Source organism: Cimex lectularius, unplaced genomic scaffold, assembly GCF_000648675.2.
Source record: "Cimex lectularius strain Harlan isolate CLEC.00 unplaced genomic scaffold, Clec_2.1 scaffold228, whole genome shotgun sequence".
In the NCBI taxonomy this organism is placed as follows: Eukaryota; Metazoa; Arthropoda; class Insecta; order Hemiptera; family Cimicidae; genus Cimex; species Cimex lectularius.
In genome coordinates, this window is record NW_019392949.1 from 470289 (window position 1) to 741759 (window position 271471).

Consider the following 271471-nt stretch of genomic DNA (forward strand, 5'->3'; position numbering starts at 1 on the left):
TTTCTCCATGATTTTACTTAAAATGATTTTTCCGACGTTTGAGGACTGCTTATTTCAGTAATGTTCTTCCATATATATTTTTTTAGGGTCAGTCCTCATTACCCATAACCCTAGTATTTATTGGTGGAATGGTGATACCACCAGCGTAAAACCGGAGGACGAGCGCACCACCCCGGGACCACGAACGGCCGCGGCGGGAGGGGAGAGTTTTTTTTTGTTTCCTCACTGGAGGGCGTGGATAAAAACATGTACCTAATATGGAAAAGTCCACGTCCTCGAGTTTCAGGGGCTAACGCGCCCTGCATCCCTCCCGTCCGTCACGCCGGCCGCCGCCAAGACTTTCCCTCAAACCGATCTTAAGTTTATGTGCGCCCCACAATCCATGGTTAATCCGGATACGTACGATTGCCGAGAAGAAATGTCGAGAAGCCCGATACCCCTGAAACCAGGGTACCTTGGGCACCACGGGAACCTACACTTATACTAGTGTCCCGCCGGAGACTCATTATATAAATCCTGCCAGTCGCTAAGCCATTCCCTATTTAGTGGTCTTTTGCTATCCGACGCTGTCATTTTGTATTTGCAGAACACCCGCATACTGTAGCCTCCTTAGCATAAGTGTCTACTATTTCATTGACTCTTAAACCGGAATGCCCTTTAATCCAGCAAATTTTCACCGATTTTCCACTATCAACCAAAGCGTTGTATTTCAATAATATTTCAAAAGTGATGTGGTAGTATTTCGTGTAAACGTTTACGCCTTCTAACCGGGACACTGTACTTCTGCAATCAGTCAGGATTGCAACTTTCGATATATTGTGAAGCTGGCACTGTATATACTCCAAGATCTTAAGTATGGCCATGGCCTCCGCAGAGTATATTGAGGAAAAATTCAGGAGAGAATATCTTTCCTTCACTTTACGCGTCGGGTCATATAGGGCGAAACCAACTTTTCCATCCATTACTGATCCGTCCGTAAATAGGAGATGATGATCAGGCAACATACACCTGAGATCGTTGCGATACATTGCGTCAGCTATCCAGTTAGTGAATCCCGAGTAGTCCTGCAAATATTTACACTGTGGGGTGATGAGTGCTGACGGATGCACCAGGCTATATATCGGATCTATTTTGCTTTTATATACGGAATATACATTTGGAACGGCTGACAAAAGGGTCGTCACAATGGGCGGAGCTTTCTTGCGGAGCCAGTAGTTGCTAGTTTGATCCAACTGTGCCAGGAAGGCAATTTTGGGCATATTTATACTATCTGTCTGTTGTAACTTAATTATCATGTTCGTGGCCAACTTCTTAATTCTAACCTTTATTGGGGGCTTTATTGCAGCTTCGGCGTGTATAGCAATTGTAGGAGAGCTTTGCAGGCAACCCAATATTCTTCTTAGGCATTTATTTGTGAATATTTGTTGAAAAAAAAAAAAAAAAAAAAACAGCCCCGAATTCCTAAACCGACCTGATGGTGAAGCTGTAGAATGTTCCATCTTAGGAGTTTAAAAATTTAGTACTGCTAAGTAGTTTTACTTATCATTTATTTTTTATATAATATATTTTTTATAAAGGTTTTTATATAAAACTTGATTTATGTAAAATATGTAGATATATAATTACATGAGGTTACTGATTATTTTAAACTTGGTTCGCTTTTAATGACGTTTTCTTGCTTAAAAATGTAAACTTCAATATTGTAAACATATTTTTAACCAGAAATAATTGTTATTTATTGTTATTGTTAATATGTAATTACTCATTAAATAATTTAATTATAAGCAATTTTTCCGAAATGAAATGAATTAATCTTTTTATGTAAGGATTTTGGTTGAAATAAAAGAGTTAGTGTCAAGAGCGGGATTCGAACCCACGACTTTCGGCTAAATACGCCGCTGCTCGACCACTTGTGCTACCGTGACTTCGGTCGCCCATGGCACAAACTTCTCATTTCGACTGGCCCGTTTATTCCAATTGTACACAAATCGCGGTTTTATATAGAAACACTTTTATCAACGATCGATCCCACAAAATTTTCATTTCGAAAAAATTGTATATAATTAATTGAATAATTAAATAATTAAGAATAAGCTGATTAAAATAATTAAAATGAGAATCACACACAGTCGTGTGAATAGTACACAGTCCGCCAATGTAGTACAGTCGTTTGCAAACTTTGCCAATCTATTCTCCATTCAAAACGGAACCAAAAAGTCCTAATTAACTATGTCCGAATCTCAGTAATTTCGGAGTTATTCCACGTTTTCTGATTTTTAAGATTTTTTTTACGATGGTGATTCTAAACTACTAATTCCAAACCTAGAGACCAGCAAATTTCATCAAACGTACTTTTTAATTACTTTTTTCAAAGATGAAGAAATTGGATTGGGAAATGAAAAACTGTGGCGACGGATTTCGAAGGTGAAAATTTAAAAAAAGTACTTAAGGAAATTTTGAATGAATTTATTAAACTTTTTTTAATTTGGGATCGAAACCAAAATTGTGCAAGTGTTTATTTATTTACCAACATGACTGCAACTTTGATTAAAAGATTATTGTATTAGTATTCTAGGGAATAAAAAAGTTTTAACATTCAAAACGTTTTTGGTTATCTACATGATATCTTCTTACCACCATGGCTATTTTTTCCAAAGAAAAATACGCTGATATACATGTTATGTAAGGGTTTTGCGGGTTTAATGCGACGACAGCACGTCGAAAATACATTGCGGATGGTGTATAGCATTTCGAATCAAAATTTAAAAAAGTGGAATAAATTCGTTCAAATTTTACTTAAGTTTTGTTATTATTATTAATCTTTCCACCTTACCAATTCTTAAACCACGGTTTTTTCTTTTTCTTCATCTTTCATAAAAGTAATTAAAAAAGCAATTGCAACATTAAAAAGGATATTAAAAGGAGCACATTTTCTGAAATTTGCTGGTCTCTAGGTTTGGAAATAATAGTTTAGAATCAATATAGTAAGTTTTCAACTTTAAAAAAAATTCTTCGAAGTTCTCTCTACTTTCTTTCTCTTTCTTTTTTTTACTAGGGTTCGCAACAGCAGAGGTCATATAAACCCTCAGGGTACCTGTGTTTTTGAAAAAAAAATTCCATCTGTAAGTATGTCGGGTTCGAATGCAGGGCCGCTGGATTCGAACCCAGGACCTTTACCTTACAGTGATGAGGGTCGTGTCAACGCCTTTACCGTTGCGGCCACCGACTCCCCTTCTACCTACGCTTATTTCACGAACGTTTACAAGTTTAGTACAATTTTTATTGATAATTTAACGTAGTTGTCAATGGTCTCAACGGATTTGTCCAAAACCTTAAAATTTTGGAGATATTGTTTATTTGAAGTAAGATCGTGAAATGTTAAAAAAATCAGAAAAAGGGGAAAATTCCGAAACTGTTAAGATTCGGACCATAGTTAATTAGAACGTTTTGGTTCCATTTCGAATGTAGAATCTACTGGCAATGTTTATAACACGAAGAGCAGAACACCATATGTAATTGCAATAGTGCAATAATTTTCAATCCAAATTTCTCAATATAACAGTGGTAGGTTAATTATCGACAACAATTTAATATAAGTGGAAACATGAGGCCGTGGAACAATGTTCTCGCAGTGTGGGAGCGTCTGTACGCCAGGATTGTTCTACAAATTCATGCGGTACAAATGCTAAGCAATTCATGCGGTTCAAGCAGGTACCGCATCGTAGTCGTACGGACAGGAGTTGCAACGGTTATTAGCAATTAATTTTCCCGTCACAAAGGCTTCGTTGCGGCCGCCTCGTTAGGAATGCACAAGCCCGCACCGCGATTCACCCGATCCTGCACCCTGCGCATTCCGACCACTTTCGAGGAATTTCATGTATAATTATTATTTTGGTATCCATTCACATATATAAAACAAAAATACAATATTTACAAAAATGTATTGATATTAAAATTATTATCATAATTTTGAACTACATCCACACTTTGCTCGGACGGTATGCTCTCTCTGGTTTATGTTTCACTCAAACTGAGTATGGAGCTGGAACCAAAATCAGAACAAACTTTATGGACTTCAACAACAAAATAGGAAATTTTTTCACGAAAAAAGATATACAGTCAAAAACTGAATAATCGTATTTTGTTGTTTATTTTAAAATATATCTACTTTTTACCGTCATGTTAATCACATCATATTTTATTGCAAATCAAATTAAATGAAATCGGAAATTCATGAGTTTTAATTTAAAAAAATGTAATTATGATGGTTTGAAGCTAATTCATCAAAACACTCGAAAATCATTTAATGTTAGATTAAAATTCAACTAACAATTTGCTGTTTTTGCTGTTAGTAATGTGTATTACCTCTTTTGGCCTTGCAGAGGGCCTTAGGTCTCCTAGACATAGAATGAATAAATAAACGACCGGATTTCGCCTTGCAAAACAGAATCCTATTCTTCAACAAAGCGGTTTGAAGCTGTTCATCGCTTGCAGGTGGCGGCGACCCCCGTCTCTTTATCATGTCCCATAAGAGTATGAGTTTCATGTGAGGAGGACGTGCTGACCAATTCATAGTGATAATCCCTATATTCTCTAAGTTGTGAATTTCAACTCTACATATGTTGAACATAACCATGCATTAACAGGAAGTTGTCGCCAATAAATAGAGCGGAGGTAACGCAGCTTCAAGAAGAATGTCCTAAATATAAATAAGTACACTCACCATACCATACCTGATTGTAGTTGAAAGAGTTTCCCACTCGGGTCGCAACTTCTTTTAACATTGAAGTTCTTTAGTGAGGGCACCAGGTTCATAGGTCTTATCACACGTTTAAATTAGATCGCTCCACTCTCGCGAGGTCGGGAGGTTACAAGGAGGTCATACGCAAGGGCCTTGGTACACGGCCACGGACCCGCTAGGGGTCTCACCAATAAGCAACTGCGAGGGGCTTGAAGTTGGAACGAAACTTCGTTGCCCCGCAGTTCAGACCCCCGTCCGGATATATAAATATATATATAGACACGATCTGCTACCCTAACCCGCGTGTGCCTCTGATGCAGCACCCGCCGACCGAGGTCAGCTCTCAAGCCAACAACTCCCTTAACGCATCTCGAGGGACTAGGTAAGCGTAGGTCTTGACATCCTCGGTGCTGTAGGCTTCCTTGGTCCTATCGTCTAAATGTATGCAGAGGATGCTTAAGGCGATCATGCGCGCCAAGAAACTCGTGCAACTTATGCTTTAGAGAGTTTGTCACGTTATCAAGGCTACTCCATTATTTGTGCCTGGAAACCCGCTTTGCAACCAAGGGAAGGGAAGAGTATGCTGGAGTTTCCTATATGCACCCGCTGCACACTCCCGGAAATTGGATTGAGAAAAAAACGGAATTTTTTGAGATGCACTTGCCCTAACCTGCTCGTTCAATGTTACATTTCCCCGCATTGTAACTCAGCAAGACTGATCAACCTCTCTTCTGCGGTATCTCTTCATCGAGATCCTCCAAGAGGCAACCTCATCGCCAAGCTCCGGGTACGGCGGTCCACAAGCCTGAGAGACCAAGAGACCAACCACCCTTTCTCGTTCTGCCCACCCCCTAGACCTCTTGCCGTTTCTTTCTACAAGATTCCTATTAGGGGCACTTCGTAGTTGCTGAGAACGACACTATACATACCCTCTTCTGCGGCCTGCTGCAATAACCTTGTCCTCCATGGAGCACTCACATTGTGCCGTTTGCTGGATCGGTTGTTCCCAGGTCTTCGAAAGCTCACCTTTTCATATTACACCCGCTCAACCTCGGAAGCAAACCGCCCCTATCGCGCTTTCCGAGTTAACTCCGAGAGAGTGATCTACCCCTATTCTGCGGCATATCAACGAGGAGATCCTCCAAGAGGATCCTCACCTTTTCAGGATTCACCCGATCCACCCAGAAACAACCGCCTCAAGTTACATTTCTTCTAGATAATAGTTAGGGATAGAAAGAGTCACAACTCGTAACGTATCGAACATGAAACTAAGCGCCCTCCAAGTCTTCTTTACTCACGGTTAAATCACAAGTGTGAAGAGAACAGCTCGCCATTGGTGAAGAGTGTCCAAACGAATAGTTACCTTTCTATTCGAAGACGATTCCAGGTGTAGGTAACCAGATGCCGGATATCTAGAGGCTTTTCTCGCCCTTACCATTAAGAAGAAAGAAGAAGAAGAATTGACTAAATCAACGAAGCCGTTATTGACGGTTCCGTAGTGCGATAAAACCGTTTCTAGCCATACATTGGGTCTACCATGACTATCTGTTCTCTACGATCGAGACTTCTGGTGGCCCTAAGCTCCTGTAAACCATAGGGCATGGTAGCGCGGCTTAGCCAAAATTCGAGCTTTGTAACGGACAATACGTCTGTCGTTAGCCAAAGCAACAGCCGAGCAAGGTCTTGACTTAATATCTTGGTTTGAAGAAAACAAAAATAATATTTTACTAACATTTATTGTTTCATCAAACAAAACAATTATAAAACATTGCTGTAGTCAAAAAATCTCTGGGAAGAATGAAATTGATTTTGATATTTTTAACTTGAAGAGTGTAAAATAATTAATAACGTAACACCTAACGTAAAACAATGCTAATGTTCTGTTTATCTTTTATGTCGACTTTATCTTTATATGACAATTAATTAAGGTTTTTAGTTGAGATGAAAAAAAGTTAATGGCACGAGCGGGATTCGAACCCACGATCTTCGGCTAGATACGCCGTTGTTCTACCACCTGAGCTATCGTGACCTCGATCCACTCGGACATGAACTTCCTATCTCAACCCACCTTACGAGTTTTCCCTCCTTTTGCCATTTTTCATTTATTTTTATCTTTATACCTAGTTTAGAATAAATAAATACAAGAATCCGGTTTTTGTCTCTGATTGTATTTGATTTAATGTTGTAGTAACGATGTCTTTATTTCCGTTATGGGTCGGCAAGATCCACCCCAAGGCAACATTTTCCACAAATCGGCAATTTCAGTTAGCGGAACCCCTTTCGTCAAATTATGACATCCGTCTCTTTCTCTTTCTGTCTGCAGTGAGCGAAGGATCGATGGGAATGATTGCCCCAACTGCAGTACATATGGTGAAGTAGGTCAATGTGACTGATAGACATTCTCTACATGTGACATTTTTTATCTAATTGGTTTAAGTGAAGCAAGTCGATTATTATGTCTCTTAAAACTTAATTGTTTGGAGCTTTCCTGATCAACAATGACTATCCGTTGAAGGTATTATTTCAGTCATATTTATTCAAAGTTATGAAGCGTAAAAATTACAAAGGTCACAAGAAAGAAACAGTTAAATTTGAAATAGTTTTTTAGGTGTTTATAATTTTGTTAAAACTGCCTAATGGGTCAATCGCAAACATTAAATTTTTGGTTAAAAATGTAATTTTTGAAATTATTTTGAGATAATCACGTGCGCTCTTGGATCATAAGGAAAAACTGAAAAACAAAAACACCCCCTGGAAGTTTCGTATGAGGGTTCGTACGATCGTATTTTATCAAGTGGCTTGATCTGAGATAATAAGTAGCATATATATGCGTCTGCAAGAAACAACCGTGCCTCTTGTCACACGCAGAACTTCTGATCCTACTTTATTATAATTTCTTTCTTTTTTTGTTTTTTGTTAAGTCGTTTGCCAAAACCATCAAATCTAATGCATCATCGAAGTGCGTTGTTTATGTATGGATGATAACCCCAGCGATGAGAAAAAAATCGTGATATTTACTTTCAGATTAAATAACAGCTATTGAAACAATTTCAAACACACTGGATTTTTAGCGATTATATTAAAACAGATTCAGTATATTATTACTAAAATGTGTTTTCACTTGTACACCGTGAACTTGCAAAAACGAACAAAATATTTTGTTAGCTGTAACTAATAAGGCAGAAGTAGATGAAAAAGCGATCCTTAAGAAAAGCACGTCGTGTAATTGCCGAGTTTCATGAAAATAAACTGGTCAAAACTAAATAGGGATAGCAACGGTTTAGGCGTTGACACGTCGCTTATCACTGTAAGGTAAAGGCCCCGGGTTCGAATCCAGCGACCCTGCATTCGAACCCGGCATAAAATGGACGTTTTTTCAAAAACACCGTCACCCCGAGGGTCGATATAACCTCTGCTATTGCGAACACTCGTAAAAAAAAAAAAAAAAAAAAAAAAAAAAAAAAAAAAAAAAAAAAAAAAAAAGTATATTTGTAATTAATTCTTATTCTATTAATGTTAATTAAATTAAGGGATATATTCTTGCTAATTGGTTAAAACAAAATAGAAAATACAAACCAAAAACGAGAAATTGTTGTTTAGAAAATGAGTAATTATGTTTACTATTCTAAGTAAATATTTTATTAAAAATAAGGATTAGGTTTGATTTTGGTTTCTATTTTCTATTTCGTTTTATCCAGCTGACAAGATTATACCGGTTAATTTAATTAAAATTAATAGTACAAGAATAATTTACAAATGTTCCTATTCTTTTTTTGTGTAGTTTATAACAACTAATTTAGATGTTCAATGCAGGAAATCAATTATTTTCAAATTGAATTATAGGGTGGGTAAAAATGTGTTGTTTTTTCTCTTAATTGTAGAAAATTTTCAAAAACACATTTTGAGAAACTTCAAGAACATTTTTAAATGTTGTGTTTTATTACCTAAATAATAAAATAACTGCTCGAAGTGTCAACATTACTTTTATAGAATTTTTTACAAAANAAAAAAAATAAAAAAAAAATAAAAAATAAAAATAAAAAAAAAAAACTATCACAACACTATAAACAATTTAATTTCATTTAATCTTCATTTGGGTCCAGGGCATTATTGTTCATTTTTCACGTTGTCAATATTAAATACAAGGAGCATTTTATTTTCAAATGTATATTAAACATGAAATAATTTAGCTAAAAAATATTTAGGCATTACATTAAACAATAAAGGTATTAAACACATTAGATACAGGTACATGAGTTCAATAAATAAATAAGACAAGTTTAATACAACAAATACAATTTTATAGAATTTTATATGGCAAAAAAACAACAACAAAAACTATCACAACACTGTAAACAATTTAATTCCATTTAATATTCATTGGGTCCAGGGCATTATTGTTCATTTTTCACCTTGTCAATACTAAATACAAGAAACATTTTATCTTCAAATTTATATTAAACATGAAATAATTTAGCTAAAAAAATATTTAGGCATTACATAAAACAATAAAGGTATTAAACACAACATTAGATACAGGTACATGAGGGCAATAAATAAATAAGACAAGTGTAATATCTATTTACAAATTATATAGCACAGAAATTGGTTAGCATTTTAATGATGTATTTATGACACGCAGTAGTTTAAAAGGATTCCCACTTTAACACAAATAATGTATTATGTTATGCATATTACTATGTTGTTAGTTGAATAAATATGGAATTCTTATCAACTACTTTTTAAACATAATAAAAAAAAAGTATCATCAAAACAGTTTTATTTTTATCACTTAAGCTAAAGGTGGAAACTTCAAAAACTGTAGCAGAATGTACAGTAATATAAAGTAAATAAATTTGACAAAGAATATGGTAAAAAGAGGAAAAAGAAGGACAAAGTTTTCTCGTTTGAAAAGTGGCTGTTATTATTCTTTATTTTTCTTATTATACTTTATGAATTTTATATGACTATTTTTATCAACATAATTGGAATCAATATTTAAATCTTTTAAAAAGTAAACTATACTTACGAACTGTACTGACATTTTATATACACTTTCATTTATAAACCGAGAATGAATATGTATATCGCATAATCAAAAATTCGGTGGAGTTTATATTCGATATTATTTATGTTTAATAAAACTTGTTTTGCGTGCAGTATGATTATATTTCCCGTTGAAAGTTTTGTTTACTGCACTAAAGCTATTCATTTTATAAGAATATTATTTGTAAAGTATTATTATAAAATCTTAAGAAATTAGATGTTAAAGAAAATTACTTTTCTTTGGTCACGTAACTGGAGATACACTGTCCCACGGACACCCATTTATTTATAAATATAAATGGACTCTTCACACGCCACCTTCCGATTCTGTACAATAAGAAAACAGCTGGTGCTTAGGTGCAACTTATACTGAAACATGACAAAAAATAGCAAATAAGTAAAAACAGTTCCTCACTGAAGATTGCGCTTTTCCGAAACGCGTTTGAGTAATTCAACAAACCCGCAAGTGAAGAAGGGCCCAATAAGTGATTCTAAGCTGGTTCAGCTTCAATAAGTGAAATGGGTAAAAAATTGTAAGGATGGTAAATATAAGACGTTCAAGAAATACAAAATATTTATAAAAAATATTTATATTTGATGGGATGTCGATGGACCTCAGCTTTAATACTCTATTTGGGTGGTTGATGATATCAGGCCACAATAAATGCTTTGTGGTATGCTATCATCAACGTCCTAAACAAAGAATTTACATTTGATAAACTAGGTTTTTGGTTATTTTTTGGAACTATAACATCAATTATTTTTTATGTCGTATATTTCATTATATATGGATTTTCCCGCCCCTGGTACCTTTTCAAAGCTACAAATGTTTTGTTAATATCTATAAATACTTATTTTTATGAAAACAGTTAGAAATCTTTATGTATGTAGATAACTGTTATTTTGGATAAAGAAAACTCAACGATTGAATGGTTACATAAAAAGTGGTCTCTGTTACTTATCGTTTGATATCAACATGACGTGAATTACACGAATGTTTGGTGAATTTAAATTTTATCTTATTAAATAGTTACAATCAACAATAAATATTACATTAGATAGGTAAACTAAAAACAGTAAATATATGTATAAAAATAATTTCATGAATGAACAATGAGGCGTCTCGTACATTTTTTTTCATCTGAGTTCTCTACCTTCCCATCATCCAGCTCTCCTGCGTGAGGGCGCATTAAAAATAGTCCTGATGTTTTCATTCTCAATCAGAAACTGGCCAAGGGTTAACCAATAAAATAAAAGAAAAGCGTTGCTCAAAAAGGTAGGAGAGATGTGAGTTTGACCACAATAAATATCCCTACTTTTGTAGGATGACTTTTCGAAGAGGGTTTCTGGAACTTTTATATTTTCTTTTGAGTTCTTTCAGGTTATAAACTAAAAAAGGACTTTTCCACGGTGCAGATATCATTTCACGGATAGACCAATTTTTGGTTGGGGGTTTGCAACATGGTCCCTGATAAAAGAACTTTGCCACATTGCAGATATCATTACATCGATAAGCAAATTTTTTGTTAGGGCTTTGCAACATGGCTCCTAAAAAAATGACTTTGCCACAGTGAAGACATCATTACATAGATAGGAAAAATTTTTAGTTGAGAGTTTGCAAATGACCCCTAAAAATGACTTGGCCACAGTGCAGATATCATTACATCGAAAGGCAAATTTTTTGTTGGGAGTTTGCAACATAACCCCTAAAAAATGACTTTGCCACAGTGCAGATATCATTACATCGATAGGCAAATTTTTTGTTGGGGGTTTGCAACATGGCCGCTAAAAAATGACTTTGCCCCCAGTGCAGACATCATTACATCGTTAGACAAATTTTTTGTTGGGAGTTTGCAACGTGGCCCCTAAAAAAATGACTTTGCCCCAGTGCAGACATCATTACATCGATAGGCAAATTTTTTGTTGGGAGTTTGCAACGTGGCCCCTAAAAAAATGACTTTGCCCCAGTGCAGACATCATTACATCGATAGACAAATTTTTTGTTGGGAGTTTGCAACGTGGCCCCTAAAAAAATGACTTTGTCCCAGTGCAGACATCATTACATCGATAGGCAAATTTTTTGTAAGGGATTTGCAACATGGCCCTTTTTTCACGGTACGTGTTTGTTGTGATTTGTTATACATAGTGAGGAAACCACAACCAAATTTAATAGCCAATATGGAATACATGTTTAAATTTTGCCTAAGTGTTGACTATACAAAATAAATTGTATGCTAAATTATTTCTTCAGCTTTATCCATTACTCTATCATCTATCCCATCTTTTTATAACTATAAATCTTCTTATACCACTGGATAGGAGGAGTATAACAACGATATTCTTAATATGAGCGACAAAACTATGTACCCGACTACACTTCATAGTGAAAATCTAATGCATTTTGGGTGAGCGTCTTTCACGCTACTTACGCTATGAAACCAAATTCATCACAATTATATGTTACATGCATTGTCCAGAGACGACACAAATGTCAATTTTCGAGCCGATGGATCCCCAAGGAAGGGAATTTTGCCTTAGAAGGACGTGACAATAGCAAAAAAAGAAGGGCAGTGTTAATCTGGAAATTTAACTAATAGTCCTTAAAGGAAGTCAAATTCAAAACCACTTCGGTGAAATTCGTATTGCAAGGAAAAGCTTTTACCGAGGGGAGGACGGATGTAAAAGGGCCCCGGATAAAATCCCTCCTGTTCAAAAGGCCTATTGCGAATTGAAGCGCCACGCAATTTTTGGGCTTCCGAGTATTTTTTAAAAATCGGGTATGTAAACTACCCCGGTCTATATAGCGAAGGGAACAAATATATTCGGGCCGTGGGATGGACGGAGAAATCGAATGAGAAGAAATACATATATTTCTGTAAAAATCCCATAAATAAACATGGGACCCGAATCGGCGGGTCATCTAAATTCCTGTGGGAAGTGAAACAAACAACTTTTACCAGGCGTGTTTTACTAAGCGATCGTAACAACTTTTGTTTTCCACACCTTTCGGAATCGGTTTTGACGAATCGGAACGTAGCAATGGTCAAATTTGAAACACACGTGGATTACACATTTACAACGGCTTTTACATATTTAAGAATTCGGTTGTGGCCAGCCGTCTGGCCAAGCAGAGCTTATTATAAACACTACTAAACCATAAAAAGCTCGAACAAGAGATTGTATTTGCACACGACGTGATTTTTTAAAATTAGTCCCTTGCATTAACAGCGAGAAATAGCTCACTCTAAATATTGTCGACGTAAAACGGTCAAAGGTCAACGCTCTAGAATTGTATTTCTAGTGCAGTGGAACAATAAAAATTGTAAAATTGCATTGTTATGAATAAAAAAGGTTTTAATTTGATTACAAAACCGAGAGAATTTCAATGTCTATTAAATTCGTTTCCAAAAACAATTCAAACGGTTCTCTTCTTTTTTCTTATAGGAGCCAATGAGGATTTTTTAACCATTAAGGCGTAACATTTCCGTAGTTTATAGGCAATCGTAAAAAAAACGATTGAAGTGTTTAAAACATGTACATATACACTATTTTTTTTAAATTGTACGGGTTAAAAATGTATATTATTATAACAATTTTAATATATTATCTGAAAATCGTGATCGTAGGTTTAATAAATACATTTTCTTTATCGTGCCAACGTTTCGATCTTTATTGAGATCATCTTCAGGGCTCAAAGTGTTTATTTTCTGTGTAAATGTGCATTCTTGTTTGCCGTGTTGAGAGTGCCCAGGCACGACACACAAGAATGACACATTAACGCAGAAAACAAACACTTTAAGCGCTGAAGATGATCTCAATAAAGATCGAAACGTTGGCACGATAAAGAAAATGTTTTTCTAAAACATACATGACATCAGATCGGATCTCACGATTTTCAAATAGTGATTAATTAACTATCACTAAACATCACACTTTTTTAATATATTTAGTTTCCTTTTAATATATTTATTTTTGATGGAAATGATTCACAACAGCAGCGGTCATATGAACTCTTAGGGGTCGAGATGTTTTAAAAAAAACGCTATTTGTGAAAAGGATGTCACGTTAGAATGTTGAATGAATGAATGAAGAAGAAAAAATTATTTAAGAAAATCAAATACAACATAACAACAAATAAAAAATTCTTAATGTAGCATTGATACCACTCGGTCACCAACTTTCCATCTCAACCCCACCTTTTGAGTTTTCCCTCCTTTTTTCTATTTTTCAAATGTTGTTGATTATTCTCTTGATTATGTGTTTATGGTAGTGATTGTTATGGAGGATATGTTTGTATATCTTTCAGTTCTTGTGGTGAAATGATTCATGGCTAAGGTAATAATTCTGTGAAGTAGCCCTTTGACCATGTTTATTATTGTATGAAGAGGTTGGTGTGATGTAAAGTTGAGGTAGCAATCTGTGTTTATTGGTTTTTGATACCAATCTGTGATTAATGTGCCATCTCGTTGTTTCATTCCGAGTGTTAGTTAGTTAATATTATATTTCACTTTTGTTGCATTAAAATCAGTTATGGTTATAAGGCTTGGTGAATTCTTTATTTAAAAAAATAAAACTGCATGTAAACAAGGAACTCTTTAACTAATTTGCAATTGTAATTCCATGCTAAAAACTCCCACCTTCAAATGGGAAAATAGGAGAGTGGTTAAAGTGGTGTTTCCAAAAAAAACCTGTAAAACAAACATTAGTTTGGGGGTCGGTCGGAGAAAAAATCCTCCCAAAGCCCAATCCTACAATCTTGTGAGAACTTGTCTAGATCCCGAAAGTAAAGAGGGCTACTTTCTCTGAAATCTTGATAAGGGAAAAGAAATACGGCTGAAAGATAATGACTGTTTATTAATCCCAGTTTTACACGGGATATCCACTGTATAAATATTTTTCCATTACGGGAGTCGAGTGCACCATCGGATTAACAGCAGTGAGAGGGGGGGGACAATAATTTTCAGATTTACACTGGCGCGTCCGAAAAGGTGTGCGATTTCCCATCGCGGCCCACGGATTACCTGGGGGAAAATTAAAACCGCACTTTTTAATGCCGGTCGTTATTCGGCAGGCTAACCGCCGGCCCGTATTGAATTTCCATGGGACGTGGAGGCGGCTGTTTTATGACCGCCGCCCAGTCCCCGCGCCCGCCGGCGACTAATGAACGCCCCTTCCCACAAATTCATCCGTGGAGTCTTTTTTTGAGAAACGGCCAGGCTTAACGGACATTCCATTTAATTACCGCGACACCACGTTCGTGAAATAAATACGCATCGGTCATTCGAGAGTGACCGGTCTGCACAAAATGCACCTTTATATAATAAGAACTAGGAAAACTCAACTATGTATCACTGTGCAATAATGTAGATTGTAAATTACTGCATCACACTTATTATTTTAATATTTGTTATGTAAGATGGTGATAGTGATGGTGATGAGGTTAGTAGGAAGAGGGGTTTGTGTACCCCAGGCACTGCAACCTGACTTATTGTACTTTCCTAGATCCTAGTTCAGTGCAATCGATTCAATCCTTCTTCTCAAAAATATTAGGTCAATGGCTGTTACTGCTACAATTTCATTCCCTAGGTTTTTTTCTGTAGGCTAGGTTAAGTCTCTATTGAGCCGTGCTTAGCATTCGAATATGATATGAGTGTCTGTTTCTGCCTCCTCATCATGCAGATGTTATCATCGGTTGTGTAGATGTTTTCTCAGATGCGAGTGGCCGGTTAATAGTTCTATCTTCTGAGTCTGACTCTCTCCCCAATTATAGTAGCGAGTTTGCCATTGCTGTAGTACTGTGACTAGAGCCGCAGAGTTTATCCACTTCTAATTTTGTTTTATTTGGATCCATTCTGCGATGAAGGATTCCGTATTTATTTTTATTATCTCAAGTATAGGTAGCCTACGTATGTTCTTGCAGGTCCTCCTTTAGGTGTCCTGGGACCCAAGATATCACCAGGTTGTTGTGTTTCCCCAGGTTTTTGAGATTTCGGATTAATTCACTGACTAGTTTTTATGTGAATTTGTTACACTATAAAGCTTTGTGCTGCTTGGCGATCCTATGAGAATCAGTGTAACCTCTTTTAAGATTAATTAATCTTTTTATGTAAGGTTTTGGCTGAAATGAAAAAATCAGGGTCACGAGCGGGATTCGAACCGTCGACCTTCGGCTAAATACGCCGCTGCTCAACCACATGAGCTTCGTGCCTTCGATCCATCGAACACCAACTCCCCATGTCAACCTAAAAACTTTGAACAAGTTAAAAGTTTCCCTCCTTTTAAGATTTTCTAGGGAACAAGCATTGATGGCATGTATTCTGCTTGATGGACGTAAGTGTACTTCGGTAATGAGTTTTATTTCTAATACCTTGCTCTTGTACGTGATTTGTTTTGTATTGTAATGTATATTTATTTTGTACCATTGCATGGTACACTTTTACTTTCCCTCTGCAAATTGTGAAAGAAACAAAGAAATGAAACTTACGGAAATTGTGGCTTGATAACATTTTGGTAGTGAAATATATTTTATAACCTTTTTTTCAATATTTTTTTAAACCTGCAATTTTTGGTCACAATATGTAATGCAAGTATGGAGATGATTATTTAAATATAATATTCATATTTTAATACATTCACTGTTGATCTTTTTTAGCAGTAAGTATTCTGGCCAATGTAGACCTAAGGAGACCGAAGAGCTCACCAAACGCTAGTGCTTAATGTGAGGGATAAGAATGGAATTCATCGAATTACATGACAGCAGATGATGGCTTAGTTTAGATATGCCTTGCACAATAGGGTTAGAACAGATTGAAAGGATATAGTGGTGAACCTCAGTGATATAGTAAGGATCTTCGACAATGCGTCTGAGAACTTTCGATTAGACATCGGATGCGCTTAATATTGAATTACTTAGCAAAACCGGACAGTTCTGCTTCTTACGTTCAACGTAGTGGCAATAGCACATTTTTGGGCATATAAGTCTTCGTATTTGTATAGAATTCCTGTTGACATATTGTCTCTTTAGTTTCGTACGAAAATTCTTTATGGACCGAATTTGTGTGTGGATGCCATTTATATCCAATGTTACACTGGATGGCATAATATATTGGTCGCGAAGGTCGTAAAAAGCTTAACTTCTTTTATTTTTATTTATTTTTGTGTTTTTATCTTGTGTGGGATAAGTCTGTGTTTACAAAGAAAATGTTGGTTTCATCTCAGATAGGCATTTATGTACCGTTTAGATGTTTTTGATAACTTTTGTTTTCGTATTCTCACTGTTTTGATTTATCATATGCTTTTCGATATGTAGCCACATTTGGTTTGACAGACCAAAAGCAACGAGTTAAGAGAGATCCGAATTATCGAAAACGACCACAATGCTGACTCTCCTGCCGGCATCAAGAAGAAATTTACCAATTTCATTTGTATGGAGATAAAAACGGTGAGAAGCCCAAACGCTACGGAGAGATCAAACCACATAATAAAAACAACTGGCGTCGATGAGTATGTCTATTCACTTTTTGTAAACGGTTCTACTCGCAAATTGTACAGAATCATCATTTACAAAAAGTGACCAAACTACATGTTTATCATCCTGCCGATCTCAGGAAGTTGTTCTAAAATTTAAACTATTTACTATTATTACTTAGTTAACTTTAATATTTATATGATAGGATCAATATTTAACTTTCACACTCAAAATTAATCAGTTCTGATATTAGATTTAACTCAATTAACTAAGTTTTTAGTTGAGATAAAAAAGTCAGTGTCACGAGCGGGATTCGAACCCACGATCTTCGGCTTTGTACTCCGCTACTTACCACTTGAGCTATCGTGGCTTCGATCCACTCCGGCACAAACTTCCCATCTCAACCCAACCTTTTGTATTTTCCCTCCTTTTTGCCCTTTTTCAAATGTCTTAATCTATTTGATTCTCGGCGACAAATGAAATGGCCACGGAGAGAGTGAAATATACTTAATTTTAATTCATTAAATTCACTATTTTTCGTGGTCCGCTTGACCAATTAATATCATTCAATTAACTAAGGTTTTTAGTTGAGATAAAAAGTCACGGTAGCTCAAAGTGGTAGAGTAGCGGCGTATCAAGACGAAGGTCGTGGGTTCAAATCCCGCTCGTGACACTGACTTTTTTATCTCAACTAAAAACCTTAATTAATTCAATGATATTAATCAAACGGACCACGAAAAATAGTGAATTAGATTTAACTGTAAAACTGGTTTATTTTTATTAAACCACAGAACTAATGGAAATGGGAAAAAACAGTTGATAATTTATATCAAGTAACGGAAAGATTTTTTTGGTATTTATATAAACAAAAAAACTCATAATAACCACAAAACATGTTTTTGTAACAGTAAAGTTGACTTAAAAAAAATCGTAAGTTCAAATTTTTCAAAACTGTTAAAAATTTATGAAAAGGTTTTTAATTTTTTTGGCTGTTACCGATTCTTATATGTATCGAAACTAATACAACATTGACAAAACCAACCCAACTGACGAAAATGGCATATGTGTCATTCGGAGACAAATATTTCAGACAGGTTGGAAATTAATATACAGATCCAAAAAACATGTAAAATAATTTTGGAACAATGACAGAAAATTAAACTACGCAACTCACCTTACAGAAAACCATCAAGACCCTTCCCTCAATATAGACAGAAACGAAACTACTGTACAAACGTCGGAATATGAACAAACTTATAAATACACATACATAAAACATTTTACACCAAACAACACCCATAAGTGTCATTTACGGCAATCATTATTTCAATTAAAAATTAAAAGGACCGACGAACACTAAGTCCGGAACAATAAAAACCCCATACTTAATCCTCTAAATTCACTGGTAAACTGAAATATACCAACTCACGGAGTCTACCACTCACGTTCTTATAAAATAGACCTGTTTTCACAGTTCCTGTTTTACCAATTTATATTTTAAAAATTAATAAAGTAATATAAAACTGATTTCTCAAAAAAGCAAATTAATCTAATAAATTCTTCATAATAAATTAGCCTATCTAAGAATCTGTAATGTTTAGGGCAAGTTAATAATAAGGAGCTGGAGAATTCCAAAGCTCTCAAGTTATAAAAAGCCAGCTTGGAACGGAGTCGACGGTTCTTAATCCCGTTCTCCTCCTTTAGATTAAATTGAATAAAAAGCCATTGAACTTTCTATTTACTAATGAAATATTTCAAGTAGGAAAATTTATTTTCAAAAATCCTAGTGCCATCTCGATCTAGATAGTACAAAATATATATAGGGTTTCCTCCAAGTTGAATTTCTCTTGAACCAATGAGACTTTAAAAAAAAGTGTTTAATATTTTTTGGTAGTTTTTAGTAGAGTTTAGTATTTTTTAGTCAAGTTTAAAATGTTTACCTTTTTAAGGAGAAAAATTATTCGCGGTACCTCAGGCCCAGTTCAACTTCAAAATTTCAAATACGACCCTATTCATCCTCAAAATATTAAAAAAAATGGACCAGCTCAAACACAGCGTAAAAAGTCCTTTAAAATGGGGTGTTTGAGCTGGTCCATTTTTTTAAATATTTAAAATGTACTAAATTTTTAAGAACAAATGGTATCTTTATATGTACCCCTTGATGACCGAAATAACCGCTTTCGAACAACAATTACATATCGCTCGGCCGTAAGATCATTTTGCTCTCAGGCTTTGACCATTCGACTCCATTTTTTTTTTCCACCCTTTTTCATTATTTTCTTTTGTTCGTTCGTCTTCGAAAAATGGGGAGAACTTTATCGATACTCGTGGAAATCATCGTCCCGAGTAATTTGTATCGCCTGTCTTCGAATCAGCCACTTCAGTGAGAATCACCGGCAGAAAATCTCGCTACTCGACCAACAACAAGTACTTCGTTCGATCTTCGCTTAAATGACGTCTGGAATTTCACAGCAGGGTCTTCGAATCTCATTCGACCATTGATCTATCATCGTGAACCAATTATTCATCGACATCGTACTTCAAGATCTGAAATCTGCAACACTGAAAAGTTTTATTTAAAACTCATCTCTCCTTGATTGTCTCTTATATTTTTAAATTCCTTTTATGGGTTTTCTATTCGCATGTTCTATTTTCAATTATATTCATGTTCGTTTTCTATTCCTTTCGCACGAAAGGAAAGTTTTGTCTAAAGCTGAATAGTTTTAGCATAAAATTTAAAAACAAAATGAAATGTGTGGTGTCTAGTGACAGTTAGTTACTGTTTATTTGGAGATCGTGAGATGCAGTCCGGTGTGAAGTAGGTTTTAGAAAAACATTTTCTTTATCGTGCCAACGTTTCGATGTTTATTGAGATCATCTTCAAGGCTCAAAGTGTTTGTTTTCTGTGTAGATGTGTCATTATTGGGCGTCGTGTTGAGAGTGCCAGTGAGATATAGAATATAAACACCCATTCATTAATTAATGAATATAAAACTAGTTATAAAGATAATGGTGTCCGAGTGGATCGAAGTCAAGATAGCTCAAGTGGTAGAGCGGGGCGTATTTTGCCGAAGCTCGTCGGTTCGAATCCCGCTCGTGACACTTCCTTTCAACTAAAAACCTTACATTAAAATATTAATTAATTGAAAGAAGTAATTTGTTCGATAGACACTAAATATAATAGAGGTAAACAAATTGTTCGCTTATACTTTTATGTATTGAATCTTTACTACAGTTTAGTCGGTAAGCATACATACTCCTACATACATGCTCCTTATACTTAGCCGGAAATGGCAATTTGGACCGAAATAACTAAGATCGATGTTTTATTTAATTGAAAAGGTTTTATATTAAAAAAAGAAACAAGTGTTCATATAATAAATAGTGACTTTTAATATTTGATCTTTGCACTTTATTGTATATAAACGTTGCCTCTCAACGAATGTGTTTTTAAGGCCTAATTTTCCAGTAAATGTTTCTGGGAAGGAATGGTATAAAACGATTCCCCTTTAAAGCGGCGGATTCGGTGACCATTAGGGACTTAACCGTCCTGCCACACCCCCCAATATCCACGTCCCGTCCCCATGCCACCCCCGACCGTCCACCTCACCCTTTGCCCCAATTACATCTAATTCACTTTTAACTCAAGTTGGCGGGAATTAAATGTCAATCCCAATTCGCCCTCTCGCTCCGGCGACCTTTAGTTACAACACCCGCTAGCTCATCAAATTTAAATTTGATTTAAAAACTCTTTTGGGCCTGGTCCACCATTTTATGACCCTTTGGGACGGAACGCTTTAAGTCTTTTGGAATAAATTGGGTCTGATCCTTGAAATTCATAAAATCGAGTGCAACTAAAGCGAAAAACACATTAATTAACAATTAAGAAAGTGAGTGCCATTTTTTAAAAGAATTGACATATCAGTGGATTCTGAAAGTCCTACCTCCGGAAAGGTGAGTTCAAAAACTGTTTCGTTTAGTTCGTCATCGAGTGCCAAAAATTGTTCGTTTTAGAATTTCTTCAAATTTCTTTGATTTCCCATTCCTTCGGTGAGAGAAAGGGTCTAGGAAACTGTTTGTACAAGCTAACGTTTGTAGGCTCCCATTATACCTAGGAAAATAGAAAAAGGGTAATCTTCTAAGCCAGATACAGTGCAAAACTGTGCTTCTAACTCGACGTTAACGGAGTAAACAAGCGATTGGTGTCCACTCATTGACGATTCACTTAGGGAAAGATAGATCTTTCGCAAAAATAAGAAAGGAATCAAAAAGTTGAATGTAATTAATGTTTTTAAACGTACTAATGAATAGATTTAATCATTAAATTTGGCACTATGACACTCACTGGTCAATCCCACCATGTCACTAGATACGTAGATTACACGTTGATTTATTTAAATATTTTTCACATAGTCTAATTTCCCAACAATTTAGCTTTCCTTTTCTTATTTATCCCTTTATATGTAAACCTGAAAGGATAATCTGGCCGAAACATTTTTTTCCCTTCGTCGGCTCTTTTCACCTCAAAGAAGCCGACGCTTTACACAAAAATGTCTTTTCTATACCGACATCCTTCCCCACCCCTTCAAAATCCAACGTATATAAACACAAAATAGCAAAATCTCACTGGCACTCTCAACACGACACGCAAGAATGGCACATTTACACAGAAGACAAACACTTTGAGTGAATAAAAATACATTGATTGAATGTATATATAGAAAAATATATATATTTTGCATTGTATAAATTCACTTTTCCACATCCAAAATGTAATTGTTATATGTAAACATTGTTTGTAAATCCCAGGCCCTGAAGATGATCTCAATAAAGATCGAAACGTTGGCACGATAAAGAAAATGTTTTTCTGAAACCTACATCACACCAGACCGCATCTCACGATTTCTAAATAAACGTAGATTTATTATTAAAAAAATAATGCTACTTCAATTGCCAATTTTTTGTTATATAGTGTTCATTAGATCCTAAACAGTTACGAACGTACAATTTCAAATTAATCACATTTTTCCTTTGAACTCCTTGTAATAGGTCGTATAATTACGCGATGTAGTACTGATTAATCTCAGCAGTCCTTAATCACGTGATTGGAATAACATATATACTAATAATACAGTTAAATAATAACGTTTTTAATATATGGCTTCAGATGTCTATAAAAATAGGTATTCCTTGTCAATGTTTGGACTGAATATATTTTCAACGAAATTGGAAATGTCAATTTGTACACATCTTTAAATATTTTGCCCTATTGATGACCTTAAAATAGGTCGATTATACGTGAGTAAAAAAAAAGTGATCGATACCTCTAACACAGTAAAACCAAAACACTGATAAATATTAAAAATAATTAAGGTTTTTAGTTGAGATAAAAAATTCGGCACCAGCGGGATTCGAACCCACGATCTTTGGCTAGATACGCGGCTGCTCTACCACTTGAGCTATCGTGACTTCGATCCACTAAGACGCCAACTTCCCATCTCAACCCCACCTTTTTGAATTTACCTTCCTTGATTGAATTGAGATGGGAAGTTGGTGCCCGAGTGGATCGAGGTCACGATAGCTCAAGTGGTAGAGCAGCGGCGTGTCTAGCCGAAGATCGTGGGTTCGAATCCCGCTCATGCTATTGACTTTTTTATTTCAACTAAAAACCTTAATTAATTGTAATATATTAATTCGTCAAGCGGACCATGAAATTAGTGAATTTACTGATAATTATTTTCACCTCGGGGCAAATCTAGATAAGTCAAAAACAATACTTTTCAGGCTTGTGATTTTAAAATTTACACTTTTGGAACAAATTCAATTTTTCAATTTTTTTCATCATATTTTTTACATCCAATTTAGTCGTCCTAGTAAATAGGTTTATTACTTTGCTTTACTTATATTACTTATTACTTATGTATTCGAGTTTGCAAATAAACAGAATTATCGAAATGTCGACATGAAATGATGTGTTTAAAAGGAAATGAATTCCTTCTCAACTTTATCAATTATACAGTCTGTCAGACCTAAAGACATACTGGAATATGCAGTTATTTCAATTTCCCCAAAATTTTCCCCAATGGTGCTGTTGTAAAGGCAGAAGTTTCTTCAGGTCAAGGGAGTACTTATTTTAGCTACTTATACTAATACAGAACGCTCCAAAAACCTGATATTGTGGAATTAACTGAATCTTCGGTACAGTTACTCGATATCAACCGTCAAAACTGTAGGAACACTAAAAATTTGGTTCACAAAAATATATATTTTCATTAGTTCCTATAAAATCCTCCACTAATTTTGTTGTTTTTTGAAAAATACTTGCTGGCTAATTGCCATTTGATGCTGTATTTATGGTAGCTGGGTTAGCTACCCTCTTTCGTTTTTGTTGGAGTTACCAGCAATCCAAAAAAAGATTCTTTTTTCTTAACAACTATGCTAAAATACGGGCTAAATGTTTAAATGTACTCTACCCGAATTTGCTTTTGTACGCCTTAAACATCCTATTTCAAAGAATTCAATAGTTGAAGCCAAATTATTTATAATCATTCAATTAATTAAGGTTTTAAGTTGAGATAAAAAAGTCAGTGACACGAGCGGGATTCGAACCTACGACCTTCGGCTTGACCCGCCGCTGCTCTACCACTTGAGCTCGTGTCACGAGAGCTCAAGTGGTAGAGTAGCGGCGTATCAAGCCGAAGGTCATGGGTTAGAATCCCGCTCGCGTCACTGACTTTTTTATCTCAACTTAAAACCTTAATTAACTGAATGATATTAATTGGTCGAGCGGACCACGAAAAATAGTGAATTATTTATAATAATTCACCTACTACAGCTAAAAAAAAAGAATAGCTTTTGTTTGGAATCCTGATCACTCCAACAAAAAGGAAAATTGTTAGCTAACCCACAGACAGTATTAAATTGGCAATTAATCAGCAAGACGTATACAAAACACCAAAATGTGGCAACAAAATGGATAAAGCGATAGTTTAATTAATGTTAGTTTAACGTAACAACAAGTTACTTGAGAAAGTGGAATGTCCGTGTTTGGTCTTCATCGTATAAGAAAAACAGAAGAGAGTGGGTAACCACAGATCCAACAAGGGTCACTTGCGGACATGTAAACCCCACACAATACGTAGTGGTCAGGGTGTCATCAGTATACATTTGTTACTGCAATTCTACAAATATGTTCAATGTTTTACAAGGATGTTCCTAACACTTTCGAGACGTTTACCAAATTGTTTGAATTATTAAGGTCAACTGACAGAATAAACCAATGTTAAAAATATCGTAAGAGTACAGGGTGCTTTGTTGAGCTGGTTGTGCTTTCGATTGTTCTGGGATATGAAGCGGGTGCCAAAGGGTTTAAAGTGTATGACATGAGGTAGACCCCAGGCGTCAATAATGTGGGTTGCCGCACACACATGTACATCCTATTGAAAAGTGCTGTGCGAAATGCGAAAAGCCTGTGAAAAAGCGGCCAACAACTGTCGCCTCCCATCTGTTGTCCACACTCGTAAAACAATAATGAAAAAATGGAAAAGAAGTCGATAAGCTCTAAAAAAGGGAAATCATGTTGGTGTTGGATAGAAGGATATTATTTCCATATAGTTTTGTATTGACGTATAAACTTGCATTGAACATAGTTGATGAAACTTTCGAAGAAAAATTCTAAAAAAAAGTAGAATAATATAGGTATAGAGGAAATGATAAAGTCAGGATAAAATAATTTATGCAAACGTAATAAAATTTACAATTAGTACAAATGCTAATCATAGATTATAAGATTTTTTAATATTCAATTTTATTGGCTTAATTGTATTCTTTCAATATTTTATGATTATCATTAGTTTGTGTTAACATTCGCACTTCCGAAATAAAATGAATTTTTCCCTCTATCATACAAATCCTATCCCCTAGAAAATAAGCATCACTGCTTAGCAATTTTTCTAAATGTACGGCATCACGCTCGCCTTTTTCAATTAAAAAGTATTCTTCCCCAGACATACTATCTCAACCTCAAGTCCTTCGTATCGAATCGCTGGTTTAACGTAAGAATTTGCTCTCAAATGTCAGTCATCAAGAGCTTAATCGCATCAAGGCCGGGGTTCCCCAAGGGAGTATCAATGGACCACTGCTCTTCACAGTCTGCACTACTGTATATAAATATTCACCCAAACACCCATGTCACGACCTTCGCGGAAAAAACCCCTACCTCTCCTCACATCCTGACTTTATCATTGCAGTAAAAGTAACTCATGACAATTTAGTACCTCATTACCGATTGCTACCCTCTTTGACGCATCAAGCTAAATTGAACAAAAAAGCTGACACGTGACGTTCACACTTAGAAGAGGGATGTGCCCACCAGTGTACATAGAGAGTAGAGTAATCCCCTTTCGAACCAAATCCTTTATCTTGCGATCTGCATGGACAGCAAACTTACATGGAATAAGCACATAGACAAAAAAATAAGATAGGACCGAACGTACGAATAACTCAAACACCTACTCGGAGCCTCAATGAATACACACAACAAACTAACAATATACTAGACACTAATTAGGCCGATTTGGTTTCCTAGGAGGATTCGAGACATCGTATTGAAGTAAAAATGCCTTACATGGTTGGTTGCTGGATGGTTGCTATTGTTTATGTGTATATAATAAGGGTATTGACGATCTTTGTGTTAATCGTCTTAACCCTGTTAGGTCCTATTAGATCAAGAAAAATGATGACGTAGTCTTGTAAGAATCGGTTAGTTAACATTGCTCGATCTAACAGGCTAAGGCCAATGTTAGATGTTAGGTCGAAAATGTAGTCACTTTGCTATCCGTTAGGGCGTAGGTAACCAACATGGCAGCCATGAATTTAACAGCTGTTTTTTGTTTGCACGTATTTTTATTGTTAAATACGCATTAATTAAATCAGACCAATACATTCCTTTTGTTAATTTCTGATCTGTCGTTATACTCTTATTCATAATAGATATCCTGTCCCTATCCTTTCAAGTTGTAGGCTGTTAGTGTTGGGATACAAGTTGGGTATGTCGGCACGAATTGAAGAGTGTCATTTGTTACTGTCATGCACTTTTCGATTGCATAGATAGCATTTTGAATAAAAAAAGTTTCTGTTTTCATTAACTTCTGGCATCTTACAATTTAACACAAAAGAAAACCAGAACAAACAAGCCTGCAAGGACAGGTATAGCTTTTTTTGGTTCTACCAATCGCCACGCGCAGAATTTCCGAAAAATAAACGTCTAACATGCTAAGAAAAAAAGGGTGCGTTCACTATCTTACTGGACATGTCTCTATTCAAATTATCATCTTACAAACATCGTCAATACCCGTAATATCTGTTTTACTTGTTGCGCAGAAGAATGCAGTTGAAGAAAAAAAGAAGAATTTAAAAACATATATTTTATTATCCGGTGCGGCCAAGCTTTACTTTTTATTTTGTTTCTTCCAGTTTTATTACCCGTACCTCATTTTTACTTCAGGATCCACGGGTAAGAAAAGGACGAGAATTCACTAGCCATCACGTCCGAACAGGTTGGACACGAGGAAGAAATACAAGGAAAAACGCCCTGTTTTCTAATCCTCTTCATCCTCTTAGCACAAAGACCCTACGATTTTCCATCAGAATCATTTTAATTTCATTTATATTCATTCATCCTCATCACGTTTTACTCTCCTTTTTTATATTTTGCTTTCCAATCTCGAAGAAGGTACTGGCAAATGGTGAGCATCGCTTATATTTTTTTTTTCTTATAATTTTTAGTTTCTTTCTCGCAGAGAAAATATTCCTCCGATATAATATTTAAGATTTAACAATTATGGCTCCTGCCTGGCGTTCTACTGACACGATTTTCGGCTCTTTAGGCTAATTCTAGAGAAATCTCATTAATTTCGTTCAATTAATTAATCTATATGTAAGGCATTGGTTTAAATGAAAAAGCTAGTGTCAAGAGGGGGATTCGAACCCACGACCTTCGGCTAAATACGCCGCTACTCTACCACTTGAACCATCGTGACTTCGATCCACTCGGACACCAACTCCCCAACTCAACCTCACCTTTCGAATTTTCCCTCTTTTTTGCCATTTTTCAAATCTCGTGTAATCATGATTCGATTCTCGGCGACAAATGAAATGGCCACGGAGAGCTATTAGTGAAGATATACTTCGTTTGACATATTAAATCCATTATATTTCGTGGTCCGATTGACCAAATAACTTCTTTCAATTAATTAATCTTTATGTATATAACATAAAATGGTTAGAGAAGCGGCGTATTTAGCCGAAGGTCGTGGGTTCGAATCCCGCTCGTAACACGAGCTTTTTCATTTCAACCAATACCTTACATAAACATTAATTAACTGAAAGAAGTTATTTGGACCATCGGACCACGAAATACATTGGATTCTCATTAATTATTAATCAGGTGCGGTAACCGCCGAATTAAACATAATATTTTTAAATCACTCTAGAAAGCCTAATTGCTTTGCTTTTTACTATAAATAAAATAAGACTCATAAACAAACTTTTTTCTTTGTTGAGACCCGAGAAACGTGAATGTGCATTCTCAAAAGTTTGTTAGTTGAACTTGTAGTGGCATTGTTGTTCTATTGTTATTGTGTTTTTTTATTAATGTTATTTTTTTCCGTAGTAAATCATGCTAGTAGAGTTGGGGTGGGTTTCAACTTTACCCCATGCTGATATGAGTCGATAAAAAGAGGATCTTTCCGTTGCTCGGAAACCAAAAAGAAACAAAATAAGCACAACCAAAAGTACAACATAGATAAAAAATGGCAATTAACGAGAAAAAGTATTAATCCTTCTGGCGTAAACAAGTACAATGATGGCTTTTGTAAGTATATTTTAGACATTTCAAGACAAGTGGAAGTTGGAATTTATTACTATTTTCAGGATTGTCGGTTTTTCACTTCATACAACGTGCTGAGAGGAGTGAAATGAAATGATCAGGATGTTCCTCATGTGGGTTTGGTCTTCTTTTGGTGAATTGTTCGAGGAAGCTTGCAATAAATTTTCTATACACGCTAACGTCATCTATCTGGTAAATATTATCGGAGGATTTCTGTCTTATAAGGGATATAAATCATAAACACAAATGCAGTAGGACACCTCAATATTGCTTCTTTAAAAATAAAAAAATGTATTTCCTTAAAAAATAAAGATACCTTATATAAAAAACAATAAAACAAATAAAGCATGAACTTTTGCTTACAAGCAAGCAATATAAGAATAATTAGATATAAGTATTAATAATATGGGCCTGAAGGGCAAAGGTAAAACAATCAATTTTATAATAAAAGAAAAAAATACCAAAAAATAAAACCATAAATGAAAATGGACCACACAACAGAAATGATTTATATGAATAAAAATTAAAATGGATACAAATCTGATTTGGCTGGTTTTCAGCTGGATTTTTTTTCATTTAGTTTTACTTCCAGTGCCTAGGCTAGACTGAACTATCCGTTCTCACTTTCCTGCCTCTACAATGGAGGGAAAAGCCTGGACATAGCTTGTTGTTATAATTTAAAGAATATACCAAAATTTGTTCATTATGTATCGTCAAGTTTTGTTGGATAAACATTTAAATGAGATTTTTTGCATATTTAATTGTAAATTTACTATATAATTTTTTCAGTGTTAATAGCACGTAGATTGTTACAGTCGGCGGTAATAACTACAACTCGACTTACAAAAGGACGATGTGAGCTAGGTTTGATAAAAATAAACTGCCCTGTTCGGCAACTGAGTTATGGTAAAGTTGTTAGGAGTTCTTTATTGGTAGTTGCCGGGCAACATCTGCCACAAATCAAGGAGCAGATAACTCGCGTAAATCATAGATCACGCGACCATAACCGAAGAAGTTCACGGCGTGCGGCCCCGGTGGAACGGCTTTAACGGATCGTGCATCATTTAAACCGAGATTCCGATGGATTTGTGAGGGTTGAAGGTATAAAAACGAACCATCCTATTTAAAACTACGAAACTTTAGATTCTAAGAGAGAATTGAATGAAGGATCATAGTTGAAATATTTAGCCACATTTGACATAAAAAAGCTTGAACAATTGAAATATAGTAGACTATTGCTTCGAAACAAATTGTTAGAAATAATTAATTGTTTTAAATATTAAACAATCCCGGACAAAATTCATCTACTGTACCAGGAGTTAAAATTAGATTTACCTTATATTTCCAAAGAAATACATATTTTCAGTAATGAAAATGGAATCATATTCCAAAGAATTTCCATGCAAATACCACGAAATTTCACTGTTTTCCGCGATTTTTCTTTTTTCGCCTCATTAATATGTGTATATTTGTTTGTCTCAACTTATAATAAAAAAAAGGAACGAGTTTACGTATTACTATATTTTTAAAGTCACGACTAAATGGTAAAACGATATATATNAGAGAGAGAGAGAAACAGCAACTCACAGACAAACAACTATATGCACCATTAAACACACAGATTTTATATATATATATATATATATATATATATCAGTTCTTTCAGATGGCACAAACCAGATTTTTCTACAGAAAGTCTTTCCTAAGTTTATTAGCAATTTAGTGGGCCTAAGTCGAAAAAATTAAAAACCGCCCAAAACCTGAAATTACTACTTTACAGTTGAGATTTGGACAGGGGTTTATAGGATGTTTTTTGTTGCATATGTGAGTAGAAACATTTCGACAATTATCGCCAGTCACACTTCTATACATACACTGTACTCTTTTTCTTAAAAATCGGAATAGGGACGAAACAATCCGATGTCGTGACTAAGGACTAGCTTTATGCTGGGTGATATGCCTACTGGTTGTTCTCTGTAAGGAACCAAGGCGCGGCACTGTTCGACCAAATGTAACATTGAGCAAACTTTCTCTACAAGCGGCATTTTTGCGCGGGGTTTGCCCTAAAAGCAGGTGTCCGTGCGTATACCGCCTTAGTAAGCTTTATTTACCGAAGGCAGCGTTACTCTAGGGGGTGGAATTCCACTATGACCAAACCCGAGTAGATACGGTAGTTTCGACGGTGGTGGGGCCCCTACACTTAGGGAAATAATTGTCTTCTCTATCTACATAGTATAGCACGGTTAATCATCTGATGCATTTCAGCACGAAGTGAAAGTTTTTTCCAATACGTATGCGGCACTAGGTCGGGTGTATAGATGTTGACCCACTCCTTCGCGCGGGAGAAGAGACTAAGTCTGTCTGATGCAGAGGCTTCTACACCAAACTTCAAATGATTAACACAGATCACATGTGAGCGGAGGTATGTCGCTCCTATGTTTATAATCTAAACGGGTCATGGAGCCATGTGCTAGATGCGCACGTTACAGAACCTCATTGTCTGTGTGATGCGAGCCCCAATGGGAATCGTATGAACGTGTGTCAATCGTGTATGGCCTATTCTCAAACTGATGATCACGATCCCTTCCTTGTGTTCCAGATCTTCGGGGGGCCAACTCCCAGTCGTCCTCTTCAGATCGACGGTGCCAACGTTTTTTAATGTCCGGATCAAACGTCTTATTCAACATTAGTATCAAAAGTTCTTATTCAGAATTTAGAATATTTTTTGAAAATTCTAAAAAATATTCTGACAAAATAAGAAATAAAAAATAAGTAATAATAAATAAAATGCAACTAATTTTGTCAGACTTTAATATTTTATGGAGGTTTTCCAGCAAAAGAAAGACTCCATAAAATAATGACATTTAAGTTAATTAAAATTACAACATTAGCAATAAAAAACAGCATAGCAACTATTAAAATCCCATTAATAATTTTTCGCTAAATATTTTTTTTCTTTTTTTACGAGGGTTCGCAACAGCAGAGGTCATATAAACCCTCAGGGTGGCGGTGTTTTTAAAAAAAAAGCCCATTTGTAAGTATGTCGGGTTCGAATGCACGGCCGCTGGATTCGAACCCAGGACCTTTACCTTACAGTGATGAGGGCCGTGTCAACGCCTATACCGTTGCGGCCACCGACGCCCATTCAATAGATATTATTTATGAAATAATGAATATGTTTCGCAAATATCACTACATTTACCGATCAAACACACATCTATTTTATATACCTGTAATTTTTTTTAGTCACATGACATGTGTGAACAGGATCGAAAGGAATGGAGAAAACTGCTGCAAGGCCTACAAGATTTGTAGGTTTAGTATATACACCGACGCCGGTTAACGAATCTTGTATTCTGTAATTTATTTATTATTTATTTTTCCATGTCCTCTTCTTCATTGCCACATTCTCACTTCTGTGCAGAGATATTAATACGTATTATAACTGCGTCCACTGTATTTTTTTCATCCCATCTTATCCACACCATAAGAAAATAATAAGATGATAATAATGATAATGGTGATCATATAAGAAAGATACTACAACGACTACTAGGTCATGAACATTGTGATTTTTTTTAATGTTGGCATAAGTGATTGGACAATAATTGGAGTTTAATCGTTTTTAAATTGTATATGTATTTAAGTTTAAGCCTTCAGAAATAATTATTATTAGGACTTCATGAATGAACAAACAAAAAAGTAAAAAAGAGAGAGAGTGAGTATTTGGGGGAGGGTGAAAGAAAGAGAGAGAGAGTGAGAAAGATAAGGAGCGTAAAGAGAAAGTAAGAGCAAAGAAATGTTATCTTGTCAGCACACACTCTCCTATTGTTATTAACATCTTAGTATTGCAAATGTAAATATTCGATTTTACATAACATTATTGGACATAAAAGTCTTTAGAACCGTGCGTTAAGGCAGTGAATTTGAAGAGGAAGGTATTCCAAATGAGCGAACTGTGAGGAGGTTTAACAAAATTGAACGTGGGTCTACGTGCCCGGAAAGGGAAGAGGGTTCAACAAGGTTCTGGTCCTGCCGAAGGATCCCAGAAAGGCACTCATTCTCCATCAAGCGAAGTCGATCCATCCGTTGAAATCATGTGTGGATCCTTTCATAGACAATCTATTCCTAGCTTACGAAAACGATTTGTAACGCACGAACAAACGCTTCATCTAATAATAACGTACTGGAATCAAACTATATATCTAATTTTCAACAAAGTGGAACGCTTTTGATCTTTTTTCTTTACTATTCGTTTTATAGTAATAACATTAGTTTATTGTTGCATGGTTTAAGCATAATAGACCGTTAAAATAGTTATTTTACAGTCCTAGGCTCATTTAATATTCAGGTATAATTGAATATATATAACCCAATGACTACTGATTGCCGGTTTGTTCATTACAAAAGAAAATAATTTGCTATTTGTCCTTTTCGTTAGGTTTAGTAATTATGTATTATTTTGGCTTGAGCCTAATTGCTCCAATGTGCTAAAATGAAAACTTTATATTTATCAGCATGAAATAAAAATAACAAAGTTTATTGGTGAAACTGAGTTTATTCTCTACCCCAATTCAATTATAAACAAAAATTGTAAATAATAAAATAAAAAGTGACCCTTTTTCTCCGTGTCTTCTTTAAATTTGAAATCAAACGTACAAAGCATTATAAACTAATGAATAATTTTCGGGAATAAGCTGAAAGCCACCGAATATTTTTTTTTATTGCTTCGCTCTTAGCCAAAGTTTTTTTGATACTGAAATTCATTCGTATTTTTTGAAAGCATTTTCGTCCACCATTGAATTTTAAATGTCAGTAATTTTTGGCCACTTGTCAATTTTTCATAGAAAGAAGTATGTTGGGTAGTTGGGAGCATTCTAGAATAACAGGCTACTGCTATTTAAATTAGTAATATGTTGATTTTATTTTGTGATAATCATATTTTTTCTGGAATTTTTAGAATGGAATAATCGTTGAAAATGTTTTATGATAATCGATAAACTTCGTCAAATCTGGACTTTTTCTGAGCGGGTAATTAATTCCAGTTACTTGAGCAAAAATAGATTCATGCTTTCCAATAAACCTTGCCTGTTTCATAATTTATCCGAAATCAGAGGCGTCTGAGCAGCGTAATTGCGCACTTGAAATAGAAATAGGCAAATATAAAATTTTGATTTATAAACGATATATACATAATATTATTTATAGAATATATTGTTTATATTATTTATAGAATAGATATATTGTTTGATATAAAAACGGTAGAATGGAAAAGGTAAAATAAGGATGGGAGAACAAATTAAAAAAAGGAATGAAATTTTTTAAATGTAAGAATGTGATCCGGCCAATTTGGTGTACACTGGCAGGACTATGTTTTTTTCTTTCAATAATAATTTATCATTAGTGTACAGAAGGAGCCAACTTAATTTATATTTTTTCATAAGGATGGAACAGACGCTTCACTTTCAACCTGTTCACCAAGTAACATGATTCAAAAACCACGGCCAATATATTCAAAAGTGGATGAACTTTAGCAATTTTTTTTCTTGTTTGCCTGTGAACTTGTTTTGGATTTGTAAACTCAATCAGGAAATTCTAAGATAGAACAGAACCAACCCCCTTGCAAGATAGCAAATACGCTGTAACATATGAATGTGGAGACACTCACCTGACAGAAAGCGATGATACAGCATGAAACGTCTGCAGGACAATAAAAAAAAAAGTATTTTCATTCTAACCCTAAAAATCCCATAAACACACACAATAACAGTTCAGATTACCAATTAAAACCAAAAAGACAGACAATCACAAAGACTGAACGAAAAAAAAACAGAATTAATGCACCAAAAATCAAATTAACACCGACACAACAAAACACACATTCAATATCAAAATGTTGAAATAAGGCAGACGGACTTAGCCCAGGTTCATCACCGCGTAGGTACGGATGAAACTCACAATATAATTTTATTTTTTGTTAGTTTCATGATTATGGAATTAAGAAATCTCCTTTACATTCAACAGTTTTAATAAATTAATTTTTTTATGTAAGGTTTTTGGTTAAAATGAAAAAGTTAGTGCCACGAGCGGGATTCGAACGTTTGGTTTCATTTCAACTAAAAACCTTACATAGCGAAAGGTCGTGGGTTCGAATCCCGCTCTTTGCATTAACTTTTTCATTTCAACCAAAAACCTTAAATAAAAAGATTAATTAATCGAAAGAAGTAATTTGGTCAATAGACCACTAAATATAATAGTTTTAATAAAGATAAATAAAAATATTTACATAGATTTATACAGGGTGACTTGCTACTCGTGCTACAAACTTCACCAGTAGATTCTTGACCCTAAAATGAACAAAAAAGTTCATATTGACCATGGTCCGATTCTCAACCATTTCAGAGTAATTTCGCTTTTTATCGATTTTGAAAGATATCACGTCCTGGCGTCGGAAAATCGTGATATCTTTTAATCTAAACATTTCTCTTAAAATCTATAAGCACCGTTGAAATCCCCGTTAATTTTTCAATAAGAAGATGAAGGTGGCAAAACGTTTGGGTCTTTCTTCCTTGACCTTCTAGCTGTTTGTAAACTTCTTAAGCATTACATACTAAATGGGCATTAAATTAAATTAAAAAATTTCAATGGAATTATGATTTTGATTCTCTCTAAAAATTAACGGGGATTTCAACGGTGCTTATAGATTTTAAGAGAAATGTTTAGATTAAAAGATATCACGATTTTCCGACGCCAGGACGTGATATCTTTCAAAATCGATAAAAAGCGAAATTACTCTGAAATGGTTGAGAATCGGACCATGGACAATATGAACTTTTTTGTTCATTTTAGGGTGAAGAATCTACTGGAGAAGTTTGTAGCACGAGTAGCAATTCACCCTGTATAGATCAGCTATAATTTCATAGTAGTTGAAATATGGTTTTATGATGTCAAATATGATATAGATTATACAATGAAAAATATTTTTTGTATAATAAATAAGAAATGAGAATGATTATGGGAAAATTGCCGAAACGTAGTCCTCTTGAATATTATGAAAACTGTCTAATTGTATTTGCGTTCCAGCAGCTTGTTCTAGCGTTTACCAAGAAACACAAGGAAAGTTTTAAGCATTTTTATATTTTTTCATGTTTAAGAAGTAAAAGTAGCAAGAAGAAAATTACCCTCTTCTGCTACGCTATCCTCTTGAGCATTTTATCTCTAGATTAATTACACAGGTTGAGTAATACAATATCGTTATTATGTATATTTTTTATTTATAATATTTTATGATTATGTATATTATAAAGTATTATTTATGCTGTAGAAAGTCGGTAATTTCTTATTAAAGGTGACTTTTGACATGAACTTTGGTTACAAACAGAAATGTTACTTTTCTTTTTGAAACCTTTTTGAATATGCACAGTTCAGTGTAATTTGCCGTGAAAAGCTCCTTTAATAACTTGAATAAAATAGGAAATAGTGTTGAAACTTGGTTTTAATCTTCCAGTCTACTTGAAACTAGTTTCTAGGTCGCGGCCGTCTACCGTGCATTAATTACATTCAGAACAATTATCCAAGAACAGAAATAATTTCTTCGTTTGAGACCTGAATTATTAACTCCCGAGGGATCTTTTGTTTTTCGGATATGTTTTTCAACAATATGTTTCATTTTCCCTTTATTTTCAATTACAATCTTTAAACAGTGCGTAGAATGTATAATAAACTGATTACCGATTTTCTTCTTTTCAAGAGTCCCAGTAAACTCTATAATAATTTTTACAAGTCTATGATCTTGAAAAAAGGTTAAGCAAAAGTTAAATGAGAAGTCTTTAATACATATATAAAAATTTTCCAACAACAACGAACAAAGTAAGCACTGGATCAAAATAAGCAATATACTGAACAAGATTTTGAAGGAAACGACCTTAGTTTGAACAGTTTGATCCTATTCTCTACTTTTCTTTAGACCGACGGCAGGTCTATGGCTAGACGTTGCTGGTACTCTACTCCTTTGAAGGTAATATAAGCAGCGAATAACTAATAATACTGCCAATTTCTTACTAAATGTTTAACGTAAAATTCCGAGAACATCAGTATGAATTTTATTCGCTCTACTTGATTATTAAAATTTTACTGTCTTGATTATTAATATTTTTGTACAGTACAGAAATAAAAATATTATCTGTTTGATCAAAGATCAGGGAAGTTTTTTTACACTCTGTACTCTTTTACTAATCAGTCTTTCTGCAAACTACTGAAATAATTAAATTTTTAATAATTTAAGAATATAAAGGTTATCAGTGAGGGTTGTCGGTGGCCGCAACGGTTAAAGCGGGCAACACACCCGATGCTACACGATGCAAATCCAAATTCCAATTTTCCATAAGGTTGTATTACCCCCGTGCACATCTGCCCTACTCTACGTTCTGCGACCCCCACTGTGCAGATTTTCGTCGGGTCGCATCGAGTACAGTCGAAAACAAAAGAACCGAACACTCATATTTTTATTTCAAACTATAAGCATTATTGTCGTTATATTTATTACAAGATACCGATTTTATTATAAACCAAATTAAGCAAGATCAAAAATTCATTAGTATTTATTTAAAAAATTCATTTTTATGGTATGGTAGAAAATTGATCAAAATACCGGAATACCATTTTTTGGTATAATGAATTTAACTAACAATTTATTACACGGTTTTGCTCGTAGAATTTAACTAACAATTTATTTCATGGTTTTGCTCATAAAATTTCACCATTTTGGTCGAGTAGCGTCAGAACAGGACACTCATGTATTGTGTAGCTTATTTTGACGTTATATTAATTACAACATTCTTATTTTAATATAAACCAAATTAAACGAGATCAAAAATTCATGAATTTTTATAAAAATATTTAATTATGATGGTTAGGAAAAAAATTGATCAAAACACCGGAATAACTTCAAAACAATTAAATTTAACAAACAGTTTATTACATGGTTGTGCTCATAAAATTTAACTAACAATTTATTTGATGGTTTTGCTCATAAAATGTCACCATTTTTATCGAATAGCGTAAGAACAGTACACTCATATCTTTTTAAGTTTATTTCAAACTATGTATATGTAATTTTGTCGTTATATTAATTACAACATTCTTATTTTCATGTAAACCAAATTAAACGAGACCAAAAATTCATGAGTTTTTATAAAAATTCATTGATTATGATGGTTAGGAAGAAAATTTATCAAAACACCGGAATAACATTAAAACAATTAAGTTAGAAAAACAATTTATTACATGGTTGTGCTCATAAAATTTAACTAACAATTTATTACATGGTTGTGCTCATAAAATTTAACTAACAATTTATTACATGGTTGTGCTCATAAAATTTAACTAACATTTTATTACAAGGTTTTCCTCAAAATAGCGCATTAAGAACTTTTGAAAGAAGAGGCATTGCGATTGTGATAGTGATTTTTATAATAGAAGCTGTGTGACTGTACGTGGCGTGCGCTTGATGTCCCATAGATGTGCACAACCGTGACAAGGCGTCGCATAGCGTTGCATCGGGTAAGTGTGTTCCCCGCTTTAAGCCGGGAACACACTTACCCGATGCTACCCGACGCCTTGCCACGTTTTGGTGGGGTCTGCACATCTATCCGACGCAAGTACACGTCGCGTACAGTCCACAGCATTTATCAAAATAATCACGATCACAAACGCAACGCATCTTTTGTTCTTAATGCACTATTTTGAGCAAAACCTTGTAATAAATTGTTAGTTAAATTTTATGAGCACAACCAGTTAATAAATTGTTCGTTAAACTTAATTGTTTTAAATAAAGTTACTCCTAACCATCATAATTAAACAATGTTTATATAAACTTATGCATTTTTGATCTCGTTTAATTTGGTTTACATTAAAATAACATGTTGTAATTAATATAACGTCAAAATTACATGTACTTAGTTTGAAATAAACTACAAAAAATATGAGTGTCCTGTTCTGATGCTACCCGACATTGAAAAATGGTGTAAATTTACGAGCAAAACTATGAAATAAGTAGTTAATTAAATTTTATGAGCAAAACCGTGTAATAAATTGTTCCAAGTTTAGTATATGTACCGCCGAAGCGAGTACAATAAATTGTTAATTAAATTCATTATATCAAAAAATCGTATTCCGGTGTTTTGATTAATTTTCTACCAAACCATTAAAATTCATTTTTAAAATAAAAACTAATTAATTTTTACTCAGTTAATTTGGTTTATATTAAAATAAGCATGTTATAATTAATATAACGACAATAATACATATAGTTTGAATAAAAATATGAGTGTCCGGTTCTTTTGTCTTCGACTGTACTCGATTCGACCCGACGAAAATCTGGACAGTGGGGATCGCAGAGCGTCGGGTAGGTTAGCGTGGCATAGCATCGGGTAGATGTGCACGGGGGTAATGCAATCTTATGGAAAATCGGAGTTTGGATTTGCGTCGGGTAGAATCGGGTAGCGTCGCATGGCGTAGCATCGGGTAAGTGTGTTTCTGGCTTTAGGCGTTGACACGGCACTCATCACTACTGGTAAAAGTCCCGGGTTCTAACACATACAGTATAATATATGTTTACGTATGTTCAATAGTTATGTTTAATCTCTTAAGTCATGTTGATTAATTTATTAGTAGTGTTTCTTTTAATTTAAAGCTTTTAGCTTTTGTACAAATTTGCCAACGATTCAGCAGCACGGGAATGTGTTATTAATAATTGCCCATCAATCACCCACTAATTGATAGTACTTAAACACCGTCAACTGTATTTTATGCAAGGAAGAGAAGAAGAAGAAATATAAAACATCAGTCACCAAGTTGTGTTTAAAACAGTCAGCAAAAATGAACGCAACGGATTTAAATAAATATGTTCATTTGTTATTCCTAACAATCCACTATTTGTTCATTATTGAAATGTTAACTTTTGATAAGCCTTCTTTGCGTAGGGATGTCTGATAAGCCCGTAATCGGAAACAGTAAGCCTGGTTGATGAAACGACTGATATTTCCATATTTATTCACAGCGCAATGTCAATAGGATTTTCCCGCTGAGAGGTTGATCCTCGGTTTTAGCATTGACCGGATTTACTATCGACTGTCAGAATCACTTTAGCGGAATACGTAAAACATCCATCTTGAAGTTTAATAATAAATTAAGAAAAACAATGCGTTGACGACGATGGACCTTTCTTGTTATTTTGGTCTGTCACAGAGCATCAGGAAATTCAGCAGTTATTCTTTGAGAAAGTGGGTTGAAAACGGAAAAAACATGCCACCTTGAAGAAGATAGTGTTCTGGTCTGTCGTACAGGATGTTATGGTCTCTATTTAGTTTAACCCACTTTGGGAAATAATAGCTCAAATGTGTTACAAACTTCAAGTTTACTTTTTAACTGTTTTATCCTTAGTTTAAAAAAATATTACAGTACATGTTGAAAATGATTTATACTCAAAATTATATGACAGGATACGTTGTTTTAGATTCATCCAGTTCCGTGAACTTGTTATAAAAAGTAAAATCTCAATAAAATGAATCTAAAACGTTGACAAAAATTAAATTTTTCAAAATTATCTGAAAGTAGATAAATATAGAACTAAAGTTCTTCTGACTATATTAAACTTGCTTGACAGACTCTATGGTTGAAGAACATAAGCTGTGCATAACCCCAGGCAAAGATTTAGCTTGAAGTTTAATACAACTTTGAAATTTCATAATTAACTGGTGATAAAAAATAATTTCCCTGTATGAAACTTAAGCATGTACTTATAAATAAAACATGTAGAAATTGACTTTTCGATTAAAGAACGAGGGAAATATTTAATATTGTTTATAGAAAAACAAGAGAACAGTTGTCACTTTTTGCCCCTTTTATTGTTATAACGTTGTTGTCAAGTTTACAGTGTTTCCTCATTGATGGACTTCATGAAAGTTTCCAAGTTTTGCCAGGGTTCCCTAACTAGACTTCCATATGGTCCTCCCTTCTTCTTCATGTACTTCTTCGCCTTCTCTTTAGTAAAGAAAATTCAACTGTTGAATTTTTAAAATTTAAATCTTAATCTGAAAATAAATTTGTAGCTGGAAATATCTAAGTAAGTATAAAGAAATACATACGATGAATAAAAGTAAAATACGAAGACACAATAAATACTCAAACAGTATCGGTGAAAATTAAAAGGATTTAAAGTAAATTGCGTAAGATGTACTTCGGAAAAAAAATCTGCTCAAAAATGAAAAGGGATAGTTGTAATTTATTTTTATTTTATTAATTTTAATTAAAATAAGCGATATATTCTTGTTTGTTGGATAAAAGTAAATAGAAAATGCAAACCAAAACAAACAAATGTAAATTCTCATTTTTAATTTACTTTAGAATAGTAAATATGAAGATTTCTCATTTTCTAAACAAACAACTATATTCGTCGTTTTTTTCATTTTAACCCAATTGCATTAATCCGTTTATCGAAGGTGGGTTCTACCGGCTATCCGTTATCCACACACGTACCTGTTCATATAGTATAACGATTTTTTTCGAGTTAGTAATTAAGGAAAATTTAAAAACTGTATATTTGAAAATTTACTTATGTTAATTTGTTAATACAGAGTCCTGATGAAGGCGATATTTTCTGCCGAAAGCTGGACAAGAAAATAAATGTTGTTTCTGTCTTCCTGGCCTCATCCCCAATCTACCTTTTGGAAAGAAAAAATATATTTCAATAGCATTAACTTTATTCATGAAAATGTATCATGTTGAACCAGAATTTCGCAATATTATTGTCTGAATGAGTAATCGAAATCACTGGCAAGTGGATAGTGCAGAGGCATTTGGCGTTTCTCAGAGCGTGGATATGCGGGTTTTAGCACATTTCCGACAACAGTGCGCCTGGTAGTGGATCTCAGCCCATACGACCCTAAAGAAGGACAGAAATTTAGTCAATGTTGCTTTCCATAGTGCTGCTAGATCCTAAATGAAGTGTAAGGTATTCTGGCAAGGCCATTATTTACTCCAACGATTGGTAATCGTTTTTGGTACTTCGGCCTCACATCGTATGCCGCTTTGAGACGACCTGCAGCAACAGTCTGCCACCAGCACCTCAGGAGAAGCGCCTAGAAGAGAACACCAATTGGAATGCTGTTATGTTTACTGATGAGTCGCGTTTCCGTCGGTACAGTGATAGCAGGAGAGAAAAAGTCTACCGAGAACAGCGGATCAGTACAATAACCCAGATCGTGCTTTCTTTAGTGCAGTTTGTAGGAAGGGGTGTAATGGATTGGGAGATTTACACTGGAGGCCGAACTGGACTATGAACTGGAATTATCAAGGAATACATCCCTGAAACCAATTGGCAGGGATTAGCGACTCCTTGACTTCAGCTTGGTCATTTCAGCCCCGAAGCATTCATACCTATATATACATTGTTCGCACTCATACTGTAACTCATATCGAGTCCTTCTACCTATTCCCTATAATAAACTAACCTAGATTGTGGTCGATGGGGTATTTTTGTAAAATTTCCGCCATCAGCCCAAGTCATATAGACAACCGAGAGGTAATGGAGAAGCTACATCGCCATCAGCCCCTTCCCATTCGCACCAATAAATACATTACTCATACAAGACCCAAAACACAAAACACATACCTTTATTTCTATATAATAAAAAATTCCCAATTCCTTCAAAAAGCGAAACAGAGGACCCTGAAACTGGCTGCAGTGTCCGAGAAATCTCTTTATATCTGGCGGCATGCCTACTCGCGCACTGTAGTGAACCAAGGCACGACACGCGTCGAATATGTGGAACACATCGAGCAACCTTTCTCTGCATAACGGACACCTGAGGGGGGATTGGCCCACCAGCAAGTGCCCCAGTGCAAAGAGCAGAATTGTTCATCAATGTTTAGAAAACCTCGGAAATTTCCTTCTACCCCTTCTCCCATTGTCACCAGACCTCAATCCCATTGAGTACATGTAGGATACGTTTTCGATCATCATCCGCAGCCAGTTAACGTGCAACAATTGAGAGCTGCGTTACAACATCTGTGGAGTGAAATTCCTTATGAAATTAGTGACAACCTTATTAACAGATGCCCAGAGGTGTTAGCGAACAGGGGACATTACACACGGTATTAATTACTTAAAAAATTATTATGTGCAATAAACAAAATTATGGAATTAAAACCTTTTATTTTTCAAAATCCCTTAACAATTTTAATAGATTTATATAATTTCTAATAAATTTTAATACAATTTACAATCAAAATAAAATAAAAATGCTAGGGAAAGTAAATACTACAAAATTGGCAATATCCATATTCATTTTTGAGCAGTTTATGTAGAAAAAATTGTCTTTTGACTGTATTAAAAAATGTTGAACAGGTACATTCCCATTTAAAAAAAAAATTGAAAACCAAGCATCAGAATGTTAAGATACAAAGAGGTTACAAATCGGGGCAATACGTCAGAACATGCAGAGCATATTTGCGAAAATTCCCGTCCTATCGGAATAAATTGCGCGTACCAACATGCAGGTGCAATCACTCGGTGAATTCATGGATTACCTGGTGAAATGCATCCCGGTTTAACCATACCACGATTGGCACTGTTATGCAGAGCTGCAGCCCGAGTAATTCAACCGACATCATTAAAACCAATCGCCAATAAAACAGCGATTAGAATAAACACATTATGCGCTGATATAAATATAAACATAGTTCTCACATAAAATATTTACTTTATCTGGTAATTATAAGCTTCGAGCGGGTCGGAAATCCATTAATGAAGATTAATTTGTCATAAATGGTTTTTTTGCTTATTAAATGTGAAATAACCATTAAAATTTTTTTTAGTCTTAGTTTAATTTAGTTAACATTTAAACATTTAAAATGTGCGGTATATGCATATATTTATTAATATGTAATGTATCTATCTAATTGTGTGCAAGATGATTGGTCATGGTCATACGAAAAGGAATAGCTTAATGATGTTTGAACACAAAAGTGATGAATGTAAAAGTATAAGCTGAATGCAAACCAAACACAAAAAACAACTTTTCAACTAATTAATCTTTAAGTAAGGTATCGGTTGAGATAAAAAAATCACGAGCGGGATTCGAACCCACGACCCTCGGCTAACTACGCCGCTGCTCTACCACTTGAGCTATCGTGACTTCGATCCACTCGGACACCAACTTCCCATCTCCACCCAACCTTAAGTCTTTTCCCTCCTTTTTGCCATTTTTAAAATGTCATGTAATCAGGATTCCATTTTCGGCGATAAAGGAAATGGCCACGGAGATCTTTAGTGAAAATATACTTCGTTTTACTTATTAAATCCATTATATTTAGTGGTCTATTGATCAAATTACTTCTTTCAATTAATTAATGTTTTTATAAGGTTTTGGTTGAAATGAAAAAGCGAGTGCCACAAGCGGGTTTCGAACCCACGACCTTCAGCTAAATACGCCCCTGCTCTACCACTTGAGCTATCGTGGCTTCGATCCACTCGGACACTAATTTCCCATCTCAACCACACCTTTTCGAATTTTCCCTCCTTTTTGCCATATTTCAAATGTCTTGTAAACAGGATTCGATTTAATTTCAACAAAAAACCTCACATAAAAGATTAATTAATTGAAAGAAATAATTTACAATGTTCCGTAGAAACAAAAACCATGTCAAATATTACAATCAATTAGTTGAAAACCAAACTCGGCGATTAAAAGAAATCGAAATAAACGGGAGAATAAGCCATTGAAAATTGCGTCGCCAGATTAATCAGTTCGCTCTAGCAATCAGGAAGAATTAACTAGTTAAGGGCAAATAAATAAATACGAAGTTTTAAAATGCTAGCGTTAAGAAATTGTTATAAGTAATTATAAATATTATAAATAATCTTTATGTAAGGTACTGGGACATAAAAAGTCAGTGTGAAGAGCGGGATTCCAACCCACGACCTTCGGCTCACGTGGCCCAGTCACGATAGCTCAAGTGGTAGAGCAGCGGCGTAGTTAGCCGAGTGTCGTGGGTTCGAATCCAGCTCGTGACACTGACTTTTTTAGCTCAACTAATACCTTACTTAATGATTAATTAAGTGAAAATAATTTTTATCACCAACTTCCCATCTCAACCCAACCTTCCGAATTTTCCCTCTTTTTGCCATTTTTCAAATATCGTGTAATCAGGATTCGATTCTCGGCGACAAATAAAATGGCCGCGGAAAGCTTTGGTGAAGTATACTTTATAAAAATTATAAGTTGGAATTAAGTATAATTCTTGAAAATTGGCAAAAAGGAGGGAAAATTCAAAAGGTTGGGTTGAGATGGTAAGTTTGTGTCCGAGTGGATCGAAGTCACGATAGCTCAAGTGGTAGAGCAGAGGCGTATTTAGCTGAAGGTCGTTAGTTCGAATCCCTCTTGTGTTGCTGACTTTTTCTCAACCAAAACCTTAATTAAAGAGTAATTAATTGAAAAGAATTTATTTGGTCAAGCGGACCACGAAACCTAATAAAATGTAATAAGAAAAATGAAGTATGGCCGTGGCCATTTCATTTGTCGCCGAGAATCCAATACGATTACACGACATTTGAAAAATGACAAAAAGGAGGGAAAATTCAAAAGGTGGTTGAGATGAGTAGTTGGTGTCCGAGTGGATCAAAGTCACGATAGCTCAGTGGTAGAGCAGCGGCGAATTTAGATGACTGTCGTGGGTTCGAATCCCGGTCGCGACACTGACATTTTTAGCTCAACCAATAACTTACTTAAAGATTAATTAAGCGAAAAGAATTTATTTGATCAATCGGACCACGAAACCTAATCAAACAAAAAACCACTTTTTCAATTATATCTAATATAATTTTTCCGATGTTTTCATGGTTTTGCCTTACCAGGACAGCTGGAAAACAGCTCATCCGGTGGAAAATAAAAATTCAAACAAAAAAATATTCCAGACATTAATAAAAAATCATAAGTCGAGATGTGAAAAGAAAAATATTACAACGGAAGCGCAGAAAGTGGTTGTAAAGAGGGAGTTTGCCGCTGGAGGCGAAGCCGCTACCACATAAGACGGGTATCGAGGGAAGTAATTCACAAAGCAGCTTAAAGGCCGTCCCTAATAACTTCGGCTAAAGCTGACCTAAGCTGACTCTGTCTGCACAATTATCTCTTATATCACTCAATTCTTCGATGTGTAACTAAGAACAGCTTGTAATACCGAGAGAACAATCTACTTTAACAATTTCACTATTTTTTCTTTTGAATTCTCTTAATTTCGAACAGCTCACGGTTATTGCAATTAAAATTGAAGCTTTTATTGTAACTACTAGCTGTAAATTTGAAAAATCTATTTCTTTTTTACTGCCTAAACGTCGACCATTGAAAGTTTCATCCTTTATCTCTAAAACAAAACTTTATCTTACAAGAGACAACTTGGAAGATTCTCTTTAGATATAAAATAATATCCACTTCCCAAGCCCTAAAATATTATCAAATGGAAAAAAATCAAAAAGTATTCATAGCCTTAGGAAATTGTTTGAATTTATTAACTTTTAAATCATGAGAGATTAACAATTCCATTAAAGCTATGCATCTAAAAATCTCAGTTATAAGAACATTTCTAATTATTTAACAATGGCATATCTTGTGAGATCTAGAAAGAAACCTCTTCCGTGACAGAATATATATGCTATATCGGAACAGCCCCCAGATTAGAAGATAGTCGCCTGACGCATACATCCCTTTTACGACACTAATCCATTAAAGGGATGTGCCGTAGGGGGAAAAAATCTAAGGTTAACGAATATCGGAGAGAGGCTAATCTTCCGACGTGAAAAGATAACCCTTCCAAAAACATCGATTCGATTTGAGCCGGTCTTTTTTCATGTTTAAGGGATGTGATTTATGGAAATAGGCAAAGTTTTACTATTAAGATTGCTTATCCTACATTAGATTCTCAAAGATTGAAATTAAAAAAACACACACATGCACATTACATTACTTAAAAGCAGAAGTTATAAGCTTGATTATTTATTTAATTTAAAAAAACTCTATGTTTAAAAATGATATAACTATGTTAAAACACTATGATCAACATACAATGTGACACCAGATTTTTAGACGTCTTGAATCATAAACCAGTATTATTTTGTATATGTTTATGTATTTAATATTTGTGTAAAGAAAACATTGCATTTTTATTAGAATAATTGTAATTATAATTTTAATGTGTGGTGATTAGTGACCGTTAATCGATAATTATTCAGAAATCGTGAGATGCGGTCTGCTGTGATGTAGGTTTCAGAAAAACATTTTCTTAATCGTGCCAACGTTTCGATCTTTGTTGAGATCATCTTCAGGGCCTGGGATTAGAAACATTGTTTCCATTTAACAAATACATTTAGGATGTGGAAAAGTGAATTTATACAATGCAAAATATATTTTTTATATTCAATCAAAGTATTTCTACTCACTCAAAGTGTTTGTCTTCTGTGTAATTGTGCCATTCTTGCGTGTCGTATTGAGAGTGGGGCGAAAAGACAACAAAATACGGCATTTAATTTTTTAAATACATTTTTTACTTTAAATCTTGGTAGAAAAGTTGTAAAAAATGAATAATTATTCAGAAATAGTGAGATGCAGTCTGGTGTGATGTAGGTTTCAGAAACCTACATCACACCGGACCGCATTTCACGATTTCTGAATAATTATCGACAAACGGTCACTAATCACCACACACACGTAAAAAATAAAAAAATTATACTGTTATTACATAGGATTAATGAAATTTCAAAACCGTAATAAATTCATTCATCGGTAATACCCTTAATGAAAAAACTGGCAATACATTAAAATGACTTTCAAGTAATATTTAAAAAGGGAATATGTAGCCAATTAAAAGAAGGGCTGGAGAAACTACTCATTTGTCTCACTATTGTCAATGGAAATGAGATTTTGGATGTAGGAAAAGAAATATTTTAGTCTGAATGGATAATTTCGTTGGTCACATAAAATGGAGCAACAATTTTTTTCTCTCAAGATTAACAAGCGGGCAGTTTGGACGATGTTTCGCTGAAATCCATACTTTCCAGCCATGGCATCCATGTCGGCTTCAGTAAGATGTTATAAAGTTTCCTTTCACTTTTAAAATGTAAGTCAGAGAAAATTCCCGAATTGTTTCATAACTTTTTAATTATATGCGGAATTCCAGATCTAACGTGGAGAATATTAAAGTAAACTGAATGAAATATTGTTCCTGAGTGTAATGGGTATATGGAGGTAGATTTTTATGTACTAATTTTTTTCACTCCGAGACACTAATAGTGCGAGCTTTTGTGAAGGTTTGGTTTGTATATGAAATCATCAGAGTTACTTGAGATGATCCATGCATCGTCTCCAAAGGTGGCAGATGGTGGTTTTAGGATGAGATGGAATGTCAGCTGTGTACACCTAGTATAGTGTGGAAGCAGAATGGATGTTGTGGAAATAACATAAAAATACATATTTCTTACAACTTTCTTTAATTATTTTTGTTTCTTAATGTTTTTAATGAAGTACAGATGGATTACATAGACAGGGCTAGCTTGTCCTAGATATTGCAAAACAGTTGCACAAGATATGTTATGTTATTTCGGTGTTCTGTAGCCATAGTAGGCATTGGTAATCTGGTAATAAGAGTCTCGTTCCTACAAAAATAGGATTATGTGTGCGTATCCAGTTTGGTCAGCGCACGTTGACATCTGGCACTTTTTCTTTTTGGTCTGGCCCACCTAATTAAAAAAAAACACTTGGTAATTTAGTAACCTTCTTCGTAGCTACCCAGAAAGAATTGTCTTGTGAAGATAAGGATTTGATGTTTGGTTGGGTGAAGCGTTAGCAATATCAAAAACTTCAGAATATGTCGCAGATTTGAACTGCTCAAAGATCTGCAACCTTACAGACAGTAGAAATCTCTCACCTGCAGAACTTCAAAATAGGGACCGGTAATTATGAACATATCCTGGTGGACATTGTCCAAAACATAATAGTCTCAATCAGGAAGACAAAATAATATCACTCTGCTGGGTCAAGAAACACGCAGGAGTTAATTTTAATGAGGTTATTGACAGATTGGCTATGGAGGCAAAACAGACCCGTGCAAACTTCGTAACGGCCATAACGAGAGGCTACTTTCGATCTGAAAGTTCCCGAAGATTGCTATTGAAATGGGAAGAAACTTACGTCTCGGCTGTGCCGGGAAAATATTGCAAATTTTTATTTCCTAAATTGTTGAATAGGCCATAGTTTGCTGTAGCAGGAGGACACATAATGTATTTTTCACCATTGTCATGCGTTTGAGAAAGGGGCATGCATTTGCGGGGAATATTTTAATAGAATCGGCTTGAAACCAACTCCCAACTGCAGCACATACGACATGTACGAAGACATGGGACATATATTCTTTCTATGTATGGAACATGATAACCAAAGGCAACGGCTTTTCCACTATTTTATGAAATGTCAGGATATAGTCAAATCTTTCAACTTTAACACAATTGTGGCATCAGGCTGTTTCTCAGCTCATGTTCAATTTTTTGAGAGAGAGTAAACTGGAGGTTTGAGTCAGTTTGCCGGTGGTGGCGGGACGCCGTGGTCGTGGGGGCACGTGTTCCGTCGGAGGGTGGTGAGGAACATGGGCATGTTAGCCCCTGTGACCTTGAGGATGTGAACTTTTGAAGTTGGGGGCCTGGTTGGCCTTCGGGGGGTGGTTCGCGTCGGACAGGTGAGGGACATGGGAATATTAGCCCCTGTGACGTTGCGGATGTGGAGTATTCCATTCCAATCTAGATGTAATGGTTTTTATCCACATCCCTGAAGGGGTCTCAATACAAAAATAAGATATGGAGGATAATTGAGGGTGTCCCCTCCTCCTCCGGCTGCGGGCCGTCGCTCTCAGCATGTCAGCACATGTTCAATTTTTCGATTGAGTGTAAACTGGTGGTTTGAGTCAGTTTGCAGGTGGGGGCGGGTCGCCGTGGTCGTGGGAGCCTGTGTTCCGTCGGAGGGTGGTGAGGAACATGGGCATGTTAGCCCCTGAGACCTTGAGGATGTGAACTTTTCCATGCCAATCTAGATGTAATGGGTTTTGTCCACATCCCCGAAGGGGTCACAGTGCGAAAATTAGATATGAAGGATCATTGAGGAGCTGCGGGCCGCGGCTGACGGGGTTGAAGATCCTGGTGGACGGGGTGTCCGTGCCTGCCAAATCACTGTATAGCTGCACAGCACAAATAAATATAAAAACACGGATAAAAAAAAGGTTTGGTTGGAACAGAAATGAACAATATTTGTATAGTTCTAGTTTGAAAATTCTCTTAAATTTTAAATTTGTTTACAGAAAGATAAATCCATAAACGTTGCCTTTTGCAGGCAATAAAAATAATTAATTAATCATCATCATGTCGTTTGAATATGTAGCTTCTATTCCTATTTATCCGTTTTCATAATTAACAAATATTGTTGCTGGTAGGTGCGCATTGAGTTATTAATCGGCAAGCTTGTTCGTCAGGATCAGCCTCTTTCCGCCAAAACCCTTGATGTTAATTTAGAGCGGTCGTAAATCTAGAGATGGTCACAAATTACCTACCTAATCCACTGGTGGAAACGATTCAGATTTGCATACGGCCATTCGTTCAGATGCACTCCCTTGATTAATTTTCTTATCCGCTCGCTAAACTAAACGCCATAAAATTTAATGATTATACGATGTTTTTCACAAGATAACTTATACCAAATGTCAAAGAAGTTGATTAATTGTTAATTCCAATATTTATAAATATAATTTCAAAACAGTTTCTAAAAATTTAAGATTTATTAAAACTGCACGAACAAAGATGGAAATGTTATGGAAATGGTCATAAGGGGTTTAACTGTTATCGCCACCACACCCTTAGTTCCACCACGATCATGAAATAAACAACAAACCTCTCGGGGGTGCAATAATAATCATATCAGATAGTCAGGCGGCCCTAAAGACTGTACAAGCTTAAGAGATCAACTCGAAATTAGACTGAAACTGCCTAATTTGCTAAAACAAACCTATAAATAAGTTCACGCTTTGGTGGGTCCCGTCATCAGGAACTTTAGGTATCATGGCAATATCCGTGCTAAAAAGGGAGCCTGGGATCATCACATGCGGCCAAATCTCTTTTGCCAAAAAATTGTAACTACTTTAAGCGTAAAAAATGCTGAAAACGTATGCGTCTCGCGAGTCATGAGGGAATCAAAAATGTAATTCGCAAATTGAGCCTATGTACCTTGCAGGCTAGGCTGCAGGAGATTCAGCCTTTGCGATACTGATTGAATGACATAGGTGTATGCACGTATTTTTAATACTGGTGCAATACCTCCATTGCATCCTTCTCTGTTTATGAGCAGGGATCACTGTAGCAGGTGGACACAGCGACATCCCATCCTTTAAAAAATAAGAAACGATTGAGTAATTTTGAACGATAAACGCTCTGACATATCTCTAAAAAAAACTTTATAACACGTTATTGAAGCCGATATGGACAAGCTGGTTGAAAAGAAAGGAGTTCAGCCAACCATCGTCCAAGCTGCCCACTTCTTGATCCTAAGAAAAAATTTGTTCCTACATTTTATATTTCCAACAAATTATCCATTCAGACTAAACTAGTTTTTCCTCAGTCCAGAAACACATATCTCCGTGAATTGTGGGGGATGTCTTATGCATTGACAATGACGGTGATAGTGTCACCAGTATTACCAGTGTGGAGTGTCTCGGATCAGTGTGAAAACATTTTTGAGTGAAAATTCATCGAAATGGATTTGTATGCCGCAAGAGTGGGTGACCACTGTTCAATATGGAGTTATGATTGTTCTTGAGGCTTGCGAAAAATGGGACCTGTTGCCGTAAAAACTCGTTTTCCCAACTTTACTCTAATTTATTTGCAGTTTTGGCTCTTTTTTCAAAAAGAGCAACAAATTTCCTGTAGGGCTCCATCATTTTCATTTCTTTGCTACACGGTTAAATATCGTTTATAACAAACGAAATGTAAAATTTACCCGAAATCCGGAATTTTCAGATGAATTCAAAAATTTGCCCTTCTTTTATAAACAATCTTAGAAACTACCCAATCCCTCCAAAACATCTTCATTTATTAACCTTTCTAACAATGTATGCATTGCTTTGATTGATACTTTATTTGGGAGAAGAAACCATGCTTCAAAAGTGATGTAACGTGGCCTCTGTTTTGGGAGAAGAGGGGGGGAGAAGTAGTATCAAGTTCGCATTCCTTTCTTTTCTTTTCATTCTCATTAAAAATGCATATTAAACAAAACAATAATGTTTATAGGATTATTTAATGACATTATTGATGGAAATTATAAATGATGTAAATTATTTATTAGTTTTGAAATTTTAATAATCCTCTGTAATATTGATTATTTTTCCTTTGATTTCTTCAAATTTTCCTAAAACGTGAGTAGAAATAATTTGAATGAATATAAAAAATATATTTTGCATTGTATAAATTCACGTTTTTCCACATCCTAAATGTATTTGTTAAATTTAAACAATGTTTGTAAATCCCAGGCCCTGAAGATGATCTAAATAAAGATCGAAACGTTGGCACGATAAAGAAAATGTTTTTCTGAAACCTACATCACACCAGACCGCATCTCACGATTTCTGAATAATCTTCCACTAACTTCAATAATCAATAATCACCACACACTTTCCTAAAAAGATTTAATGTAAGAAAATTAAAACAATAAAATTTAATTTCTTCTCATTGGAACGGCGGTTAACTCTTAGAAATCATGTCAAGAGACGTGCTTGTAAATCCTTCAACTGATGATGACCGTTTAATGCTTGAAATCCGGGACGTGGAAATCAACAATTCGTGAACCGTCATTTACAAAAAGTAAATCTACATTCTCACCCCACCTATCATTATCATTACTACGTGTTTATACTCCAAATTGTAGCTGCATCCTGACGGATAACAGCCTAACTACGAATATTCGATACGTCTTAACAACTAACATATCCTCCTTCTTCTCTTAGATCAAAAATATTAATTTGCCAATCCTAGCAGATTTACGTCATCATTTTTCTCGATCTAACACGACTTAACAAACTTATCAGGTTAGCACAAAGTAAATACCTCTTCTATTCACTTGTTTTTTTTAACATTGATCTAATGAAACATTAACGGCTATTCTATTTTCGCGCGCGCACACACAAACACAAATAAAAATAAATAATATAATAATACATAATAATGTAATAATACATCACATATAAAAATTCCATACGTTATATATTAATTTAGTTTAATAATATATTGATATGTTCGGGATAAAAACATATTAGTGTAAAGTTAAAACGTTAATGTACAGAACTACAATATATTTTAATGTAAATTAATTATTCTTTTTATCTACGGTCTTCTTGAGATGAAAAAAATAGTGTCACGAGCGGGATTCGAACCCAAGAACTTAGGCTCAATACGTCGCTGCTCACAATAGTCACGATTGCTCAAGTGGCTTATAGCCGAAGGTCTTGGGTTCGAATCTCGCTTGTTGGGGGGAAGGGCTTTCGTTAATTTGAAATACCGATTTCCTTCCCCAATATCCCGCTGGTTCGATGTGGGAATTAATTTTCCAGATCTCAATTAATTAATATTGTTATTAAATTGAAGGTAGTTATCCAGAATCCAGAATATTTAACTCTCCTTTCCCCTTTTATCTTTTGAATAAAATGAAAAATACCTAAAATTCGAATATATGGCATGCACACATGTATACGGGTAAAACTATAAATAATATGGTTTTATACAAATATAAAGAATATATTGTTATAATAATATATAGAAATAAATGTATTCTTACTTGATTTAAAAACATAAAACAAGATCAGATAAAATTAAAATAAACCCTTTTTCTAATGATTTGAATTGAATTTTCTATTGATCTATATATAAATTAAAATTAAACAACTTCTTGAATTACGATCATTTGACCAGATCGTTCTATTCGATTGACCAGATTGAAACAAAATGAAAAATTATTAGATTTTAATGAAAAGAAATGAATGAAAATTGACTTTAATAATATTACTCATGTAGATGTGCACTTGACTATGAATTAAATTAACTTAACGTATAAACTTGCATGCAATAAAATAGTAATAATAAAATAAAGTAAACTTAAGGATGAGGTGAAATGGCGAAGCAGGTATGAAAATTGAAGATGTGAAGTCGCAAATGATGAAGAAGCCACAGATGATGAAGAAAACCAGACGAAACGACGATGAAGAAAAAAAAATAAATATGAGATGAAGAAGATCAAAAGAAAATACAGCCTGGTGACGTCACGGTATAAACCGTAGATTCCCCGATCTTTTCGGCGGTGGTCCCTGATGGTATAAGGATCGACGATGGGACGAGACGAAATCGATATACCAATCGACAGGCCGATGTACGGGAAATAGATGTTCTGTATTTCAAAGTTACGCAAAGACTGCTTCTCGACGTCCCATTCTGGATCAAGGGTCCGCGATAACGGCTAATCCTTTCTTGTTTTGTCCGCTTAATCCGTTATGGATCGCGTAATCAACAATTATTTGAACAAAATTAAAGATTTATCCCCGATACATAAAATAATAATAAACCTAATGCATACCAACATAAATCAAACATTAAAATATATAATTAAGAGAGAAAAAAAAGGGGGGAGGAGACTTCGTAATTTACGATAAAATATAAAAGAAAAACGCGCCTTAACACTGCTCGTGGCATTAACTTTTCGTCTCAACCAAGACCTTAGCTAAAAATAATATTTAATTAAAATATGATTAATTATGATCACTATACATTAATGGATTAATGTAAATGTTTTTTTTCTGTACTTTCCTATTAGGAAAATTGGGCATATCTGAAATCATTTTCTTACGGAAAAAAATTAACTTTGATATTAACAACATCATTATTCATTGATCGTGGGTAAATGACCGTTTCGAATACACCAAGCTGTGCGTCAAGTTGATGAAGGCGAGTGTGGACGCAGAAATGACTAATGAAATCAGCTCGTTGGATTGAATGATTGCCCATTGTGTATAACCATTTATGTTTAATGGACAAGTTGACAAAATTAATTATTTCAATTAGCCAAAGTGATGTTTTCTATCCAGAATTAAGCCTAGGCAGGTTACCTTTTCTGGCCATGGGTCGAGAGTTGCATTAATGTTGACTGTTTCCCTTATTGTGCGGTGCCTTTTGGGAATAGGATATCGTGAGTGAGAAGTGGTTACAGCAGCGTCGTATTAAGCCAAATTTCGTTAGTTCGAATCCGCTAATGACACTTGTTTTTCATCTCTACCAAGAACTGTGTGTTGTTTAGTGACTGTTAATTAATAATTATTTAGAGATCGTGAGATGCGGTCTGGTGTGACGCGGTTGATGATCCCTGAAGATGATCTCAATAAAGATCGAAACGTTGGCACGATAAAGAAAATGTTTTTCTAAACATAAGTCACACCAGACCGCATCTCACGAACACCAATTAATAATCTACCAAGAACTTAGATTAAATGTATATTTAATTAAAGTAATTAATAAGTCAATTATAAGAACTAAATACACATATGGATTTATAATAATTTTGATTTGCATACTGCTACTGTTATTTCCCAAAACGACTGAAACAGATTACAACAACTCAGTATATTAATTCATTTATGTTTAGTGGTCATAATTGGTCATATTAATTATTTCAAGTAATTATTCTTTATGTAAGTTCTTAGTTGAGATGAAAATTCGAACCCGCGATTCGCGGCCGGAAGTAATGTAAGACCTAACATAAAAACAATAATTAACTGTTTAAGATGTACATTCTTCTTCGTTTCTCCATTAAAACCAAAATTTTATAGTTATTCAGAATATTCATGACATTTCAACCAACAGTTTGAATGGTTGAAATTGTGAAAAAGCTTGAGATAATATCAATACCAAAATTATTAGAGGAGGGTTAATTTACTAGGGGTTGCATTTACTAAATATCCTGGGCGGTAATTGAAGTTTTTTTTAACGAAACGATATTGTTTCGGTAAATTAAATTTTTGTTGCGGCAAAGGGATACAATCAAATTTAGAGGGCAAAAGCGGTGCGTCGCTCGTCAAAAGACCGTAATTGTCATTAAGTTATGTCATTATCGACGATGTCGCTAATTATTCTTCCTCCTAATTATAAGTTTAGAAAAGCTGCGTCGCAAATTAATATAATCATCTACCCTTGTTAATTTTGTCTCACTAATTGGTTGAATACAGAACTCTTGCCCCTGCCAACCATGGCTTTTCGTAGACGGCCGAAGCACCATCCACGACCATGGACGCCCCATGGCCAAGCGCACCTTACTTTATAATTTTACCGAAAGTAATTTAAATCGGTTTCCATTAGCGAGCTAATCCAATTGGTGGGACGGAACAACTAGTTAATTCCTCCTGATTGCTAGAGCGAACTGATTAATCTGGCGACGCAATTTTCAATGGCTTATTCTCCCGTTTATTTCGATTTCTTTTAATCGCCGAGTTTGGTTTTCAACTAATTGATTGTAATATTTGACATTGTTTTGTTCCTACGGGACATTGTAAATTATTTCTTTCAATTAATTAATCTTTTATGTGAGGTTTTTTGTTGAAATTAAATCGAATCCTGATTACAAGAGATTTGAAATATGTGGATCGAAGTCACTATAGATAAGTGGTTAGAGCAGCGGCGAATTTAGCCTAAGGTCGTGGGTTCGAATCCCGCTCGTGGCACTAGCTTTTTCATTTCAACCAAAACCTTACATAAAAACATTAATTAATTGAAAGAAGTTATTTGGTTAATAGACCACTAAATATAATGGATTTAATAAGTAAAACGAAGTATATCTTCACTAACAGCTCCCCGTGGCCAGTTTATTTGTCGCCGAGAATCAAATCCTGATTACACGAGATTTGGAAAATAGGGAAAAAGAGGGAAAATTCGAAAAGGTGGGGTTGACAAGGGAATTTAGTGTCCGAGTAGACCGAAGTCACAATAGCTCAAGTGGTTGAGTAGCGGCGTATAAGCCGAAGGTCGAGGGTACGAATCCCGCTCGTGGCACAAATTTTTTCATTTCAACTTAAAACCTTGCATAAAAGATTAATTAATAAAAAGAAATAATTTGGTCAATAAACCACTCAATTACTTTGTAAATTATCTATCGATATGCAAATTTTAAATGCCCTGAAATAACTGAAACTAATTTTTGTAAAATGCAATACAGTTTTCAGAGATCCGCAATCAACGTTTATTAATGTTCTATTGACTCTGGTAATTTCTTTACAATATTTACAAGTGATTAATTTGACCACAAATAAGAACTACAATTTCGACGAAAAAGGTTGAACATAAGAATAATATTTATTTCAGCCATATAATCTGATTATAACTAAAATCAACAGAAGGTTCGATGTAAATATAAACGGGAAACCCTCAGCAACCGCAAACATTATACGCAAGGATTCTAAACACCCCAGCATACACAAAACCACATAAACATGAAAATCAAGCAAAACACGCCCCACTAAAAACAACACCTTTATACTAAACCCAAGGTATGAATTTTATTGCAATTAATTTTGATTTACTGCATTTGTTTTTGGGCTTTTTTACTGCATCAGTTGGCTCCAGGAAATAATCCACCTTTCTCACCGAATCTGCATTAAACATAAAGAAAGTTTTCTTTTATCATATACATTAAACATAAAATAGGAAATTATATGAAAACGTTAGGCACAAAACAATAATGGAACTAAGCACAACATTGAATAAATACATGAGTTAAATAAATAAGACAATAAGAATATTCAAGTACATAACAAATACTATACATAACAAATCAAATAACTGACAAGAACTTAATATTTATTTACACATTTAGTTCGAATCTTCCCTGTTATAAATAAAAAAGTATTGTTTATATATACAAATGAGCTATATATGCATGAATTACAAAAAGTTTCTAATTATTCTACAATTATTACAGGAGTCTTTGGGACAACCTTGAGCATAACAAAATTAGATTTGATCATATTTCCCCAAATCGGAGCACCGTAAGGTATTAATGACATATGTCCATAAAATATGTTTGTTTTTTCTGACCATATTTGAACGCTTATTAATGACGGGGTAAATGTTCCTTAGATGGTCTATGCTTTTGAGCATTTTTTTAATGTGTTAAATCACAATATTTATAACAACCACTACATAGTTAAGAGACAGTTAAGAATTATTATTATTGTACCAGAAACAATTACATAGGACAACTGTAAATACATACGGGTCAAATGGGTAAAAAACATGAAAATTTCAACATGTTTTAACCGTTTTTCACTTCTAAAATCATAATAAACTATACCATTAGTATTGAATTTTACTTATGCACCCAAAAGTGACATAATACAATTATAATATTTCATTTTTTACTCATCGCGAAAGTTAAGCAAATGCATTAGTATTTAGAACTAACTTGAAACCGTAAAAGTTAAAACGCGTATCCATCAGTGCACATAAACAATAATAAACAATAAGGTAATTTCACCATCCAACCAAATCCGCTACCTTGAGCTTTACTTGGACTTGTATTGTTCGGTCGGACTGTTAATTTCGAGGGCCCCTTCCCGAATAAAAAGGGTTTATCACCGCGCTCTCTGATCGATTAATCGAATCGTTCCCCTGTTGTTTTTAGTTGGTAAAACCGCATGGCCGCCCGGGCTAGTCGAACCGCTTTCGCCCTGCGCCCCAGCTGTAATTTTCTGACTTTTCCTTCTGTTTTCCTCGCTCTTGTCTTTTCACCTCTTCATGCTTACCCGCTTCACCCTCCGTTATGCCACGTTATACCGAGGAATCTCTGTTTGTTTGCAAACGCCGAACGTTGAGTTAACCTTATCCATCAATGCACATAAACAATAAGGTAATTTCACCATCCAACCAAATCCGCTACCTTGAGCTTTTATACGCCGAACGTTGAGTTACCGATATTTCCGTTGAGTCTTTAACCACTTTTTTCACTTCTTGTAATTCTCCCTTTTTATTTTTAATGTAATATTTACACAGTCCGCTACATATGTTGAACCTAATGCCTAAAACCTAAAAACAGCAAAAATTCACCAGAAGATATGGACCTAAATCCGCGTTAAGTATACACAACTAACATTATACAAAAACAAATCATATATATACATTTGGACATACGGAGTCAATTGGGCGTCAGCAAAACCTCCAACTTCAAAAGATTCCAGGCTTTTCAACCAAAGCGTTCTATGTTACTGACCAAACCATCCGCAATGGTTTAGAATTCCCATTCTTGACTGACCTGATCTGGACTCGATTCCAATTCTACTAACTCCCTAGTAATAGACTTCTTTTCAACATCCCATCTAACATTCCTTTACACCGCATAAGAAGACAGTGAATCCGCCTGACATAACTAACCCTCCTAAATACATACAGCCATAGCAGGCTCCTCTCCCTCATATCCATATTCGGACTCTTTCCTGCCACATCTTTATTTCGGTGGTTCATCAAGTTTTATACATATATTTTTTTACAGAAAGTAAATAATTATTAATAAGAAACAAAATTTCTTTAAATCATTATGGTCTTCCTATCCTTGCTCTTCTGGTCTGTCAGATCTATTATTTTTTCCGATGTGTTATGACATTTTTGTCAGATGGATCGATTATCAATGTCTTTTTCTTATTAGTTATTCTATACGCGGTGGTCAGAGCTGTATTTTGTAAAAAGATTTTTTAGTTTCATTATGTGGTTGTTCGTTTTGCTTATTTGTTTGTAGTTTTTTGTTCTATCAGTTATTATGCGTTGTTTTTAGTTTGTTTTGGTATTTCTTTGTTTCAGTGGTAATGTTTTTAGCTCTCTGTCAAGGATTAACTGATGTGTTGGTGGGGGAGACTTGAGTCGGCTTATACTGTATGATGATGTTATCAGTCGCAGTTAATTTCCTGTATATGTCAAATTGTAGTTTGTTCTCCGTTTTATTGATTTCTAGGTCCTCGAGGATTGTATCCTTCTTGTTTTCTAGACTCGCACTGAATGTTTATATTAAAGGTTTATGAAAGCCTATCAGTATGTGATCGATGTTACAAAATCAAAATATCTGCACATTTGTATTGCCAAAAGTTAGGGAAAGTATCTTTCTTCGAAGTTTTGTAAAGATATTTTTTTAATATAGATGAAGTTACGTTGCCCGTAACTAGCCCCTCTTTCGGTACATTTGTCAATTGAAGTTGAATAAATTGTGCATATTCATTCTCATAGGTTATCTGTGGCATTATTCATACCATTTCCAATGTTTTTATTAATGGAATCGACGTATTTAGGTGAAGTAGTATGTGATTTTATAATAATTAATCCGGTGTTACATTTGTCTACTTTTCTGTTAGTACGTAATTGTCCTTCTTTTCTGTTTAATTATTCAATGAGTTTTTCGTAGCTGTTTGTTCCGTTGTACGTGCGCGCGTGTGTGTGTGGTGTGTTATTTGGTTTCCGGCTAAGAATGTTGAGCGTTCTTGTGTATATGAATACTTGTGTATATGAATATAGGGTGTGTATCAACTTATACAGTCCACCCATTTATTTCGGAAACGGTTCACTTTTGCAAACAATGGTCTTATTCAAACCCCAAATTAATTTTGTCATTTTGAGTAGGAATCGTGTGATGGTAACAGATTTAACATAACTTTCTCATCTAGCTGGGAAATGACACTAACTTTTAAATGAGAAGCCCATTTTTTTGAAAGCAAAAAAATATGTCCTCTCTTATTTTTGCCAAGTTATTGTTTATGGTCTTCTTTCCACTTTGTTTTAGCTTTTTTATACCATAATAGATAATATCATAACTCGGTCAAAACTAGTGAGAGCATATTTTATGCTTGTAAAAGACAAAAAAAACGGGCATATCTCAGAAATGATCGATTCTATCAAAATTTGCCTTTTAGTAAAAGTGACATAAATTAATCTCTAGAATCGAATTGTACAATAGAAATATGGGATTCACCTTTCAAGTATCAAAGTTAATGTGATTTTTCAGTGAGGAGAGAAAATTACGTTAAATCTATTACAGTCGATTGAGAGCCAAAAGTAATTTGGAGTTTGTATAAAACCAATTCAAAATTAATTGTTTCCGAATTAAATGGGGTGGATGATCGTTTTGCATACGTGAACAACATACCCCAACATCCAACTCAGAAATGATCGATCCTACCAAACTTTTCCTCTTGGTAAAAGAGACATAAAATAAGCTTTAGATTCGAAGTGTACTATAAAAAAATGAGATTCTCGTTTTAAATTACAAAGTTATTGTCATTTCTAAACTAGATGAGAAAGTTATGTTAAATCTGTTAACACCACACGATTCCTAACGAAAATTAACGGTGTTTCCATATGACCATTTGTTTCTAAAATTAATTATTTCCAAAATATATGAGTCTAGCAACTAAGCTAGGGTGTATATATGTATATGTTGTACATAAACACTAGTTTTTACACGCGACTTCATGTACGCGGGACTCTGTTTTAATGGGATGTAGTGTGCTAGTATGGCATTCTAATATACTGTCTCGTTTCTCAAATTCTTCTCATCTTCAATTCACCTCGGACTACTACTACTACTATATATTATTCTTTAATATATATATATATATATATATATATATATATATATATATACAAAGTTTACAAATCGGCAGTATATATTACAAAGCAAGACAGACGTTCCTCATGTTGAAATATATGGTAAAACAAATAGAACGGTTGTAGGTTGAGATGGAGAATTGGTGTCCGAGAGGATCAAAGTCACTACAACTCAAGAGGTTAGAGCAGCGTAAGACGTTCCTCATGGTTTAAAACCGTCTGAGGGAACCTCGGATTATATATGGTTAAAAATGCTCCATCCTCTTAGAGATGTAATTTCAAAAAATACTTTCTTCATGGTTTTCTATGTCATTATAGAAATTCATTGTCAAAATTTTAACCCTATAGATCATGCAGTTTGATCTGTGCATTATATGCCAGTCAGTCACGGAACTGTTATAATCAGGGTGCCCTTTTTACATGGTCCGGTGAATTTCTCTCGAACCAATGTCTCTATTAAAAAATACGCTTTTCAATTATTTTAGTCTAATTTCAAATTTTTCCCTTTTTTTAAAGAAAAAATATACTGAGTACCACAGGCCCCAGTATATAAAATTCGAAATTTCAAATACGATCTTATACATTCTGACACGTCACTTTAAAGAATTTTTTATTCTGTAAACATCTGTAAACAATGGTGCATTCGGATTTGAAATTTGTCAAAATAATGGCAAAGTTATGGCAAAATGTTTGACAAAAATAAAAATATTTTGGTTTTCTCTTTATTAATCACATTTCACGTTCGAACTGCCTGCCTTGCGTAAAGATGCAAAGATTTGCTAGTTTTAAGTTTTAACCACTCTTCACTGGTGCTCACAGGCTGTCGTAATCATAGTCCCGAAGTCCCCGGAAAAGATGAGAGCGATACGGCTTAAAATTGGAAGTCCGGAGTACATCTCCAATTTTATGTTTTGAAAAACCAAATTCGGATTTTCGCCATAACTTTGTCATTTTTTGACCAATTTAAAATCCGATCGCACCATTGTTTTCAGCGTAAAAATTCTTATTTAAAATCGTACTTTTTATTCTTCTACTCNACTGTCAGATTCGGCCATAGAAATTATTCTTGGAAAATTGCCCTAGAAATTCGGCCATATTAAAAAAAAAGGTTTTATTACTTTCAATTGATTTAAAAACCTTATATATATATTTATTTATTTATTTATATTTATATTTAATCCTTTTTAACCGCAGCAAGTAAAGGTTGAACTTTTTTTTTTTTTGTAAATTTTTTTGTATTTTTTATGTTGTAAACTCAGACGTTTATAAACATTTGAATTGTACTCTAGTAGATTGTGTGATTTTTTCGCGGAAATAAAACCTAGGTGGACGGTTCCTGTGGTCCTTTTCAACAGAGGTAACTCGATACGACAAAGGATGGCCTTAATCACGAAGAGGGGATCGCGAGGGGGTGAAAAAAGGAAATTAAGGGTGTGAAAGGGGGATGTGGATGGCGAGAGGAATGTGTACTAATTCGGAAGTCCGGAGAAAGAGACGGTTGAATAATGAACTCCGGAGGTTCCCATGGAGGGACACGGCACAAGTACAATGTATGCATTATGTACTTGACGGTGTACTGTTCTCTTCCAAAATTCAACCGAGACCGGTTGATTTAGAGCGTCTTCCATGCGTGTTCGTCCCCGCCCGGAAGACTCCACCGCTGACTTGGGAATTAGACGGGGTTTATGCGAGATTTAAAAGGGATCGGGACCGGTTTTTTTTTGTTTTTTTTTTTGCGGCAAGGAAGACTTGTTACTGGGTCCGAGGCCGAGGAAATCCCCTGTTAATTACGAAGCGTTTTTCTTTATTTATTTAACCGTCAGTGTGATTTATTTTTTAGAAGGCTTTTAGTGAAGAATTCTCCATCCAAAACGGAAAAATCTTTATTTATTTATTTTGTTTTTATGCAAAGACCTTGGACAGCAACCTTTGGAGCTAATTTTTTTGACCTAAAGATTTCACCTTTACAGCTTCTACATTTTCCGAAAGTTTATTTTTATTGAAACTGACTTTTAGTTTACTACTTACATTATTCGGACAATCGAAAAGAACTAAAAATATTCGGTCTATTGTATATTTAGTCTAATAATTTATCGAAAAATTGAAAATGTACTATGGGTCGAGTTCACGTCAGGTGTGCGATTTGATAAATCATAAGTATGGTCATTTCCGATTATTTTTGTCCATCAGCTTTGACATATTGCTGGCACAGTTACAATTTATTACCTGGTTTTGCTTTTCTTAATAAAGCTTAATAAAGCCCCTCTATACTCGAGAAGCCAATAGGCTCAACTCGGCACATGTTTGTATGTACATGTGTACATGTATGGCATACATATGTATGCATGTACATGTGCGCATTTGAGCACAAATAGAAATCCAAATCCAAAGCGTGTATATCCCAAGTAAATAAGCGATCGGATTTCGTCTTGTGGAACAGAATTTCATTCTTTAACAAGAGCGATTTGAAGCTGTTCAACTTTTGTTGCGGCGATTTCTAACCCGTCTCTTTATCATGTCTCATCAGTGGTCGCAGGATTCATGTCAGGAAAACGGTCAATTCACTGGGGTATCATCCCTTGAAGAGTCCCTTCATCCTCCAAGTAATAGGTGACTACTCACACTACATGCGGCTGAGCATTGTACGCATTAACTTGAAGTAGTGAGCGAATGGGTCCATAGCTTCTAGAAGGACTTTCTCAATGTAAATTAGTGCAGTCAGAGACCCATCCGTATGTTAATCAATTCCGTACGGGCATTATGGCCTCCATACCATATCTGCTTGCCTTTGAAAAGGCTGTGATTCATGCATGGCAGATGAAGGAAAGCCTTCTCACGTTTCCTCTTTACACGGTCCACATCCAAACCGAAACCCATCTGCTAAGAAAACAGCCTCGCATTGTTCTAGTCTTCAATCTAGTCTTCAATTCTAATTTGAGAATACCTTTCTACTAGATGCATCTCCAGAAGAGGAGAACCCGTCTAGAGACTAGGTTATTCTCACGGAGCATTCTGATGACTGTTTTAGAGCTCAACGTTGGGACAGTTTGGAATTAAATATCAATCAAGGAAGCCGTCAAATCCAATTAATAATCGTCTCTTGCCGTCGTACACCTCGGGACCTCGGGTTCTCTTTGATCGAAACTCGCGGAAGCCCTAAACCGCTTTACATGACCCGTGGATGTTAGAGCGCGGCACATCTAGTCATGGGTTATGGGACTTCGTCGTTGGCCAGAGCTTCTTCTCGACTTAAAATCACGTTTAAAAAAATATAATTAATTTTTAACTTAAATTTATTGTTTTATCAAAGTAAGCGATTTTAAAACAAATTAACTCACTCGAGTTGGCTCTGGAAAGTACGAAATTGAAGTGATTTTCTTTATTTTTAATTTTTTTTTTAAATAACAGTATTAACAAAGATAATCGGAGTAATGAAATTTGGTCCCTAGGCTGTGGATTTTTCCATAAGTGAGTGTGCTATATATATTATTTATTTAGAAATCGTGAGATGCGGTCTGGTGTGATGTAGGTTTCAGAAAAACATTTTCTTTATCGTGCCAACGTTTCGATCTTTATTGAGATAATCTTCAGGGGCTGGGATTTACAAACATTGTTTACATATTACAATTACATTTTGGATGTGGAAAAGTGAATTTATACAATGCAAAATATATTTTATATATTCAATCAAAGTATTTCTATTCGAAACGTTGCCACGATAAAGAAAATGTTTTTCTGAAACCTACATCATACCAGACCACATCTCACGATTTCTAAATAAATATCGATTAACGGTCACTAATCACCACACACACACACACACATATATATATATATATATATATTATAATTATTCCCGAATGCGTTACTAGATGATTGTTCATTTGTTGTAATTCGTTATTTGTTATTGTTGTCAATTGTTGCTTGTTAGATTTTTGTGTTATGTTTAAATTATGTTGTTGTTTAAATTGTAATCATTGCAATGTAGAGGTTCTTAGGTTTTACATTATTTATAATCCATTTTCCATTCCATACCAAATAACTTATTTCAATTAATTTATCTTTATGTAAGGCATTGGTTGAGATAAAAAAAAGTCATTGTCGTCGGGATTCGAACCCACGCCCTTCGGCTAAATACGCCGCTGCTCTACCACTTGAGCTATCGTGACTGGGTCACGTGAGCCGAAGGTCGTGGGTTCGAATCCCGATCGTGACACTGACTTTTTATCTCCCAGTACCTTATATAAAGATTATTTATAATATTTATAATTACTTATAACAATTTCTTAACACTAGCATTTTAAAATTTCGTATTTATTTATTTGCCCTTCACTTGGACAATTGGCTAAATGCCTGTGGCAAAGCAAAAAGAAGAAAAAAAAGATAATTTGGAAGGATTATTGAGAATGAATTATGAATTAATGGATTGAAATAGCAAATAGTAATAGGAAGTGTATTTTGTATACCGGCATTTAACATTATTTTTATTATTATTGTCATTATCATTATTTTTATTTTTAATGTCCAAAATTGAGTACACGATTTAAAAATTAAGTGTAAAAATTAAGAGGGGTCTGGTTAAAAGGCTCTAAATTTTAGCCATCATTTTAGTTTGGTACCAAAACGGGTTGCTTTGATCTCATTTAAAATATTCAGTACGTTTTAATCGGTTAGCCGATGGAATATTGGAACTCAACCCAATTTCCTTCCAGACCAAATTCCATCCGCCGGCCTTTTACAACTAATTGATTTTAATATATACATTTCATATCGGGTGGCCGGAGATTTGGGGAATTGGATTTTGAGGGGCGTGCATATTGATTGGATGGCCGTGATTAAACAGGAGCTCGACGTTTCCACCTTGGATTCTGTTGGCAATTTATGCTGGATAATTCACGGATCGATTCCTTCTCCCTCATTAGAACATGAGGGTCGAGATGTTGCCACCGGCTGTCCTCTTTTGACTGTGGAGATTCGGACATCAAAGCCTGAAAACGCTTTTAGAATAATACCAAACCTTGGAAATCTGGTAGCATAGAAAAATTTCAGTTTGTAACAACACGATAAAATAGGCTCCTCGAGAGAAGATTTTACCTGTTAGTGCCAAATTTAAACTTTTAATTAATTTTTTTAAATTAATCAAGCTTCATGAAAGGCATTGGTTGAAATGAAAAATTTAGTGTAACGAGCGGGATCCGAACCAACGACCTTCCGCTAAATACGCCGCTGCTGTACCACTTGCGCTGTCGTGACTTCGATCCACTCGGACACGAAGTCCCCATATCAACCTACAACCTTTCGAATTTTCCCTCCTTTTTGCCATTTTTCAAATGTCGTGTAATCAGGATTCAATTCTTGGCGGCAAATGAAATAGCCACGGAGAGCTTTAGTAAAGATACGCTTTGTTTTACTTATTAAATCCATTTTATTTCGTAGTCCGATTGATCAATTAACTTCTTTCAATTAATTAATCTTTATGTAAGGAATTGGTTGAAATGAAAAAATTAGTGTCACGAAGTTGGTGTCCGAGTGGATCAAAGTCACGATAGCTCAAGTGGTAAAGCAGTATTTAGCCGAAGGTCGTTGGTTCGAATCCCGCTCGTTACACTAAATTTTTCATTTCAACCAATGCCTTACATAAAGATTAATAAAATGAAAGAAGTTATTTGGTCAATCGGACCACGAAATATAATGCATTTAAATAATTACGAGACATAGATTTATTTCATTTGGCATTCGAAACTCCGAAATATGTAAGAATTATTCTGTCAATTCGTTAAAGCATAACCAAGCCTACATTAATTCAGTTACGACCATTTCAAAGTAATGTGTGGAGAGTGTACATTCACCAAAATATATCCTTTGAAATATTAATTCTGTCAAAACATTCCTAATTTTATGCAATAATCATTGATTTTCCCAAAGGTAAACAATGAAACGAAACGAACAGAATTGTAAAAGCCTATTTTAATCCAAAAGGTTTACTCAAGAACTAATTAACTACATTTTGTAATTTGGCCAGTTCTTTATTGTTTGTCGAAACAATGTGTACAATTCCCTTTTAGTTTTTGAAACGGGATGCTAATTAAATAAGGTGTATATTTTTTTAATATAGTTAATTAGATGAACAGGCCACTAAACCACGAGAAAAACACCGTTTTTATTACCGATTGTAAATTTGATTTAATGACAACTACTGTTATTTAGTCGTTACCGTTTATTTTGTCAGCCAATTTTCATTGGTTGGTATATCAAATTTATTTCTGACATTGGTTGGGTCCTGGTAATTTTGTGTAGTCAAATCTCTTTCTATAAGATCTTCTATAAACGATTTTGTGCGTGGGTCGATCTTATCTTTGCTTGACGGTGTCTTGGCGGATTAATTTTGGTTTGTTTTTTATTGTTCCAGTCAGTCTGTGATCGTCGCTCCTATATTTCAATTGGTTTACTGTATTGATTGGTGTAAATGATTTTGAATGTTGGAGTTTTTAATGGATAAAACAAACCAAACTAACAATAAAAATTAGAGAAATAAGTGTGAATGATGAAGGTGATTTTTGAGTAATAATAATAATAATAGCAATGTGGGATATTTAGGGATCGACAAACTTTTTACAATTTTTTTTTTGGTTTTTGGATTTTTCCTTCTTTTTCGGTCTTTCAATCATATATTTCAACCTGCATACATTTGAACGTCTGTGCCTTGAAGTGTTTGAAATATTGTTAATTTGTGTGCATATGCGTTTTTTTGATGTTGAGTATGTTATGCTGGTACATTTCCAGGTTTTTAACTATTGTCATTTTTTTAATTAGTTTTATTTTCTGTCTTTGTTCCTAAATGGTATTTGATTTTCTTTGTCACCTGTCCTTTATTGTTCCTTTTTCTGGTCGTTTTATTTGTTTAAAATTGTTCCTTGGTAGGTTTATTTCCTGTGGTCTGTTTAGAGTTTGTTTTACGTAGTGGTTTTTTATTTCTTCGTATTTTTGTTTTATAATTGGTACTATTTTAGACTATCTGTCATGTAGTTTAGTGATGCCGTTTTGTGTCGGTGGGGAAAGGGTTATAACTTTGATCATGTTGTCGATTTTGTATATATGTCGATTTGTTGTTTTTTGTCAGTTTAAATGATGCTTAGGTCTAGGCGGCCTACACTGTTTGTTGCTTTTTAGTTTTGTCGTGAAGTGTATGTTTTTGTTTACGAAGTTAGGTGTATCCAATAAGTGGTTTATGTTGTTGTTGTTGTTAATGTGCGCTATGGCGAATATTTCAACAATGATAATTAACTTATAATGAAAAAAAGATAGTTTACGGATCATCATGTTTACCCAGAACACAGTTTTCGATCATAATTATCATTCGATAATTTGTTACTGGAAATTGATTAAACCATAAAAAAATAACAGCCGGCCTACAAAAACAGAAATCAAATATGCTCTTGTTTATGAATATAAAGATATAAGGCACAAATAAATAAATTAAATAATTACTAATAATTTAATTCAATAATAATGTATAATAAATTGTTTTAAAATTAAAAATTATGAAGATTAAAATCAGCCAGTGTTGTTTTATTCCATTTTTGGAAACATATTAATGTTTAATTCAATGGACAAGGGCTGAATATACCAGCGTCAACGGTAAAAACTTGTGGAAAAGTCCCATGGGCTTTTAAGACTTCTTATAAAAACAATACCATAGGGCGTATTCGTGTGTCATGAATAAAAAGGATTTTCATCAATACAAATCACATCTTTAGAAGATTATGTGAGAATTTGAATAATTGAGTATATAACAACAGGACAAAATATATACGTATTTTTTAACAGACTTATTTTTTCAGCAATAATGATTAATAATTCAGATATCGTGAGATGCGGTCTGGTGTGATGTAGGTTTCAGAAAAACATTTTCTTTATCGTGCCAACGTTTCGATCTTTTATTGAGATCATCTTCAGGGCTCAAAGTGTTTGTCTTCTGTGTAATTGTGCCATCCTTGTGTGTCGTGTTGAGAGTGCCCAAGTGGTACACAGAAGACAAACACTTTGAGCCCTGAAGATGATCTCAATAAAAGATCGAAACGTTGGCACGATAAAGAAAATGTTTTTCTGAAACCTACATCACACCCGACCGCATCTCACGATATCTGAATTACTATCGATTAACGGTCACTAATCTCTACACAAAATTATGATTAAGTAAGATTCGTATTCACGAAACTCCTTAGTTAACAGCTTATAGTTATAAGTTGGATGGACTGGAACTCAAGTGACGAAGTATGTTATACCAGCCATTTTCCATCATACGAGAATGAACTACGCTGCATTCCCAACGAGAAGTTTTTCAAGCTTTACTTCGTTTAAATGTACTCACATTTTGTGGTTGTTGTTGGTTATATTTTTGTTAAAACTATTAATAAATGTATTATTATTCATTGGCTAATCAGAACGTACAACTCACATAGTTTAGGTACTTTTATACCAGTTATCGTAGACAATGGATGCAATGATGGTTTATTCTAAAGGTTAGGTTTTTCAAGCTTTACTTCGTTTTATGTAGTCAGTCGACTATTGAATCGACGAAAAATATTTTTTTTATTATTGCTTCTTGGAAAATTTTAAGGTTATATTTTATTTTCTAATTTACATTCTAGTTTATTTTTAATTATTTTTGGAGTAAATTATTGTATCAATATGTAGGCAATTTATTGAAATAGACAAATCAAATATTCTTTTTTAAATTTCTGGCAACACATTTCGTGGCTGGCAGCTGGAACTGGAAATTATTGTATAGCACGTACAATAAGTAAGTTATGAGTTTAATTCATGTTTGTCCTTGACGTTTAGATTTACCAAGTTTTGTTTAATTACTTCAGTACATTTATATTTTATATTTGTATTTATTTTACAACAATCTACCTCTATTGTAGACAACAATGAGGCAAGCCTAATGTGTACAAGGTATTTATGAAACGTTTTGTAACTTTTTGACTGTGCAATTTATGCAATTCATTATTAAATAATTAATAATTAATAATGACTTACATAAATTGCACACGTAAAGAGATACAAAACGTTTTGATCAATACCTTGTACACATTAGGCTTGCTTCATTGTTGTCTACCGTAGTGTGGGATAATTTCGATTATGATGCTCGATTAAAAGTTAAATTTATTATTGATTAAACAAATTATATTCGATAAAAAAATTCCAAAACATGAATCACGGTACACTTACAAATAAACATACTCATAAATGCCAAACAACTCACTTAAATTATACCGAAGAGGTTATAAACAAACATGGTACTAAATAAAAGCTTAACAGAATTATCTAAAAAAAAAATACTATCCCTATGTTCATCGGTAGATTGTTGTAAAATAAATACAAATATAAAATATAAATGTACTGAAATAATTAAACAAAACCTGGTAAATTTAAACGTAAAAAAATTAACTATCCCAAGTACAATCAGTTCTATTGATAAAAAGATAAAAATTAACAACGTTCTTTTAAAATCCGATAAAAGAAATAGTATGGTTATCATTGAACATCAAAAATACGTTTCTAAAGTTGGTGAATTTCTAAACAATAACGTTTGCAAAAAAATAAAAAAAGATCCTAACTTAGAATTAAAAATTAGAGTTCAAACAGCCATAAAAATATAGTGGCTTTTTATTCTAAAATGAGCAATGAACCCGAAACCGCCAATGTTCACGGTAGGTCAAAAGTCATAAGGAAAACAAACCTATAAGACAAGTAGAATCCTTTTATAATTCTCCATGCCAAAAAATTCGCGATAACAATTGTCAAAATAATTAAAACTCACACCAATTTCAAATGTACATTCGGTACTAACAATTCTTTAGAATTGAGAAAACAATTGGAAAACGTCAATATATATAATAACTGTTTTTAGTTCCATTATATTTCAGGTCCAATTGACCAAACAACTTTTTTCATCTAATTAATCTTTATGTAAGGTATTGGTTGAAATGATAAAGTTAGTATTGTCATGAACGGGATTCGAACCTAAGACCATCGGCTAAATACGCCGTTGTTCTACCGCTATCGTGACTTCGATCCACTCATTATCGGACCACGAAATATAATAGATTTACTAAATAAAACGAAGTATATCTTCACTAATACTCTCTGTGGCCATTTCATTTGTCGCCGAGAATCGAATCCTGATTACAACATTTGAAAAATGGCAGAAAGGAGGGAAAATTCGAAAGGTGGGTTGATATGGGGAGTTGGTGTCCGAGAGGATCGAAGTCACGATAGCTCAAGTGGTAGAGCAGCGGCGAATTTAGCCGCAGGCCGTGGGTTCGAATTCTCGCGAGACACTAACTTTTTCATTGGAATCAATGCCTTACATAAAGATTAATATGTTTTTACTGTCACTTGATGTTACTAATTTATTTACAAATATCCTGTTAAATAATGTACAAAACTTTTAAAACAAAACCCTACGGGGATCTATTAACGAATTTGTAAAAAAATGATATAATGGACCTCTTAAATATTTGCCTACTATCTAATCTAAAAAGTAAACGCTATAATAAATTTTATGAGATGAAAGAGTTACCAATGCCGTCTCCATTATCCCCATATTGTGCTGAAATATTCATGGATAATTTTGAAAAAATAATTCTTTTCACATCAAACAACAAATTGGGGATATTTTAACTGTATGGTCGGGGATATTAGAGGATCTAAAACAATTCTTCCAACTAAATCATTCTTCTTACACCGTAATATAAATTTTACATTAGAAATTAATAACGATTGTTCTTTACACGTCTTCGACCCAAACCCATATTAAACAACCTCATTGAAATAGGAATATAGAAAGCCCACAACTACAATCCCTTTGATACCACCTGGTGACTATAAAAAAGAATTACAAACTATTAAAATCTTAGCAAAAAAAACATTTGATATCAAGAAATATTTATTGATAGGTTGCTAGTTCAAAGAATAAAAGAATTAATTTTAAAAGAAACAACAATAGGACTCAGCCACCCCGTCATAAATGAATCATTAGTTTTCCGTTATTTACCATACATTGGTGAACTATGAGAAAAAGAAGGTAATATTGATAAACAAGAAGGTTCTATCCCATTCATTACAAATTTGAAATTGCAATCAACCATAACCCATCCTTTGTGTGAAGATGATTAGATAATTCCTGTTTTTTAAAGGAAATTTATATTATTGAAGGCTGATATTAATTATATAATTTTTTCTTAATATAATTCTTTGCGAATCATGACGTTCAGTCGCAATTACAAGTTACAACCTGTTAACGCTGTTTTAGACTTAAAAAAAATTATTATTCCAAAGGCAATTACAGTGAATTTATACGGTGTGAAAGAACACCTTTTTGACACAACTTAAGTTTGAAATAATTTAGTCATTTCGAATACAGTAAATGAATTGTAGCTGATGTTACTACCGACAGTGTAGTTTTTAGTAAATAGTTCATTTGGGGTTATAGCGGTATTCGCAATAATTTATTCGTATTGATTTTGAGAGTGCTTCGCCACGACTTACAGTATTAAAAGCAACCGTCTTGTTTTGGTGCTTCAGAAGTTCCCCTCCGATGGCTTTAATGTCTTAAGCAATACCATAGGGGAGTGGCATAATTTAATTTTTCTGCTCAGTACACTTCAAAGAAGGGAAACCTCTTATTTTTTATGTTCTTTTCAATCAATATTTAAATAAAAAGAGGGGTAAACAGAACAGTCCGGTCCTGCAGAAGTTTGAAGTGATAAACAATTTCAGTCGATTGGAACGAACGCGGTTTCGTTTAAAGACTTTCCTTCTCCTGTTTTCGTACATTTTTCTATGAAATTTCCCTGTGTTTGTCGACGTGGGCGAGGTATATTTGACAAAGTTTAGCGGAGACCGCGGCCAAATCAACGCGACGACACGGGCCCAATTAGCGAGGTGGTCTGTTTACACGAGGGACATATGCTTTGATGCGAGGAAGCAGATTTGCCCTGAACCCACCGGTCTGGCAACAGGCCATATTAGTCCGTTGGACATAAACTTGAATTAAAAAAATAAGCCTTCCTTTATGCTGATTCTCGCAACTGCACAACGTAATCTGGTACAACAATTTTTTAAAACGAAAATGGTTAGAGAGAACAACTTTGTTTGTATACATTTAAAGTGCAAAACTAGCAGGTTTTTTTTTATTAAAACCATAATTGTGCTGGAATGAACTAGAATTAGAAAGAAATAACCAGAAAAATGAATCCAAAACCTAGGAAAATGTACTTCGGTATTTTATGACCATTCCAACCTGTCTAATCTCGTTGGGTGAACTATTCGTTCGATGAGATGGTTGAGATCGTACATCATTTTATAATTATATTTTCATCGTCAATTTTTGTAACATATGCTACTTATGTTGTGATGTGAAGAGTATACTACGGAGCATCGGTGAGGAGGAGAAGAATCTGATACTGACTGATAATCATGAATTTCTAGATATTTTGTAGATTGTCTTTTCTGAGCATTCTTGTCTGTCTAACACCGCTGTTTTGGACTTATAAACAGATTTTGTCATTTTAAGAATTTCAATAGCGGATTTACGCGATTGTTTTGTACAGTAGTTTATATGTTGTGAAAGGCCAAAAGAGTGTGCTGATGTTTTGCCTGTCAACGTCATCAAAGGAATTGGTTCATTTTTTTGGTATTTCCATCAGTCATGTTATCTAGTGGGTATATGCTATGTATAATTTATAAACCAGACATACTTATTCATGTTCTTAAACCTCTAGACTGATTTATTTAAAAACTCCATTATCAGAGTTTCCTGTTGATATGAGTGTGTCAAAATTAAAAGGCATATGTCAATCTATGTTTTGCAGAAATTCCCCTCTGTATTCTTTGAACACTCCAGGAACCATTGGAAGGCATCCGCTCTTTCATCAATCGTTTTACAATTCGGTGAATCTCTTTTACCTATTCTGAAAAGGTAAGCATCGCAAATGTAGTGGTTTGCTCTTACTTCCTGATTGAGCTACAGAATACTGTACTTCTACTTCCGTTAGCATACAAGGCATTATTCTTCTGCAGTGTTGGAAACAAGGAACGATAGTGGTTGCCCACTAACGAGGACTGACAAATTCTTTGGAGAACAAACTGAAAATTCCTTCTCCCATTTTCAGAATTCTTTGGATATCGGAGCATATCACTTTAAACCCAACAATTTGGACCCCAGCTGAAGTGGCTATTCAGGCCAGTTTGCCTATTTTCTCGTCATCAGGGATTTCAGCGTGCATTTTTACCCAACCCGAAGTAACGGCCTTTCCTTATTATGTCACGCCATAAAGCCACATCACATTCACTAAACTGTGTTCAAATTTCCCGTTTATATGGAAATTATCGATTTCGGTGATCGTGTTAAAACTGTCCGTCAGTATACAAATCTTAGAAGAATCCAATCCAGAGATACATTCCAAAGATTTTATAATTGCTACAACACCTGCTGTATACATGCTGGAAAATTCAGGTAAGATAGACATACCCTGTTGGTCAGTTTGAAGGTCGAGAAAGGCGCAGCCTGTTTTGCCGTCCAGCAGAGAACTGTCCGTAGAAATAAGGTAATTTATCGCAAATATCTGCTCTAAATTCTTTTTGTGATATTGATGGAGCTAAGCCCGAAACTTTGTTTGTTCCATTCGATCATTGTGATTATAGATGGTTCTTTTTAGATTTACTTTTTGTAGTGTTTTAAATGGTGTAAAATGTTTGAGTTGTTGTTGATTTGTATGTCTTGTTTTATATATCTTTCCTTACTTATGAGAATGTGGCCGATTTAATTTTTTTTTGAGGTTTTATTTTTTAATTATTCAGAAATCGTGAGATGCGGTCTGGTGTGATGTAAGTTTCAGAAAAACATTTTCTTTATCGTGCCAACGTTTCGATCTATATTGAGATCATCTTCAGGGCCTTGGATTTACAAACATTGTTTACATTTAACAAATACATGTAGGATGTGGAAAAGTGAATTTATACAATGCAAAATATTCAATTCACTTTTCCAAACGATAAAGGAAATGTTTTTCTGAAACCTACATCACACCAGACCGCATCTCACGATTTCTGAATAATTATCGATTAACGGTCACTAATCACCGCACTATTTTTTGTTGTTTTTTCACTTGGTTGTTAATTGTGCCTATATTGTAAAATCGGTTTTCTTCTGTGTTTTTTGTTTGTACTTCCAGCGGATTGTGGTACTGTTCTTAGTTTTTTCATCGTGCATTTGAGTGCTGTTATGTTTGGCATGTTTCATTGACAATGTCGATATTCTCTATGATTTGAACTGCATTTGTAATAATTTGTTGTGATATACTAAACTGTTCTCTTTTTTAGGTTATTGTCCTGTTTTTATGTTAAGTGCATATTTTAACTCGCAAAACACCGAGTAAATAAAATAACCTTTTTTTTTATTTACCATTTTAAAATAAACAATTCGAATATTTCAAACATTTGAATTTGCTTATCTCGTATTTTGCTGTTGCATAACTTCTTTTTGTGACGCGCTATAATAAAAAAAATATAGATAACAAAACCGATTAAATCCTTTTTGTATTTCTATCGTTCAAATGGTGTAAAAAATATACATACACTTGTTGTTTTTTGCGAACAATTAAGAACAATATATATCAAATAACCTAATTTTTCGGATCTTATTGATTTTTAAATTAATATAAAAATGTAATCGTTCATTGGAATTCTATTCTCGAAAAATTTCTCGTCAATGTAACAATTATTTTATTGGTTTTAATTTTGTTATTTTTAGGTATGAAAAAAACATAGGCCATGGCCAGCTTTTTTCTTAGATTTTATTTTCTTGTCTTTCTCGCGTTTTGAACCCCCTAATTTCTTTTCCTGTTCTTCCAGGCAAGTTGGGACGAGTCCATGTTGATCCCACTACCTCAGGGTTTCGTCCATTGAGGAGAAAATGGCGCAAATAAAAAGAAACAAGATATAAACATGATTGTCAGTGTAACACTATCCCAGAGTTCTCGATATTCCTCGGGTTTGTCGATAACCCTCTCCATTTGCGCTTATAAGTTACATTCATACACCTCAATTCATTCACACTTCACAAGAGTTTTCGTTATTCCTCATGTTTGGGGATGAACCTCGTCATTCGCGCTAATAAGTTACATTCATACACCTCAATTCATTCACACTTCACAAGAGTTTTCGTTATTCCTCATGTTTGGGGATGAACCTCGTCATTCGCGCTAATAAGTTACATTCATACACCTCAATTCATTCACACTTCACAAGAGTTTTCGTTATTCCTCATGTTTGGGGATGAACCTCGTCATTCGCGCTAATAAGTTACATTCATACACCTCAATTCATTCACACTTCACAAGAGTTTTCGTTATTCCTCATGTTTGGGGATGAACCTCGTCATTCGCGCTAATAAGTTACATTCGTATAACTCAATTCATTCACACTACACCAGAGTTCTCGTATTCCTCGGATTTGGGGATAAACCTCTCCTTTTCCGCTAATAAATTACATTCATATACCTCAATTCATTCATACTACACCAGAGTTTTTGTTATTCCTCGTGCTTGAGGATAAGACTCTCCATTTGCGCTAATAAGTTACATTCTTACACCTCAATTCATTCACACTACCACAGAGTTCTCGTTATTCCTCGGATTTTGGGATAAACTTCTCCTTTTCCGCTAATACATTACATTCGTATACCTCAATTCATTCACACTACACCAGAGTTTTCGTTATTCCTCGTGTTTGGGGATAAGCCTCATCATTTGCGCTAATAAATTATATTCGTACACCTCAATTCATTCACACTACACCAGAGTTTTCGTTATTCCTCGCGTTTGGGGATAAGCCTCTTCATTTGCGCTAATAAGTTACATTCATACCCTTAATTCATTCACACTATCCCAGAGTACTCGATATTCGTCGAAGTAATAATCTTATTATGCGCTCTGGGGTGAAAAGTGATCCACACAAGGGGCACCTACGAGATCTTATCCCAGGTCCATGTGTGTGTAATTTTGGTATGACATCCGCAGGGCAGGGTTATTGTCTTTTTAAATTTGTTTAATTTAGGTGTGTTTCGTTCGTTTCAGCGGATTCTCTATTCATTTCTATTGCATTAACATTCGTTCTGAGTAAATCCGCTCGACGTACGGAATGGGTGGGCGTCGTGTGGGCTCGTCCTTTTATTGAATGTCTGATTTGTTGCCGTAAAAATAGTCTTTTTTATATCGACAATTGGCTTTCCAAAAAATATTTTTATCCGTTTTTTCGATATTACTCCTACGGATTTACAATATTTTATACTGAAAATTTTTTTAGACTCACAATTATAAAGCAAAGTAAATACTTCGTTATATGGTACGATTCGTTCTATTCAATTAGATATTTTAGACATTGATTAACTCGGTTTTATGCTGGATAAATAGAATACTGCCTTTGGATGCAATCTGCCGTCTCCATTGCAAACCAACCCGACTTAGCAAAATACAATACTAGTATATATCTACAAAATATTAAACATTTACTAAAGTTATAGTTTATTTCGTCAAGAATTGAAAGTGTTTTTTAAAATCTAAGATGATTAAATGAAAAGATCATTTATTTTTCACATTGTTCCTTTTTTATACCCAATGCTGTTTGCCCTTACAGAAAAATAACTACAAAACCAAAAACACAACATAATATTGTTATAAGGGTGAAAAGTTAAATTATTGTAGATATAAAAAATTAAAATTATTCCTTGATTTCAAAAGAAAACGATGATTTTAACAAAATTTATTTACTTTTTATCTCGAAAATTCCAATACTGCGTAAAATTTTGTATGAATAATAAAAGTTCTTAAGCTTAATGTGCAATATTTTAACAGCATTTTTATTTTAGAGTAGCGTTTTCATTAATCGTTCAAAAATAATGTTCATGCACAGTATGCGATCTATCGTCATCCTGGTGAACCCTCTTTACATGAATCGTTCAACCCAGTGATCGTTATTCAGCTATGAGCATCCAAATAGTTATTTACTTTCTAAGTTTATGTATAAATATATACGTATTATTTATTATCTATATTAAAATTCTTTGATGGTCAATCGGCGACTTCATTCAACAGCATTTCTGACTCGTTGAAGTAATGACTAATGACAAAAATTCATAACGAGGAAAGGATGTTCCTTATGTTTTTTATTGTATTCAATGAGTAATGTCGTTTTGTTATTAATGCTAAAAAAAATCGTTGGAACTTGTTCTTTTATTATTAATTTTGATGGCCTCTAATTGTAGACAATATAAATCAAAACCAACCTGCAAATCGTGAAAGAATATAGGTATAGTTTTATCCGACACACTTTAAACATTTTACGTTCCTTCTGAAATAATAGATAAAAGGAAGCAACAGAAAAATAAAAAATTTCAAAAAAACTTGTCTGTTTTCTTTGTTGTTGTTACCTTTATTTTTCTATGTATAGATAAAAAATATTCTTTTATTTTTTTACGCCTTTTTGAAGGTACAATTTCAATGAACAAATTAATTTTTCTTCAACGTTTCGGCAACTTGTTCCACTTACAAGAAATTTATATCTTAGAATATTTTAAATTATTAAATTCACTAGTTTTCGTGGTCCGCTTGACCAATCTTTTAACTAAAATCCTTAATTAATTGAAAGATTTTAAATTATTATTAGGAATGTGTGGTGATTAGTGACCGTTAATCGATAATTATTCAGAAATCGTGATATGCGGTCTGGTATGATGTAGGTTTCAGAAAAACATTTTCTTTATCGTGCCAACGTTTCGATCTTTATTAAGATTTAACAAATATCTCAAATCCTTCAAAATCCAACGTATATAAACATAAAACAGCAAAATCTCACTGGCACTCTCAACACGACACGCAAGAATGGCACAATTACACAGAAGACAAACACTTTGAGTGAGTAGAAATACTTTGATTGAACATAAAAAAATATCTTTTGCATTGTATAAATTCACTTTTCCACATCCTAAATGTATTTGTTAAATGTAAACAATGTTTGTAAATCCCAGGCCCTGAAGATGATCTCAATAAAGATCGAAACGTTGGTACGATAAAGAAAATGTTTTTCTGAAACCTACATCACACCAGACCGCATCTCACGATTTCTGAATAATTATTATTAGGATTCAACCCCGCCCTGAGGAATATCGAGTACTCTGGGGGAATGAATGTGAGACCTCTATGTTTCTATCGAGTGTTGTGTTTGTGTTAATTTATTGTAATGAATGTAATTTATTAGCGTGAAAGGAAGGGGTTGGTTACAACCGCGCCCCGAGGAATATCGAGTACTCTGGGGGAGTGAATGTGACTAGACATCTATGTCTGTGGTGATGTATATATATGTATTGTATATTTTGTTTCTATTCTGTATTTGACAACCTGAGGTACAAACGAGAGACTAGCATTCTAGAATATCAACGTACTATACATTTGAAATCAGAGAGACAGTAACCAGATTGAGACGCTCAAATGGCTGCAGTTTAAAACAAAATATGCGCGAAAGAAAAGAAAAAGAACGAAAACAGGCAGAAGGCCGGCGATGACCTCAGCTGTTTGTCGGCCCATAAACATCCCACTTATTTATTTATACCATATAACATACCATTTACCTACCTCAAAAAGACTTAAAAAATAAACGAACAAGAAGGCATATCGATAGTTACTATCATCCCCGATATAAATGATTAGGAACCTTTATCATAAGTTTATAAAAATATATATAAATAACATTAAAAAATAAATAAAAGCACAAACTGATTTCCTTGAGCTTTCGAAGAATATATCCTCTTCTTTAGGACATTAATTGCTAATTTAAAAGGCTGGTAAAAAAATTCAATTAATTCCATAAAGAAGGCCTAACGTCCAACTACCCGCCTACCCGCGTTGGGTGTTGCGGACGAGGGATCAAACCACTTCACAATACTTTCTTTTATAATATTTTCAATTAACAAACCATGTGCCGGGATTCGAACCAAGAATCGCTAGCGTGGCTAAGTCGAGTTGGTTGCCCTAGCTTCTCGGCCACAGTGGTCCCCGCCATAGTTTATGGTAATTTAATTAAATTTTTCGAAAGATTGACTAAGAAACCAAGTGTTTTCTTTCAAATTAATTAAAATGATAAAAATTCATTAAAATCAATTGCAATTAAAGTATTTTATCTGTTTTGGATGAAATATTTTCTTCCATTCTTGCCCATTATTTTATCACAACTGGTTTGTTCGAACGTTACTTCTATGTTTATGCGTACGCTTGTTAATTTTGTGTGTTAACATACATATTTTAAAAATATGTATGTTAAAATAAATTTAAAAAAATAAAAAATAACTTTTCTTCTTCATAATTTAATAAATCTAATCGTAGAAGAATTCTAGTTGATATTGATCGACCTCCGTAGTTTAAATTGATGTATTGGATCTAATCGTAGTTCCTCTCGTCCAATTTATGGCCGATAAAAATTGGTGTAGATAATTGGTCGACGGAGGCAAAAGGTAATGGCCATCCACACTTACCAGGTTACGTATAGGTCTTACTAGGCTTACACAAGGGCACTAGCGGGCGAGACCGAAACCGCGTTGCTTCTCACTATGAACCGAACGACGAAGCGTTGAACATTTTTTACAATGTAGTTAAGCAGACACCTGCAGGATGAGGTACAGAGTTCCTGCTGACCTATGTGTGTCCTTAGGGCGACACTCACGACAACGTGCACAATTCGCTTTTCTGTACCTACTTCAGTGCTATAAGAGTTTCTAAATGTGTTGGATTTTACTTTTGGTGTGAATGCGGGGATTATCTTCCACCTCGAGGATTACCGAGTATTCTGGGATTTAAGTCTGGTAAGCACACTACACTATTTTACACTACTTTGCCGCGCTATACCATCCACGATGGACTACAACGGTTTAGGACCACCGGAAATTTCGATCGAAGCAAAGGTAGTGATCGACTGCTATTGATGATCGTTTGATTCGTCTTAAGGCAATATCGAACCTGCATTTAACGGCTTTTTTGATCAGTAGTCTATGAGTTCTAAAACAGTCATCAGAAGGGTTTGTAAAAATAGACTACTCCCTAGACGTCCCGTATCAAATTCTCTAGTACTAGAGAGGCATCGAAATGTATTCACAGACGGCTGCCGGTTTGTGGTCATCAGACAGTGGGCAGTGTGTAGAAAAGACTTTAGAAAGCTTTGCGTATGCCTTGCGTGAGTGACAGCCTTTTGAAAGACAATCAGTTATGGTATGGGGTGGAACGGTCCATGCCCTTACCAAACTGATTATTATACAGATTTTAATTTTAATCTACCACTAAAGATTTGCCTGTCTCTTGATGGCTTTTCTTTCAAACCATAATTAATCAATTTTATTAAGACTGTTAAATACCTGATCTCCTTTATATTGGATTACATTAAAATAAGTATGTTGTAATTAATAACAAATTTAATTAAACATAATTTAATTTAATAATTAATTAACAGATTGTTTTTGTATACTAGGGACCGGATTAATTCCCTCTGAGCACTGCAGCTCTATGCAGCTTATTGTACTTCTTCCTAGCTTCATTTTTTCGGAGCTCGCAACACTTGTGCGAATTCACCCCCGGTGTTCCCGAGTTCTTCCATCGAAGAAACTCTTTTTTCGAAGGGGGTCGGAAACAAATTCGGGTTCATCGAGATCCGATCCCGCCCCAGACCTTCTATAGCTGAGTGCCATGTCAATTTTCAGTGCTGGCACCGGTCCCCTAAGTCGACAAAAAAAACGTCCAGAGGTGAGTTGGGAACCGAACCCACGACCGGGGGATCGAATAGCCGAGAGACGGACGCCTTAAATATTCGGCTACCGCGTGAAATGTAAACATGAAATTTCCATAGGTCGATCTCCTGATGTGTAAGTCCCACCTTACAATTTCTTAGTGTCGAATTTTTGTGTTGAGATTTAAAAAAATTAAATAAAAAAATAATTAAAAAATCGCTTTTGCTTGTAAATGACTAACTGGAAAAGTTCTCTGATGATTTCACATTATACGCGATAAAACTCAGCGTTCACAGACAACACGTCATTTTATAAACAAAGCACCGCACCAAGAATGCACTCCAATCTTTTGATAATTTTGCTCTTTTTATGATCACCGAGTGCCTTTTACCCGTAAAGAACTTTCTAGTGAAACCCGGAATTTTTATGAACGATATATTTGACTATATCAAATATCGTTCTACTGAGAAATTTATTATGTAACTGAGATCAAAGAATGACTTATTTCATCCCAACTTTATCAAATTAATTGCATTTTAAACTAAGCCTACCGGTATTGTAAAGTTGTATAAAGGTGTAAACGTACAACCTGCCAACTTATTACATAAAGTAAAAGATAATAATGCGTTAAACTGATGGGATTTGATTTCCACGGATATTAACGATAATAAGAATTCTTTTAATATTACGAAATCAAAAGAAAACCTTGTGAAAAATCATTATTTTAACATACATAATAAAATACAGCACTATGATTTTTTATAAGAATCTAAAGTAAGCCATTTTTGTTATAAAGTGATTTGCAACAAAAAAGTCTCGGTATGCACTAAGGTATTAACTTTTAAACCAATCATCACCATCGTTAACTGTACGAACTCATTCCAACTTGCAAACATTCATAGCGAAATGTTTATCAATAAAATGTTTACAATTTTTAAATCTAGCATGAACTGAATAGACAAATCCCTCCCATTAGCAGATTATTGAATGATAATGTAAACACTGAAAACAGACCGATAAAACGACAAGTTTTCCACCAGTCATCGTAATCATTTATTAACGTCCACACTGAAAAATATTCTTGGCGAATTGTGGAATGAAAATGGTATAGTCGAGAATTCATCAAACGAATTAATTTAAATTCGAAGGGGGATGACACTTTCTTTCTGTACCACCTCAAAAAACTTTTAGAAAATTTTTGTAATGAATTTCATTGCAATTTAATTCATCACTGGCATTATTGATCACGATGTTATTTTATTTTTCCCCACAGCAAATTATTTTTTAAATAGAAGTTTTCAATTGTTACTTTCTTATTCAAAAGACAAAACCTTGCTTTAAAAGATGTGTTGAGTTAACATTTGAAGGAGGTAAAAAATGATGTTAGAAGTCCTGTGGAGTTATGCGGGGCTATGGACTTGCAGTTGTGTTGTTTCCGGTTATTTCGGTCCGCCTCCCCTCGCTTGTTTTTGTATGACAAACACTTTACACTCTTAGCATCTTGTATAAAAATATAATACGATACTTGTAGTGTAGTAATAATGTAGTATAACATACAAACCCAACTTTAAAGCAATATCTGCCTTAAAAACATTCTGTAGAACTAATCAATTAAGATAGTTCACGCCTCAGATTGTTATTTATCTGGTCTATGAATTGTTGAACTAAAGTGATTAACTTTTCTATGACTAATCTTACCGGTTTTGAGTTTTTGTATTGATCCGAACGATTATGAGACGTCAAGTTAAGTTAAACTGTAGATTTTTGTTTGGGTGGCCAATGAATACACTGACTAAAACACGAGCTAGACTGATTGGTGTTGTTTTATCCTTTCCGATCTTCTTGATCTGGCTACCATAGCTTATTGTTATTGGATTTGTACGGATATGAAGGACAATAGCTGTAGTGGACTGTTATAAAATTTATCTAATACATAGACTCAAGATAAACACATTGTGCGCACACGGAAGGTCAGCACTGAACGATTGTGAGAGTTGAAATTAGTTTAAACCAAGTGTTTTTGTTTCTCTGGTCCGCGGATTGTTCAACTAGAGTGATTACATTAGTTTGAGCGTTTCCTATTCTTGCTGGTTTAGCGATGTTATAATGATGATGTGAATGATTAAGGGAATTCGACCTTAATTATACCTAGTTTTATTATGGTAGTGGTTCGAGTAGCGGCGTATTTAGCCGAAAGTCGTGGGTTCGAATCCCGCTCGTGACACTGGCTTTTTCATTTCAACCGATTCCTTATATAAATGTGTGATGTTTAGTGACCGTTAGTTAATTTGAAGATCGTGAGGTGCGGTCTGGTGTGACGTAGGTTTTAGAAAAACATTTTCTTTATCTTGCCAACGTTTCGAACTTTATTGAGATCATCTTCATAGCATTGTATAAATTAATTTTTTTTTAATCTAAAATTTTGTAGCATTGTATAAATTCATTTTTTTTAATCTAAAATTTTCTAACATTGTATAAATTCATTCTTTTTTCATCTAAAATTTTCTGGCATTGTATAAATTCATTCTTTTTTTTAATCTAAAATTTTCTAGCATTGTATAAATTAATTTTCTTTTATCTAAAATTTTTTCTATCTAATCTAGATATTTTTTAATCTAAAATTTTCCAGCATTGTATAAATTCCTTTTTTTGTTTAATTTTTTTAACATTGTATAAATTCATTTTTTTAATAAAAAATGTTTTACCATTGCATAAATTCATAATTTTTTTCCACATCTATTTGTCAAATTCAACAAATGTTTATAAATCCTAGGCTCAGAAGATGATCTCAATAAAGATCGAAACGTTGGAAAGATAAAGATAATGTTTTTCTAAAACCTACGTCACACCATCTCACGATCTTCAAATAACATTACATAAAGATTAAATAATTGAAAGTAGTTGTTTGGTCAATCGGGCCACGAAATATAATCTTTTTAAAGATAAGTAGGTATTTTTCAGGATTCCATGGTTTAAATATTTGTAGGTCCTTAAAAAATACCTTTGAAAATATCTTCAATTAACCCCAACAAGCAGTAAGGAAAAAGACGACCATAAATTATACTTATTTGTTTGGTTAGTCCACGAATTCACAGAACAAAACACGGACTGATTGTCGTTGGTTGATAATTTCCGATCTTCCGGCCAACAAGACTGTATTGTCTGTCAGACCCGGTTTTTTCATCTTATGTGGTGGGTTTTTATGACTACGAAGGACAATATTTGTAGTGTCGTATTGAAAAATTTATGTACTATACAGACCCAAAGTAAAAAAAATTGTGCGCACTTAGAAGGTCGATACAACTGAACAATTATGTAAGTTCATGTTAAAAAGTGTATTTTTGTTTCTCTGGTTTAAGAGTTGTCGGACTTGAATGATTGCATTAGTCTGATTATTTCTGATACGCGAAATAACCGGATTATCTTGTTTGAACGTTGCCGACCATATTCATATAACTATGGTCGATGTTTTGGTATTCATTTCGCGTTCTTCATGGATAGGTAGCATGAAAATTGTAATATGAAAAAAAATCAATGAGTGAAATGTTGATAGAAACAAATGATTGTTAAGGTTTAAGACCGTTAAGGAAAATACACCAGTATCTTCCCTGCTGAGAGTCACGCAATCGAGAAATGTATTCAACTCTACTTGACTAAAGGGTATAAAACAAGAACGAGCTATCATGTCAAATATCCAAGCGGGCGTCAAAACACTATGATCAAATATCATTATTTGAAAGGTGTTGAACTGCAAAACAAAATTAAACATATTAGGTACGCAGAACAAAGACACCCCTGTTCCAGGACACACGGGAGTAGAAGGCAACGAGAAAGCGGACACCCTTGCAAGGAAAGGGGCTGCTAGACCGCTGATAGGACCCGAACCCTTGTGTGGCATAGGAACTCACACTATCAATGATTATTCGAGACAGAAAGATAAAAAGAAAATGAAGAAACAATGGAATTCACTTATTGGACTCAGGCAATCCAAGAATCTCCTAACAAATTTAGGAAGAAAAGAAATTACAGGATGTGTCAAAACTGCGAATCCTAATAGGTTTCTTAACAGGATACTGCTAATTGGACACTTAAAGAAGATTGCAGAATATGCACGAGCCGTCTTGTATTATTCCAATGTTCTTGGAAGATTGGTCGAGAGGCAGAGGAGACACCAACACACCTCCTAGCAATCTGCAGTGCAGGAGGAAGTGTTTTGGGATATTTGCGCAGAATATTACATCTACATCTACATCTATAGAAGGTCGGTACAACTGAACAATTTTGTGAGTTCAAGTGAAATATTTTTGTTTCTCTGGTTTACGAGTTGTTTGACTAGACAGATTGCGTTAGTTTGATTATTTCCGATACACGAAATAGCCAGATAATGAACGATGCCGACCATAGTCATATGTTTATTGGCGATGTTTTGGTATGTCAGATACATTTCGCGATCTTCAATGATACGTATATGAAAAAAGTAATGGTGGAATGCTGAGAGAAACAAATGATTGTTAAGGTTTAAGACCGTTAAGGAAAATACACCAGTATCCAAGCTAAGATTCACGCAATCGAGAGACTTTCTCAACTCTATTTGTCTAAAGGGTATCAAAAAAAAGAACGAGCTTTTTCAGAATTTGGTCAGAAAGCCAAGCGGGCATCAAAGCACTATGATCAAATATCATTAGTTAAAAGGTGTTGTTGAACTGCAAAACCAAATTAAACATATTAAGTACGCAGAACAAAGTCATCCTCTGCTGGGTTCCAGGACGCAGGGAGTAGAAGGCAACGAGAAAGCGGACTTGGAAGGAAAGGGCCGCTACACCGCTGATAGGACCCGAACCCTTCTGTGGCATAGGAACTCACACTATCAATGAGTATCTGAGACAGAAGGACAAAAAGAAAATGAAGGAACAATGGAATTCACTTATTGGACTAAGACAATCCAAGAATCTCCTAACAAATTTTGGAAGAAAAGGAATTTCAGAGTGTGTCAAAGGAGGTAGAAATAAACTACGAATCATAATAGGATTCTTAACAGGACACTGCAAGCTAAATGGACATTTAACGAAGATTGGAATAATCCAAGACGGCAACATGCAGATTCTGCAAAGAGGCAGAGAAGACACCAACACACCTACTACAACTAGGTACTAAACTTGCCTGCAGCAGGAAGTGCTTTGGGATGTACAATGTGACCGTAGAAGAGATTCAACCATTGAAACCGGGCCTATTAATTGATGAAATAGGACTCACCGGTGTCCTTTAGGCAGAAATCGGGGGATACAATAGCTTTTAGAGAACGCATTATGTTACACTCCGATTATTACATCTACATCTATAGAAGGTCGGTACAACTGAACAATTTTGTGAGTTCAAGTGAAGTATTTTTGTTTCTCTGGTTTACGAGTTGTTTGTCTTTGGTTGTTGGTGTATGCCGACAATATTCATATGTTTATTGGCGATGTTTTGGTACGTCAGATACATTTCCCGTTCTTCAATGATACGTAGTATGAAAAAAGTAATGGTGGAATGTTGATAGAAACAAATGATAGTTAAGGTTTAATACCGTTAATATTTAACCGCCGATTTGTTAAGCTGATCCAAGAAATTGATGTACTAGATTGCGGTAGGTTGGAGTGTTTCCGGTCGGGCTAGCCAGCTTGTCTTTGAAGTTTTGGCCTTTTAGATGCCTTCAGCATTAATAAAATTTACCATTAAAAATGGCGAAATGCCAAAAAATGGCGAAATGCCAAAACATGGCAGGCCAAAATCAGAAACGAAAAACCTCAAAAATTTTACATTTTTAATGGCTGGTGGCTTTTATATTTAATTCTATCAAGAAACAAATAAGTGGTAGTTAAAGTATAACAAAAAATATCAAAATGTAGGCCGGATTGTTGGAGTTGATTTTCCGTTAGTGATTTGCATTTGGTATGTACAATTCCCGAGGGTGTAGATCGCATTTTTCCCCTTGTTTCAACTTCTGCCCAAATCCAACGTAAAACTGGGTCAAACTGTTTAAAAAAACGTAGGAAAAGCTAGCGATTATCCCCGGCGAGTGGGCCGTATAGATTGCGGAATCGATGGACAGAGGGGAAAGGCGAGCGGTTCGGGCCCGCGGGCACAGATACCGCTCGGGTAGGCGATTCGATTCACAACCGCGAAGAACCGCACTCGTGTCCGGGAAGTGAACGTTCGCGCGTGGCTTCTTCCGCGGCCGGCTCCCACCTTAGCAACAAAACAACAACACCATCGACAACAACTACGAGAACAAACGGATCCGGAGATCCACCAGATTCCACCAGCGACCCAATCCGACCGGTGAGATTTCTTTGAAATGTCCTATGTTCCGGCCGGTCCAACTGTCAAAATTGGCGCATCAGGTTGCCCCCGGCTTGAAATAGCTTCATCCTAGCGCGATTTCCTTGAAATGAACAGTTCAAGAAAAACACATTCTAGAATTCCCTAACGCATAAAAATCCACAGTACCATTTAGAAAAAATCCATTACGTCAATTTGCACCACATGTGCAAAGAAACTAATCTAATTTACATGCTTAAAATGTTACTTTTTTTGTAAGTTATTTCTAATGGACTTATTTGCGAACTCAAAATAAAATCCAATATCATCTGTACATTCAGTGTTTCCAAAAGCTCGTGGTTTTTTCAAATTTTTAAATTTTCCTATCTTATTTTTTAATTATTTAAACAACATATTATTACAAGTTAATAATCTATACAGTATACATTGTTAATTTTTGTTTTGCAATTTATATTATAAAAGAATTTGAAGGATTCTCGAATTTTACCCACGTGACTTGGCACTTACGTCATTATCTTAGATTGCTTAAGATAATCATTCCTTAACTGGACAAAAATACAAAATCCATTTTCAATGTTTTTTTTTTGTTGAAACTACAGCACATTCTTATCACTTATATTAATATTTTTACTTGATGTTTGGACATTTCTTTAAAATAATTCGTTATAAATAATTCCTCCTAAATACCCGAATCAATACTTAATAAATACCTTTTACAAATGACTGTAAATTTTTATAATTTGACCGTAATTATATGTATATACATAAGTGAAAGCTATATCGAAATAAAAAAATGCAGTCAATTGTTTAATCGATATTTGAATAATTTAAAACAATGTGCTTCGTTCCTGACTATAAATATCGTTCGTTTTTCAAACCTGTTGCTTATGCATATTTACCAGCAAAGAAAGCATGAAGCAATCAATCGTAAAATTATTTAAATTAAATAGTACCATAAAAATGTCTCCTTTTATGACAAGACAGCGGGAAAAAGTAAACAATAAGAAGTAGAAAATGACAACAAATTGTGTCTTGTAACGTATTGAGAATTTGACAATCAACAAGAAAATTTAAGCTCCTATTTTTGCCTTTTCTTTTTTTTAATGAATATAATTATTTCAAAATTAGATTGAATCCTGCCTATGATATAAAATTTTCATTTTTTTTAATTCAATTATATATTATTCTTTATTTCAATATACAGGGTTTAATGAATTAAAGTTTAATAAATTCATTCAAAATTTCCTTAAGTTTTTTATTTTTTAATAGTATTAATCTTACCTCCTTACCAATCCTTCAACCACGGTTTTTTCTTTTCCTTCATCAATTTCTTTATCTTTGAAAAACGTACTTAAAAAGAAATTGCACCACTAAAAAGTCTATCAAATGTAGTACGTTTTCTGAAATTTCCTGGTCTCTAGGTTTGGGAATAGTGGTTTATAATCACAAAAAAAATATTTTTCAGTGTTCTCCCTAATAAAAGTCTTATTTCACAACGTTTACAATTTTAGTATTGACTACATATCATTGGAAATTTAACGTAGATTTCAATGGTATCAACGGATTTGCCCAAAACCTTTTAGTTTTGGAGTTATCATTGTTTATTTGAAGCAAGGTCGTGAAATCTTAAAAAATAAGAAAAAGTGAAATTACTCCGAAACTGTTGAGATACGGACCATTGTTACTTAGGACTTTTTGGTTCCTTTTTGAATGTAGAATCTACTAGCACAGTTTGTAACACGAGCAACCGAACACCTGTACATTGTATAAAGAAAATCTAATAAGTATAAACTTTGTTGAAATATGTAACAAAATTTTGTTGACAAATCTGTCAAATATTTGTTTATTACGTAAAACAGAAAACAATTACATGTTTATTAATCGTGTTTATTAAAAACCTATCAAAACTTATCATATATAATAATTTTCTACGTGCAATTATACATTCCAAGACAATGGACTAAGTACCCAGCCATAATTAAATATAATTTCAGTTCAATTTGTAAATTTAAAAGGTATTTAGTTTTTCTAGTTTTCTCGGTAGATTCCATTTGAAAATTGTGAGATGTGAGAAATAAATTCTATAATATTTTTACAAGCTATCATAAAATAAACGGCGATTTCCATCCGTCATATTACACCGTCATTTGCTATGCCAGTTGTAAACTAAAATGCGAATAAAATATTATTGACGAGTCTGGCGGTTGTTTTCTTAATAACTGTAAAGAACAAATAGTAAAATACTATTTTTTTAACTTTCAACTTAAATTTGTACAACAAAATATTTGTATTTTATAGGCTCACTTGTTTGCTCTGTCGGAATATTTCTTTTTTTAATTAATTATCTTCTGTGTTATTTTGTTTTATGCGTTCCTCATTTTCCGTGCTAAAACTCTTATTAAAATTTATGTCTAGAGTTGTTGTATGAAATAAACAAATTCTGAATTCCGTGTCAACAAATACATCAAAATTATTTTCCAGCTTGTAATGTCCAAGATATGAATTTCTTTTCATAATTAACAACATAATAAATAAACGAATTGAAAAATTTTAAACTTCTAGGATAATGCAGTTAATATCTTTTGAAAGAAAAAAAAATGAGATGGCAAAATCATAAATCTTCAATTTATTGGAAATGATTTGTACGTATTGTTACCATCAATCATATAACTTTCATTTCCAAAAAATAATTATTTTTTCTGTTTTAACATTCAATTGAGTAACTGTTATTTTTCGATATTGTTGCAATTGAACGCATTTCATAACCTAGACTATCCCTTTTACAAACATTTATAGGTCTTTTCGATTTCTTTTTTATGGAAACATATACAAAAAGTTTTTTTATACATAAATTCTACTTCGCAGCAATATTGTTTCTTCTTCAGCGTACAACAATCTACATAAAAGATCATTTATTGATCACTATTATTTATTTCATTAATGTTATTACAAATATCATAAGTTAAAATTGATACCGTTGTTAGCTAAAAGAAACCGGTGCTAAAAATGAACAACTCCTTTGATAACAACATTTAAAACCAAAGTTAATGTTTGTAAGTTGAACGTTGATTTCAACAAAAAGATGTCTTCTATATATAATAAATAAATAAGGACCGACAATTAGGATCATCGAAAAACAATTAATTTAAGTATTGTTTTGCTTTGTTCATATAACTTTAAATTTGGGACATTTTAGTTCGACTGTTGTGTGCTGTATTTTATTAAAATATTGCTTCTTAACATCTTCACAAACATGTTTCTTAATCAGATTAAAACCATGCCACCAAACAACATTACGGCAGATGGTGTGATTCAATACATTTCAATTATTTTTTTTATACATTCATCAATTTGTTTAAACCAGTATAATTATTTTTTTAAGTATATAAACGGAGAAAATTTTTGGTAATCTAGGAATGAAATTTTTTTATTATAGAATCAAAACGTAATTTTGCGGTGTAAAAGTGAAACATTTGAAATATATGACTATTTGGTTGTTTACCATCATTTTGGTCCGGATATTCTCGCTGTTTATTTTCGAAATAAAATCAAGATAAAAAATCAATGTGAAAATAAAACTTTTACGAGTATTTTTTTACTTATTACAATAATTATTTGCTATAGTGAAGAGCGTTTTGTAAGAACGAAATGAATATCAAATAATCGTAATTACATTACAATAAATAGTAATGTTATTTTTCTAAAAAATTAAGAGGCTTAGATTACATAGGGCGTGACCTTAGTCGATGAAAACGATTTAAAAATAGCAAATCAGTAGTTCTATATACACCCAATCGTTTAATAATAGTTCTAAATTTATGGTTTTACAATATAATAACTTCCTTTTTCTCGTTTAAATTGGCATGTTTGAGAATAATAAAAAATAAAAAAACATGGGACAAGTAATGTCAACTTATCACACCCTGTGTGAGTCTTAGGGAAAAGTAGTAGCATAATTACCTCAGATTGATTTATGAAAGTAGTAAAATCAATACATTCTTTAAACTTATGAAATCATATATTTGCCATTATTGTAAGTTAGTTACTAACTGCCCTAAATACCATTTCATTTGGTTGAAAAGAATCAAAAATTTGCATTTACAGAAAAAATTAAATACGTTTGTTTAAAAAAGATTCATGTTTAATAAGTTCTTGTACTGTCTAACGCTAGATAATATTGGATAATCATATCATATGCTGTTTTCATAAATATTCGTTTTTGTCAACTTCAAGATTTTCTAATCCAATTTAAAGTTTATAGTTTTATAATTTGACTTTTTCATTTCAAATTCAATTCAATTTTCAATTGTAATAAAAATAATACTAAAACTATAGTAAATGATATGTATTATATTTTTAAATTTTACTTTTTTCATGTATATGAAAGCTTCTACACATCAAAATTTATATTACAACAATATGTGTATTTTCTGGTTTTTTCCTCCCTGTCAAAATACTGACACTAGGGCAATACTTATTCCGAAAGCCATGTGTTACAGAGAAACCCTCTTACTCTAGCGCTCAATTTAAGGGATGAAGTACTATGAAGTATCAAGACCATCGTCGTTTTCAGAATGGGAAAGTTCAAGTTCTTGGTGCGACGCTTTTAAAAGCGGGATTGGAGGCACATCGTTGACGAAAGGAATGTTGTATTGTGGAAAGTGTAGTTAGCGACGTAGTAAAGAGTTTGGACAATTTGTCTAAGGACTGATTGGTAGGATTGGATATTGAATGGTTTGGCTGAACCACACATTTTCATTCCGTATGTCCAAATTGGTGGTAATGTCTTTTAAAGTTTAGTTGAGTTTAGATCGTGTAAACAGATTTCGGTCCTAAATGTCCTCGTATTGTTCAATTTGTTGTATTATTAACTCGTTATAATCTAGTGTCGAGGTTCTACGTTAGTATGCAATCTAGATATAGCAATAATTGTCTGACTTGGGAGTAGCTCCTTCTAGTTCTCTTCTTCTCCTGCGAAGGGCAGGATTGTTTATTCAATGAAAATGCACACTAGGTTCACTTTGTCTTATTCAGTTCTCCACTTTTCACACCAGTACTTGGTAAACTCGAGGTGTGTTCTTGAAAGTTGGAGGTTGATTTGATCAGATTCGACATAAAATTAAGAACTGCAGTTTCATACGCACAGGTGGAAATGGTGCTGGTATTTGAAACAAAATCATCGGTATAAATGATAAACAGGATGGGACCAAGAATATTTCCTTGTGGGATGCTTACTAGTATTGTCAATGTCGCACCGTATTTTGAAACATCGGCCAGTTAGCTGTGATTCCAGGATAAAGTAATAACGAATCGGTTCGTAAAGTTTAAGAGGATGGATTATATATTACATATTTAAAATTATTATTTANATATCTAATTTCTGCTTGTTGTCTTTTGTAAGCAGTTGTAAAATAAATAAAAATGTAATAGATTTCGTGGTCCGCTTGACTAAATAAATTTTTTTAAATTAATTAAGGTTTTGGTTGAGATAAAAAGTCAATGCCACGAGCGGGATTCGAACCTACGACCTTCGGCTAAATACGCCGCTGCTGTACTACTTGAGCTATCGTGACTTTGATCCACTCGGACACTAACTTCCCATCCCAACCCAACCTTTCGAATTTTCCCTCCTTTTTGCCATTTTTCAAATGTCGTGTAATCTATTTGATTCTCGGCAAAAAAAGGAAATGGCCACGGAGAGCTTTTAGTGAAGTATACTTCATTTTGCTTAGTACATTTATTAGGTTTCGTGGTCCGCTGGACCAAATAAATTCTTTTCAATTAATTAAGGTTTTGGTTGAGATAAAAATGTCAGTGCCACGAGCGGGATTCGAACCCACGACCTTTGGCCAAATACGCCGCTACCCTACCACTTGACCTATCGTGACTGCGATAAATAAAAATATTTAAACACCTCTTTACATGAACACGGATTTAAAAAATCTTTGTAAAACCAAAATATAGTGCCTTTCAATTTATCTGAAATTAAAATAAGAGAAATGATGTTTTTTGGAAACCTCATTGGTCAAGTTATGATATATGACATAACGGTTATCAACTTTTTCTGTTCTTTAACCTATTTCTTCTCTGTATCTCAGGACCACATCAATTGTGCATAAAATCACAGAAATGACGAACACACACACAAGATAAAGACCTAATAGTCTCGTTAGCATTAACACCACCAAAAATTACTACGTATTCCTTGGAGTAATTGGGGATAACCCTTCCATTCACGCTAATAAATTACATTTACACCACATACTTTGTTCACAACTGTCCCGATTTCTCGATATTCCTAGACGTCAAGGATTAACCTCACCATTGACTCTAAGTTACTTTCTTACACCGAAATTCATTCACACTGCCTGGAGTACTCGATATTCCTAGGGATAATTAAGGATAAGGCCATCCATTCAAGCAAATCAGTATATTTGTTACAAAATATAACGCATACACGAAGATCCAAAGAAAATCAATTAAAAATATTTATGGTGCTGAGATATTGGGTCAGCGATCTGTGCCTGCTGCCGTGCCTCAAGGCCGCGCATAGACCATTCGGAATGACGTATTTCTTTCTGTGCAGATTTAAAGTCTTTCCACAATCGAAAGAAGAAGTTGCAACCATATTTTTTTTAAATATTATTAGATTATCATGAACTTGTATAAGTAGATTATGTCTGAATGTGCATAAATATTTTTTTTAAAAATTTGATGAAATATTTTTCGTAAAAAGTTCGACTAATTTTGGAGGATTTGAAATGAATAATGAATAATAATGTAATATTAAAAGTACAAAGTTGGCATAAAGACCAACGAACTAAATGTTTTACTATTGAAAATAAAGGAATAAAAAAAAGTATTTAATTAAATTTTGCTTGGAATTCTCGTTAAACGAAAAGATGTTTGCGACTTCGTTTGAATGATCGTATTTTATGTATAAAAAACGTTTTCTTCACATGGTATTATGGTATGAAGAGCATATGTTTTGTTTCAAATAAAATAAATAAATGGTTTTCATTTCTAGAAAAAAAGTTTGCGCATCGCTCTGCTATAATTATACTTTTAAATAATCAGTTAATATATAATGTATATAAGCACATGGAATGAAATAGAAGAGATTACCTGTTTCCTCACCCGCATGAATTTGAAAGCAAGATATTTTATACAAATTTTGATTAAGTGGAGCCCCTCATTGGAAAGAGGGGATGTTTTCAGCTTCGAACGAGCGATGTTATTTTATTTACAAAAACTCTTGTTTCCCTTGAAATCAAATAGTATGAGAGATTTGTCGGAATAATTTCGGGATAACTTTCCCCTTCGGCAGACGGGCGGGATTCGCATGGAATCCCGCACAATATTAAAAGAGAGACAAAGTTAAAAATACAGTTTCGTATCTCGACGCGTCGCGCTCCACAGATTGATACTTTTTTTAACCGTGAATTGATTTTCAACAGGTGTACAGTAAATAAAAACTCGCATGAAATGACACACGGAATACCGGAGGCTAATGAGTTCTTAGCGTGGTATAATTAATAGTAATTTTTACAAAATCGATAATAAAGATGTGACTGTTTCATCATCGTTGTGTCGTCAGGAACAATACGGCATGTCGCCTAAATTCAGTGATAGATATTTCAAATTACAATAATCCGATGCTTGCTAACTATTCAATTTATCACAAACTCACCACTAAAGTTACCATTGATATAAAAAAGATGTCAAGAAAAAGAATTAAGGTAGAAATCAAAGAGTTTGTCTAGCTTTGAAAATCTACCCAACAAAAACCCGGTAGTTACTGATTATTTGGAGATCGTGAAATGCGCTCTAGTGTGATGTAAGTTTTAGAAAAACATTTTCTTTAACGTGTCAACGTTTCGATCTTTATTGAGATCATCTTCAGGGCTCAAAGAATTTGTTTTCTGAGTAATTGTCTCATTCTTGTGTGTCGTGTTAGTAATTAATTACTTTTCTCATTAGTAAGATTTACATTATTTATTCGTATTGTAAACTCTATACTGCTTTTCACATCACTATATAAATACAAAATTTACAAAATGCCAATAAGTATAATATTTCAATAGTACTGTTTCTCGTTGAGGTTTATAGGGTGTTGTAGTTTTTTGATCATCCTGGTCTTGCTTGGGATATTTGGCCATCTTCAGTAGTGGATATGGCTAATTCCAAAATGCACCTGATAAAACAAAAAAGCAAAATTAATTTACGACTGTTACGTCGTGTAAAAATATTTGTGAAGGAACTATGTAAAAATCTTTGACAGTTCGCTTCATTTGAACAGATACAATCGCTTAGTGAAAGTGCACACTTTGTGTCCATTACGTATTTATAAAAATCAACAAAACTAAACGTAAGATTGCGAAATGTCAAAACATGCCTGATTTTAAAAAAAATCAGTATTGTTAACCAGACCAGAATGATGGGAAGTTTTCAAACTGAAGGTTCAAGAACTAGGATGCCTCGAAATGGAGTATAACAATTAACAGAGTTCCTAGCTTATTTTTTATTTATTTTTAAGTTATTAAATAATTATTGGGAGATCGTGAGGTTCGGTCTGGTGTGAAGTAGGTTTTAGAAAAACATTTTCTTTATCATGCCAACGTTTCAATTTTGATTGAGATCATCTTCAGGGCCTGGGATTTGTCTTATTTGTTTAAATTTTACAAATACATGTAAGATGTAAAAAAATGAATTTTGTACAATGCTAGAAAATTTTAGATTAAAAAAATGAATTTATACAATGTAGAAAATGTTAGATTAAAAAAATTGAATTTATACAATGTTAGAAAATTGTAGATTACAAAAAAAAAATTTATACAATGCTATGAAGAGGATCTCAATAAAGATCGAAACGAAGGCATGATAAAGAAAATGTTTTTCTAAAACCTATGTCTCACCAGACCGCACCTCACGATCTCCAAATAATCATTGGCTAACGGTCACTAAACACCACAATTATTATATAATTTAAAGTTATTCAGATATCAGATATCTTTATTGAGATCATCTTCAGGTCAAGAATGGCACAATTACACAGAAGACAAACACTTTGAGCCCTGAAGATGATCTCAATAAAAGATCGAAACGTTGGCACGATAAAGAAAATGTTTTTCTGAAANAATATTTTCTTTATCGTGCCAACGTTTCGATCTTTTAGTGATTTCATGTTCAGGGCTCAAAGTGTTTGGCACTCTCAACACGACACGCAAGGATGGCACAATTACACAGAAGACAAACACTTTGAGCCCTGAAGATGATCTCAATAAAAGATCGAAACGTTGGCACGATAAAGAAAATGTTTTTCTGAAACCTACATCACACCCGACCGCATCTCACGGTATTTGAATAACTATCGATTAACGGTCACTAATCTCTACACATATAATTTAAAGTTCGGTCGTTACCTATCATTTTTGTTATCTTAAAAATAAGGCATAAAGTGTATAAACTTTGAAGTCATTCATTTGAAATTGGAAACATTAATAAGGTAATTTGGCTTTCCTTTAAATGAACTTATGAATCAGAAAGTACCCTTAATTTACATCATACTTATGAGGACGGCGAGAAGGCAAAACACATCTGACAAATCATGGAGACGTTTCGTGATGGCAAACACCATTCAGCAGACCCCCCCAGTAAAAACATCCCAATTTAACAATTACAAAAATAATATGCTAAATAATTGCCACTCTAGTGCTTTTCGAATTTACAGGCCATACCAGTATTAATGGATAATAAAAGTGATTTGATCGTCCATACCAAACGGGTTGTTGGACGGTAAACTCTCGGATATGAGAGGGATTGCTTTCCACTTGCATACTAAATACCCTTTATATTTCGTGGTCCGATTGACGAAATAACTTCATTCAGTTAATTAATCTTTATGTAAGGTATTGGTTGAAATGAAAAACTTAATGCCACGAGCGGGATTCGAACCCACGACCTTCGGCTAAATACGCCGCTGCTCTACCACTTGAACACCACCAGCTATCGTGACTTCGATCCACTCCGGACACCAACTTCCCATCTCAACCCACTTTTCGAATTTTCCCTCCTTTTTGCCATTTTTCAAATGTCGCATTCGATTCTCGGCGACAAATGAATGTCCACGGAGAGCTTTATTGAATATATACTTCGTTTTACTTATTAAATCCATTCTTTTTCGTGGTCCGATTGACCAAATAACTTCTTTCAAGTAATTAATCTTTATGAAGGTATTGGTTGAAATGAAATACTACATAATCAACATAATTATTTGCTACGTGTTTTAAACAACGTACTTGAGAGAAAATATTAATAATATTATAATAATTATATTATTACTGAAAGCAAAACTAAAAAAAAAAAAAAAATGCGTTTCGCATAATCAGATTTTTCTCAAAGAAAGTATTAATCTTCTTTAATACACCACCCAAACTCAACATTGAAGATGGCGATATGCGGAAAAGCGTCTAATTGAGAAAATCAGGGAGAATAGGCAGACCAAGATTTTATAACTATCGAACGATAGGTTCATCACCCCGCAGACCACAGAAAGAAATCTCACAAGCAGTATTAATATTTCAATGAATTCACGAATAAGATTGACAACCTTCAGTTAAAACTGTCACTATAAAAAAAGAAATGGAGAAAGATTAGTGGTTCTGATACAAGTACTACGAGTATGTCTAACTGCAAATTTGTAAATCGTGTCAAAAGTAGCTCATAGTGTAAATTCTCACAAGTTTTATAAAAAACAGTTGACGGAAAAGTTAATGAAATATTCAAAATCAAGGAGAAGTTCTGCGCACTATATTATAAAGTATTGTAAATAATGCTGAGTTAGAATTTACACTGTGGAAAATGTATGGGTGAAGGAAACTTTGATGAATTATATGTTTAAATGCATGCATAAATATTAATCTGTACTAGCCGAAAAAAATGTTTAAACAAAGTTTTTGTTTTTAATTACACCAGTCTGACTGTTTAGAAAGCTGGATATGGCCAAGTTGGGCCGGCGTTCGAAGTTTAAAGGCTGACACTGAACAAGTTCGGCTTGATTCTGACTCGGTTTTGCAATTAATCGCCATCGACTTCCGACCTGCCCGGTCTAGGATCGTCTCGAATGGTTTCGAATCTAAATTGAAATTTCTGACCAGCCCGTTGGCAATGATTCCCAGTTTTAAATGTCCACTTTTGCCCGGCTGTTTTTAGAGTTTCGAGTCCAATTCAATTGCTTTTTTCCGAGATTTTATATCAAAACAACTTTACCATCTTATAAATGTTGTACGGGCTTGAAGATGGCAAGTAGTTTGTATGTAAAAGTAACAAGACGAGACGAAGTATGAATTTATAGCACAAGACAACGAAAATATTAATAATTAACACAGGTTTCCATAACGAATTCTCTACTGTGAAACTCCTTTTTTATGGCTTATTTACTTGATATAAATTTAAGAAACTATAAAAGCAAGATTTTAGGGTTGCTTCGGCGTCAAATATGTTGTCAAATGTTAATCAATAAAAATTAAGTTGTCGATGAAAATGAGGAAGCATGAACATTTTTCGGTCGATATTGGTAGACGTTCAACGTTCGTAGTTTGTGTATTTCTGAATTTTTTGTTTACCTGTCTATTATCAATATATTGAACGGTCAACATAACAGGGAATAAGTAAATATTGGTCCTCTATCCTCTCGCCAGTCAATAGTGAACACGCCGAACACTTCTGACATAAAATCAGCGTGGATTGGCGGCCTAGGATGATCGGAACCTTATAACAATGTGCACTTTGTTAAACTCGTCGACTGCTGAAACATATTTCTACCTAATTAATCCGATAAGGACGAAGTAGGGATATGCCAGCGATATTTCAACATAAGCTAATTAATTCTTTGACAAGGGATTGCTAAAACCTCTCCAGTGATTGTCCACATGATTATGGTAACATATTGTGGTGATATGAATGTGATATGATTATGATGTTTTGTGTATAAAACGTGAAAACGTTTTTAGCAGCCGTGAAAGTTATCCGATGCAATATACGATAATTTTAGTGTTATTTGGAAGATGTTCGATCCGACTAGGTACGTTGCTGGTCGTAATCCTACCATTTTGTCCTTCTTACCTAGGGGGGTCAACATAGGAGGAATTTCCAATAAAGACGAGGAAAACTTCACCCTAGGGAAGACAAATTGATGTTTTTAAACGCCTACTCCCCGGATTTCTGAAGTGTCAGTAAATTTTTCTTAAACATTTTGTATTTTCTATAGAAAGCCGACTGAATCCTCCGAAAAAAGTTAGTTTGACAACACCATGTGCAGCAAAATTGTAAGAATAATTCACTAGTTTTCGTGGTCCACTTGATCAATTAATATCTTTCAATTAATTAAGGTTTTTACTTGAGATAAAAAAGTCAATGTCATGAGGGGGATTCGAACCTAGATATCTTCGAAGCTAGATACGCGGCTGTTTTACCGCCGATCCACTCGGACACTAACCTCCCATCTCAACCCCACCAGATCGTGGGTTCGAATCTCACTCGTGACATTGACTTTTTTATCATAAGTAAAAACTTTAATTAATTGTAATAATAATTTTAAAAACTAGATAAATCTGTTTTATGCCCGGCAAATTTCGGCTTAAGAATTTAAGTAAAGTTAATTATGATTTAACTTCACAAATATTTCGTCCCTAGTTCATACTTCTAATTGATGGATCAATACGTGACATAAACACTCAGCGCGTACTAATTTGTTGCGTTCGCTCCGTTGCAAACTTTTATGTTACCTAGCTTATAACACATGCGAAAAGAATTGATTTACATCGAGCTTCTGTTGGTATAAAACGAAAGGGAAAAATGTCGTTGTCCCACATTGAAAAATAAATCTCGACGGCGCGGCTTGTAAAATAAAACGTGCGGATTAAGAGCATCACCCGCTTCTTGAGACATTGCCAGTATCGCCAGCCCCGCCCTTTAGTTTCGAAGAGTCACATTTTAGAATATAATATACAATTTGACTTGCTTCGTCTGGCGAATTCGGTTTAGCAACAGGTCTCTACTTCATCTTGTTCAATTGGCCCTTCAAAAAGTCCCCCAACACTTAGGCTAATAACAGCCGCGAGAACACAATGAATGGGTGAACGTTTTGGATTGCCGCCATTCAGAGCTAAATAATGCTTGAAATAAATTACACCTGAAATTAGCTGTTCAGATCTATGCAGTTTGAGTTTGTAATTTGGTCATTTTTGCTCAACCTGTTTTTCTAGTTTTCCTGGTCTGGTTTGTGCATTTTGGCCTTGGTTGTTTTCATTGGCAAGGAAAAACGAGTCTGACAGCTACCCCTCCCCCAAAAAAAACAAAAAAGATAAGCAGACCAGATTGATCAGAAATTTTTAAACTACCGCATTCAGTCTACTTTATGTAGTAGTCGATCTAAACTAAAATTCAATATTTCATTCCAATCTCCTCCAGCCAAAATACATGCCTTTTTACACTTATTTTACTTATAAACCACTCGTCGTGAAAAATATTCTTTAGTTTAACTTAAAATACGATTATTTGTATTAAGAATTTATAACTTTTGAAGTCATTAATAACATAAAATGCTTGAAAACCAGAATCACAAAAAGTTGCTTTTTCTACTTTTCTATTTTTCTTTTTTCTCAAACTGTATTTGTTTTAAAGTTGCAAAGTTAGAAATAACTTCTTTTAACACTTTGAAACGTATATTTTTCTTTTTTTAAGACTACGCTTCTGTAACGTTTCGATGCTAGTTTATTTTAATTATTTGATTAGATAGTTAGATAGATAACATGCTTTATTTACATTAAAGAGAAGCATTACATAATATACAATATTAAAAGCATTTTGTAGCATGGATGGTTATCCGCCTGCCGGAAGTTGGCTGTATGGCACGAGCGGGATTCGAACTAACCATCTTCGGCTAGATACGCCGCTGCTCTACCACTTGAGCTATCGTGACCTCGATCCACTCGGACACCACCTTCCTATCTCAACCCCACCTTTTGAATTTTCCCTCCTTTTTGCCATTTTTCAAATGTCATGTAATCGGGTTGGATTCTCGACGACAAATGAAATGGCCACGGAAAGCTTTAGTGAAGTATACTTCATTTTTAAATTCACTAATTTCGTGGTCCGGTTGACCAATTAATAACTTTCAATTAATTAAAGTTTTTAGTTGATATAAAAAAGTCAATGGCACGAGCGGGATTCGAACACACGACCTTCGTGTAAATACGCTGCTGCTCTACCACTTGAACTATCGTGACCTCGATTCACTCGGACACTAACTTCCCATCTCAACCCCACCTTTTGAATTTTCCCTCCTTCTTGCCATTAATTAATTGTAATGTATTAATTGGTCAAGCGGACCACGAAATTAGTGAATTTAATCATTTATTTATGCACAACTGCAGTTTAAATGTGCAACAAGCAAAAATTTTGAAATTGTTATTATATTGTGTGAATGTGCATACAACGTTGTATGCACGGACACACAAAAGGGCATGAACAGCGACCATCCGTTAGTTCACCTACAGGGTGGAAATCAAAGATGAGATGATGGATCGACCTGCTGTTGAACAACTTGCAAAAAGTATCTTCGGTGAGGTCACAACAACACAAGAGGGTGAAAATCATTTGTCAACTAAGTTGTCGTGTGGCTGAAGTCGCTTAGCCTCGAACAAGGATTGGAGGTAATGTTGAGGATGACCATTCGCGGATTAAGGTGCTTGAGTGATCGGATAATTTAGGAACACCAGATAGTTTTGGGTAAATGTAGGACAAGGAAGTGTTTTGGACAGTTTGGAAGTGACGGTCTCTATGGTATGATCTTAGTCTCAGGAATAGAGTAGATGGTAGGATACCCGTGATCTTCCACAGAAGTCCAGGGTGCCATACCCTTTCAAATGCCTGAGATATGTCCAGGAAGACACCAGGGCAGTACTGTTTCACCTCGAGAGCAGTGGCAATGGTACCTACAACGCGATGAACTGATGGATAGTCAATAAAAAATAAAAACGTTAAATTGTAGGCAATCTCTCTATAATAAAAGTGTTATACAAATTATCACTTTCGAAAAAGATCGGTTTAATTTGTACACAAAAGGGGCATTATTTTTAATGTGGCAGATAAAAATCTGCTTTTAAAATCCGAGGGAAAATCCAGTTTTAACCAAACTCTAGCGATCGTGTTTACATACAAATCGACGTACAACAATGGACATTTATCGATCCACTGATAATTATGCCATTGCGCGTTTGAAAAGGGATTTCAAAGCAGTCCGTATGGTAAAACAGTGAAAATCATTTCCAATTCAAATCACGTCTTCATCGACCCTCGAGGTCAAGCAGAAGGAGGTTTGTACACAGGAATGGATACATAAACGATAAACGGGAAAATTTCGGTTTCGTTTTAAGTGTGTTTGTTATAAAATCATAAAGATTCGAATCATAAAAAAATCCGAATGTATTTTCACTTTTTCTCTGTAAACAAAATATGTTCATCTATTTGCAGTTATTATTTTCACCTATGATACGTCATTATAATTTATTTGTTTAATATATTATTTGCATTTATCTCATTCTCTTTGATCCATTCATAATCATATACATTGCTCATATTTCCTAGGTTTTCGTGTAGGTTATTAGTATCACGAATCGCACCGTGACCAATGTTTACTGTCTTGAGCTTTTCTTTGAGACTATGGCTTTGTATCAGACCACAAAGCTATGTTGAGAGCTGCCGTATCCTTCAGGCCGCGGCTATTCTTCTTCAATAAGAATTTAAGCCTGCATAGACGTTCACCCAACAAAGGTCATATTATACTGTTTCTTCTTCTTCTTTCTTGAAGGTTCGAAGTCATCGTATCTACTGTACTATATGGTTCAAGTGCCGTGAATCAGTTTCGTAGTGATAAAGTAATTAATGTTTGCCTAATTATATGTTCTTTCGTACGATCTGCACAAAATCTAGTGCCCCAAGGCTCTAGCATCTCTCCTATCCTTTTTTCCATTTATATCAATGATCTGCCCGACTCCATCCAGTCCTGTAACTATCACCTATATGTCGATGATTCCAAAATTTACATATCCTTCCATCCTTCCGATCTTCACTCAGCCACTCTCAAGATCCAAAAAGACCTAAACTCCATCAACGAATGGGCCCATAAAAATTCCCTAGTCCTCAATCCGTCCAAATCCACCGCCATTATTATCGGGTCCAGGCAACTCCTCAATTCCCTCACCAGCATCCCACCTCTCATACTAAATAACCATCCCATCCCATTCTGCTCTTCGGTTAAAAACCTAGGAGTAGTCTTTGACCAAAACCTTTCCTGGCAATCTCACATTTCCCAAATTTCCCGCCATTCCTTTGCCTCCCTCAGCTGTTTCGTCGGTCCTGGCTTCTCTTGACTTTCACCACCCGCAAACTCCTTGTATCTTCCCTTATACTTCCCTTCTTCGATTATAGCTGTTTGGCATACGGTGGTCTCTCGGAGGGAGAGAAAGCGCAATTGAAGCGTATTATGAATTGTTGCGTAAGATTTGTGTACGGCACCCCAAGGGGATCCCGGGTGTCGGGGTTGTATTCCCAACTTTCCGGGCTATTCCCCTCCTTCCGTGCACAGTATTTCCTAGGTTGCTTTCTTTTCCAGTCCATCCACACTCGTCTTCCTCTTTATATCATCCAATCCCTCCAACTCAACTCCTCACATCTCACTCGTAAGACCCGCTCATCCCCAATCGACCTTATTCTTCCGCAACATACAACCCATACCTTCGAAAGATCCTTTCTGATCCGATCCCCTAAACTCTGGAACTCCCTTCCCCTTTCTACTCGTCACGTTGCCTCCTTTTCCTCCTTTAAATCCCACCTGTATAATCACCTCCTCTCCCTCCAAGCAGAGACCTCACGTTAACATTTGTTATTTTTGTTTAATATCCTCGTAATTTTTTCTTCTGTCCTGCCTTATTGGTATACATTGTACCAAGATTTCTATCTTTTTTTTTTACTTTTAACTTCATAGAAGGAACTTCCTTTATTTAGTTGATGTAAATTATTCTTAGGGGATACCAGTCCCAGAATAAAGTTAATTTTCTTCTTCTTCTTCTTCAAATCTAAACAAATGCCTGCAAAGTTTGCAGTGTTCAGTCAGACCTAAAGCGTTCTATTTGGACCTAGTAGTGCATTGGACCTTTTATAACCTTTTCGCTTGGTTCTGGCTTTAGTGCCGTCTGTCTTGTAGTATATTCTTTTGTAATAATACCTTACCTTTTGATTTCCTTGGCTCATTGTTCAATAGCCACAATCTTCTGTTGTAACAAAGTGGCATATTGCCCAGTACTGTACAGCAGTAATTCTGCGTACTGTTTCTAATTCGATCTCTTCTAGTCCTAACATCTAATTTCAACCAAACTCCTCCATTTTTGATTGTGTAAACCAAGTTGGAAAATTAACGAATCGGTCATTTGGTCGTTACCGATCATTTTGGCCTGCCTATCCTTTCGATTGAGATACGTTGGGCATTTCACCATCTGGCGTAATTATGTAGAAATATGCCATATCTGATTATTTTGGTCAATAATTTTTGTTGTAAGTTTTGTATAGAGTTATTTGTTTGATAAATTATGATTGAACGTGTACATTTAAATTATAAGTATGTAGTGATTATCTGGAGATCGGGAGATGCGGTCTGGGTTGCCTGAATTTCACCAAAAAAGTTCTCTGATTGATAGCCGATGCAAGTTTCTTTTCATTGTTGGCGATGTCCTTCAGAATACTCTTTGCTTGGTGTGCCGCATCTCCCGACTTCCAAATAACCATTAACTAACAGTCATTAAACACCACACCGAAGTAGGTAAGTTGAGTCTTGGTCTGCTATTCTAGGTGATTAATACATTAAGACGCATTCAGGACTTTCCTGCAAGAAAAGATGTCTGATAGGTCAACCCAGTAAGTATAGACTGACCAAAACGATCGGTACGATCAAATTACAATTCACCTTGCATCAAAACCGTGAAATCTAATAAAATAATTGAATTAAAATCCACACAATTTCTATAGACGTAGAAAACCCATTTTATCCACCAATATTGTACACAACCTAAGTCTATTGACCAAAGTGTCAAATTAAACGGTCTTTGATTCCAATCTTACTTAAATTTGTTTTATAACTTCCAGGACTATCTAAATCCTCATCGCAATTCAATAGTCCAACAGTTTTCCTGACCTACCATTTCTGGAAAATCTCACACTTCGTTTGAAGCGGTCTAGAGATCCCCCATACATACTGACCGACCCAATGCGAGAAAAAGTCACCGAATGGCCTCTCCTACGAACATGCCATCATGTTCAATATATCAATAATGAATGATTTACTCGTATCAACTTAGAAATAGTTTTTGTAAGAGAAAGATTTTGCTACTTGATTTAATTTGAAACACGTGAAAAACTATACTTAACAGTATTACGAATGACCAATTTATAGGTTTAAGCCCGAATGATAAAAAAGATAAACGGGCCAAAATACTGTCCCGAACAACAGAAGATAATGTTCAATTAAATAACTTTTTGGCAACTTTTATACCATAATCGGTTTAATGCGTTCAGTTAATGAGTGTAATTAAAATATTTGCATCTCCCATGCCTCTTTAATTGTCGATAATATTAATTTGCAAAGAACATATAGAAAAATTACTCTTGAATTTCGATGTAAACGAAAAGTTTACGAAGTGGCTAGAATTCAGATCGGTAATTGCGAATCCTATGGTAAGGACATTAGGGTGGATTTACGATGAATGGACTATAATCACAAGTTCATATTTACAGTGGGATAAATGCGCCTATAATTTACTTATCGAACCCAAGGGATTACAGTGCGAACTATATATTAGGCGCAATTCCCTACGCAATTACAACAGCTACTATTGTTGAAAAAAAAATATGTTATCGATATAGCATACAGTTTTCTGATTATTATGATTTATAATTTTTATATATTATATAATTATTTGAGAAAATTTTCATAACATAATAATAGACTATTTCTTTGTCCACCAGCTGGGCATCGGACCTCAACATTCCAATACTTAGCAAGTGGTTTGCGGTGGACCGCATATCCACATCCCATGAGCGCGAAGAATACTTGATGTTGTGGCCTTTCTTGATACATCAGAAGCATTTGACCGTGCTTGACATGAAGTTTCATGTAAAGACCACAGCACGTTCTTTCAAATATCTTCATATTCTTCATAGTTCGCAAAGAATAGGCCTATTTCGACTGTTTATTCCAGAAGTGTCGTACGACGGGGCAGTGTACTTGAACTTATCTTCTTGATCCCAGAATTGCTTCGAAGAAGATACAGGCACTTGTTCTGCAAATAGCCGAATGGAGCTAACGTTGGTCTATAATACTTAATGAAAGCGAAGCACCCATGATAGATTACCCTTGGAAGCAAAACCCGCCATATAATTTTTCTCAGTAATACTCTAATCCGTAAAACAGATTTTGTCCGCTACCTTGTATTCCATCTTGAGTCAAGCTAGACTCAACACATACGACCAAAACGACTGGAACTATTGAACAATTTAACTGTAAAAAAATTCGACAATACAATAAAACAATCTGGGCATGGATCAGAACTGTGTAGGGCGTCTTCCAACCTCCAAAGAGTACGGTACTTATAACCCAAAGTCCGCAGAATCATAGTCAATTCTCCTTACGTCCGTTCCCAATCCCTCTTTTGGAAAAAATAAATTCCCAAAATATTTTTCGCCTTCCATAATAAACTCTTTTCTCACACAAATTGACTTGTCCAATCATTATCCAATAGAATCCACCCCTATAGCCCCACCAGACTGAACAACTAAAGAAGTAATGGCTTCGCAAATTACTAACCCAAACTAAGGTCACAATTAGGTAATTTTCATTTGTTGTAAATATGCAGCGCAGTACGATACAAACTAAGTTTATTTTTATTATAATTTTATATTTATTTCTTCATATTCGAGTATAAAGAGAATTTGCAGAATTTAGGGTCCGGATCGTCACAAACATTAATAATTAATTAATTAATCTTTTGATCCACTCGGACACCAACTTCCCATATCAACCCAACCTGTCGAATTTTCCCTCTTTTTGCCATTTCTCAAATGTCGTGTAATCTATTTGATTCTCGGCGACAAATGAAATTGACACGGAAAGCTTTTATGAAGTATACTTCATTTTGCTTATTACATTTTATTAGGTTTCGTGGTCCGCTTAACCAAATAAATTATTTTCTATTAATTAATCTTTATGTAAGGAATTGTTTGAGATAAAAATGGCAAAAAGGAGGAAAAATTCGAAGGTTGAGTTGAGATGGGAAGTTGGTGTCCGAGTGGATCGAAGTCGCTATAACTCAAATGGACCTTCAGCTAAGGTCGTGGGTTCGAATCCCGCTCGTGACGCTGACTTTTTTAGCTCAACCAATACTTTACATAAAGATTAATTAATTGAAAAATGTTATTTGGTCAAGATCACGAAATGTAAGGAATTAATTATTAATGTTAAAACAAGAAAAAAGAACAAAACAACACTAATTACCATAAAAGAGAAAAAAGGCATAGAATAATTATTGTTTATTATATCACGCCCATAGTTTAATAATGTTGATAAAAATAACGAATGAAAGGAGGTGTAAATAAAAGCATTTTATCACCAGCCCAATATGACATCTTTGTTTCTGGTGCTGTTTGAAATGTACTTGCAATTAAAATCAAATGTAGAAAAAATAAAACTGCTTACTTCAGCGAACCTCAGATAATTACAGGAGCAGCCAAACAATCACAATTAGCAGACAAAAATGCTTCTAACTAAAATTAAATAAACTGCTATGCTTATTGAATTTCTTTGTTTACTCAGTGAATTTAACGACACAACTTTGGTTTCGGCCAACCTTTGAAAAATTTCTTTTTCGACGGTACGTGTTTTGGTAACACGATTTATAAATAGGACTAACGAAGTGTTGCCGGACAGGCCGTATTTGTAGTGACTAAGTGCCTCTGCGCTTCCAGGTGGTCTTTAAATAGGGTGAGAATTTTTTTTCTCTACCTAATAGAATACCTTGCTTATTCGAAAGCCGACTCGTTAATTAATTTACGTATTTTCCTATAAAGCTTCCTAAAGTGATAAAAAATTTGATATTGATCGAACCATCCATGTCCATTTTAAAAATAATAAGTTTCAAATAAAATAGAATTCTATTGGAGTTAATAGAGTTTTCGATTTAAAAAAAAAATTAACTTATACCCATCCATCCAAATAATGTAAACGATAGAATTTTTAAGACATACTGCACAGAACCGCAACGACAGCCGCGCAGCTGCTAAAAAATAAACACACAACAAAAACAAACTATAATCCTTCTAGATGTAGAAGGAAAAGTACGCTTACAAAATTAATTGAATAGAAAAACATAAACTAAAATACAATATAACTAAAACACATTAGTAAGCATTTAAAATGATACGTTGGGTACAATACGTAAGTTTCTTTAGGTGATCTTCATACCCAAACTTTCTAATACACCCTCAAACTTGTACCCTCGAAGAAAAAACATATACATCAACATTCCTTGGTTGGGTGTTGCCTGTGTGGTTGCCCAACCTTCAGACTACCGATCGATAGAAAAGCTCTCGTGTATTAATAACACTGTCAATAGGTGGCAAGGATCTGACTCGTAGAAATATCTCCTTATTTGGACATATATTATTTATTTGGGTAAAAGTAAGAGAAATCTTACCCTCTGCGATATAATCCAAGAGGGACTGAAAATCACAAAAGTATGGTGTAAAAGCGCAGGCTTAGGGATTAATCCTAACAAAACAACTATAGTCACTTGTACACGGAAAAGGAAACTTGATCACATGAGGGAAATAACGCTCAATAACACTGTGATAGAAATCAAAAATTAAGTCAAAAATCTGGGCATCACACTAGATAAAACACTAACATTTAAGAAACACATCAGCTCTATCACCACAAAGGCGACACGAGCTTTGATGGTGTGCAGAAGAATAGCAGGAAAAAACTGGGGATGCAGACCAGAAACCATGTTATGGATGTACACTATGATAGTAAAACCTTTACTTACATATGGAGCTATGGCCTGGGCTGATAAAGCAGAACAAATAACCAAAAGGAAAGAACTCACAAAAATACAGAGACTTCCATGCATCTGCATAACGGGAGCAATGAGAACATGTCCTACAATTAGCATGGAAAAGATACTAGGATTAATCCCCCTACATCACATGGTAGAAAGGACAGCACAGAAAACCACTATCAACTTTATCAGAGAGAAACCTCCAACAGGAATAAAACTGAAATGGAGAGACAGCAACAAACTATGGAAAAACCATCCGTCACTCATGGCTCCAAGAGACGACATGAACAGGATGTTTGAATTTAACCAAAAATTCCGAATATATCTGGGTACTAAAAAAGAAAGGGAAAGAAAGGGAAATAACTCCTTTAAAAATGGCACCATCTTCCGGTACACAGATGGATCTAGAACACAAGAAGGTAGGGGGCAGGAGTATTTGGACCCGGAACCAAATACTCAGAACCATGGGAAAACACACCAGTATCTTCCAAGCTGAGATTCATGCAATTGAAAGATGTACCCAATTCAATCTAAGAAGAGGGTACAAAAACAAGAATATAGCTATCATGTCAGACAGCCAAGCAGCCATTAAAGCACTAAGCTCAAGTATCATTAGTTCAAGGATGGTGTTGAACTGCAAAACCAAATTAAACATATTAGGTATGCAGAATAAATTCAGCCTCTGCTGGGTCCCAGGACACATGTGAGTGGAAGGCAACGAGAAAGCGGACACCCTTGTAAGGAAAGGGGCTGCTACACCGCTGAGAGGACCTGAACCCTTCTGTGGCATAGGAATCCACACTTAACGAATATCTCAGACAGAAGGACAAAAAGAAAATGAAAGAACAATGGAATTCACTCAATGGACATAAACAATCCAAGAATCTTCTAACCAATTTTGGTAAGAAAGAAATCACAGAATGTGTCAAAGGAAGCAGGAAAAGACTGCGAATCCTAACAGGACACTGCAGATTAAATGGACATTTACAGAAAATTGGAACAATCCAAGATGGCACATGCAGATTCTGCAAGGAGCCAGAAGAGACACCAACACATTTACTAACAAACTGCGGAGCTACATTAGCCCACAGGAGGAAACGTTTTGGGATGCATAATGTGACCATAGAAGAGCTTCAACCACTGAAACCGGGCCTATTAATCAAGTTTCTTGATGAAATAGGACTCACCGATGTGCTTTAGGCAGAGAACGGAGATACAATAGCTCTTAAAGGGCGCAGTATACCATACCCTGAGAATTACATCTACATCTACAAGAGAAATCTTTTTCGATATGTCCAATGTTTCCGATTCTTGGAGGCTGTTTGATTTAAATACTTATTTGTAGATCGTGAGGTGCGGTCTTCTGTCTCACGATCTCTAAATAATCATCAGCTAACGGTCACTAAATACCACACATTCAAAATACTAATGATAATCTGTGTCCCTAGCGTGATTTGCATGTGATTTTTTTTTTTTTTTTTTTTTTTTTTTTTTTTTTTTTTTTTTTTTTTTTTTTTTTTTTTTTTTTTTTTTTTTTTGGCGTGAAGGTGTAGTGTGCAAGGGTTGGTGGCGGAATACTGAGTACCCACGGACCCTCAATTAGGCCGATTCTATAATAGGAGTTAAGGACGATGAAGGAATATCGAGTACTTTACCACCATAGCTGAGAGAATGGTATGTAAATAAGTAATAATGTATTTAAAATTAAAAAGCGTTGGGGGTTTAAATGTCTTAGCTGATGTTAGCACCTTGAGCCCAACTTTGGCATTTTGACTGATAAGACCTTACGGTGATTGCGTATACCTGGCGTGAGTGATTCTCGTGGCCTGCCGGTTATTCACTGTAAATTACAAAATGTGAAATTGCCGGTGGCATGCGAGAGTTATAGGCCCAACAATGTACGGGCATGTGCATCAGCCGGTCTTGTCCACCAAGTTCCTCCTTTTATCTAATCTAATATCACGTTCAAAGTTTCTAAGGCTGAGTATCGCTAGATGATTCCCTGTTGGAAGGTTTCGGCGCGTAGTTGCGTTCTAGTTAGGTCGTTTTCTAGATTATTCTAAAATAGTTATTCCACGAAATTTCACACTAAACTACATGTCCTTAGATACAACAATCGACTTTTTATTCTAATATAAATTTATTAATTTCGTGGTCCGCTTGACCAATTAATATATTACAATTAATTAAGGTTTTTAGTTGAGATAAAAAGTCAATGGCACGAGCGGGATTCGAACCCACGATCTTCGGCTAGATACGCCGATGCTCTACCACTTGAGCTACCGTGACCTCGATCCACTCGGACACCAACTTCCCATCTCAACCCCACCTTTTGAATTTTCCCTCCTTTTTGCCATTTTTCAAATCGACGACAAATGAAATGGCCACGGAGATCTTTAGTGTAGTATACTTTATTTTCAATCATTAAATTCACTAATTTCGTGGTCCGCTTGACCAATTAATATATTACAATTAATTAAGGTTTTTAGTTGAGATAAAAAAGTCAATAGCACGAGCGGGATTCGAACCCACGATCTTCGGCTAGATACCACGCTGCTCGCGCATTATTTAAACAATATAAAAAACAAAGCAGTCATCACCAGCTAGAAAATAAGCTATTTAAGATATAACAAACAAACGGCATATGATGAAAAAATGTAGAACGATATGCAGATAGATAATTATTAACTTTCCTTAAGTTTATGGCACTTTCATTTAGTTCGCCTACTATAAGGAATGATATTTACAAAGCAACCAGCCTATGCAACATATTTAACTTTTTTCCTTGAACTAGTGTTCATCTAGCATATTTAACTTAAAAACTTCAATAAATACAACAAACACTGTTAGAAAACAAAAAAAATATCGCCATCGCAAGCCCAATATACTAGTGGGGATCGGACATGAATGTTCTATAGGGCATGAATAAGAAGCACGATTGACTTTGGCGCAGTAAGCAAGGTACATTTGACAAAACAAATGTTTTCCGAAACAAATGTTTGAGGCGTTGTATGAGGCATCTTTCAGTCACATCGATAAGCGTCATTGAGCAATTTTGTGAGCGGCCCAGTGTGCTGAAAACCTTTCCGGCCAGGGACGAGAATTGCAAAAAGATAGCTTTTCAACCGAAAAGGTCCTACCTACCAAGAACTACTGGACCAAGAAAAAGACCCCCTCTCTTATTGACGTACATTTACACATATTCAACTCAATAAAAAATATATATATACGGTCAGCCCGCAGCACAAGTACGCCTTGGACTAGGCGGTCTACAGCTGTAAAAATAAGAATCATATATATCGAAGTACCTGCATATATGGCGAATATAATTCCTTGGGGAGATCTTAGATCCTTGTGCCTTTTTTCGTTTGTCATATTTACAGATGGTTGTAAAAGTGCCGAAGGTGTATGCGCTTGGTATGATGTCCAGACAAAAGAGAATGAAAAGTACAAATTGAATAAACAACTATCTTCTCAGAACTAGTCGGCTCGAATGACATCCATATCAGGAGGGAATTTAAGGGAAAATAAAGTATTTATCCTGGCGGATTCAAGAAGCTCGATAAAGAGCAAAAACTTCAGTTAACAGTCAGGTTGCCCCTACACGGTGTGGAACTCAGCCTATTAGACTATTAGAATGGCAATTAGAATGCACCTTCTGTTGGATTCGGAGTCATAGAGTCCAAGGCAATGAGCTTGTAGACAGATCGTAAGGCAAGCTGTGAAAAAAGCGTAACATTTAGAATCCCCCGCACTAGTGGAGGAGTTCAAAGGTAGTTTGAAAAAGGAAGTGTATGACACGTGAATCGAGCAACTAGACTCCTACTCCACTGGTAACTTTTACTGGGATATAATCCCGACTATAAGCAGGACACGGTGGTTCTATATCAACCTAATGTCTAAAAAAAGAGTGCACTACAATAAATAGAATCAGGAATAAGTGGACTATATTTGAAGAAAATAGGGCAAACACAGAGTGACATATGTTTAGTATGAGAAGAGTGGGAAGACCTGGAACATCATGAAGTGAAACAAGTATAATAATGAAAGAACAAAGATGTTGAACAGGCTGTACGAAATTGGAAAGCGGATCAAACCGTTTAATCACAAATTCGTACTGCAATTAAATGATTTGAAAGTATACAATGCAGATTTTGATTTTCTAAAGGCTAAGGACTTGAAAATTCGTTCAGAAATGGAAATAGATTGTCTCTGAGCCAATTGCCAAAAGAATTACAATAGACAAAAAATAACATATAACAATAAAAATCCATCGCTTAAAACTACACATTAGACAGACAAGCAAGAAAATAAAATATTAAGGCAAATAAACTACAACATTTTAGAACAATGATGAAAAAACAATAATGCAAGAAAACGTGACAAAAGGCTGCAATGAACACTGAACAAAACATACGAATTTCAAATTACCACAGGGCGAAAAGTGGAAATTGAAAACGATAAAACATAAAAATGTAAGATCTTTAACAAACTAAAAAAAGAATTCACATATTATTTAAGCTGTTTAAGCAATCAAAACACTATATCGAATAAAAAGGAAAAGAAACGACGGTCACAATTACAATGGAAAAAACAAAAAAAAAAGATGCTCTTATTCATGAAAAACACTAGTTGGCAAAAATAACTGTCTTTTTCACTTTTAGTGACATATAAAAGGAACACACAAAAAATGACTTAAACAGACTCTGAAGATGGTGACAGGCTAAAAACTGATAGACTAAAACAACGGGTATCTACCCGCTAAAATAGTAAGAAACAACCAATTACATAATTATAATTTTATATTTGTCTTTTTTTGTTAGGATTATTATTATGTTTAAAAATAATACGCCCTGATTTGTAAAATGAATGAAAGTCAGAAATTCAGCAGTATTTATCTCGATAACAGAAACATGCCCAAAAACTGAACATTTACAAACATGACAGACTCATTAACTGGCCAACATAAACGAATTGCAGTCTGCACACAGCCACTGAACAAAAACGGCGTTACGGACATAATAAAGGGCCGACAATACACAAAAACTGTGAATTGATTTTAATAATACAAAGACGACGCCGCACCGCTAACAAAGACCTAACCGCAATTGAATTTCACTATAAAGGACAAAGGACATCAATCAAACATTAACATTAATTATGAATAATTAAGACAATATGGTTTAATATATAACTTCATTATATTTCGTGGTCCGATTGACCAAACAACTTCTTTCAATTAATTATTTGTTATGTAAAAAATTGGTTGAGATAAAAAATCGGTGTCATGAGCGGAATTGGAACCCACGACCTTCGGCTAAATACGCCGCTGCTCTACCACTCGAGCTATCGTGACTTCGATCCACTCGGAAACCAACTTCCAAGAGATATTTACATTGATCTGGACCGTCATGAGTGTGAACGTATTTATTATAAAATATATATTAGCATACCAATCAAACTACTAATAATTTACAAATTATTTATACAAGTGTGTAAACATGGTATGGTACCAGAAAATTGAAATGTTTCCGTTATTTGATATAAAAACGTGTAGAGACCATAAATGGAATTTAAAAAAATTAATATCACAAAAAATTAATATTTTAAAAGAGGTGTATTATTAACGTTTTATTTTCCCACGAATATATCAGATAATCATGAATTTATGAAATGACAAAAAGCTTGGCATACGAAAAATACTTTTGCGGGTGATAAACGAAAAAGCTCTCTTTCTGTCATTCACTCACTCATCCTCTCTCTCCCTCAAGCACTCACTCTCTCCCATTCTATATTTCTCTATCTGTCTCTCTCGCTCTATCTCTGTACCTCTATCGCACTTTTTCTCACTGTATTGCTTTCTTTCACTCCCTTTCTCTCAGTTACTAACTCATTTCCGCTCCCCCTTTCTGTAACTTTCTCTCTCTATTTTTCACCCGTATCTCGCTCTCTTTCTATCTCTCTATCTCTTTTTCTTCTGTTTTTTCTAAAAAAGTGAAACTGATATCGTCACCTTTATCCATGACAACGTGTATATGGTAGTTATTTTTTACAAAACACTGAGTATAAATTTTTTTAATCTACTATTCTGCAATTTTATTGTTACAAAATTTTTTACAATTGCTTATAGTTGCACGGTGGAAATATTACGGATTAACACTTTTAATTAATTATTTTTTTATATAAGGTCTTGGTTGAGATGAAAAGTTAGTATCATGAGCTGGATTCGAACCCACGATCTTCGGCTAAATACTTGAATAATGTAGGCTTGGTTATGCTTTAACAAATTGACAGAATAATTCTCACATATTTCCGTTTCGAATGCCAATCAATGTGAAACAAACCTCGGTTTCATAATTATTTAAAATTATTCAATTCACTGTTTTTCGTGGTCCGGTTGACCAATTAATAACTTTTAATTAATTAAGGTTTTTAGTTAAGATAAAAAGTCAATGTCACGAGCGGGATTCGAACCCACAACCTTCGCCTAGATAGGCCGCTACTCTACCACCTGAGCTATCTTGACTTCGATCCACTCTGACACTAACTTCCCATCTCAACCCCCCTTTTGAATTGTCCCTCCTTTTTACCATTTTTCAAATGTCGTGTAATCTATCTGATTCTCGGCGACAATTGAAATGGCCACGGAAAGCTTGACGTTGAACATTGACCTTTTTATCTCAACTAAAAACCTTAATTAATTGAAATATGATTATTTCGTGGTCAGATTGACCAACTAACTTCTTTCAATTAATTAACCTTTATATAATGCATTGGTTGCAATGAAAAAGTTAGTGTGACGAGCGGGATTCGAACCCACGCCATTCGCCTAAATACTCCGCTGGTCTAACCTCCTGAACTATCGTGACTTCGATCCACTCGGACACCAACTCCTCATCTGAACCTACAACCTTTAAAAATTTCCCTCTTTTTACCTTTTTTAAAATGTGGTGTCATTAGGATTCTTGAAGTGGCGATGGAAAACTGTCGCGAAGTGATTACTTCTTTAATTATAATATTAATCCATATATGTTTAGCGCTTAATTAATTATTATTTTAATCTAAGGTCCAGCCGAAAGTCGTGGGTTTGAATTCCGCTCGTGCCAGTTTTTCATCTTAACCAAGACCTTAGCAATAATGCAGAAGAAATATATATTAACGATCTTTATCAGAAGAAATGCCGTTTGGAGAAAAATATACACACGGGCACTGCAGATTTATTATCACAAGGAAAGAACCAACATTAACCAAGCTGCTATTTTCAGTTTTGTTTTTTATTGTATTATTATTTTGAAAGTAAATGGAAGATAGTAAAATTAGAAATGAGGTTAAAAAATTAAAGCTTTTTTTTAATCCGAGCGCACTGTGTCACCTGCGGTTTATTCGATCTGTCCAGTTATCCGCAATTGAACGGGAGCAAAATTAGCCCATTATTTTCACTATAATCGATATATCGCGTGCTTATTGGGAAATCATTTTTTATTCTTTGTACACGAGGGCATTCAAATGCCAATCCGGTTTTATTACCGAGCCGACCTTCCGGATGGGAATGAGTCGAAGGATGTAGATAGCGGAGTCATAAAAAAACTGTTTACTCAGCACTTACAGCATTTAAAAATATTGATATAAACAGATTACAAGAAACTTAGGAATATGCACAAAAATCTCAAGAGCTATGATTATGCAAGCTTATGCAATTTCTACAAAAAATTACATGACTCCAACCAAAACACAGATAAATATTGTTGATGCTATGATTTTATCAATTCAAGATAATTATTGTCATTTATTTAAATTGATGTTAGTAAGCGGTATTAATATTATTAATACAATATAAGGAAAGTCAATACATTTTACATGTAGCTAATTATAGCGTCACCGGCTCTGTTCAATGAATTGTATTCAGTAGAACTTAACACTGTATAAAATCCATTCTTTTCAAAATAAGACATTTAACAATATTCAGAGCAGATATTAGAGCTCATCAAACCCTCAGGAAATATGTTGTAATTTAAAAATTCAACAAAATACCCATTATCAGAATTTTTGCCATATTACGTATGTCAAATAATCGATGTAATAAAATAATATTCCATTTAAGTTTAGTGGACTAATTGACCATATTAATTATTTTAATTAATTATTCTTTCTATGTAAGATCTTGGTTGAGATGAAAATTTAGTGTACGAGCGGGATTCGAACACACGATCTTCGTCTCTAACCACTTGAGCAATCGTAATTGCTGTAAAATTCTTCTTCTGACCAAGATCTTATAAAAAGAATAAAATTGAAATAATGAAAACATTTTAGGTTAAGATTGGCTTTTTTAAAGTTTATTTTTTTAGTATATTGAATAGCTTAGGTATAAAATTATTTTATCATCATAGTCCTCTATTTTCCAAAATATACACTTTCCAATAATTCCTCGCAATAAATCCGTAATTATTTGGAGATCGTGAGGCGCGGTCTGGTGTGACGTAGGTTTTAGAAAAATATTTTCCTTATCGTGCCAACGTTTCGACCTTTATTGAGATCATCTTCAGGTCCTGGGATTTATAAACTGTTTTTGAATTTTACAAATACATGTAGAATGTGGAAACAAATTATGAATTTATAAAATGTTAGAAAATTTTAGATAAAAAAATGAATTCATACAATGGTAGAAAATTTTAGATTAAAAAAAAGAATGAATTTACACAATGCCAAAGAAATTTAGATAAAAAAATGAATTTATACAATAGTAGAAAATTTTAGATTAAAAAAAGAATGAATTTATACAATGCTGGAAAATTTTAGATTTTTTTAAATATCTTTTTTTAATCTAAAATTTTCTACCATCGTATAAATTCATTTTCTTTTATCTAAAATTTTTTCTATCTAATCTAGATTTTTTTTAATCTAAAATTTTCCAGCATTGTATAAATTCGTTCTTTTTTTTAATATAACATTTTCTAACATTGTATAAATTCATTCTTTTTTTAATCTAAAATTTTCTACCATTGTATAAATTCATTTTCTTTTATCTAAATTTTTTTCTATCTAATCTAGATTTTTTTAATCTAAAATTTTCCAGCATTGTATAAATTCCTTTTTTTGTCTAAATTTTTTTAGCATTGAATAAATTCATTTTTTTAATCAAAAATGTTTTACCATTATATAATATTGACCGCACCTCACGATATCCAAATAATCATTGGCTAATGGTCACTAAACACCACACAAATAAATAAATAGCCGAAGTTCATTAAAAAAATTGTGGCATTTCATCTCGATGTCATCAAGTTAAGGTTATTTATAAGCGCTACGGAGAGATATTTTGTGCTGTTAACAGACATTACTTTTACAATGTTAAAAGGAAATCGCAACGTCGGTGGGTCGATTCGGCAAAAAACTCTCGCGTATGAAGAACACGATTGATTAGTGGCCCTCGGAGGATCTAATTGGAAGGTGAGGGATTCATTCTACGACAGGCCACATGACTTTTACGCACTTTACTTGATGTCTAAGGCCCGAGTAAGTGTCTGGGACCGTAACATCAGTATGTATTTGGGTCCTCTGGTCTGATTTTTCAAGGAAACATTGGTGTTCTTATTGTGTACAGAATTTGGTATGTGTCTTGCTTTGTGTTTCCTTTGGTGTATATTGCGAGGGAATGTGTGTTGTAGGGCTGAATTCTCCATAGACTTCAAGTAGATTACATATATATATATATATATATATATATACAGAGGTATGCAAGGGTAATAAATGTATGCCAGAGTGTCCAGTCACAAAAACTATGTGCGTTGGGACAGAAATGACCTAGGTGCCCACAACCCCTGGAACGGAACTAGATTTGCCCCTGGCTGCCAAAACATCGCAGTCGGTTATTTACTCGGCATGCCTCCAGAAGTCATAAGCCCAATTTTGGACATATTATATACTTATAGATATTATTATAATGTACACAAATTTTGTCCTTATTTTGCTATACTATTTATTACTTGTTTAATGAAAAATTTCTTATTTACAAGCAACATTGATACAGTAAATATTTAGTTGGGTATTAACAACCTTTGTTGTTTTCCCAACTTTACGTAAGGCAGTCGCACGCTAGTCATAGAGAGGAGGTCAGGAACCATCGCCACTATACTCGTAACAAAAAAATGGTAGTAATTAATTAATTTATTTGGTTGTTTTTATGGTTATGAAAGGAGACATTGTGGACATTATGAGAAGCATTGACTATCATTCTGAAGACTGAATTCATTGAATATTGGTTTGTTTGAAAGTGCTTCATATCCCATTCTATTTGTCCAAATAAGTTTCTGTGGTGTTTTGTAGAATATTTTTGAGGGGTTATGCTTCGGAGGGAAAATGTAACTTGTATGGATTTTTTTTAATAAACAATGCATCTGTAATATAATAACAACACGAAAAGTAACAAGAAGAAGCGAATAGGCAATTGGCATTAGATCTTTTTTGGAACGAGGTTAAATACCACAAACCACACTATAAAATGTACAAGATGTCAAATGGTATATTTTCTAAATGAAGCAAACGAGCGAGAATCTGGGGGTTCTGAACCGAAAGCCACCTTCCATTATTTATAATGTTTATCTGCCCATAGCCTCTACATGAGAGCAGCCTGGGGGTAAAAGTTAAGTAAAAGTAAAAAGAATCATTTTGAAACAAAGAGAAAGAATTGCACCTCTGAGAATAAACAAGCGTGTAAAACGAATTTCGCATACGCCTTAAAGATCCTCGCTCTCGCTTCATCAATCAAACTCGTTCTTCCTCGCAAAAATCGTTTCAACGCCTGAAGGATAAATGGAGCTTTTATAGTCCAATTTGAGTTTGACGGACTTAGAGAAGCTTCGAGGCGTGCCAACGGACCAAATTCGAAGCTTCTTTAAACATTGGATAGAAAGCTAGTGATAGGATAAATGAGATAGAATACAAAAGCAGACAATCTATGAGTTCTTTCTCAATGGAAATGTCCGAACAAGAGCGATGTGCTTTCAACCAAATTTCTGGATCTTCCAAATAATGATAGGAGGTAAAAATTTTAAAACCAACTTTCTTTGCCTGACAGGGTAGATGTCTTACATGTAGATGTCTTACATAGGCACATGAACTGCCCTCTTTCCGCCTACGCACCCCGACATGTACAGACCTCAACTGGTCATCGAACTTAATAATGTTTGTGCAACAATTTCGAGGCCAATCGATGATAATTTCTTAGTTATTTTTATATGTTTATTAACATATTTAGTCTAATTATTCTTATGTACTAACCTACATACTTACTAGCCTATATACATATACATGGTAACTGGCGATAAGTGTCGAATATTTCAGGTGTGTCCTTCTCACCATATGCAACAAAATACTTCCTATAAACCCCTGTCCAAATTCCAATGGTAAAAAAGTCATTTCAGGTTTTGGGTTTTTTTAATTTTTCGACTTAGGTCCACTAAATTGGTTATAAACTTCAGAATTCCTGACTGCAGAAAAATCTGGTTTGTGCCACCTGAAAGAACGATATGTTTGCTGTAAGGAAACCTATTTACATTGTAATATTGATGATAAATTCTGCACGCAAAATTCAGAACAAAACAAAAATGTTGAAATTTGGATTTTTTTAAATTTTTGGACTGGTAATTGTTAATAACTACAATATATAATAGAATAATAACTACTACATATTTCGAAATTTCATTTGAAGTTCTCCATTGAATTCGCATCCAGCGGTATACCCATCTTTTGGGTATGCGCTTCTGGAAGGCCCAAAAATTTTGCATTTTGTTGGTGATGGAAAAAAAAACTGGTGCCGATGAAGGAGGCACATTCAATTTTTCTAGGAAATCCTGACTTGAGTTTCGTGTCAGTTCTTTCATGTTCACCCCAAAAGATGGGTATACCGCTGGATGCGAATTCAATGGAGAACTTCAAATGAAATTTCGAAATCTGTAGTAGTTATTATTCTATTATATATTGTAGTTATTAACAATTACCAATCTAACATTTTAAAAAATTCAAATTTCAACTTTTTATTTTTTCTGAAGATTTCGAGCAGAATTTTTTCCTAAATTCTGCAATGTAAATAGGTTTCCTTACAGCAAATTTAACGTTCTTTCAGTTGGCACAAACCAAATTTTTCTAAAGTTTTTTCTCAGTCATAAGTTGTAATGTTTAAAAGGAATTTATTGGACGTAAGACGAAAAATGAAAATAAAAAAACCTGAAATTACTTCTTACCGTTAAAATTTGGACATGGATTTATAGGAATTTTTTGTTGCATACGGTGGTGTTTCTACTCACCTTGTATATAAACTAGTTTTAAGATGGACCAATTAAACTTTTCACTCTTTTTCTCTACTAATTCACAATTGTAATACCATTTTTTGATTGTAGTACATTAGATTGTATTGGAAAAGAATAGATGAAGAAAAAGAACAAGTAATGATTTACAAAATAGTTACAGTAAATTTTAAGCATGACAAAATGTAATCTGTCGGAGTTTGAAATTTCTTTAACTATACTACAATTTAATTTATTTTACACTGGTCATAATAAAGAGAATTTCAAGCATTAAAAAAGAAATACATAAATAAACATAATAATCTAAAATAAAATTCGCACACTTCTCCACTCCGTAATACCGAATTAATCTTTAAAAAAGATTAATAAACTAATTTAACATCAGTGTTGCAAAATTAATAGTTATACTCTCCTGTTAGGCCGTACCTGTATTCCCAGGCTTTCCTCGCAAAAGCAATTAATGGTTTACATAGGGGAGGGCATGTCAAATCTAGCGAGCTACCCCCCTACAGAGCTGGCGAATTCGGCCAGTACAGGGCATTCGTAAAGGAAATAATGAAGGACCTACCTGGCATTTAAATTGCGCATAGAACATCTTTCCCTGAGAGGGTTCTTCCTCAAATAATTGAGAAAAAACAATTCCCCAACAACATCTACAAAAAACATTAACCAGATTCTGTTCAGACCCAGCTTAGCCCTGGAAATTTTGCGTTGAGCTGATGAGTGAACGATAATCAAGTATCATCGTGACTCCCAAATATTTGTATGTTTTCACAACACCTGTTCAAGAATCTTTATGAAACCACTTATCAGTCGAATTCAGCCTTCAGAAGATCATACGTTAACCTGTTTTAGGTTCAAAGTTAGATGCCAGTTTTGGCAATATTTTTCTACTTTGTTTATATTCAACTGAAGGCCAATTGAGTTGTCGGCAATCACATCATTTGCATATAACTTTGAATTAATTTTTGTATTTCCGACCCTAACGTCTCTTTCAAGGATCGATGGCAAAATGTTAGAACAATGAAAAAGGTATGGGTCTTAAAAGGCTATAAACAAAGCGAATGGAAGGATTTAAGAACACGATACTCTTTTGGTAACTGAAAATAGCAGTTAAATGACGGTGGTAGTTAGGGTCGTGAATAGACCAAAAATGTGTCAATGTATCATCCCATTGTTTTTGATGTGTTATTGGCTTTTATCAATTTCTTCTACATTAGATCACGATAGCGGCAAATTTTACGAAATAGGGATTGGACCATCGCATAAAAAGCTTGCATAAATTTTACATCACTGGAAAACGTTTTACCCCGAACAATTTTTACAAAAGTAAAATTGAACCAATTGAAAAAAGTTAGTCGCTCGCATACTAAAACGTGAAAAAGCCTCGCGCAAAAAGTACAGCTTTTCCCCAAACCATTTCCACGGGGAATTAAGAAAGCCTGGCTCCTCTAGAAAAAAGGTAAACCTGGTTAATAAATAACGATAAGAACGAGCGGTGGTGCAGTTTACGACGGCCTCTAGGAAATAGACGATACGAGTATCGTCCAGGAATATAAAACAACTTAATTCGGCCATTCTGTCCGACGCGAAGAACAAAAGACATCTGGAATAAACAAAGGACAGTTTATTGCGTCCTGACTTCTGCATTGGACCTCTTCGTGTTTCTCCCGCGTTCGTCGTTCTCGTTTCGACTTTTTAACTGCTGCCATTTTTGTATGAATTATTTCCAGCAATTATGAAATGATACGGTCTATCTATGTCGTAGACCGTAAAAGTCTTTCGTTCTAAGGAAAATGCCTGCATGTCAGAAATGTACAGTTCGTTTTGCAAACGTAAAATTCTAATATTTTTGGAAGAAAAAAATTATAAATAAAAAGAGATTATGTTAATTTTATAAACATACAGAAAAATACAAACTATTAATTTGCTATATAAAATTCGACATGGACAATGTCTTGTTATTTTTATTTACTTAACCGACATATATAGACTAACTGCTTAGTAAAAATAATAAATGTGGAGTGAGTATGTTGTTCAATCTTTATAAAAAGATAGGTCTTACTCACAGTTACTTACTACTTCAACACAACTAACTGTGAGTAGGAACTAACTTTTTATAAAGACTAACTATTTAGTGTCGAAATAAGAGAGCATCTTTATACACACAGTTTAAGTTATCCAGTGAGTGATAATCTTCATAGCAGGGCGATAATCTTCGAGATTGTCTCTCAAGACTTCCAGAAGGACTATGTTTCGAAGTAAAGAAGCAGAAGAAGAAGAAAGTAAAAAGGGTCCACGTGGAAAGTTTAGAATAGAATGTGATTTGGAAATTATGTGAATTTTGTTTTGGATCCATTTACGTTTTATTGGTAAATTGACCAAGTTACTTTTTTCAATTAATTATTCTTTTTATGTAAGGGTTTGGTTGAGATAAAAAAGTCAGCGTCACGAGAGGGATTCGAACCCACGACCTTCGGCTAAATACGCCGCTGTTCTGCCACTTGAGCTATGGTGATTTCGATCCTCTCGGACACCAACTCTCCATCTCAACCTGCATGTCTGTTGTTTTGGATATTTTGTACTGTGATCTTTTTAACACGAAACGGGTCGTTAACGAAGATCTGTGAAGAAGTGTTTGATTGTTCCAGCCATAAATCAATAGGGTTAGAAATACCAAAGTTCAATGGTAAATCATTATCGGTTTTAACATGATGTTATAGATTAATCTTTTGTTATCCATTTTGTCTTTTTGAAATCGTTAGATTCGAAGATCGAAAAAGCAGTGACTTAACAAAGACACTGGGTTGGAGGACAATAAGGTGGTTCTATCAGTTGCCCTTTAAAATAGAAATTGCAGGACTGAAAATAATATTAGCAATATGTGCCGTGTACGGATTGGTCCTAGGATTGTACATAGAAAACGGTTTGGATTGGAAGTTGATGACGTCTCGAGGGCTCCAGATAAACCGTGTTAAACATCCATTGAATGGAAAAGTAAGTTTGACGAAGGTGTTTTTTCGACTTATCTATCACATTATATCTCAATGGACACTAGCGAGAGCTCTCATCCTATTTTTCTCTCCATATTTTATGAGTAAAAAAGCCCATTTTTAAAGATGTGTTTAAATACCACGTATATTGGTCACCGAAGAGGGGTTAAGAAAATTATTAAATGACAGGTTGTACCAAAAGATGCCTCAATCAAGAATAAATTATTATAGTAATTTTAATCTATAATATTACTTCGTTCACTAGAACCAATTTTTCTTATTTAAGTATAGAACAACTTTAAATATTGTATAGCACGTTTTTCTTGAAATGAGACAATATTGGGCTGTATAATGAAAAAATCTTTTACATGCCCAAAACACACTTCTGCCATCCATCTTATCTATCATTTTACCTATAATAAATACAGTACGCACTAAAAGAATTTTTTAAATTTAATATTACATAAACGACAGAATAACGGTTCAATTGGTACAGTTGATGCTGGATGTTTTTCTACGAGTCGGTGAACTCGTTCTGGACTGGCATTGAGGCATTTATTGGGTCCGTCCTGTGACTGAAACACTGAGTTCCTCATTGATGATGATGCAATGCTTAAACACATTTGAGTATTCTAGTTGACATTGATCGACCTCCGTAGCTCAAACTGATGTTGCATTGGATCCTCTTGAGGTCACTTTACAGGTGAATAAAGAACATCACTATTGGGTTTCACCAAGCTTTCGGCGCATGTTCCGCCATCTTCAGGGCGTAATTTCTCTGTTCATGTAAATTTTGTTTTCAATAAATTAGGCCCTGAAGATGGCGGAACATTCGCCGAAAGCTTGGTGAAACCCAATAGTGATGTTTTTTATTCACCTGTAAAGTGACCTCAAGAGGATCCAATGCAACATCACATTTGAGTATTTCAACAAACCGGCGGGGGAAGAGTATAGATTGAAATGATATTTATATATGTATATATATTGTTTTTCTCGTTGGAATCAGATAGTTTCAGATAGTAAATAGTTTCAAATCTTGGATCTATATTTTTATTTATGACATTAGTTCAAAGATTGACTATACCTCAAAATAGTCAGCATGAGAAGATTTATTTATTTATTAATGTTATTAAAATGAAATATGGTCCAAATATAATAATGAATTGGGGGTGTAGCCGTATGAAAAGAATAATACTTATTTTTTCAAGAATTGATAGATGTATATAAACCATGGGTGTAACTGATAAGTGGGATGAAATCACTTACATAAAAAGGTGGCCACTGATCGCTGGAGAGAGCTTCAGAAATGGCCCAAACATTCTGTTTCTTTGCTCGAATTCAATTTCTACTGGGATGGAAAGAAGCGTTCGGCTGATGTTACAGTTTTTCAAAACATACGTTTTGGCATTTGTTTTTGCTATATTTATACAGAATAGATTTCATACTGTTCCTGGGTCCGTTTGTCCCCTTGGCGTTGGACATCATCACATATCACCATATGAATCACCCAGCGATAAGTTACTTGCGTTTTCTAACGTCTTTTACAATGCGCGAAATAGGTTTTATAAATGCACGTGTTATAACGAATAATTTTTATCAAAAATCCTACCACTTTATTACAGTGCCTACATTTTAAATTAACAACCATAGTTCCTCGTTAGATCGATCAACGGAATTTATGCTGTATTCAAAGGTTTTATGTAATATTAAAACAAAACGGCCAAATGGTTTTGAGTTTACCTTTTGAGTTTACACTTCAATACTCAATCAGCCGCATGAAATGTACATACTTATAAAATATATAGAAGATGTGTATGTTTCTTAGTGCCCGGTTGTTTCATAGTTTATTGAAGCCGTGAGGATCGGTCAACAATCAAGTAGTTTACAAAAACACAGTTTGTTTTTTGCAGCGTTTCGACATTTATTCGGGTCATCTTCAGGGCATAAAGTGTGTTGCTATTCTTATGGTGTCATATTGTAGCACAACACTTTCACCCAAAACCAATATGACACCACAAGGATAGCACCACACTTTATGCCCTGAAGATGACCCGAATAAAGGTCAAAACGTCGGCAAAAAAAATAAAAAAGGTGTTTTTCTAAACTATCTCATTCTTGACCGCTTCTCATACTTCAACAAATTATATATAAGATATTGTCAATTATGCTCTTAGCCCTTCTTCATTACCAAATATACAGAACAGGGATTTTCTTAAAAGATTGGAAATTAAGTCTTACCATAACTAATTGTTAGTAGATACAAACGTTCTGATAAAACGAGAAGAACGGAATGAACCAGGAATTCAGCAAGGGCTCGGATAGGCGGAGCATCAAATTGTCAACTAATTACTGAGTTAGTGCAATTTTGTATTTGTGGTGATTAGTGACCGTTAGTCGATGATTATTCGAAATCGTGAGATGCGGTCTGGTGTGATGTAGGTTTCAGAAAAACATTTTCTTTACCGTGCCAACGTTTCGATCTTTATTGAGATCATCTTCAGGGCCTGGGATTTTCAAACATTGTTTAAATTTAACAAATACACGTAGGATGTGGAAAAAAGTAAATTTATACACGGCCAAAAAATAATTTTTATATTCAATCAAAATATTTCTACTCTTGAATAGCTTAATTACGTAGAAAACAAAGACTTGAGTGAGTAGAAATATTTAGATTGAATATAAAAAATAATTTATAACAAAACATCATTTAAAAGAATACAATTATTTCTAGTTTGGCAATCTAAAATCTTTCCATAATTCTGTATACCAGGCTCGCTTTGGGTAAATGTTCAGTGGTTATGTTCCTTGTACTAATTTTCCAGTCGTGTCCTTTTTTAATCCTGAAATGTTGAAGACATCTGTGTGGTGATTAATGACCGTTAATCGATAAAGAAAATGTTTTTCTGAAACCTCCATCACACCAGACCGCATCTCACGATATCTGAATAACTATGTTTATTGTCTCTTTTTTATATTATTTGTTTCATTTTTCTTTTTGTTATGCTTTTGTATTAAGTAACAAGTGGGAAATATTTTCCCCAGGACAAAATGTTGAATTACTGAATTAACCCCATTCCCATATTTCGCACCGTTACCAATTTTCCCATTTAGCATAAAATTGTTGAACTTTGGTTACAATGTTTTTAAATCCCAGGCCCTGAAGATGATCTCAATAAAGATCGAAACGTTGGCACGACAAAGAAAATGTTTTTCTGAAACCTACATCACAACAGACCGCATCTCACGATTTCCGAATAACCAATTTTGATCTTTTTCCGCCAATCCTTTTCATCAATCAAAACAAAATAAGAAAAATGATTGTACTAGAATATTTGAAAAAAATGATTTGAACAATGGTTTGTTTTTTATTTGGAGTTGGGGATAAGCAAGTTTTAATATGTCTCTTATACCATTAGCCCATCAGAATACTTAAACAGTACTCAACAATACAAGTTGTTGAGTACAAAGGCTTAATCTTTGCCTTGGAAATTAATCCGTTCATGCCTGTTAGCTAAGACGTTGTTTGAAGGCTTAACTTTGGCGTTCACTAAGGGTTCCTTTAAAATAAATGAATTACCACCAATGCCCGGTCAGACGTGCGAAAGTAGCTTTTTAACTATTTTTTTACGACAACTCGTTCGTCATCTTCCTCTTCTTGTTTAATCGCCGCGCAAAATATACGACAAGTATCGCGTTTTATCCACGACTTGGAAACTCCGGCAACGCGTCTGACGGACGATATCAGCTGCAATACAAAGAGCAGGATGATGCGGTAACTAAATCAACTTACACGATTTGCGATGAAACAATATTTGTTATTCTTTCATCAAGAAAATATTGAATTTGATTGAGGAAATTGAGATTCCACTGCAGAAATGTTCAACCAATGTTCAGGTTTGGTTTTAATCCGTAGAACTACCAGCAAACACTTAGGCTTTGTTTATATAGTCTGCATGCGCGCGCTACATTACTTCTCACATTGATTCATAACTCCCATTCATTGCACGATATTCCTACACCTTACTGACCAGAGGCTTCCAACATATTATATTGTTATTACTTTTAATTTTAAACACAATCAAATTTAAAGTTAAATATTTATATTTTGGTACTGTACTGTAGCACTATAAATCAGTTTGATTTTATTGAAAATTGACTAGCGGACTATGATATAAACTAAAATTACATTTTTAAACGAATCATGTTGCATTTTATAAAAATCTACACTGAATAAATTTAATTTACTTTTTTAATTTCCTTAACGGGATATTTGTAAATAATAAAAACTGAAAATACTCAGTTAACAATTCTTCGTGAATCTTGTCGTAATTTCTATAAAAAAAATTAGACACCATAGACAAGCACGCTAACCTCGAATTCATGTCACGTAACCTACGATCTATTCGCATCATTTTATGTTCCCAAGAGCATGTTTTATTAAAGTCGTTCACGACTAATCTGGATCTCGGTATGGCTTCGGTGAAAAAACAAATTCTATTGTCTGCCAAGCTTTTGATCTATTTTGAGGTCATCATCAGGACAAAAATCATACAGATATTTAAAAATGGATATTGAAGACTCCAGTCACAGTCCTTGGCAATGTTATGATCCAGACTATCTTCAAAGAAATTCAAAGAAAAGGTTGGCAGATAGTGCTAGATAGCAATTAAATTTGTTTATACATGTACTACTACTAACAAAAGTAATTATATTATTTTAATTCATACATTATTTTTTATGGAAAGTATGGTTGTGTTGGATTGAAAAATAATAAATCAATTTTTTCATCCGGACCATATCAAGACCCACATTACTAATGAAAAGTGGTGAGTACAATACATCTAACACTGTCGTAAAATGTAAAAATATTGCTATTTTTGAAACTTTTCACCATGAGGCGGCAACAAAGCCTACTGCACCTCGACTTGAATAGATATATAGTGCTCCCCTTTTATTTATAACTCTGGACATCTTCAGGTTATTAACCAACCTCCACAGCTTTGCCAGCGGCTCCTTGGTGTAGGATCTTGCTTGTGGATTTTCTTGTCCTAGTTGCAATAACCTGCACCTACATAGACCTTCACAGAAACATAAAATGTGTTCTGCGGTCTCCTCTTCTTCCAGGCAGTATCTGCAATGTGCTTTCTCAAGTGGCAGTGCCCTGTCAGGAGCCCAACCAGAATCCTGGTTCGGTTGCGGTTGCCTTCAAGTAATTCTTTTGTAAGTTTTGTGGATGGTGAATCTCTTCACATGCCTCATACCTGTGGTATTGTTCCACCAGGTTTTGGACTCATAAGGACCCATTATAAGATGTATCTTCTTTTGTGGCAGGCTGCAAGCCCGCAATAGGGTTTTGGGCTCAGAGATTCCATGATGGCTCCCTTGTTAACTTTTCACCATAATCTCCAATCAACTTTTAATCCATACATTCTCAACAGAGATTCATGATTGGAGAGTGTATTTGAGAATACTGGGTTTGTTTATCAAGCTCTTACTTCAAAAATTGACAACATTGAGTAAGGAAATGTGGAGACGTACATAAAGCGCGTACAGCGTTATTTAAACCGGACTTTGTCAGAGGCTGTTGATAATGAATTTGAATCATGTTTAGTCGATGAGTAAATCGATTTTAAGTTTGTATTACTCTTCGCTGAATATGACTTAAAGGAGGAGCTTGTTGCGGTTCAAAGAAGAAACTTTTCTAGATTTACATTGATTTTCAAAATTCTTTTGATTATTAGTTTTTAAATGGTTTATGGCTAATTGAAACATGAGAGCTTCTTTTATAGCGCTAAAAGAATTTTCATGAACGGTAAGAAAATTTTGAAGTGCAACATGAGAGAAATTTTTAAAAGGAATAAAACGCAGAATTTTATTGATGTGCATGGATTACAGAATGCAAGAGTTTTCATAACGATCAAGCAAGGATTTATGAGCATCTTGATTTAATGCTTCAAACTAGATAGCAAGTACTGCAATTATTCCATTTTAATCAATGTAGCATTATTGAGAGCATTATACCAAAGAATTGAAAATGCCCATACAATACGACATTCTTCAATTGCCCCGATAAAATGAGAAATTTCAATCCTGGGTAGGTTGGTGCTTTTAACTGACGAAGCAACAGGTTCTTTTAAGGGATCCTGAGACGAAAAGTTAAAAACGTGCGCCTTATTTACACAAAAGGTCATCAAAGGGTTTTTGCTCGCCTTTCAACTCAAGACCCCGTTTAGGATTACTAAGCACACTATCTCTAAACACCTCAGACAGAAGGATAAAACGAAAATGAGGGAACAATGGAACTCACTCATTGTACTCAAACAATTCAAAAAACTGCGATTCCTAACAGATTCTTAGCAGAACATTGCAAACCAAATGGACATCTGAACAAGATAGGTACAACCCAACACGGCACGTGCAGATTCTGCAAAGAAACAGAGGAAATACCAATACACCAACTAACTGTGGTGGTACACTTGCCCGAAGGAGGAAGCGTTTTGGGACAAACAACGTAGCCGTAGAAGAGATTCAGCCACTGAAACCGGGCCTAATAGTTGCGTTCCTTGATGAACTAGGACTTATCGGTGTCATTTAAGCCAGGAACACACTTACCCGATGCTATGCCATGCGACGCTACCCGATGCTACCCGACGCCTTGCCACGTTTTGGTGGGGTGTGCACATCTATCCGACGCAAGCACACGTCGTGTACAGTCCACAGCCTTTATCACAATAATCACGATCACAATCGCAACGCATCTTTTGTTCTTAATACACTATTTTGAGCAAAACATTGTAATAAATTGTTAGTTAAATTTTATGAGCACAACCATCTAATAAATTGTTTGTTAAACTTAATTGTTTGAAATAAAGTTACTCGTAACCATCATAATTAAACAATGATTATAAAAACTTATGCATTTTTATCTCGTTTAATTTGGTTTACATTAAAATAAAATGTTGTAATTAATATAACGACAAAATTACATATACTTAGTTTGAAATAAACTACAAAAAATATGAGTGTCCTGTTATGTTGCTACCCGACATTATAAAATGGTGTAATATTAAGAGCAAAACTATGAAATAAATTGTTAATTAAATTTTATGAGAAAAACCGTGTAATAAATAGTTCAAATTTTAGTATATGTACCGCCGAAGCGAGTACAATAAATTGTTAGTTAAATTCATTATATCAATTGTATTCCGGTGTTTTGATTAATTTTCTACCAAGCCATTAAAATTAATTTTTTAAATAAAAACTAATTAATTGTTAATCACAGTTAATTTGGTTTATATGAAAATAAGTACCTTGTAATTAATATAACGACAATAATACATGTAGTTTGAATAAAAATATGAGTGCCCGGTGACGTGCAGAGCGACGGGTAGGTTAGATGTGCAAGGGGGTAATGCAACCTTATGGAAAATCGAAGTTTGGATTTGCGTCGGGTAGCATCGGGTAAGTGTTTCTGGCTTTAAGCACAGAATGGGCGATACAATAGATCTTAAAGAGCACGGTACAATACACACCCCAACTAATGCATCTACATCTACATTTAGGATTACTAAGCAACATAGAAATTCACAACACTGTCTTGAATCGCTCTACTCTTTCATAAATGTGTGCATATGATTGAAAATTAGAAGCAATAATCGCCTTCATCGATTCCGAATATTGTTCAAGTCGCGAGAAGATTTTTTCTCTCTTCTCCTTAAGTTCATAAAACTTCTAAATAATTCCTTTGGAGCGAATTTCTCGTTATTTTTGTATTTACAAACATTATAAGAGTAGGATTGTAGAAGATACAAACAAGGGATATCTGTACTTATCATAATAAATTTGGCATATAAAGTAACTCAATAAACACTTTGTATAAAGAATATTTGATTTCAATTGATACAATTTGTAAGCAAGATTATATTTCCAATTCTTACTCAGGATAATTTTCTCTATGGGAAAAGCGTAATGAGATGCGATTTCAGCAGTCAATATAAGAAACTAGTAAATAACAACTTAATCTTATGTTGATTCTGTAGTTTAACCGGACGTTATTAATGCATCTTTCAGTTAATTAATCTTTTTATGTAAGGTTTTGTTCAAATGAAAAAGTTAGTGTCAAGGATTCGAACCAACGACCTTCGGCTCAATAGCCGCTGCTCTTGAACCGAAGATCGAAGGTTCGAATCTAACTCCTGACAATAACATTTTCATTTCAGACTAGACCTTACAAAAAAAAGATTAATTAATTGAAATATAATTTGGTCAATACACCACTAATTATAATGGAATTATTAGTACTTATAAATAAATATTGGTATAACACATTACACACTGGGCTTCACCCTGAAGTACCTAAGGGCAAAAAAGCGATAACGAACATTGATTCACTTTCGTTAAATTATTTTTTATTGCTTTCATATTAAATCTTTTTAAAAATGTACAAATGTCAGTGGTGGGTTAAGTAATGCTAAACCGGCATTGGGTCCGTCTTCATTCGCGGGTTTGTCGAATTACTGAAACAATTACGCAAACAAAGCGTTGCGCCATCTGCAGTGAGCAAACGTCTGTCACTTTGATCGAATAGGGCTTGTATGTCATTGGGTCCGTCGGTTATCGATGGGCCTATGTGAAAGAGGGAGTGGTAATGATATTCATCGGGATGTCGTTAGTCATGCAAGCACAATAGAAACAAGCATGACTTTAATACATAACGCACAAGAAGGAGGAAAACTCAACTTTCTATATAACCTATGGATGTAAAACTTAAAGACAAAAAACTTATAAATAACAAATTAATTCACATTCACAATTTTAATGCCACTAAACTACTACACAACAAAAAAACGCAAATGTTCAGTAGAAAACAACATTGAACCCACCTAAAAAAATAACTGAGAACGAAAATAACCGACATCACGACCGGCCAATCAAGATCAGGACCACGGCAAACACCCTTTGTTACAACTGCCGGACCCAACTACATACAAGCCATAATCAGACAAGTTGACAGACAATTCCCTGAAGTTCAGTTTGAGTAGTTCAACAACTTCCAAGAGTGAAGATGGACCCAATAAGTGACCCAATGCCGGACAGCATGAAAATTGACTAATTGAAGATTTCACATTTTTTACTTGTTATAGAGTATTTATTCAATGTTCGAATTTTTGACAAATTTTGTAACTGTTATTACTTTTTTGTACTGTTGTCACTAGATATAAAGAACAAACATAAAGTATAACGAGAAAGGAATCGTAACATTTTCTATGATATTTTTGACAAGACCCACGACTATTGTTTCCCCATCTGGTCTCGTTAAATGCCCAGCGCTGTTGTTCGAATGTCAGCAGTTTTTGCCTTAGATTATTTAAATTAAAAACGACAAAAGAACTCTTACCCCCTTCAGAGAGCAGGTCGTTTCGGGAGAAGACCCCTTTTTTTCCCCATGCTGGCTGAATGTGGGTTTAGCTTCCACTGGCCCAAATCGATCGTGTGCAAATATGATATGGCAACATCCTCAAAGGGGTTTCTTCCATCCGAAAAACGAAGGTATTTTGGCCTTTTCAACCGTTATCACAGCGAATTGTAATTTCTGAGCGATCTTTCCTATTGAAAATAATTTTTTTGACAAGGAGAAGAAACTACACGGTTAAAGAATATAGGGTTAACTAGCCAACTTTAAGCAACCTTAAATGCTGCTTTTGAATTGTGTACAGATAAAGGTTTTATTGCTAAGTAACGAAATAATAATAAAACACTGACTCATTTTATATTTTTCACTGAAAAATTTTATTAACTAATATTTTATGACGTTATTCTGAAAATGGTACAATATAAACCCTCTCAATATTAATAAAGACTTCGAATTTGCGTCATTCATTCATTATACCCCTATTTATACCATCTTTAGCTTTATTAAGGTGTAATTATTGAATAAATGATATTGATTAGTAGAGAAACTATTCATAATTCTTCCATAACAAGGCTGTAAATGATTAAAACAGTAAAACTGCCCAACAATGAAGAATAAAAAGAAAAAAAAAATTTTATTTTTTAATGATCTAAATGTTTCATAAATATGGTCAATAAAAATATTGGTTTGAAGTGGACAATTTTGTCGATTAAACAGTTTTATCTAAAGCTAAAATTATAAATTTAGTTATTATTAATGAAGACGTTCCGAATTGGTTTTATCTCGTCGATTTATTTTAGCTGGCGAGGTCTTTTATCTGTTGAACCGCGACAAACTTCCCACTACGTTATCATGTTTCAATTTTGCAACTTACCCACTTTCAAGTTCAAATAAATCGTAAAGTTTCGAAATGACACCCGACTTCGTTAACACAAACATGTAATTCTACAATTTATTTAATTTGATCATATTAATGTATATTTTTTTATTGTTTTAACTAGAATCACTTGATGATGTCTTGATGCAAGATGAAACAAGATGACGCTCTCGCACAGCAGGAAGAGAGTATTCAACTCCTTTCACCACCCGTAGTCAAAGGTAAATAAATAATTGTTTAACAATGAATGGAAGAATTATTGTTCTTTTGATTTTGTAAAGGGGAGATAAGCCCTAAAAGCGGTCTCAGCGTTACGATTCTCGAATTGTCATCAACTTCAGATGGGGCTTTGGAACAAACGGCGGTCAACGGGCAAAGGAGGGACAGCAACGTGTCCGAGAATTATGCAGCCGGCAGTAAGTACTGTAAATTTCTTCCAAAATCTATGTTCTACACTAATCCCTCCCAAAAAATATCAATATGTAGTATGTTTTCTCGATTATTCTGGTCTGCTCATCCTCAGTGATTCACTGAAAATGATGTGCGGCGGAAATACGCCTGGCAGACCAAAAAGAAAAAAAATGATCGGAAATGATCAAATTACAGGTTCATCCCCCAGACACCAAGAAGAAATCTTACAAATAATCTGTATAGTTTCTTTTCAAAGAGAAGTAATATAACAACCGATAGAGGTTTTATGCAGGCACGGTAAAGTGGAATTGGTTTATGACTTAGCTTACTTTGAACATAAAATGTGATCTAAAATAAGTTCTTTAACGTGACTATCTTTTTTTATAACTATATCCCATGTTCAGAAAATATTGAACAGTTCATAATAACTTTAAAAAAAGTAAATATGGAAATAAAATGAATAGAGTTAAATAACTAATGCTATCGCATGAAATTCTTCATTTGGCGTTTTTCGGACTAAGAATAGTCCACGTTGTGTTGTGTCTACATGTTTTATCTGAGTGATGTATCTATTAGCGTGAATGGCGAGGGGTGAGGGTGAAATATAACGTCATTATCGCACCTCGAACGTTGAGAGCGTAAGAGTGTGTATTCGAGATCGATGGCGGAATATTTATAAAAGTACTCCATTGACCCCAATCTAGATTAGCTTAAGTATAGGTCGGTGGAGGAATATCAAGTACTCCACCGACCAAACGGAATGAGTGTACTGTATGGAAGTATTTATTTGTATGAATGTAGTGTTTGAAAGTGTAAATAGAATACAGACTTAAAAAAAAGAAAAAAGTCCACGTTTGTAAACGATGGTTCAATTCACATATTTGTTGTTTACATCGATCTGGATTTCAAGCATTGAACGGTCATCATCAGATTAAAGGAGTTACAAGCACGCCTCTCCACATGAATTGTACGCGCGCTTTTTTTTTTGTCCATCGGACAACAAATCTTTATTTACTGGACTTACATTGTTGTATAGGATATAATGAAATTGTGTACGTGCACCGGATATTGGCCCGGCGACTTAACTGCTGGGTGCGTGTGGGATCTCCCTCAGTGCGACAGACACGGATTCTGCGTAAGAAAGTGCGGTCAATCACGCAACATGGTTGCTTAAACTTTTTAGACTTAAACCTGTCCATAATAAATAATCTAATTGATTTAATTATACGGAATTAATCTAATAAATAAACCTGAATAAACAACAAATAAATAGACATATGGAAAACTCAAAACACTATGGTTTTGACCAGCAGATTCTTTTCACTCATCAACCCAAAATCGGACTCAGTCACCCCACTAAATCTGAATCTGTTGCTTGCCATTAATTGGTGGACGATCAGAAAAAGTGGGTAAAATTCTTAAAGTCGAAAGTTTTAGAGTAGCTTTTAAACGTAAAAACTCTCAAACCTATAGACAAGTTTCAATTAATTAATCTTTTTATGTAAGATATTAGTTGACGTTAGACTAAAAGTTAGTGTGACGAGCGGGATTCGAACCCACGACCTTCGGCTAAATACGCCGCTGCTCTACCACTTGATCTACGTGACTTCGATCCACTCGGACACCAACTCCCCATCTCAAACTACAACCTTTCGAATTTTCTCTCCTTTTAATAAGCTATTAGCTTTATAAAAAGATCAATTAATTGAAAGAAGTTATTCGGTCAATAGAATATAATGGACCTAAAGACAAGTTTGACAACGAGTCAAAAATTGAGTATACAAACTTAATTGCAATGACTGCATATTAAACACATTGGACAAAGTGGCAGAAAACTTAAAACGCGAGTTAAAGAACAGTTGACTTAATCGGACAAATTTTCTGAATTAAGGGCATCTTAACTTTTGCTCAAACGTGAGGCCGAGAAACCTCGACTGATCTAAATACCTACCATGTGCTCGGCATGTAGAGAAGATAGATGTAGATGTGATATTTCAGGGTGTGGTATACTGCGCCCTTTGAGAGCTATTGTATCCCCCGTTCTCTGCCTAAAGCACATCGGTGAGTCCTATTTCATCAAGAAACTTGATTAATAGGCCCGGTTTTAATGATTGAAGCTCTTCTATGGTCACATTGTACATACCAAAACACTTCCACCTGCGGGCTAATGTAGCTCCGCAGTTTGTTAGTAAGTGTGTTGGTGTCTCTTCTGCTACCTTGCAGAATCTACATGCGCACAACGCACAATGCGGGCCCGACCACTCGGAATGGACAAGCGGAGAGCGTGGCTACTGACCCTTAGGGGCCGGGACACCACTACACCAATGCTGCGGCGTTAACACTTTTCCGTCATATGCAGAGGTGCGTCAGCTCTCATCTTGAGAATCAACACGTCCGATAAGGCCGTATAGGCTAGGTGCGGACGTTAAAGATCCTCTTGTCTTGTTGACGATGAGTAAATCGGGATATTAGTTTATTATCGGGATACACCCCTAATTGTTATGATTTTTTAATGTAATGGGTTTGTACCACAAATATTTATTCAAAACACATGAAATAAATCTTTTTCTTCATTAAACTTTAAAAATTATAGACACATGGGATAAAATCAATTTAAAACAAGGTTATAATACTTTGTGGCATTACCACTCAGTATTATTATTTCCAGTAATCTTTCTGGAATGGTTTTGTACAAATTTTGAATAAAATCTTTAGGCAAATTATTCCAGGCAGTGGTAACAGCTGTTTTAAGTTCGTCGGCGAGGTTGTACAACTTACAGTCTTGATATACCGTCTTCGATAATTTTCCCCATACATTTTCTATAATGTTCAAGTCTGGTGAGAGTGTAGGCCATTCAAGTTTTTCAATGCTGTTCGGTGAAAACAAGTCTTTAATAATTATTGCATCGTGTATGAGTGCGTTGTCCTGCTGGAATATTAAAGTCCCTTCGCATAAATCGCTGAAACTAGTTTTTTCTTTGTCCAGTAATTTCTTGTAATATTCCGACTTGACTTTTTTTTTAATAAAACAAAGATTCCCTTTTTTATTACACCCAATGCACCCTCAAATCATCAAAGATCCACCACCCATTTGGCGCCTTGACAAAATTTTTTCTTCTTTAGTTAGATCAAGAAAGTAGTATGCGTATCCCTCCGGGCCGCCCAAATTGATTTTTTTTCGTCAGAAAAAATAACTTTTCGCCAATATTCTTCATTTTTCAAAATGTATTTTTCAGCAAATTTGAGACGGGCTAGTTTGTAGAGGGGTTTCAGAGCTGGTTTGCGTTTCGGTTTTCTTCGGACTATGTTTTCAGTTTTTTTTAAAGGAATCTCTGAACAGTTCGAACAGAAACATCAACAACTGCCTTCGATGGCTTTTGCAGTCGAAAAGCTGTTTGAAGCAACGCGCAGGATGTGCGATTTGTCTGTTCTGGTCAAAGAAGGAGGTCTTCCAGAGCTATGCTCTCTTCCGTAGTCTTCACCTAGCCGTATTATCTTCGATACCGATGAAAAACTTCGTTTTATGCGTCGGGCGATATCTCGACAGCTCATTCCATCTTCATTGAGCAAGTGAATCAACCGGCGCTCCTCTTCAGAAAATCTTCTTCCTTTGGGCATTTTAAAATAACTTTGAATTGCTCCAAATGAACTCACAGTCATCACTTTACTAAGGCACGGTACAGCGAATACTGAATAAACCTTTGGAGTTATAAAATAAAGGTAAACAAAATATGTGTCTATAATTCTGTCGCAGCTAAATCAAAACAATACTGTGTATTGAGATGTACATTTGTATCTTGATTATCAGATCAAGCCATTTCCAGAGTTAATTTTCTTTTAATATCATGAACAAAAGAAATCATTTTTGACTGTTGGAATCGTGATTTTTTAATGTGTTTATAATTTTGTCACTCCGTTGTATTTATAGTAGATGATGGGGTTTGGTCTGCGAGTTGGCGAACTCATGTTGAACCGGCACACGGGCACTACTGGGTCTGTCTTCACTCGCGGGTTTTTGTTTGAGTTATTCAAACGCGTTTCGGATTACGCCAAAAACAGTTCAGTTTTTCACTGAAGATGGCGTAATGCCGAAACGCGTTTGAATAACTCAAAGAAAAACCCGCGAGTGAAGACAGACCCAGTAGTGCCCGTGTGCCGGTTCAACATCCGTTGTATTTATTATAACTTACAAAACCTGGAATTACCGGTGGATTGCTACAAGTGTTAGGCACTCTGTACACGCGTGCATATATGTACATTCGTGTGCAGATTTGAGCTTATATAAATGAGTAAACCGTAACCAGTCATCTTCATTTGGTCCAAGAACGACTAGACACATGACTCACTTTTAGGTTTATCAACAGAACAATGTGTTTCTAACGAAGATTTATAATCATAAGAAAGATTAGAGAAACTTAACGTAATTGCAAAACGAACATTAAATATGGTACACACTTGGCTGTAATTGAAATTAAACTTCAAGGCGGTATTAACCGCGGTCTGATTAATCGTGATACGTTTCTCCGCTTTGTTTGTCCTCTCATAAATAACGGTTTCACGTTTCAACGTGACGTCGTTCCAGACGCGTAGGTCTAATGGATCGGCATTGAAAGATACTGAGCAGACGTTTTCGCCCTTTTCTTCGCAATTAGGCCGCTTTATGTCCGTGATTAATAGCCTTCTCGGATTTTCCTTCGTCTTAAATTTTTGATTTTGGCCGGCATTTTATGAATTTTTTTAATCAATATTTAGATGAATCGATATAGAGACCTCTCCATAAAATTCAGAACGGATAGACCTGTAAATATTTTGTAATACAAAATATAAGACTAATTTAAAATTTTAAATCTGAGTTATATTGCTAGAACTTCAGCCGAGGCGAGGCGTGAATTTAACTAAAAGTTTTACAGAAAAAAGTTTGTTATATTTGCATTTCCAATCGGTTGATTTTCAATGGTTCCTGGGATAAAATGACTTTTCTCGCGACCTGACCATCAGTTTTAGTTTTATTCCATTCCAGAAATATTCGCGTTTATTTCTTATACGTAAAACAATTCCTAAACTGGAAATAATATAACTAAACTGGTGACCCTTGTTTTACATAGATTATCAGAATGACAAATTGACGTTACAAAATGAGCTGAATCTGCCAAACCCTTATCACACCTTGTACACTGGAACTCTTAGGTAATGCTAATCAATCCTACATAATCAATACCTAAACATGTCAGTCAAAAGCCGCCAAATTTCCTTTTTTTTACTGATCAGTTTCACAACGTATATCCAGTTCAGTTTAAAGAACTGTGAATCATAAAATTGATTTATCTTTTATTTCGAACAAATTCAAAAGGATCTGGGAAGTGTTTAGTTGAAATAGTACTCTGTGAATCTTACTAATGAACATTTTTATGCTCGAAAAAACTGAATATTCCCGAGTTGTTTCCAATTAGTCTATCAATTAATTCAAATTTTACAATTGTTTTCAAATACTTAGTTACTTTTTTTGTCACTTTCCGTGCAAAAAATATTGTACGGACTTAAAATGAGCAACCTCAGAAGAGCGGGTGGGCGTAAACTGACGCCATAAACTATTTACGCACTTTAATGACTTAGCTCCGCCTAATTGGCGCACCGTCACGTCCAATATATCTTCTTTAAAGCCTCTGGATATCTATTTTTAACCCCACCGCACAATTTATGCATTCTTTGGCTAAATTTATCGAATTAACAGCCTATTGTTGAAAATTCAAGACGTTAAATTTTGTTTTTCTGATTGAAAGAGAAAGAGAGAGAAAGAAATGAACAGACAGGCAGACAGACCGATAACAGAGTCAGAATGACGGGATTTCCCCAACATAACAATTCTTCCATTACAACACAAAACTTGGCTAAAATTCACGTCATCCCATAAAACAGCAATCATTGAGTAACACATTTTAAAGTTAACATCAAACATCAGATGTATAACACAGGAATGAATCATTCCAAGTGTTACGCAAGGAGTGAGGAAAGTTCCTATTTAAAAACAGAACAAGTAAATAAGTAAATTTGGTTAAAAAAGCATTAACAACGTGCCAAATAAAGAATTGAAATATCTAATCAAGTTGATTGTCTTACGAAAGCCAGCTTTAATAGAATTTAGTGTGATTATTAAACGTAAAAATTAAACTACGAATTTTTTGTTAAAATATAATCAGCTTGAATAACTAAGCAGAATATTTTTTATATTCTATTGGTATAAACGTGGATAACAAAGTTCTCAACAAACAAAAGTAAACAAATACTTTTAAAAATTTTAAAGTTTTTCAACGACTTCTCAATGCGCGGAAATTGCAGAGACCCAACACTGAATATGACGAAATTCCCAAACGGGCCTGGCAGGCCAAACAATGAGGATATATATTATATATTACGCAGGGTGGGCGACCAAGATCCGAGAGATTAAATACATGGGTAGACTCGTACCCTATCCCTAAAAGGTACGGGACTTGGTCGGCTCTCGTGTCCTGCATAAATCCCTTGGACTTGTTCACAAACCCCAAGATTTTGGACCATTTAATCTCGGAGAGTGATAGAGTGCTGTTCTCTCCTTCAAAGATTTCAAATCTAGACCTAGCATAACTATCACACTCTGCGAGGTAGTGCCTTGCCGTTTCTTCTTTTATTTCGCAAAAACGGCAAAAAGGATCTGGTAGAATACCCATTAAGGAGAGGTGTCTTCTCAGTGGGCAGTGACCCGTCAGAATACCTATCAGCCTCCTAATTCCCTTCCTTGAGATAGAGAATAGCCACTAGGTCTTTCTTTCTTCTTATCCTGCCCCTTGGCCCATGAAGAGCTTTGCATGTAATTTTCACTGCCTAGTGGCCGAAGCTCAATTCCCCCGCCGAAACTTCGCGGGCCGAGCTGGCGCCTCCACGATGGGCCTCGCGGAGGCGTCCGGTTGGAAATTGGGGGAAGAGCATCGTAGTGGCAGCCTGATTATGAATACTTATCTTACTTTTCGGCTTACACATCGGGGCACTGGCCTAAGTTAGGCCGGCCAGCCTTTCTGCCTCATAATGGCCTTCCACAGCCTCTGCGTGGCCTTGTATCCTTGGAAGCCTCATCGACAGCCTTCATACATCCATCGGGTGGCGGAGGACAGTGTACATTTCGCACACAAGGGCTATGCACGACCGTCTCCGGCATTCCACACAAGCCGTGCAGCTGCGCCGAGAAGTCCCCGTGCCCCGTCAGCAATAGGGACATGTAGTGGTCAGCCGTCAGGTGGGCCATGGCCAAGCGTTTCTCTATGCTCCTCAGTAGCAGATAAGTGTGCCTCCCTTTGGGCGACGTATCCCATCTGCGTGGCCATTCATTTTCAGCCAGGAGTCGTCCTCTTCTTTTGTCTGCACGGGGACACAGGGCTGGTACCCGTTGGCGAACTCCCATTCAGCACACAGCCTTTGCCTTCAGGTCCAGCGGAGGATGCCCGGCTATTACTGTCAAGGCATCTGTCGATGCCCTCCGGTAGGCCTGTGTGACCGCTAATAACGCCGCCCGTTGTGCTCTGCGGAGTTTCGCCCAATCGGCCTCTCGTAGCACTCTTGTCCACACAGGGGCAGCATAGAGCAGGACAGACTGGCACAATGCGGAATAATATGTTTGCCTAGTTTTCCAGCAGATGCCCCACGTAGCACCACGCAGAGATAGAGAATAGCCATTTCGATTCTGCCGGTTTAATCACCTCTTTCGTTGCCTGCGTCCAGGGGGATAGATTCCACTCCTTAAGGAATTGTTTCATACCCCTAGCCATCCCTAACCATACCCCAGTTTTTAATACTCTCTTTCGTTGTGCTCATAGAGTGAGGTAATACCGGTCGTGGCATGACAAACGAAGTATTAGCGCCTTCTTTGGCCAGGCTATCCGCCTCTTCATTTCCATGGTGTCCTTTATGTGCTGGTATCCAAATGCTGTTCTCAAACCTGGAAGAGATTCTATTGATAAGATCTACGGTTTCCTCCACCAGTCTTAAGGTTAACAAATCTTTTTGTAATGACCCAAGACTAGCCTGACTGTCAGAAATTCTAAAATCTTTTCCCTTAATGTTATTTTCCTTAAGTGTTCTACAACACACATTAATGGCCCAGATTTCCGCCTGAAAACGGAGCTTTTATTGCCAAGAGTGGAGGAGATGCTGATTCCTAATTTAGGTATGTAGATTCCTGCACCGCTCCCTTTACCTTTGACTAGTGAACCATCTGTATGGCGGTTGCGATGGTCATCATCCACACTATAATTATATTCAAAAGGGGTGACTACCTGAAAGTACATTTCCCCGAAGGGGTTTTAGTCTTTCTATCACTAACGCGTAATAATTGGCCGTTAACCTTACTCAATAGTTGTAAGATTTTCGAGTGACCTATGTTATTCCACTTATGCCTTCGCTAATTAACCTGTAGCAGCTGATAAGTGCTCTGACCTTACCCTTACTGTGTAGAGGTGTGGTATTTGTTATGATTTCGAGAGCTAGGGTGGGTGTAGTTGAAACGCTCCTGTCATCATCAAACAGCCTAGTTTTTGAAATCACCTTAATTTGTTACTATTCCCTTTATTTTCTCGACCTTTCCACCATACTAAAGCTGCGAACAATAATCTAGGTAGAATGATTGCAGTATATAGCCATTTGCTACACCGACAATTCTCATTGTACTGACAGTGTACCATAGATATTGTACCTTTCCTATATATGATATTAATATGACCTTTCCAATCAATTTTCTTATCAAGCGTCACACAGGAGGATAAGCAGATCCAATTTTTCCGTAATGGCTAAATTAAGCACCAAGAAACACCCTGGCTCTTGGCAGTCAGAGGTAAGACGTCCTTAAACGTCCAGCCGCCGTGGTTGGGTTCCAAGGACTATGACCAGCTACGTCATTTCAGTCCCAACGCAATCAGTTCCTAAATCCGTCCACACTTCTTCCCACCCTTAAATACATACTTACTCCGCATGCACTCACTTAGGGCATGTAGATATTGATATTCCTCCATCACCCTTTACACCTATTTGAACTAACCTAATTGAGTCTTAACCCAATACACACCGTCGGCCCTCACTACACGTTCACGGGAATAAATAAATTCACTCTCAACACACGCTAGGGACAAAAAAATATCATTACTATATACAATAAAACCATCCTGTTTCCTACAAAATTGAGAACAGGGGACCCAGCTATTGTGGCCGGCCACGCTCTCTGTACAGGGTGATACAGGGTTAACTGTCACAAACAAATTAATTAATTAGATACATTTTTGCTACCAACGATACGATGTTCTTGTGTTGCTCTCCTTGGGTTCGGTGTTTTTCAACCTCACAAAGTATTCATTAGATTTCGTAGTTAGATCACATAAAATCTTTCAATTAATTAATCTTTATGTAAAAAAAGACAGCGTCACGAGCGGGATTCGAACCCACGACCTTCGGCTAAATACGCCGCTACTCTACCCTTGAGCTATCGTGACTTCGATCTACTCGGACACTAACTGCCCATCTCTACCTAACATTTCGAATTTTCACTCTTTTTTGCCATCCATTTTTGAAATACTTACAAAGTATATTTCACTAAGAAAAGTTCTAAAAAATGTAATAGTGTCCTGGAATACTTATAAAATAAGGCAACTTTGGTGAAATCTCCGGAAATTTTGATGGAAAAGATATTACAGGAGCCATACATGAGTATTTTCAAAAAACAGGGGTTTTACCATTTTTTTCTTTGAGCGGATACTGTGTATTTGGAATTAGGAATTTTTCAACAGAAATGTTGTCTACTTGTAGAAAATTCAATACAGTTTGCGAAATAAAGGTCAGATTTTTACTTTAATCACTCTTAAGTTGAGAAATTACGATTTTATGAAAAAAAAATCTGCTTTTAAATTGAAATCACAAAAATTTGAATATCTCATAAAAGTGTCATGATATAAACCTCGTTCTGGTGGCAGTGAACTGCATATTGATTAGTGAATCCACCTTGGCAATATTGACAACTCTGTACAGACCAAAGGAGTTGCTCTCATCAGTTAGTGGGACTCATCGAGCGACATTTCTCTACATGCCCGATACACACGCCCATTTTGGTCGTTTGTCAACTTCGTACGACCTATTCTTAATCGGGTAAAGATTACCATTCTTCTACGAAACAGGTCCTGAGGGGCAGCCTGCCATCGACAGTCCCTTTGCCCTTGATTCGCGAGAGTTTCTTTGTCGATCCGTTCCACCGGGTAGATTAATGTACATACCAGCTATCATAAAAATAGCGCAAAATAGCGTAAAATTTATAAAAATAAAATAATGTATAATAAAAATTATTATATATTACTGTCATTTATTATAAAAATTAAACGGAAAACTTTTATGGTAATTAGCTTGATGAAAGTATGTCCATTGGACTATTTTCGTAAACAGTATACTATGATTTACTATGTAATAACATGAAAAAATGAACGGTATATCACGGATTAATTGACTGATCTCATTACAAAAATAATTGGATAAATGTTGAAAAAAATTCGGACATTATCAATTTGATATTTTCCGTTCTATTCATTTTTCACAGCAAAAAAACAATATCTATTACATGGTCAATTAATTGGTTACAGGTACATACGTTTTTATTGTTGAAGGCAAAAGTTAAACTGTAATTTGTTACAAAGTTACTAAGTTAATTCAACTAGATAAACTATGTATCGATATGGTACTAACAAATGAGTGGATATGGACTAAATTAAACTTTATTAATAAAATTAATAGGCCTCATTTGAAAAATATAATAAATCAAATGTATTAAAATATATGTAATTGTAAAGATCGATAAAATATACTTTTTTTTTAGTTCGTGAAGACAATCAAATATATACAATTATGTGTAACGTTTTGCCTCTCTTCTGATAACCGAACACGAACAAAGTACGCTTTTATTTTGGCCAAGGACGTTCTGTGGTAAATTATAAACTGGTTATGAATTTTCAAAGTTTGCTGCAATTATTAGCAATATTGGTGTAAAGAATTCACCGTAATAATAAAGGCTAAACGACTAAAGGAAATCGATAGGAATGTAAAATTCGGTATAGAGGCGCTGTTGCGCTTCGTTTGTTATTACTTACGAATTCCTATTCATCTTTGTTTCTTTCCATTGTACCCTGGATATCCTAATGTGAATAATAAATAACCTTGCACAAGAGTTTTTCGTTTTCCTTTCTACTGCATTTATTATCTTTAGCTTGAGGTTGATTATTATTTGTAAACAAGTATAACGAGCTGACTGTATAATTAAAAACTCTTCAGTGCGCAATTCAATGGATTGAAATGAATTCTGAAAAGTTGCGAAAGTTTTGTTTTTGCGTCATTATCTTTAATTAACGCGAATATTCTCGCGCAGCTGAAATACGATAGCCGCATTTTTTTTTCAAAACGTGCCCTTTTTTTTAATCAAGTATTTGTGCACAATAGCGTAGACAAATTCAGCATTTCAAATTCAAAAAAAAAATCTGCTACTTTATGTAGGTTTATGATTTATTTCAATGATTTAATCTTTATATAAGGTATTGGTTGAAATAAAAAAGTCAGTGTCACGAGCGGGATTCGAACCCACGACTATCGCCTCAATATACTGCTGCTCTAACCACTGAGTTATCGTGACTTCGATCCACTCGGTCACCAACTCCCCATCTGAACCTACCTTCCGAATTTTCCCTCCTATTTATGATTTATGCAGGTGGAAAGTACTAGAAATAATATTCAAATATGTTTTAAAGCCTTTTGCACTTTTACTCCCGTTGTAAAACGTTGCCAGATCGTTTTAATTTTCAGTTCTCTAAGTCATGGATAATTTAACTTTATCTCACTATAACTTTATTCACGGGCTGTTCCATTTATAAAAAGTGATTATTGAAATGAAGTTGACCGTAAAACAAAGTTATCGATCTGGCCTTAAACAAACAGCATTGATTTTTTAAATTGTATGTGTTTAAATAGGAACGCAATTAACCAAATAAAAAATTCGTAACTCTTTTAATATTTTTTCAAACAATGTAGTAATACTTCTTATATTACAATGAGGTTGAGATGGGGAGTTGATGTCGGATCGAGGTCACGAAAGCTCAGGTGGTAGAGCAGCGGCGTATCTAGCCGAAGGTCGTGGGTTCGAATCCCTCTCGTGCCATTAGCTTTTTTTCATCTCAACTAAAAACCTTAATTAATTGTAATGATTTAATTGGTCAAGCGGGCCACGAAAATAGTGAATACTTCTTATATTAATTTTTTTATATTTTTCTTTTTAATGACACGTAAAATTAAAGAAGTGAAGCTGATCTTGTGTGGCACGAAAAATAATTTATCGCTAGAACAAAAACAGCTAACTAATCTTAAGTAATTGAAGCTGTTTAGATAACAACTTTAGCTCGAAATGATAGAAGTATTTAAAGTTACACGAACATGGTAAATTATTTAATTGTAAACTCTCCATCTTGATCGTTTCGTTTAATCTCTTTTAAACTAGATTAACTATGATTGGTATGAATAAACACTTATAAACTGACTTTAATGTTTTCCTTTTCTTATGAAGACATCTCCCTAGGGTATTTTCTTTTAAGCATCAATTTGGACGCACATTACACGTGCATATTATATTCTACATATTTACTCTTTATGTAAGATATTGGTTGAGATAAAAAGTCAGTGTCACGAGCTAAATACACCTTTTGAATTTTCCCTCGTTTTTGAGGTGGATTGAGATGGGAAGTGGGTTCGAAGTCACGGTAGCTGAATTGGTAGCGCAGGTACTGACTTTTTTATCTCAACCAATATCTTACATAAAGATTAATTTAAGTACATATTGATTCAGTTTGGGTGCACGAACGCTTCTTGAGGAACCCCAGCATATATTCTGAGAGGGGATTGCCTTCAATGACTCGGAATAACCGGTCAGTGGGATAACTCTGCAGTGTGAGCAAGTAAGTCGAGTTGAGCAACCGCAAGCCTGGGTGTTAAACCCGATCAACAGCTTGGCTTTCGTCAAGAAAGGACCCAAAATAATACTGTCCCAACTCAAGAGAGGAGGAAACCAAATTGATGGTCAATATAAATTTCGACTATCTAGGATTATAAAAATTATTTTACTACGAGATATTCAAAATTTTTACTCAAAATAGGTATTAGACTTATGTATATGAAAGTAGTACGAAGGAAAGAGTTAACTGTATATGTTATGAATACGATGTCTTTTTTCGGAAAGTGTTGAAGAAATTTTGGTAGAAATAAGATCAAAACGTGAAATGGTGGTCAAATGAACGTGAGAAGGTGAAAAAGCTTTAGCCGGTGGTGACAAAGGAATAGAGGAGTGTACATAATTCTCAATAATGGTATAGTCTATGAGTAGCATGTTGAGTGAACACTGTGATCATTACAAAAAAATACTCTTATACTTTTAGGACTTTCAGAATTATTTGTTTAAGAAATCTTAAGGTGGCCATTCACGATCACTCCAAATGGAACCGCGCCAAGCCGTACAGCTCCATTTGTAGTGCCAGTCGCTCCGAACGTCAACCAGTGAATTACCTTCTCAAAATGGATAACGATCTCTTGTGCTACTCCTCTGTTTATTTACATATTAAAAGCAAAAAATCGAAGAGGAAATGATGTAAGAAGTTTTTTTTGACCTTATGATCTATGCATATTAACCATGGTGACGAATTCTTGTATGTGTTCATATTTGGGGGGGGGGTTATCGTGAAAAAAGGGCCTGAGGCGACGGTGGGAATCGAACCCACGACCGCGGCGTCTATGAGCCGAGAGTCTCTCACGCTAACCACTCGGCTACCGCGGTTCCCATCTTTCCCTTGATCCCGCTGATTGGAGGAACTATTTAAGGATGGATGAAACGTCTTATTTATTAATTATATTTAGTGTTCTATTGACCAAATTACTTCTTTCAATTATTTAATCTTGTTTGTAAGGTTTTGGTTGAAATGAAAAAGCTAGTGTCACGAGCGGGATTCGAATCCACGACATTCGGCTAAATACGCCGCTGCTGTACCACTTGAGCTATCGTGTCTTCGATCCTCTCCGACACCGAAAAATGGCAAAAAGAGAGAAAATTCAAAAGGTTGTAGGTTGAAATGGGGAGTTGGTGCCCGAGTGGATCGAACTATCGAAGTCTCAAGTGGTAGAGCAGCGGCGTATTTAGCCGAATGTCGTGGATTCGAATCCCCTCGTGACACTATTTTTTCATTTCAACCAAAACCTTACAAAAAAAAGATTAACGTCTTATTTATATTTACTACAGCTTGTTACCCCCTTGATTAGAAAACAAAAGACAGTCATGAGAGAAATCATCACTATATGAAAGTTTGGCAACCACATTACGATTTCTCGCTACAGGGATGAACTACAAAGAACTTAAGTTCTCTACTACGATTTTTGATCATTGTTAAGGGTAATCAATACAATATCAAATGGTTGAGGATCGAATTTCTTTTATTTCTATCGTGGTAATATAATCATTGTCTACCACTTTCATAAACATGGTAAACTTTCATACAATTCAATCACCTCAACAATAAAATCTCGATTGAATGTCATTACCAATAAAGAATAAACGTTTTTGACTTTTTGAGAATGTACGACGGAGATGTGTAATCAGTGACAGAAAGACGGAGACTGCGCCAAAAAACGAGGGTTTTCCCATTCAAGAACAGGCCAGCGCGCCAAAATTTCTAGGGCGTTTTCTAGCCTACTGTTTCTGAACAAATTGAACCTACTCTTTAGCTCATAAGGCTAAGCAAACAGTTGGGTGCAAGGAATGCCATATCCTTAATATTATACGGTGGATATTTTGATGCGTTTTCATTATGCATACATCGGGCGATTGGTGAATAATATAAAGGGAGGTGAACCGTGACACCTATGGAATAGCCGAGTGATGTAAGCAGGCAGGTCATATATCACAAACCCGCACTAATATAGTTGTGAGTTTCTTCCAAGAGTAAGTAGATTACCCCATTTCCTGACTGCCGGGTGAGTTTTGAACTGTACGATTCTATTTAGACCCCTTCCTGTTCTGTCGGAACGGTCTGTTGGGATTTCGCAACGCCCATCACCCCATAAGACAAGCCATCGAAACTAAATTTCTCATCTCGGGCCGGCCTAATTTCGTTGTTTGAAAGGATCAAACATACAAGGAAAATGCTACAAACTATCAACAGCAGAAGAATTACAAACCGACGATTAAGGGCTAACCCTTATATATTTTATTAATAATAAATCAGTCGTTTGTTCTCTTTTTAAAAAACCGTCATAATCTGCGATACATTATTTTCAAAAAAGATATCGTTGTCAATGTTCAAAATGGAGTAGAAAAAGCGGCCACAAATGTAAAGATGTCGAAGTCAATAATTCGCAAAGACATTACCGCATATGCAAATATGTTAACATGCCGTATCCATGGGACATGATTAATAATTGGTAAAACTGTTATGCTGACCAGTTTTTCAATGTTGACAAAAATAAATCCTAGTCACTCATTATGCACGGTGTTCCTTTTTATATATCTTGAACCAATGAAACTATCAAGAAACAAAAAAATACGTGTTTAATATTTTTTACTCTAGTTTCAAATGTGTGGTGTTTAGTGACCGTTAGTCAATGATTATCAGAAATCATGCGATGCGGTCTGGTGTGACGTAGGTTTTACAAAAACATTTTCTTTATCGTGCCAACGTTTCGATCTTTATTGAGACCATCTTCAGGGCTCAAAGTGTTTGTTTTTCGTGTAGATGTGTCATTCTTGTGTGTCGTGTTGAGAGTGCTCTGAGGCACTGAAGATGATTTCAATAAAGATCGAAACGTTGGCATGATAAAGAAATTCTTTTTCTAAAACCAGACCACATCTCACGATTTCCGAATAATTACTAGTTTCGAATTTTTATTTATTTATTTTTTTTAAGAAAAATTATACAGAGTACCTCAGGTCCAGTTCAATTTGAAAATTTCCAATGCGACTCTATACATCCTGACAAATCATTTTAATGGGTTTTTACGCTGAAAACAATAGTGCGATCAAATGTTAAATTGTCAAAAAATGACATCGTTATTGAAAAAAAGCTTTCCACACGACATATGAGAAGATCACAAGATCAAAGCTAAGAAATCTCCGCAAGGTCTGCGGGGTAACAAGCCGGTTGCTTGTTCGTATCGTCATCATGATACCAATTACTGAGAATGGTGATAGTCAGAAAAGTATCTGACAAAATATGAACATACGTAGACCAAAATGGTCGGAAAAACTAAGCTATCAAACGATAGTATTTTTCTTAAAAAACATCGAACGGTGTCTTTCTGATTGGTATTATTATTTTTATCATATATGATTGTATGTAATATATTTTTATTTTAAAACATAATTACTAATAAGTGTTTATTTTTGTCAAAATTTAAATCTAAGTCAAGTGTATATATATGTAACGTGACACACGTTGTCATATTATCCATTGCAATCTTTTGCTGATATAATGAAAAAACCCGTATATAAAAAAATAGAAAATGCAATTGTTAAAGGAGAGGTTTTCTCTAATAAAAGAAAATGGCCTGATTGAACTCAAATGATTTATGAAGAGAGATTTAAGAAGTGTTTCGCTTATTGCCCGGAATCGAACGGTTCTGTGGAGTGTTGCTGGCTTTACAGGGCAATCGTAAAAGAAGAAAATTCAATGTTTTCCAAAAGTTTGTATCCTCATTAGCATAAGAACTGCCGGCTCAGATGCGGTTCACATTTGGCCCAACCCCCGAAACTCTAACTTCGTCCCTCCCGCGTAATTTGTCAAAGTTTTCCATTTCAAAAATTGACGCAACACGCCGTAAAGCTAGCTGGCATTTCCGTTGATGAAAAGTTAAGACAATAAGACCAAACGACGTGTAACATCGATATACACGGGCGCATTGCAGCGGCGTTTAAATACTCGGAATGTCCGGATTAATCGCACACGAGCGACATGCTAAATGATGATGGAAAAGAACATTAACGATTCTCCTCGAGGGAGACTAATTGCCATGCTAAAACTCGGTTAAATTGCACATGCATATTTTCCATATGTCCATGCTTGTTAACAATTATGTTTCGATTAATCATAATACCATCCATTAAACTGAACTTTTCAAAACAATATTATATTAAGCATAAAAAATTAAGCGTCTCTGGATTGAAACATTGACCAATCTACTTGCTACCCAAAATCTATTTTTTCTTTATTATTATTATAATTCTTTACCTTGATAGAATTTATGTTTATTTCGGACCTAAACCGCTAGTAATATATTTTCCCTTAAACCTTAGATGGGAAAGGAGGCTCATTAAGGTTAATTGGCTTTCTTTTCACAACGATCAAGTTTGTAAAGAAATTAAATCAAAGTAGTTTAGTTAGTAACTAGCACTATGTTTGAAACGATAAAAACTTAAAAAAGTTACGACAATATATTATTAATAAATTTTAAGTCGAAGCCTCGTTTGCAAGTGGGTAATTCGATGATTATCTGCAGAAAGTGAAACAGACGACAAATCGCTTTGTGGAGCAATGGGATATTTCACATTAAAAAAATTCAACAAAACACACAGCGAGGATAGACGTGATCAGGGTTGAACAAACCTCGGACGAAAGTGGTTGTAAAATCCTATGTAAATAGACAAAGAATGTCACCGAATTACCAATGACAAGGGACCAAAGTAAACGCAGTTATCACCCTGATCTGAGTTTCAGTTCAACGGAATGCTAAAATAACTTTTTTTTCAATCCAAACGTTAATTTTATTTGCAGGGTCACTCATCATGAAATAATCAGATCGACGCATTGTAGAACGCATTTATTTATTATCATAAGGATGATACCAAAATAAACAATATTTTTTCTTGATCTGAGCTTGCTTTCGTAGATGAAGAAAGAAATTAAACTTTATTCTGGGACTTAAAGACCCCTTAATAACAAAACTACGTAATAGAGCCTTGACTGGTCCTCAGCACTGATACAAAAGAACAATTACAATTATAAAGTTATAAAAAATTACAAAATACACCCATTTTAAACATATAATCAAAATGCAATGTAAAAAATTAAAAGAGAATATGTTTAACCATACAGAACATTAATAATAATTTTTCAATGAGGGCACCTTCAACCAGGGTGGGATGGGAAGGGGCGTGGTTGATAAAGTGAGGAAGGGAATTCCAGAAGATGGATGAACGGATAAGGAAGGAACGAATCAAAGCAGTAATTAGGAGAATGTAGATTAGAAAAGCAGAACGAGTATGACGGTTGTGTATACCAAAGACCTAAAGACATAAAGGTTAGGAGATCATATAAAGAAGGGAGTTGGAAGATATTGTTTTGTAAAGGAAGGAACCAAGGAAGTATAGTCTGCGGTGGGGAAAGAAACCACTTAAAGGTTAAGCACATATCAGACACGCGGGACCTCCTTCGAAAGCCTTAAGTATAGATAACATACATATATCATCACAACACATTCCACACATCAAACATTTTCACATAGTCTAATTTTTCAACAATTTAGCTTTCCTTTTCCTATTTATCCCTTTCTATACAATCCTCAAAAGGATAATCTGGCCGGAACATTACCAACGTTTTTTCCCTTCGTTGGCTCTTTTCACCTCAAAGAAGCCGACGCCTTATAAAAAAATGTCTTTTCTATACCGACTTCTTTCCCCACCCCTTCAAAATCCAACATATATAAACATAAAACAGCAATATCTGTTATGTTTTTGTTATCTGAACTGGCACTCTCAACACGACACGCAAGAATGGCACAATTACACAGAAGAAAAACACTGAGTGAGTAGAAACACTTTGATTGAATAAAAAAAAAAACATATTTTGCATTGTATAAATTCACTTTTTTCCACATCCTACATGTATTTGTTAAATGTAAACAATGCTTGTAAATCCCAGGCCCTGAAGATGATGTCAATAAAGATCGAAATGTTGGCACGATAAAGAAAATGTTTTTCTGAAACCTACATTACACCAGACCGCATCTCACGATTTCTAAATAAATATCGATTAACGGTCACTAATCACCACACACGTTTTTCTGAAACCTACATTACACCAGACCGCATCTCACGATTTCTAAATAAATATCGATTAACGGTCACTAATCACCACACACTTAAATAAAGAGTACAGAACAATTCATTAAGCGCTTAAGTCTATCATCCATCTCTTCATTGAGTACCCCGTACATCACATATCCATAGTCAAAGTGTGGGAGAATGATAGATGAAATTGAAAGTTTACGGGTACTAATGGGAAGAAGGTGAATGGCACAACGGAACTGATGGAGGGTGGAAAAGCATCGGCGGGAGGTCTGGGAAAAATGAGGTTTCCGAGATAAAGTCCGGTCAATTACAATTACAAGATTCTTAACAGAAAGAAATAGGATGATTGTTAGTGGTAAACGGAAGGGTAAAAGGTAAGGATTGGAGGAGAGGACGAGACCCAAACACAATGGTCTGAGACTTTTGTGCATGGAGTTTAAGCCCATCTTTAGTGGCCCAGGAGCTAAATAGAATTTAAAACCGCCTGAATGAGAGTGTGAGGGAAATGATGGAAATGTGAGCTTAATTTGTAGGGAAAACTTAGCTTCAAATAAAATACTAATTCATTATTGTTGATGATGTCGATTAAATAAATAATTTATTGTACCTTCAGCACCATATATTTTTAGAAGAGGTAGATATAGATAAGTAGGTATAGACAGAGAAAGATTGAACGGGAGAGGACGAGACTCAAACGCAATGGTCTGAGACTTTGTGCATGAAGTTTAAGTCCATTTTTAGTGGCCCAGGACCTAAATTGAATATAAAACCGCCTGAATTTTTACAAATGGAAAAGAAAAGTAAACTTGGAAGTCGTGTGCATTCGTACACTTGTTTTTAATTTGTAAGCAATTTTACTTTTTTTATGAGATAAATGAGAGTGTGATGGGAAATGATGAAAATGTGAGCTTAATTTGTAGGGAAAATTTAGCTTCAAATAAAATACTAATTCATTATTGTTGATGATGTTGATTAAATAAGTAATGTATTGTACCTTCAGCACCATACCTTTTTAGAAGAGGTAGATATAGATAAATAGGTATAGACAGAGAAAGATTGAACGGGAGAGAGAGAGAGAGAGAGAGAGAGAGAGAGAGAGAGAGAGAGAGAGAGAGATAATTGGAAAGAGTCATTCCTCAACACTGTTATTTTTTGTTCGTTTTTTACTATGGTATTTCAACTACGAAGTTATAATTCAAAACTTCCCTGGATTCGAACCCGGAGCCTTGCAGTGGGAGTTGCCGTGTCAACACCGCCTAAGCGCTGCGGCCAAACGTCCCACTAGTATATATTTAATAAGTTCATATTTCCAATTTGTTAAAATTTTTTGTGGAAAACAGAGAGGTCATACAGAGGGAGGGGCATCGATTAAACATCGGAACCTAACCATCGATGGTTTTTTGAGTACTCATTACTCAAACCATAAATTATTTTCATACGAATACTTTATTTTTGAATGCCACTTTAGAAACATAACCAAGTTTTTCCAATTTCGCAATTTCTGAATCTTTATTAGAAACTTGATTAAAAAAATATATGCTTATTTTTTTAATGACATTTATTAGGAAATATTTTTGCCTTTGGTTACATTTATTGTTGTATATCTCGGTCCCTTTTAAATAAAAGACGTCTATTGTTAAAGTATTTTGTGTCTGTGAATTTTATTCAAAATACCTCCCTGTTTTTCTTCGATACTTCGGAAAACATCCATAATCCACCCAAACCCAATTCCTGTCCCTTGCTCAAAAAAGGTAAAGGTTTAGCAGGTAACTAAAATCAACCATATCCTTAATTTATTAGAATTAATGTATCCAGATTTTACAATGAAACACTACCACATCTTCTCCGGAACGCAATTTAAAAAAATAGCTTTAAAGCCAATTTATCCCCTAAATGATTTCTGGTTATCGAAATAATCTGTCCAGCTTTGGAAAATAATCGTTCAGAGGGAACAGATGTGCCACTAAGGCAATAAATTGACCAGCTCCTGACAGGTTCTGATAGGTCAGTTTGATATCAGAAGAATATGGATCATTCCTTATTCAGAAAAGTGGAAATTAGGAAAAACTTAAAAAGTTTATAAAACATCGACAGCCACCATCGATATTTTCTAAACATCGACCATCGATGCTCATCCCTAGGTCATAGTCGGCTCGCAGTCATGTTTTTCTCTTCTGCATTATTGAGTCCTGCAATTTTTTATCCTCTGTGTTTTTTAACTTCTACCTGCTTAGACCAAAGATACTTCTCTTGCACTCTTCCCACATTATAACATCGATTTTTGCATCAATATCTCATTCATATAAAAAACAAGCATGGCACACGACGGGCTGCCTTAGTACTCTATTCCGATGGTATCCGAACATCATTCAGATGAAAAGTTATAACCTAACCCCATCCTGTACATCGCTCTTGTAGATAAATACAATCAGAAGTCAATCTTTCACAGTAATATATCAATAAAACGTTTAACAGTTCAAGTCAAATAGAGGGTCATGGAAGGACTTAATTCCACTAATGGCCACTACTCATTCATTCCATGCTGTTTCTCGTTAATAAATTCATACATCCGTAATTATAAAACACGAACTATGTTAAGACAGATTAAATTAGGTTATAGGAATTCACCATGCTTAGATATGTAAAGAAGTTTTACCAATAATCACTTAAATACATTAAAACTTTTTTTTCATCTGCAAGTAATTCACCGTACTTTTATAAACCACTGTCTACTAGTAACCGACTAATTAGTACTATAATAGTTATTATTTAAGTAAATTATATTATTAAGTTATTGGGTTGTCCGGAAAATAATGCAGGATTTTGGTATTAAACAAAAAAAAAGAAACTAGTTACTTTAAAGCAATGTTCTTTAATCAAAATAATTTCCCATNCATACAAATGAGTAATCCTGTAAACGTAAACAGAATATTTTATATAGATTTTTTTTAATGAAAACTTAAAATCCTGCATTATTTTCCGGACAACCCAATAAAATGTATAACGTTTAGTAAAGATTTACCAATCCGTCTGACTGAGGTAATTGTACTACATGAAGAATCATTTAAGATTGAAAAACATATTGTAAATATACTAACCAAGTTAACAGTGTTAACATTTGTGTAATTAATGTGTGGAGTTTAGTGACCGTTAGTCAATGATTATTTGGAGATCTGCGGTCTGGTGTGACGTAGATTTTAGAAAAACATTTTCTTTATCGTGCCAACGTTTCGATCTTTATTGAGATCATCTTCAGGGCCTGGGATTTATAAACATTGTTTAAATTTTACAAATAAATTTAGGATATGAAAAAATGAATTTATACAATGCTAGAAATTTTAAATTCAATCAAAGTATTTGTACTCACTCAAAGTATTTGTTTTCTGTGTAGATGTGTCATTCTTGTGTGTCGTGTTGAAAGTGCCAGTGAGATATTGATGTTTTATGTTTATATAGATTGGATTTTAAAGGGGTGAAGAAAAAAGTCGGGATAGAAAGACATTTTTATATGAGAAGTCGGCTTCTTTGAGGTGAAAGGAGCTGACAATGGGAAAAAATGCGTAATGGTTCGGCCGGACTATTCTTTTGGGATTATATAACGGGGATAATTAGGGAAAGGCAAGCGAAATTGTAGAAGAATTAGACTACTTAGAAATCAATTACAGTTCATGGTCCAATTGACCAAATAACATGAACAGAATCAACATTTTTCCATTAATTATTATTCATGAAACGTATTGGTTGTAATAAAAAAAGTTAGTGTCACGAGCGGGATTCAAACGCACGACCTACGGCCAGATACTCCGCTACTCTACCAATTGAGCTATCGTGACTTCGATCGTTTAGGGATAGTTCAATCCGCTCGGACAAACTTTCCATCTCAACCTCACCTCTTGAATTTTCCCTCCTTTTTGCCATTTTTCAAATGTCGTGTAATCTATTTGATTCTCGGCGAAGATAGTGTCCGAGCGGATCGAAGTAACGATAGCTGAAGTGGTAGAGTAGTGGCGTATTTGGCCAAAGGTCTGGGTTCGAATCCCGCTCGTGACTCTGACTTTTTTATCTTAACCAATAACTTTCATAAATACTTTGTAGAAATGTTCGATGTGTGGAATGTGATGATTGTTTTATATGTTATATTACATGTTTTTTGTGATATGATGATGATATATGTATGTTATCGATATTGAATTTGATTATTGATATTAGCGTAGCTGCGACTGATTGTACATGTGTCTCTTCTGTAATTGATGCTGTGTTTATCCCTGTAAACCATTTCTAAAAAGTTACGTTTATGTTTGTTTTTTTCTGTGTGTAATATTTTTGGATTGTGTTTAGAGATTAGTGACCGTTAATCGATAGTTATTCAGATATCGTAAGAAGCGGTCGGGTGTGACGTGGGTTTCAGAAAAACATTTTCTTTATCGTGCCAACGTTTCGATCTTTTATTGAGATCATCTTCAGGGCTCAAAGTGTTTGTCTTCTGTGTAATTGTGCCATCCTTGTATCCTGTCCTACACAAGGATGGCACAATTGAGCCCTGAAGATGATCTCAATAAAAGATCGAAACGTTGGCACGATAAAGAAAATGTTTTTCTAAAAGCTACATCACACCCGACCGCATCTCACGATATCTGAATAACTATTTTTGGATTACTGAAGTCGAAATTGTGTTGGTGTTCAAAATGCTTGGTGCCAGTGCTGTATGGTTTTGTTTGGGGTTTTGCAATCATGGATATGTTGCTTTATCCTCTTATCCAGGTATTGGGATGTAATACCGATCTAACTTACCAGACAATTTAAACAATTGATTTTGTAAATTACGTCAGATTTATTTGTTACTGAGTTATTAATTTTGAATTAAAGTATTGTACAAGGAAAGCGATAATTTCGGTTATTTTTCAAACTACATCGGTATTCTTGAATCAAAAACCGTTTTAATAATTTAATACTCATTCCTCTGGGATACAAAATGACGAATCTCGGCACAAATTGAACAGAGCCCCTGCTGAATAAACGTTTGAGGAATAATTTTTATTACAATGGTGAGGAAAATTAACTAGGTGAAAGTTAGAAAATCGGAGCTTGTGGTATAAATATATATGGTTAATAATCGACGAACAATCTAACCAATCTATTAAAAGTTCCTAGTTTATTTCAGTAAAAATTCCTATTAACTGACTATTTCAAAAAGTAATATCTTTTACAGATAACTTATCTATCATATAAAACAAACCGATTTTTTATTGTACAGATATTATAGAATTATCTAAATATCATTATGTAGATTCAGCACTGTACATTGTCGTTAGATAAGACGGTTTTGATTTCGAGGTCAAAGGTGAATTTAATTAACAAAAGGTCATGAAAGTAAAATATAAAGATAAATATAGACCATATTATAAAACAAGCAAAGTGGGCGTCAGTGGCCGCTCGGGTTTAGGCATTGGACACGGCGCTCATCACTGTAAAGGTCCCGGGTTCGATTCCAGAGGCTCTGCACGGGTTCACTACAAATGCGCTTGTTTCAAAAACTTTGGCACTCCGAAAGTTCATGAATCCTCGTTGTTGAAATACCCTCGGAAATCAAAAGTAGTTAAGGGGGTGAGTTGCGAGAAGCATAATGTAGAATTACATACATTATGTCGAAATACATTAACATTAAATTTTATGTCCGTTGTTTTTTTTTAAAGAACCTGAATTTTTGACAAAGCTACATGTTCAAGTGGTTCTGTAAATCAAAACTGTAGTTTGGCTTTCCCGGGCAATATACCATCGCAGTGTTGGTCTATCCGACGTGATTCAGCATTTCGTCATCACTTTAGATTTTGTATAGACATCAACAACCTTACAATAATACTATCAGTCTAATATACCAAAAAAGGTGACTAAATATAAGGGGCTTAAATATACCATCTTCAGTGGACAACAAACTTGCTATAGTTGTCCCGCACTCCAGACAGCACCACCCCAATATGGCCGTGTGAGGCTGTACTAGCAGTAAAGACTGCTGAGAGTGTGTTAGCAGCAATTATTGCGTGGACTTCGCAGTGGCCTCTCGAAGATCTGAAGCGCAAAGAAAGAATCGTGCTCACCCTTTTGATAATTGGCCATACCTGATTGACACATGGACACCTGCTTTTAGCGCAAACCTTGCACAGGTGACCCGCTTGCAGAAAATGTTGTCAGTGTATCACATTCGGTCAAGTAGTACCACGTCTTGGCCCCTTACATGGAGCGCGTAGGCGTGGCACCTGATATAAAGACAAATCTTGGGTTGTTCCGATTTTTAAAGAAATTTTCCCATCTTTAAAGTGTAAATATTGTATACAATTTATACATATACAATGTAATAGTTTATGGGCAGACAAACAGCTGAGGTCATCGCCGGCCCTCTGCGTGTTTTTCATCTTTTTATTTTTTTCGCGCATATTTTGTTTTAAACTGCAGCCATTTGGGCGTCTCGATCTGGTTACTGACTCTCTGATTTCAGATATATACTACGTTGATATTCTAGAATGCTAGTCTCTCGTTTGTACCAGGTTGTCAAATACAGAATAGAAATAAAACATACAATACATATATATACATCACTAAACATAGATGTCTGGTCACATTCACTCCCCCAGAGTACTCGATATTCCTCGGGGCGGGGATATAAGCAACCCCTTCCTTTCACGCTAATAAATTACTTTTACTCTCGAGACGTCATAAACTCACCCCAGAGTACTTGATATTCCTCGGGGTGGGTTCATAAGCAACCCCTTCCTTTCACGCTAATAAATTACATTCATTACAATAAATTAACACAAACACAACACTCGATAGGAACATAGAGGTCTGGTCACTTTCACTCCCCCAGAGTACTCGATATTCCTCGGGGCGGGGTTGAACCATCTCCACTCTCGCTAATAACTTACTTTTACTCTCCAGACGTCACACACTCACCCTAGAGTACTCGATATTCCTCGGGGCGGGGTTAAATCTCCCCTTCCTTTCATGCTAATAAATTACATTCATTCAAATAAATTAACATAAAGTCAAACACAGACACAACACAAACACATAAAACTATATACATTTAAAAATCCCTATAGCCCTGAGGACCGGAACAGCGATCTTTGCCCGCTCAAAACTACGCACAGGTCCGATGATATGCCAAAATATTATCTATATACATCAAGCCTTCTGCACTTGAAGAGGTGCTTGATCGTTATTCTATCCTTACATAACGGGCACCTACGCGGTCGCTTTCCGGCCAGAAGGTGCCCGTGCGTTATTCTTGTATGACCTATGCGTAGTCTTATCAGTATGGCCTTTTCCCTTTTTGAACCGTTCTCCGTCGACCAGGGACCGACTTCTTTCTTAACCTGCCACAGTTAATTCTATTTCTTCGAGCCCAGCGGTTTTCCCATTCTTTTTTTACTTAGTTTGAAATTAGTAGTTTTAGGTCCGCTGGGCGTATAGGTTGGGGAGCGTCGTGGGGCCTTCCAGCGGCTCCTTTACAATGTAATAAAACAGCAAACAAATCACATGAAACAATAACAAGGATTATGTTTTTTATAGTAAGTACGAGAATTTTTTGTGTGATTATTTAATCATAGGAACAAGCAATTCTCTTTCACAAACGATGAAATCGAGAACCGTGAGGGTCGAGGACACCATTCCATTACATTTGTTACATTTTTTAGAAGGCGTATCGTCGGCCGTTGGCTTTTCGAATCGGAACATTCACGTTTTATTGAAGAGCCAATCGCAGATGAAACGGCCAGAATACGGGAGTGGGTACAACATTATTACTAAAGTGTCCCTTACTGTCAATTTTTTAAGCCTAAGGGAACATACACATTTTTCAAGTTCTTACAAATCAGCGGCCAACCCTCTTAAAAGCACATAAGAACTACAGAGAACAAAATAATTTCTAATATCGTTCGAGTGCAACCTGTTCGTAATTTATCGGCTTTCATAGTAAATCTCCCGCTTTTGCCAATCAAATTTCTATTTTTACCGACTTATCAAGCGCTCAGCAAACATTCACATAATAAGAAATTCACGAAAACACTTATCATTTAGTGATCGTTGAAAATTTAAGAAAAATTATTACCTGCATTTGCTCTTAATAATGCGTATTTCCTCCTCTGGCTTCGCGGAGGGCCTTAACTCTCCTAGACATCGAGTAAATAAGCGACATGAATTTTTATTTTGGATGGAGGGTCTATTGTGGAACTCCCTACAGGTTATAGCCATTCCTTGGAAAGTGCGTTATTCCTTATAAAACTGACCCCTTTTCTTGGTGCGTCTTCTTTGATCAAGTATGAAAAATGCCTGCCAAAGTGGCTCTACCGTAAACGGGTTTACGGTTTACATTCGCAAAGGATATGTGTCGATGTTTCTGGTTCCTTCTGACACAACCGACTATGTTTCCGTTCCAGCAGTTTTCTTAAGATGATAGTTAAGAGGGCAGTGACCAGGATCGCGGCCTATAATTATCCTCGAATCCTGCCTGCTCATAGAAAGGAATTCCTTCCGTTTTGATTGATTTGTCATTCTCTTAGATTCCCTCATACCTGTTTGAGTTTTTCATCCTCAACACATTTTTCCAGTTCCAACTTAAGCACACACTTCGAGGTACTTATCCCGGTTCTGGTCCCATGGGTTAGAGGGATGTCCCTTTTTTGGCTAGTAGGTCAGCCTGTTCATTTCCTTCAATGTGTTCACGCCCGGGAGCCCAATTTAAGGTAATCTCGTTTTGCCTTCCCAGAGTCATAGACAGTTTTGGCACTCCAAGTGAAGTTTTTAGTTGAAAGCATACGCATTTAGTGCCTTTGTAGTTGCCCAGCTGACTGAGATTATATATTCACATTTTTCTTTATTAAATTCTGTGCACAGTGTTGTATTGTATGATTTTTAGCTTGGAAAATAATTTGGGTTAGTCCACGGGGCTTCGCGAGGGTGAAGTCCGGCCCATTTTGTCCCTACACCTAATCCCTGTTATATCTTCGATCCATCTTTGAACCATATTAGGGCCCCTTTTTGAAACGTCGAGCCACTTTTTTCCAAATGTCTGTAATATCTATGTCCACCTGGAAGGGTCCGTCAAAGTTGAGCTTTCTCTCATTTTGTCAGACACCGGATTTGGTCTTTGAAACGAATCGCATACTTCAACAAGAGCGGTTTGAAGCTGTTTAACGCTTGTTGGAAGCGGCGAAGGATGACTAACCCCTTTTTTTTATCATGTCCCAGTCCTACTCAGTCCCAACATTGCCACGGACTGGGCCAAATGTCAGGACCGAGTTGGTCTTCAAAGAAATTTGAAATCGTCTGTGAAAAACTTACTTATGCGATATGTAAACGCATTTCAGATCGTTTTGTTTTGATGATGACCTTAAAATAGGACAAAAGTTGGGCAGTAAAAAGTGAATTTGGTTTGTCATCAAGACCATAGTGTGATCCAGAGAGTTCGTGAGAAAAAACGTGGTCGATACAACTAACACTTAAAAAATAAATTAATGAGACACGGATATATGATTAACAACACCCAGGAGACTTCGGACTTTTTCCTGGTGGAAACCATTTAGGAATACATTAATACAACGTAAACTTGAAGTTCACAAATTTCGTGGTCCGCTTGACCAATTAAACATTACAATTAATTAAGGTTTTTAGTTGAGATGAAAAAAAGCTAACGGCACAAGAGGGATTCGAACCCACGACCTTCGGCTAGATACGCCGCTGCTCTTCCACCTGAGCTGTCGTGACCTCGATCCACTCGGACATCAACTCCCCATCTCAACCCCACCTTATGAGTTTTCCCTCCTTTTCCCAGAAGAGCAGGTGGTAGAGCAGCGGCGTATCTAGCCGAAGGTCGTGGGTTCGAATCCCTCTCGTGCCATTAGCTTTTTTTCATCTCAACTAAAAACCCTAATTAATTGTAAACTTTAAGTTTTTAAATATTTTTCAATTTTACTTGACCAAATATCTCAGATCAGGCCATTAATAATATAATAATAATTTAACGTTGTATAAAATATAAGCAAACTATAAACAGGCATAAGTAAGTTTTTATGCTTGGATTAGTATTATAAAAATTAGTTTCATTAATTAGTAATTAAGTAATACTATATTTATAGTACCTAACAAAAGTTCTTTGTTATTTTTTCTTTGTTCTATTCTTTGTTTATAATATTATACTATAATAATTTTGTAGGAGATTCTAGATGGCTCCAAGAGAGATAAAAGTTTGATGAAAGTGTAACACAAAAGCAAAAAATATTTTATAGAAACTTGACCTTATATACATTTTTATTTCTAGCTAGGTTTTCTAAAATCGTGCTATTTTTATTATATTTTTCAAAAGTTATTTTTCTTTTATTTTAAAACTCATGATTTATGTGCCGTGAAAAGTCGGTTGATCGTAATTGTCATTTTTCCATTATTATTTGTAAACAGAATTCAACCCTTGATGGGAATTTGGTTTGAAATTGTTCGTCGATTAAGTTATAAATTTTGCGACCGCTGAAACTCTCAGCGCACAGAAAAATGAATGCAATTAACGTAATTGGATAACTTCTTTACAAAGTTTTTCCGCAGTCTTTCTTGGTAAAAAGGGAAAACGATTTATTATTAAATCTCTCTTGGAGATTGTTTAGATCAGCTCAGGTCCCACAAAACGGCTAATCATTTCATACGATTGTTCTTTCTTGCTTTAATTTATAAACCATTGCTTTGTTGTTCTTATTAGCGCTTTGTTAAATTTCCCAAAAACAATGCCAATTTTTGGTATAGACAATAAATGGAAATATTAAAATGCTTTTGACCTTTATTTTAAATAAACAGTTTTTTTTTTTTGCAAACTTCGCGTCACATATAAGAATATAATATTTTAATTACTTAATCTCTTTATGTAAGGTTTTGGATGAAATGAAAAAGTTAGCGTCACGAGCGGGATTCGAACCCAAGACCGGTTAAATACGCCGCTGCTCTACCACTTGAGCACAAACTCCCTATCTCAACCTAGAACTTTCGGACTGTCCCTTTTTTTACCATTTCTCAAATTTCGTGTAATTGAAAGAAGTAATTTGGTCAACAGACCACTAAATATAATGGATTTAATGAGTAAAACGAACTATAGCTTTTTAACAGCTCCCCCGTGGCCATTTCATATGTCGCCGAGAATCGAATACCGATTACACGACATTTGAAAAATGGCAAAAACAGGGGAAATTCGAAAGGTTCTCGGTTGAGATGGAGAGTTGGTGTCCGATTGGATCAAAGTCACGATAGCTCAAGTGGTAGAGCGGCAGCGTATCAAGCCGAAGATCATCGGTTCGTAACCCGCTCGTGCCATTCACTTTTTTATCTCAACTAAAAACCTTAATTAATTATAGTATATTAATTGGTCAAGGATTCGCACACTCTTCCTACTTTCCGTACATGCCTCTTTCCACCAAGGAAAGTTGAAGTGGGTTATCAGCTCTCCTCACTCTTCAGTACACAAGTGAACATGGTCTTTACGGGGAGAAGGTAAAAATCTGTTTCCTCTGTGCTAGAAGTCAGAATGTCGATCACCTTTTACCACACCCAGATATTTAGTAGGAATGCAAAATACAGAGGTCGTCAATCTGCGGGGGGCTTGAGTCGGAGATTTCGTTCATCGCCAGCAGAAATAGTGTAACGCTCATGACCGATCCCTGGGGGATATCGTTCTTTTGAACGTAATCTTATGTTATAATCATAATATATGTCTTTATTACAAAAAAACTAATACAACTGTACATTAAAGAAAAATTAAAGGCCAACAAGAAGACCAAATTAAACAAGTCACAAGGTGCTATGTTGTAAGAGATATAATAAATAGATAACACAAAGCAGCTAATGAATATAAAATTAACGATAATAAGGTTGAGATGGGAAGTTGGTGTCCGAGGGGATCTAAGTCACGATAGCTCAAGTGGTAGACCATCGGCGTATTTAGCCGAAGGTCGTGGGTTCGAATCCCGCTCGTGACACTAACCTTTTAATTTCAACCAATGTCTTACATAAAAAGATTAAGTAATTGAAAGAAGTAATTTGGTCAATAGAGCACTAAATATAATGGATAATATTTTAACTCGGCGAAAATTTGATAAAGTTAAAAATGTATTTATTTACTTATAAAGGAAGATTTTTCTTAATGCTGTTAATAATTTTCCATTAACAATTTACTGAAATCCCGCTAGATAAAATTTAAATGTGATGTTATAATTGGTAGAAAATGTTTTATTTTTATTTTTTTAGTTTAAAAGGCCACAAAAATGTTAGAGTGTCATTACGTCAATCTAAAATCTTTCCGTGATTCTGTATACCAGGCTCGGTTTGGGTAAATCTTCAGTGGTTATGTTCGTTGTACTAATTTTCCAGACGTATCCTTTTTTAAACCTGAAATGTTGAAGACATCTGTGTGGTGATTAGAGGCCGTTAATCGATAAAGAAAATGTTTTTCTGAAACCTACATCACACCAGACCGCATCTCACGATTTCTGAATAATTGTTGAAGACATCACTGAAACTTTTTCTACTGATCGTCGCGCTGCCATTCTGTTCGCTAGTTGTTTAGTTCTAATGTTACGTAGGGTTTTTGTAGAGTAAATGATGTGTGTAAAATTTTATTGATTTGTATACAGAAATGTTTGAGAATGTCCAATTTTTGTACGTCATGGATGGATTTCATTTATAATCTGTAGGGTGGTTCATGCTGGTTTTGTAGCCATAATGCGGCTTTATGCGTAATTAATTAAATTAATTAATTGTTCTGTACAATCCTTTTGTTTGTGAAAGTGGTTCGTTTAATGTCTAGTATAAAGGTGTTTTTTAAATTACCAATTTAATTATTCCTCTTTCATGAAAATTATTGCATGAATGTTTTCGATCGTTTCTAAAACTTGTTCGTTCATTTCAGTAGACTATTTTAATCAATAACTTAAAATTAATTGGTTAGAATCTGGCATGTATTGTTGTAATTTAGGGGATGAATTTATACGTTTGGCGTATGTTGTATGTTGGGTTCCTGTACATGGTGGATTCGAAAATGTTACTAATTTTGAAAGTGTTAAAGTCAAAGCTGTTTATACGGTTAACTTCCACTATATAACAGATATTTTTAATTGAAAGTTTGGATTTATTTGTACAGTGACATGACTTTTTTTGATAATCTGAAGATTTGACTAATTTCTTTCGTGTACCTAGACTTTTAATTTGTTTATCTCTGGATGACATAAGAATATAGAAACCTATGAATTTTTCTAAGACATGGATTTTTATTTTTAAGATGCCTATTTTATTGTAAAACATAGTTCTAAAGCTAATTTTTCAAGTAGAATCCGCTGGCGCCATTAGAATTTTAAAAAATTAGGTCAACATGGTGATAATGTTTTTTCAAATTTAATACCCTATTTTCCAAACATTCTGTAAGTCCTATTCGTTCTAAAATAAATGACATCAAAAAATAAAAATTCTAAGAAGTTTTCTTTCAAAACTCGATAATGTCAATTTACTGATGTCCTTTCATGTTTATTTAATCTGTTGACAGTGTTGACAATCTTTACGTATAATTTTTTTCTTTACCAGTACCGTGTTTTCCAAATTTGTGCGCAGGTTGTGGTTGGTATCTCATCAGTTTGATTTTTTATTATTTGGGTATTTGCGTTATATAAGAATTATTAAGAATTTATTGAGGATTTATTAAGAATTTTATTATTATACATTAATAATATTTCAATTAATTATTATTTTTATATGTCCTTGTTCTTTTAAATATATTCTTTAAAAATAATAATTAATTGTAAGAAGTAATTTGGCCAATCAGACCACTAAACATAATGGAATTAATAATGTTATAAGACAATAATAATATATGCAGAGAAAGGTTGCTCGATGTGTCCCACATAATAGAGGCGTGTCATGCATCGGCTCTATACAGAGAGCGTGTAGGCATGCCGCCGGACTTAAGAAGAGTTCTCGAACACGGTAACAAGTTTCAGAGTCCCCCGTTTTGCTTTTTAGGGGAAATTGGGTTTTTTTATTTCATATAATATGGCTTATGTGTTGTGTCTATGTTTTGTCTGAGTGCATGTATTTATTAGCGTGAATGGCGAGGGGTGATGGTGAAATATAACTTCATCATCGCCCCTCGAACGTTGAGAGCGTAAGAGTGTGTATTCGAGATCGATGGCGGAATATTTATAAAAGTACTCCATCGATCCCAATCTAGATTAGCTTAAGTATAGGTCGGAGGGACAATATCAAGTACTCCACCGACCAAACGGAATGAGTGTACTGTATGGATGTATTTATATGTTTGAATGTAGTGTTTGCAAGGGTAAATAGAATATAGACTTAGTTGGGGGCTGAAATGATCTAGATGTCGGAAGCCCCAGTAAAAAAAAAAAAAGCATATATTTTATTGAGAATTTAACGACGTAAGATGAAGTTGCATTAGTGTTATTCGCTAAAGAAATTGTTCATTTTGGATTTTAACTTTATCAGATTTTAACAGATTAATCAATCACAAAATTTAACTTTGCATATATTCGACTGGTTTAACTTATGTCCATAGTTTCTAAATAAAAGACCATAACAAATCATTAAAACAAATTGCAAAATAAAATAAATCTATTTTATAATTTTTATTAGGTAACACAGATTTTTAAAGATATATTGTCTTTTTTAATCATAAAATGTGTTTGTTTTTTTAAACTTTTTACGTATTATTTTTTATAAATTATTTGTTTTATTTGTACATTACATTTTTTGAACGTTTCGTGAATTTACACCCATTAAAGACACTTTATTTTTTTATTTAAATTTTGTATTATATAGTTTTTTTTAAAGATATACCTCCCATAGGTTAATAGGGATTATTTATAATTTATACTTATCTATTAATTTTAATTAAATTAACTAATAAATTCTTGTTAGTTGGGTAAAACAAAATAGAAAATTCAAACCTAAAACCAACGTTAATATTTATTTTTAATAACGGACTTACGTTAGATTAGTAATTATGAAGATTACTCATTATGTAAACAAACACCTTTTCTCGTCTTTTCTCCATTTTAATTCAGCTGTATTCTCTGTAACCATGGGAAGACATAGTCTTGAATCCATTTTGCAGCAATGATAATATTTCTGCCCACCCTTAGTGTCGTAATGCGCTGAGATCCATTACTAGGCCTCCTATTGGCACTTCCTGTCCCTCGGAAATGAGCTATAGCCCGGGAGACGACGCTCTCAGAAACCAAATGCCTCTGCGATGTCCACTTGCCAGTGGCCTCGATGACTCATTCTCACAATAATATTGCAGACCTCTGATTCAAGATGATGTCTTTCCTTCGTTAAAGAGAATGCAACTGGATTAAAATGGAGGTATGGTGCTTGTTTACATAATGAGCAATCTTCATGTTTACTATATTTTTTCCCCCAACGAGGGTTCGCAACACAGAGGTCATATAAACCCTCAGGGAGCCAGTGCTTTTGGAAAAAAGCACATTGTAAGTATGCCGGGTTCGAATACAGGGCCGCTGGATTCGAACCCGGGACCTTTACCTTACGGTGGTTAGCACCGTGTCAACACCTAAAACGTTGCGGTCACCAACGCCCCCCATATTTACTATTCTTAAGTGAAAGATTACCAAACTTTTTGTTTTCGGTTTGTATTTTCTATTTTGTTTTACGCAACTACCAAGAATATAGCGGTTAATTTAAATAAAATTAATAGAATAAGAATAAATTACAAATATCCCTATTCATTTTTGAGTAGTTTAGATGACCCTTTTGCATCGACAAGCCGCATAGTGACGATGGAAGAAGATGAATGAAAAACTAAATTAATTTAAATATAATAACGCAATCTCCTCTAGTATGCAACTTTAAAAACAGAAAAGAAGGAGTGAAGTTATTTATAAAACTTTATTGAACTAAAATATTTTCAATTAAAAATGAGAAAAAAATAAAAAAATTAAATTATCTAGGTATGGAAAAGTATTCCAAACACGATTTTTTCAAAACTGTCTGAGGCCGGACATGGATAGGCCAATGAGGACCCACACCTTCCTCCATACGTCCGGTAGTGACGTGCGATACCAATCGATATGAGTAAAGTATCGAATATTGTCATTCGATACAAGTACTGTAGTGGAGTAATACGATACCGATTGTAGTATCGGTAAAAATACTCGAATAGATTTTTCATCGAGTGTCTAAGTAATATTGAGTTGTTATTTTCCGTTCGAAACATTTTTTTGTAATTTATTTGTTACCTATACAGGATTGTATACTATACAAATATGTATACATGATTAATATATCACACAGCACAACACTAGCATTAATGCCAGCACTGCACCGGTAGAACACATGCTTTAAGGAGCCAGCTATCGCTCAGTGAGTATGACTAGGTTTCAAGGAGGTCCCGAGGCCATCGTCGGTTGAGGCGACGTGGTGGGTTGTCTGGATGGGAATGTGTGGATAGGGCTCGAGCAGTATGGTTAGGATGGTTCGAAAGGTTGGTATGGAATTTTTGTTATCTGGACCGGATTTGTTCGTTGACAAAAGGAAAAACCTAAAAACAACTAAAAAGTGTTCGCCTTCCTTCTCATAGGCAGATACCTAGTAATGTCTCCTCCGAAAAGTCAGGCACGAGATTATTTTACAAAGAAAACCGAATCGCCGGCATCTTGTAAACTACGTCTAATCTTTTCAAACATTGGAAAACAAAACACCAGTTGATCAATTTTCTCGAAACTCTATAACGATAAAATTGAAATATCATTTTTTTTAAATGTGCTGACACTTTTCTTTGTTCTTACCCACTGTATGACAAAATACTTAAAAATGTGTAAAAACGGCAAATTTTTGTTTATTTTTACCCACAAGTCGATAGTGGGTAAGTTGACCATTTAAGAATAACCGACGAAGTACTCACATGAGTAAGTACTCGTTAGTATCGAACAATTTCTGTCGATTCTTGAGTAATATCAAATATTTCTTGCGATACCGATTCTTGCAATCGAGTACTAGTATCAAATATTTTCTGGTATCACATGTCACTACCGTCCGAACACATATTTATCCGTGGTGGTGACATTTGTTAATGTCTAACGTTAATTTTCAGCATTTTGTAAATTTTCTTTTGAATTCTATTGGTTTCGTTGCACATATCAGCAACCGTGGTTAGTACTAAGTATTTTATATCCATAATTTCTTAAAATATTATTTTTTAATTAATTTATTTTAGACGTTTTTTCCTCTGTTGTTTGAAGGATAAATTGTAGATTAATTCTTGCTCATTTGCAAGCAGGGCGTTTTATTAGAGTGATTTTTTTCTATTTAATATACATGGTTCATATTATAGTCTGCTAAATTTTTTTGTATGAAGAAACGGTTTTATATTTCTTATTTATACGTCTTTTTTAAAGTGGTTAAATAAATTTTCAAATCTACCAAGTTTCGGAGTATGTACGTTGATTATTTCATAAAAATGTTTAAATATTTTATTATTATTTTCTGAATTACTTAATAAATAAAACTTAGACAATTCTTTTTTTAAATAAAAATTTTCAAGTAATATAAAATTATTATTGTAATAAAATTATTTACATTATTAGAATTACCACTAGAAAACGTTTCGCCTATTTATCTTTATGATGTAGTTTAAGGAGGGAAAATTCAAAGGGTGGGGTTGAGATGGGAAGTTAGTAGCTCAAGTGGTGGAGCAGCTGTGTATCTAGCCGAAGATCGTGGGTTCGAATCCCGCTCGTGCCATTGACTTTTTTATCTCAACTAAAAACCTTAATTATTTGTAATTTATGATGTAGGTTAATAATTGAATAAATATTAATTCAAATTATAGATTTAAAAGAATAAATTAATAAATAATTAAATTATTAGGAAATTGTTTTAAGAAAATCCAGTAAAAAATCGACATCCTTCAACCCCTATTCAAACTTATTGGAACGAATGAACATTCGTAACACTGTAATAAGGCAAATTCAATATGAACTCGACCATTAAGCCTGACATTAAGCAGGAAATATTTGAAGAGAAAAGTAAGCCAACGTGATATCGAATTGGAACTAACGTGATTCACGGTAGTGAAGTTTCAATTTGTTCCGGGGACGATGTCAGTAACGAGCTGGGATTAGGTATGAAATAATAATGTGATATGCAGCATGGGGACCCGCGATAGCCAGCATTTATTCAACTGTACAATATGGCCGCTTTTCCGCAGTTACATATGTCAGAATTACACTGACTACACTGATATATAAAACATTTTAGTTAGATTTTTTTTCTCTTTGATTGAGTCTGGCACCAGAGGTGCTTTCAAAGCCCAATTACTTCGTGCGCGTTATCCGATATTTAAATCGTACTTGAAACATTGAAACTGTGTAACTGAATTTTAATCTTATTTGTTAATTAAAGATGGTATACCTCAGGGAAGCACATTTGAAACATCTCTTTTTAAAATATACACTGATAATATCCCCGCACATGCCAACAGTTCGTAACATTTCCCTGCTGAAGACATAGTTATTTTAAACGTAATTCAGACCTTTTTTTAAACATACATAATACTACAACATTTGAGGTGGCGTCGATGTCCTTATGGCCTCAATGGAAAGAAGTACCAAAAACGAGGCAACTTATTAGGGTTTCCACAACCTTCATATTGGAAATGGAATGATAACTCGTGTATATATATATATATATATATAAACAAATGTCGTGTTGTATAAACAAATGTCCAGTAAGATCATGAACGCCCCCTTCTTTTCATAGCATCTAAAACGTTAATTTTTCCGCAATGCTAGGCGTGGGGATTGGTAGAACCAAAAATAAAGCTAGCTATAACAGTCCATGAAGGGTCCTTGTTGTTTGTTTTAATGTCTTTTGTGTTAAATTGTAAGAAGCCAGAAGTTAATAAAAAAGGAAAATTAATCAACTCTGTAGTGGCCACTTGTAGTTGTGTTACCGCTAGATGCCACTACTACTTATGGAATATTCTCGCCCTCCACTCCATCCCTAACCATCCCTAAACAACTACTACTTATGGAATATTCTCGCTCTCTACTCTGCAGCCAATCAGAGTAGAGCTCTTCCCTATATAAGCAGGGGTACTGCCTCGCTGGAATGAGACTCATTAACCCGACGAGATCTCACCAATCACTAATGTAACCGACATCGGCAACAACGACAACAGACTCGTCGACACGACGAGGTCTCATTCATCACTAATCAACGACAGCAGACTCGACAACTCGACGAACTATCACTAATGGAACACCGTCGAATACCTTCGTCACGGCTTCTCTCAAAACAACACCGGCCCTTCTCAGGGCCACAAAACTCCCGGTCACTAAAACCTCTTTCATTCAAAATGCCATCTATGCACGGGAAAAGTACTAACAAATGCCACGCTTCAATTCATGCCGACATACTTTTATCCTAACGTCTAACAGCCTACAACTTTATAGGATAGGGGATATATCTATTATGAATGAGAGTGTAAGAACAGGTCAGAAATTAACAAAGAAATGTATTGGTCTGATTTAATTAATGCGTATTTAAGAATAAGAATACGTGTAAGCAAAAAACAGCTGTTTAATTCATGGCTGCCATGTTGGTTACTTACGCCCTAACGGATAACAATGTGACTACATTTTCGACCTAATCGAGCAATGTTAACTAGCCGATTCTTACAAGTTTACGTCATCATTTTTCTCGATCTAACAGGACCTAACAGAGTTAACAGGGTTAACACAAAGATCGTGAATACCCCTAGTATCTAATAAACGTATACAATTGTATGTAGGTGTTAAATATTATTATTCAGAAATCGTGATGTAGGTTTCAGAAAAACATTTTCTTTATAGTGCCGTTTCGATCTTTATTGAGATCATCTTCATCTGAGTGCCCTCTCAACACTACACGCAAGAATGGCACAATTACACAGAAGACAAACACTTTGAGCCCTGAAGACGATCTCAATAAAGATCGAAACGTTGGCACGATAAAGAAAATGTTTTTCTGAAACCTACATCACACCGGACCGCATCTCACGATTTCTGAATAATTATCGATTAACGGTTACTAATCACCACTCGTTAAATATTATGTTTGTTAAAATGTATAAAACACGAGCGAAACAACAAAGGAGCCTTTTAAATTCCGATTAGTAAATTTAATTTAGAATTAAACAACCTAATTCCTTTCTAGCCCTCAGCCACCGCATTGAGAAATCGGAACGACTTTAAAGTGAAATTTAGCCCCTTTTTCAAAACCAAGTAAGGACCGCCGGAGTATACTATACTTACGGTACGGCGGGGAAGGTAGAGGACAAAAATAAGAATAAAAAATTAAAATACCACAGAAGAAATCTGACGCTTGTGACAGTCCTATATATCAAATAAATAAAATTATTCCATTCGTTTTGCTTGATCGTTTTTAAATTGCACACTTATTACACAGCTAAATTTATTGTGAAACGATTTTAATACCAACGTGTCTGACAGGTCAACTTAGCAATTTTCCTAACGACGTGTGTTATTGGATATGAAAACAAGTCTTCGTCACGCAAACCACTAGAGGATCGGACTTGACCCCATCATTATCATTTACAAAAGTAAACACACGAGGAAAACAATATTTGTTTAAATTTTAATGTTTAATAGAGATGAATTAATTATCTTCATTTCCTATGTAGAAGGATAAACGGCAAGTTTCTTTAATGGTATTTGCGTGCTCGTATGTTGGAGCTGTACAGCAATCGTTGATTTTACTTTATAAGCTTTTTGTAATTTTGTTGAGAAATTGAATTAAAGTTAAAACCTAGTGTATGATTTTGAGTGATGAGTGTTAGGACTGTTTTATAACTTGAACTTTAGGACGGTTTTATAGTGAGTGATGTGTAGTTTTATTTTTTGTTAGCCTTGTGTTAGTTTATATGTTTTTAGTTTTTCGTATCTGCGACTTTGCTTCATTGTGGGTTTGTTTAAGCTGTTGCCAACCGGTAGGAGTTACTAAGAGTTACAATTTATAAAAGTTGGATTTTATTATTTTGGAAATTCTGAATCGGGTTTTGTGCTAGTGTAAGCGAGTACCTTGGAGGTTTACGAACATTAACATTAATTTCCCATTAAATTATGAAATATCGTGCTTAGGTCTGCGATGTGATCAAGCTGTAGGTTGATTTTCAATCACCCTGATCAAGCAATCCTCTAAGATATTTTCAGACGCAATATTACTCCTGCCCTTACCAAATTCAAGAAATAAAATTATTTCTATATTTTTAATCTACGGTAACGAATTTATATTTATTTACGAAATTTAATCTAACTACTTGAGTTATCGTGACTTCCATCCGCTCGGACACCAACTCTTCATTTCAACCTATAATCTTTCAAATTTTTCCAATTTTCACCCTATTTTCAAATATCGTGAAATCATGATACGATTCTCGGCAACTTATGAAGTGGCCACGGGAATGTCCTAGCGAAGTAAGTAATTCTGTAATTATTATATTGATCCACATATGTATTTAGTAGTAATAATTGGCCTATTAATTATTTTAATTAATTATACTTTTAATTTCAGGTCTTGATTAAAATGAGAAAGCAAGTGTCACGATAGTTCCAGTAGTTAGAGCAGCGGCGTATTGAGCCTAAGATTGTGGGTTCGAATCCCGTTCGAAACACTTGTTTTTTCATTTCAAACAAATCGCTTGATTAGAATGATTGTTATGGTCAATACTGACTACTAAATATGTAAGGATGAACATAACAATTTCTATATTTAGACTATTGGTAATAGCGAGCCTTCTTTGTGTAGTCTGCGGGTTAGGAAACTTGTAGTTCTTGTTTTGGCAGAAACTCAACGGTTTTCTGTAGATCATCAGACCAGGATGATCATTAACGATCAAACTACATGTTCATCATAATTATTCCAATCTAATCCTTGTTTGTTTCCTTGTGTAATATAGTTTTACATTTTCTTACAGTGGTCTTTGCAGCTTGCGATATTTTCTTTAGGCCGGTGCACGATTAACTTGTAGTTGAGATGTTTTCAGTCATTCTGGTCTGTCTATCATCACTGTTTTTGTGTTTTTATTGATGTGTTTCTTAATGACCTGCTGTTTCATAATTTGTTGAAGCCGTGAGGAGGGTCAAGAATGAGGTAGATTAGAAGAACACCTTTTTCATTTTATTACCGAAGTTTCTACGTTTATTTGGGTCATCTTCAGGGTCTGAGTAAATTACAAAATATATGTTGATTAAAAATTTAAATTTACATTTTAAATTTTTTTTTCCAATCAACATGTTTTGTAATTTACTCAGGCTCTGAAGATGATCCGAATAAGGGTAGAAATGTCAGAAAAAAAAGGAAAAGTTAATTTATCCAGGCCCTGAAGATGACCCTAATAAAGGTATAAACGTCGGAAAAAAAGGAAAAGGTAATTTACCCAGGCCCTGAAAATGACCCTAATAAATGTAGAAACTTCGGAAAAAAAGGAAAAGGTAATTTACGCAGGCCCTGAAGATGACCCGAATAAAGGTAGAAACGTCGGAAAAAAAGGAAAAGGAAATTTACCCAGGCCCTGAAGATGACCCGAATAAAGATAGAAACGACGGAACAAAAGGAAAAGGTGTTCTAAACTACCTCATTCTTAAATTGACGTATTAGATCTTCTTGAGGTCATTTTCATAGTGACTATCAATTTAAACTACGGAGGTCGATCACTATCAACTAGAATACCTCATTCTTGACCGCTGCTCACGACTCCAACAAAGTTTTTATTAAATTTTGGTTATTTTTAAGTCCAACGCTTCTTAAACTGTATGTTAGTTTTACATATTTTTTCTCTTGTATGCCCTGTCTCCGATCATCCTGGTCTGCCAATTCTCGACGATTTTTTTGTATGCAATAATAATTCTTTTTCACACTTTAATGAAGTTATAAAAGCCTTACCTCCTTTATGCAGGATAGACGTTGATATTTCAAGTTCTGTTTCACTTACACTAAGCAATGAAAATCATTGATTTTTTAACTCAGAAACCCGTCAAAAGTGAAAAAGAAGTTGTATATGAAATTTCTTTTTGGACACTATTTTCCCCGATATTGTCTCGTCCTGGAATAAATTTCGATCGGGTTCAAATTCCCCATTTCGAAATTAGAAGACCCCGCCGGGGCGAGGAGAGCGTTGAGGGCTCGTCTGTATATTCCAAGGACGTGGTCTATTCTGAAACGTGAGCACTGTCAGTGAGTGAGGTATCTTCGGGTCGCGAGGGTTGAAGACGCAAAAAGTCGGCGATTTCTCATCGGCCGGCGCAAATCGGAGGTTTGTCCGGCTTCCCGGCGACTGGCGGTCACTAGTCCGCATCGCCATGTGCTCCACGTTGCTTCGATTCCTCAAAGGTAAATTTCAAAATCTATTTTTGCTTTGCGGCCCTCCGTTGAAACGAGAGAGGGGAAACCATATCCATGCGCGCACCGTGAACGGTTTCCGTTTAAATGAAGCTGGTGTTGTAAATGGAACGATGTGTTATTTCCGTTGCTCACATTTATAATTGTTGTTTGTTTATTACCAGCGTTTGTTCTGCGCTACTTTTTCATACTACCAAAACGGAAATCTTTGAAAGGTCAAAAGTCTATTGATCTAAATCAATACAGTTGAAAAACGCAAAAATGAATTGTTAGAATTTAAAGAATACTTAATGATTATTGCATGTAAAACAATATTTTTAAATATAGTTTTTTTTACATTCCATAGGAGTTATTCAGAAATTTTTGTTTGGTGTATAACTTATGACTATGTTACTTATATAGAACGCCGTGAATGGGTGGGACAATAAAGGACGTTATAGCGCAACTGTCTGAAAATAGAAAAATAAACAATATAGAAATCAATGACTATTCTAAATTCTTAAATGTCTTAATTGCTAAAAGATACTTTTTTTAGATTTGTGCCAATTTGGAATTTTGCATTCGTTGTCAGAATATGCAACCCTGGTGTCACATCTTATCATTCTGGTCATCAGAATTAAATTTAAATTAAAGGACAATTAAATTCACTAGTTTGCGTGGTCCGCTTGACCAATTAATATCTTTCAATTAATTAAGGTTTTTAGGTGAGATAAAAAAGTCAGTGTCATGAGCGGGATTCGAACCCACGACCTTCAGCTGCTACTCTACCACTTGAGCTATCGTGACTTCGCTCCACTCGGACACTAACCTCCCATCACAACCACACCTTTTTTTAATATTCCCCCTTTTTTGCCATTTTTCAAATGTCGTGTAATCTAATTAGATAAAATGAAGTATCTTGACTAAAGCTCTCTGTAGCCATTTCATTTGTCGCCGAGAATTAAATAAATTACACGACATTTCAAAAATGGCAAAAAGGAGGGAAAATTCAAAAGGTCGGGTTGAAATGGGACGTTGGTCTCCGAGTGGATCAAAGTCGCGATAGCTCAAGTGGTATTTAGCAGAAGGTCGTGGGTTCGAATCCAACTCGTGACACTGACTTTTTTATCTCAACTAAAAACCTTAATTAATTAAAGGACAATTTGAATAAATCCAATATGCACTACATTCGAGACGAAAAATTCTTTTCGTTCATTACCTCTACAAACGGCACATGAATATTTAAAGATAATGATAATAAAATTCCTTTTGTATACTCATATAAACCAAAAAACTACTAACTCTGGTTTGAGAATCCAAATACGCTTGTTAACTCTTTCCTAGGATAAGGATTTCGCGGATTATTGTTACGAGCAGTTAGTCTACTTTCTGTTCCTCCTTGCCCTTGTATATATAACATAATATATTACAATACTTGCAGTATTTCGTCCAGACAACCGTTTTCAGGACCTTTCCAATTTTTTATCCACTTTCAGACAGAACCCAAATTCTGAATTCGGTCGTCAGAATATTCTGCTGAACCGAAAAAATTTAAGATCTATTTAAACACATCTTATTTTTCCAAACGGATCATGCAGACATAGAAAACACTACATTGGAAAATATATTCCCAAAAATATTATATGTGGACATAGTTAATTATTATTAAAGTATTAATTTTTTCAATTGTCATTCAACAGTCGCTCAAAAGTTAGCTGTGAAATGTTTATTTTTAAAAATGTAAAAATTTACTGCTCGAATCCTTCAATTAATATGTTTGGTAAAACATATTAAACGACTTCAAAATTTGTTATTGTACGTTACATTTATTTAATGTGTGGTCTTAAAAAGCTTAAAGTGTACTGCCTGTGATGAGAGTTATAAATATTGAATTGGAAACTTTATATAGATAATTCTTTGGAGATCGTGAGAAGCACCAGACCGCTTCTCTGACTGAGGTAATTGTACTACTAATAATAATCTATACACCTAATGATAAATCATTGAAGATTGAAAAACATATTGTAAATATGCTAACCAAGTTAACAGTGTTAAGCATTTGTGTTATTAATGTTTGTTGTTTAATGACGGTTAGTCAATGATTGTTTGGAGATCGCGAGTCGGTTTTGAGGTAGGTTTTAGAAAAACATTTTCTTTATCGAGCCGACGTTTCGATCTTTATTGAGATCATCTTCAGAACCTGGGATTTATAAACATTGTTTAAATTTTACAAGTAAATGTAGGATGTAAAATAAAGAGTTTATAACATTCTAGAAATTTTAGACTCAATCAAAGTATTTCTATTCACTCAAAGTGGTGTTTTTTTCTGTGTAGATGTGTTATAATTGTGTGTCGTGTTGAGAGTGCCAGTGAGATATTGATGTTTTATGTGTATATACGTTGAATTTTGAAGGGGTGGGGAAGGAGGTCGGGGTAGAAAGACATTTTTATATGAGGACTCACAATTACCAATTTTTTCCCATTGTCGGCTCTTTTCACATCAAAGAAGCCGCCATGGGAAAAAATGGGTAATGGTTCGGCCTGATTATCCTTTCAGGATTATAAAGACGGGGATAATTAGGGAATGAAAAGCCAAATTGTAGAAATGTTTGATATGTGGAATGTGATGATTGTTTTATGTGTTGTATTATATGTTTTGTGTGATATGATCATATGTATGTTTTCGATATTGCATTTGATTAATGATATTGGCGGAGCTGCGTCAGAGTTTGCATGTGTATGTTCTGTAATTGATGCTGTGTTTATCCCTATTGATGTAAAAAGATGTTTACAAATCCCAGGCCCTGAAGATGATCTCAATAAAGATCGAAACGTTGGCACGATAAAGAAAATGTTAACCTACGTCACACCAGACCGCATCTCACGATCTCCAAATAATCATTAACTAACGGTCACTAAACACTACAACATTTATAAAGAAAGTTCATTAGTTAGATTAGTTGGCTGTTCAATTCAATCAAGATAAATCAGATGGTATAAAGTTAGTTGTGGTGTGTGCCCAATATTCAAAACTTTTAAATCAGATGTCAATTACCGAAACCAGACGAACACAGCAAGGAAAGGTGGACCAGGATGATTGTAAATGACCAACCTACTTACAAATTGTAATTTTACTATATCGCAGCCAGCAGATTGTAATTTAAAAAAAGGCGCCTTAAAACAAAATATAAATCAACGAAGAAAATAAAATTAGGATCCGCTCCAAATTAGTTTATTTAACATAAACCTTATATATACAAAATCAATAAAAATCATACTTACAACAAAAGTCATTCAGGTCTTCCTTGTTGGAAAAGTGAATCAAACTGGATGAAGTAGAATACAATTTTTTTTAAACACTGCGGTACCTCGAACTGTACAACGACAAACGCCTGACGTGGAATGCTCACACACGACTGAAACGTCAGAAGGTTATGACAGATATAGAGCTCTTGCACGACTTCTTGACAAACGTTCTAATTTACCTCTCAAAAATAAAAGTCTGCTTTACAACACCACAGTTAAGCCGATATTGACTTACGGACTGGAAGTGTGGGGTTCAGCCACACATTCCAACATCCACCGCATTCAAACTGCCCAGTCCTTAATACTAGGAAAAATACTAGATGCTCCATTTTATGTATCAAACCTAACTGCATACACAGACTGATATATATATATANTATATATAATATATATTTGAAGGGACCATATTTTCATTTTAGAGCCTAAAACAAAAGGTCTTCCCTTGCTGGTTTCCCCTTGCACATTTACTTTTCCTTGGTTTTATTTTCTATATATTTATATTATCTAAAATTTTCTTACTAAGAAGAGGAAAACAGCCCGGAACTCTAAACCTAAACCTATGTTTAATTATGCAATAAATAAATAAATAACGGTAATAAAACTCTAACAATAATAACAATATTTAGGACTTAATAATTAGAATAAATAGGGACTTATTCATTTAAGCGTATTTGTGGCAAAGTCTTTTAGTGCTCCAAAAGATTTGATATCACAGACTAGCTTTTAGAGATTAGGCGGCCATTCTGTTGAGGTGATGGTCTTTCGCAAGCGTTCTCTTTCTGCCTTGAATTTGATACAGCTGAAGAGTTTATGTTCGGCGTCTTCTTCAGTGCTGCAAACGGAGCATAAAGGGCTTTCTCTTTTCTTATATTTATGAAGATAGCTTGCGAAGTTTCCATGTCCTGATAGCATTGGGGTGGTCCAGTAGTCGGGGTGTAGCCATTTTGCTATTTGTCTTTTTTCAACGCTTGGGAAAAATTTGGTTGTTAGCCGACCTATATTGCTATTTGTCCATCTCTCTTGCCATGATGCCCTTGTCACTTTTCCTAAGTATACTTTTGCCTCCTTCCCCGTTGTGCTTCGGAACCAGTCTATTTCTCCTTGGCTTGCTCATATATCAATAGCCTCAATTTTTTTTTTTGGTGGATGACCACCCTTTCTTTAAGGACTAGGTCTATTCGCGGTGCGTTGGCTATACTTGTAGGGCATGTGTTGAAATCGTCTTGTACCCTTTTGTGGTTCTTATGAGAGCCTTTCGTTCCCGTTAACGTTAATTTCATAAAAACTTTTCAACTATCTTAGATAGCGCATCAGAAACCTTGCATTCCGACGAATCCCCTCAAACACTCCCAGCCGACTGAAGAGACAATGGCCGTGAGATCTCCTAGGAAGTGATGGTGATGGTAGTGAAAGTGATAATGACAAAGTATCAATTAAACAGACAATATTTTAGTAACATTGGAGTAATACCAATGGGTGTTTTCTCCACTCTTGGTTTTACTTTTGTAATGTTACGTTGCTCATTGTTTCTTGTTATCTACTTGAAAGCAGTTGGAATTTACTTTAAATTATAACAAAAATAAAACCCTGTTCTCTTCCTCCTGGGTAGTCCAGTTCTCTCGTTCAATTGTGACCTGTGGGAGGGGATTGTGTTTATTTTCTATCCAATACGGATAATCCTTTATTGAAAAAAATTTCTGATTTTTTATTAAAAAACTGAACAATTAATAAATTATACAAGACCAAGAAAATTCACTTAAAATACAATAATGTATTTTATTTTTCCACTTTAGCTCATAGCCAATTTTAAATTACAAAATAACATATTCCTAAAATTAAAACGTTGATTACATTTTTGATACGTGTTAAATAAAAACTGTAACTGAAAAGATTGGCTTTTCTCAATCTGAATACCCAGAAAATGACTGAGATATATTCTAAAAATATATTATCAAAAATTTTCAACTGTATTTTAAATTAAATTGCAACAAAATTAGCCTAATAAATAAAAAAGATTTAGAAGATTATCCTGACAACTATAACTAATCTTTCAAATACGAAAAATTTAGTATGTCTTATTAAAAAGGTTTATAACTTAAACTAGAAAAAAATCAGTAAAATTTTTATAAACTTGACATATTTACAATGAGCACGTGCATGGAGTCAATAGATAAACGGGAAATTTCAACCAAATCGATGAAAACTACTATTCACACTCTCCTAGAAACAATGATCTTTTTTGACATGTTTTCTGATTTATACGACTTCATCACGAAACCTCTCAGAAGGGGGATCATAACTTTATCTTAAATTCTTCGTTCCACGTGTATTCAATTCAGGGCAAAAACATAAATTATCAACTCCTGCTGTTAACTTTTATCTTACCTCTCTTTTATCTAATAAACGTGTAATTATTTTAAATTATATTAAGTGAATGAAGAACATGTTAATAGGTTACAGAATGCTATCGCAAAGTTAAAAATCTACAGACGACGGTGAAAACCTGAAAAGAAAAATGTTTTGACCTGCGAACGGACCAGACTTATCTGTCATGTTCATCACTAAAATGACACGTTTATCCATAAATTTTCATTTTTTTAATTAAACGAAGGTAATCTTTTAAATTTCATACATATTCATATTGAATCATTTAAGCGATTAATTTTTTTAATTATGCTAATGCAGATCCAGCCGTGATGGAAGTTGAATATCAGCATGATAAACTATAAAGTAAAAAAATGGATCATACTGTACAATTTTATCTGGATTAACCTATTGTTTTCTTATGTAAATTAATTTTGAAAAAATAGACTTACGTTAGCAACTTTTTATCTTACTTATTTGATACTAAATATGAGTAAAAACTGTCAGGCTCAGCAGATGTAATCAGGACGTACTTTTAGCATTAAATCGATAAATAAAATTTACTTTAATAAATAATTTAACAAATTTTTTTTAGGAATTATACACCTTAAATTAACTTGTGTAAGTTATATAAATTTTGTGTGGTGATTAGTGACCGTTAATCGATATTTATTTAGAAATCGTGAGATGCGGTCTGGTGTGATGTAGGTTTCAGAAAAACATTTTCTTTATCGTGCCAACGTTTCGATCTTTATTGAGATCGTCTTCAGGGCTCAAAGTGTTTGTCTTCTGTGTAATTGTGCCATTCTTGCGTGTCGTGTTGAAAGTACACTCACTGGCACTCTCAAAAAGACACGCAAGAATGGCACAATTACACAGACGACAAACACTTTGAGCCCTGAAGATGATCTCAATAAAGATCGAAACGTTGGCACGATACAGAAAATGTTTTTCTGAAACTTACATCATACCAGACCGCATCTCACAATTTCTAAATAAATATATAAATATTCTAAATCCCGTTGGGAAATTAGGACAAAATTATGGTTCTGGCAATAAGGCTTTTTGTATTTCACCGATATTTTGTGACGCATAAACTTTGAGGCTTGTTTGTTGCTCAACGTTTATGTTTATAGGTAATCACATTTGCTGGAATGCTAGTTTGAATTCCCGTTAAATCTATGCAGCACTAAAACAAAAAATCGGCTTTTCCGATATCACATTGTTATATTTTTGGAAAAAAGAAATTTCTAGATGACAAACCATACAATATATAATAAAGATTGGGCTCAACAATGACACAAATGGCTCGGCAATGTTCTTAGATATTCTCTAAAATATTAAGGACAATCTGGTAACGTTTTTAAGGCAAAGCTGTAAGTTAATTTCTTTGATGTTTAAAAACAAGGGTTGAAAAATGGTTTATGAGCTTCATGAGGTCGAATTTATTAAATACTGTTATACATATTACATATAAAAATTTCAACTGCTAATAAATTGTTTCTTACTCTAAATTTATAAAACCCCTATGCTGGAGACACTATCAAAATCTATTTTTATCTATTCATGCTGAATCATATACCCGATCATCTTATTTACTTATTGTTGGAAACATTTAGCGTAATTCTTTTTGACGGAAGCAAATGCAAATAAAATTAAACAACACGAGCTATATTACAGAAAAAAATAAATTAATTAAAAAATATCCAAGAAGCTAATTGCACTTTTGAATATCTCAATATGTACTTTACAATACATTTATTCTGAACTTGCAACAGCCATTTTTAATTGTTGTTGTGGAACCTTAAGGAATTATTGTCTGATATAAGGCCAGATATTATTAATGCTTTATACAGATTTTGGTCCTTTTTCAAAATTTATATGCTTGAGTTTTTAGTCTTTTTAGAGTAATAAGAGTCTTAAAGTTGGTCAATTATTGTGGACGTCTACACTCGCCGGTTTTTTGTGTTACCGAGGACGAGTCTTTAGTGAGCGACTGGGGAACAGTTGGTTGGTTCTTGTTTGTAGTAAAGTTGATTTTCTACAATTAAACTTTTTTTTGTCTTACCCTCCGACATCCGGCCACAGTGATTTTGCAGGTGTGACGGACGCCCCGGCCCCAGGAAACCCTACCTCGACAGCGACTGCCAGCAGCCGGAGGAAAGCGGAACACCCTCAATGATCCACCATACCTTACTTTGTACTGTAACCCCTTCGGGGACGTGGATAGGAATCATTAAATCTAGGTTGGCATGGAAAAGTACATATCCGCAAGGTCACAGGGGCTAACGCCCATGTCCCTCACCCGTCCGAAGCGAACCAACCCCCGACAGGACACAGGCCCCAACGACCACAGAGACCCTCCCCCACCTGCAAACTGACTCAAACCTCCAGTTTACACTCTCTCAAAAAATTGAACATGAGCTGATATGCTAATAAACAGCCGGATGTCACAATTGTGTTAAAGTTGAATGGTTTGACTCCTGACTGTTCATAAAAGAGTGGAAAAGCCGTTGCCTTTGGTCATCATGTTCCGTAAATAGAAAGTTCCATGTCTTCGTATATGTGGCATGTGCTACAGTTGGGGGTTGGTCTCAAGCCGATTCTATTCAAAAATTCCCCGCAAATGCCATGCCCCGTTCTCAAACGCATGACAGTAGTGAAAAATGCTTTGTTGTCTCCTCCTGCAACAACAAACCATGGCCTATTCAATTATTTAGAAAATAACAATTTATAATACTTCCCTGCCACCGCCGGGTTATAAATTTCTTGCCATTTCAATATTTATCTTCGTGTACTTTCAGATCGGAAGTCGCCTCTCCTGATTGCCGTTTCTAAAGCTTAGTACGCACTGAGATTCTTTGAATCGAGCCCAGACTCTGCTCCGCGACAAAGAAGAGTGTCCAGATCACGATTCAGTTCACATTCATCAGTGCCTGCGAAAATGACGGGGGAACTAGCTCTCAGGAATTTCCCTTGCTCTTTTTTGCATTGTACGTAGTGCATCCAATCGGAAGTGCATTAAAAAACTGTCATTTTAAAGTGTGCGTTTTTTTTTTCAATATCGGCGACGGAAACACTGAATTTTTGTGCTAAACCGTTCAATGTTTGGCTTTTCAATTCCCGATTTCTGTATTCCGTGAATGATACATCCCACAAACACCGATGGGAATGTATGTCTTCATAAACTGTAAAGTCAACTCGGTACTCCACAACATACATTTAATACAAGACAGTATCAAAATCTTCAAGAAAACACTCACTAGAACGTCAACTAAACAAATGAAGCAAGAGCGCATGTTCCGATTCACGTACGCACTAGCAAATGTTGCGCAACATTGAGTCAAAGAATCCCATATCGGATGGGATTCAAGAATCCGAAAATGCTAGCCCGCAACACACCAGATTCATCGCAACAATGAGTCCGGGCAGCCCAGGCTCAGGCTAGACGCAGCCGAGACTCTCCGGAGATTCAAAGAGTCGACTCAAAGAATTCCAGTGCGTACTAGGCCTAAGATTGCACCGGTCTGTGTGGCCTACTTAGCCAATCTGTCAACTTCTTCCTTAAAATTTACTCCTGCGTGTCCCTTGACCCAGCAGAGTGATATTATATTGTCTTCCTGAGTGAGGCTTTATATTTTTTGCACAATGTCTACCAGGATATGTTCATAATTACCTGTCCCTATTCTGAAGTTCTGCAGCTAAGAGACGGTGCTTCTACTGTAGATGCAGATTTCCGAACAGTTCAAACCTGCGACATATTCTAAAGCCATTGATATTGCTAATGCTTCAGCGAAGTATTCACTGCAGAGACTTGGGAGACAGTATTGCTGATTGAACTTTCTTTGGGGTCATAAAAAGAACAATTAAACGGTATACATGTCGGTTATGAGTTTCAAACCTTCATTTTGCACCGATCTTTGCTTTTTTGGATTGTAAATCGCATTTCGACCCTTCGTATCATAAGAAAAATTTTACTAGATCAAAAAGGCGAGAAAAGGCGCACTAGGATGATACAAAGGGAACAAAATACAAGTACACCTCTTACACGATCTCTTGGAATTTCAACAAAAATGGGAAAATGTAAAAAGTCATATCAAATCTCTTACAAACGCAAGGGTAACATTTTCAACGCGATTATCCAAATTATATACTAAAAAAGAAAAGGAACTGCTATACTTTCACGCAAAATAATTATAATAATATGATATTTCTTCCTGAAATCTGTGGGGAAATAACATGTATTTTTGTATTATCTGACCATCCTCGTCCGCCTATCTTCGCTGTTTTGACTGTCAGAAACGCATTTATATTACACAACCCCATAAGTATCTTGTGCTGATATACCAACTAGAGAGGACATGCGGACCAGTATGATCGAACTACGTCCGAACAATCAGTTCAGCATAGCACAGACTTCAAGCGGAAATCTCACAATAAAAAAATCCTTGATACACCCATGAATAGATTTGTTTTCATTTTGAAATCTACAATAAATTTGTACAAGACTGTATAATTTTGTACAATAAATTATTTTACAGTAGCTTGTATCTTTTTTATCTCTTTTTTTACGAGGGTTTGCGACAGCAGAGGTCATATCAACCCTGAGGATGCCGGTGTTTTTGAAAAAAAGCCCATATCTAAGTGTCGGGTTCGAATGCAGAGCCGCTGGATTCGAACACAGGACCTTTACCTTTCAGTGATGAGCGCCGTGTCAACGCCTAAATTGTTGTGACCACCGACGCCCCCTTGTATATCTTTTTCGACAATATTGTATTACCTGCCAGATGAATATTAAACGTATCGCCAGGCGTCAAACGTACTCTGTTCTTAACCATCCATTTTTTGTGTACATTTGACCACAAAGAAAACCAGCTATTTGTTAAGACTGAAAAGCGTCCTTGCTTTTAAAATGTCTCATTAATTTTGCAGCGATTTGGAAAAGGCCGGAAGAGGATTCAACGTGGCTGATTCTCACCGGAGGGGGTGAGGCTAAATCCCTCGACCGACGTTACGTGTTGAAAAATTCATTAAACCTATCAACCAAAGGAGATTAACCACGAGTGGTTTAACCGAAAAAAAAACACAAAAATTTATCAAAATTTAAGTGCGGTTAAATTAATCCGAAGCCCGTGCGTTTGGCAGGTTTCATGCGGAGGGTGTCACTCGAACTCGAAATTAGAAAACCGCCGCTTGTGGCACGCTACACTACTCAAATTCCATCTCATTTGAACTAATAAACAAAATTAATTAAACGTTAAAAGCGTTAATATCGTTCGAATTAAATGCCGATTGTTCTAAACTTATGCCTACGCCATTTAACTTTATTTTTAATATTGTCTTTCAGATTTTCTTATACATATTAAGAATAAATTGTCAGTTAGTCCATTTGTTCTTTTTCAATTGTTCAAAACGGTAATATGGTCTTTAAGAGAAATTCATTAGCATCATGAGTTTTATGAACGGTGTATCAAACAGATGTGAAAAATGAGAAACCGTTGTTTTGTCTTTCTTCTCTATTTAAAAATCTACTAATTAGAATCTGAATATGAATTTGGAACAATGAAATGATAGGAATAAAGATGGGCGCAGTTTATTTTTGTGTTTATCGATAATCGGACTTGACTATTGACTGGCTTTAAAGTTGTTAAAATTATATTTGCTTAGTGCCCCTCAAATAAAGGGTGTGTTTTGATGGCACAGCTGAATTTTTTTGAACAGATGATGTTATCGAAAAACTAACAATTAAGTATTTAATATTTATTGTCTAGTTTTATATTTTTACGCGTTTCTTAAATATTTATTTTATTTTATTTTTTACGAGGGTTCGCAATAGCCGAGGTTATATCAACCCTCGCGGTGCTGGTGTTTTTGAAAAAAAGCCCATTAATAAGTATGTCGGGTTCGAATTCAGGGCCGCTAGATTCGAACCCGGGACCTTTACCTTACAGTGATGAGCGCCGTGTCAACGCCTAAACCGTTGCGGCCACCGACGCCCCCTTTAAATATTTATTGTCAGGATACTTCAGAGCCGGTACAAGTGTGAAATTTTAAACGAGGTTTTTATCCATTGTGTTAAAGGATATTTTACGCGGAAAAAGAAAGGATAACAAAGCTATGGCACATAACTTGAAAAAATTATCTTAATTTTGTTTTTATTATTGTCTTTTCATTTGCCGTTTTAGTGCTAGTCGGTTATGAATTTCTTGGCGGGGATGTTGATGGGTCTGCAGCAGTGGGTTGGCACGTTATTGGTTAATAAACGGTTGTATGATTTCGAACATCAGGACCAACAGGAAGACGAGATGTTCAAAACATACAAATGTAAATGTACAAACGTAACCACTTATTAACTAAAACCGTGCGCATCTACTGCTTCATCCCAAGATATTCATAAACACTTTCCATAGTAGGGTTTTTAATTTTTTTCTTGATTTTGTTTTGTCAATTGTTTTGATATTTTCAATTAATTAATGTTTTATTAAGGTTTTGGTTGAGATAAAAAAGGCAGTGTCACGAGCGGGATTCGAACCCTCGACCTTCGGCTAAATACGCCGCTGCTCTACCACTTGAGCTATCGCAACTTCGATCCACTCGGACACCAACTTCCCATTTCAACCCCACCTTTTGAATTTTTCCTCCTTTTTGCCATTTTCAAATGTCGTGTAATATATTTGATTCTCGGCGACCGGCCGATCGATAGAATTTGTTTGGTAAATCGGACCACGAAACCTAATAGATGTAATAAGCAAAATGATGGATGCTTCACTAAAGCTTTCCGAGGCCGTTTCATTTGTCGCCGAGAATCCAATACGATTACACGACATTTGAAAAATGGCAAAAAGACAGGAAAATTCAAAAAGTGGGATTGAGATGGGAAGTTAGTGTCTGAGTGGTTCGAGGTCACGATAGCTCAAGTGGTAGAGCAGCGGCGTATCTAGCCGAAGATCGTGAGTTCGAATCCCGCTCGTGACAATGACTTTTTACCTCAACCAAAACCTTAATTAATTGAAAAGAATTTATTTGGTCAATCGGACCACGAAACCTAATAGGAGTTTTGATATTGTTTACCCAACTTGTCTTAATGGATTTAGACAATATGAAAAGCATTATAACTAAATTTCAATTTTTCTTTATCTCCATGAACTTTAAAAATTCTTCAATACGTTTTTATCAGTTAGTCCAACATAAGCTGAAGGATGCGTTTTCTCGTCCCTATACGGTATTATAATCTTACTGAAAATGTCGGAATTTCTCTTCTTACAGTTGATTTTTATTCCCAAAAATTTCCCAATCCCTCCCGGATTAACCACGAATCGTTGATTCGTGTTGTTCACAATATGAGATCTATTGGAGGTTCATCAAAAAGCCGGTTACGTCGTTTTGACGAAGAATAAATTTTTTTTTAACGGTCCCGAAAATCCACACTCCCCCTTCGAAATACTAAAAGGGCTTTGGGTTTTTCAAAGAGGATTAGAGATGTACTCAGAGCATATAATTTTAAACCATGCTTTTCTGATGTTATCTAGGGATTGCGGGAATGCGATTTCATATACGGTTCTGTTCCTTTCAGAGGGGTCAATTTGGAATACAGAAGAAAATATTCTTCCATACATCGTGTGGACTGATAAATTCACCACAAATTATACAGTTACACGATGAAATTTTTAACATGGGCACAGAAAATCCGCCGAATCAACTATCCAGTCATTATCATGTTGTTCACATTCTGTGCCATAATAACTTTTTTTGTGGCCTTATAAATATTAATAAAAATACAATCAGGATTCCATAAATTAAATACTGTACAGATAAATAATGCAATTTGGGAAATATAAATAAATAAATGAATATCATTAAATACACTTAGGTAAATTTAACAGAATACCAAGATATCCGAGCAGGTCTAACTTTTGCTCCACTTTGTACATCCAGAGGGCATCTTCTGAAGAAGTAAATGTAGGCATATACATCTATATTATTTTCGAGCAGCAGCAGCTTAAAATAAAATGGACTCTTTATGTTTTTTTTTGGTTTATAATTTTCAGAAACTGCTGTCTTTGGTCATCATATACAACACATTCGAGCAAATAGTGCTCGATGCTCTTCTCAACATCACACGATGCGCAATTTAGAGACGATTTGGACTTAATTTTGTATAGATATGCTCCATATATGCCATGGCCGGTCCTAAGCGCGTTATTGAAGAGAAAAAGGCTTTGCCTCCTTCCTCAAACCGTGGTTTCTTTTGGGAATAAAGCACGGTAATATTTTCCTACCCTAGCAGTTTCGAACAGCTTTTGCCATTTTCCAATGAGTTTTTTTTACTGGCTTATTATATCTCCGCTGGTCAATTGAACCCCTTAGGGAATTCCTTCAGTGGTTGCTAACTTGGCTAAATGATCTACTTTTTCGTTGAAATGTATGCCTGCATGCCCTTTCACCCAGAATATGCTCACGGTTTCCTTTCTCATTTAAATAATATATTTTTCTCACAATTTCTACTAGAAAGTACTCGTGTCTGGTGTTGTTCTTAAAATTGCGGAATTGAGATACCGTGCTCAAGCTATCAGTCATTATATCATATTTTTACATTCCGATTATTTGAAGAATATTGCAATGCTTTAAGGGTCCTTCTGCTGTGAAAGAGCTGTATAGATTCGGAAAGAGGTACTTCTCATGATAGTCATTAAGGCTATCATAAAAAACACATCCCACGGATCCATTAAATTTTGAGCCGTCAGTAAAAATGAGACACAAATCAGAAAAAATTTCTAACCTATCCGCTGTAAATAGCTTCTCCGTTAAATTGTCTGGATAGTCTGAGTAGTTTAATTCTTGGCAATTTATTTCATTAATTAAAGTTCTATATTCCAGGCCAAAAATGGCTGGTATTGGGCTTTTGTGTTAAATTGTGGTATCAAGAGATGCTTAGATATCTGTGTTGAAAAGTGACCAATTTAAAATCTGATTCTTCCATCATTTTCAGTGCACAGAATTATTTAAAACAGTAGGTGAAAGCATATACGTTCCCATTTAAAATTTCAAAGCTCTGATCTATCCTAACAGCAAATATTTTTAAAAAAGGTGAAAAAATTTACAACGTGATTAAAAAATATTAAATTCGATAATTTTATCTATTCAAGGGACATTCAGCCAGGCCATCTAAAAACCGATTATATTATAATACGTTTTAATACGATACAACAGGTTGCAAGACCAAACAGCAAAAGCACAAGGATTCTTAATCATTTGAGTGCGATTAAAAATGAACGAAATAGGCAGTCGACGTGTTTACTTTATGAAGTTTTAATTTACTTTGCCTTACCAACCTTGCGCCACTGCGGCAAACCGTTATTGAGTCGGTTTAATAGAAGTATGTTCAAAATCTTTTAATGCAATGACAATACATTTCATACATAAATAATTAATCCTTGCATTTTATTCAATTGGGGTGGAAAAATGCATATTCTCGCTTAGGCGACTAACGACTTTGATTCCTTTACCAATCATCAAAAATTGGAAAATCGCTTCGAAATTTTGAATGTAAATGACATTTTCTTTCTTTTCACATTTTTTTTCTTTCTGAATCGTTTATAGGCCTCGACCCGAGGACGCTGCTCCAAGAGAGGAAATTCGAGAACCGCTACCTGGGGAAAGAGCACCGAAGAGCAGGAGCGACTTTTCAAGGCAAAGTTTACAATTTCCTCGAGAGGCCTACAGGGTGGAAATGTTTCGTCTATCACTTCACCGTGTAAGTACCAATACAGTAATTTTTCGAAAGGAAGAACAAGTCTTCTGAAATTGACATCAGTATTCTTAGTGTAAATAATATTTATTTTCTACTAATAACAGAAATTTGAAGGAAAATTTTTAGAAAAAAGACGGTAAAATTTTAAGCATCGTTTCGTTTGCATGTGACCTTGTGCTGACGAGTAAACCAGCTTATCCCACAAATGTGGTAATAGATATGGTTGGTGTTTAAATTATTCTTTTTTATTATATTTGAAGAAGAATGTATGCGTGCATTATCTCGTCAAACCGTTATTATTATCATTATTTTTTTTAAATATTAATTCCGCCCCGAGGAATATCGAGTACTCTGGAGGAGTGAATGTGACCAGACTTCTATTTTTCTATCGAGTGTTGTGTTGGTGTTAATTTATTTGAATGAATGTAATTTATTAGCGTGAAAGGAAGGGGTTGCTTATAACACCGCAGCGAGAAATATCGAATACTCTGGGGGAGTGAATGTGACCAGAATTCTATATTTATATCGAGAGTTGTGTTAATTTGTTTGAATTGTTAATTTATTTGAATGAATGTAATTTATTAGCGTGAAAGGAAGGAGTTACTTACAACCCCGCCCCAAGGAATATGGAATACTGTGGGGGAGTGAATGTGACCAGACTTCTATTTTTCTATCGAGTGTTGTGTTGGTGTTAATTTATTTGAATGAATGTATTTATTAGCGTGAAAGGAAGAGGCTGCTTATAACCCCGCCTCGAGGAATATCGGGTACTCTGGGGTGAGTGTATGTCGTCTGGAGAATAAAAGTAATTTATTAGCGTGAAAGTAAGGGTTGCTTATAATCCCGCCCCGAGGAATATCGAGTATTCTGGGGGAGAGAATCAATTGTTGTTTTAGTAAGATCAACCGAAAGCTATTATCAGCACATCCGGTAGCCTCTTTTGTGGGAATATCATCAGCACGCCAAGCACCGTAATCCTCTTGAGCATACAGGAGGTAAACAACGGGAGTCAATTAGGAAGTCGGTAATACTGTGACGACACTGTTTTCTAACCCGCCTTTATGTAAATGCATGATTTCCGACTTACTTTAGCCTAAAAATCTCAAAATTTAATTCTTTTTGTAAAGAAATTTAAAAAAAATGTTAGTTTACTGCGTTCTATGCTACCGTAATATTTACCTTCATTGGAAATCTTTTTTTTTTTTTAGGGTATCTCAAGTACTAAGTTGAAGTGCATCTTCTAAGAGCCTGTGTTTAAAAAATTAAATTTTACTCTCGGGACCTTTACCTCTCAGCGATGAATTGCAGTTCAACGCCTTAACCGTTTCTGCGGGGGGGGCCGCGGTAGCCGAGTGGTTAAGAGGCTCCAGACTCTCGGCTAGTAGATCCCGCGGTCGTAGGTTCGATCCCCGCCGTCGCCTCTGAACTTTTTCTGAAGCCTAAGGGGACCGTTTCGGCGACAGACGACTCCAAAAGCACCTACTTTCATTATGTCATTTTATTCTGACTTGTTATCTAAGAGACAAAATTTCAAATAAAATCAAAAATATATTTTATCATTCGCTCAGGAAAAATAGGTATTTTATGTAATAGTATAATGCTTGAAAATTATTAAATGTATAGCTTTTTGCGTATATTTTTACCTTTCCCAAGACTTGTCTAATCATTTACAAAACAACTATACGTATCGTATGTAACCCTTTCCAAGTCAAAGGATAATTTTTCAAAATAATTTTGAAACCGTTCCAAAGCACCCGTAACTCTTTACACCTCAATTTGTACACGTTTAATTTCAATTGTTCCCCTTGAAAAAATGTTATCGTACTGTGATGTGGGTGAAGTTGAAGCCCCAGAATTCACCGGAAAAAATAGCTCAATTTTATTTCAAAACTGTTATTAGCACGAATATTTTATTGTTATATTTTTAATCTTTTACAGTCCCAGACTTCAGTCGCTCATTCCACAGTAAGGTAAACATTTTTCCAAGACTGTAAATTGAATTGGAAACGGTGACAATAGAAATAAAACGGGTAACAATTGAGTTGCAAAGAGTTACATGTGCTTTGGTAAGGGTTTCAACTCATACGAAAAGGGTTAAGTTTGACTTGGAAAGGGTTGCTTACGACTTGGAAAGGGCACCATTTGTTTTTTAAAAGGTTACACTTGATTTGGGAAAAGTTCAAATAAACTTGAAATGCTATACATCGATTTATAGTAGTTTCACATCTTGATTAATGCAATTTGAGAAAAACTCTAAATATGTAGTTTTAAGCACTTTCACTTTTTTAAATATCCATAATTTCTTATTACTATAGCAACTAGTGCAAGAGAAATATGAAAATTAAACAAAGTTTCCTACGTTAGGACTTGTGATTTTATTCACTTTAAATCGAATTTTCATTTGCAAAAAGGAGGGAAAATTCGAAAGGTAGGTTGAGGTGGGAAGTTGGTGTCCGAGCGGATCGAAGTCAAGATTGCTCAAGCGGTAGAGCAGCTGCGTATTTGGCCGAAGGTCGTTGGTTCGAATCCCGCTCGTGACACTAACTTTTTCATTTCAACCAATACATTACATAAAGATTAATTAATTGAAAGAAGTTATTTGGTGAATCTGACCAGGAAATATAATGGAATTAAATCTATTGTTAAAAAAGTCACGTATTTTAGTCTTTCAGTTACATCTTCTGGAATTCATTATACATGTTTTTTTCTCCATTAAGTGCAAAAGTAGCTTATCGATCTAGGTGTCACGTTTAGATTTGAATGTACCGCTAGGAAGAGGCTATTTTTTTCAGTAAAAAAAACAATTCCCATTCTGTACTCCGTGGGTTAAAGAGCTTTATTTGTAATAAAGAAAAATTTGGTGTGCACAAAATTCAAGTAAGTAAATTTTATATTTTGACGTCAAAAAAGCTAAAAATAATAACTGCACTTTAATTTAAAAAGGGTTGTGACGGTGGATTGTGGTCTTCCGAGTCGTGTATCTATAATATAATATATTTTTGTAAAGAAAACTAAAAAAGATAACATTTGATTTTAAAAGTTATGTTAAAATCTTAACTGTATTTTCTAATTGGTGGTCAAAATTAATAATAATAACAATAATAATAATTTCCGGTACTTTTACTTTTCTTTATAAAACGATAATTAAATTCGATTTTAAAATTAATGTTTGTAGATTTTGAAATAAGGTTTATTATAGAATAAAAGATTCTTAAAATTAAAAATAAAAATTAATAAAAGAAATTGTAATTTTATTAGGAAATAAATAGTAATAAAAGATTTAAATTGAATTAATATTTTGGTCTCGTATTTATTTTGGTTTGAATGGATTATATTAAAAAAAAGTGCCTGATTGATAAATTAAATAATTGTAGTCAGGTCCGATCATAAAAAACCTCTGGGACCTTGTTTTCGGTTCTCCGAATTCAGGGTTGGGCCCAAAAGAAAAGAGATACACTTATATATGTATTCAAGGCCAAACAACCTTTTTTGCTAAATTTTTTATGTAGCGCAATAATAGAAATCAAATAATTCACTCTCTTATTTGTCGTCGACTTCCAAGAAGTTCACATCAAGATATGACGGATTGTGGTCGAGTCGTTTATCTCGAGAGTAAATTAGAGAGAGGCTTGATCATTAAAATTAACACCCGAAACCTAGATGCATATATCATGATAAACGAGAAGTGCCGAATGCAACGCTCATATCATTTTTACAGATAACAGCGGACGGTGTTTCGCTCAATTATCTAATTACAATTTCCTTATATTTTCTCATAAATGGGTATGTATTTTACCTCCAAGAATTTCGGTTGATGGAGTAAGCAGGTGGTTACTATGTAACTTTACTCTGGGCAATCCTCCAATTTCGTCCCTAGGTAATTTATTACTAAACGTTAATTAATCCATCTGCGTCTCAACTTCTGCCTGTATTTCTCATTTGTTAAAATGTGTTTTTAAACTGTCTAAAGAGGATTTTAATTACTCAGTCGCTTTGAATCCCTAATTATTCATTTAATTAGAATAATAGTGTCCAACCAGAAGGACCCCTAAGAAGTAAGTACATCACACTGTCCTTAAACCGGGTTAGTAAGATTTGGAGAAAAACTAACGCCAGACCAGAGAAATACTTTTAATTTAGCTAATATTGTTTGTTTAATTGGTGGAGAGACTATTAATATTTAAATTTAAATTATAATTTATTTGTAACAGAGGATTGTTCTTTGAATTTTCCATTAATCTTTTGTCTTCTCTCTACTTCCACCTTCACTGACTTGAAACCCGTGGAAAAAGAGGGACAACTGTTTTCAATTTTACCTTGACCTTATCGAATGGAAAAATTGGACACTTTCATTTTCATCATCTAAAGAACCCCTCGACCATATTCAATGAATTTTTATTTTTGATGCTTAATATTTGTGCTTAATATTAAATAAAGGTGGGGTTGAGATGGGAAGTTAGTGACTGAGTCGATCGAGGTCACGAGCTCAAGTGATAGAGCAGCGGCGTATCTAGCCGAAGATCGTGGGTTCGAATCCCGCTTGTGACACTGACTTTTTTATCTCAACTAAAAACCTTACTAATTGAAAGATATTAACTGGTCAAGCGGACCACGAAACTAGTGAACTTAATGTTTAGTTTCAATCTTTTAAAAATAAACGTTGAAGAAGAAAATTGCATAAGACCGTGCTGGAAAAATTGAAAAATCTCTCTGTTCTTCGTATTTTGTGATCGTGAAGGAATGTGAATGAATAAATCGTGTTTTACACAAATTTCAGTTCTTAGTGAGTTTTATTTATTTATTGTTTATTATTTGATTTATTAGTGTTATTTATTTAATAGTTTTTTTATTCTTTCCTAAGCAGTTATGAGCAGTAATTTAAATTGAACATTTGTGAGTACTGATCCTACAAGTGAACATTATTTCTTCCCAAACACTACTAATTTTAATCAGAATAGATATTTCCTTCTATTCCTTTATTATTTCCTCCTCCCTTGAGATTAAAAGTACTATCTTAGGACTTAGAGCCTTTCTTAACGTAAAACAAGCTATTGAACGGGCTTGTTGTTCATGCTCAAAAGGCATCCTTCCACCTACTATCTCATACTGCACAGGTGCCGCATTGGCCGGTTTTTTTAAGTCGTCGACGGCAATTCCCTTTCTGCATATTTCCCCATCCATCCTGGTTTTCCTCAAGGGCGTTCTGGCCCGCACATTATATCAGTTGTACACAGTACATTCCATCACATCCTCAAACCACATTCACATTTTCAGACGATACAGCAATTCTCTTCAGTTATCCCGATCCTGTCATTTTCATTCGAAACCTCCAGTAACACCTCGCTCTGCTAGAGCCTTGTCGTAAAGAGAAATGAAAAAACTTAACCCAGATAAATCCACTCACATTGCCATTTCCCCTCCAGTCTACTTACTGAGTAGTACTTAGTCTTACTGAAGACAACGTGCGGTACCTAGGACCTCCTTCGACAATCGCCTTACGTGGAATCCTCACAAGGCTGAAACGTCAAGAACATGATACAATCCTCATGCACAACTTCTTGACAAACGTTATGCACTGGAAGAGTGGGGCTCAACCAAGCATCCCAACATCCACCGCATTCTAACTGCCTAATCCTGCGAAAAATCCTTGATTTAAATTCCTTGACTTTACGTATTGAACCTAACTACATATACAGACTGAAATATTCCTTTCGTTCGAGATGAAATCGTTCCCACAAATTACCACTGCCCTCCCTACTCAGACAGAGAGATCTACTAACCTCCGGACTTAACCACCGTGATTCGGCACACTGACGCTAAAAATTCAATAAAAAACATGATTTATAGAAACTGGCACTATCGTCAGGCCGGATATGCAAAGGAGTCCACAGGTGGCCTTTGGACGACGTGACTCGTAGAACAAGGGTCATTCTCTCCCGTTTAAAAATAGGTTTGACCCACAAGGTTGGCCCATGGAGACAGAATTTTGGCCCACAGACCATGTATCCGGCATGTGGAGAAAGGTTGCTCATTGTCTCCCAACTAATTAAGGGAGCAATTCGTATGCTCAATTCATAGAGCGCGAAGTACTGCCACCCGATTTGAGAATTGTGCTTGAGTATTGAGTCCCCTTTCCCAATTCTTCAAGTAAACATTGTTTTAGGGAGGTGTTTTTATCCTATTTATTTGAAATCCCTTAGATATACAAATTCGATTAAGCTAAAGCGTTTGTCCGCCGGTATGGGGGTCTTCCTCAGGTACGGCGGGGTGGTGGAAAGGGTAAAAAATAAGTAAACTTTGTTTTAGTACATACAATATTGATATTTTTGTGTCCCCAAGTTTTTTTGAGAGTGAATGTATTTATCAGCGTGAATGTGTAGCGTGACAGCTACTATGGCGAAATCAGTACCCTACCTAAACAAGTATATTTTTGATAAGCTATCGATAATTAAGAAAGATAAATATAAATATAATCCAAAAATATCGATTTGTACATTTATCGATATTATACCTATAAATGGAACTTTAAGGAGATAAATGAATAAAATAATCGACATTTCAACGAAAAATATTTTGCAACATCGATATTTTAATATAAATAGATTATCTGAAAAAATATATTTACAAAGAATCCACATTTCATCGTAAAATATTGATCCTTTGCGAATATCTTTATGTGGCCTGTTTTCTACCATCGACATTAACCAACATCGATGTTTTAATATATCAATATTGCATCTCAAAACATCAAAAATTTGAAGGCTCGATATTACATTAAAAAATCGATGTTTCCTAACATCTATGTATACCAAAAAACAACGTTTCATTGCAAGTGCTATCAAAAAAGCACATCGATAACATCTTGCAAAATAAACGTGATGATGGTCGCAAGATCTCCTAGCAAGTGATAGCGAAAATGACATTAACACATGTGTTAATTATAAACAACGTTTTATCTTTGGAGTAATACCAATAGGTATTTTCTCCATTCTGCTTTTAATTTGGCCTATATTTCATTTCTCATTGTTGTAGCTATTTGAAGTTGGTTGTAAAGTACTTCAAAAAAGAAAGATAATTAAACAGTTCATGGTATTAAGGTAATGTGGTTTTGTAATATTCCCGATGGTGATCCCAGCTGTTTGTGTTACGAGAGAAAATCACAAGCATCAAAGTTGAACTTCTCTAAAGGAAGTTGTTTCATCCATTAGTCGACCGACCTTAACCGAGCTGGGCGAAATGTTATGTGGTGGCGAGATCAGCAGAATTTCGTTCACTTAAACAATTCACAAAGAATCTACATAATATAACATGAATTAATCTACATTAAAATGTGGGTTCAGAATTATTTCTTGGAGAAGAGAGTGCAAGACTATTCAAGACGAGACCTGAAGAAGTCAACGTGCGAGGAATCCGTCTTCTCAATTCGTGTACGAAGCACCTCTCGTTTTGGGCTCTTGCCAACTTGCTCTATTAAACATTTTATTTATGAGACGGATTATCACTTTGGGAATTTGATGTCGTGGGAGTTAGTTAAGCCATAAAACGCGTCCCGGGGCGACATCGCGTTGGCCCAATTTCATAAATATAGAATTCGACAGGGCATTTTCGTTCCTCGTGGATGAACAATTATGGACATTCAAACATTGATTTAGAGATAAACATACAACGTGGTGTTATTAACAATAATACAAAATCAACACACTAAAACAAGGGGATTCTTTTTTTTTAATATGTAAGTTTAAATTGTTTGGTGTTTTGAGTAATTATGTGTGCTACACATAACATTTAATATTTTTACTTGTTTTTGTTTATTTACACTCGATTACTTCGTTTAACCCTAATTTTGTACATTTGAAATGACTAGAAATATGTGGTGATTAGTGACCGTTAATCGATTATTAGTCAGAGATCGTGAGATGCGGTCTGGTGTGATGTAGATTTCATAAAAGCATTTTCTTTATTGTGCCAACGTTTCAATCTTCATTGAGATCATCTTCAGTGCTCAAAGTGTTTGTTTTCTGTGTAATTGTGCCGTTTTTGCGTGTCGTGTTGACAGCGCCCAACACGACACGCAAGAATGTCACAATTACACAGAAAACAAACACTTTGAGCCCTGAAGATGATCTCAATAAAGATCGAAACGTTGGCACGATAAACAAAATGTTTTTATGAAACCTACATCACACCAGAACGAATATCACGATCTCTGAATAATCACTGACTAGAAAGTTCCGTCATAATATTAACCCTCCTTTGAATTCACGGTTTAAATTTTGGTAAAAATTTTGTAATTGTAAATTTTCGTTGAGTTACTAAAAGGTCAAGGTTGATGAATTGAATAACAGACGATGGGTATCATTAACAGTTTTACGTTCTTTCTTGTTGTGTTTTGATAACAACGTCAAAAATTTTAAGTTAAGTATTGAACGAACTCTTGCCACAAGTTTTGCTGCTTTGACGGATGGGAACAACTCTTTCGTGCGTTGCTCAGCCGATATTGTACATGTCTGGCGATAATTGTTTACGAGATGTACTGATATCGATGGAAATATTCAGGCAAATGGTCATAATTAACGCTAGCTCCGTTTTGAAAGGACTCATCAGATTATTTCACATATCTCTTCGTCGCATGCCATGGGCAAAAATATGCAACTGTTGAAGAGGATAACAATTTTATGATGGAAAAAATCGATTATAAAACAAATTGCCAACGTTTAGTAAGGTTTTTTTATGTCGTCCAGAAACTATTATTTTCTGCTTGAGATGGAAAACTTTCAAACTCGTTTCGTTTTTATTTCATGGTGAGGGGGGGTTAAACTACAAAACCTATTTCAAAATATATTTTACCCCGAGGTATATCGAGTACTCTGCGGTAGTGTGCGTGCTAGCCTACTGCCTTATCTTCTCTCTGTTTTTATGAGTATTTGTTTCTTTTATGTTCTTTTTATTTATGTTATTTTATCCACGAATGCCCCGATCTACAGCTAGAGAGAAAAAACTGAAAACTGTGTCGATTACGATCGTATCACATACCATCACAATTTGACTGGAGAAAAAATTTTGTGAGGTGATGAACTCGCAGTTTGGTCGTTTCAACTAAATCTGGTCCGTCTATATTCGTTGATTGGTTCTGTCAACCCCTGTATTTATTAGGCCTTATTATTTTAATAGGAGACATATATTTGAGATGACAAGCAGGGAAGACAAATAATTTTTATTAAATATACAGTTTGACATCGAAAGAAGTACTTCCATTTAAGGAAGATTCTTATTTGAATCATTTCTTAAAAATGCCCATAGGCCGTTGTTTGCTTAGGTTAGTTTTCGATAAAGGAAATAGATGTTTCACTAAATGTTTAACCATGCATCATGTGAAGCCGATGATCTAAATTACTACCTGGGTCTTGTTTCAGAAATATATGAACGCGTTTTTATTTGAACTGCAGTTTACTTGGATATGTTTTTAAGGTGGATTTCAATTCATCGATTTTTCTGGAATTGGCATGTTTCGGTTAGCTATTGTTGGTTAGACACAGTTATGGTGAGGTAGGGTTAACGTTAGGGATAGGTTATGCTAAGGTTAGGCCTAGACATGAAGCTCATCAAGGCAATAAATAGTGGTAGCAGAGCGTGGTTTTGCCTTACGATGTCCTCCCTCGTAGGAATGGATCTTTTCCTTATTTGAATGAATTTGAAAGGTTAGAAAAGTTTTGAGTACTGAAAATATCAAAAGACTATTAAAAAACAGAAACAATTCTTATATTGAAATATTAAACAAACTTTGAAGTTAACAAATTACAAAACAAACTGTGTTAATTAAAACAAATGAAATATTTAACTTTAATGTTGTAACTGAAAATAATAAGGTAATCCTTTTCAACGAAAAACAAATTACAATTAAAAACCTTGTGTGATGATTCCCGCTAGAAGAATTTCAGCTGGTGTTTTTGCTAAACAACACCCTTTTTTTTCATTTAGCCAAGGAAAACGTGCCAGTCCAACAAGAAAAGAAAACGTGTGGCTTCCAATCCAGCGCAAACCCAACAGGCCTCTTCCAGTGGAATTCGGCTTCCGTTTCCCTTTAGTGGCTTGTGGAAGGGCTTTGGGCGGCCCTTATAAACTTCATTGTGATAGCTACTCAAAACCTTATTAGTGATTCGAGTTAGTAATCTTCCTGTAATGAGTCATTTTCAATGTTTTTAATAGGACACCGCACACGAAGCACCTGATTACTAATGAGTTATTAATCAATGTGTAGTGATTTTCAAGACGAAACATCGACAGACGAACATATTAATTGTGAACAAAAATAAAAAACTTTACGTTTCCTGGGTGCTCGATGAAAGACGTCACTGAAAAGGCGTGGCTTGATGTTGGAAAAACGCATGAACACTCTAGATCAAGGTACGGCCTTGATACAAAACAAAATACAAAACATACATAACAAAACGCATCAACCCAAATACTTTTTCTTCTTAGAACTCTTAATTACTGATGATAGTACAGTAGCGTGACAGCTTTATTGCTTGAATCATTTCTCAACATACAAAGCCGTAAGACGATATTCTCATTGAAGAAAATAGTGATTTTGATATTTTTTAATGGTTAAAGATGAGATGATGTATCGACCCGCTTGTTGAACAACTTGTACAAAAGGATCTTCAGTGATGTCACAACAATAACGACAAACTCTTTAAGTCTTAGCCGAGCTTTGGACGATCATCATCAGGGCTATAACTAGATGAGTGTTTAAATATATCTGGAGAACAAGAAACTGCAAATGTAATAATAATAATAAAAACTAGGTGAAGCTCAGTATCTCGGTTACACATAACTATAAATACAAGTCTCTTTTTCGTAAAATAATTATTAAAATTACTACAATTAATTAAGTTCTTTAGTTGAAATAAAAAAGTCAATGGCACGAGCGGGATTCGAACCCACGATCTTCGGATAGATACGCCGCTGCTCTACCACTTGAGCTATCCTGACCTCGATCCACTCAGATACTAACTTCCCATCTCAACCCCACCTTTTGAATTTTCCCTCCTTTTTGCCATTTTTCAAATGTCTTGTAATCGGATTGCATTCTCGACGACAAATGAAATGGTCACAAACGGTCATTGTGCCATTCTTGTGTGTCGTGTTGAGAGTGGCAGTGAGAATTTGCTATTTTGTGTCTATATATGTTGGATTTTGAAGGGGTGCGAAACACGACGGGCACTCCCAACACGACACGCAAGAATGGCACAATTACACAGAAGACGAACACTTTGAGTGAGTATAAATACTTTGATTGAATATAAAAAAATATATTTTGCATTGTATAAATCACTTCTTCACATCCTAAATGTATTTGTTAAATGTAAACAATGTTTGTAAATCCCAGGCCCTGAAGTTGATCTCAATAAAGATCGAAACGTTGGCACGATAAAGAAAATGTTTTTCTGAAACTTACATCACACCAGACGGCATCTCACGATTTATGAATAATTATCGATTAACGGTCACTAATCACCACACGTTTTACCTAATTTTAATTATTATTATTACATATGCAGTTTCTTGTTCTCCAGATATATTTAAACACTCATCTAGTTAAAAAGTTGTGACCTCACTGAAGATTTTTGAGTAACTTCGTGTGTGGATCCTCTTAACTAATAAGTTAGCAACTGATTAGTGATTCCAGTCACAAACAGCGCTCTGTTTATTTGATTATTTATTTGTTTTGTTTATTATGTTTATTTAGGGTGAGGGTATATTAGTTTAGGGTTAACGTTATTGTTAGTGCTAAGAGAGGATTAGTAGGGTAAGGTACGGTTTGGGTTAGGCCTGACAATGACGAAACATTGCACTCTCTTTTTGGGTTTTGAGAATTTCGGGAAAGTTCTATTGTGAAAAATAATACTTCAAAGTTTTTTGCGTGTATCACCACTTCGTCTATAGCGCTTATTAATACAAACGAATAGCCCAGGGTAATAATAAAATTGTTTCTTTTATTATTTGTGAAATTCACAATTATATTGTACATTTTTGAACCCGTAATTGATTTTCTGAATGTAGGATTTTTACCAATTGAGTTTCTTCAAAAATATGCTACAAAGTTGTATTATCGGCAAAGTTTGTTGTTTCATCCGTTGGTCCTCCGGGCCAGATGTAAAGAAACTGTACGCAACTGAGCCTAATTTTATTTCTTGTTGACAAGGAAACTTTATCTTAACAATCGATAAAAAATTTTACATTTCTTAAAATATTAACCTTATTACTTTATTTTAAACATATAAGTAAATAAGATCATACATTGGGCCATGTTAGGTGTTACGCTTTTATGTTGTAATGGAAACTCGTACGTATAAATTAAGAGATATCCTGGCCCCAAAATGTACCCCATGAGACTACGAAAATCGCAGCTTCCAAATCGGTACAATATTGTTAATAACATATCATAAACAAAGCATTTCAATGTTTATTATTACATGTGGTGNCAGACCGCATCTCACGATTTCTGAATAATTAGTTTATTATTACTATGCTACAACAAGATGGGGGTTTCTGGTCTGCATTTTCACAATCTTTAATAACTAAGCTGTTTGGCAAGCTTCATTGTACGGGATTAAAAACGGTTCGATTCATAACTCTACCTAATAAAATATTAAATATAATAATTTTACAATGTTTAATTTGTTAATTAATTATTTTATTTATCTTAAAGACAAAAGTGGGGAAGCCCATTGATAAAAAATTAAGATTATTCTTGTATATTTGACTGTTAGAATAGTTTCTAATACAAATTGTAACAAAATGTACAAACTTTTAATAAAGCACAGATACATTTTATAATTAAATATTTGTTTGTTTTAACGTCTCTAGAATACCTCAATAAAATATCTCGGTTGATCAACCGTCGAAGTCTGAATCAAAATAATTGCTTGTTTAATTAACTACACTATCAAAAATTGATTGCTAAACTTAAAAACTGGATACCATATTGGCGTTAATTTTTGTTTTTGTTTTTTAATTTAAATTTGTGACACGTTTTCAAATTACGCATATATCGTATAAATGTAAACAAAAGAATCATTTTTCGATAACTGTAATTCCTCAATAGACTTATTATTTTAACCAACATTTTATTTTTTAATGGACTAGTGATGCAAATTTAGCGATAATTAAAACAATGTTTTGTTTATATAAATTTGTTTGTTTCGATTTTCGACTTTTTAGCAAACCGACGAATCGACCCGAGCATAGATCGCTAACTCGCAACATGTTTCTAATTTCTTTATAAAGGATAATTAACGAGGTTGCTGTATAATACTGGCCTGCATATTACCTTAGTCATAGGTCGCAAGGGTACTGGAATTTTCCGCTAGATCGTGGATGAGTTCTTTCTACCGATTGTTACTTTTTTGCCAGTTGGCATTTTAAACTGTAATAATGAAATTGTTATTGTAAAAAAAATCAAAATGTATTATTATTATATTTTTGAAATTGTTTGTTAAAATAAAAAACCAAGAATCAATATATTGTTTGAAAAAATGGTTAAAATATATTCTTTTATCGATTTATGACAGTTTTATAAAGGATGTTTAAAATTTAAAGATGTCCGAGACACTATGTAATAAATTCCGGTCATAAATTTTTTTATTTTCTTTTTAAACGTTTTGCAAAATATTTCAGTTTTTTACTTCCAGTTACTTTTCTGAATATATTATTTGGGAGGATATTTCTTTTTTTGGCCGATTCCAGAATCCAAAAAAGATTAAACATTAAAGAAAACAATAATCCGGTTGTAAACGTAGACAATTGGTTTAATTCAATTGGACGTTGTTGGACTTCCAGAGTAATATCCATTGTGACGAAAAAAATCGAAAATTCTTACGTTTGATTTGAGAAAATAAATTAAAATTAATTACGCTCCATTAGCTGAAGGTACATCATTTTAATTATAACGTTTGACTGGTGCTCCCTATCATTAATCAGTTCCCGGCACAGTAAATGATGCGCCCTACTTCGTACAACGGTTTTTTTATAAGTTTTCAAATATCAATAATTGACCTTTAGCCACTTGCAGCCCTTTTTCAAAGGGACCCGGCTACAAGATTGTCTCATCGAGCCAAAATTTGGTCCTTACGTTCAATAATTGTCACTATGCATCGTTAAAACTAACTGAGGCATTTCACAAATAAAATACACATTACTACATATTCATTAGTAAGAAGACATCAAAAACCGTTCATTAAATCCACTACGTATTTTTTTATGTATGTTAAATATTGAATTAACATACTCCAAAGTTTTTGTATTTATACATCTTTAACAAGATAATCAAATAATTGTATTGCGTTTATAACCATTAAGTCTTTATACAGCTTATTTATCAGATAAAAATCTTAAAATTATTTTTTTTAAACCGCTGAAACAAATTTAATGGAAATTGTTCTTATGCTTATCGACTTTTATAAATATTATATTGAAACGTTTATGTTTTAGTGGTCAATGACCAAGGTAATTTATTCAATTAATTATTCTTTTTATGTAAAGTCTTGGTTGAGATAAAATTCGAACGGTTGTAGATTGAGATGGAGAATTGGTGTCCGAGAGGATCGAAGTCACGATAGCTCAAGTGGTAACAAGTGCGAATTTCGCCAAAGGTCGTGGGTTCGAATCCCGCTCGTGACACTGCCTTTATTATCTCAACCAAGACCTTACAATAAGAAGAATAATTAACTAAATTATATTGAAATTTATTGCTCTCTAACTTTCGAAAATGTGGAAATGGATAAATAATTATTCTTTTCTGTTTTGAAATTATTTAATATTTTATGGAAATAACTAAACTAAATAATGTTTTACATTTAAAACCACAGCCAAATGTAAAAGCAAAGGAAAAAATTAACACAATAAATTTTTGTCGTTTTAAATAAAAGGTTAATCTTAATTCAATAAATAACGAAAGTCTACAGCCTCTAGGGATTTATTTCTTGGTTGGAACGGAAATGAATTCTAGGACTTCTAGCGTGACAATAAACTTTTAAGCTTTACCTTTATCAGAGTTTTTTGTACGGATTCATTCCGTTCAACTCTAGAACAATACCAGATTTACTACTAATGGTGTACACACAATTGGGATTCTTTTGTATAGCTGTCGTTTTAACATCTGAAATTGTAATTGTGCCTTTTAAAAGAAAAAGCTTTTATGAGTATTTATAACTTCATTAATATTATAATATCTAATTATTAATTTATATTAATTCTAAGCAGGAAAAAACTGAGGATACAGGCCAAAAACCTTGCTCTGGATGTATACCATGATGGTGAGACCTATCATCACATTCGGTGCAATAGCACGGGCCGTACAGCAAATAACAAAGCGGAGAGAACTCACGAAAACACAGACACGCATGCGTTCGAATAACGGAAGCGTTGAGAACATGTCCCACAGCTGGTAGGAGAAAATAATGTGCTCCTACCTCATGAGAAAAGCGTAGAATATTATTGTATCATCAGCAGCATCAAGAGAAACTGGGCTAAAACTAAAATCGTGGTATGGAAACAGACTAATGAAAGAACATCCGATACTCAAGGCTATCCGATACTCACGAGTTCAACAGTAAACTTAAATACAAAAAAAAGACTGGGAAGGAGGTAGAAACACGCCCTTTAAGAATCTGCTAGTACACTGATAGATCACACAAGGAGGCAGGAGTATTCGGAACTCTGGGAAAATACACCAGTATCTTCCAGTCTGAAGTCCATGCCATTAAGAGATGTACCCAGTACTATCTGGATAAAAGGTACAAAAATGAGAGTATAGTTTTCATGCCAGATAGCCAAGCAGCCATCAAAGCATAAGTTCTAACATGATTAACGATTAGACCAAAAATGGTAGTGAATAGCAAAACTAAACTAAACAGAGGTATGCAAAACAAAGTCACCTGCTGGGTCCCAGACATTTGGGAGTAGAGGGCGATAAAAGACCGATTCCGGTTGTATGTAAATAAAAAAGTTAAATATTTTAATGCTAGGACAAGTATAAATACATTCTTAGGAGTCGAATTTTACGAAAATAGTATGAATTGTAAAATATTAACGATAAAATTAACAACTAGTAGTAATAATATTTTTAATATTATTTTTCTAAATGGTTAAACCGTTAAACCGAATCCGTTAACGTGCTATCCGAAGACAAGTAGAACGCGTTCCGTTAAATCTGCGCATGCGCACTTCAGTCGATTTAGCGTTAATTTTCATGCTTACGTTATGCAAAATCTCCCTAATAACGTTGTGCAAAACGATGTCAAAACATTTTACTGTCGAGTAAATCAAGTTTGCTTTTCTATGAGGCATATTACATTATCTTTAACTCTGCTTAGGCGGTTGTTGTTTTATTTCATAAATCTTTCCAGTTCGACGTTAATTATGTCCTCGTTGACTTTATTTAAAGTACTTAGTAAGTTATTATTTTATTGCAATATTCAATCGGGAAATTGTCAAATTATTATTAAATTGTACATTTCAAGACATACTGACAATGCAAATATTTGAAAAATGTAATCCAACAATTTAATTAATAATTTCTTCGTGTACGTTTTGAGACGAAAATCATTGCAGGAAAAGCCGAAGCAATATGTAACGCGAGAGTTTTTAATATAGTCTTTAACAGAAATCCTAACGGGGTATCAAATAAAATCTCTACTTATCAATACGCTGAGTCGTTGCCGTGTTTTTAGCTTTCATTGGGTTTTATTTCATTTGGTAAACAGAAGCGGGCTGACAGTCGAAATCGCTCTTTCCCAGTAGATTAGAAAGAGGAAGGTTTAACTCTACTTTAAATTAATAGTTCGAGTTAGTTAATAGTTCTCTTAAAAGGCGTTGCGTTTCTCAGGGGAATAATTCAGTCGGTTTCGTGCATCCACGAACGGGGAGGATTTTACTTTGTAAGAAGCAACGAGGTCACGTTTAATATCTTTTTCAAACCAATGACCATTTCATTATCGCGACGGTTAAAATTTACGGTTAAGCCTCTTGATTACTCAATAAAATAAACGGGCTGACCATTTATATATTTTTTTATTAGTGGGGGTTGAGTAAAAATAATAAAAACTTCTTTCCTCCACTACGACTTAAGTAGATCCATTGTGGAAATACCTTGAAAAGTGCACGTTTTCCTATAATAACTAAGCACTTTCCTTGTGCAGCTCTTTTGGTATGAAAATTGTCTTACCGAAGTGACCGTACCGGAATCGGGCTAATGCCTTATATTCACAAAGTGTATGTACCGATGTTTCTGATTTTCCTGACAGAGTCGGGATCTTTCTATCACTGTTTTGCCCATCTTCATTCGGTGGTAGTTATGAAAGCAGTGGCCGGTATTGAGGGCTACAATTTGCCTTAAACCCTGCGAAGCTCCTTCCATTTTGATAGTTTTATAAATCGCTTAGCTTTCCTCATGACTGGTGCTTTTGTCTAGGGTTTGAGTTTTTTCCCAAGACATTTTTGAAGATCCAACTTAAGCACATATCCGGGTGCACCTAGTTCTGGTCGTAGGAGAAGGCAGCCTCATCCTTGCTAGTTGGTCAGTCTGTTAGCCTGTTATCTTCTAGGTCTTCATATTTGTGATCCCACTTTAAGGTAATCTTGTGTGCAATTCGTGCGGATATTCTTTTCTCCACTGATCCCAAAAGGATTGAACCAATTGGTCCTACAACTGTTATTTCGTTAAACCATTGGGTGTTATGCCGATCAAATTCTCCGGCAATTTTCAATTTAAAAAAAGGAACATATTTCAGAGATTCAAAGTCCAAAATTGAGACGAAATGAGTGGATCAAATTAAAGGAACACAGCGGATGAGAATTTAATAAAGACGCGAACTGAATTAAGATATATTTCAGCTTTTCATATGAAAGAACTGTGTCCCGAAGACTCGTAAAAGATGTGATTTGAACGACTTCGCCTCCCACATTCTCCCGAATGGGGAAGCCGCAGGTGGGATAAATTTCCATTTTATGCGATGGTTCGCAAAATTTCGCCTCAAAGATTGGGCTCGGAATTCGTGAACTTGAAAATCCGTTAAAGTTCTCCCCCACCACCAACAAAATTCGCACCACAATCGAAATGAATCACTTGGCAGGGGACATCCCTCGAATAGCATTTATGGAAGAAAACATTGCAGTTGATTACACGGAGATAGATCTGAATGTCCTTTCTTGATAAACAAACAAATAAAGAAATATACGCCTTCAACCGGCCTGACTTTTGGCGCCTAGATATATAAATGTTAAAGGGCACTGTTTAATTAACACCATTTGACAAAAATGGTTTTGCTTGGTAAATCCCACGAGTTGGAAGTTCGCTCATCTTCGGATACGAAGATGAATGGCATATCCTGAAGAATGTGTTACATTTTCGCACCTGACCTCTAATAATTTGACCATCCGAAATAACTCAAAATTTTTGTCTAATTATCTAACAACTGACAGGTACATGGAATAAAACAACAGGGAAGCGGTGACGAGGGTTGAGTCTAGTTGGGTTTCGCCGCCGTACGCTTCGGTTAAACTGGTTCCAAATGTATTCAATTAAGATAACATCTGGACTTCGAGCTGGCAACACCATTCACTCAATTCCAACCTCATTCATCCAAAAAATGTGCCCTATGGAGCCTGGCATCAAGAATGTGGAGGGCAAACGGTACTACTTGATCTTCGATTATGCCCCTTAATTACCTCTGTGAAGTGAGAGATCTTCCTCGTACAACAACCAATCCGGTGCGGGCGTCCACACCAAAACATCAATCACCCACCATGGAATGCCATCTGAGGAACCATAAAGGAAGAGGCGTACCTTTCTGCTGAGCTCTCGATATGAAATTACGCCCATCTGAAGACTGGAGGCCAACTCTCACCTCATCTCTAAAGAGAACTCGTCCCCAAACTTCCAATGTCCAATTTACACTGGCCTTGTTGGATCACCATTAAGCAGTGGTCCTGAAGAGGTCCTCGAAGAAATGGAAACAATAACTTCTCTCTCCTCGGTTGACCTAGGTCGAACCTCATCTTTCAGTGTGAAGCTCTGTTTTTCTGAAGTGCCGAAGAGTCCTATCTATTGTAGAATGATTTACACTCTGTCTTCTGACGACTACGCGCTGGCTGTAACCTTCCTCTAATAATGTTATGACCCTGAAATGTCTGACTGGAGCTATTGAAAATCGTTTAAGAATTAGAATAGTATCAAATGAAATCAACGAAGGAAAAAGATCAACTGAATGCGACCTTTTGGCGTCGTAGGGTTGAAGGGCATAATGCTACTTTTTGTGCAAATGAGACTAATAAGTACAAAAGTAAATAAAAGAAGTAAACAAAGAATAATCCGCCCAATTGATTTTTTCCATTTTTTCGATAAAAGAAAATTCTCATTGGTTTCATCAACAAATATTTGTTTATTGTATGTTTTAAATTGTGAATATTAATTAGACGTAAACACACTTACACCTTAATGATGAAGGATTTTAAATGTTTAATTTTTACGGAATTGAAAATGTTTATTCAGTTTCATTTGAATTCTGAAGCAATAAACTGTTCAGTTTTCATCTTTGTTTTCTTAATTTCAATTTTTAAACTTAAAGATGCCTCTTAGTACTGAGGATGTTGCACGCGGTGTCGCGCTTACTGATGATGGACGTTCCATCAGGTATGCCGCTATTGCCATCGGAATTCCCTACAAAAAACTGCGAGACGCCGTTAGACGTTTTCCAGAAACTAGGTCCTACCATAGAAAGCCCGGATCTGGACGCCCTAGGGTAACAGAACCACGGGATGACAGTTTTTTGACTTTGAGAATTTTGCGAAACTGGCACCTTACTTTTGTTCAAGCGATTTATCAGCTCCAGATACTTCGACTGCTGGCTTTTTGCCCAGTAAGAAAGCCAGAATTGACTAGAACACACAGAGTTACACGGCTCGCATTTGCTCGAAAACACAGCCAGTGGTCTTTGGACGATTGGTCTGCTGTACGTTTTACAGATGAGTGTAGATTTGCTCTACGATTTCCAGATGGGCGTGAAATAGTGTGGAGAAGGTGAAAAGAAAGGCACGAAGCCTGTAATTTTTCCGAGAGCCGACCTTTTCAGCGTAGCTCAGTGATGGTGTGGGCGGGGATTTCAACGGAGAGTGGCACAAAGTTGTTTGTTGTTGCTTATCCCCGATGAAATCAGCGACAATCCTATTCAAATGCACGTTAATGCCTGTTCATATGTTGCTCGTCGCTCGCATAGCACAAACGTACCTTCTACAGCATATCAGGGTCTTAGCCTTGCCAGCCTGTTCTTCAGACTTGAACCCCATCGAACATTTATGGAATAATCTCAAAAGCCTCAAAGATAAATAAGACCACATCTATCACTTCCTGTTTTACTCCAAGATCTTGAAAGGACTCTTCCTGAAGAATGGGCTAATCTCCAGCAAAGAGAAATTTCCAGACTGATAGAAATTATGCCGAGGCGTCTTTGAGATGTAATTAAGACATGAGGAGGAAATACGTCAATCAAAATCAAAATCAAATTTTATCTGTCCGTCTTTTTTAATTTTTAATTTTATTTTTCATTTTCCTTAGCAATTTACTTTTTTTTACTTTTTTAGACAAAGACTCAATTATTAAACGTTAAAAAACGTGAAACTTTGATTAATATATCAAGTTATATTATAAATTGGCGGAATTTTTTGCCTGTCAGTGTATTTTATCTTCTTCATCTACTGACAGAAATTTACTAATATCGTTACATCTACAATTTATCACTTACGGCAAAGTAAACGAAATGATAATGAAAAGGGGGACCCAGTTGTCTGATCAACAAGTGTTTGCTGTATGCCGATTTGTGGAACGGGCCATTTGGACCGGCATGGGAAACGGCGCGGCGCGGGCCCCTCTTAACAGCTTATAACAATTTGGCTTTATACACCTTGCTGAAAACCGGTTTGAAATTAGTTTAAGACCGTTTAAGGAAATTGTTACACCAAGCCTCAACCCTTGTAATCCTTATTCCCTTATTGAAGATTCCTATTAAAACCCAGATCCGCCCTTCCTGTAAACTGTAAAATTTAACTGTTAATTAGAAAAGTGAAAGGTGGCATTCTCTTACCCAAATCAACTTAAATACGTGTAAGACAAATATTTGATTTCCTCGTCGGATCAATTTATAAATTTACTAGTTTCGTGGTCCGCTTGACCAATTAATAAAGGTTCAATTCAATTAATTAAGGTTTTTAGTTGAGACAAAACAGTCAGTGTCACGAGCGGGATTCGAACTAACCATCTTTGGCTAGATACGCCGCTGCTCTACCACTTGAGCTATCGTGACCTCGATCCACTCGGACACTAACTTCCCTATCAAAATCGATAATTAAATGACCTGTGTTCAACCATCGACGACTACTGTGTACTAAAAACAAACACATTCACGCTTACAAATACATTCTCAACAAACAGTTTACAAGGAATACATCTATCAATACACTTGTTCTATATACAATTATTAATTATTCAGAAATCGTGAAATGGGGTCTGGTGTGACGTAAGTTTCAGAAAAGCATTTTCTTTATCGTGCCAACGTTTCGATCTTTATTGAGATCATCTTCAGGTTCGAAAGATCGAAACGTTGGCACGATAAAGAAAATGTTTTTCTGAAACCTCCATCACACCAGACCGCATCTCACGATTTCTAAATAATTATCATTTAACGGTCACTAATCACCACACATTGATACAATAATTAATTGAACTGCACTAATAATATAGAAACACAGAATAATCCTTGTAACCTTGAGGATACGGAGTTCGGTACAAAAGATCACAGTTGTACTCAAGCACAATTGTCATATCGGTGGCATATCTACTCAATCTCTCTATGGAGCCAAGGTATTACATCATGCATTAAGTGGCTCACATTGAGCAACATTTCTCAGCTTGCCGAATTTCTGGACTTTTTTATTTCTTTGTCACGCGCATATGAACGAATTTGAGTCGGGTTGGAATGTTACTTTTTCTGCAGTTTAGACTCTCTGGTGGCCACTTATCGACGTGCTCTTGGTCGTCTCGGACGACCCGTCTTCTGACGTTGCCAATTTTTCTTTCGCATTTCGCTCGTTTTGGTCAGCGGTAGTAAGATCTCGAGGGTGAGCTGTCGTGGCTTTCGCCCCATCGTCAGCATGTTCTTTGTCCTCCAACCCCACATAGCATTCACACGATCCCAGAGTACTCGATACTCCACGGGGTAATTGGGAATAAGCCCTTCTATTCAAGCTAATAAATTGCACTCACATATACATTCACACTGCTTCAGAGTACTCGATATTCTTCGGGGTAATGGTGATAAGCTACCTTTTACGCTAATGAATTACTCACACTACTTCAGAGTACTCGATACTCCTCGTGGTAAGTGGGAAAAACTTTTCCTTTCACGCTAATAAATTACATATACATACATATCACAAATCATTTACACTATCCAAGACAGCTCGATATTCCTCGTGGTGTTTGAGGGTTAAACCCATCCATTCACGCAAGTGCTTAATTAACGTTCAATAAATTCATTAATATCATAAAAAGCTTAAGAGCTAACTAGGTATATGTACAACACTAAACTATAGGTATAAATATTAAGTTCCATAATAATAACCAGAGTAACAACTTATTTAACACAAAATTATATTTACAATAAATAAATCAATAAGTAAAATAATAAATCATTTAATAAATAAGTTATTATATTAGGGTATGTTTTACTATCCTTCCAGGAATGATAAGGGTTGTAGATCTCTATATTTCGATAGGTGGGATTTTATGCTCCGCCATAACTTTAAAAAAACATTCAGTACAGCGTTTGATTTCAACTTTTACCCTAGTCATTCACATTGATCTTGTGTAGGGCGACTTTTAGGGCATAGAGGTAAGGTTAAGAATTTATTTTGCCTTTCCTGGATTTTTGCAATATTTTTCTAGCCAGCGACAGTGAACACACCTGCTTGTCTCCTTACAATTGCCCAACTTTCCCGAACCCGATGTCGCCTCCGTCGCTTGGTTTCTTCTATCGTGGTCGATTGTTTCTGACCTACAGAGGAGATCATTACCTTAAATTCGGTGACATAAAATGCTGAAGATTGGCTTTCCTTCCTTGGTAGTGAGTGTCCCATTTTTAAGTGTCATTTTTCTTTAAGCAAAATTTCCACTTTCTTCCGTATCGTTGTTTTGGCGTCTTTTTGTTTACTTACCTCATGCCTGGCATTATGTCCTCTGTGTTTGCTATATTCTTTAGTAACCCAAGATTCCATTCTTGTATTTATGCGGCTCTTGTTTATTCCACCAAAGGGATTTGGGCGTATGCAGGGTGAGTCCAATTTACATCAGCCGTAAGTAATATGCGTTAAGTTGCATTCAAATTTGACTCATTTAAAAATAGAAAGTCGAATGACTTTCGACGATTCATAGGAAAAAATACATTTTTTATATTAATTTTTTCTTCTGGAAAATGCTCTACTATATTTTGTCGGATGTTTGCAATAGTAGTTAGCATTGTTTTACAAGCATTTATTAAAAATAAACAAAAGGATTAATTCAATTTGAATCAACAACAGTTTGATTTTTATTGACAAAATAAAAATAAAGGTTAAATATTTTTTAACAAGGGTTCTCAACAGCAAAGGTTCAATATCTATGTATCAATATTTTAAACGTTTAGAAATGTGTGGTGATTAGTGACCGTTAATCGATATTTATTTAGAAATCGTGAGATGCGGTCTGGTGTGATGTAGGTTTCAGAAAAACATTTTCTTTATCGTGCCAACGTTTCGATCTTCTACATCCAAAATGTAATTGTAATATGTAAACAATGTTTGTAAGTCCCAGGCCCTGAAGATGATCTCAATAAAGATCGAAACGTTGGCACGATAAAGAAAATGTTTTTCTGAAACCTACATCACACCAGACCGCATCTCACGATTTCTAAATAAATATTTTATACGTTTTTTATTTGTTGAAAAACGGCTTTTATTATAATTAAATAATTTTGTTTTTTACTTTTTTTTAAATGTATGTAAAAGGAAAGTTGCTTAAATTTATGCGATTAATAAAAATTACAAACAGCAAAATAACATAGGGGACTTTTTTCAATTGTCATTATCAAAAGACAAAGTTAATTTTTCCTCTTCTCACTGGATTCGTAGTTACGAGCGTCACTTTTTAGTGAGGGAGAACACTGCATCGTTACCTGAAATTTTAACATATCTAAAACTTTTTTAAATTTAGGCAGTTTAAGAGAGGCTAGAGTTAATATAGTTGGCTTGAAAATATGTCTTTATAGTATTTTTAGCGCTGCACGTTGAGATTCTTGTTATTTATTTCATGTGAATATGTGTCTATGGTTAGTAACTTGGGTTAAAATATAGTAGTGGTGAATCCCAGGGCTACGTACTGCCCATTTATAAGCCCCTCTATTCCATAGAAAAGCTGTGAAAAACTAAGTTGCAATATCCATAAAAGAAGCTATTTCCAGTTACCCTTCTGTGCCATAAGAACCCTACACAATTAACGAGTATCTCTGACAGAAGGACAAAAAGAAAATGAAGGAACAATGGAATTCACTCATTGGACCCAGACAAGAATCTCCTAACCAATTTTGTAAGAAAAGAAACTACAGAATGTGTCAAGGGAAGCAGTTTTGGTGCCAGATTAATTTCGCGTTGATGATTATTTAAATGATTATTTATTTACTAATTGATTGATTAAGAGGTGAGGGGCCTGTATAGTTCCGGGGGTGCTGGTTTGGCTGGCTCGCGTTTTCTCCGGACGGTGCTCCACATGCAAAGGGCAAATGGTCCCCGGGAAGTGGGGAGGATGTGGACTTTTCCAGGGGCCCCTGAGGCCATGTACGGTTTTTATTCACAGCATCCTAAAGCTGCCGAAATTAAGTGTATAACCGAATGAGAGGTGAGCGTATAGGGTGGTGTCCTTTGGGGGTGGCCCGGGTCGGTTGGCATAGTCACCAACAAAATGACATTGACTGAATGTCTGTAGGGCAAAGTCAAAAAAAAAAAAAAGATTGTTAAGATTTATGACCGTTAAGGAAAATACACCGGTATCCAAGCTGAGATTCACGCAATCGAGAGATTTTCTCAACTCTACTTGACTAAAGGGTATCAAAACAAGAACGAGCTATCATGTCAGATAGCCAAGCGGGCATCAAAGCACTATGATCAAATATCATTAGTTGAAAAATGATATTGAACTGCAAAACCAAATTAAACATATTAGGTACGCGGAGCATAGTCAGCCACTGCGGGTCCCAGGACACATGGGAGTAGAAGGCAACGAGAAAGTGGACACCGTTGCAACGAAAGATAGAATGCTGATAGGACCCGAACCCTTTTCTGGCATGGGAACTCACAATATCAATGAGTATCTCAGATAGAAGGACAAAAACGAAAATGAAGGAACAATGGAATTCACTCATTGGACACAGGCAATTCAAGAATCTCCTAACAAATTTCGGAAGAAAAGAAATTACATAATGTGTCAAAAGAGGGAGGAATAAACTGCGTATCTTATTAGAACTCCTAACAGTACACTGCAGATTAAATGGACACTAAAAGAAAATGGGAACAATCCAAGATGGCACATGCAGATTCTGCAAACAGGCAGAAGAGACACCAATACATCTGCTAACAAACTGCGGAGCTACACTTGGCCGCAAGAGGAAGTGTTTTGGGATGTATAATGTGACCATAGAAGAACATCAACCAATGAAACCGGGCCTATTAATTATGTTCCTTGATGAAACAGGACGAACCGATGTGCTTTAGGCAGAGTACGGGGGATACAATAGCTCTCAAAGAGCGCAGTATACCATACCCTGACAATTACATCTACATCTACATCTATTTCCAGTTAACTATTGTGGATTGAGACAAAACCATTCAAATAACAAATTTCATCATTAGTGTTGTTCATCATTGAGGTTCCAATAAAATTTGATATTTTTCATCAAGAGTTGTTGTTAAAACAATTTGCTACAATTTTGGGTATAAAAATATCTAAAAGTACGTTTTCTTCTATACAGGCCAATCGAAACAGATACTTTTAAAATATATCGATGTTTTATAAAATAAAAATGAGTTTTTATTTTCGTCAAAGATTCGAGGGGTGTTTATGCCCTAAGATAAGGACACAGTTATTGCCCGCTGACGAAATTCTATCGATTTCCGAAGTCACGCTCTGGGATGACGCACGTCAACGCATTAAGTCGATCACATTTTGGCAATCACCTAAAAAGCATGACTTTTCCAAACAATAATTTAAAGAAACGCAAGAGGGCTAATACGTTTTTTTTTTCTTAAAAAAAGATAAAAATAAATAAATAAAAAATCAATTATTCAAACTGATTAATCAAAGTTGGAAATTCATTCAATATAGCTGTTGACAAATGACGAGAAGTAAATAGATTACGTGGGCCCTGAATATATCCGTCCAACTGGGCGTAGTTAATTACTGTGAAGGGTCCCTGCCCTTCCACACCGGCCATTCAGTGGATGTGACCATTGACCAAATATTTCTTTAAAAGATAGTTCTTATACAAAGTTTGTTTGTTTTTAGCTGAGGTTTTAATTGTTTGTAACGCTTTTTTTGATTAGTTAACGGGAATTTCAACATGGGCCAAATGAATTCACAGCATTTTAGGTCCATGGGTGAGAAGAATCTGCTGGTATAGTATCTGTAGATGTGGGTTTTTCACTTAGGTTATTTATTATAGTCAGTTTTAAATCTAAAAAATTTCAAGAATTAACGTTTTTGTTTTCCAATATAAAACTTATAGTATGGTGTAAAGAATTAATTAATTGAAGAAATTCTTTTAGATCGTCTAGGGTTATAGAATAAAAGAAGGATTTTCTAGAGAAATGGAATAACTAACGGTCACTTAACGTATAAAAGATTGTTAACTTACAACATATTCCTGAATGTAATATATAAAATAATGTCTTTCAAGTAATTACTCTTTATGTAAGGTATTGGTTGAAAGGAAAAAGTTAGTTTCACGAGCGGGATTCGAACCCACGACCTTTGAATCCATCTTTCGAATTTTCCCTCTTTTTGAAAAATGGAAAAAAGGGGGAAAATTCGAAAGGTAGGTTGACATGGGAAGTTGGTGTCCGAGTGGATCGAAGTCACGATAGCTCAAGTGGTAGAGCAGCGGCATATTTAGCCGAAGGTCGTGGGTTCGAATCCTCTCGACACACTAACTTTTTCATTTCAATCAATACCTCACATAAAGATTAATTAATTGAAATTTGGTCAATCGGACCACGAAACATAATAGATATATTATTTTATATATATATTATACAGGGTGTTCGGCTACTCGAGTTTTAAAATTTGCCAGTAAATCCTACATTTAAAATGGAACCAAAAAGCACTAATTAACTATCGTTCGAATCTCAACAGTTTCGGAGTTATTCCTTTTTTTCTGATTTTTTAAGATTTCAAGACCTTACTTCAAATAGACAATGATAACTCCAAAACAAAAAGGTTTTTGACAAATAAGTTGATATCATTGAAAATTTCGCTAAAATTCCAGTAAGATGTGATCAATACTAAATTTGTAAACGTTGGTGAGGAGTCCCGAGTCCCTGGACAGGATGAGAGCGATATGGCTTAAAATTGTGAGTGCGGAAAACATCCTTACATTTTTTTTAAACCCAAAACCTTTCCAACTTTTCGGAGAGAGGAATTCGGATTTTCATGAGCATACAGTACAATTCTTTTCAATTAATTAAGGTTTTTGGTTGAGATAAAAAGTCAGTGTCACAAGCGGGATTCGAACCCACGATCTACGGCTAGGTACGTAGCGGCTGAAAAATGGCAAAAAGGAAGGAAAATTCAAGAGGTGGGGTTGAAATGGGAAGTACGAGTGGGATACGAGTGGATCAGTCACGATAGCTCAACTGGAAGAGCAGCGGCGTATTTAGCCGAAGGTCGTGGGTTCGAATCCCGCTTGTGACACTGACTTTTTTTATCTCAACCAAAAAATTAATTAAAGATTAATTAATAGAAAAGAATTTATTTGGTCAAGCGGACCACGAAACCTAATAAAATACAGTAAAATTCACTAATTTCGTGGTCCGCTTGACCAATTAATACTTTACAGTTAATTAAGGTTTTTAGTTGAGATGAAAAAAAGTTAATGTGTTAAGGTGTTAATGTTGAAAAATGGCAAAAGGAGGGAAAATCATAAGGTGGGGTTGAGATGGGGAGTTGATATCCGAGTGGATCGAGGTCACGATAGCTCAGGTGGTAGAGCAGCGGCGTATCTAGCCGAAGGTCGTGGGTTCGAATCCCGCTTGTGACACTGACTTTTTTATCTCAACCAAAACCTTAATTAAAGATTAATTAATTGAAAAGAATTTATTTGGTCAAGCGGACCACGAAACCTAATAAAATACAGTACAATGTTCAGCTCCCCGTCGAAATTATTGCAACTAACGGTTTCTTTTTGCCATAACTTTGTCACTTTTTTCCCATTGCGCCATTATGTTCAGCGAAAAAAAATCATTTGAAATGATGTATAGGGTCGTATATAATGATCGTATTTGAAATTGTACCCTGTATAATTTTTCTCCCAAAAAAGGTAAAAATTTCAAACTACACTAAAAAATATTGAACACGTACTTTTATACATATATAATATATATGCTACTACTATATGTCTTTATTGTTTAATATTTATACAAAGTTTACAGACCGGCAGTATATATTACAGAGCAAGAAATACGTTCCTCATGGTTTAAAACCGTCTGAGGGATATAATATTATATATATATTACACACACATTGAATACAGGATATGGAGAAACTTGGGCACTTGTGATACGTATCTAGCGGATAGAATAGAAACCCAATTATCGAGAGAAGTGTGATAATGCAATTAAGGTTGTTTGATGCTAAATTGAAGTGATGCTAAAACATTACGCCTTAGGTGAAGAGTAATTTCTATAGCATTGATACATTAATGAACTTTGATATATGCAGTTCACACAAATCTTAAACAATGGAACATTTTTCATTGAGATGCCCATTATCTATCTAAATATATTATCGACCCGAAGCAAAAAATCGGCTATCGTCATTGTCGAATGTTTAAGACCAAGAAATGATAATTAATGTATTTTATTACTGTCAAAATTCATCGTGACTACAATCATTTATTATCAACGAACAAACAAATTCTTACGTATATTACCTATCCTATTTTTGTACTCTTATTATATCATTATCCTATATATTTATTATTTATACTATTTTTAAAAATAGAAATTAATTCTGTCCTGCAAACTTTGCTATTGTTCTTTCGTTTTGTTTTTTTATATGTTTTGAATTTTGTGTATGTTAAATTTGGTGTCATTTAGAGGTACATGTTAATTTCAGTTAATAACAATATATTCTTAAAAATTGTTAATTTATAATATTGTTTGCTGAAACAGTTTACATTATATAAATTATGTTAACAATCAGACTCAAACTAGATTATCAATTGTAAATTTCAAATGCAACTATGCAATAAATTTACAAAATATATTTATTTAATGCTTACCTACAATAGCAATGTAGTTATCCACCTAAAATTCAATTATGTTTTTACAAATGCATTATGCGTGGTTATTACAGGAAATAACATAATAAAAATTACGGTATTGAATAGAATTTTCTCATCAAGTATGAATTTTTTTTTAATTTGAACTTTCGAAACAGTTTATTATCGCTTTGGGAAGCGATTTGCGAGAATATGTGAAATCATAAATTTCTGTTATTTTATTAGTTTATATTCCACTTGATTATCCAATTTTTGTATCAACTTGGTTGTATATTCAGTGAACAATGTATGAATTTATAATTAAAAAGGGAAACTTAAACATATATATCATCAACCATTAGGACGACTATTAATGTTAGTAATTAACGTTTACAAACAAACATTGTACTGTTCTTTAGGTCATTCGAGAGGGAAAATGAGGAACTTTAGATGGATGAGAATAAATTATCTTGTACAAAACATTATATTCCATATCTGTACAAACCTATCATTATGACTGTTTGATCCTCTTTTCAATGGTTTTTGTTCTCTGCGAATCCACGGAATGTCTAAAATATGATACCGAATGAACCACTGCGATGGATGAGGGAAGACTATTCAAAATGGAATTTCTCCCCGAAGAAGGACAAAGGTCGGACAATAGAGGTTGAGTTAATAGGGTCGAGATTTGTAAGAGATTTTATCTCGGTAATTGAAATCCCGAAAACAACGAAGCACGACCCTTTGCGACATCCCCCACATCCCGACAACTTTGTCCGTCGCACCGCGACAATGCCGCTCCTTATATTATGATATTTCCTGTCCTGTCAATGTCCTGATGACCTGGCGCTGCGCTATTGATCATTTTAAGACTTCAATTTTTACAAAATAACAGCGTTCAAATGGATTCGTCTATTATTTATCGTGAACTATTCTATCATATTCCTACATTTCACTAACTTCTTACAAAGGCTCGACCTAACAAAAATCATTCATGCTGAAGTTGCCGAGACGTTCCAAAACACTTAGGACAGGCAGACCAGAATGATCAAAACACACCAAACTTCAAGTGCTTAATTTAAAAAAAAACATTTACTTCAGGAGGTCTCGGTTCTGTAGTAACTCCGACTGGAAATAAGCATAATTAAGTTTATAGCTATGCATCGTAAATTTTAATTTATTTTGAGGTGACTAAGTATATTTTGACTGCTTGATCTGTGCATACAGCAAGATTCTTCCACATATTACACATGTGTTTGCTACGGTGTTACGGCCGAAGGAAAACTTTGAGTTTAATGTGCCGCGAAACGATAATAATTCAATAATACAAATTTTTTTTTGATTTTCCCAAAATTACATTTCCCAGACCAAGCTGGACTGTTGTTGAGCGATGGCTGAAGAGATTCTTATACTCTAGTCATTCCCTACAATTTTTATCTGATTGCAACTGCAGAAAAAAAAGTTGTCCCGGGCACCGAGAAAAGTTATGCTAATTTTGGGAGCACCTGGGCTTTTTCCGAGCGCCTTCCAGTTCGAAGCCGGAAACTTTTCAAGAAGCTTGCGAAACCAACCTTTAAAAATAAAGTTTCCCGGTTCAATTAGATCAAACTTTTCGACCGCTGACGGACAGCGACCTTTTAGCATTTTTCTTCGTTGAAAAAAACCGCTCGCAAACGTGATTAAATTGAAAGTGTGGTTTATACCACACAAAAAAAAAATGTTTTCTCATATTACGTTTTTTTAATACAGTAAAAATCGTTGGACATATGACAGTAGTTTTAAAATGTTACATTCTTAAAAGAGTTTTTTTTTTCAGAACATTGACTTGTAGAAACATACGTTTTCTTGTTAAATTGTCAAGCCTGTCAAATCTAAACTAACACGCTAATAGTGTAAAAGCGGTGACGTTTTGTGAACGCATTTCTCATGTACAGGGTGTGTATAAGATACAAATAAAATAATTGCATTCAAAAAAGTTTATGTGGTAAAGGAACAAATTGTTCATACTCTGTATGAAAAAGGGGCGTTGTTGGTAGGGTGCGAGTGAGATCAGGGCTTTTGTTGGTGGAAGTGGTGTTGGTTATCTGTCAGGAAATTGTTGCTTTTTCTATATTTTCGGCATGTAGAAGTTAGTTTCTGAATTTATTTTGTAATGGTTATGAAATTTGCGTAACGTGATCGGATTACATTTTGGAAGAAAGGAATATTTAGATCGTTATGTATAGTTTAGGTAGGTCTTAAAATGGTTACATCTTACCAAATTGACGGTGGTAGTACATAAAACTAGTAACACAACTTGAACCCAATCGAGAACAGATTTTTACTGTTTTAACAAAGAAATAAACCAAGACAAAAAAATACTTAAAGTATTTACAAATATAAAACATAAATTCAATTGATTAGTATTTATGAAAGTTATTGGTTGAAATAAAAAAGCCAGGCCACGAGCGAGATTCGAACCCACGACCTTCGGCTAGATTCGCCGCTGCTCTTCCAGTTGAGCTATCGTGACTTCGATCCACTCGGACACTAACTTCCCATCTCAACCCCACCTGAAGAGTTTTCCCCATTTTTTGCCATTTTTCAGTGGTAGAGTAGCGGCGTATTTAGCCGAAGTTCGTGGGTTTTTTATCTCAACCAAAAACCTTAATTAATTGAAAAGAATTATACTATATGCTATATATTTTATATATTCTTTAGTGTAGTTTCAAATTTTTACCTTTTTTGGGAGAAAAATTATACAGGGTACAATTTCAAATACGATCATTATATACGACCCTATACATCATTTCAAATGATTTTTTTTTCGCTGAACACAATGGCGCAATGGGAAAAAAGTGTCAAAGTTATGGCAAAAAGAAACCGTTAGTTGCAATAATTTCGACGGGGAGCTGAATATTGTACTGTATTTTATTAGGTTTCGTGGTCCGCTTGACCAAATAAATTCTTTTCAATTAATTAATCTTTATGTGAGGTATTGATTGAAATGAAAAAGTTAGTGTGTCGAGAGGATTCGTACCCACGACCTTCGGCTAAATACGCCGCTGCTCTACTACTTGAGCTATCGTGACTTCGATCCACTCAGACACCAACTTCTCCTCTCAACCTACCTTTCGAATTTTCTTCTTTTTTTCCATTTTTCAAAAGGAGGGAAAATTCGGAAATGGATTCAAAGGTCGTGGGTTCGAATCCCGCTCGCGAAACTAACTTTTTCCTTTCAACCAATACCTTACATACAGATTAATTACTTGAAAGACATTATATTATATATTACATTTAGGAATATGTTGTAAGTTAACAATCTTTTATAATTTAAGTGACCGTTAGTTATTCCATTTCTCTAGAAAATCCTTCTTTTATTCTATAACCCTAGACGATCTAAAAGAATTTCTTCAATTAATTAATTCTTTACACCTTCAAAGGTCTAAGGCTGCCTGTTCCTATGTCCGTTTCCGGACTTACACAGGATTAATTCTTTACACCATAGTATAAGTTTTATATCGGAAAACAAAAACGTTAGTTCGTTAAATTTTTTAGATTTAAAACTGTCTATAATAAATAATTTTCCCTCCTTTTTGCCATTTTCGTTAGATTTCTATTTGTATGTTTTATCCGTTACAGTTCGTGGTCCGATTGACCAATTAACTGTCATTTTACAATTAATTATTCATTAATTAAGGTTATCGTTGAGATAAAAAAACAGTGCCACGAGCGGGATTCGAACCCACCTTCGGATAAATACGCCGCTACGCCACCACTTGAGCCATCGTGACTTAGATCCGCTCGAACACCAACTTCCCATCTCAAATTTTCCCTCCTTTCTGCCATTTATCAAATGTCGTGTAATCTATTAGATTCTCGGCGACAAATGAAATGGCCACGGAGAGCTTTCGTGAAGATATACTTCAGTTTAATTCTTAAATACATTACAGTTCGTGGTCCGCTTGACCAAATAAATTCTTTTCAATTAATTAAGGTTTTTGGTTGAGATAAAAAAGTAGTGTCACGAGCGGGATTCGAACACTCGACCATAAATATTAANGATTTACAAAATACAAACTAGTTAATTATTGCACTTTAAATATTGCTAAGTTATCGGCTGTGTTTGTTTGACTTTTTTTCAATGTAAAATGTTTGTACAAATATATTAGTAGGAAATCATTTTACCCTGCATAATTCACTAACTGTCAATGTTCATTTTCTGATAAAATCTGACCCAATTTTCTACATCGATAAACAAAAACCTCTTGTTTCTAATCGCGATGTCAGAAAAGAGAGTTCAAACACATCAATCAAGTCTCATTGTTAATTGAACATAATAAATTATCCGTGAGTAGGGCGGGAAAGAGGTTTATTTTAATCGGGAAGGCAGCTGCTCATAAACAATACCCATCGCCAAGGGGTCAGAGTTACCGTACGGATTGTAATTTATGTCGTAGTAACTCCTCAAATACAAAGAATTTCCCCCAGTGAAGAATACTTCATTTTGCTTATTACATCTGTTAGGTTTCGTGGTCCGATTGACGAAATAAATTATTTTCAATTAAGTACTCTTTAATTAAGGTTTTGGTTGAAATAAAAAAAGTCAGTGTCACAAACGGGATTCGAACCCACGACCTTCGGCTAGATTCGCCGCTGCTCTTCCAGTTGAGCTATCGTGACTTCGATCCACTCGGACACTAACTTCCCATCTCAACCCCACCTTTTGAATTTTCCCTCTTTTTTGCCATTTTTCAAATGTCGTGTAATCTATTTGATTCTCGGCGACAAATGAAATGGCCACGGAGAGCTTTAGAGAACTATTCTTCATATATATGTATAAATACAGGGCGTTCGGCTACTCGTGTTACAAACTTTGCCAGCAGATTCTTCATTCGAAATAAAACCAAAATGTCCTAATTAACTATGGTTCGAAGCTCAACAGTTGCGGAGTTATTCCCCTTTTTCTGACTTTTTAACATTTTACGAACTTGCTTAAAATAAACAGTGATAACTCCAGAACAGAAAGGTTTTGGAAAAATCCGCTGATACCATTGAAAACTATGCTATATTTTCATGTGACCAATACTAAATTTGTAAACGTTGGTGAAATACGCGTTTTAGTAGCCCCAACTTTGAAAAATAAGTCTTTTTTTCAATGTTGAAAAACTTACTATGGTGAATCTAACTACTATTTCCAATCCTAGAGACCTGCAAATTTCAGAAAACGTACTTTATTTAATATCCTTTTTTGTGAGGTAATTGCTTTTTAATTACTTTTTCAAATATTAAGAAACTAATGAAGGAATGGAAACTGTGGTTGACTGGTTGGTAGGTAGAAAGATTAATAATAATAAAAAATATATAAACTGAAGGGAATTTTGAGTGAACTAAAAACGGATTTGCCCTAAACCTTTTAATTTTGGAGGTATTATTGTTTATTTGAAGCAAGGTCGTGAAATCTCAAAAAATCAGAAATAGTGAAATAACTCCGAAACTTTTGAGATTCGGACCATAGTTAATTAGGACGTTTTGGTTCTACTTTGAATGTAGAATCTACTGGCAAAGTTTGTAACTTGAATAGCCAAACACGCTGTATATATAATATATATTACATCCATTATGCTTTGGTCCGATTGTCCAAATAACTTCTTTCAATTAATTAATTAATTTTTATGTAGGGTATTGGTTGAAATGAAAAAGTTAGGGTCACGAGCGGGATTCGAGCCCATGACCTTGGGCTTAATATGCCGCTGCTCTACCACTTGAGTTAACGTGACTTCGACCACTCGGACACCCCCATCTCAACCCCACCTTTTGAATTTTCCCTCCTTTTTGCCATTTTTCAAATGTCGTGTAATCTATTTGATTCTCGTCGACAAATGAAATGCCCACGGAGAGCTTTAGTGAACTATTCTTCATTCGGCTTATTATATCTATTAGGTTTTATCTCAACCAAAACCTTAATTAAAGATTAAATAATTGAAAATAATTTATTAGGCCAATCGGACCACGAAATCTTATTAAAATTTAAATTTAACTTAAATAAACCGAAAATGAAAATATTTATAAAACAATTAATTAAGGTTTTTAGTTGAGATGAAAAAAAGTTAATGGCACGAGAGGGATTCGAACCCACGACCATCGGCTAGATACGCCGCTGCTCTACCACCTGACCTATCGTGACCTCGATCCACTCGGACATCAACTCCCCACCTTATGAGTTTGAGATGTATGAGGTTTCATGAAGCAATTATGTATTTATTCAATGGTCCTGTTATGTTAAAGTCATAATTTGTTTTCATTTTAATTATCCACCCGGACACCAACTGCCCATCTCAACCCCACCTTTTGAATTTGGTGAATAGTTGGTGTCCGAGTGGATCTAATCACGATAGCTCAAGTGGTAGAGCAGCGGCGTATTTAGCCGAGGGTGTGGGGTCGAATCTCGCTCGTGACACTGACTTTTTTTATCTCAACCAATACATTACTTAAAGGTTGATTAATCAAAAAGAATTTATTTGGTTAATCGTTCCACGAAAATTAATTGATCTAAAAGAAAATATTGTCTTTACTGGTAACAATAGTGAATTGTCTCTATGAATAAAAAATGAATAAACAAATAAAATGAATAAAACAAGAAACAAAGCGGCTTGCTAAAGTAATAATTTTAACCCTCGAGAATAATTTTGTTTTATGCTAAAATCTTCGAACTTAATTAGGCGAGTATTATTTTTACGGATAAAAATAATCTCATAAACAAAAATAGTTTTATTATATGACGCTTGCCTATTCGCATACGTTTCTTTGTCTGGCAATTCTCCAAGGATAAACTGAGTCGTTAAAAACTAGGTAATCAAAGAATGCGATAAACAGTTTCTCTGTTCAATAATAATCCTTCGTCATCAATAACAACATTTTACTTTTTGACATTTATTAGCTATTAAGAACAGGGTTATGGATTTATCTCAAACCAAATATCATCGATCGCGATCATTATAAACTTTAAACCTTTAAACCACCAAACAAACCCGTGTATATTTCAAGATTTAATTATTTCATAATAAAATAAAAAAATGAAGGGCAGGAGTTAAATGTTGAAGTGGTAGTAGAGTTAATCCCCCTGAGCAGGTGTCAATAAATCTCATTTTAACTTAATGAACTGTGACAATGATTGGAGTTCTGATAGACAGGAGATATTTCATTAATTTGATTAATACTCGTATTTCCGTTTAATACAATTTCACGTTACTTCGTTACGGTTAATACTTTTGACATATGGTCGGAGATAAACACCATGAAACAAAAACCGAATATTTAAACAAAACTTGAAAAACAAGAAAATATACGTAGCTTTTGATAAAATTCAGTTTTGCGAGTACTGCAGAAATAATTATTCATTATATTTTAAAATTTTATATAGTTTTTATTTATGTATTTTTTAGTAGCGGTTACTAATTCTACTATAAAAACTTATGTAAAAAATGATATAGCTATCCAAAGACAAAAAAATATCTGCCAGTTGTATCTCACTTTGATTTCAAATTATATATATTTTTATTGTTAAATTAATTACAACATTATTTTAACATAAATAAAATTAAGAAAGATCAGAATTTGGTGATTTTTAATATATTAATAATGATTCTAACATGTGGCTTGTAAATAAATAGTAAATTTTTTATATTGCTTTTTAAATGTTACCTAGTAATAACATAAAATGAATACAAATAAACGTCTATTCGAAATTTTAATTAAAGAACAGAAATAAATTTTAAAATTTAAAATGGGTTTTTTGTATACATTTCGCCTTCCGAATTAACTACTTTAAAAGGATAAATTAAATCCTACTATAAAAAAACTATACAAAAAATGATATACTCAAAGACAAAAAATACTTGCCAGTTATAGCTGACTTTTATTTCAAATTATATATATTTTTATTGTTAAATTAATTAAAACATACTTATTTTAATATAAATCAAATTAAATAAGGTCAAAAATTGGTGAGTTTCAATAAATTAATAATGATTTTAACATGCGACTTGTAAATAAATTGTCAATTCGAAATTCTAATTAAAGAACAGAAATAAATTTTAAAATTTAAAATGTGTTTTTTGCATAAATTTGGCCTTCCAAATTAACTATTTTAAAAGCATAAATTAAGCCTTTGGGTGGCAATAGGATAGATTAGTTTATGATTTCAATTTAAATTGACAATATATACATATATATATATCGTGAAATGAACTAAGCCGTTAAAACGGCCTAAAATGTTAATAATAGTAATAATAAATAAATAAACGTCAATAACAGATGTAAGAAGGCCATCATATTTTTTAAAATATAATATAAATAATAATAAATTATAAATTTAATACAATATAAGGCATGTTTTAATAAAATGTTGTAAAATAACAATATGAATGTCTTTTTATAAAAAATATAAATCCTGATGAAGGGTGTAAATTCCCGAAACGCCAAAATAAAAGTAAATCAGTAATGTATTTACTTTTTATTGAAAACTCACGTAGAATTTTTTCTAACATAAACGAACAAATAATATGTAGATAAAAAAGGGAAATTTAGACAAAAACGTGTCCTTTTCAACCTGTAGCAATTTGAGCGTCTCGATCTGGTTACTAATTATGTGCTTTTAAATGAAAACTAAGTCGATATCCTAAAATACTAGTCTCTTGTTTATACTTTAGGTTGCAAACTACAGACAATACCCAATACATACAATACATACATGTACATCAATACCCTATAGAAACATAGAAGTCTGGTCACATTCTCCCAGAGTACTTGATATTCCCGTGGAACTGTCGAACCAACTCCATTCTCGCTAATAACTTAATTTTACTTTCCAGACATCACACACTCACCCCACAAAGTACTCGATAGCTTTGTTAAACAACCACTCCCGCTTTTTAATAAAAATTATTAAATTGAGAATTTATTCTTCTTGAGCCGGTACAGGGTCACTGGGTCTGTCTCCAGTTCCTCACTGAAGATGGAGCAATGCCGAAACGCTTTTGAATAACTCAAAAAACGCGAGTGGAGACAGACCCAGTACGTGACCCTATGCCGGTTCAACAAGAATAAATTATTAGTTGAATTTTCCGGTGTTTTCCGTTCACCGACTCGCAGATACCCATCATCAACTCTAGCAATTAATTACCTGGTTTTGACAGTATAAAAAATACAGACACAACATCTCAATATCAAATCAAAAATAACACAAATCAATAACGACTCCCATTCAATTCGACATACAAATTTTAAAATAAAAGCACCCAAACATCGGAAACAGCCAAATTTGTATGTTTGGGTGATTTGTCTTATTATTTTTCCAAAGTACTTGGCACATATTTTATTATTTTATTGCATTATATTTACTTTCATCCTCCGTACGTTTCCGATGAGCCTCAACATACGAACAAAACTGTATTTAGGATGAGGTTAAAAATATCTCGAAAAGTATATAAATAAACATATGTACAAAAATGGTTAAAAAGCGTGGGCAGAAAAATCACCCAGGTATGATAAGTCCTAAAGAAAACAATGTAGGACCTGGAGAAATTTACAAAACTGTCAAGTTTTTGTTACCATTGGATAATTTATTCACCACTTAAAGGATCTGTAGGTATGTTTTAATTACTAAATAATATTTAGAAACTACATACCTAGAAACTATCTACATATTTTGGTTATTTTTGATTACTACGGTCTAAACACAAACTAAACCCTGAATGTGAAGTCTTATAGAACCAAACATCGAACATTGGTAGACCTCAAGAAGAATTCCTAAATATTCCTATATTTTAAGTTTACATCGTTCCATCATGTTCATTCAAATGAATTTTGTAACGTATTTTCATAAAACTTGATAATTAATTTTGGAAGAAAGTTATAATTAAAATAATTTGTTGAAGACGTGAGGAGCGGTCAAGAATGATGCAGTTTAGAAAGAACACGTTTTTCATTTTTTTGCCGACGTTTTGACCTTTATTCGGGTCATTTTCAGAGCATAAGGTGTGGTGCTATTCATGTGGTGTCATATTGGTGTTGTCTATAATTAAAATCTTGATAAGACACATAAAATAAAGTTATAAGAGTATTACAAATATGATGGCATCAAAATAACTAAACAATGTATTTGTAGTGTAATTGTTAATGTTTAGTTAGTTGATTGCGTTGTATAGTAATTTGTAAAAGAATGTTTGAGTCGTTCTTATGGGCCTGGTTCAGGTTTCACCCCTGTCTAAATGTCAGCCATTCGAGCCATGGAATTTCCCATCCCCTGTCCAAATGGCAACGTACGCTTCAAGCGGGCCCATGTGCCAAAACAGTTTCTTTTTCAAATGGATATTGACAAGACGGTTTCCCTAAACCGATTTTCCCGCTTTTTCTTCTATGAAAGGGATGGAAATAGTTAATTTTATTGTGATTCATCACAAATGAGTACGTTTATTTCGTAAAATAATTTAAAACTTCTATTCGTTTGCGTCAACGGTTAAATGTCGGAAAGTTTGTTTAAATAGAAAGTTCATATTCTCTTAATAATGGAATACATATCGAATTTCAATTGGGCTCGCATATGGGAAAAAGGAAACAGCTATTCTAGTGTTGTGGCCACCAATAATCTTTATTCATTTATTTTAAGTGATTTTATAGCATATATTTATATAGTTCTAAATTTTAGCATGATTTTATATAGCCTAAGATAAGTAAAACAAAACCGATGCACTACACCATCATTTAAGTTCAAGTAGCTTGACGAAAGATGTCACTAGTGGCGATAACATTTACTGTTAAAACATCCATAATGTAGGGGTATTCACGATGTTTGTAAAATGTTAACTCGTGTTAACTCGAATAGAAAATGTCCAGCAAGGTCGTGAACGCCCCCTACTTTTCTTAGCTTGTTAAACGTTAATTTTTTTGTAATGATGCGACCGGTAGAACCAAATGTAAAGCAATAACAGTCTTTGAACGATTATTTTTGTTTGTTTTGGTTTTCTTTTTTGTTAAATTGTAAGATGCAAGAAGTTAATAAAAAGAAAAATTAATTAATTCTTTCATTCAAAATGCAATATATACACTCGAAAAGTACTAACTAAATATCCCGCTTCAATTCGTACCGGCATACCTAACTTGTATACTAAGGTCTAGCAGCCTACAACTTTATAGGATAGGGGAAGTATTTATTATGGAAGAGAGTAAAAGGAAAAGTAAGAAATTAACAAAAGAAATGTATTTCTCAGATTTAATTAATGCGTATTTAAGAATAAAAATACGTTTAAACAAAAAACAGCTGTTATGTCATGGCCGCTATGTTGGTTAGCTACGCCCTAACGGACAGCAATGTGACTAGATTTTCGACCTAACATCTAACATTAGATGGAGCAATGTTAACACGTCTTCATTTTTCTCGATCTAACTGGACCTAACAGAGTTAACAGGGTTAACACAGAGATCGTGAGTACCCCTATTACAACTGCAGCATAGTCGCCAGCCTTCAGCCATTACCAATGTAGCATCGTTTTCAACCAGAAAAGTTGCAGCAGTTTGTCAGTATCCATATTTGTAACAAATCTTTACAGTTTTAGCAGTGACGCTACCTATTCGATAGCAGTTTTATACATTGAGCCCTGTAGTGACCACCACCCTACAAATGGAATTATACTAAAATAAGTTCATTACAGGATCACAAGGACCTCTTTCTTCTAACATAAGTTTTAAAGAGATTGTTGTCACCCATTTAACAATGGGAGCCATGGCAATTAAAAGTTAAAATAAAAAGAAAGCCATTATTTTACAAGAATTGTGAAGTGTATTGTAAATGGGCGTAGGCACTTGTCAATCATGAAATATACAAACAGCATATTCAGTATGACAAAAAAATACACAAATCAACAACGACTCGCATTCAAAACGCCATACACATTAAAATAAGAGGACACAAACACAGGAAGGCGGATTAATTGGCCGGAAACGACCAAATTACAATATGGTTGGGTGATTTGTCTTTTTTAGCTCATTGTACTTTTTTTTGTAAATATTTTTTGACACATGGCGCTAATCAGTGTAAAATAAAGATCACGGGTCCCAATCCTGCGCCGGACGTACTTACAAATGGACAAAAGCATAGACACCCCGAGAGTAGGCATGACGTCTGCTGTGACAACCTATTAAAAAAATGTTTAAAAAAATTTAAAATGCTTGAATAAAAAAATCACCTAAGCCGCATGAAAGGCAGAAAGGCATAAAGAAAAAATGCTAAGAAAAACGCAGGAAATTACAATAGTGTTGTTTTTGTTATTGATTTTTATTGTGTTTGTTGGTATCAAGTTTCTGGATACTTTTTTAACGATCAATTATTTAAAGGGTTATATCTTGGAAATAAAATTATTTAAATATGATCAAAATCGAAAAAGTATTTTTCATACTTATTGGAGCCCTTAATTGGGCGATTACACCAAATTTTCCAATAGAAATTATTTTAGACGTGTTTCCATAGTTGTTACTTCCGTCCAACTTCACAGTTGTCGCACAAAACAGAAGTTTTTTTTCTTAGGTAGAATCTCATTCAATCAGATGATTTGACCCTGAAACGAACCGGCCAGCAGTCACAAAAACTGTCTGTGGCGTCATCCCCTGCCATTTTTTTTTTTTCGTTATGAACTATGCATATTAGCCATGTGACAATTCGTATATGTGTGTTCAAATTTGGGGGGGGTTATTGTGAAAAAAGGGCCAGGGGCAACGGTGGGAATCGAACCCACGACCGCGGCGTGAGAGTCTCTCATGCTAACCACTCGGCTACCGCGGTCCCCTCCCCTGCCATTATTCGAAGATTTAACATGGATGAGGTTTTTTAAGACGAAACAATAATTTTCCAATGGGCTGTGCTTTCTCCGGTCGGCCACAGTTTACAGAGATGGTATTCCTGTGTGGGTGATGAAAATGGGGTTTGCTATTTCATTAGATCCTCGTCGCTGATAAAATGATTTTCAAAAGCCAATTTCTTTGAAAACCGCTTCAATTTCCTTAGGGCCTCACGGGCTTGGAACATTGTCCTTCAGGAACAATTGAGGCTTGTTCAAGGCTACTGATTAAAAGTTTGTCGTTCCTATTGTGACTGTTGTAAAAAAGAATCAAATTAATTAATCTGTAATTAAGCAATACATTAACTCACAAACGGTTTAACATCCGTTGAAATGTAAAAAAGTTGATTGTGGTTGGAATAGTAATCAATGAGCAAATTAATCGACACTTCATAACTATTTAGCGGATTTAGACTTACGCCATCTTCAGTGAGTTACGGAGTGTTTTTACCGTGAAGGTCATTAAACGCGTGGAGATCGAAGGTTGTCGCTAAGTGTTGTTCATGTGGTGCATGTTTTTGTCTCTATTTTTGTTGTGTGAAAGTTAATTTTTGAATTTATTTTTGTTAGTTTTACTTTAGTGTTGTCTTTTTTTAGACATTTACATTTTTGTTTTGTAGTGTTTTTAACGGTGCGATTGTAGTGCGAATGTATGCAGTTTTGTCTTGTTAAGTGGAACCATGTTTATTTTGTAGATCATGTATCTGACCAATTTTTTTGTTGGTTTGGGGGTGGCTATTATGATGTAGCGGTTCCGTGTGTTTTGTATGTACACTGACAGGTAAAAACATCCACCCTCTTGCGATCTATTTTGATTTGTATTTATTTTAATCAATGGAGAGAAAAAACAGAAAATAAAAAAAGACCGACAGATAAAATTTGCTTTAATTAGATTTTTAGTTAATATTCCAATATCGCGTATTTCCTCCTCTTCCCTTAATTATATCTCGAAGACGGCTTGATATGCTTTCTACCAGTCTGGAAATTTATCTTTACTAGAGGTTAGCCCATTTTCACGAAGAGTCCTTTCAGGATCATGGAGTGTTACAGGCAGTGATGGTTAGGGATGGAAGCGCTCTTATTCCTCTTTTGAGGTTATCCCATAAATGTTAGATGATTGGTTTCAAGTCTGCAGAACGGGCTGGTCAGGCTAAGACCCTGATGTTATGCTGTACGTTTGTGCTATGCGAGTGACATGTGGACGGGCATTATCGTGCATTATAACATTATAATAGGATTGGAGCTGATTTGTTGTTCTAAATCTCTTCTAAAATTTCACCCACATAGCGAGTGGCCATTAAAGCCCCTCCAATTCTGTGCGACTCTCCATTGAAATTCCCGCCCACACCATCACTGAGCTACGTGGAAAAGGTTGGCTTTGGGAAAATTGCAGGCTTCTTCCCTTTCTACACCAATCTTCACGCCCATCTGTAGACGGGAGCAAATGTACACTCATCTGTAAAACGTACAGCATACCAACCCCCTAAACAGAATAATGGATTTTTTATCGAGCAAATAAGAGCCGGGGTATTCTTTGTTCTCTTCAATTCTGGTCTTTTCATGGTGCTAAAAGACGACTTCTGCTTCTCCATTGCCTTGTAAATATACAAAACAAAAAGTTGTTTCATTGTACCATACACGGTCAACTGAGTCACGTTATCTACTGCATATCCAAACTATCGTTGAAGTCATTCCGTTCATTTCAGCTTTATGTGTGGCTTGATCGGGGTTGAGTTGATTTTTCGTCGCGAAATTTCCGTCACAAAAACCTCCGTCGCATTCCGTCTAGTGTGGCGCCGGCCTTAATAACTAAGTACCTCTATCATGTATACATACCATCGATCGTTTAGCAAAAGCCGGCGAATTTTTGAAAAGAGTAATCTTTACAAAATATTAAGGCCGTGAACTTGTATTATGCATTGAAACATCGGATATTAAACCAATTAGAATAGACATACGTCAGATGGAAGCCAGGCACTTTAAAAGGCTGAGGTTTTTCAACTAAACCGGTTAACTACTCCCACTTAGTAGAAACAATCCGATAATATAGATAGTTCACTGACATTTAATAAAGGTAAAGAAATTAATGTTTTACTGGAGAAAAAATATATATATTTTAACAATTGGAGGTGCGTTCGAACTTATTTTTTTGTTAAAATTTGCCAATTCGTCGGGAAGTTTTAAATAGTTTAAAAATTTGGACACTTTTAATCTTCTAATAATAATATTTTCCTTTATTATATAAAATCACAAAAGGAGTCGTTATCGACCAGCATTAACCTTTTTATGTAAGGTATTGGTTGAAATGAAAAAATTAGTGTCACGGATCGAAGTCACGATAGCTCAAGTGATTAGAGCAGCGGCGAATTTAGCCGAAGGTCGTGGGTTCGAATCCCGCTCGTGACACTAACTTTTTATTTTCAACAAACACCTTACATAAAAAGATTAATTAATTGAAAGAAGTTATTTGGTCAATCGGACGACGAGTGTATTATTAGATCTCTGGCAGGCTTTCGACTCTTTATTCAGTCTTCATCAGGGCTCTACACAACATTAACGTACATGTTAAGAATCACAATTTTGGTTTACAATATATAACAATTTCTCTTAGAAAATAGGCCTATGAATCAGTATTAACAAGAAAAAATTGATATAAAATAAAAATCAATGATAAAAAATATGTGACTAGAGGAGTTTCTAAAGATGTTACAGCCTTGTTACATCGGTCAACCCGATCGCTTTTTGTACTCCTATCATTTATTAAATGCCATAAAAATACCCAAAATATGTTTTATACGTATATAGTATAACGTTATATTTTGGGGCATTTTAAGTTTTTACATTTTATCTCTAGTTAACTATTATATTATTGTTTTAATTTTAATGTTTTACATTAGAGACGTTGTAGCGTTAATTGTGAATTTTTGTATCCACTGTAAATTATGTTGAAGTTATTGAGGTCGGATTGTAAATTATGTGTTATTATTTTAGAATATATGTATCATTTATTTTAACAACCGTCTACCTAGGTTATAAACAAAAAATTGTAATTATGTCCAGGAATAATCGATACCAAAAATCTTGAAACAATAGTCTGCTAATGGCGCGTCGGTGTCCGCAACGGTTTAAGCCGGGAACACACACACTTACGCGATGCTACGCCATGCGACGCTACCCGATGCTACGCAAATCGAAACTCCCGTTTTCCATAAGGTTGTATTACATCCGTGCACATCTACCCGATGCTATGCCACGCTAACTTACCCTACGCTCTGCGATCCCCACTGTCCAGATTTTCGTCGGGTCGCATCATCGAGTACAGTCGAAGGCAAAAGAACCGGTGACTCATATTTTTATTCAAACTACATGTATTATTGTCGTTATATTAATTACAATACTTATTTTAATATAAACCAAATTAACTATGATTAAAAATTAATTCGTTTTTATTTTAAAAATTAATTTTAATGGTTTGGTAGAAAATTAATCAAAACACCGGAATACGGTGACACATTTTGATATAATGAATTTAACTAACAATTTATTGATCTCGCTTCGGCGGTACATATACTAAAATTGGAACAATTTATTACACGGTTTGCACATACAATTTAATTAACAAAGTATTTCATAGTTTTGCTCGTAAAATTACACCATTTTCGTCGGGTAGCATCAGAATAGTACACTCATATTTTTTGTAGTTTATTTCAAACTAAGTACATGTAATTTTGTTATATTAATTACACCGTGTTATTTTAATGTAAACAAAATTAAAGGACATCAAAAATTCATAAGATTTTAAAACATTATTTAATTATGATGGTTAGGAATAACTTTATTTAAAACAATTAAGGTTAACAAACAATTTATTAGATGGTTGGGCTCATAAAATATAACTAACAATTTATTACAAGGTTTTGCTCAAAATAGTGCACTAAGAACAAAAGATGCGTTGTGATTGTGATAGTGATTATTGTGATAAACGCTGTGGACTGTACGCGACGTGTGCTTGCGTCGGATAGATGTGCAGACCCCACCAAAACGTGGCAAGGCGTCGGGTAGCATCGGACAAGTGTGTTCCCGGCTTTAGGCATTGACACGGCGCTCATCACTGTAAGGTAAAGGTCTCGGGTTCGAATCCAGCGGCCCTGCTTTCGAACCCGACATACTTGCAAATGGTTTTTTTTCCAAACAAAAAAAAAACACCGGCACCCCGAGGGTTGATATAACCTCTGCTATTCCGAACCCTCGTTAAAAAAAAATAGTCTGTTAATTCAATACATGGGAACGAATACAAACCCCAGCCACATGATGGCTTTGGAGAAGGAAGTCTCAGCCATTATTTATGTAAGTAACTCCTCCAGAAATTTGAAACGCTTATAGGAATCTAACTGTGATAATATCAAAACTAGTATATAAGCTTAGCGACAAAATTCGACAATTGTTTACAAAATTAAAAAGCAAATACCCATTCTTACAAAGTCAATTGCTATTTACTGTGGGATTTGCAATGACAGTTTTATTTTCTATATGGCCAAACTAAACAATACCTTGCAACCGTATTCAACAACACAATTATGATGTGAAGAATATTGATATACATGATACAATTTTATCAAAACATAGTCAACAACGCAAACACACATTTGATTTTGACAATGTAAAATTTGTAGGAACTGAGATTAACCTTGGTAGACTGTTCTTAAAAGAAATGATACATATTTGCATATGTATATATAAACATTAGCCTGATGTATTTCATGAAAAATTTTAAAATAATATTAGTGTATTGAACGGTTGAACGTATATATCAAATTCTAGTAAAAAAATAATGATGTAATGGCAGTTACCAACGGGATTTATGTGCATGTTAGGTTTAATGAGTACTGCTGGCGTGGTCGAAAGATTTCTGCTATCTTGCAATTTGATTTACGCCCCCTATTATTGTCATGTTTTTATGATTGATACTTTTTATAACCTGGTCCATGTTACAAAGAAGGGTCTAAAATTATCATATTCGTTAACTTATTATTGACATTAAAACAACTGACTAGTAAATGTTTGAACCATTGTTATGTTAAAATAAACATAAGAGAGACATTAATAACATTTTACAAAGCTACGAATAATTACATGAATATTAACAGAATGTTACATAACACAAGTTCCATCACTGCTGTATGCGATTTGGCACGCAGTGCGGACGGAGGAGGGCTCGGCCTACCTCGTATGTACCGATTCTGAGCGCTGTTTTGGATAAACTAGACAGGTTCTCTGTATACCCTCTCGTCGTGCTCTTGTTAGAGAAATACGCGGAGCTGGAGTCTTTCTGAAAAACCGTGGTTGTTGTTTGGGTACCCGGACACGTCGGCCTGGAGGGTAAGGAAACCATCGCGATCAGGCCCTCTGACGCTAAGTACGCAGTGAAAAACATGAGAAAAGAAAGACGGTGGCGTCAGTGGGCGGGGTCGTCGGAGAGGCTCTTGCGAGTCAAGAGCACTACCGTTATATGGCCCTCGGAGAACCTGAGCAGGAGAGGATCGTCCACACCCGATTGAGGATTGGCCATACGCGGTTGACACTTTTGGTCCAAAGCTCGCGCAGGTGCGCCTTATACTGAGAAGGGTGTCCTACATAACAGGGGCGTATCATGACCTTGTTGCATACAGAAAGCGTGTAGGTGTGCCGCCGGATTTAAGAATGGTTCTCGGACACTGTTGAGAATTTTCAGTCCCTATTCAGATTTTTATGGGAATTGGAAATTTTTTATTGTACATAGCCATCAAAATATGTATTTTGTATGTGTGAGTGTATTTTTTAGAGTGAAGATGTAGGAGCTGATATCCAGCTGTGTACGTGACTTAGGTCAATGGCGGAATATTTATAAAAGTACCCCATCGACCCCAATTAGATTAGTCTGTTATTGTATGCAGGTTGATGGATATTGAGTACTTCATTTACTTAAATTTTAGGGCGAACATTAAGGGCTAATGCCCTAAAGAACAACAAGATGCCTTAAAATCATCTGTGGCTCATCTTGAGCAACGCCTAAAAGATCTAAAAGCCCGAACTGGCGTCACGAATACCGAACTTTTTTTATTGTCGCATTAAACATTCGCCACGAGTTGACTAAAAAAAATCAAAACAGGACCACACTGATAATATGGAACAAAAATCCAAGTATTACAACAAACGATCAAACAGGCTTTGCAAGAGCTGCACGCATCACCGGACGAAAAATTACTCCATTCGAATAAAATATCTAAATTAATTAATATTAGTTGTAATAGTTCAGACTTGAGCTGATAGTTACCGGTTATTTCTACAGCATATGTCAAATTAAATTTTGTTCTATACAAAATGGTTTCTCCTCCAGTAAAGTTGCCATTGGTGTACGACTACATTCTTCCTTGATGACACGAGTTTAAATAGAATGAAATGTATATAGATATGAATGTATTTATTTGTGTGAATGCGTATTGGAATGTGTGTTGTTATATTTCGCATGCTCTCGGGGCTGAAATTACCACCAAGCTGTCGGATGCCCCCCCCCCAAAAAAAAAGAAGAAAAAACAAACAGTTCCAACAGTTCCATATTATGAACATATATATATATAAACTGAAGTGTACAATTGAGTATTATCGCTTGGAAACATTCAAGTGTAAGACGTATCAAGCAAAAAAAAAAAAGTATTTTATTCAATTTAACATTTGAACAATCACGTACGATTAAATAACCATAATCGCAAAAAATGTTTTCACACTTATCTTATATTCATTGTTGTCTAACTATACAGAAATCTAATTTTAAACTTTTTGTTTCAGGTAAGTACTGCACAAATGGTGTCACGTGTTTATTCCAATAAACACGATTTAATTGCGAGAAAGTGGAAATGTCTTGAATCTGAAGGATTGAGCAAGTGAATTAAAGCGGAAGAAATCTAATAAAAGCCAAAGAGGTAATTAATTCATGAATGCTTTCGTTCTCTGGGCGAATCAAGGCGACATCCTAATCGAAAGGTAAGTAGGTCGAGAAGCTTTTTCGAGATAAACATCACCGCCTCACAGAATTGCGTCTTATATCCATCCAAAAAATTTTGACTTTAAGACACAGAAGATCTAAAAACGTGCTAATCGAGAGAAAACTTTACAAATCGTTTTTCGATCAACGCAATACTTTCTCAGCCTTCAAAGGGAATGACTGAAAAAAATAACTTGATTTGAAAGTTTCAATATTTAATTTGAAAAAGGAACATATTTTTCATATATTTCCAAAATGTTTTTCCGTCATAGTCTGCAATGTAAATGTTTTTAGTCACCAATATTAACGAATATAAAAAATTAATAACCAACTTAAAGGAGAAGAATATCGACAGATCGAATAAGAATATTAGAGGAAGAAATCAGAAAAGTACCAGAAGGACGTGTCTAAACACGAAAAAATCATGGTCTACAACGTAACTTTTTACCATAAAACATAAAACAACAAAAAAACCTCACAGCAGTAAGGAGTGAGAGGTAGATTTCTTTCTTTTGCGGAATCAATCCAGCGGTGGAAAAAATTTACTACTTTAAAAATTACAGAAAAATTTGAAAATCATGGATATATATTATTATTTATTTTATACAAAACTTAACATCATCAACATATTGCAGTAGGATAAAAAGTTAATCAATTGTTTTTGTTTCTTATTAACTGCTGGCGTTAAATTAAATTAGATTTGTGCCTAAACCACTGAAAATAATTCAAATAAAATAATGGTTTACCAGTTTAGTTAACTTCCTAATTTCAAATTTTATTTAAGCTATTTAATTAATTATTTTCTCTCGTTACTTCACTATTACTTTTTGTAACAATGGCAGAATTACGGAAAAAGACGTGCGATGGCCACGCTATTTTTATTAATAATACACACAATTTTGAGGACTTTTCCTTTTTACCGTGATTTCTCTCTTAATATAAAAAAAAATCTTGGCATATTTGTAACAAAAAATTAAGAAGCGCCTGGTTTCATTTTATTATAAAAAAATTAATTTGATTATTCTAAGCGAAAGAAATTAGGTTTGAAAGTACCGTATTTGGGAAAAAATCCTGATTAAAAATGGGATTTTTTTCAAATTATGATAGCACTATAAATACTGCTTGGATTTGAGCTAAACCGAGCTTAAAAGTTACAGGAAAAATCCAGCTTAAAATCGGTACCAAAAATGTGAAAAGCCAATAATGAAGCGTAGCTAGGAGGGAGTTGATATTAAACAAATCGAGCTGGTTGCTGTGCAGGAGAAAAAGCAAAAATGGCTAAAATTTTCATTGAATTTTTTACTTTCATCGCCTATAACTCGGCGACCCCTAGTCGATTTGGCTGAAAAACAATCCCAACCGTCCTTACAGAATTCTTTACCACCGTGCCAAATTTCACTGCAAAGCGATCAAAAATGCGGCCGCTAGAGAGCGCTAGATTTTTGAAAGAAATCTACTTACAATTAAACATCAATTTGATGATATCAGATCGAATGTTCGAAGTATCGAACCGGGGGAAAACAAAGCCAAAGCGTGACCAGTTCAAAGGAAACTGATTTAATTTAGGGAAGATTTGTCAAAGGTAACGATCAAGGTTTTATAATTCTGAAATATAAGCCTCTTCGCTTAATTAAATCATATTACATATAACACATAGCATCTTCACTTGGCTCCGGGGGGAGGGAATTCGCGTTTTACACCCCTTGGATCCGCCTCTGCCTTCTAGCATAATCTAAACCTCAATCAGCATTTCTAAACTCTTCCAGTTCCAGCGTGGCCAGCCCCTCTCCCCATCACAATTACCATACTCTGATAGGTTTCAGTCAGATCTTTTATTTATCGCTATCAACAAATTTTGGTACAACAAATGATTTCACAAAATAATAATAACATTATTATAAAATAAAAATTTAAAAAAAAATTAAAACCAAGAAATTGACTAGTTTTTGTGGTTCGCTTGACCAATTAATATCTTTCAATTAATTAAGGTTTTTAATTGAGATAAAAAAGTCAGTGTCACCAGCGGAAATCGAACCCACGACCGTCGGCTAGATACGCCGCTGCTCTACCACTTGAGCTAACGTGACTTCGATCCACTCGGAAACCAACTTCCCATCTCAACCCCACCTTTTAATAAAGCTCTTCGTGGCCATTTTATTTGAGAATCAAATAGATTACACGACATTTGAAAAATGGCAAAAAGGAGGGAAAATTCAAAAGGCGGGGGTTGAGATGGGAAGTTGGTGTCCGAGTGGTCCAAGCCACGATAGCTCAGGTGGTAGAGTAGCGGCGTATCTAGCCGAAGGTCATGGGTTCGAATCCCGCTCGTGACACTGACTTTTTTATCTACACTAAAAACTTTAATTAATTGAAAAACCAAGAAAGTTAAACCGAGTTTTTTCTCTATACTGGACAAATGGGGATTTAACTCAATGCATTCTCCACGGACGTAAAGTTTTTTCCATTCGACAGGCACTATCTTTCCTTCTTTCTTAACAAAATAATAAGGGAATTTTTGACCTTTCCCAGTATCAGGAGAACGATTCTACCAAATCTGAATTGACGTTGGATTCTTAATAGGATATTTCAAGACCCTTGGGAAGATGCGAATTCTGATAAAAGTCGGGTGAAAGAGTATAAAGTACAAAGATGATAAAAATCGATTTATGAAGATATTTCAACCGTAAGACAAATTGGTTTTGAGCTTATTTTTCAACACACGAGTCATCAGTGGGAGACTCATGTCAGAACCGAGCGTGACAAACGAGCGCATAAATCAACATTTTTCGGTATAAGTTGAATTTTTATTATACACATTTTTTCTTCGCAGTGTTCTTCCATATATTCTTTTACGTAAGAAAGTATCAAAAAATAACATTCTTTATTTCGAAGAATGTAGAAACAAATTTTGTAATTTCGGTTAAGATCAAGTCAGTATTTTTAAGACATTTCCACACCTGATGGAAGTCGAAAAGGTTCAAATGATAATTTATTGCAAAGTAGAACCAAAACTTCAACCTTCCGCCATTTTTAAACAAGTTCAATTAATAAAAATCACCATTTATCTAATTCTAATAAATCCGTGTGAAGTGTACCTTCTGAAATTAAATTAAACGTAGAATGACAAAAGCTGAACACATTAATTGTTCTATATTACATAAGATACTATAGAAAATGTATATTAAATTATATAGCATATCAATAAATTATATAGCAGTTTGTCCCATACTAATTTAATTTATGGGAAAAATCATTGAGTCAAATTGAATTGCAATACGATGAAAACTTAAACATATTTAGATGGGAAAAGTAGTAAAACGATATAACACAGCTGATACTGTATGAAAATATAGAAAGTTTTTAATGGACAATTTCAATACTTGAGAATTTTCAATTTCTAACCAAACTTATCGAAACTAATTTGGGTGTTAAAATGTTTGTTTAACATTAGATAAAAAATAAAATTAAATAATTCTGAGAAGTTTCTTGTTAAAAAATCTATTTGTATTATTTACATTTCTTTGTATGTTTTTTTCTTTCACTTGTTTAACTAATAAAACAAAACTCTTTTGTAAATACGTCTCGGAAGATGGATACCGTCCATTTCAGAAATGTCTTTGAAAATAAATAATTGAATTGTATAATATTTTATATATATTATTATTGCGTTATATAAAATGAAATTTTTTTGAAGTTTTTATTTTAGAAATTCGTAAAAAAATTATGCTGTTTCCTCTTTTTTACCAAATGTTGAGAGATTATAATAAGCATTTGTTCGTTGGCATTTGGATTATGCTAGAATTGTTTGGTCGCCCGGATCAAACAGATGATCGCTCACGGTTGAGATGGTACAAAGGAAGGAATCTAAATATTTGCTTTGTTTTTATTATTTTATTTGTTCAAAATGTATTTACACGACAGTAATGAGCTCCTTTATAATGTAAGTTTGTAGTTGGTTGAACTGTACTTTTTGGAATACCGAATAATTTTGGTCTCGGCCTTGTTCTTACAGAAGATATTCAACAGTAGGATTGACTCCTCGGAGATCTCGTCCTGCATTGGTATTAGAGTCCCCGAGCGCCGGATCCACTCCCTTGAGCTATTATACTTCCCCAACCTAGGACGAATTTTGGGTCGGAATGCCGTCTTTCTAGGATAGTTCGGCACATTAATCAATGGGAGATGTCGCGGACCTAATCTCTTACTCCTTGTCGGTTTCCAAAAAGAAGATTTTACGATCTTTAAAATTTACTGAGCTTGTTTATATACACATGCATAAAGAACTCATTTAAGTTCTTCAAAACTCCTTTTTGAAAACCGACAAGGAGTAAGAGAAAGAGTCCGCGAATTGAAAGTAATTTGGAAGCTTGTACTTTTTCTATAATTAAAAATAGAACCATAGATCGAAGAACCCACGCCATCTTGGGATTTTGATCCATCTGTGAATATAGAATTCCGGCCAATGGGAGTTTATTTCTTCTAGGAATGCAGTGTTTACTATGGAATTACTTATGTTGGAAATTTGGGAGGAAAAACACATCATAATTTTGAGCGCCATAGGGAATCTCGTATTGAGGCAGTTTTTTATTATGCGGGATATAACGATATTGCGCATGAGTGTTTAACACCGCTGTTGTAATGAGTGGGGATGATTTAACCTTCCAGTACTTATAGGTTATAACCTGGGTGTTTAGTTACATGATATTAGAATAAATATGAGGATCATATGCCATGGCTTTAAGGGAAAATTTATCAGCCAGATCTGCGTCGATCAAGCAGTTCTCCTGATTCTGCCAGTATGATATCAATGGGGGTTGAAGTTACATATCCCATACATAAACGAATGGAAAATATCCTAAATCAATTAAAATACACATGCTAATTAAACGAATGCTAATCGAACTTAACGGGTCTCTGGAGTTCTTGATATACTGTTGAGACCCCACCCTTACAACTAAACTAAAATTACGTATAGCCTATACCTATAGTAGGAGCCCGGCAATGCGATTTTCATCTTAACGCCTTCCGTTCATGCACGCCAAAACATACATTCAAACGCACATTAAAAAGCATTCATTCACTATCCTAAGTTAACCTGGTCATATACGCCCCCTTTGATATTCTCAAATAGACTGTGTCCACAGATATGTAACAATTCACGCAAATAAATACATTCCCACAATTGGATGGTCTCCAGAATTTTGGATATTACAGCAATGTCTTCTTTCTTATTATTATACAATTAATTAAGGTTTTTAGTTGAGATAAAAAAGTCAATGGCAGCGGGATTCGAACCCACGATCTTCGGCTTGATACGCCGCTGCTCTACCACTTGAGCTATCGTGACCTCGATCCACTCGGACACCAATTTCCCATCTCAACCGCACCTTTTGAATTTTCCCTCCTTTTTGCCATTTTTCAAATGTCGTGTAATCAATTTGATTCTCGGCGAGAAATGAAATGGCCACGGAGAGCTTTAGTGAAGGTACTTTATTTTAAACTTATTAAATTCACTAGTTTCGTGGTCCGCTTGACCAATTAATATCATACAATTCCCGCTCGTGCCATTGACTTTTTTATCTCAACTAAAAACCTTGATTAATTGTATGATATCAATTGGTCAAGCGGACCACGAAACTAGTGAATTTCTTATTATTATTCTATAATGTAGGGGTTAAAAGAATAGTTGAAAGAATCGTCAAATTTCATCCAATATAGAATACAATTTTCAATTTGGAATTTATCCAAATAACTATAAATTTTTAATTTTATACAATTTTACACATTTTAACACAGTCACACCGAAGGTTGATATGACCTCTGCTGTTACGATCTTCATAAAAAACATAAAATCAGTTGTATTTGATTGAGAAATGCGCAGTAAACAATGGATTTGATATTTCGCATCGCTTCTTCTGAAAAGTTGATATATTTTTCAAATTATACCTATCTCGCCTTAGTTCCCGTGTGACAAAAAATTAATGCGCAAATCTGACGCGCAACTACTATTTTATAGTATCGTTTATCGAAACGATATCATACTAAATTTTAACGAGCTTCATAGTAGTCAATATCCACTTGCCCATAATAACATTCGATGCTGTTCCTGAAAATTCCGTGCAACGTTTTGTTAATTGTAAAAGCAAACAGAGTGTAGCTGAGGCTTTGAAATGGGCTTAACTATAACGCAGCTAAATACGGGGGCTAAAGTTTGTCTTCAAACCTTGACGAGGGTCGGTCATTAGGTTCAGTGAAAATAGGACGACCTCTGATAAATGATCTAGTTTCTCGGCTCTGACACTAGTCAAGATGGTACATATATTGCTGTGTTAATATTCGTCCAATTTTTCAACTCTTTGTCCTATTTTTGCCTTTTTTCTGCAGATAAAAAAAGGACAATCACAGAGGACTCGACATTCCGGGAAACAAAATTTGGAGTATATTGCTGTATTCCGTATATAGAAAATAATTGGAGAAAAATATAAAAGCCATCCTCAAAAATGAAAGTATAAATGTAGTTCACAGAAGTAGAAACACCATAGGGCATATAAAACCATAAACGGTGACCACGAAAGAGAGGGAAACTTGGGCTGAATTAAAAACCCACCGAGTGAAGATAGGGCTCAAACTCGGCGTGCAAAATAACGTGGTGGAAGTTATTTACGCTGAGGAAAAAGGAAAGATTCTCTGACGGAAAGAAGCCTACAAAACCCAAAATATAAGAAACGATAGAGACGTACCACGTCTTCGATTTCGCACCTCGATTTCCTAGGCTTCTTTCCGTTCGAGAATCTTTCCTTTTTCCTTAGCGTAAAGAAGTTCCACCACGTTATTTTGTACGTCTATAAACAATAGTACGTTGTAGTAGTTATGATTAGTACGTTACGACGTACCTCGTATACAACTAACGCACTTACCATTGATTTTTAACTACTTCTCCGGAAGAAAACGGAAGAAAAGGAATGAGGGGGCCGCGGTAGCCGAGTGGTTAGCGTGAGAGACTCTCGCTTCGTAGACTCCGCGGTCGTGGGTTCAAATCCCGCCGTCGCCTCTCATTGTCTGTCATTGTCTAATACCCACCCTTGGAGTCGTGGCCCATTTTATGTGGAACTACGGCGATAACGGGTGGTATAGTGTGGTTTGAGACTCGAGACCACGAAACGGCTCACCTCGTGTTCTCATCCACGGCCCTTTTTCTCAATCCGAGCTCCTTCATTCTATCCTGTGACCCCTCCTAACCCTTGGTTACAAGGGGGTATCAGGGCACAAAATAAAGGTTCAGCCCAGAGGGCGTGGCAATCTCTCTGAAGCACAAGCTGTACTCGTGTCGGCCTAAGGGTCGGCATGGGCGGCGGGTGCCTTAGCAGTCACACTGGCCGAGGAGCCAGTGCACTAGGTCCTTATGTGGTTTTTTTTAATAAAAATTAAATGCATTACTTATTTCCATTATTACTTTTTTTTACAATTAATTAAGGCTTTTAGTAGAGATAAAAAAGTCAATGGCACGAGCGGGATTCGAACCCACGATCTTCGGCTAGATACGCCGCTGCTCTACCACTTGAGCTACGTGACCTCGATCCACTCGGACACTAACTTCCCATCTCAACCCCACCTTTTGAGTTTTGCCTCCTTCCTGAGATGGGAAGTTGGTGTCCGAGTGGATCGAGGTCACGATAGCTCAAGTGGTAGAGCAGAGGCGTATCTAGCCGAAGATCGTGGGTTCGAATCCCGCTCGTGACATTGACTTTTTTATGTCAACTAAAAAACTTAATTAATTGTAATATATTAATTGGTCAAGCGGACCACGAAATTAGTGAATTTAATGAAGTTGATAATTCCTTTGACAGGAATTGTCAAGTACATTTTATAAATGCATAAACATTAAAGTCGGACTATTGTGTCGGAATCTTGTGTTACAAAATGACTAAACGCTCGGTGTCAATCGCAATTGCACCGATCCTCATTCCCCCTCGCCATTCATTGTGTGGGTTCGGCTTGTACATCCAAATCTGCTAATTGCCATCATTCGTGCCATCATTCTCTAACTACTGCATAAAAGGTCTTTCAGGTGGCCAATTATCCTTGTAAACATTTTTCCCTTGTCTATCGACGGCCTGAGCGGGGGTGTGAGTACGTTTTCGGACATGTCCGCATCACAGGCCACAATTTTGACTGAAATAATGTATAAAATTTAATATATAAATATGTCTAAACCAGTAACCAGTACCTAAGATTGTTTGTAACATATCTCAGGGGGGCCGCGATAACCGATAGACTCTCGGCTAGTTGATCTCGCGGTCGTGGGTTCGATCCCCACCGTCGCCTCTGGACTTTTTTTCTGACGCCTAAGGGCCTAAGGGGGTGGCCGCAATTGAAAGAAATTGGCACTCATCAATGGAAGGGGCGGGATCAGATTTCAGCGACCCTGAATTTTGTCCCAACCCCCTTCAAAAATGAGTTTCTTCCATTGATTTTTAATAATTTAATAATTTTAATAATTAATAATTTTCCTAATTTTTAATACAAACTGATAATGTTGAAGGCTGGTATCTATTATATCGGAGAATATATAATAATATATAAATACAATAATATACATTGTTATACATTAGTATCTATTATTCAGAAATCGTGAGATGCGGTCTGGTGTGATGTAGGTTTCAGAAAAACATTATCTTTATGATGCCAACGTTTCGACATTTATTGAGATCGTCTTCTGAGTGCCCTCTCAACACGACACGCAAGAATGGCACACTTTCGCAGAAAACAAACACTTTGAGCACTGAAGATGATCTCTATAAAGATCGAAACGTTGGCACGATAAAGAAAATTTTTTCTGAAACCTACATCACACCAGACGATTTCTGAATAATCATCTACTAACGGTCACTAATCACCACACATTAGTATTTATTTTGACTTTTCATCGTGAGGCCAGTGAGGTGATGACCCTATAGTTTGCTACATGCCTATCACTTAGGTCTTTCTATACTTACTGTCGTTCAAGTTTCGGCATCTAGTAGTGTCCCATAAAAATTTTGTTGCTATATAAACTGCTCAAAAATAATATGGATATTTGTAATTTATTCTTATTTTATTACTTTTAACTAAATATTCTTGTTAGCTGGATAAAACAAAAAATAATATACAAACCAAAAACAAACAAATGTTAATCCTCACTTTTAATGGCGGATTTACTTGAGAATAGTAAACATGAAGATTACTAGTTTTTTGAACAAACACCTTTTCTCGTCTTTTCTCCATTTTACTCCATTTGTATTCTCTTTAAGCATGGAGACATCATCTTGAACCAGAATTTCTCAATATTATTGTGAAAATGAGTCAACGAGGTCACCGCCAAGTGGATATCGCGGAGGCAGTTGGCGTTTCTCAGAGCGTGGATCTCCCAGTTCCGAGACACTGGAAGTGCCAGTGCAAGGAGACCTTGTAGTGCATTTCAGTCCTTTCCGACGCTAAGGGAGGACAGAAATATTGTCATTGCTGCAAGTCGGACTCCTTTCTATAGTGCTTGCCAGATCCTACACAAGATGTTCTGGCAAAGCCTTTATCAACCACACATCGCCCCTTTGAGACGACCTGCAGCAATTGCCTGTCACCAGCAACTCAAGAGAATATGGCGCAGCGGGTGCGTAGGAGAGAACACCAATTGGAATGTTGTTATGTTAACTGATGAGTCGCATTACTGTCTGCAGTGATAGCAGGCGAGGAAAAGTCTACCGAGAACAGGGGATGCGTTCTCACCCCAACTGGTGCTAATTTCAATGAAGTTTTGAAATCCGATGTAATGGTCTGGGCTGAGATTTACAGTGGAGGACGAACTGGACTCCATATTGTTGAAGGTAACCTCATCATGGTCCGCTACTCCCAAGAAGTCGTGCAATTCTGTGCTATTGCTGTCAAAAGTGGGCATACCAGAGGTTTGAAACAATAGAAAAAGTGCAACGTTTTTTTTTGTAAGAAAGTTGTTCACATTGCCATCTGGTACACCAAACCATATATTATATTAGACACCAACTTGGATTTAATTTTGATATATACACTTAAGCTTTACTGCTCCTATATTGTGAAAGTTCTGATGTCTCCCGATACTAGATACACAAAAATAACATCGTTGGCGGTCATAAAGACTAATAATTCATGGTTCACTCACTGGAAATATTTGTTTGAAAAGTACAACTTGCCCTTCCTCATATCCTTAGACAACCTCTGTGACTGGCATAATCATTTTTCAATTCTTATTAATCAAATTAAAAAACAACATCACGAAGAATGCCGGTCACGTGTCCAAGCATCTACGCATCTCACACTTTACAAGGAGGTACAAATTTCTCCTGCATTGTTCGACCTACATGAAGATAATTTTGACGGTCTTTGTCTCAATGAGTTGCGATGGCTATTTAAGCTAAGAAGTGAGGTTTTGCACTTAAAATCGGCTGTTTGGATCAGAGGGGAATTGGGAATCTGTTCTTTGTGTAATTCGCGCTCCATTGAAACTGTATCCCACTTCTTGGCGGAGTGCTCCCTGGGTGAGATTCGGTTGTTGCATCTCGGATGTTTCACTCTCCCCAGGGTTGACCTGTTACGGTTTTTGAGTGGCTCAAATTCGCGGCCCTTAATTCGTTACGCTAGGCATGCATGGAACTACAGATATGAATTACTTAATGAGTTTAATTTTTGATTTCTATTGTATAACCTGTTTTTCTGTTCTCTTTCGCATTTTGGCAGTTGTTGTTGCTCCTTTTTTTTCCTTTTTATTGCGTAGGCTATCACTTTTATTTTATTTTATTGTGTATTTTTTCTTTCTGATTGTTTAATCAACGACCTCTGGCAGACGGATCCAAGATCCATGGCCTTAAATGCTTTGATATCTAAATTGTCTTTTTTTCCTTTTTTTATGTTGAATAAAGCATTATTATTATTATTAATTTTTAAGGGCGTTTTAACGGCTAAGGTCATTTCACGCCCTAACATCCAAACCTTAGGTTAGCTATATCCCTTCTGAGTCCTATAAGGCTCTGACTCCAAACATTCACTCGTAATGTAATTTATCCTATTGCCATCCAAGCTTTAATTTTTCTTTTGAAAATTCTTAATTCGGAAGGCCAAATGTATACAAAATTCCCATTTTAAATTGCATAAAATTTAATAAAATTATAAAATTTATTTATGTTTCTTTTTTAAATTAGAATTGTGAATTTTTGTTCCATAATTTAAAAATTCCCCGTAGGCTTGTATGGCTAATAATAATAATAATAATAATGGATTCAGACTAGCAACAGTCTCAGCATGAGTATAGGCTAATCCTTATCCTTTTATTCTTCCATTCAAATTGATAACTAATTCTACAGCATTGCAGTTTATTCCCCCGCAATTTGTATTTTCTTCGATTTCATTTTTCCGCTCCGGCAGCCTCAAAAACTTCTGAAAAAAGAAATCTTGCACGCACAACTTTTATTCAAATATTAGCAGGCATTCAATGGTATAACAATTTGGGAAAAGGCCTAAATCTCATTATAAATTCCAATAAATTTGAGAAAGCTGAAAAGTGCTCTTCGAAAGAAACTCTGGGGACCCAGTAACTCCTGTAAATCACTCGAAAGGTTGAGCCTTTGGCTAAAGGGCTGTAAAGTGGGACAGTCGACCAAAATATGTTTTGCTGTCAAAATGGTGCGTTCTCCACTTCGCGTACATCGAGGACAAGTTGGAAGGTTGTTGCCTATTAAAAGCCTATTATGGATTTGCCTGATATGACCTATTCGCAATCTAGAGAGAATCACAAGTTCTTTTCTCTCAAGTTCCTCAGTTGGCCATTTATGTACAACTGGCTTAATTTCTTTCATACTATCTCTACAGACATTCCATCTTGCCGCCCACTTTCGTTTGATAATGTTTTTAACATAAACGATTATTATTATTATTATTATTATTATTCCCAAGGAGTTATCGAGGAATAAATCCCTCAAACTAGGGATTTCATTGGGAGGGATGCTTACAGAGAAGAATTTTTGATCACTATCCGCAGCCAGTTGACCTGCAACAACTGAATGCAGCGTTACAACATCTATGGAGTGAAATTCCTTATGAAGTTAGTGTCAACCTTATTGATAGTATCCCTAACAGGTGCACAGAGGTTTTAGATAGAAGAGGACACTATAGACGGTATTAATTGTTTAAAAAACTTATTGTGTCCAATAAAAAAAATTATGGAATTAAACCATTTTATTTTTTAAAAATCCCTTAATTATATTGTAAAGCATAATAATTCTAAGAAATATTAAGAATTGTGTAAAAAGTAGAAGTAATTAAGTAAGAATAAATAGTAATCTAAGGAATTTTAATACAATTATCAAAAAATAAAATAAAAATGCTAAGGAAAGTAGTTACTACAAAACTGACAGTATTTCTGTTCATTTTGAGCAGTTTAGTTTGTAAAATTTTATGTGGCTTGTAATTGTCATTGATTTATTGTGAAGTCCTGAAATGTGGTTCATGTTGACAAAAGAAAATGCTCAGAACAGAATAATCGGACATTAATAAGCTTCAAATTTACTTTCATTGTATTTGTCAGTCTATTAAAAATGTAATGCTCATCCAATGCTAACTTATAATGTAAATTAGATAAGATATTACTTCAAGGGATTACCAAGTTTCGATTACGTGCTTTCGAGAGCAGATTGGACGAATGCTCTTCTGAAGAAACCGTGAGATGGAAAGAAAAAGTTACAAACTCAATCAATATTTTGAAAATTTATATTCGTAATGATTTGAGTTATAACTGAACCAAGTATCATGTTGATGTGGCGAATACATTTATCTAAATGTTTTAGTCAATTAGGAGTATCTACGTCAGGGAAGATTGGTATCGGACCGGACGAATCCGCGCTGTCCGCAAATGAAATTGCGTAATTTCCAAAACACGTTGGGTGGTTGATTTGGGGGTTAATTTTAGTGGGGTTGAAATCGTGCCCGTTGAAATCCAACAAGTGCTGCCCGGCGAGGCCAAATAATGGCAGCACCGTCGCCTCGTTGGACTCAGTCGCTCCGCTCCTCCCCGACCGTGAACACCAACTGTTGCTCCAACTCTCCGCCGGGACGGCAAAACATGCTCATTGCCTGAAGAATAAACTGGACCACCTTGCCTCCTCTGGACCCAGTAAGGATTTTTTTTTGACATTTCACCGACCAGAGTTATCCATTTCTCCCCGAGGTGCGGCCTGGCTCCGACGGTTCTCGAGTTTAACATAAATTTGTAACACAATTTAAATTTCCCATATAAAATTTTAAAATCCAAAAGAATAGTTTTTTTAATATAAAAATAATTTGATGTTATGCCGTTAACAATACAAAATCGATTGCTATGGATTCAGTACATTAATTTTTTTAAATTTTTTATTTTTTTATTAAGCAAAAGCAATTTTTTTTATATATAAATACAGATTTGATATTATGGAGTTTAAAATGGAAAATTGATCTTACGGATTCAGTACATTCAGATTTTTTTAATTAGACAAAAGCAGTAAAGACAAAAAATATTTGATATTAAGGCGTTTAAAATGGAAAATTGATTCTTACGGATTCAGTACGTTAAGATTATATTTTTGTAATTAGACAAATGCAGTTCTTTTATATATATAAAAAATATTTGATATTATGGCGTATGAAATTAATTTTTTTTTTTTAAATTAAGCAAAAGCAATTCTTTATGGTGTTTAAAATACCAAAATTGATTCTTATGGATTCAGTACATTAAAATTATTGTTTTAATTAGACAAAAGCAGTTCTTTTACATATACAAAAATATTTGATATTGTGGCTTCTAAAATGCAAAATTGATTCCTAAGGATTTAGTACGTTAAAATTATAATTAATTAGACTTTTAATTAGACAAATGCAGTTGTTTTATGTATACAAACAATATGTAATATTATGCCGTTTAAAATACAAAATTGATTCTAATGGATTCAGTACATTAATACTATATTTTTTAATTAGACAAAAGCAATTCTTTTATATATACAAAAAATATTTGATATTGTGGCGTTTAAAATACCAAAATTGATTCTTATGGATTCAGTACATTAATACTATATTTTTTAATTAGACAAAAGCAATTCTTTTATATATACAAAAAATATTTGATATTGTGGCGTTTAAAATACCAAAATTGATTCTTATGGATTCAGAACATTAAGCTTATGTTTTTTTTTAATTAGGCGAAAACAATTCTTTTATGTATACAAAACATATTTGATATTGTGACGTTAAAAATACAAAATTTATTCTTATGGATTCAGTCCATTAAGATTATGTTTTTTTTAATTAGACAAAATCAATTCATTTATATATACGACAAATATTTGATGTTGTGGGGATACAAATACAAAATAAATTGCTACGGATTCAGTACGTTGATATTATATTTTTTTAATTAGACAAAAGCAATTCTTTTATATATAGAAAAAATAATTTGATATTACGGCGTTAAAATACAAAATCGATTCCTACGGATTCAATACGTTAATATTACAGTTTTTAATTATTTTAGTAGTTAGTTTTTTATATATAAAAAATACTTTGATATGAAGGTGATAAAGATATAAAATTGATTCCTAAGGATTCAGTAATTTAAATATTATCATTTATGTATGGTGATTAGTGACCGTTAATCGATAATTATTCAGAAATCGTGAGATGCGGTCTGGTGTGATGTAGGCACGCTCAACACGACACGCAAGAATGGCACAAGTACACAGAAGACAAACACTTTGAGCCCTGAAGATGATCTCAATAAAGATCGAAACGTTGGCACGATAAAGAAAATGTTTTTCTAAAACCTACATNATATATATATATGGTATTATATGTACAATTCTCGTTTGATTTACTTTATTTTTTTGTTTACTTATTTTACGCGTTGTTCGTGACTTACTTTACAAGCCATCACTTATCTCTATAAAATTTTGTTTCGTTAATAACAGTACACTTAGTAATTAAAGAAAAACTCAATCCATATTTCATAGGTTAACTAAACGAATTGTACCTCCTTCGAAATTACGTGACAATGATGTGAGATAATTATTTGACTTATTAACTTAAATTTATACTTTATGACTTAAATTATTTCACTTTATTTTCCACAGAATAATAATAATAATAATAGGTATTTTATTATGGCAATCATACAAAAAGCACACATTTCCATACCATTTTCATAAATTATACATTTGCCGTGTTTATTTTTACTTAAGCAAGCTTGCTTTAGTACAACATATAGATTTCGTGATAATATATTTTTTTTTATAATTACTGTGTTATATTAATTTTTTTTTTAAATCACAAAACCAAAAGGTTTCAAATTACAATTAATATTTTTTGGAATCCATTATATTTCTTTGTCCGATAGACCAAATAACTTCTTTCAATTAATTAATCCTTATGTAATATATTGGTTGATATACAAATGCCAGTGTCACGAGAGGGATTCGAACCCACGACCTTCGGTTAAATACGCCGTTGCTCTACCACTTGTGCTATCGTGACTTCAGTCCACTCGGACACCAACTTCTCACTTCAACCCACCTTTCAAATTTTATCTCATTTTTGCCATTTTTCAAAATTCGAAAGGTGAGTTGAGGCTCAAGTGGTAAAGCAGCGGCGTGTTTAGCCGAAGGTCGTTGGTTCGAATCCCGCTCGTGACACTGGCTTCTTTTATCTTAACCAATACCTTACATAAAGGTTAATTTTTTGGAATGTTAATAATTAAAATTTTGCAGTTTTATTGACAAATTGAAATAATACCGTCAACCAACCTAACTACATTGTAAATCTTGTGCAAAAAGTTTTTGAATTTTAAGAGATTCAATAATTAATGTAATAAATTAATTTTAAACCATTTTTTTAATTATTGTATTAATGTATTTTCTATATTAAAGAAACTCCTTTAGGAAGAGAAAAAGATAACTACGATTTAGTTATTTTTGGATGAGAGAGATAATTTTTTAATGTCTGTACTGACTTTGCACAATGATACATTTTTTAACTTTAAAAAGTTATGCAGGGTATTTTTCTAATTTGGTTTCATTAATGAAAAGATTCTGCAAGGGATAGAAGTTTTTCAAGTTTTAAAAACGATTTATGTCCGCTTTTTAAAAAAAAATTCTTTTCAAGCGTACTCCTTTTTCTTGGTTGTTAATTTCTCTTCTTGAAGTTGTCCAAAGTCCGAAAAGGTAAAAACTTGTTATAAAGTCAGAAGATTAATGAGTCTAGTACACCAGCGCGCTAACAATCGTCACTTGTCAGTCTCTCGGTGCGTTCCTTGCGCTCTTTTGTAATACCATAACAACTTGACGGTGGCGTTTTAAACGGCGAGAAGAACCAGTTTCCAGCCACCGGAGAACATGATCTTTTATTGATCAAGCATCGTAAATGTTTATAGAATACATCCTAGGTTCTGGTCCAACAAACAACCTAAATCACCATTAATTTTTGAAACAAGAGCTGAATTAAATATTTATTCGGTAAAACAGAAAAATAGAATGAATAAATCGTGAGCGAAGGAAGACGGATTCTTAATAAATGTTGTATACTAGTTGATTAATTGTTTCTGTTTTTCCGAAATGCAAACCAGACATACAATTATGGAAAGAGATTGAATAGAAAAATTTATATTCGCTACAAAATTATTACAGAATACAAGTGAAAATATAATATTCTTCTTCCTCAAACAAACATGTTCTTTCATCAAACGTTGTTAAACAAATATGTTTTTGTATTTAATTGAAAATATAAATCAATTTAACATGGCAAGCATATTCAAAATGGAAATTAGATTTATGAACTTCCGTCATCCATACATCAAAATATTATTTTTAATTTTTGTTAATAAAATTATACAAGTGTTTTTTTCTCACGAGTATGTTCGGAGAAAGCGTGAAGGGTAGATAATTTATTTTTTCCAGAAACGTTTGAACCTCACACAATTTTATTACATCCACATCACCCCTAATCGTCCAACGCGTGGTGTTTCTTAATTTAAAAAAAATTAAACAGAAACAGCGAAATGGTCTATTAAATGAAAGGCCAGTCATAGAAGGTTAATATTGACGGGGTCATTTTAAACTTTGAATGACTTCGTTTAAGAAGCTAATCAATAGCTATTAGTTACGAAACATTCAAGTTTCATTGAGTCCCGCTGTAAGACTATATTTAAAACTTTCAGCTTGTATGTCAATTAGTGTCAAGTAAATGTTATGTAATGTCTTAATCAAGATTTTAGTTATCTTTTGTCTTTTTCTTCAATTATGGTCTTTCCTTTATACTATTTTCGTCTGATCAATTAAATGATTAACATTCGTAAAAAATATTTATTATACAACATCAACCTTTGAATTAGGGCAATAAATGTTTTGAGTCTTATTTGATCACTTTTTCCTTAGCTGTGCTTTACCATTTATCAATTTCCATTCAAATCGTATTTACTTGTTAAACCCACCTTACCTTTTTTTTCATGATCGTCTGCGTTGTTTGTTGTGTAAATAGAGAAATACTAATTATGGCGTTAGGGCGTGACCTTTTTTATATTGTGATGTTTATGCCGTGAAAAATTTATTCTGCTTTCAGAAAATATTTCATTTTTTTTTTAACAAATGTAACGTAAAATAAAAAATCGGTTAATTTCAAACATCGTCATGACAACATAATTATAAACTTTAGATTAACAACGATTATATTTGCAATTTATTGTTTCATGTATTATTATTAGCACCAAAACAATGAGAGTTTTGGCTGTTCGAATGTTGGTATTTTTTTTGTTGCTTATTTGGTTGGGTGTTTTTTATATTTTATTAAATTATAACCCGAGGCAAAGTAAGAATGAAAAATGAGCGTTTCAGACATTCCAGCTAATGACATCGGACTGATTGGGTCAGTAAAAATTCGTCGAAGTTCTTTCATTCGTTTCATTTTTTTTTCAATGGCAGCCCGATACAACGAATAAATCAATATCGCCACGATATTAATTCACGTTTTAGGTGCGATATGGTCAAATCGATCAACTTTCCTGTTTGACATGTTTTAAATTTTTATGAATTGAATATAAAAAAACATGTCAAACAGTACATTGTCATTGATTTTCGACATTGTGGCTTATATTTGGTTGTAACATATGGTATCTCAGAGAAAGTAATTAATAAAATTTATAGTTTAGAAAGTTCTATTTTCGTCTGTGAACATTTCTTATCACGGAACAACCATTTTAGACTCATTTTATAAACATAATTACGTGACGAATTCCTTGGCGGGAGGGGGGTTGAGTATACTTTTCTTTGATTTATCGAAACATCTATTCTTCCAAAAAAGTTATAGTTAGTAGGAGTAAGTACCGGCGAATGTTAAGAGTGCTTCAAATTTTTATTTAGAAATCGTGAGATGCGGTCTGGTGTGATGTAGGTTTCAGAAAAACATTTTCTTTATCGTGCCAACGTTTCGATCTTTATTGAGATCATCTTCAGGGCCTGGGATTTACAAACATTGTTTACATATAACAATTACATTTTGGATGTGGAAAAGTGAATTTATACAATGCAAAATATATTTTTTATATATTCAATCAATGTATTTCTACTCACTCAGGGTGTTTGTCTTCTGTGTAATTGTGCCATTCTTACCATGTATGTATGCCACGTATCGGTATGTCCTTCCTTGAAGGATGTCCTTCCCCAACCCTTCAAAATCCAAGGTACATAAACACAAAATAGCAAAATCTCACTGGCCCTCTGGACACGACACGCAAGAATGGCACAATTACACAGAAGACAAACACTCTGAGTGAGTAGAAATACATTGATTGAATATATAAAAAATATATTTTGCATTGTATAAATTCACTTTTCCACATCCAAAATGTGATTGTTATATGTAAACAATGTTTGTAAATCCCAGGCCCTGATGATGATCTCAATAAAGATCGAAACGTTGGCACGATAAAGAAAATGTTTTTCTGAAACCTACATCAAACCAGACCGCATCTCACGATTTCTAAATAAATATCTATTAACGGTCACTAATCACCATACAGTGCTTCAAATGTTTTTAAGATTCTCACCTTTATTCAACCGCAGTCCAGATATCTTGTGTAACACCCACTATTTTTCACAGCAGATCAAACAATGAAAAAAAGCACAACTCACACAAACAATAGTATATGAGTACGTTTTTAAATTTATGAGCATGATGCCTAGAATAAAATATAACCCAATCCAATTCAAAAAAAATTTCAGCCTTCAGCATATGCCATTTGTTTTTTTAGAAATTAAAGTTTTTTCGGGGTTCTTATCGTCAAGGTTAAATTCATTATGAAATATGACGCGATCTTCCATTTTAATTAAGTAGAAAGACAAATTTTAAAAAAACTATAATACCAGCTTTCCAACTATGGTTTCTAAATGCCAAAAACCCAGCTATTCAATTTAAAAAAAATTAAAATGTTCAAGAAACTATAGGACTGTGGATAGGGATTGAGAGTGCAGGGGCACGTATTTAATCTACACGACGGGGTGTTATAGTAAATATAAAAATCAATAACGTCCGTGGCCACCTGTGGCTTGGCCATTACATTGCTCGCAACCTCTTCGCCCGTAGTATATCTTTTCCTCTCCCGACACGTGTTGCTCACGATTAATTTACTTACACGCTCTCCTAAAAGCTCACAACATAAGGGCGATCATGGAAGAGAAGCATAAATGGGATCGTGACTCCGGGAAATCCTTAATAAACGCCAGACACGAAGCTGGCACACAACCCTAGCAATTTAACGTCGAATTAATAGAACATGAGATTCTTGTCATTACTGATCGATTTTAATCCATACAGTTACCGTGCGCGTTTTCTATACACACTATATAATAAGATTATAATAAGACAACTTTTTCCAATTACGACGTGTTTCTGGAAAAAATATATTATTTTAATGCCAATATTTTCTAAAGATCACAATCTAGCAATAAATTTGCGCCTTATGGTCATTAGATTCTTCGTTAACACATCAAGGACTCCTTCAGTCGATACCACCGCCGTTTCATCATGGCGCACCCCATTCGGAATCATGAAATAGACCAAAATAAGTTCAAGTGAATTTGACCCGTGATCTTTTATGTTCATTGCCGAGGGCAGGAAATTACGCCGGGCAAGATTGTTGTCTGATGAATTTCAAATTCTAAAGCTAAATTAGACGGTCTTTCAGTTCTCATCGTTTGTAGATAAGGGCATTCATAACGAGATTAGTCTTCCGGCGAGGAATTTGGTGATGATAATCAGATAAAATGGCAAATGAGTTGAAAAGGTTTTATTTTAGACCTATTTTGTATTAATTTACCAATGGGACGTGTATATTACATTGGCTTTTTAAAGCCCTTAAGAATCTCTAATTAAGAACTGAAAGGTACTTAAACGAGAGAGAGAATATTTTATTTTCGCTGTACTCGACATCGCGCAAATGAATAACATAATCTATCCATGCAGACGTAATTATTTATTGCCCTTTTAAAAAGACAGAAATATTTGTGGAAAAAGAAGAAACATTGTGGTATTGTGGCATAAACAAACCTAACTAATTGCGAAATTAACTTTTCAATTAAATTTTTACCACATAGAAATAACAATACATAGAAATTATTTCTTCTTGTAAGGAAAAATAGAATAGAACACAAACAACAATCCACGTTTGTTTTGTTTTCCAACTCTTGGAATGAGTTGTAATATTTCTTTTCTGTTACAAGTCTGCAAAACGAATCAGGGGGAAAGGAGAAAGGGAGAATGGAACATAGAGGCTCTCAAATAAAAGCCTCCGGCATTTCTTTTTTACGCTGATATATTTTTAATTACTCTTTTGTCATTTTTATATTTTTCTGAGCTCCTGTCAGGCTTAATTGTTCCAGTTTAACAAATCGTTCTTGATCCAGTTACGAACAATTCGACCGGAACTGGCTAAACTTAAGTTTTGGTTAAGTTAATAAAAAATGGAGAACGCTTGAAAACAAAAAATATATAACTTTTTTAATTTATTGCAAATAACCAAATATGTAACTCAATAACAGCCTGCAAATAACACTGTAACATTCTGTTTATTTTTCGGCAATATCTGTATTTCTACGATATGGATATTGCATTTATTGTGGAACATCAAAGAAATTGTATGTTATGTAGGCAGCACGAGGAAAACTTAAAAATTATATACTGGATGAAATCATATTTGAAACAAGACAAGAAAGCCAAGAATTAAAATAAATAACCGCAGAGTGAACAAATTATTATCGTGTTATTATCATCACAAGATTGTATTTTAATTAACGGAAAGTATGAAATTAATAAAAACATAATTAAATTAAATGTGCATTTATTACGACATTTAATTTAAAATCGGTCTATTGTCGTTTAAATTTTATCTAAAACAACGCTGGGTAGTTACAAAACAAAGGGTGTTACTTATTTTACCGAAAAAACACCAACATATTTCAGAGTTAATAAAAGTATGTTGCCAATTTTAAACTGTCTTTTTCAAAAGGTTATTACAACCTAATTTTCTCGGGCGGTGTGCATAAACCACACTTCTTATGGCAGAGAGTCAATGAAAAAAAAAAATGAAAAAAAAACGAAAAAGATTGAGACGCTGTCAAACTTTTCGATGCTCCATGAATCAGTTAAGCGGAACAGCACACCTACGTATCATCGGTTGTGCTAAGTTTTCAAAGTTGTTGTTTCAAAAGTTTACGCTTGTAGTAGTCGGAAGGGAAAGATGAAAAAAATAACACAAGAATATTACGAATAAAATTTTAATGTAAAATATTTGGGTTTTTTTTTTTAATTTAAGGTTAAACCATATTTTTGGGTTGTTGGGGTTATTTGAATTTTTGGACATCGAGATACCTTAATAATCTTTCAGACGTATTGAGGAATTCCAAGGACGGCGCAGATCCGATGTAGCCGGGATGGCAGAAAGGTGTTGCGGGTTTAGCGGAACGAACGCCTTGTGGTTTCTCACGCTCGATAAAGGAATATCGCTGCCGACCATGAGTTGTCGTTCTTTCAAACAAGTGAATTTTCGGGTATAATTTTTATGGATTCCAGGTTAACTTTCTTTATTTTTTCCATTCCTATTCATTCATGGACATTGGTGATACTTTATTGAAGTTTTTTTCGCTTTATTAAAATGAATACATTGTGGGCTTCAACTGACATTGTCTCGGCTTAGATTTTAATAAATAGAAAAAATACTGCAGTTGTTCAATAAAAGATCATCAATGTTTATTAATATAGTTTGTATAATTGTGTTTTATGCTTAACAAGATTTGAAGATTTTATCTAGAACTTTATAGGGAAGCTAATTGTAGCTAATTAATTAATTTCTGTATTCATGATACATTCTAATTAACTTTAATGTGTGAAATAAACTAATTCCAGAGTTTTAATTTCAACAAATACTTCATACATACCCACAATAATTTTATTCGGTTAACTCGAAGTTCAGTTTTCTGTATTATCACTTTTTATTTTCGGGATAATTCTACATTTTTTCATTATTAAACGTCATTATCTAAGCATTTAGCAAATTTAAAAAAAAACACTGGATCTTTTAGATGAAAGGACGTATTCATCTTTGAAGTATTTGATAATGTGGAATACCGTCAATTAGTCTTTCATTTTTTTTTTTTTTTTTTTTTGTCTTTCCACCATTTGTTTTCGTTGACTAGAGGAAAGATAAACAAAAAAATGACTAAATAAGAGAACCTTGATTTTTAGAAAGAATAACCTAGGAAAAAATAAAACTCCTCCACTGATCTCATCCATCAATCACTGTCTTCGACTTTTCAGGGGGAGAGTAGAACAAGATGATAGAAATGAAAACTCTCTTCTAAATCAACTAGATATCTTCTTTAGAGACGAGAAGGAATTTGGTGTTCTACATTTTTTGTTTTTTATTAATAAACATTATTAATTTTCTTAATTTATTGGGATGATTCCAAATGATACAGTTGACTAAGTTTCTGTCCGACACCTTTACATTGCACCAAGAAATATATTAAAAAAATCTTTTAAAATTTATACCGATTTATGCCGTGTATCTTTGATATTATATACTACACGGGGATTGCTTTTCCTAGTTTAAATTGCCTATTACCTACAGTACAATTACGATCAGAAACAATTCTACTGAAATTTATTGTACATAAGTCCTACCAATAATTCTGGTATAATCTCTACATCTTTATTTTCTCTCACTTCCATTTTTTAAAGCCTGTAAGAAATGTGTTCTGTATACAATATTGGCAAAACAAATAATCTGAATCCACAATGGACTAAGAATAAAAATCTGAATAGATGTACAACTAAGAACATCGTTCACAAAATCAAGAAATATAGGGAATATTTTCTAATAGATTAAAAAGTAACATACAGTAAATTCTGAGTTAATTATATGAACTACTATTCTCAAAAAACTGCTTTGTAAAATTGTAATTAGGTAAAATGTTTTGAAATTAGGTAGAATTCAGAAATGTAACTTTTCTAATAATATTTTTAATTTATGTTGTGAATATATTTGATGTGATATACGTTCGAATTTAAGTCCTGACAAGCAAATATAGAACAAGAAGAGCCAGGCCGTGGTTGGAATTGAAGCATCGTGGACGGCAAATGTTGACCTATTCCTAAAAAAACACTTAAAAGTCTTGAGCAGTTACTTTCCACATTGCAAATTTCAAGCATCTTTCAAACCATCTCTACTTTTGGCAAAACCCCAACTGTCCGTCCTTTTGTATTCGAATGATTTTATTAATATAAATCTATCCAAAAAGGGTTAATACACAATAATTAAAAATAAATTAGTAAAGTTTAAATTATTTCAGTTATTCATAAATATAGATTCATTGGTTTTAGTGGTCCGCTTGACCAATTAATATATTTCAATTAATTAAGGTTTTTAGTTGAGATAAAAAAGTCAGTGTCACGAGCGAGATTCGAACCCACGATCTTCGGCTAAATACGTCGCTGCTGTACCACTTGAGCTATCGTGACCTCGATCCCCACGGACACCAACTTCCCATCTGAACCCCTTTTGAATTTTCCTTCCATTTTGCCATTCTTCCGAAGATCGTGGGTTCGAATCCTGCTCGTGACACTGACTTTTTTATCTCAACTAAAAACCTTAATCAATTGAAAGATATATATAGATTTGAAAATTATCGTATACCTGATTTTATATTTATAATGTAAATTGTCAACCTCAAAATATTAGCCAAATATAGTACATTAAAAACCTGAAAAAAAAAAAAGAATTATTTAATACAAAAGTTCCGTTGCTTAATATGCCATCGATCACTTATAAAATCTACTTTTGCATAATGGTTTGTATAATACCTTTTTTAAAGATGAACAATTTTATTATTGTTATTCAATTATTACAATCATTTCTTATGTTTAAGTTTTTAGCATTTGTTTAGCATCCCGCTACAGAAACATTGAAATCATCAACGTAAAATAGGAACTATGTTTGGTGATATTGCATGCAATTTGGGGTGTCAGATTAATCGTACAGTGTTTTGGAAGAAACAATATATAAAGCATTTTATTATTATTAGTTGATTAATTTTTTAAAATTCCCAAAGTTTTTAAACAATTACTATTGCCAATGTAGTATGAAAATTGGATTTCCACAGAAACCCATATAATAAGTAAACATTTTAGAAAATAGGTTTCTACCAATTTTAATTCTTCAATGTCAATATTTGCTTAAAAAAATTCGTTGTTGCATTGAAATTCAAAAATTACAATTTGGAACGTCAAAATATTATTCCTGCACTTATGCTCTTTTTGGAAAAACAGAGCTTTTATTTATTTTATGATGTAAGACTTAAGGCCATATTAGAAATTGAATATATAATTATTTTAGTTATTATTTCTATCAATTAAATTCCGTTTAAAAGATAAATTTGTCTCGTTATTTCAACAAGGTTTAAGCAATCACCAATTGGGGACTGAAATGTTCTCGTTCGGACATCTAATACGTGACACACAAAAAAGTCCTGGACAATTCACTAAAGATTTTGCAAAAACAATCCGTAAGATGAAAAAAAGTTTCGTTTTGATAAACACGCGAACAAATACGTTAGACGCTCTTTTTCCATTTTTTTTTTTTTTTTTAACAAATACAGTTATAATAGTATTTTTTGTGTTTTTATATAAAAAGGTTTGTAAAATACACCACCTTTTCACTTTTGTTAAACCTTTTGAATCGTCAGAAATTTCAATTATGTGGGTATTATCGCATTTACCTGTCTAAAAAACAGCAGTTATATAATTGAAAAAATGTAATTATAATGATAAAACTGATACATATTGCATAAGAGGTTCACACATATAACATAAAACGTTAAGATAATAGATTTACATACGCATATTTCTGACATAACTTTCTTAAGAAACTTACTAATTTTCGTGGTCCGCTTGACCAATTAATATCATTCGATTAATTAAGATTTTTTAGTGGAGATAAATAGTTCTTAAGAAAGGTTCTGTCCCAAAATTGCTCGACTTTTCCTTTTCTCTCCCTTATAAAAACCACCTCTCAGCTTGTCTCTTTCACAAATAACTGCAAAATGTTATTCGAATACCCTTCCCGTTTTAAATATTCCTTGACGTTCTTTGATGCTTCGTTTCATGAGAGACCTCGGCGGATTAAGGCACCTATGCTGAATTTTTACTTTATACCTTTTTTTCTCGACGGTGCAGGTGAGGGAGGGTGAGATGGGGCCCGGGTGAGGGATGAGAGCGTCGGCCATGAACAGGGCCGAAGAGGTAGAACTGTTTCGAAAATCGCGGGAGGTAAGCGTCCTGAGGGCCAAGCGACCTGAAGACCTCGTCCTTAGCGTCCTCAAGGAGCCACTGGTCAACCATCAACGGCCCAACGCACTACTGCCTTCGACCTCCGAAGATGACGAGGACACCAACAGAGTAGGCACTATTATATTATCTACCGGGCTGTCATTTGCAAAACCGGTTCAAAACTCAAAATTGATACAAGTATGACGCAACCACGATGTGATTTTTTTAATATCCGGCATCTCTTATCAGGCACCGTCTTTAGACTAAGTATAAAGTCAGTAAAAATCTTGTTTGTGTGTATGATGATTAATAGGAAATAAATTGTCATTTCCATTATTCCTGTTTTTTTACATTCATATTCGTTCAGAAATGGATGTCCATAGACGTTCAGCCATTCTCTTATGAACTTGAAAAAGTGAAAAAGTTTAAAGTCCCTGAAGATGCTAATCTACATTAGTACGAAACGCGTCTGTCGTAATAAATGCCTATTGTGGAATATATTTATTAATATATGAATANAGAGAGAGAGAGAGAGAGAGAGAGAGAGAGAGAGAAAGTGAGAGAGAGAAATACGTACAAATGATTGAAGTTTAAAGACATAACTCATCAAAATGTATATTAATATAATTAATATATGAATATATTTATTTCCTACTCATCATCCTATTGTGGAATTCCACAAAATCAAGATGGGCAAACAAAATTTTGTGCGTGTCACTTTTCATGGCGATGACAATTAAATAATTTTTATTTAAAAGTTAAGTTAAATTACTCAATCATTGTTGGGATTGAAATTGTAATAAAATTGTAAAATATGTAGGTCCTCGTTTTTATTGCAATCTTGCGGTTTTTAATTAAAATTTTATGTACAAAAATTAAATCATATCCCATTAGACTACAGCTTAAATTTTGCTTGATTAAACAGGAAATTTGTAAACGCCATCAACTTTACCTGTTTCACGTTATCATCAAGTTCAAAGTAAGAACAATTTCAAAGTTACGTTCGCAAATTCATTAAATAATAACTCATACAGGCCTCGACACGTTTCATACAATTTCGTTTTGAAAAGATTTCCTTTGATAGGAATAATTTGATTGGATTGCTTTCCACGTTAAATTAAATGAACAAATACATATTTGTTGACGATCTTTGTATTTTGCGCTACGCAATAAGCTTAAAAGCTGTATGATTTATGTTTCAAAAATGGGTGAAACTAAACATAATAAAAAAGAAAACAAAAGGATTTCACGAATTTCACAATAATGTAGTACATGCACATTGACTTTATTGATTAGGGAATGGGATCAGATCTGATAATTTTTATTAACACTATCAAACGGTTTTGCATCATCAAGCTTCCCTAGTTCAACCCGTAACACCTTAAAATTTGCTTTTAATAAAGGACAAACGAATGTCACACTTTTTCAAGGTCATAACAACACTTAAAAGATTATTCGGAGATCGTGAGATATTAAAAGCAGTACAAAATTAAAACTTAAAGATTATTTAGAGATTGTGAGATGCGGTCTGGTGTGACGTAGGTTTCAGAAAAACATTTTCTTTATCGTGCCAACGTTTCGATCTTCATTGAGATCATCTTCAGACCTCAAAAGTCTGACTCTCAACATGACTCACAAGAATGACACATCTACATGAAAAACAAACACTTTGAGCACTGAAGATGATCTCAATAAAGGTCGAAACGTTGGCACGATAAACAAAATGTTTTCTAATCCTACGTCACACCAGACCGCAACTCACGATCTCCGAATTATCATTGACTAACACGGTCAATAAACACCACACACAAAAATACCAAAAAGATTATATGTATATATATATATAT

At 34.7% G+C, this 271471-nt stretch overlaps 2 protein-coding genes across 4 annotated transcripts in view; both read left to right on the plus strand.

Moving 5' to 3' along the window:
* Positions 1-87843: 87843 nt before the first annotated feature.
* Positions 87844-243551, plus strand: LOC112127903 (potassium voltage-gated channel subfamily KQT member 1-like). 3 transcript variants are annotated; one of them, XM_024229452.1, is made up of 5 exons: positions 87844-88058; positions 135933-136029; positions 136090-136224; positions 194070-194223; positions 207445-207523. In XM_024229452.1, the coding sequence occupies exons 2-5, from the start codon at positions 135960-135962 to the stop codon at positions 207506-207508; spliced, it is 423 nt and encodes a 140-aa protein (XP_024085220.1). In that variant the 5' UTR covers positions 87844-88058; positions 135933-135959; the 3' UTR covers positions 207509-207523. The 3 variants fall into 3 exon arrangements, with proteins under 3 accessions (XP_024085220.1, XP_024085222.1, XP_024085221.1); XM_024229454.1 differs by lacking the exon at positions 207445-207523 and adding an exon at positions 243533-243551 and having other exon boundaries at positions 87845-88058; XM_024229453.1 differs by lacking the exon at positions 207445-207523 and adding an exon at positions 195429-195465 and having other exon boundaries at positions 87845-88058.
* A 12631-nt stretch (positions 243552-256182) lies between these two features.
* The window catches only part of LOC112127902 (potassium voltage-gated channel subfamily KQT member 1-like), a 47423-nt gene continuing 32134 nt past the window's right edge, over positions 256183-271471 (plus strand). The window contains exons 1-2 of the mRNA XM_024229451.1: positions 256183-256902; positions 269532-269753. Of these exons, the coding sequence (XP_024085219.1) occupies positions 269565-269753 (189 nt within the window). The 5' untranslated portion in view covers positions 256183-256902; positions 269532-269564. The remainder of the gene's footprint in view (positions 256903-269531; positions 269754-271471) is intronic.

Coding starts and splice junctions, on each gene's coding strand:
- LOC112127903 (XM_024229452.1), top strand. CDS start 135,960: ATGAAACAAGATGACGCTCTCGCACAGCAGGAAGAGAGTATTCAACTC. Junction 136,225..194,069: donor CGAGAATTATGCAGCCGGCA/GTAAGTACTGTA, acceptor AATCGTTTATAG/GCCTCGACCCGAGGACGCTG. Junction 194,224..207,444: donor TTCGTCTATCACTTCACCGT/GTAAGTACCAAT, acceptor TCGACTTTTTAG/CAAACCGACGAATCGACCCG.